The sequence below is a fragment of the Perna viridis genome, chromosome 7, assembly GCF_037379345.1.
Source record: "Perna viridis isolate PV_CMFRI_1.1 ecotype Kerala chromosome 7, ASM3737934v1, whole genome shotgun sequence".
Lineage (NCBI taxonomy): Eukaryota > Metazoa > Mollusca > Bivalvia > Mytilida > Mytilidae > Perna > Perna viridis.
The window spans coordinates 29,473,151-29,685,414 of NC_142451.1; the positions used below are offsets into that span (position 1 = coordinate 29,473,151).

The following is a 212,264-nucleotide window of genomic DNA, read 5'->3' on the forward strand; positions in this document are numbered from 1 at the left end:
GGGGTCTGACAGTAGTTTTTCGCATATATCTTCAAAACCGTTTGGTTTAGCCAAATTCTTACAGGGTTAAAGTGTTTAACATGGTAAGATCTATTTATGGTCAATTTTTCTTTTTAACCTGTTTAGCCATATTTGAGTTATTGCTCTTTTTTGACGTCTTTGCCCCATTTTTAATATTATTTCTTTCAAAAAATTTCTGCTCTGAAATTAATCGACCAATTAGAACCAAACTTAACATGAAATTCCTTAGAATGTTCCGCATAGATCTGATTTTTGATTAATTGCCAAAAAAACATGGCCCAGGTTATTAAATATGGAACAAAGGGGTCAGAAATGTTTCTCATACTTCTTTAAAACTGCCGGGTTTAGCCAAATTCTTTCGATTGTCGAAATAATACTTACTATAAAGCCTACAATAGTCTGCAAGGGATCAAAATTAAGGGATGACTCATTGTTAGAGTTATTGCCCTCGAAAGGCACAAAAATGTGTTTTTAGCTGTTACAAGCCAATATCTTGAAAAACTAAAATGGATAGACAGACACTTTCAGTTGATGAAATGATCTTTATGATAAGTCCTACCAAAGTCTTCATTGAGTCAAAATTGTCAGACAATTCCTTGTTAAGAGTTATTGCCTTTGAAAAGCCAAAATTAACCAGTTGAGCAATTCAGACTCCCATGAGCTGCGTGTTGTTATTTCTTTAAAAAATCTTCTCCACTGACACTACCAGACCAATTGGAACCAAATTTGGTATTAATGTTCCTTAGGGTGTTTTTCATAGAACTGATATAGGGATTTCTGATTCGTGGAAAAACATGGCCGCTCTTACTGAAATAGTAAGTGGTTAGAAGTTTAAACATCTCCAAAAAGGTAAGGTTTAGCCAAAGTCTTCCAATAGCTGAAATGATCCTTATTGTAAGGCCTACAAAAGTCTTCAAGGATCAAAGTTGTCGGACGACTCCTTGTAAGAGGTGATAAATGACGTTTTTTTTACAGTTTTCAGTCAATATCTTATAAACTATGATAGAAAGAAAGAAAGAAAATTTCAATTGATGAAATGGTCTTTATGATTGGTTCTACCAAAGTCTTCTTGAGTCAAATTGTTGGACAACTTGTTAAATTTATTGCCTTTGAAAGGCAAAAATTGAACAAGTTGAGCGGTTCAGGTTCTTGTTTTCTTATTTCGCATAGACAAAAGATGGAGCAATTAAGATCTAATTTTAATTAGATTGTAAAAAATATTAATGAAATATTATAAAATCTTCATGATTACCTACTTCAGTCCACTCACAGAGCTTGCTCCCAATATCAAATATGCAGCCGCAGTAGTATATACATGTAAGGTCGCATTAGTTTCACCTTCGGTCCAAGCGATTATAGAAACATGAAGCTTGAATGTTCAAATCATTGTGTTGATTTAATTAGAAGTATCTGATGTTGATACCTGTGTTTATTCATTAGATTTATCATTTGTTAAGTAATTGCCGAGCAGTAAATAGTGATATAAAATCGTTAAAAAATATTGAGTTGAAGCGAGGCACCCTCAAATCTGGGATTACCCTTTTCGTTGTTGTATACTAGTGGGGCTGCATATCTGATAGTGAGAGCGGGCATCTGTGGTCAACTATAAGAATAAGCAGTCATTTTCTGAGAGACAATATAAACAAAACTGGTACCCAAAAACTTTTTTTAGGATCAGGGCCTAATTTAGATCCTTGTTTGTGCCAGGGACTTTTTATTACACTCCCTGATTTTGCTCACTTCTCTCATTTGTCTTTGACAGTAAGAAATTTTTGTAAAAGATTACATGGACGAAAATGTGAATATTGCTATTTTTTAAACAGAATGCACTAAAACTTCTTGAGGCCTTGTTTGTAATAGGCCTTCTTTCAAATGAATCGATGATTACTGTTATGACAAAAATTAAATTAAAAATTAAATCGAGGCTATAAAATGACATCAGGGCCGTAGCCAGGTTTTCTGAATGGGGGTGCGAACTGATCACTGACAATCAATTTTATTTGGTTACCTGGTAATGATTTCTCTTTAATTATAGGCTAAGATGTAAATCAAAGTTTTTTTGTTTCAAAAAGGAGGGCGTGCGATCGCACCCGTCGCACTCCCTGGCTACGGCCTTGGACAAGGTGCATAAATAAATATTGTTTTTTTTACGGTTTCTATTATTTCAAAGGTGGCAAATATGTATAAATAAAAATATATATAATATATAATGGAAATACCTATCAATCTACTATAAACACTAAGAACCTTCACTTTTTACAAATATTGTATGTTGAATAATGATAAACTGTATACCTACTATAATGCACTGAAAACAAACAAGAGTAATCAGGATTCGGCTATAAACTGCGAACGTCTACAAAAGGAGGTTGCATGGTCAGAGGAAATTAGGACTAGCATCACATACTTAATTCGAGTACATCGATCAATAATGTGTACACAAAATATCGTATATATTTTATTAGTTTGGTAATCATATTTGTTATTACCCTTTATTAAGCTTTTCTTATCTGAAATGCATCAATGCCATCGGCTTTAACCTTTCCGAGTTCAATTTGTCTTTTTTTATTGTCCCGGCGCAATACGACGGAAGGACAAAAATATTGGTCTCTGTCCGTCCATCCATCACAATTATTTACAAAAACTCGTATCGAGTAAGACCTTTGGTCACCATATGTACTCGATCTCATCGCTCCAGCACAATAAATTTTACGGGACTTCCATGATATTTTTGCCTTTTTGTTACTATGTCTGAAATGTGAGTAAATTTACATCTTTCTGACAAAAGAAATGAAACACTTTGAAGAAATGGCGGCTGTTGAACCTGGCGTTTTTCAGCAAAATTTGGTCTGATGCGTTGTCCGCAACTCCTCCTTAACGATTTGCAGGGTTGTTATGAAGCTTAATGGGGAGTTAGATTACCATATTCGGATGTGCATTTCGACTGGAATTTGTTTGGGCAAAAATGTAGAAGTGACGGCTGTTTGAACTTAGGCATTTTTCAGCAAAATTTGGTTCGATGCGTTGTCTGCAACGCCTCCTTAACGATTTGCAGGATTGTAATAAAACTCAGTGGAGTGTTAGATTACCATACTGGGATGTGCACATTGTCAAGAATTTAAGTTGAATTTAAATTTACAGTCATGTTTTGTCGTTGTTGTGTCAACAACAACAAAAAAATAGTACTGATTGTGGTTTGGAGTTGGGTGCTTTGGAAATGGCAGCAAAATAGTGTACCAAAAGTGTTGTCTATCCACCATATAATTGTGTTCAATATGAATCGTATGTCCGCATAGGTCCCCAAATGTATATGGTTCAACAGGCTGCGGGGGTATTAGTCCTGTTAGGGGCAATGTCTAGTTAGTTTTGGTTAAAGCGACGATTGGAGGAGGGTGGCATGCCTTCCTTTCGACTAATTGTTGTTGAGCTAGCACATTCTGAAAAATAGGGTTCACGATATGAACTGAAAGCTATAATATCAATCTCCTGCCTTTTTTCTCCAATTCTTGCCAGCTATCGAACGTACTACTGATATTACATCCGCAAATCGCATGTAATATTACTCCTGATCGTTTAATTGTAAACCCGTTAGTGGTGTTATTTTCATAAGAAACCCCTTGGTAAACGTCCTGTAAAATGTTTTGTTGTCCTTGAAGATTGTGTACCATGGTCCAGATTAAACTGTCCATAGACACATGCAATCAATCCATAACACCTGCGCTGTATGAACATTGTGCATGGGAAAGTGGAGGTTTAGAAGGGGGGATTTGCATACATTTTATAAGACAACGAACTTTAATGTTTTAAATCGTAATAAAATTTCAGTCCGTACGCAAGTCAACAACATGCGATACTTAATAATAACGTGTGTGATGCAGCCATGATATATATCTCTGTGAAAATACAGTACTGTGAGTATTTGCGTTTCATATTATGACATATTTTAATTTGGAATAAAACGACTTGTCATAACAACACCATATGCTTGCTACCATTTAAGCATTTTATATTGATTCGTTCGGCTGTTGGTCAGACACAAACTTGATTCATCTGTTGTGTTTTATTGCTAACCGACTTGTTTTGAACAAGTTATCTCGTCATAAATCTGCTATAATGCTTTTCTAAATTCTCTAGGGGTGAATATTTAAGAATCGATGTGAAAACCAGCGGTTAAAACCTCGTGATTATAGGGATAGGGGTCAGAACCCCAAGTTGATATAAGGATGGATATACTTAACCACAAAATTTCCAACATTATACGACATTAATACTTCGATATCCCTCCTACTACGACACGCCTCCCTGTTTTCACTGTTGTTAAATTATGCAATATACAAACTTCCATGATATATATAAGTTAACTGTTTCACTCACGGCAGATTATTTGAGATTTACATAACATTTAATTCATGTGAAAAAGCCAAGTTTGTGGACTATATGTATACTTATATCTGTACACGTTTTTAATACGAAAAAAATATTCATGAGCTATTACTAACAATAGAGAACGACTTCTAACACATCAGTGGTAATTGTGAAATTTTTGTTGCTATGGTAACAGAATTGCACTATTATCATCAACGTTCTGTGTTATGGAGGATGTTGTAGTCACCATTTTGTGTTCAGAGGCGGATTACACACTTATTGGTTCTTCGATGGGTAAGTTACTGACCAAGAGTTGCTTTGATATATTTTTTGGTCATTATCTTGATTTTTATTGTGTTATTCTGGATGCAATAAAATTTGAGATTGACCTTGTTGTACAAAAAGGTAACACACGTTCACTGCATTCCTCTGGGATGAAATTTATTGATACAACACAGTGTGAACTATCCTGTTGCTAGTTTATGATACTAAGTTAATTATAAATCTTGTAAAGTTGTGCAAAAAATTGTTAATACAGAAGTAAGATATTTTTATGAAAGCATTTTAATTTTTGAGAATTTGTGATGTTGTGAGTTTCACAGTATATCTCTACTCGTAGACACAACCGACAGCCTTGACTCATGTTTTTTTTCTCTCAACCACCAGAAAAGGATTAATTTACGTTTGTTATAATCTGGGCTAACCGCCAGTTATCACTTTGTTAACCATTCTCATTTCGCCATAGGGTGTGGTTATGCATAGTCACGGTCCTTTACATCTGATCTAATTTTAAACAAACATTTAGAACATTTATAGTATGTCGATCCTAATCCACAATTACCGCGGCCTATCAGTACATGAATATGCCAAAGTAACCAGTCATTCAGATAAATGCAAAACAAGGAAATGTAGAAAAGTCAGGAGTCCTTAAATGGACATTTCTACATGTTTCTAAATGTACCACGAAATGCTTACTAATTGTCATATTAGGAAGTTCATTCCCTCTACCTAATCCCAAAACCGAGTTAAACGGACATGGGAGGGAAGGTTCCAGAAATATGTAAAAAGAGCTTCGGGTGATTCCGGTCCAGAAATTTGAAAGGGGGGCATTTTCGTATAAAGTTTGCACGAAAACGCTAATTTTCCAACTATAGTGTGAGGTCCAACCTCCCAAAAATACCACCTTCATCGGATCCATCACTGACCGAAATATCATAAGGTCAAAGAGAACCTTAATTTGGTCAAGGTATTTACCATGTATATTTAACATTGACTGTCCGATAGCCAAAAGTACACCTGCATAATTACTGAAAGTCTATCTTTATCTGTGTCAAGTTGATGTTTAAATTGAACGAAAAGGTTGTATCATTTTCTTTTAATTGTTTATAACACAGAGTGGACAGTCCAGCACTTGGGATATTTAAGATGACATCCATTTATCTGACAAAACCTAGGTTTTTTCATAGACCGTCTAAGTGCGGATCCAGACAAATTTGCTCGTTTTGTCAAAATTTTGCAATAGTATATTAAAATTTCCCGACAAAAAGGGAAAAGGGGTTCCGACTCCGGGTACCCCTCTTTTTAGGTATGCCACTTCGTCTATTCAAGCCGCTCAGTCAGTTTTTTTTTAGGTTTAACTGACCAAATTACCCGACAGACGATTGAAAATACGGGCTGCCAAAAACGCACGTCTTGCCACTTACGTGTTTAAGTGTTTTATTATATGTTGCTTCACGGTAATAAATATCTGATGGGGATGAGCCCATAACCGAAGACAAAATCAATGGTCTCACTGTCTGGCAATCTATGGCATAATAAAAGTAGCATGATGTGAATAGTTAATTATCATTACCATATGTTTGTCCTAACGGTCGATCTAACAGAACAGCTGATTTACAGCTGTGATATGCAAATCGACTGACCCAGTAATGTTGTCAGAATGTTTACACGTTAATTAATCAAGCAGGCATTGTTTACATTATGTATAGATTATGTAATCAATATAAACAAAGCGCTGATGGTTACAGCATTAAATAAAGTGAGTTATAATTGGTACGAAGAGCCCCATTCCATCATGTTTACAATAGCAACATTCCAGGATCGTGTACAGTATATTTTAATGTTGTTTTTGCATTTTGTAAGTTTGGAACAGTATTTTTTGGAAGAAAAAAATCGACCATTAGTTAATGCACAAGTTAACGGTTCCCCCGTTAATTAGGCAAAAATAAAATGCTTCGAGGGACGCAACTTACCAACTGCGTTGGGGCCGGATCCATTCCGAGGGTATCTGGGTTAAAAGTGTTGTTGATTTCTTGCAAAAATTTGGAATAAATGAGCAAATGATTTAAAATGTCCTAAAGAATCCAAAACGTGAAATGGGAATTTCACTAACATCGAACGGGAGTTAAAATTAATTCGGCGATATTTTTTTTCATGGAAATTGGTGAAAGTGTGAGTTATTGTGCGAATGGTAAACGCTCTACGATCGAACGGACGCCGATATGTATATACCATAATACGCCCCGTAAAAAAAAGGAAAAAATACTGAGCAAAGTTGTCATTTATCTTCATCAGCTCATTGGCGGATCCAAAGGGGTGCATAGAGGTGGCACCCCCCACTTTTATAAGAAAATTTGTCATTTTAATGTGTCAAATTGCGAATGTTGCAAATAATGTCCTAGCACATACACCATTTTTCTGAGAAGACTCGGCTGGCACCCCTCCTTTTCAAATTAATTTAAACATATTGTATTTGTCGAATAACGTACAAAAGGGATTAAACACAAGTACACCTTACTTATGAAGTCTGTTTCCGTTGAAGAAATATACAATAACCGTATGAGCATGAACATACAGAAATATATATTTTGTTGAAAATTAGTCCTATAAAAAGATGAAGAAAGTGGGAAAAAAGCTTAAAAAGGTTAATATGGAAGAGATAAGATAAACAAAATGAGACATCAGTGCTTTTGTGTCATGGTGTGCCTGTTCAACGGAAGTAATAGAAACTTAAGCAGCAAGGAATCTCTGAGTTTTATATATATATTCAAAAACAGACTTCAATAATAATACGTTTTGTTCGTTGGAAAGATCTTCACACGTGGATCTTCATGTCCACGTAAAAATAGTTCTAGATTAATTGGCAAATTTCCTGGTAACCACACAATATCATTCATTAATTTCTGACTTAAGAGACTGTATAAATGACATTAAAAAAAATAGTAGTATTGAGGTTTCTACTTTGAATCCACATCTGCGAGTTGGATTACCAACAATGTTTACTTTATGAAGGTCATAATTAAGAAATGATGCTCCGCCTCCCATTTGTGTTCTAGTCGTCTTGGTCCAAACGCATAGTGTTTGGGGATATTAGTTTTTAGTTTGCGTTTTAGTTGAATTTTGATAACCAATCCAAATCTCTTGTAGATTGATCTAGTTTATTTCATGTTCAAAGTGTCTGGATCCGGCCCTGAGCTGCATACTTATCTTTAATGTTTTGTGCATTGCGTGATTACAGTTAAGTCTCCTTTACATTATCTACCATTCTCAGTATTAAGACATCATGAGACATTTGGCTAGACATAATCAGAAGCTGCTTAGTACTAAATATACTTAAGACCGCAACTCAGTTAATACCGTTGTCAGAAAAATGTGGAAAATACTTCTTTCCCCTACAAAAACAATACCATTACATATACCTGTAGCTTAGAACTATAAGGAAGTATAAACGCTGATTTTTACACAGAAGTATTAAGGTAAAGCCACTGTATTAAGAGTTGCAGTAAAATGTAAGTGCAATTTTTTCGTGACATTTTGTGCCGTTACTATCCCCTGTAATTTTCGTTCCCTTTTATCATTTATCGCGGGTTAATACAACAAAGAAAAACAGTTTCACAATCACTCTTCACTATTTACTTAAGATATCTGTGTCAGACGGATAGTGTAATTCAATGACTTTATTGTCTAAAATGATTGTCTTTCGGAATTTCAGACTACGAAGATGTTTGAGGGTCAAGTATACATTATAGGAAAACAAAGTAAGTGCATTTTATCGCAACCATGTTGCTCTTTTCTGATAGTCACGTGTTTAACTTCACTTATGAAAAAAAAATACAATGAAACGTTAATGCTATTACGACAAACAAACAAAAAAAACACATTGGAATATATTTTCCCTGTTTCATATTTCATGTGATTTACATCTTAAACCTAACTTCACAACTTTCACTTTCAAGACTTTGTATTGAATCATTACTATTTCACACAGCTATCATCAGAACATTATGACCTATGTTTTGTGCAACTTAACACCTGGAAGCGAACTCGCGCTGGTTGAAGTCGAATCTTATAACATTAAAATAAAATGCTTTTAGGTGAAATCACTCATTTCGTTGCCTTTCATAAACACCCAGTGGCTACCAATCAAATTTTGGAATTATATTTATACATTCAACTTCACTATTGTTTTGAAATTAATAACATGACAGCCATACATCGCTGTAGTTATTTGTGATAGGGGTCTGATATAACCCAAGTTTATCTAAATCTTTTGGGTAGAGTGTGTTTCATATTTCTATTAATCTTATCCTTGAGTAAATACATTGTTTACAAATCATTTAACCGATGTTGATGTGAGCCCGTCTGTAAACAAAGATTATCAGGATTCACCCTGTAGTATCATTGTTCAGAAATTCCATTCTTGTTTGATCCAGGTACCATTTTCCTATTAAAGTAGAGTGCAACTACAACTTTAGATTTTTCTTCAAATTTTGGAATTAATGTTTTTTTTACTTGAACAGAAAATACCATATTACATAAATGCAAATATTTAAATTGTACTCTGGAAAAGATTTAAATAATTTATTATACACAAGAAACAAAAGCATAACACCTAGTGCATTTGCCTGTCTCCTCTATTTCCATGGCCCCGTACAGGTCCGGGTGTCAAAAGAATAGGCCTGCAGTAGCGCTAAGCTTGTCGTAAAAGGCGACTAAATAGTGCTCAGAAACCTAGCCGGGGGCTAGGCGCTCTGCCCACAGAGCAACTGGGATGTGTGCCCCAGGTGGTGGAATGGGGTACCCCTGGCATGTTACATGCTGGGGTTGTCAGGCTATAATACTGAAAACCTGACCGCAAACCATAGTGGTGCACCGTGTTGGGAAAGATGCCACTTTCCTCGCACGTTAAAGAACCCTGCTGTGGTATTCGATAGGAGTAGGAACCACTGCGCTCCGCCACAGGAGGCTAAATTTTCTAGTGGCAATCAAAATTTGTCCACCCTACTGTCTTTGTGTCCCATCCCATTTTTCATTTCATCATCATTTCATGTTCATTTTATCATCCATTTCATGTTCATCGTCTGAATATAGCTGAAGTATTGCTGCTCGGACGTTAAACCCCAACAATCAATCAATCAATCAATCAATCAATCAATCAATCTATTTCCATGCTTTGTGTGTAATACATTGTAAGATGTGTAGTGTTAGGAGAATTTAATTCACAAAGTCTCTTTTGATATGAACGTTAGCTGATTCTAATGATATTTTTTTAAATACATTATTGTTACAATGTATTTGGTAAAGTTCAATGTCCTGTGTTCTACAGAGAGAACAGTGTTTCCTAGCTGTACCTCAGAATATTCTTGTTTTTTTTATGTACATATATATATATAGTCATGACAGTGAAACCTAGCCAAACAGAATCTTTAAGGGACTTGCAACGACCAGTCCAGTTTTGAAGCCTATTCAAATCTCTCTCTCTCTATCTCTCTCTCTCTCTCTCTCTCTCTCTCTCTCTCTCTCTGACAGGTTTCTCTATACATGCATTTATCAAAATCTATACCACACATTAAAGGGCGTGGCTTTTATCTGTTTTGGCAAATTTGTTTGTTTACAAATCCGATTATCAATATTGACAAAAAAATATAAATATATACTGACGACATGATCAATCATTATATATACAGGTGTTGCATGCCTCTGATTCTCCTAGGTAAAATCGATTGCTTCTGTATCTATCATAACTATTTACCTTCACTTGTACGTATGAAATATAGATGTAGGCTTTTCGAAGTAGCGGATCCATATCACATGAAGACGGAAACCAAAACACCCTCGTAAAACAGTCAGCAGCTAGCTGTTAGTCCGACAGTTACGGTTTGCTAATTCTCGGCTTTTTTAAGAATGTTAGTCCGTCACCCGGCTTGATGGAGCTAGTGTTAAAGGGATATATTGAATTGTACAGTCTGTAAACGGATTCTGAGCTCGTCTTTATTAGAGTTAATTGAACTAAAAGTGGACTGGTCTAAAGCAAGGCGTGATGCGTCACAATAAATGTAGGAACGAACTCAAGACTTATCATCGAAAATAGGGATTACAAATCGCTGGGATTCAGTCAAATGTCACTGACTTGAAGGGGACATTATGCCGTAATAATCCAAGTGATCAAAATGACTATAAAGTATTCATGTGTCGAAATTACATTCATCAACAAAAGTATAATGTCTGCCTGGAAGAAAACGTGAATTGCTTCTTGCATTGTTATCAGTTTGTTCAAAAGAGGTGCTGACTGATGTATCTATTCGATATCAAATTATCTTGGTGAATACAGTGAAGATTTCTATAAATATCTAATAATAAAATACGATACATATGTGAATGAAATCGCAAGGGCGAATTTAAAAAAAAATTATAGTGTGAATAAAGATATACATTCACAGATGTAGCAGTATTAAGTATAAAAAGTTTAGGGAACCAAGACATTTGATTGGCTGACATGTGAACTTATCACTTAGTCCATGACATGCACGTGTGTTGGTGCATATTGATGTAACATCATTAAGAGCAAATGATATTAGTGTTAGTGACATTTCTATGGGCAATTATTTTTAGCTCAATTATCATGCCAAGATAGGATTGCATACAGTCTTCCTCCTTGTACACTAGCGCTCTTTTTTCGAAATATCTATTTGAATTTCGGTGATGTGTTTTTTTTTGTCGGATTTTCGCACAAATGGATAAAATAGAGGAATTACGAACCCTCCCCTTCTTATGAGAATTCGACAGATAAACGCTACCTTGTACGTGCGCCTATAATTATTATTGCCATAAATTTTCGGACGAAACCACATGTATGTTGTAAACTTGTACATTCAGGTAAACTACAGGTAGATACGGTTAATGTGATAATTACATATTACCTTAATGTAATTACATACAGACATAAAGGTTACAGTGAGCGACAATAAATTGTCTGTTGTATTTCAATTACCAGCTTTGTATTCTTAAGATCAACAACAAGAAACAGGTGCTAGTATCCCTATTATTGAGGGGATTTAAAAACCGAAATATTTGACATGTGACACGCCCAATGAACCGCGGTAAAGTTACACCACATGACTACGTTTCATTAATCCTATTGGTCATATTGATTAAGGAATTTCACCGTGAGCTAAATTTGTCTTTTTGATACCAGAGTTATGTGCGATTTACCTGGTTAGTGTGTGTTTTTGTTTACCTGTAAAAAGTAAAAATGGCGACACTTCACTTATAACCTTCAGATTTATGAATTATGCTCAAAATATGGATTATTTGTGAATGGATTTATTTTCGGTATGGATTTATGGGTGCTTGTTGGATAAGGTAACAAATTGGCCGTTCTAAATCTGTCATATCAGTGTGGAAAAATTGCCGGAGGGAATTTGATAACTTATGGAAGGTTCAGGTTCACTTCCCGACGGGGCATTTGAGCGATTTGTCACTTCAGCCTTAGCTGCTATCATAACTATCGTATTTTCTTGGCGACTATTAGCTGAAGGACAGGAACGATTAGAGGGGGAGGGTCGACCGAGAATTCCGATAAGAGCTATACGTGATAAAAGAGATGAAGATGATGATGAACAAAATTTAGCAGATATTCCCATTGATGACCATGCTATACCGTCAGTAAATTCTGTGTATCTGTCAACACCACCTAAATATGCTAAACTAGATAGGGATTTAGCAAGTAGTACGAAAACTGAAGATGGGGATGAACCGTCATGGGGCGAGTATAGTTGGGAAGAGGACATGTACGATACTGTGCATACCCGTCGGTCTCTGAAGGATTTTATAACAAAACCACGTAATTCTGAATCGACGTCGTCGGATGAAATGGACATGTCAGAATCAGACATTCAGTTAAGTCCTATACCAGCTTCACACGAAATGCTTGAAAAGTTATATATGAATCAGGAATATCGTAGTATTGTCGACGACGAACAAAATGATAGTACAGGGAGCAGTAGTTCCGACGATGAGGAGGAAGACATAATTGAAGGTGTTTACGACACACAGACGTTCGAGCCGGATATGTATTATGCTACTGGGCTAGAACCAATTATTGAAGAAGATTCCGACGACTTCAGTGAAAACGAAGAAGAGTACATAAGTGATAATAAAAATGATACGTTCGTAGTAAACAGTGACAATGAGCCTGAAGGAACAAGACAAGATCTTGTCAAACATCAAAGTTGTGAGAATTTGAAATTAATGTGTTCGGACAATGTGGTTTGTCAAGATAAAGTTGATGACAGTAATGAGATGACATTGGAGAATTACATAGATGAATGTTTTGATAAGTGCTTAGATGACAAAGACTCCTCTAGTGAATCGGATAAGTCAGACAGTTTACCGCCTTCTCCAATTATACGAACTCGTGCTATCGATGAAGAGTACGCAAATTTGTCGGACGAGTCTTGTAGCAGTGGGTCCGTCATTACTGTCGTCAGTGTTAAATCTGACTTCAGTGACACCCCGGAAATTCAAATTGTTGAAGAATCGAATAAGCCAGTGTCTTTCATTTTCCCTGACAACGAAACAAACATTTCAGACAATCTCAAAGCACAAGATATTATGTCATTTATACATGGTAGTAATGAACAGCTTGCAAATAATTTTGACTTAAATAAAACACCAGAAAATGAATTGTTAGAAAAAGAAATAGAAAGTGAACGTACACCAACTCTTGAATATGACGATTTTGTCAAAGACATTAAAGCAGTCAGTGAAACTCAAATTGAAGACGAAAGTAAAGAAACACCTGAACCCAAAGTAGAAATTACTGGCTTTCCCCCAGTTAGTGAAATCATATTAGAAAATAGCGCAACCCTATTAAACAAACAAAGGGAGCCTTCCGATGATAAATTTGATGACGATGTCGGCCCTAGAGAATATAATCCCTACGAGGATGATTTTGCTGAGTTCGAGTACTATGGTGACTCCGACGACGATTCGTTTTTCTTCGTTTGTGGCGAATCAAACAATTTCCATAACTTCAAAACATTCAATAAAAACGATTCAGGTTTACGCAATTTTGACACATTTGACAACCTTGATGCCATTGGTTTAGCTTCTCCTGGTTCCGAGGGGTCGTGTGAATCAGGTATTTTAGAAGATGGACGTTTTATTTTTTCACGAACGGAGGAAATTGGTACTGAATATAGAACACGTGTTTATGTGAAAGACCGAGAAGACACTCCAGCATCAGCTGAAATAGCCATTGATCAGAAAACTGTGTCGCCGTTAGATTCAGAAGTAGAAAATAAAAACTCCTACAATGAACGTTTACTATGCATTCCAGATAAAAGTGAATTTGCTCCCATAATAACTGAATTGGAAAATATAGAATTGTTTATTGACGAAAGTAAAATTGTAGCGAAAGAAAATAGCCCTGAAAGCACGAAACCGTCAGAACTAGTCAATAAGGATGATTGTGTAACAAAACATTCTGTTTCCGACATCAATAATTCACAAACTGGATCACCGAATGAAAAATTCGAAAACGATGAAGCAGGAAAATTCGATAAAACCAATTCAAGTCCATTAACGTATGAAAAGGCTGACATGAATGGTAACAGTCATTTAGGGGATGAACAAAGGTCAAATGAAATTAAGCTCGAGATAAGTGAAACTGTACTGAAACAACCCGCCCTTGAGAGCACGGTATCAATTCAAAATGTGAAAAATGAGACATTTGAGAACGACTTGACAAAGCAGGAAAGCAATGAATTAGAGGAATCATTAAAACCATGCATGGAATTGTTAACCCGAGCACACGATTCTGGCATCGATCTTGATTCTGAACATAGCAAATCTGACAGCACTGAAGAATGTAACTTAAGCCCACCTTCAAATAATCGAAGTAAGATTCTTGATCTGTTACACGACGTGAAAGGCCAAATAGACCGCAATTCATTGGTAAAACCGTCTAATTTCAAAGGTGGTAGCAAGACTAGAATTAAACAGCAACAAAAGCAGCGAAGCAAATCTTATGTTTCCGTTTTACAACAACCGTTAACTCCGGAAGAGACTCGAAGTGTTGCAGTTGTGCTTCCTGAGCAATCACACAAAATGCCTAAATCTAGACAACAAATTATTGCTTCACGCCAAAAATTTCTTAGCGAACAGAATTTGATATCTGATAAAATGCAAGAACAATTCAAACAACATAAAACTTCATTTGAAGAGACGGCCCAACGAAAACCACGTTATGTTCGCCGAGGAAATAGTTTACCAAGGTCAACACGAGCTCGAAATAAAGGCTACGATAAATTAGACTTTAACACTAGCTCACTGAATTCGTCACGAAGTTCCGTCGAAAAGCCAGAAATTTGCACCTTGCATGAAAATTGCATATTCTCCCCACATAAACATCAAGAAATTTTAAATAGAACTCTTTCTATTGACAATTTAGAGTCGAGTCTTCTAAGGTATGGATCTGTTACTTCATTAGTCGAAACTGATATAGATTCAGGGGAAACAACCGAGTATCAAATTTATACTGATTTTGATAATGACTTTGAATTTCAGTTGCCGTTAGAAAGAGCTGCAAGCATGAGTGACTTAGCAACACGAATAAAACACAGGAAAGAAGCAAAGGGACAATTAAACGAACGAAATGTACCTAAGTCGAAAAGTTTATGTACGTTAGAAACAAACATTGATGACGTGTTCGATGAAACGCCATCCCCAGGAACTCTGGGACGAGTACCGTCAGTCCATGAACTGCGTGTGTCGAAGTCGTTACAAAAGTTAAATGTACCGGATTGGTACAAGAAATCAAGTGTATCGAGAAGTGGAAGCACATGGAGCTTATATACCTCCTCGCGAAAAGACTCAATCTCTTCATCGTCATACAATTTTCCTCCAAGTATTACGTCATCGCCTTGCCCCTCTGTAAGTCTCGGTTCCAACTCTGTCGTAATTAGAACGCGCATCACGCCGACTAGCGCTAGATTGTTCAGATCACCGAAATTGCAACCAACTCCCGAAAAATCACCTACACCGATAACTGTTCAACTTCCAAGCGAAAAACTCCGTCAAAAAGAGAAACCCAAAGAACTGATGCCAATCCCTATAGTGCCTTTTTCAAAACTTCGACTTATGTTTGAAGAAACGTCTCGCAAGAAACAACCGACAACACAGTCTGCAAAGCCAACGCCTTCGCCTACATCGCCAACATCACCTTCCACTAAAAGTATCGAATCGCCCATTTCTCCGATAACCGATGTTACTGTCTCTGCAACGCCGACTCCTACCGAAACAAAAGAACCTTCAACAAGTACGGAAAGACCTACAACAAGCAGACCGGTCATACCAGCTAAACCTATTCTGAAAAAGCCTACTGGGGGATCCACCGAGAACAAAAATGTAGTTCGCGTCGAGCCACAACCTACAGCTTCTGTCAGCTTGCAGCCAATGCAAACTTCACCTCGAAGTGCACGACGCGTAGAAACTACGTTTAACGGAACCGTCGGTCAGTCGGAGGTACGTAAATCTAAGGAAACGAATATTGACGGAGATAAACCTGTACAAGTCGTCAGACCAAAGGTGCAAGAGCAAACAAAAAACCCTCAAACAAAAAAATCAAATTCTGCAGAAAATCAAAATGAGCATAGTTCAAAATCTGGCAGGTATAGTAGTCTTTCGAAGAGCCTGAAGTCCGCATTTCGACGTCCTCAGAAATCATCTACTGCCGAGTCAGGTGGAAGCAAGATTGGTAAGACCATTTTATTTTCCAAATACTAACCCTATCTATGCATGCAGGTGGTATAAATTTTGATAATACAAGTGTATCAGTACTAACTCCAACGAAAGTAAACAAAATGTCACTTGAATTATCAAATAATAACATGCTATCTTGTGATAATTGTCTTGAGTATGCCCATTTGTAACTAACTAACCTAATTTTACAGCCTTGCTTAGCTTAAATATAGCATTGTTGACTAATCGACCAGAATGCACTGCCGTGCTCACTTGGCAATCAAGCATGTACTAGTATGTAAATTTCTGTAATGTGACCTAGCGTTGGCTAAATATTATTATGGTAAACGTATTTTTTTGGCACAATAACTTCTAAGACCGGATAACTGTTGGGTCAATTTTGAGTAAGGCAACAAACAATCTTGATGAAAGTCTTCTTTCCTGTTACCAGCAAGACAAATAATAAGGTATACATGTATGTAGGTAGGGGGAGTAAATTTTATTTATCAAAAACATTTTATATTGAATCATTTGGGAAATAATCTAGACTTGAACGCTCCTTGGGCCAAAATGACCATAAAATGTTTAGTGTAGGCAGAAAAAAATGGTAGTACTAAGGAAAACAAGACATTTTTTGGCCTAAATTATTACTCAACTTTTCTGGAATGTGACATAGCGGTGACTGAATAATTTTGTGATAAACAAAATATTTGGCACAATAACCTTCAAACACCGGATAACTTGAAAATTCTATAAAAGTCAGTTTTATGTAATTGTTTATTACGAATTAAACAACTACCAAGGCAAGATCGATTGAGAACTGTGATGCAAACAAAATTCCTTATTTATAACATTTACCGGGGTTTGTAGGAAATGTCATTCTTAAAAAGGAAATGTTTGACATCAACCAAGCACAGACATCTAAATTAACTTGACTGTATACTAATTGAATTTCCATGTAGAATGCGAGAAGGAAACGCTACACTTGCCCCATGCTGGCATACCTGCTGTGAGCTTAAGACTTAAGTATATAAATATATCCTTACACCTGGGTCAAACCATAGGTCAAACTAAGGTTCAAGTAATATTTGAACGGCTAAACAAAGAACATGTCCGTAAGACAGTGGTATTTCTTTAGCCCGTGCAATATTTTAGAATGACACAATGAAAGTTGTGTGCTAATTATTTGCACAAACTATCATGTAGTTAGTCATGTAAAAAAATTACATTAAGCTGAGATTTGGCGCCCTAATATTTCTTTTTGACGCGATATTTCAGTCAGGATAGTAGAATCTTCCACTCCTATAATCTACGTTAATCTTTATGAAAAGGAATTAAATCGCCACTTCTTACAGCATTAAGTGTTCAAATCATATTAGAATAACTATTTTTGTTTTCTTTTTGGATTGTTCATATAATGCAAGAAGCTTATATTTGATAATACTCACAAGAGGTACTTGAAAACTTGGTTAGATGGTAAGGCCGGAGAATAAAAAAACTTGTCTGTTTAAGATTTACCTATCTACATGTATCATAGGCTAGCACATTTTTTTTTTATTTATTTATATTTTTGTTTATGAAATGCCACCATAAGCTATAATTTTTTAATTGAGTACTATTAATGTCAAGAAATCCTCCCATATATGTCTATATAAGACGATTAAAACCTTTAACAGACATATATTTTTTTGGCCTAATTGAGACATGACCTTGAGTATGATACTGATGGAGGCAGGACACTTGAATGTAGTTTGTGCATAATTTTACACGTATATTACCATAAATCTATACTAGTATATACTTTTCTGTTCACTTCAATGAATGGGCGCATTTAAGGAATAAAATGTAGCATTTGGTAATCTCATCCTTTAAATTGATATAAACGAGAAATAAAAGTAGTTATGTTATATGTATGTCATGCGATGTAGTGCGTTCCCAAACTTAAAGGCTTGAGTAAATAATAATTATGTTAAAAACTGCTGAGATGAATATATTCTGAATGTATTTAAATACATTTTACATACAGGTCTATATTCCAAAACTATGAAATACGAAATATACAATTTCACAAGCTTTAATTCTGTTTTATATGAAGTGGGAGTCGCATTATCATATTCATAACATCAAATTTAAAAATATATTAATACATGTATGTGAAACAACCCGTGATTTTCAAGTCTGCTCAAAAGATGATTCAGTTACCACAAGGCAATGAATATATAGAGGGTATAAATAATAACACATACATGTATAGCATAATGCATGTGTCTTGAATTTTCTGCACGTAGATTAACTGCTAGTTTTAATATACATTCGTACAAGCATGTTATATATCCGACGTATATTGCGCAGTGTAGTACCGCTATGTGCATTGATAATAATTGTACTAATATTGTAAACAGCTGGTGTAATGACATACGTGAGTCATTAAATAATGGCAAATATAACTTGTCTTTCCTTAATCGATGCTTAATTTGATCAAAAATCGTATTAAGTTTCATATCATTCCTACATAATTTGGTACATTGAGGAATGTTATTTTATTCTTATTGAAAAATTAAAAGCCAAATCCTAACTGAAGTCTTTCCAAAAATCAGACAGAAGGTGGTTTATGCAAAAAAACCCACCGAATTCAGTTTTATTCCTTGTTCATAAACATTTACTGATCGCATAACCAGTCTTAAATTGTTATCCGGTTGTTGCGTGTTTGAGATAAAAATTATATAGATTGTACATGAAATTGGTACTTTGCAAGAGTTGTCGTTCTTGATTTGGTTTCCTTTGGTTGATTTTGTTGTGGGAAAAAATGTATGATTTTCTAAAAAGTGCATATCTGAATGCAGAAATGATTATCGTTATGTGAAAGTATAGCCTATGTAGACTGAAAAAGCATCGTATGTTTGGTTGGTTTTCAACAACATGAATCACATTACCACCGGCACTGTCTGAATTTTATATGGACTGATACTTAAATATTCAAGGACGGAGGTCTCGAATAGTTTATTCGTTATAGTTCCCTACGTTCATGTCCTTATGCCAAATGTCTGTCTTTACAAAATATTACAAACTTGAACTTTGCTCAGTACATTTTATTTAACTTTTTTATTAAGTACATTACCATGTAAAAGTTGTTCTAACATGGAAAATTACATTTTAAGTAGTTAAATATTCCCATTTCCAGAGAGGACTTTTTAAAAGATATTGCAATCTTGAACATAATTCAACAAGATAATTACAAGCACTGCACTTATCCAATGATCGAGTACATAGATATCCTTGTATTTTCGAAATGTACGTGTACATGTATGATTGTTTTTGTAATTAAAGTTGATAACATCTATGTTAAGCATGTACGCAATAATTATTCTAATGGAAATATGCTTCCCACTTTTAGAAACTGTTGTCTAAGAAAATATACTACAATCGCAGAAAGTGTACAGATCAAAGAATGAAATATTTTCCTGTGTGTACCAATAATGCTCAACATTCCGATATGTGCTTGAAGCAGTTTAATGGTGAAGATGCACTTCAAAAAGGCGTAGTTCCCTTATCAAGGACAATAACGGAATCATTTAGCAAATGTAACTCTTTAGAAGATGTTATAGACGGACTCTTATCATTTGAGGCAACTCATTTGCGATCTAAGTCATCCAGTGACTTACTTGGACCTACAGCCAGAGCTAGTAGTGGCGGAAGTAAACGCTCTTGTTCCTCATGTGAGGACATTCTACTTATTAACTCAAAATCTAAACGGACCATGGACCATGCTCATTCATTTAATACTCAAGAATACACGAAGAGCTCAGCATCAAATGACAGTGTCCAATTCAATTGTTCAGAGGACGATTTCTCGGTGAGAATCAACTCATGCGTGTGTAACAAATATTTGAAAACTTGCAAAAATATCGTCAAAATGTGTAACAATAGTCACGAGTTACAATTTTACTTTTCTCAAATAGCAAGTAAAGGTGCTATGCAGAATGAAAGAGGCTGTATTAAGTTACATTTTAGTGACACATGGTGTGCCGAAAGTTTTTGCAACTTTGGACTTTCTTACCTGGAAGCTCAACCTACTTACGTGCCACTTGAAGACTTTGAATTCGATGAACATATCGCGAAGTTACTACCAGAAATTTATGCTGGCGCTCAAAAATATAACCCTAACTTTCATTTCATTTTACTTGTTTTGATTTCTTCTATAAAAAGTAACGCGTTTGGATATAGTGTGAAAATGGAAGACTGTTTCGTCTGCAGTTGCGCCAAATTAAAACTTTTTCCCGCCCGTGTACATTATGTGCCGGAAGTACCAATGATTTCTACCATGATTTTGTCTGCTGGACCAGGAAATGAAAGTGTTGTCGATCGAACGATTCGGGAGAAATATTTGATAAATATCCATCGTAAGCTTTTTGAGAAAGGAGTTGATTTACGTCGGCAGCATCTAAAGATATACAGAAAACTAATAGACTTCGTCGCGGAAGGATACAAATCGAACACGTTCTCTCCCCTTATATTTTACCCATACGACCCATTTTTAAAGAGTCAATTTATGTGTATCATTGTTCCTGAATGCGAGGGTGAAATAGAGTGGATACGAAGTGGTTGCTATTGTTTATTTAAAGAAGGAATTTTGCTAGAACGGTGTTAAATTTGAATGTGCTTAAAGTTGATGTTTTATATATATATTTTCATGTTTAAATATTTCATATCAGTTTTACATTTTAATGGCAAAAAAATTGACAGTCCGTTATTGTTGCATTGTAATTCGTGCCAAGTTTGTCAAGTAGTATGTTTTTTCATACAGTAACATTAATTCTTATTTTCCAAAGATATAATTTTATAAAGCTCTTTTGTTTATAGAAAATTTTGGTTTTGTATCAAGTCACACAAGTTTAAAGAAAAAATGCTTTTAAATAATTATATTTGATAATTATGGTGCAGATTTGGAATTTATTAGTCATGTGCCATTTTTATATGGGTTTGACTTGTTTTTTAAAAAATATGAAGCCCCCTTTAAGCTCAGAGGCCACCACAGCATATGCTCTCTCTATATATATATGAGTATGATGCATAAAATGCATATGCACCTTGAAATATTTTTTTCTTAAATTTTCTAAAATTTTCTCTTAGTTATGTGTTACAATTATTTTTTTTTTAATTTATTCGTCATTATTTTTAAGGATACTATGGAAACTTTCCTGTCCTAGGTTGTATATTTTACTTTAAACTGGAAACTAAAGTTACGGTTGTGTATTAACTATATGTATCTCTGTTATCCTACGATCTACTGAATTGTATACTTTTAATCAACACGACCCTTTATAAACATCTCAATATTTTACATTCAGTTTAGTAGTTAGATTTTCTGATAGAGTAACTTTGAAAAGGTGTGTACCCTTGAGTTAAATTTTGACAGCATGTAATTTTGTCACTGATATGTTTGGGAAATATTTTTAAACATGTGGTTTTCGGAGTTTTTACTTCTTTCTAATATTCTGGTATTTTCAGTTACAGTAGCAATGATGTTTTATTATTAAGTCTATTTCATGTTCAGATATGTATATTATGTTGCGATTTTTTAAGTTTTAAATATACCTCATTTTTAAAACACTTATTATGTTAATTTTATGCAGTTAACCATTTTTAGATTATTGTTTTATCAATGTAATTATCCAGTGCAATATTTGTGCCATCAGGAGGAACCCATGCCTTGTTGTGCTATTCCCCCAATCAGAACTTCTCAGACATTTCCGCTATGCATTTGTTCCCTACACAGAATTATTGGTCCTTTTTGCTCAAAGAACAATAGCTGTTGATAGGGAACGTCATTGCATAGCCGAAGTATGGCTAGCCTTGGGTTTCCAACCAGGATTTTTTTTTTTCAAGTTCAGAGTCAGTACTTAAAACACTTCATCATTATGGACTAGGACTGAGTAATATTTATGTATTTATTAAGCCTTATGTGCGGTGAACAATACTTCAATTTCAAGTGAGTAGGGGACTCCTTTATTTTGGCTTCAGTTACATAACAGACTGAGTCATCTAATGTTGAAAATTTCGTCTTTTGCCGTTTCATTAGTTTATTAGGTTTAGTTGTTTTTTAACACACCCGTAATGTTACAAAATAATCTCCAACATCTAAATGCAACTTTGTAACAATCAATTTGTAACATATCCTCTAGACTTGTCTTCAGTCAATGAGAAAAAAATCAGGGCTATTTTTTATTTCACACCTTTCATATCGTCCTTATGGCGCAATTTTAGAATGAGATAGTCAAGTACACCTTAAATATTCGAATGGTTTATAGGGTCTTTCACTTGTTAAGAGGTCAAAGTTCATTACTAGAAAGTTTGTTAGGGTTTGTAGTGTGTTAGTTGATTAGTATATTAAGTGTCAGTCCCTGTAAGAATTAGGTAGTAGGTGAAACACGGTATGAAAAAACCCATAATTTTGACATTTTGACAATTTCCATGATCAGAATAAAGGAAGACAAGATTTTCCGTATCATTTTGGTGCATTGAGTTATAATTTCATTGAAATGCACATTTCAAGGGCAGATAACTTTTTCAAAAACCTCATTTTTCTAAGATTCTATTGAAATTTTTCAATGATTCAGAGATCAAATAATGGTCCTTTCAAATAGAGAAAGCATCCTGAGTGATATATTATTGTTAGATTGTTGGGTTTTGACATGCATGTTTCTGATTTCTCCCATTTTGCCAGATTCTTACAGAAACTTACACCTAAGTGTTTATTTTCTCTAAATAAGAGATGTTTCAAGTATTATATAAATATAACTTACTACCATAATATGCAAGAGGTCAGCATTTGCTCAGTATCTGAGGAAAGTAGGTCAAAGGAATCATTTTAGATGTACTATGTAAATATCGCAAGAAAACAATATTTATTTTCTGTAACTCAGATATTTTGTATTGTTCCATTGTTAAAGAGAATGCATTTTATGGAATTTAAAAGAAGAACTGTATGATCTCTGTCAAATTTCTTTGCCTCCCCTTTAAGTAAAAGTGTCCATCTTAACATCAGAGAAAAATGTTTCATGACAACCTATTTAAATTCAGGACTTTTAATTGTTCCGTTCAGTCACAGCAACATTCTACTTTCTGTTCAGTTAACCTTTTCAGAATCCTCGGTTTTTTTTCTTGATCAAATACATCCATACTTATGTAAGCTGAAATCTGATAAGCTGAACAGTAAATAGCTTAGAATGTTGTCCAACATGGGACACTGCAACCAGAACAAAAAATGTGAACGACACACAATACATGTACTAATGTGACGGTGCTATTTCTGTCATTCCCATGCGACAGAAAGAAGCAACAAACACTCAAACCAAGAAATTATGTGCTAACTGTGGGGTAGTCGATAAGCAAGCACAGAGGATCCTCAATATTCATTTTCAGTACTTTTGTGCACCCTACGCTCTGACCCTAATTCTTGTGATGTTTGCATTATACTCATCATCATACTTGTGAGGGGAACTTATTACAAAACGAGTAACATAATTGATACTTAAAAAAACACTGGAATATCAAGGTCCCAAGATGGTACAATACACACACACACACACACACACACTCTGGAAATGATGCACTAAATATGGAAACCGTGACTGCAGTTAGTAACAATGGTTCCATCTAAGACAGATTCTGAGAGCATTTCAAGGTTTTCTTTGTATCTGTCGCGGGTGTGGGATGCCATTTGCATACGCCCGCAAGAAATTGCGGTCGTATATTTGTAGCGTGCTGTCTCCGTTCTAGTCCATGAGCACTTGATGTCCGACCAATAACCCAAGTATAAGTGTATAGATCTTTGACAATGTGCCATACCATAAATGACCTGGGATTGATTCGGCAACTGCGACTTGAACCCTTTAGGAAATAGGGACAAGAAGTAAGCATTTTTATGATGTCCAGACAATAACTCGTGTATCTGAAGGTGTCACACCACCGAAGAAAGAATGGGCTTGATTTTGGGGTTTGACTTGTATCATTTTTAGAAATTAGGGAAAAAACAAGCCTTTTCATGATGAACTTTTCTATAACGAGGCGCTAATTGCTTGGATTAATTTCAGGTGTTATAACTTGAGTGAAAGTAAATGAGTCTTTTTGAAATTGTTCCAAAGATGCCATACCCCAAGGAAGGCTGGGATTGATTTTGGGGTTGTGCTTATTGGTGAATAACGGGTCAAAAAGGGACCACTGCAATTCTGGTCAAATTCTTTTTTTGTACCAAATATCTAATCGAAATCAAAATCCAGAGCTATATTAAGCTTTAATGGTATGTTCATGCTTGCTCACTGTTCAGGGTTCGACCTCTTTGGTCGTGTTGAGCTGCACCCTACGAAGTTTTTGATTTTTTTTTCTGTTAAGTCTACAATTCAGGGCATCTGCAAAACTGCTACTTTAAATGATCTTCATACACAATAACACAATTTTGAAGCTTCTACCAGAATACAGGTTGATCTTCCCACTACAACTCTTGTGAACAGTACAGGGCAGTTTTCCGAAGCGCCATATGTTCGATTAGAAAATCAGTTTCTCGATTTGCATATGTCGTTCTGTGACTATTTAAACCAACATCTGAAGCGAGTAGGTGGAAAGTAAAATGTAAAATATTGAATCTTTCCACTGGGTATTAAATTATACAGGACCGTTTTCAATCGATAGTGTGGCTCGTATGAAGATAGAATAACTGTAATTTGTAATCTCATTATCTTGAACGTAGACTTTTTATAATAAAATAAATTTGAACTTGCAGTTTGTAGTTCAACAAACAAATTTAATACGAAGGTTCATTTTAAATTGTAATTTAGCCAATTACTCAAGCAGCTTAGAATTATGAGTGGTTTTGCAGCTATTAATATACGAAAGTCGTTAGTCTAAGATACTATCTTTTATGACATTTTTGTATAATTTAAAAAAAATTTTTCCGATGATTTATTATTGTGAAAAGTGCAACTGATTTATTTTAATAATAACTCACACCATTGACTTCTGATTTTTTATTAATGCAGGCTATATCGCATTTTCGACAAACCTAATTTTACAAAATAACGTGACTGGGGGCAAGTTACACTTTTTATAATTAGTTCAAAATAAAAACATTCCTTATGATTTAATATCTGATGGATTCCAGTCCATTTTTTGGGAGCAGACATAAAAAGATATCGTAGACTGCGGACTAATCGACGTTAAGGACATCGCGTGCACAGTACCAAACCATGTTACACAAAATAATCTGATAGGTTCAAATGGAGGCAGTCAATCAGAAAGCTTGTAACAAATCAAATTAAATAATTGTAGAGTCAGGCGAAGTCCCGCTGACCGTATATACAAGTGCTATGAACTTACCTTTATTTCAAAGTTCTACGGCGTCGCCACGAGCGTTTCTTCCGTTATGGTTTGAACGTTCTGAAATGTCCATACTCCAGAGTAATTCTGTCATTTTTAAAAGCCCTGACCGTTGTGGATTAGGGCTCAAAACAAATATTTTAATATAATTTAGCTATTAAGCTTACTAAACTTACAAATACATGTATGTGTGTGGATCTCTATGAAATAGTACCATAAGTTTCCATACCACAACGGTTAGGATATAATTTATCTTTGGGTTATGATCTTACTGTAGACGAAGTAGTAACGCCCTAAAAGACCAAATTAGATAAGAGGCAGACCCCCCCAAATAATTAAAAAAAAACAAACAAAAAAAAAAAACAAAACAAAACAAAACAAAACAAAAAAAAAAAAAAAAAAGACAAAACGACCTGTAACGCACATGAAAGACCAAAACAATCATTTTCCTGATGTCCGGACTATAATTTGAATAAAAGTTCACGGAACTCTGCACAATTGTACTACAAAGTTTCATGCCCCAATATAAGGAAGGTCTTGATTAGTCTTATGGTAATTGTTCTAATCATTTAGGAATTAGGGACCACAAAGTTGGGGTAAGCATTTTGTCTTAAACTTAGTACCAACTTGCTTATTTCTTATTTATTTGTATGCCTTAAAGTGCCAAATGACTCCCATCCTATTTAGGCACACGTGCTGTGTTAAACATTTGATTACAATCCAAATTCAGAGCTGCAGCGAACTTAATTGACTGTTGCATCGATACATATAATTAACACTTGGTAGAACTGTTCAGGATTCGACATCTGTGGTCATATCTAACAGCACCTTGCGAAGCATGATTTCGTTTCACCTGTGATATTTCATCAATGACGCGTTGATCAACTCGAAGTACGATGGTTAGGAGTTCGGATTTCCAGTACTTTTTTTACATTTTACATTTATACATTTGTCCTTTCTCTGTACACCTAGGGAATGAAACAAAATCTACGGAATGATTCTGTGTAATGTTTACTTTATATCTTTTAAAAGTCTATTATAAACCCCTTGAATAAAAACAAAGAGCTCTAGGAATAGAAATTTACTAACCTAATATTCTGTTTGTTTGAAAATTACCGAGGAAATTACACTGCCTGTATAACGCAATCAACGAGGTTTTATAGACTTGATATTCAGCACCCTGTATGCTATCTCATATCGATTGTATCTGGCTACTAACAGACGCATGCGCTACTCAATTGTTTTAATTCCAACTAGTATCATCAACAAGACTGTGGAAAACAATTAAGGTAATTATTTTAAAATTATATTTACGTCATGATCTTTAAAAATTGAGTCAAGTATACTTAGAGTTTGCTCTGAAACCTATTAACGTTTTGAGCTGGCACATGATATACATTTGTGATTTGTGAATATGTATACTTTTGCTTGCATGTATGAACACACGCCCAAGGAATTTATAAATGTAAACCATTGCACGTGTGTTAATGTTGTATTTGCGCATCACTGCTATCAAATTGTCTATGCATCCTAACGGTGAACTAACAGTATATCGTCTGCTCTGCTAAAGGTATGTAGCATTTGATTTCCCCAAAGTAGATCGTAACTACACGTATTATAGTTTATACTGAAATAATGATAATCTATGTATAAAGTACATGTATATACAGGGAATTGATTGAACTAAATGAGATCAATTACACTCTTTTTCATGGTATCACTGTCGTCATATATCACATGTATACTTCCCTTTTTCCAACTTCAGTCATAGAGATTTTTTTTTGCTAGAGATATGACTAAGACAAATACAAGACCGATTCACTGAGCTTTTCCAACCGTATGAGAAAAAAAATACTTGTTAGATTTTGTGTCACACATGCACTTTTACGAAAAATTCTACGAGTCCGAAACTTTTGTTGTTCGGAAAGTCTGTCCTCTTATTATTAACATCACCTTCACTTCTCCAGCAATGCTTGAGGTTGTCTGACAAGCGATTTGTTTACTTATGTTGGAGTAAAAAAGAACTGACTTCCGAACTCCTACGTTATAGGAGTACGTGCCTTTCCTGTTTTATCCGATAAACTCAGTTGCATATAACGATTGAACTTGCTTATAATTACGAGATATAGGCAAAGGTGACCGATGTTACTAAAAATCTGTATATCGTATATCAGTACATGTATAACCAATTATGATTTTAAAATTATCCTAAACCGAATAAAGCATAGTCCAGTTAAACAATGCATCGAACATTTGAAATTGAGCCTAGATACTTTGAAGTTAAAAATAAAATGAACCACATCAATTGATTCATAAGCCATAATAACAGTTTTTTTTTTTTCATATTCGGTAAGGTCCATGTTTGGTCAAAAAATTACCCACAGGCGACATTCCTAAAACATTATGTATAAACAGATAAAAAGTAAACACTCTTAAAAACTGTGACTAAGGCGATGATATATTTTTGCCTGGTTCAATGATTAGTGTACATGAATCTCCCACTTATATGTAAGTAAACAATTTTAATTTATTTAAATAACTGGTCTTAAATTTGTTATACATAATGCCTGTTTATTCCAATTATACCTTTGGGTGTATTCATTTTTAATTTAAAAAAAAAAGACTTTTTGCTTACATTGGAGGGGGGACTCTTTTAAGTAAAAATCTCCCAAGTTGTCATATCCATTTTGTTCAGTATATTTGTTCATTGCCGGATACCCAACCCTTCTTGCTTTTATTGGAAACCGCTCTAAGGGCATATCGGCGCCGGCTTTCGATAATTGATAGGCCACTGCAGATAATTTTATGTTAATTTGTGGAAATAAATCTATATTTAGGCACTCACGCAGGAAAATCCAAGATTTTTTTTCTACACAGAAAGTGTTATATCATAATTTTTCAAATGCTTTTATTATTTAGATCAATGAGAATAATTTATATTCTTTTATACTGTCTTTACCATAAACACTGTAGCTATGGTAACATAAGTGTACCTTTTTCTTCTCATTTGACATAATTTTAATTCTGAAAGTCCGTGCGAAATTAAGGTTTTTTAAACATCAGGCACTTAAAACAGACAAAAAGAGTATAACGAGAATAGGTATGGTGTATAAGTCAGAGACAACAACTACACCGGGATGAAAATGTCGGTGTACTTTTTTCTACTCATTCGTTCATGATTTTTATTCTTAATGTTCATGCGAAATTGTGCTTTTTTGAAAAAAAAACTGCTAGCTTGTACAGAGGAGAGAAGTTTATTCGGTGAGAACCTGGGTAATTTAACATTAAAACATGCAAATTATAACGAGAATATGTGTAGTGAATATATCAGAGACAACAGCACTGGGATGAAAATGTCAACCTAAGGCCCCCATTGTTCTTCATTGAACGACGGAGAAACCCTCATATCACAAGGCTGGCTGCAGCTGGCACCAAAACGTTATTATCCACAGGTTCAGCGAAAGAGTAGACCTATATACTCAATAGCGTAAAAATAAACTAAAGGTGGTAACGAAACCAAAGCATTGCATCAATCTATGTTCTAATGCTTTGTTACCTAGCTACAATCCATATTTTCACTACGATTTAAGTGTGTGTACGAAAGATTTTACCCAATGCAATCCTATCTGTGATCCACAACTGGTATCAAAACAACTGACCTCCCGGTAGGGATTTATTCAATTTTATTATTTTTTTCACTTTGAGCGTATAGTAGAAACAACAGAATTCTGACAGTGCTTATTGAGAAATGGCCAAAAATTAGGTGTATAGATTTAAAAAAAAATGACTTGGGTAGAGTAATAGGAAACACACATTTTTTTATTTGGCCTTACACAATCATCAAACGCAAATATACAACACAATTTTGACATGCTTTTACATAATGTTTAAAAAAAATCCGATTGTCACATTTAAAAAAAAATGTTTTACAAGAGTTTAAACCATTATTCAAGGAGTTTTATGCTCTGACAAGAAAACAATCTAATTTGGTCTTGCTTTACAACAAAAAATAATATGAAATTCAAGGATTTTAAAAGTTATTTGTTCATTTGTTGAAAATACTTAAACATACTTAGTCTAGCTCTTCAAAAAATGTAGCTTACATTATGGAGGATATCATTTGATTTAACCCAAATTATTATATAGAGAGCAGTGCTCTATCGAATGTTCCCAGTGTACTATTATACATTCCGATAATTCTCACTGTAAAATAAATTCGCTAATTTCACCCTCGGATTTTCTCCCGCCAAAATGTCACTACTTTTATATCATTCCGCCAATCACAAAATTTAAATTTCATGTTGAAAAAAAAATCGATAAATTATGAAGAAATATATATGCCGAGAACGCTTGAGGATTTAACTCGTGCGCTGATCAAGTTCTGCACGCTCGTTAAATCTAGGCGTCCTTCGATACTCGTGATAATAGTTTGGTTATTCACTCTTTCCAATTAATTATCCTATAAACATGCTCACTATAGCTCAATTTAAGTTCAAGTATGCATATAAAATAAAAATGAAAATTTCACCTTTTTGATGCACGTTTTCTTGCACAGGTCGAAATATTGTTGTGCTCCATTGACATGTTACTTCGAGCATACATGTACACTTAAATTCCAGTAGTAATGACAGTGACAAATTCAAAGTGTTACAAAAGGAAGCAAACCCGGGGTCTGAAATTTTGTTCACTAATGTTGATGATAGAGTGCTAACTTACGAATTTGTTTGATTTTTTTTATTGAACTATGTTGCTTTCTGGGTGTTTTTCGATTTTTTAACATCAAGTAATATATTATTGTATACAAACTTCAACTTGATAAGGTGTTGTCTGCCCATAGTCGCGGTCTTTAAGTATCAGTCTGTGTAGAAAGAAAATCAGATAGAAGGTGGGTTATGTATGCCAAAAACCAACTAAAATCACTTTTATCATAGATTCAGAAACAATAACTTAATTAGTCTTAGTTCGTCATTAGGTTGTTGCACATTTGAGAAAAAAGAAGGTTGTGTATGAAATGGGCACTTTCAGCACTTTGCAAGAGTAATCGTCCTTGATTTGGTTTGATCTGATTTTGTTGATTTTATTGGGAGACAAATGTATGGTTTTCAAAACAGTACAGATCTGAATGCAGAAATGATTATCGTTATGTGAAGGTACAGCGCATGTAGACTGAAAAAGCATTGTTTTCTACACCATGAATTTTATATGGACTAATACCTAAATATTAATTTTCTTTTCGATTCTATCATTGCAGGTTATAACCATGGAAGATAACTATACACATATTGACTATCACGACTTTGAACATGTCCACGAGGAGAGGAAGAGAGAAGATCTCTTGTTCTTTATGGATTGTCTGGTCAATGCTTTAGTGTTGGTCTTCAATATTTCTTTGATTCTTCTGATCCTGTGTAAACAAAAGTTACGAAAACAGCTGTTTTACATGAGAGTACTGAACTTGTGCTTCTCCGATCTTATAGTGGGTGTTATTGTACTGCCTTTTGGCACCAGCTACATGCATGATTACGCGTGGCTGCATGGACACCAAATGTGCCAGGCATATGTTGTTTTGGACATCACACATTTTGGCTTCTCTGCTTTAGTTATTACCACACTATGTCTGGACAGACTTTTAACGAAGGTTTTGGAACTCCATCCTGAAAGATTACAAGTCATAAAGTACACCCAGATTATTTTGTTCATACTACCATTTTTGTTTACACTGTGTGTTTTCTTGCCATTGTTATTGTTCAGCATTGCAATGATTGGTGTTGTGATGGATCATATTTGCGGCTTAGTCATTCACGATGATATGGTTGTTCCCACGGCCGTCGTTGCGTACCTTATCCCCAATTTAATAATGATTTTAACAACGGTCGGGATGTTGGTCCTTTACTATGCGAAAAGACCAGTGTGGTACCGATTACCCGAATCAGACGAGGCTGCAGAAACAAGTACAGCAACTTTAAGTAGCTCCCGGTCTAGCATGATTGCTACATTGATGGTTAGTTCCGTCACGGTTTTATTTTGGTTTCCATATTTGGTAAATATTTTCATAATGGCAACATGCCGATTGGGATCTTGCTTTCCCGGTTTGGAGGTTTTTAAGATAACCTTGCTTTTAAGTACACTTTCGTCGCTGTTCACCCCGTGTCTTTGGTTTGCTGATGAACAAATTAGGTCGTCCGTGAAAGAAGTTATCAGTCAGGTTCGCCTTTTTTGTCGTCCACAGATAGTGCGTGAACGGGAATACATGGAACAAAGGAACGAAGATGATTTATGATCAGCAATAATCTTTCTGATTTGAACATGGCCAATGCCAATGAAGTGTGTTGTGATATGAGCTAAACTACTGTTCAAATGATTCGTCTCTAGGAAAGTTTTGGAAGCTTTTTTTGAAACGAGTTAAAGGAATTTGAACATGCTGAATTGCCAGGAATTTCTCCTTCGTTATGTATAACTAATGGGATCACCTAATGTAAAAATTGATCGAGTGTTCAAGAATAAAATTATTCAGCAGAATTATACACTTTGATACTTACTTTTCAGTGTCGTTGAAGAGGAGGTTACTATAACCTATTTCTTTGTATTGTTGCTTTATTGACTTAAATATATTGATATGATACCCATGTAAATAAATCATTTGCTGGGAAAAGTTTTAGTTCTATTGAAAACTCATTTATGATGTGGCCATGCATGGTTGATAGGGACCACGAGAAGATAATTTGTGTTCTATGTATAACTTTACCCCCTTTTTGAGTGGGGGTATATAGTGATTGGGGTGTCCGTCCATCCGTCCTTCCTTACTTCAGTTACGAAGAGGGGTCCCCATCTCTTATCCATTACCCCCCTCCTACACAACTGAATGGAATTTAATGTAACGTTCACAGAATTTTTCTTACATATTCCCATTGTGCCCCTATATATCCAAATCAACTCGGAAGTCAAAAGGTGCATATTAGCAAAAGGGGCGGGGGTATCGGGTGTGTGAGCACTGCTCAGTTTTAATGATTAATCTTGCTGTCCGGGCCTTTCGGAGCTTTGAAAGGGTATTTACTGTTTTTATATAGACTATACGCTAGTGCATTTTTCCATTGATCATACCTATGCAGTTACAAGTTGGAGATAAAATATATAAAACAATTTCACAGAACTTCTAAAGAATGAAATGGCATTTTATAGTCGCATCATTCAGCCTTATTAACCTCGATTACACAAGAATGTCTTGGATTATTTGTCAGAAATAAAGTGTTCAGCGTTCCAAAGTAGTTTTCCCCCACTAATATAGTGAGATATCACTAGAACTCCTCAGAGCAAGGACGCTAAGAAAAAAAAAGAAATCATGGTAAGAATTCAACTATTTCCACAAGTATTTTAGAATCGAATCTTTAAAATATCCGCCGAGTCTTCAGCCTTACGCATGATTAATCGATCAACTTTATGATCGATGAACTTATCGGTCACATATTGGACGGTAATCGACTGGTTAGCTCTGTAAATCGATCACTTGTTGATCAAACTCCCAAATGAGTTTGATTGATAATTTTGATTAGAAATTCCTGTTTGATATTTTATCGTCAGTGGTTGGTTTGAAAAATCTTTGAAATAAATTGATTTCATTGATCAAATTTGCAATAAAATAGACATTAAGGACCACTTATCAATAAAAATAGATCACTATTTACTCACCAAAATCATCGATCAGTCTTTTTTGTTTGAGTGAACATGGTGCGCCTATCCTTTTTTTTTTTTTTTTGGGGGGGGGGGGTTGAACTAACTTACAGAAAAAGCGAGTGCTCTTTTAGAGGTTGGTACAGTTTGTTGTCTTTTGTCCTATTTGTTAAGACGTTTGTGTTATCTATCGATCTTAAGAGTTAAATCCAAATTCGACTTATTTTACCGACGCAGTTGGTATAGTTTCGCTTTTTACCCTTTGACCTTAAGTACTCTCATCTATGGAAACGCAAGTCACCTGATCGTAATTATGTTTTCCTATTGGCCAAAAACCGTATAGAAAATTTTAAATTAAGTGTCACGTCTTGTTTTCTTGAAAGAAATATTGGAACTTAGAAGTAAAAGGAACAAAATTTTACTGCGTCGGATATCTTTTTTTTTAAAGATAGTACTTCTTTAGAGTTCGTTGTATTGTTATATTTTCCAACCACTCTCCCAGGCTAGGATGTGAGCGCTCACAAACATGTTTAACCCCGCCACATACTTTATGCGTCAATCTCAAGCTAGGAATCTGTAGTCCAGTGATTGTAGTCGTTTTTTTTATGTTATTTGTTGTTCTATCTTTTTGTGTTTTCACTATATAGATTAGGTCGAGTCTCGTCTTTTATGAATAGTTTCACTTCATTTGTTTTGGGCTTTTTACAGCTTGCTTTATGGTATGGGGTTTGCCCATTATTGAAGACCGTAGGGTGATGTGTTTAATTGTTTTTCGCTCGGTATTTGGTGGATGACTATTTCATTCGCAATCATACATCTCCTATTTTTATATTTTATATCTCTTAGTGTTAGATTAGCAGCGAGCTTATCAATCGATTATCGTTTGATTTGTGACCGATAAGTGATCGATTAGTTATGTCGGTATACGAGGTGTGCAACGAAAAGCTGGTTAGATCTAGGCCTAGGGTGTGATATAGAGTATGCGATATAGGTCTAGAGGTATGATATAAGGTATGCGATATAGGATAGACGATATTGGGTTTAAACAAAGACTCAATTATAATGAATATACAAAAAAGTAATATTTTAATCTAAATATATGATATACAATTATTTCATAATACTCTTCTGTTGAGGTGAAAGTACATGCCGTGTTATTGACCTACGGAGTCGATGAATATCTGTTTTCCAATATAACACTTACATTTACAGAAACAGAATATTCTGTCACCCGATCAAAAGTAGAGGACATTTTTTTATGCATTACCCCATATCCATGAAATCCACTTTTTTCTAAGCATATGTAATATTAGTAAAGTATTAAGATATTTTTTTTTTAGAAATTTGCATTTTTAAGCATTAAAATAATATATTTTTAAATGTAAAAACTTACAAAAAAGTATCGAACTATAATTCTGTGCATCTGAATCATCAACATGACTGTCCTCAGACAAAATTAACACACACACCGTGTCTTACTACTCAGGACAGAACATCCTCACTTCATACAATTATTGATATCCTATAAGCAAACAGAATATATTCCATCTCATTCTCAATGACGCTTGAAAAAACGTCCTTTCTTCGGGGTGGTGATAACGTTCCTCTCGGTTTCGTTCATATTGCTGGTGCTTTAGTTTTTTGGGTGACGTATTGTTTTCCTTATCTTCAGTTTTTATTTGTAATCGATTTTAAAAACAAATCAGTTCTCGTTGTGCAGATGAATACGCCGTAACGACCCATGAGTTCATGATGACGTCCATAAATCTTCAACAGTGATGACTTGTAGCAACATAACCCTGTTTCGGAGACATACTTGTAAAAAGTCGAGTACGGTCCAAAAAGTCTGCGTAGTTACGGTAATTCTGGCATAACGTATGGGTTGTGATATGAACACTCCATACTCTTGTGCTGAAGGGATGTTGCCACAGATGAAAGAAGTGTTGACCATACGGAATGAGAATTCGTCGCGTTTGTCACATAGCTCTGTCGTGGTGTTTCCTTCACCATCTATTTCTAAGAGTAGGTCGAGAAATAAGGCTGACTTCATGGTGTATGTGGTATCATGTCCTTTATGTCAAGTTCTTAGGGGTGGATGCGATGTATAAAATCCCCAAAACTTTTTGATCTGTCGAAAAACATGGCCGCCGTTACTAAAAATATAACACATGGGTCATACAGTAGTTTTTTTCGCATATATCTCCAAAACCGTTAGGTTTATCCAAATTCTGACAGGGTAAAGTGATTAGCATGATGATCTATTTGTAGTCAAATTTTCGTTTTAATATGTTGGGCCATGTTGGAGTTATTGCCCCTATTCGCCGTTTTTTTGCTATTTTTAATGTTATTTCTTTCAAAAATCTTTTCCTCTGATACTACTTGATCAATTGGAACCAAACTTGGTATGAATGTTCCTTGTTGTATCATGCAAAAAACTGATGTGGGGATTTTTGCATATAACTCAAAAACCGTTAGGTCTAGTCAAATTCTTTCAACTGCTGAAATGATCCTTGTTGAAAGGCCTACTAAAGTCTCCAAGGGGTCAAAGTGGTTGAGTTATTGTCCTTGAAAGATGAAAAATGCCCCTTTTTTTTTACAGTTTTCAGTCAATATCTTAAACAATATGATAGATAGAATGAAATTTTCAATTAAAATAAACCTTATGATAGGGCCTACAAAAGTTTGTGGGGTTCAAAACTGTCAGACGGCTCCTTGTTGTTTTTAGCAGTTTTCAGTCAATATCCTAAAAACTATAATAGATAGAATGAAACTTTCAATTGATGAAATGATCTTATAATTAATTCTACCAAAGTCTTCTTGAGTGAAAATTGTCAGACAACTCTTAGTTCACGTTATTACCCTTGAAATGCAAAAAATTAAGCAGGTGAGCGATTCAGGCTCCTGGGAGCCTCTTGTTACATTTTACTATCCATGGCCATATACTAAAAAAACACAGTAAAAGGCCCAAAAATATTTGTGACACTATTCATAAAAGACGAAGATCGACATAATCTGTAGAAAAAAAAAACATAAAACAAATAACAATGAACTTAAAAAACAAGGACAACCACTGAAATACAGGTTCCTGCATAAAGTATAGGGCGGGATTAAGCATGTTTGTGAGCGCTCAACCCTCCCCTAACCTGGAACAGTGGTTAGAAAATACAACAATAAAACGAACTATGAACATCTATCGAATTCGGATTTTACTCTTGAGATCGATACAGGATACAAACACCGAAGTCAGTGTCCAGACCGCGATGTCAGCGACCAGAATCACACAGAAGATGCGGTTTGGTTCAGCAACATCTGATTTTTCTGTAAGTGTATATTAAAAACTATATGGCTTAATTCTTTGCCTCATGAAAAATAAAGCAAAACAAGACAAATCAATTACTTGAAAATTGACTTTTTTTTATAGCTTTTATATGCATATATTTAAAAAAAGAAATTTATCAATACTTCATAGAAATTTAAACCTTCAGCTTTACAGACATGAAAAGGCAAATAAATTTGAAAAATACTTAATTTTAGGAATGTAAAGGTATTTTTTTATAACATTTTCTCAAAATTCCACACATTCATTTTTATTTGACATTTTTGATATTGTATTGAACTATAACCCATTGTATGTAAAAAAAAAACACTTAACAAATGCATCTACACGACGGGTTCATTGTGCTTTGAATACTAATTTAAATACAATTTCATCCTCATTAAAATTATTTTAAATTTTCGTGAAAAAAAAAAGGTTACTTCTCTCGGCAAAGGCAAAGTATGTTCACGTACAAACGTCTTCGAGTTTCCTAAGGACTAGACTGGTTCCCCATCGCAATATTCGGTATGTTACACAATGTTTTCAATACAAAAGTAGCAACATTTCAGGTAGATTTTTATGTTACTAAAAAAAATGGTTCTTAAGGTAGACTTCAACATTACTTTTCCACTGTGCCAAATGAAAACCCGTCAATCGATTTGAAAATACTGTAGATTCAAATCAGCCACTATTTATTTCTCGTGAGAGAGTAATGCTAGTAGCTAATACCTGGAACGTAATCCCGGAACCAGGATACCTAAGGATACCTTAGCACAGGAGTTTGCTAAGGACCCTCACAGATCCGGAATTCGATCCCGTTAGCGACTTAAATTAGTTTTACTAACCGGAAGTTGTCAGTTGATTATGGCATCGACAAATAAAGGGTACGCTTTTTCATTATAGTCGCATATAACCAATTTCTGACTTTTGATGATAAATTACACACAATCGACAACTGGTCGGCCTATTTTTCCTTGTAACCTTTACTTAGACGGAGGTATTAGAACTCGAGTTTAGATCGGTTCTTTGTTTCTGCGTTATGTACTTGCCCATTTTAGAAAACGTGAATATAATTTATAAAAATAAATGATATGGGACTTGTGTAACTTGTAAAAGCACTAATTTAGAAAAGAAATTAAATTAATTAATTTTTTTTTTATTATTTTTTATTAATTTATTGTACTTTTGACGGGACAATCAACAAGCGTTGTTGTACATTTTTTTCTGTATTTTTCTGATAATTATTCTGTTTCTTCCAATTCCAAATGTTTTACAAAAATAGACAATGACTGACAGAGAAAATTATTTTATTTTTATAATGATACAAGCAAGCAAATTTGAATTAATATGCCCCCTTAAAATACAAAAGAAGTAGACCCTGAGGCTGAACAACAGCAAACAAGACTGCTAATGCTGACCAGCTGAATGTATTAGTCAGAAACAAGAAAAGCACATTTAGAGAAAATTAAGATAGAAAAGCCTTCATTAAATTTTGAATGTATGGATGAAAATTTGAAAAAAAAGCTATTTATTTTGACTTCATCAAATCTCTGACAAGTAGAAAACATACATGTGATAAAGTGGTTCCTTCAATACTGTAGATTAGTCATTTTTCAGCTGGAGATTCGGTTTGAAAACTGGAGGTTTTTATTCTCCTAGCATAATAAGTACAATATGTAAATTATGTGTGACGTTTATGGACAACCTCTTAATTGAAGTTTGTTTCCTTTAAAATCTAAGCTGAGTATTGTAATAAATGATTTCTTTTTGTTGATTCTAATGTCAAAAGTTGTTTTCAAATTTTAGTTCTGTCTTCTGTGACTATTTATTTTCATGTTCTAAAGATCACAGCAATGTTAATTGTAAATTGAAGTGCAAGCCTTTTTTTAATTAAATGCATACCATGAGGTTATATATTTTGGGAAATGTAGCAAATATTCAAAAATGCTGATACCAAATTTCCAAAATTATCACAATTCTAAAGGAGTATTATTTTCTTTACTTATTGCACATGAAACTTGGAAAATATACTGTACAGTTGAAATTACAGAAAATGTAATATAAGAATTATAAGGGAGTTAACTGACATTTTGAATCGATGGTAATTTTAAAATTTGTTAACACAGGTGGCTCTACAAAATTTTGACTGTTAAATTGACAGTAATTAACAAATTAAATTAATCTATAGACATTGATAATAAAATGGTGATGTTTCCAATCGGGATCCATTTTTCAAATTGTCAATCATCATTGATAACACTGATCAGCTGATTGCTCCACAGAGAATATTTACCTGTCATAAAACATTTCATTACCTGTTTAGACAGCAATTAACACCGTTTGTCAATTTTATGTTTCATTAAATAATCAAAGAAATGAGATTGAAACATGAATTGTACGGTTTGAATACTGGTGTTTCTAGATATTTTTTGACAGTTCAGAAAGTGGTAGATTTTCTGTTCCCACGGTAGAACTGTAGAATGTTCTCATTCCAGTAGAAATAACCTACCGGTGGTAGGTTCACATGTATGAGAAAACACAAGTTCCTTCTTACAACAGTCATTGACACTGAGGTCAGGGGACCTTTGAACAGATATAGCTGGGTTCTCGATAAGGCGTGTACACGCATCCTGGATGCAAGAAAATCTTGCTTGATGCCCCAAGTGAAAATATTGAGCGTCCATGGGACACGTCCTCACAATATCAGTTGCATCCTAACATCCGTAATTTATTTAAAAATCATTATAGCTATCCTAAAAATTGTGGAAAAACTCTGTGTGTTAGACATTTTTGGACAACCAGACAACTGGAAGTGTACAAAGTTATTTAAATATGGTGTTCATCATACAATTTTTTTACAAAAAAAAATTAAGTAATAAAGTATTTGATAAAAAATTGTAACATAATTTCAAAATGAGGAATACAAATTCTATTAAGAAGAACCAGATTTATTTCACTAAGAAATTTGTTCAGAACTGAATTTTTTTTGTTACTTGTACATTGTTGTACTTTTGTGAAAATACCTTAGATTACCCTGGTCATTCACTATTCTTTGAAAATCTCCTTGGAAACCACTCAGTAGAACAGTTATTTACTTGTATTTTAGCCCTAAAGCCAACAAGATAAGTTGTCCAGAGCATCCTTACGCTAATTTGGTGGAAGATTACCATGCTGGGGACATGATATGTCCAGAATGTGGATTGGTTGTAGGAGATAGGTAGGTACATGTATTAATGAATGATGAATACTCAGTATAAGATTCAGTATTCATTTGAAAGAAAGCCTGGAAATTCAATGAGAAACACATACCAGACATATCAATTTTGTTTGAACAGGTGATTTGTTAGCAAAATGAAAGGTGCATGTAGATGAAACACTTGTCATTATATATAAATTAAATTTGTTTTTAACAATTCCAGAGTTGTTGATGTGGGTACAGAATGGAGAACTTTCAGTAATGAAAAGAGTGTTGGTAACAAAGATCCCTCTCGTGTTGGTGCAGCTGAGGTATGGTTACTTAATTCTGGACGGTTTTAATGCTAATGGTCAAATCCAACAACATACTGCGTATTATGATTGCTTTCAGACTGGTTATTATGACATATTATTGCTATTTGGACCAGTCCATCATGCCTTCGATAAAAAGATAGGCCATTTAATACTGTTAGATAAACAAAAAGAGATGCAAGTGTAGGGATGTCAATTTCAGTTTATAAACATAATTTCCTGTTAATGTGATACAAAAATAAATAAGAAATACTTAGCCATTTTAATTTTGAACTGAGTATTTAGAAAATGTATTGTTACTAAAACTCCATGTACATGTTTACTTATAAGACACACAACAAATTTTAAAACATGTTTATAAATGTGTTTTTTTTTTCATAATAGACCCACTATACGTCTTTGATCTGTAATAATGACCCATGGAAGACTAGTAGTCCTCGGCTTTGCCTTAGACCATTACAGTCATCCCTTGGCCATTATTACAGGCCTAGCACATATAATATTAATTTATACTATAATACAGACTGTTGTGAAATTGAACACGAATTCTCTGACTTTATATTTTTTAGAATCCCTTGCTTGATGGTGGTGACTTGAGTACAATGATTGCTACAGATCCCAGTAGTATGTCATACGATGAACATGGAAAACCATTGTATAAAAACAGAAGAACTGTAAGTATATACACATGTATCCTGAATTATTCCATTGTATAAAAATAGGAGAACTGTAAGTATATACACATGTATCCTGAATTATTCCATTGTATAAAAACAGGAGAACTGTAAGTATATACATGTGTATCCTGAATTATTCCATTGTATAAAAATGGAAGAACTGTAAGTATGTACACATGTATCCTGAATTATTCCATTGTATAAAAACGGAAGAACTGTAAGTACACATGTATATACACATGTATCCTGAATTATTCCATTGTATAAAAACAGAAGAACTGTAAGTATATACACATGTATCTCGAATTATTTACACAGTAGAACCTGTTAAAACCAAATCTTTTGAAAACAGAACTTTTCTTAACCAGATACTTTAAAGTCTGAATGTATTTTCAGGGTTGAATTTTTAAGAAATTTTTCCATTTGATAAATTTATCAAGTACTGCAAATTTTCATTTGCTAAATCAAGTTTCATCGGTTATTTCTGGAATGAACCTATCATACATATATGTATTCTGATGTTTCTTTTCATGTTTTTGTGAAGATTGAGTAATTATTAAGCATTAAGTGCCAATAAATGGAGTCAACATTTAATTTTAGACCAAGGCATTAGAGAATTGATCTGTATAAAATTTATTTAAAAAGAAATATTTGAAATTGTTGCCTCATCTATTATATAGAAATAAGAGACAAGACGAAAAAATCAGGTGAACAAAACATACATTTATCATCTATCTAATGTAGTAATGTAGTGCAAAGGGGGGTAACTTTATTTCAACTTGGCATAATTTGTCTTGGCTTTCTATAAATTTTTTATTATAGACCTGGATTAAATGTAAACAATTATTAATCAATATCCTGTATTAATAAAGATTGAATGTGTTATCTAAGTAAGGAGCCCAAAAGGTCGAAGGTTTGGATATTTATGGTTCATTTGTGTATGTTCAGGACTACTTCTATGTGGTTGTAACAAATTGAATCTATGGAGCATTTTATTATTTGTCCCACAAACAAGTTTGGGGATATATAGGTTTCATCCTGTATGTGCATATCGTCAGGAATTTATGTATGGGGAAAAAATTGTAGATACGACACTTGTTGGACTTGAGTGCTTTTCAGTAAAACTTGGGCTGATGCGTTGTCTGCAACTCATCTACAATGACTAGTAGGATTGTAATATTTCTCAATGAAGTGTTTGATTGCCATAGAAATGTGTGCATATTGTGAGGAATTTATGTTTAAAGTAAATTTGCCGGCAAATTCTGCTACTGTGTTGTCAAAAAGCAATAGTATCAATTTTTTTTAGGAGTTTGGTGTTTTAGAATGGCATCAAAATTGTTTAGCAAAAGTGCTGAGTTTATCCCCACAAAAAATGTGTCAGATTCGAATTGTGTGTCCATATTAGTCCCTAAATGTACAGGGCTCAGTTGGCTGCAGGGGGTATTAGTCCCATTAGGGGCAGTGAATAGTTTTTATTTATTTTCGTTTAGATCAGCAGTGCAGATAGAGCATTAATCAATGCATTTAGAGAAATTGGTAACATGGGAGACAGACTCAATCTACCTAAAATGATAGCTGTAAGTTATGTAATCAGTATTTAAAAAGTTAAGGATTTAGATGTTATTTATACATGTATTAAAAACTTAGTTGACAGACTTATAAAAAACGTACTGGTATTTGTCATAGATAAAATTATGCAACTAACATATTACTCCTTAGTTCTGAAATGTCTGTCTTGAATTCATACTGTAATTTGCAAATTTTGTTTTTTCTATGTGTGTTGTTACCTTTGAAGAACAGTGTATGTATTGTACATGCTTTATTACTATGTATGAAATGACTATTGTAGGACAGAGCCAACACTCTGTTTAAACAAGTGAGCGATGGTAAAGCTTTAAAAGGAAGGAGTAACGATGCTATAGCTGCAGCCTGTATGTACATAGCTTGTCGACAAGAGGGAGTACCTAGAACATTCAAAGGTAAATCAACTGTAAAGTTACATTCGTTTTCACAGGGCCTAATCTACCGTAGATATCGATGACAAGGGAAAGTTTTAGTATATTCTGTTTGAAAATTAAAAATGCTGACATTTTTGTCTATGCAATCTATTGCAAAGACTTCTCTGTCAAAGACAGATGGGAGTAGCGAGCACAAACAAGGGGAAATTTTTGCTCATTTCTCCCTCTAGGTTAGGCTTTGCTTTCAAGCATGAAAGGTCCAAGACATTATGCACAGTTGCTCTCCAAAGATAAGCTTTGGTACTTGGAACCTCTCTTATTCAATCACTGACATTGTTGTTATATGAATTTTGTATACAAAGTTTGTGGACTACAGATTTTCAGTCAGTGACAATTTCTGGTCATCAGGTCCAAATGGTATGATAAAATGACTGAAATTGATTTTAATATGTGCTGAATTCAGTAGTGAAGACTGCTTCAAAATGAGTAATTTAAGGTCAGACTAAGGACATGAGAAAAAGATTTGGTGTAAATGTACTATATAATTTTTTTTGGTAAATGTTTAAAAGAGATAGTGTCCATGTTTTTCAGCCTGACAAAGCTTGTTGTAAATGCCTTGTCAGTTAAATTTGGCAGATCTGGAATATCCATGATGTAGAATTCCACTATTGTCTTTAGTACTTAAAATGTATAATTTTTTTTTTGCAGTAAATTATTTTTAAAACATCAAATTAACTTGTTTTTTTTTGTTTACTTCCTTCCTCTCTTAGTGTAGTTCATATCTTCAATCTTACTATTTTAGTGTAACTGAAAATGAACAAAATAAATTTAAGTTAGGTACAGTAGGTACTGCAAATCTTGTACATGTAAATGCTTTTGTTTTATATTGTAGAAATATGTGCAGTGTCTAAAATATCTAAGAAAGAGATTGGCAGAGTTTTTAAATTGATCTTGAAAAATCTGGAAACTAATGTAGAGTTGATTACAACAGGAGATTTTATGGTAGGTTGACAACACTTTGTGACTTTTTTTGGAAACAAAATTCCAGGATAATTTTTTTGTATTTTTTACTTGTGTCCAGTCACGTTATCTGCCTTGATTCTTGTTACTAGGTAATTGGAATTTGTTTTGTAAAATTATATTTTTGAAAGAGTTCATGCATCTGAATTTGAAAAACTGTAAACTTATTAATTTTTTGTGGTTTATAAAAATGATTAGTGTTACATAGTGTTAAAAAAACAATTTCTTGAGTATTATTTTTTCCCGCTTTTCAGTCCACCGCGAAAAATAGCAAAAGTAGCGTAAATTAGTACACTACGTAAATTAATATGTTTACAGTGCCTTTGTATATGAGTCCTGCTGACTTTCATATGTTTTTGTCTCCTGCCGTTACTCAGAAGGGTAAACAGGAATACTGGTTTCCATGCATGCATCTGTCTGTGCTTCAGTCCAGTCACACTTGTTGACACAACTCCTTGTAAACTGTTGGATGGATTTGTTCAAAGTTTGTAGGATTGTTGGTCACCATTTGTAGTCGATCATGTTGTGCAGCAATTTTACATACCGTAAATTTTAAGGCTACAAGTTGCTTGTAATTTTAGTTATCTTAATCTGTGGATTCCTTGAAATATTATAAAAAAATCAAAATGTCCTGACTATTGCTAAAGGATAAAAAAACTGCAATAAATGTTGAGAAATTCATGCCACTTATGACCTGGGAAGTAATTACATTTTGTAATAAATTATGTAATCTGCCCGAAAGAAAAATGTAAGGAAAGAAACTAATACCTGACTTGTCATGTTAGTATATGGCATAATTTAACATTTCAGTCTAGATTCTGTTCTAACCTTGGTTTACCAACGTCAGTACAGAAAGCCGCCACACACATAGCCAGAAAAGCAGTAGAACTCGACCTGGTGTCAGGGTAAGTGCAGAGATAGCATGGTTTTAACATATAACATACTGTGAAAATACTTTAATTCGTGGATACCAGATTTTGTGGATAAGGAAAGAAATACAAGTTTGTGGATTATTAAAATTGTGGTTTTGAGGTTTTCAGTGTAAACTTCAATGGAAATCTCCTTTTTGTTTGGAACCAAATTTCATGGTTTGGCCTACCCACGAAAACCACAAAAATTGGTACGCCACAAACAAAACTACTTTAACAGTATAATGTTACTAATTACAGCACTGAAAAAAAAACTAGTAGTAAAAGTTACGCATTTAAACTCTTGAATATTGTTTTTTTTTTTATCCTGAATTTTGTACCTAAATGAAACTTGTTTGAAACTATTCTGTTAACTTTTGGATTGAACTTAAGAGGAAAGTTATGGTATTTTTTATGTATTATCAAATAACTCGTGTCTCTACAGGAGAAGTCCCATATCAGTTGCTGCATCAGCTATTTATATGGCATCTCAAGCATCGGCAGACAAGAAAAGTCAAAAAGGTAAGTTGACATTCATTCTATACAAAAAAAAAAATGCTACATATTGATAACAAGGAATTTTCATAAGATGCTTATTTTAATAAATTTTAACGCCCTGTCTTAGAAGGCCAAAATTAATTTTGAAAAATATTTTTACTCTGGGCCTAAGTATTGGTTGAACTACTAAGTATCCACATCAATTAGAAAAGTCAAGATTTTTAGTACAAAATTTTGCACCCGACAAAATGATCTGCCATAAGGTATGGTTTTCATATATTTGGGCACAACAAGAAAAAAAAAAAACGTTAATAAATAGTACTTCGTAATATATTTTTCCTTAATGGTAGATGGAAGATATCTGTATTTCAAATGGTGAAGGGAAAAAATTATATTTGTGGTTTTATAAGCAAAAGTCATATATTTTAGTACTTGGCCTAGACACATATTTCAGTATGTTTTAAAGCACATGAATACATATATTGCAATTTTTCATGTGTTAAAAATGAACATGATTGGCCATAAGGGCTTGCAGTGCAAATTTTTCTCTTGAGTTCCCACCAATTTCCATTTAAATTGACCCTGTAAGTTCTTTGGTAGCCAAAATAATCAGTCTTGATAAATGAAGCTAATGAGTATATTTATCTTTAAATATAATATATTATACCAAACACAGACATTTAGCTGCTACAATCATATTTGATTAATCCAGATTAAGATTTGATTTCAAAGAGTGAATATTTGATTGATGAAACTATGTCAGTAGGATCATCTTAAATGCTGTCTGTATGCTGGCTTTAGTGGAGTCCGAGTTGCTCATTTGTTTTTGTTACTTTGTATGTATGATTTTAGTTACTTTATGTTCTTTGTTGTGTATGTCTGTTTTCCATGTCTGGTCTTTGTCCCTGGATTGCATTCTTTTGATTACCGCTATAACCTTGGTTCCCTTGATTACTCTTTCTAGGAACTGCACCTTGACTATACTCTGAGTTTCAAGTGCAGTCTGTGTTGCTTATTTTCTTTTGTTTCTCTGTATATGTTATTTTGGTTGTTTTATGTTTTGTTGTGTGTGTTTTCCTTTTATTCTTCATCCTTGGAATTAGTTCTTTGATTCTATTCTCATTATATCATTTGATTACTGCTCCAATCTTGATTTCCTTGATTACCAGTACTCTTAAAGAGAGTGATTTTCTTAATTTCTTTTGCATTCTATAAAATATTTCTTTTTGCAGAAATTGGTGATATAGCAGGTGTAGCTGAGGTAACCATCAGACAAGCCTACAAACAGATGTACCCCAGAGCCCATCAGCTTTTCCCTGCTGATTTTAAATTCTATACTCCCATAGAACAATTACCAACTCAATAGATGTGTTGTTATGGAGGATTTTTGATTAGTTGTGTTATCAATGGGCTATTCATTTGTGATATTTGTAAGAAACTCTTGGTGTATTTCATCAAGGATATCACTTACTTTGTTTATGGGCTATTTATGGGCAATATTTTTTTATCCATAATAGTATACCTATCAACTAGATGGTGTATGACTGATTATGGTTCTAGTGCTACACATATCATCAGTCTTGGGTGTTAAGATATTCCAAAGAAGACCTTTCTATTACATTTCTATAGAATGAACACTTAAAATATCTGATTCATATTATGTATCTTGTTTATGCCATATACAGATCATGCAGATATCAATGCTGCATTTCTTAAAGTTCATACCATGGTATGAAATAAGTATACATTTTATTTATGTAAAAAATGCTGCTGTGTGGACAGACTTATTGTTTTTAATCAAGATTCCTAAGGTAATTGATTGATAAAAAATATAGAATCAGTTTAACTGTAAGTACAAGATCAATGTGCAATCTAAATGAAATTGGAACTACTGATCATTCCATTCAGTCACTACCAACACTCGATTCTACTTCCTGTCCAGATGACCTTTCTGACCTGGCTTTCTGGTCAGCCAACCAAATTTCAGCTTTCATGATTTTGGAAGTATGAAATAAAGGGGAAAAAAATTGTAACTGATTAAAGTTTGATTAGATCGATATGATAAAATTCTGTGAAGTACCTGTATGTACCTACATTTTTACTGTAAAGTGCTATTAAACGTCTCTGAAGTTTTAGTTCTTTGATTCCAGAAGTGAAGCATGTGGTATACACACCATTACAAATAAATTAAATTATGCACTGGAAGCTTGGATTTGGAAATAGTAATTTATAACCTGGCATTTTATTGGTCAATTGCTGAATACCATTGTTGGAACAGGAACAATTTTAGGATTCTGATCCGATTCACAAAAATCAAATATGAAATGTGTATGTCAGTCCTTCCTGAAAAAGGATAGAATGTTTAGGTTTAATTCTCAAAAAGTCAAACTTCCCCTACTGTTACAAAAATGTCAAACTTGATAGATTTAGTATGCTTAAGCATCTATATAACGTTTATGTGGTAAAAGCGTAAAAGAAGGATTTCCTCAATGTTATCCGGTCACCAGGCTTGAATTTATTATGTGTGCACTATTGTCATGGAACTTGAATATATTTGAAGGTCAAAACTACATCAAAAATAGCACTATTCTAACACTTGGTCAGTTAATTTTAAATGTGTTATACAAGTCTGATACAAATACAATTTGTAGGTTGGATTGACAGACTGCCTGCCATATGGTGTTTGTATTTGACCTATTTTACAACTCTAATACCACTGCTAAGTTTCAATAAACACAAATTACTACCAACGGTTGAAGTACGCCATATGACACTTGGATTTAAAGTATATAGAAAGATGGAAATAAAGTAGTGGATCCAGAGGGGTTGTGGGGGTTGGCATCCCCTTTTAATTGTAAAATTTTTCATTTTCATGTGCAAAATTGACAAAAAATGACAAATAATATGCAAGCACCCCCTTTATATTGTAAAATTTGTCATTTTCATGTGTAAAATTGACAAAAAAAATGGCAAATTGAATGTCCGAGCATTCCCCTTTTTGTGAGGAACCCCTGGCTCGCACCCCTCCTTTTCAAAGTATCTGGATCCGCCCTTCAAACACTATCTTAAATCCCAGTTAAAAAATATAAACAAACAACATAAATGTAATACTTATATACAATACTTCCTGCACACAACTATTGTACTAACTAAATATATTACACAGCCAAGCATTCCATAGCTTTCAGAAAGCTGAAACTTATAAGTTACATTTGTTGTTATAAGTAATATATTTTTTAAGGTACACATTTAAAGCACAAAGATGATATTGGAACAAAATAAAAAATCCCTAAGTTCAGGCTAAATTTAAAATTACCCTGAAGCTTGTATAAATTTTGTGGTTTCCACTTTTCATGTAGTGGACAGATTCATAGAAAATAAACCTTTGTTTTTGGCAATAATGTTTATGTACAGTGTGTAGCCATTTGAAAACCCCAAAACCCTTGTTCCTTCTTTCATTGGAAGGCTAAATTAGATTCTCTGCCCTCAACTGTGGCGAGGAACCTTTAAGTTTTTGTCATGTCCATTCATCAACCCATTACACAGCTAGTCAGGAAACTAGTCCTTTGAAACTATTAAATAGAATTTCATAAAACATGGTAGGTATTAAAGCACTATATGTATTTTGTAACATTTTCAGGGATATTTCTAGGAGTTAATCATCCTTGAACTTAGAACTTAATAATGCAACTAATTTAAAACTACTGAAAAGAATTTAATGTAACTTGGTATATTGGTAGTCGTCCAGGAAAATGAAAATTCAAAAAGAATTTACAGAACAGTTTGTTTAAAAATTGAGATCTTACTGAAGTTCAAAGTGTTGCCTCCTTTAATATGAAACGTTTGATTGCAAGATTATTAATATCTTGGGATTGTTCAATATGTATCAAACCGTGTATTTTGGACCATAAAGGGTAAATGCTTCAAATATTATAGTATTATGACCATATAAAAGAAGGAGAATCGTTTGTTATCAAGGGGCATAATCTACACATTTTTTTGTTAGAAACATATGCAGTGTCAAACAATCACAATCCAATTCAAAGCTTTATCATGTCCAGGTTTCAACCTCTGTTGTTGTATCAAGCTCAGTCGTGTAAACCGCAAGATCATATACTTAAGTGTGTCAATGGTGTCCTCGCATGCACCAAGTGAACAGTATTTAACATGCTGTGCTCGGCGGGAGTTACAAATGATCTACTAGTTTTCCGCTTTATTAAGCGTCTGATTTGTAAATTTTCAAAGTTCGACTTCTTTGCATATAATGGAACATCGAAGGATGTTTTGAAACTACTTACAAATGTATATGGCCAAGAAATGTAGAATAGAAAAATTTAAGTTCTCCGTTATTCTTCAATCTATTGTCATAATGCACCTCTCTTTTTTTAAGATGCGTCTCGTACTAACCTATCAATGTGTTTTGCAAGAACAAACTTATTTGTCTACGAAAATGACCACACATTATAATACGTCTGACTTTTAGATCAAAAGGAAGTGTCGATTAAGATAATAAAATTGTAATAGCATGTAATTATAAAGTGATAAAATGTCATGACATCCTGACATGGAAATCTAATAAAATGGATCTATTGGCATTTATTGTCATACTCATGAACGTAGTTTCACAAAAATGAAGTTTCGCCGATTCAGCAAACCTTTTCAAAAAAATGGCGTGAATCGAATCACGACTTTGACTTGATCACTAGATATTTTACACCGACCATGACACATTTTTCGAAATTTAGTGAAAGATTTCGTTAGTTGTTACTCATTCCCTTTACGTTTTGAATTTTGGTCCATCTTTTATGTAATTGTCTGTCACTTACTTCTCAGTATTGTTGGTCCCTTCAGCTTCTTTGTTACCGGTATTCTGGGTTTGCATTTTATTGTCCTGAATAGATTTCAACTATAAGTTGTCTTTGTTTTTTTACTTTTTGCTTTCTTCGCTTTGTTTTGGTTTTTTATTTTTTGGCTATTCAATTTGTTGTATATACTTGCATGTCCTATGTCCTTCGGCTCGTCAGTTTTCGTAATTCCTGGCCTTATCTTCATTTTTCCCGTTTCCAGTTTTTCGTTAATATTCTCACTTTAATTGTCTTAGAATCGGCTTTTCAGTTTTAGTAATATCACTTTTATCTTGAATGAGAACTGATCCTAAAGGATATATCACATTTCTTATATCAAAAGTCTTGATAATGCCCAAACACTTTTCTTTAAGGAATCTATTCATGAATAATGCAAACTTTCTCAATTTCCCGACTTGTGCATAAGCAAACTTCTTCATTCCTAATGGGTATGACTACCTGTGGAACTGTTGCTTCTATGAGCTTCCACTTTAAAGACCTACCAATCAATCGTTAATATTCGACAAAAAAGTAGGTGAACGTGCTGTGTTTTGATATTTAATGTACTATCCTTCATTTTCAGAAAATCAAATTATTCCAACAATGTAAGAGGTTTGAATTCCGTTAGGATGGCACCAAGTCAGAAAATAGCTTACCAGAATACCTCTAGCACTGCTGGAGTAAAAATCAATCTAATTAATATTAAAGTTTTAAATCTTCGATTAAAAGTCAGTAAAAATTCTTAAAAAAAAATATTTTTTTTAATTTGTTTATGTTAAAAATGTCTATCGTGTATACGAGTAGAATAATGTGGAAAGCTCAATAATGTCAAGATCCAAGAATGATCTGATATTTTTATAGCCGTTTTATAATTTTCTTGCTTATTTAGGAAATCTCATTCATCTCCACATCTTGTCAACTTTTCTACAGTTTGACAGAAAATAATGATCATAGAAGACTTGACTGTGACTTTCTTACAAGTCAATTAAAACCGAAAATCAAAGACCGAACAACACACGTGCCACACAAAGGGCGAAATGTTATATCATCCCCTTTCCCTGGTCAGGCCAAGACCTGCAAAAACCAGCCTCTGACATGCATGCGGTAATGACACGTCATGAACAAGACAAAAAATGACCTTTTGGTCGCCTGACTTAACATTACTCCGTGTATTATAACCTATAATGTTATTTTTTATGGTCACTTGTCAGATTTTTTTTGGCTAGGTTAATAGATGTATGAACTGTGAAGAAATAAATCACACGTTCTACCATAGTACACAAGGAGGGGGAGAATAAAACATGGATATCTGTTTTCCGGTAAGCTTTTTTTGTTATGGCAACTTTGTAAATTGTAAAAAAAGAAAGAACAATACGTTTAATCTATAATAATTTGAAATTTACAAATTGATTTCATTACATTGAACGGGTACACACAAATCGTTTTTAAGATGCATCAAATTATCGTTGTTGTTGCTGTGTCTTGACCTCGCATGTACAACTGATTATGACAAAGGTTTGACGACATGTTCCGTTTAAATCTAGTTAAACATTGAATACAAAAAGTTCTGCAAAGTATTCGCAGGGGCGGGTCCAGGTAAGGGCGTAATGGGCGTACGCCCCCCCTTTAAAAAAAAAAAAAAAAAAAAAAAAAAACTATCGTTATAATCTGCTAGTATTGTATTGAATGATGGCAATTTATCATATTCATTAATTAAACACATACTCTGATTTCTTTTTATACTGATTCCCCAATTTGATGGGTCATCATCAACCGTAAAATTTCGTTTCTCGGAGTCCGGCGTGTTCGACTCTGCGATTAGTATCCATTGTTGTTGATGTGATAAAGAATTCGCAAAGATGTCGATGTCAAAAACAAAACGTCAAAAGACCTTAAAATCGTATCAAGGTGTCTTGGACACCTTTTTTAAACAACCAAAACGGTAAGTAAATCAGTATAATACATGAATTTTGGTTGTGAAATGTTAAGTTACTCCTTATACCCTTGAGTTTGGAATTTCTCGTTACTGGTCTACTGCTGTTAAGATCCATCCAATCATTTTAATATACCATAGACAATTAATGGAGAAAACTCGGCATAAAAAATGTCACACCCTGACACTTTAACTATAAAATATACATGCTCCAAGTCAGGAACCGTTACATTAGTGCAATTCTCTATTATTTTATGTTTTTAAGCCAAAAAAGGTCCAAAAATTTTTTCGCCGAGCGAAGCGAGGCGAAATATTTTATTCTACGCCCCCCTTTCAAATATCCTGGACACGCCCCTGATTCGGGCCAGCTGCAGCCTGCCCTCTGATGGAGGGTTTCCTCGTAATTCAATTAAGACTCATGTGTGGCCATGAACTGACATTTTTCATCCCGGTGTGGTTGTCTCTTTGACATATTCATCATATCCACTCTCGTTATTTGTATGTTAAATTGTCCCACGTTCTGCACATTTTACCATAAAATTAGAATAAATGTTAACCAATCACTTCTTGTACCCATGCATGACTTTACAGCTGCATTAAAATATACCATTAAAAGTCTAGTAAAACTAAAATAACATTGATCGGCAGTTTATATCATGATGGCAACGCGCTTACACAATTTTATCAGCGAACAGGACGTACAAATACAGTGAAACCTCTTTAAGGAGGTAGACCTAGGGTAAGGGACACAACTCTTACAAATAATTAGAACGTTTTTATTCATCATTGTACATCATTCTTACGTAAGTCTCAAAGTAGCTTGGACTGATTTCATTCTGTTTCAAATGAAAGCTTGATAGGCCTTGGTGAAATTAAATATGATACAAACATATCACTGATTTCAAGAGTTATGCCCCTTACCCTAGGTCTACCTCCTTAAAACGAGCCCCGAGTAAAACCTGTATAAACGTTTTGAGGTCCTTTTATATCATATTTATACCATTGTAAACCTAACACCTGCCTAAACTAAACCAATTTTAAAGCCTAAATGGGTTCAGTTGAAAACACGAAAAAGACATGAAAATTGTGAAAAAATTACAGACGTGTTTATATATATCAATTTCAATCTGAATCAAAATCCATTCTGTTGTTAAAAGTACACACACGGTCAACTCATAGCAAGAGTAGCTTCAATCATTTCAATCTCAGTGACCCAAGGGGAATCGGGGGGGGGGGGGTCTTGGGGCTGGAAACTCCTTAAGTTGGAATATTTTGTATTCCGTGCATTTCTTTGAGGAAAAATTTACCTAAAATAGCCTATTAATCCCGCGGTTTTTTTGGGGGGAGGGGGAGGGGGCGTACTCTCGAAATGCTAGAGGATGTTTAGCAAGCTATTTTCTTGCTTGGTGTCAAGAACAAAATTCCAACAATTTAGTAGCTTTGTTTAAGTCGATTCTTATACTTGAGTTCTATAGTTAAGTTTCATTTAATGCTTGTTTTGGTTCTATTAGGGTCCTTATTAAAAAAACGGCTTGGGTCATATCGATAACACCCTAAAATATCAACCTGCCTTTCTTCTCTACCTGGATTGTGATGAAATACTTGATAAGATTCTGACCAAAATGAAAGTAATAAAACTTTAAAACTTGTAGTTAGACTAAGAAAACAAGCTCGATGTAGATTGCTTATTTCTGACCCTTTTTGTCCTTCATTCCTATTGGTAATGACCTTTATATCCATCAAAACCATTTCATTGTGGCGTGTAACCTAGTAGTACAATTTCAGTTTTGGTCCCAAATTCACAAGCTCCACGCAGCCGCAGACGTTTGTTTCCTTTCTTACTTTCTTTCGAAATTCTCAAGTGTTATTCAAATCATACGTCGTTTGACAATCGGATAACGTCGCGTAAAATCATTCACTTTTCCAAGATTCTTTGCAATTTTCTGAAAGGACTGGTTGCAGCATTTAGAGTGAATTTTGAACATCAGACGCTGATTCGACAAAGCCTAACAGTGGTGTGTCATAAATTTCTTATAGGTTGTACTGCTAAGATTTATAAAATTCATGTAACTGGTCCCTTTTGATAGTAAGGGCTTTAACTCCTAAAATCAATGGTACAATTCCATAAAGGTCAATATGTTAATACTTGAGTTGTATATTTAAATTTCATTAAATTGTTGTATCTTACCCTTATTGGGCCCTAATTAAAAACAACGGTTTAGCTAACGCTTCACCCTCCAACAAAATCTACTAACCGTGTAGATAACAGTACACGGTCACCTGGGAGCTTATTATAATAACCTATCTTCATAATGTGATTTTCAAAAGCCACCAACTGAGTGCCTCCAAACAATGCCATACCTATACGACCGCATTTTTTGTGATAGTGGTTGTGGGAGGGGGAGTCGTATGAAAAGTCAACAAGATTACTATTTTGGTCATTGATATTTCTAAATGTTAAAACCACCGGCAACAAGCAAATCCAATAATTTTTATGAATAACAACAACAACAACAAAAAGATAACCCAAGGCAAACACAACAATTTGGTAATATTAATTTTTCGGTATTTCATTTCACCAGTACACATGGCATATATACATGTATGTGTGTCAGAACACTGGTAATACGGTTATTAATTCTAGTAACCAGGGAAATAAAAAATCACTTTTTATACAACGACCGACATATTAGGTATAAAAACAACATTGCACTCAATGTAATTACCACTTAAACTGTCAAATTAACATCAACTGCATCGATGGTATATTATAATGAAAGATCTATCTCTTGTCAAGCCTATGATACATTCATATGCATGTTATTAGCAATACAGGTAAAAAGTCTTCGCTCAGGAGCGGATCCAGAAACTTACAAAGGGGGAGGGGGGATTCCGATCCGAAAAATTATATAAAAAGAAGGTGGCGTTGAAAAAAATCGCACAAAACTGTCCGTAAAAGGGGTGGGGGTTACATACTATCATCAGCAATATTAAAAAAAGAATATCAACATATTTTTTCTCAAAAAGGAGGGTGCCAACCAACAGAATCCTCCATAGAAACGCCTTTCTATTGGTTCTTGAAGCTATGAAGTAATCAATGTAGAGCCGTGAAAACCCTTTCACTTAGGCTTGTCCTATTGTGGGAAGGAATATTATCAGAGAAAGGGATCGGTGCTTTTATTGTCATTTTTTCTACGACAGAAGAGGTAAAACCCTGAACAGTTGGAGCACGTAAAAACGCACCATATAAGATTGGTACAGTTCTGAATTTGGATTATTATTAAACGTTTCACGGAGGATAAGATTTTGACCAAAATGGAAGTGGTCCCATACATGGCCCCTATGGTATATTATCCGAGATACATACACCTTTACTTGAGGTTTTTTAGAGGACACCAGGAAAAATTCTTTTTTTTCTTGTCTTCTTGGCCCCCAATAGTCACAATAAAAAAAACTTTCCCTTTGCTGCATGGCATTTTGAATTTCAAAGAGATCAATTCACTTTTCTGGTCCCCTTTTTACCCCTTATTTCTAAACTGTTCTTGTAACAACTAAAAACAAAAAAAAAACCCAAACAAACAAACAAACAAACAAAACAAACAAACAAACAAACAAACAAATAAACAAAACATAGCAAATACAAAAAATTTTTCCAAAATTTCGAGCCTTTCTTTGGCGGAAAACACTTTGATGTGTAATTTCGAATATAATATGCACCTTGTGGTACCGTTTAGATATTTATCCTTATATTTTAGTTATTGTCCGGACATCAAATGTCGTATACAAAATCGCATAAACCTTATTTCTTCTTACAACAATTAATCATTCAAATCTGTATTAGCGAGCAGCTGAATTCAGCAATTACCTGTACTTGTCTTTAAAGACAATATGATATTAATATGAAATGTAGTGAATTATGTAATATAGACATGCATATAACGCATAGTAGATTTTGCTCTCCTTTGAATGGTCAGTTAAATCAGGATTCACCGCATTCAATTTCTCAGACACACGAGTTTTAGGTGATATCTTCGACTGGTGTCCTTAGAATTTTCTCTTATACTGCAGTATTATTCGTTTCTATTCAAACCATGCATGTTTGGTAAAACGAATATCTGAGAAAGCGAATAAAAGAGGATCACGCTGCTAAGAGAAGTCTAATCATCATTTATTAGTTACGCATTTCATCATCTTAAACACATGTATTTATTAGTTGCAGGTACTATCAATTGTTTTGTGCTGGCTTACCAATTATGTCGACTCGTATCACAAAACTAACCAGAATCGTCCCATGGGTGAGATGAAACCGTTACCAAGAGGTGTATTTCGTCTCGGACCACCACCAACACGTAGATCATCCTTCAACCACGGACGTGTAATGATCTTCACCAATCCACGTAAGTTTAAATTTATTTGTTGTATACAAGAACAAATGTACGGAAAATTTCACACCAGTAAGGAACCTCTTGATTTTTTTACAAACACTGGGCTTTTACGGTATAAGCTAATAATGCCCTTAAAGGCAGTATACGCACCTAATTTTTTTTGGTACAATAACAAGAAAGAGATTTGTAGAGGAGAAAAGATTTAATTATTTCTGAAGCAATCGCATTTCTAGTTTATTTCCGGAAGCAAATTAGCTTACATGGTTTAACACAAATTTTACATTTGTTTTCATACATATATACAATTACATTAAGCAGCATTTAGCTGATACAAAATTATGTTTATTACTTTTGCTGAGCCTTTTCTGTCATGTACAACAGTTTTGATGACGACCCCATTATATTTTATCGTCTTTCAAAGGAATCCTTTTCACTAAATACAACACATTTTTAATATCAAGCAAGCACGGCACAGTACAAAAAACATAGCATAAATGCTATGATTAACGCTGGTAAACGAAAGGAAATACTATGTACGTATAAATTATGTAGTTAATATGTATCATTTATGTAAGTCATGGAAAATGTTTCACTCTGCCTCTGGTATCAAAACAGCATCATTAATTATCATGCAAATAATGCATGTATTTTTTTACAACGAAGACCAGGCGTCCACTGTAAACAGCATTCATACTCTAAAGACTGCGGGGACAAGTCTTAGATTTGTTGTATATACATGATATATTGCTACTCGAATGAACGTTCAAAGGGCAGCAAATCATTACATGTCATTGTCCTACATTTTTGTAGGTTCATTTGTTATTTATACTCAGTACAGAATTTGTAGCAGTTACATTGTGTTCTAGTATTTTAATATATAACTAATCGGCATTTCATGATTACCGCACATGTAACACAATTTGGAAGTACGGCTTGAAAAGCCGATTTTGCAACACGTAGATGGTTAGTTTTCAAATCAACTGAACAACAATTTAAACAACAACAAAAAAAACTCGAAGCAATATGTCCTTCGCCGCCGAAAAGAGTCCTGTAACTCCTGTAAGATTGGTCAAATTAAAATAGCGGCGCAACATGGTCAACTAGATTTGGAGACTAACAATCCTACTAAATTTGAACAAAATCCGTCAAGCGGTTTCCGAGGAGTTGCGACCGGACGGGGTGACGCATGGACGTACGGACGGACAGGCACCGGTATTTGTATGTCCCCATCTGCGTCGCAGCGGGGACAATAAATATTTAATGCACGTAAATCGCAAACAACGCCATTCAACACAAAATAATATATATAGAGATAAACACACCATTCGACACTCACTTGTTTTAAGGGGTAAAATCCGAGCTTGAAATGTTCACAGTTATAGTTCTAAATATAAATGTTTAATAAAATGTTTATTTGTCATTTCTTCTGTTTTAGCCTTGTACATTATTATTCGATTTCTTTTTTGTTTTTTAAAGTCAACCTTGTCTTGTTTTCCAGCTGTACGAGTAACACCGCCAATGCGTCAAAGACCAGTGACTTCTCCTACTACAACACCCCGTCCGACGACCCAAATGCCTTCAACAACAAGGGCATTTGATTGGAATGCATACTTTGCAACTACCTACCCATCAACAAAGAAAGGAAAATGCCCTAGTTTTGACGCCGTGCACGCGGAGTGTTATGGGCGTTGTCACAAGGACGATGACTGTTTCTATGAGCGGAAGTGCTGTAGAGATGGATACGGTTTCGGATGTTGCGTTGACCCTGTACAACCAGGACCATTTGATGGTTTCTTTACAGAATTTTTTGGAGGACCAACTACAGCAGGGACTACTGGCGGATTTTTCGGCGGAGGGCCAACGACAAGTGCCTTTTATTGGAAGAAATGATTCAGAACAAGATATTTATTATTTAACATATCGCATTAACTGGATTTGCATGAAAATTGCGAGAAATGTGAAATTTCGATGATGGGATTATGCGAGAAGAACAATGAAAGTAGTTGTCTTGATTCTACAAAATATAACATTTGTTAACTACTGCCGAAAAGTTGAACCCTTTTGATCCCGATATAAATTGCATGTGACATGACGACTCATTTGCAAATTAGACTGACACCGAGGTTCTAGTGCCCGATTACATCAAACTCCAAGTATATTTTTAAACTGACTTTTCGTGAGCTGCACTACACATACTTTAAAAAAGACCTACGTTACGAATGATAACATTAGTGCTCGTTAAGGGTTTATTTTTAGACAGAGATAATTTCTCCTCGAAGGGGGTGGTTGGGGCTGGGATTTCGAGTTAGAAATTTTTTCGGATAAGCGCGAAAATCATTTCATTTTTTTTTTCAGCAGTAGCCGTAGTTACAAATCAACATGGTTAAGTAATAGGGAAAATATAGAATAATCTTTTTGTGTTTTTTTATTAACTATAGTTGCACGTATTTGCATTCATATACAGAAAAGCAGTTTTTTTACTTAGCAACCAATCATCAGAGTCATCTGTTAATTATTTTGTACTTCATTGGATGTTTTCTTTCGTGTTGTCTGTTATTTTATTTTTTTTGTATGAACAATAAATAATAGTAATAATGATAATAAAATTGAAGAAAAAAGAGCATTTTATTATTGAAAAAAACTGAATGCGGTGTGTTTATGTATTTGGAGTTTCTTATGCCATAACGACTTTTTTTATGGCAAACTTACCTCAAATTCTTTGATTTTTTTTAACATATTGTAGATATTTTTAAGAAGTCGGGCTGTAATTACATGTGTACCATAAATAGATAGAACAGTTTTGGAGTCGTCTTCCGGGCTAGTTTTTTTGTAACCAACCGAAAATGTATGTTAAAAATAAGCATCCAAACTCTAAACCTCAAATGACGGCAAATCAATTTGTTTTTAAAAGGAACTCCGAGCCAAACAGTCGTCAATCTATCCCTTTCAATACACGTGTACTGCGCGCTTATAGGAGAAGCGGTGACTACCAATTTTGAAGTTTTTGATGTAACTCGGTCGAGGATCGAACCCACTCGAGACAAGCACGCTACCCTGGGACAATCGAGGCGGTTAAACAGGAATGAAAAACACTTCACTGCTACTTAAAGAGCCCACTGCAATGCTCCTTAGAACTGAAATTTTATTGTATCAAAAAGGATGTCTGGTTTAAACACTCTTAAATTGAAAATGAAAATTCATTGCAGCACTATTGTTTAAGAAAGTTTTCTTTTTTTATGATTCCAGTGATAGAATAGAACAAAAAAGTCTTCAATTTGGTCTTAAATCCACAGGATTGTTACCAATTCAAACCAGAAAACTGGGAGCAAAATTCACAAAAGGACATCCCCGCTCCCAGCCCACGGAGTAAAAGGACCACCCCCGCTCCCAGCCCACGGAGTAAAAACAAACTTAAACTAAGTCGTCTAACAAAGTTATGAAAATAGTTGACATCCGAATAAATATTTTGAGAAACACTTCTCCTAATAAACTAAATCAAAACCGTATTTCCAGAATAAAACACAAACTGAAAGTACTCAGCAAGGAATGTTTTTGTTCCTGCTGATAAAGCTGTAAATAATGTTGTTATTTGTTGTCAATTTCATATTCAAATTCTACTAACAGAAATTACGCATGCAGCAACATTCCAACCGACCAAACTTTCAGAAAATGAAATTGTACACAAACACGAACTCGTCGCTACCTCTTTACACGCCGAGCCTAGTAGCATGGAAGTTCCTATTATGTACTGGCTCCCCAAACTTTACAGATCACCTTCTAAATATAGATTCATTTCAACTTCCGGTCAATGCTCTACAACTAGACTATCTATTTTACTTACTAGTACGCTCAATACCATAAAATCTTATAACAAATTTTTGTAACGAATCTTATGAAAATAGTGGAATTAGTGTTCAAAATTCGCTTGAAATGCTTGAAGAATTACATGCCCATAATGTGGGATAGCTCGAATCTTTTCAAAAATCTGACTATTCAACTTACTACATTGACGTTGCGTATGTTGTCGGTGTCACATTTGATTAAACCGGGGTTGGTTACGAAAATTGCTATTAGAATGTGGAGTTATCAAAGGCAATATAGATATCAAAATGATCGAAAATGCTTGTTGTTTTAGGATTACAATCATAAATCTTCGACAGATGCCGTTAATTGTGGAGGGAAAGCATTATTCGATCACAAGAACATCCATTTTCATATGTGGACGGGTAACATTAAGAAATGTGTGCTTCCCATTTCACCAATATATCTAAGTTGTTTCTTGGCGTATTTTGATAAAACTTTTTTGGAAGGAGTAGTTTGTGCTGCAGACGATGTCATATTTTTCATGACGAAATGATAAGATCAAAGCGTATTACAATATTACAAATGTCTCCCCTTTGATGTTGACATTGTCAAAATGGAAAGGAAGCGATTTGATGACAAAATGTTAGACATTTATTTTAAAGTTATGCGAGCAGCTTTTTTTAATCGGGACTTTTATTAACTATATTGACAATTTATTACATAAACCAGATGAAAATATATATGAAATGTTCAATGAGTCTTTTGTTAAAAGCCTTTTTGTCCGTATTTCAATTATGTCGCAAATCTTAATTTTTTCGACGTTGGCCATTGGCTACTTTCTTGCTTACCGTTGTAAAATATAACAACGAATACTATTTTTAGCAAAGTATATTCACGCTTAAAGGACTGTGTAAATATTCAGAATATTATGTTTATTCTAAAAAATAATGAGTTTTATTGTCTAATAGTAGATAAATACTCAAGTATGTTGTGATTACACGTTGTCTTTTTTCAGACGTTTTCTACACGTTGCGTGCTACCCCGTCTTTATCAAAAGCTTTTTCCGTTTGCTTTGAGTGAACTAATAACAATGAAATTTGAATTTTACATGTATATATGCGGCAGATAGTATATTCTAAAAATAATGGTACTTGGTTGAACATGTATCTAAGCGCAGCATTTTGTCTGTGTCTAACCAAAATGTCACAACATCTAAAATTTGTATATTTTATTTATTCACGCGTACACCATGCGAAATTTGAACGAATTGTTCAAAAAAGCAAATGGTATTGAGTCGATTTCTTCATATACTTAAAAATGTATTCATCCTCCTCTATGGTTTTATCATTTAATTTTTTTCTTTGGCTTAACATATATATATATATATATATATATATATATATATATATATATATATAACCGTGTAAAACCGTATCTAACAAAAATGTTCTGTTTTAACTCTTTTAACGTCAATTTTAAAAACAATAAAAAGTACAGAAAAGTGACGATACTAGATCAAATTATTACGAGTGTGGAAGTAATGAATAAAAAAAAAACACCATATTAGCGAATCTGATAAAATAATGAAAGAAATGTTGAAAAGAAAACAGGAAAAAAACTCCCCTCCCCTTTGCGCGCACTCCTGTCTGTTCATATGCAATGCTGTCCTGGTGAAATCGGGATCAGCGTGCCTGCATCAAAGTATTTTGAAATGTGTAGACATGCGCTTGCACATTCGCTAGTGAAATATTGTAAAATCAACATATTTCATGATCGTCTAATTACCTCTTGATAATTATTTTAGCTATAAGATATATTAAACTGTACAAATATTGTAAAAATTTTGTTTTGAATTATTGTTTTCAAATTGGACCAAAAAAAAAAGATTCATTCTGGTGTGGCCTTTTTGACCCCTTATAACTCGAAAACCGTATGAGATATCCGAAATCTGATTGAAAATTGCAGACAGGATTATTAATGAGGAATCCAATGGAGAATCCAATGAAATAAATAATTTCGAAATCGGACCAAAAAAAAAGAGAAGTTATGGAAATGTTTTTAGGCGTTGTCCAACTTTGACCCCCTATAACTGAAAACGGTCCAAAACACATAAAATCTGGTGTACATTTGTTAAGCCGAATTAAATAAAGAACACATTGAAATCGAAAAAGAAACAAAACTACATGGGTTTTAATAAAATACGTATTTTTACCCTTTTTGGCCCTTTTTTCTAAAGCGGCAGAGGCAACAAAGTCCAAATTAAATAGGAATCTCTTTAGTTGTTGGTAAAATCATATCAACATTTCACAACAATTCGGCAACCACAACTAAAGTTATCGCACGGAAACGAAGTGTCCCAAACCACGACGACGACGACGCGGACGACGACTGCGCCATAACATTATACGACCGCAAGATTTTTTCGTCGTATAATAAAAACGGGAGATTTCTCAAAGAGGGAGATTTGCCAAGGTTTGGTTTTCTCGAAATGTTTAGCTATGTATAATGGTTAGCAACATACCTTATAAAATTCCGAAACGAGTACATGTATCAACAGATACCAGAGATATAAAACCAAATAGGAAAGATTCACTTTAAACGCTTTCACAATATGATTTCCAAGGGGGTGGGGGTGCTACTGATTTTTTTGCTTGTAGGTTTATTGGCTCTCTGTTTTAGTGAGGGTGTTTTATTTTTTTTTTTTAGCGCATCAAGAAATTTGTTTTCATAATTCCTAACATTTTTCTCATAGGATAAAATTTCCTTCAAATCATCTTTAAATGGTTGATGCAAAACTATTTACCATATCAGAATGTAATCTGATAATTTCAATTGACCAAAACGTACGAAAAATCAATTTCGAATCGGATATGTAAATAATAAAACATGTCGTGTGTGTTTTTTTTATGTAAAAAAAAATAAATAAGCACACTTATTTTTACATGTAACAATTATAGAACGATGTACGTCGCAATACAAAAAAAAAAGACATCAAATTTTGCCGATTTCGACGTCACAAAAAATGACACCAACAACGTACACTACGTCAGTACACTTGCACGTAATCTCGTAAAACAAAAAATCACATATCTTATCAAATGGTCATTTAATAAAACGGGACGTGAATACATTTGTTCGAATAATTTTAGATCATTTTTAGTAACGAAAAACATAAAAACTACATTAATACATAAATTGGACTTCTTTTGATAACATTTTAGTAGGTTTTGGCGAAACCATTTATCTTGAAAGTTATTGGAATTCCATTGGGGTAAATTGTGCACCACTTATTGCGGACCTCTTTCCATACTGTTACAAATCAAAATTCATGGCTAAAATTAATAAAGACCCTTCCAAACAACATTTGGTAGAATAAATTAATAGCACTTTTAAATATTTGGACGATAGTTTGGCTCTAAACAACGATGACGTCAATATTTATACTTAAGATATATATTTTGTAAAACTGCCTCTGAATAAAGCAATATTCATAAGAAAGAATTTCCGTCTCTCGATCTTAGTATTCATATCGATAATGGTAAACTTAATACTAACATTACGATAAAAGGGACGATTTTTCATCCCCTATTGTCAACTATCCGTTTTTAGTGATGACGTTCCTTATCACCATTATAAGGTGTTTACATATCACAATTGGTTCGATTTGCTCGTATTTGTAACAATACTTACAATAAAAGAAATCTTTATATAACCGATAAATTATAACATTAAGGTTTTCGATATGGCAAACCCGTAAAAACATTCATAAAATTTTTCAACCGATGCAAGGATCTAACTCTCAAATACAGAAGTACTTGTAAAGAATTAATATGTGCGGGGTATATGTCAATCTTCGTTTTACGGTAATATTTTACACAAAGCACAAAAAGCTCGATACTCACCCAATAAGTTAAATAAACCATTGAATAGGCTCATTCTTATAAGGGATATAGTTGTTTTTGTTGTCAAATCGTTAAGGATAACCTTTTTTTTTGTACTGACATTGATTCACTCATAAGGACTTCGCATAAAAATTAAAAACTATATTTAAAAGCAGTTTTTGGCGTGACATGGGTTGTATCTTTATTGTATGACTTATGATGTACTGTGATTCTCAACCCCGCATGGGAAGAATTGGGATTAATTTTACATATAATGGAAACATAACTTTTTGTAGGTTTAAACTGGTCTGGAGCTGGCATATCGGTTTAACTGCTAGAAGTCCTTAGTTTGTACATTTGTGTAATTTACATTCAGTTTCTGACCTTTTTGAACTGATTTTTAGGTGTGTTTAATTGTGAAATATTTTTCCATAGTTGCCGTATTTCAAATGGGGAGGTTGTGATCATATAAAAGTATTTCTAACCTTGCCGCATTTTTGCGCCTGTCCCAAGTCAGAAATTTATGGCCTCTGTATGTCTTGTTTCGTTTTCAACTTTAGTTAACTTTTATGTTACTTGAGTATTTAAGAGCAACTCTTTCGCCACAACTGTGTATAATGATGTTTTGGGTCCAGCTGCAGCCTGCCCCGTGGTATGAGGATTCCCTCATCGTTCATTGAAGACCAATTGGTGGCCTTGGGCTGACATTTTCATCCCGGTGGCGTTCTTGTGTTTTTGACATCTACACCATATTTATTTTCATTACAAGAAGTTAATGTCACTTAAGACTGAAATCTCACGAAGTAAAAATATAAACATAACAAAGAATTAATAATAATAATAATAATAATAATAATAATAATGAACAATTCAACTAAGTTTCACGAATAAAGTCCTAAAACGCGAAAAACAGGAAATCAGGTATTCAAAACTATTGAAGAGGAAGCTTAAACTATTTTTTAAAGTTTCATAGAAATGAGTACAACCACTACTGAGTTATAGTCCGAAAACTGAAATACCCACATTATCATGAAGAAAGTCCCTTGACTCTAAATCGTACAATTGGAAATTTTTTCATCAACATAAATAAACAATTCAACAAAGTTTTATTGACATTACTGCAAGGGTTTTTGAATTGTAGTCTGAAAACATAAAATCACACCCATTTTTGTACGAATATAAAAATGTAGTCACAAAAGCCAAAAACGAAAAAAAAATTGAATTTTTTAAAAGTCGGAAGGGATCTCATGTCAATAGAGAGAAACAATTCACCAAAGTTTCAGAAAAAAAAAATGTGGCAGCATATTTGTTGTGCGAAGTGTGAACGACGAACTGACAGACACCAATATACCATGATGCCTCCAGTTTGGACAGACGGGCGTATAAAAAAAAGAAAATCATGGCCTGGAAACTTTCTTAATATAATTTTCAAGATCGGAACTCTCTTTTTTTTTATATCAATTTTCGCCTCCATGGTGCTTTAATCAATATACATGTAATTGCACTACACTCTCTTAAGCACACATATGTCTTTAATAACAAAGTTAAAAAAAGTTTTGCCTAAAAGAATACATCTCCTATTGTACATTTAATGCGCACCAATGACAACTTAAAAATTTCAATATTAAAATAGAAATTTGAAGAGGTACAATTTCACTATCAGAAAATAATTCAACTAGGATCTTATTTTTATACAATACAAATTATTTAATAAAATACTACGCATGGTGGAGCTTGATACGACCACAAAAGTCATACACTGAATAAGAATAATGAATCAGTGACCAATAGCCACGTTTAAAAGGTAAAAAGGGACCAAATACAAATAAGAGGTATATGAATAAAACGTAAAAAAATATCGAAAAATATGAGCCCAAATTTTTGGCCTTACGGCCTTCGTCACATTTTGCCCCCATAAACCAGTGAAATACTAATTAGCTTTTTTGTCCCTAATTCAAAAATGGTCTCAGTCACAACTTCAATAAAAGAACAGCGTTTCAACGTCCCCCGCGAAAAAAGTACAGAAAACTTGAAATTCACAGAAATGTACTAAGTCAAAGGGCCATAACTTCCGTAAAAAACATTCAACCATAACCAAAGTCGAACGTAATCCGTAACTTCTCATAGTAGGACTACATACAAAATGTAAAATCAATTGGTAAAAGCATTACAAAAAAGTTCGGAAAACTGTAATTTCACGGAAACTTTTAAGTCTAAGGGCCATTACTTCCGTAAAAATCTTTCAACCGTAACCACAGTCGAAATTAATCTGTAACTTCTCACAGTTAGACTACATACAAAATATAAAATCAATTAGTAAAAGCATTACCGACAAAAAGTGTGTAAAACTGAAAATTTACTGAAATTTTCTAAGTCCAAGGGCCATAACTTCCGTAAAAATTGTTCAACCGTAACCACAGTCGAACTTAATCTGTAACTCTTCATAATAAGGTCACATACCATAAAATAATCCGTATTCCTTTCAAAGTATAGCACTCTTTGAAGTGGTTTAATGTCAAAAAGATCCATACTCCAGTTATAAAAATGCTTGATTCTGGTCCATAATCCATATTAAATGTTTCGAGGCACAGCCCCATAACCAATCGAAGTGTAACAATTTCTAAGATATCTACATATTTTTACTGAAATTACAATAAAAGGCCGAGCAAAATAAAGATTTCATTCAAACAGAAACATTTTCCGAATTTAAGATACGCGCTTGGAATTGTCAGATATAAGTAGACAAGTTTGATTAATACACCAGTAAACGGGCAAAAATATGTATGTTACATTTTTCATGAAAATAGTTTCATTTTATTCCCTGACAACTGTACTTATGTAAGTGACACGTTGACTTATTCAGCTACAGCTACATGTTATTAAGTCGACCACAGGGGCTTACTCACATTATCAAATATGGAGCCCAACTAGTAGATAACACATGTTATACTAGTGGGGCTGCATATTAGAGAGTGGGAGCAAGTCCATGTGAGTAGACTTGACCAAGAGACAAGAAGTGTTCGCCACCATACATTGATTGCAGATAACTTCTTCAGATGTAAAGGATATAAACCAATATATGGCGCGGTATTAGCGTCAAAAATAAAAAGTTCTGTCTAGCCTAAAATATGTACGCCTAGCTTAAAGTTATGTCTAGCCAAAACTATTTATGCCTAGCCAAAGCTATTTATGCCTAGCTAAAGTAGTTAAGCCTAGCCTTAAGTAATTTTGCATATGCTAAATAAATTTCGCTGAGCCAATCATCTACCTTGTAACAAAGGGTTGCATAAAATTCCACGAAGCCTGGATGTTAATCACGTTCTGATTGGTCAATTAATACAATAGTGTGTAGGCATATGATAATTCTTTTAGGCTAGGCATAACCTTATTTTTGCCTAGGCATAAATACTTTAGGCTAGGCAGAACTTTTTATTTTTGACGCTAATACCGCGCCATAGCAATACACGTTGTTCAGTCTTTTTAATGACCAGACTGACAAAGGACAAACGAACTTTGATTGTATGCATCACGTTTGTGACGTGTAATCAATCACCTTTGGATGATTCCATTCATTGTGAGGTACGATGTCAGATGCCACGTCTGCGCAGCTCACTTCACGCAACAATGCAACGGTCACACTTAATCTGAACAGGTTTTACATGACATACAGAAAAGTAGGGCTCTCAAATCCGAACTCATACAAACTTTCCAAGGTGAGCAATAAAAAATACATTAATACTGACAATACGGATAGGGCTAAAATACTTTATTTTATGGCAGTTTAAGCGAAGATCAAAATGCTATAAGTTCGTTATAGGCGACTACAAATCTTCATAAAAAAAATCAACATGAGAGTGCATGAGAGGACCGATACTTCTGTGCACAGATGGACAATGATAAAACAGTATATCCCCTCTACGGAGCTTGGGTATGAAACCTTATTTAAGTTCATAGGCGAAATTATATTGAATATCATGTATTGTATTGTGATACGTACGTACATGTATGGAGGTGAATGGCAAGCCAAAGTGGACAAAAATCAATATTTTGTAATATTAGAAAATGATTTTTTAATATTACAAAATCATTTTTAATATTAGAAATTCATTTTTTATATTAAAAATTCATTTTTTATATTAAAAATTCATTTTCTAATATTACAAATTCCTGATTTAGTAATATTATAAAATATCACACATTTTGTAATATTACAAATTGAATTTGTAATATTAGAAAATGAATTTGTAATATTAGAAAATCAGTCACATAATAAAAAATATTTTTTTAATATTAGAAATTCAATTGAATTTTTAATATTAAGAAATAATTTTTTAATATTAAAAAAAAGTGTTTTGTGATACAAGAAATCTAATTTGTAATATTACAAAATGAATTTGTAATATTAAAAAATCATTTTTTAATATTAGAAAATGCTCATTTTTGTGCACTTTGGCTTGCCATTCCCTACTTGCGGAGCTCGGGATGCAGCCATATTTTATCCTGTTTTTGCAGAGTTACTTCCCGTACGAGCAGGTACGAGAACAAAATTAATTCCCCTTGGTTTTCGTTGAATATAGTTCCAACTTTGGTAGTAGGTACCTTCCACATTTTTTTCATATTTTTACTGGAAACTTATTTGCTGAAGTGTTGCCTCTAATTGGTAGAAAATAGGTGAAAATTACATGGGATTTTTGTCATTAATCAATTCTGACTAAAAGTTGTGATTTGGTTCAGTGGAAGAAGGTTAAAATTTTGGACTTTTAACTCAGTTCATTTGTCATTTTTACCCCATCTCCGAATTATATGTATTAATTTCAGAAAATGATAGTAAAATTTTCTACAATTTATATATAAAATCCTGTTTGTACATATCTTTAGACCAGAGAAGTTTTATTCAGTTTGCGCCGGTGGAATTTTTTTAATCTGCTCAAATGTTCATATTGTCATTGAAATGCACTTGAAAATTAATTGCGGTTTCGTGCCAGCAGGTTTAATTTCGAAGTCTGTCTAATCGATGTTCGGATTCGGGTGCAGAAAAAAGAGATAACGCGAATGAAAATGGAATCTCCAGCAGACAAACACAACGGCGTTTCTAAAATTTACAGGGTGTTTCATTTTGTTGGTAGGCTACATAAGGGTGATTTTCATTTGTATCCCGGGTAGAGAAAATTTATGGCAGGGTCAGTAGAACGAGAAATTCCCTTTTGACTTTCGAGATTTTCTAAAGTATCGTCGATATCGGATGGAAAACCTTACGTGTTCCGAATAGACACCTGCTCCAAAGGGAGATAAATGTTGGTCCGCAAGTCGGGAATAGGTACCAGTATCGTATTGCATATCCCTGAGCGGGTGTACGTCAAAACATGGATGCTATAAAAATATAGTGCATTTTCTTTTTGCCTCTCTACAAACTAATGTTTTGTCAAAAGATATGAACAATGACATATAAAATAGAGCAAACATCACACTTTAAGATGAAGAACTTTTTAAAAAGAAAATCTAACACAATATCATAAAAATGTTCCACTGAAAAGGTTGGTTTGGTGAGTGCATAACGAAAGTGAAAGTACGGAAAATGGCTGTTTATAGTTCCAGACTACTTTTCTGTCCGATCTTCGTGGACTCACCCTATTTTCTTTGCGGGAAATTATTTTTTCGCATGTCCTTAGAAATGCTACATAAGTGAAAGTTTTATTGAATCAATTTGCATATTTTTTTAAAAAATCCTAAAAATATGCACTTCACTATAGAAGTCTATGGGAAAAGTAATACGATACTGAGACCACGACTTGAATTTAACACTCAAATAAAAAATACATTCCTTGTTATTGTGCGTTTCCGGACTATTGATTTGATCACAAGAGAGAAGGCAAGAGAAAACCGGAGATTCAACTGTTTACAATAGTTATATGATTCGAGTAAATAATTGGTAAATGGACGTGGTTATGTTAATGTTATCACGATAAATACAACAGACGTTTGAACTAGTTAGGACACCTTAATGTGCTGATGGCATCTGAACTAACGGAATATTCAAGTGATTTTACTTTCCTTCAGGAACTAAAAGCATTTGCCAAAACCTACCTAGAAGGTGAATTGTCGAGCACAGAGAGCGGACAGCTGAAGAATGGAATTTATTCAAATCTTGAAGATGGACGTTGCATCAGAATTGTCATACCAGATATACCAAGGGCTAAAACAAGGGATCTTGACCATGCTTTCTTTGTGGGTTTCATCGGAAACGTAGATAAGTCGAGGGTGAAGTCCGAGTTAATAGACAGAACATGGAATATCGGTCAGAAACTGGTAGAGGAATTATCATTACATGATGACATCGTAGCGTATATTTCTGCGGAGAGATTCAAAGGCGGAGACTGGGGCAATCTTGTTCTAACTAATTCACTAAACGTCATAGAAGACTGGCGAAGAGGAAGTGCACACCAAACAGCTGTTCAGTATGTATTTTCTTTTTTCGGTATGTATAAAAAAAAAACGAAAACTCATACATATATTAAAAATTAATACAATTATGAGAGAAGTATAAATAGTACGTTAATTAACAATATAAAGACGCACTAGTGTAGTTTTTATTAGGAGAGTGACTCAGAGGAAATTACTTATATCGTATGGACATGTACATGTAATTATATAGGACTTAGTATTCCTCAGTACAGAAAGTTAATTGAGTAGTCACGTGGTAGGAATGAGAAAGACTGCACTCCGTCGATCATCGTATACAAATCCGTCTAATCCAATTCCTGAATATACAGGACACCTGTACTAACAAACCACGTTCTGTAGTCAGTATATGTCCATATGTACGTATTTGAAGAGGGTATTCAGGGAAAACGAGAAACCCGTCCGAAATACATAAATTATATACTTTAGTGCATCTGGAAGGACCACATGAGAATCTTCGTGGAGATATACCCGTCATTTTGTTTTAAGGGAATTCCCTTGAAAAATGAGATTTCATTGGCAAGTTATACAAAAAGAATATATCCAAAATACAAATGCCCTTATCTAAACATATGTCTTTCAGCTAAGTGTATTAAACTCTATCAAACATGTAAAAAATGTTGGTTATATTAATGACAAATAAATTTTAAAGACATTGCATTTAAAAAACATTGTTTAGTGAATGTCTCACAGCTAGATGGATCCAGATTTGAACGTCGGGCATATGAGAGATTCTTTTATACAAAATAAAAATATCACATGGTATGGACATTATTATAATGATGAAACGTCTTTCAACCTGACAAGGCTTCACCGGTAGGCATTTCCTGTTGTTGCAGCAACTCAAGGAGGAAAGTTTGAATATAAAGGGGAGGGATGTAGGAACCGTTATTCTTTGTCCAACCTCATTATAATAAGAGGAGAGGAAGTGACAGTGAAAGGCGGCTAAGAACAGCTATCCTGGACTGTCCGTCTCCGGTGTAAACCAGAATCCTTTACAGTAGGATTCGAGATCAAATATTTTTGTGAGCGCAGTTACGTTAGGAGGAGAATATATTATAATTGTATTTGGTGAAATATTGTATAGCTTAAGTTTTTTTTCAGAGAGATATCGCCACAGTACTATACTTTCGTCAGAATTCACAGAGGTCATTTTCAAAAAGGAAAAGAAGTAACACACCAGACGTTATTCCTGGATTATACTACCACACCCATAAAGCGGTGGGTGAAAAAATGGCAACAAAAGTTTTAATAAATTACGTTTGTTCCATTTCACATCGTCGAAGAATTGGCATAAAGAAACCCAAATAGTCGCCATAGGACATGACGGTAAATTTAACATCTAGAACGGCAAAAAAATTCTTGACAGGATCACCAGTGAAGATCACGAAGTGAGTGTTTTTCATGATTTAACACACAATTTTCAATATTTTTTTTTAGTGGGGGCAGGACCCCCTGAATTCGCCACTGATCAGGTATTAATAAGATAATGAATTGAAGAGAGTGAATAACAAAGATATGGTCACGAATGAAGGAGAACGCCTAGATTTAACGAGTGTACGGAACTTGGTGCGCGCAAGTTGAATATGCATTCTTGGCACGAGTTAGTTTTCTAAGGGCAGCGTGCTCGCCTCGAGTGCGGGAGGTCGTCACACGAAAGACCCTAAAATAAGTCCAAGCAGGGTTTGTTCGATTAGTCAATCGTTCTTGTCCCGAAATTCATGAAATGTCGGCCATTGGATGTTAAACCATCATCAATCAACCAACCAACCTAGCCCCTTTAGTGAACCAGTGTAAAATTACATTGTACATGTACCTTTTAAAAGTAAAACTTAGACCCCTTGTACCATACACAATTTGGAAGACCAGGTATATTTATAATGAATTCATGTATTTACATCTTTTTCCGGGTGTCACATTAATAATGCAATAAGTTGTGCAATTGCATGTCTTTTGAAATTAAAACGACTTCGTTAAAATCAATACCTTTGCCAAGTCGACCACAACAATAACAAAATATCAAGTATACTAGTAGGGCTCCATTTCTGACAGTGGGAACAAGCCGGTAATGTTTGTGCTAATACTTAATGGGTAACATATGGATATTTGAAGCACTAGCTGCAATTTTTGTGACTGAACATAATTAAAACCATTCTTGATTTATATCTGTTTTCAGTAGGATTAATGATAAGAATGGTGACATTCAAGGGAAATAACTAAGAACAGCAAAGGTTATATACCTGCTTAGGGATTTTTCACAAATCATTTATTGGATTATCTTTCCTTGCAAACATTTCTTTGACGCCATGTTATTATAAGTTTCATCAAAATCCACGGACTGTTTACAAGGAGTTACACTTGCAAGATCTAAACGTGCAAAATGTATCTAGCATTTAGCATCTTCCTTTAAGCAAAACTGCATATGTTGCCCAAAATATACGGCTTCATCATTATCTATACAATAGTTATATGGGACTGGTATATAACCTTTGGTATTTCTAGTTTTGTGTGAAAGAGTAATTAAGGGAATCAAAATTCTAGCGGAAATCAAAAGAATGTAATCCAGGGACAAAAGACCAGACAAAAACAACAAAGAACATAAATTAACTAAAAATAATACATACTTAGTAACAAGTGAAAGTAAAAGAGCAACTCGGACTCCACTAAAAACTCGGATCATGGATCAGCTGTACCCGTAGGGTAAAAAGTCAAGTTCGGGGTAGGCAAAGGAGGAAAGTGAGTTATTTAGTAATTATTTAAAACATTTAGTTTATCAACTTCCCTTTAAGTACATTAATTTTCCAGTATCATCTTGTTTCACAGAAATCCCATAACTTCTGGCAAAGTTTCATCAAAATCCATTGCATGGTTTTGGAGTAACTTACCGGTACAATGAATAAGAGTCATAATTAAAATTTTATATGTATTTTCTTGGGCATGCAGTAACTGCTTCTATAAGGTGATAGTATTAAATACATTAAAAACTGTGAAAAAGTGGTAAATCAGCTTTTTCAAATGAGATGAATGAATCTGACATTCAAATGTTACTCAATTCACTGTGTAAGCTATTTAATCGTGTATTTTATACTGGCACCTTCCCAATCCATTTTCCCGACGCAGTCGGTATAGTTTATAGTTTCGCTCTTTACCCTTTGACCTTAAAGACGCTCTTCCATGTAATTCCCGATTAGCCAAATACTGATAACTTACAAACGTTCGAAAAAAATCGTATCGAAAATTAAAATTGCGTGCCATGTGTTATTTTCTGAATGTAAATGTAGAAAATTATAAGTCAAAAGAACAAATTTTACTGGGTCGACTATCTTTATTTTTAAAGATAGTGCTTGTTTATAAATGTCAAAATCTGAAGAATTTAAAATCGGATTTTAACATTTAATGCATTTAGCTTGAGTTTAAGGTGCAAGGAAGTCCTATTCTATTTATGCTAAGCAGGCAGTATAAGGAGTTAAACATGTACACCCAAAATTTCTTTAACAAATTTAAGGGGTTATTTTTCATATGGTTCGGAGCCATATATAAAAGGTTTATTAAATATAATAGGATTCAGTCACTTGAACTTGAACCAAAATTTGAAATACTGCGAGGAAGCTCACAAAGAGAATACCCCCGCTTCAATTGGACTTAGGTCTCACTAACCACTTCTAACGTTTCCATTACTTTACATATTAAACAAGTAATTTTCAATGTTTCACTGTGAATTCCCAGGACAAATGACACCTTAAAGTTACATACCATTGCGAAGCTTGGAAAATAAGGCTTTCAAAATCATTATTCTAATGGTATGACGACTGTAGAAATTCTTCACAAAATTTGCTTGAATAAAAAATACTGAAAATCAACATTTTTACCTTTTCTGCTAACTGACAGCATGGAGGCAAATTACTCACACATGAAAACTATTCATACACTTTTGTAGTAAATTACAAATATTTTAAGTACACATTCTCAGCTTTATTTTGACTACTTTTGATCAAAATACACACAAATAATGCACTTACAATGCATATTTCTAGGTTCAGTGTCTTTTTGGTACTACATAGGTTGGTGGCCATTTGACCAGGTGTCATAAACTAAAATAGCATTGTAACGCCATGATTTACGACCAATTTCACTCTTACGACTTTTTGAAAAATCCTGGTTGGATTATCTCTCTACGTGGTCATTCAATAATAATAATATATTCCATCGTGCACATCTATATTTGATACCCAACCTTCCTATAAAATTTCATCAAAATTCCTTAAGTGGACAGACAGACAGATAGAGAGGGTGATTCCTATAAATCACCTAAACTTTGTTTTTGTCGGGTACAAGGAGTTAAATATACATTTATATATAAATCCTTGCCGGGTATAATCATTGAATTCTACTTCAGTAGAATTGAACTAAAATTGTATGATCAAAAGACACAAAACATAAACAGCTCTTTAGCAGCTATTCACACCCTTTCTAAAAGACCTGCTTACGTATCTTCGTATTTGTAAATATAAAACAAAGGGATCCATTCTGAGCAAACTCTGCACAAGTGCTCATATACTGTGAAAGTATTAATTTTCGCGGCGTACGAATTTTTGCTATTTTCATTGTGAACATAAAAACGTGAACAATTTACATTGGAATTTGAATTTTAACACTATATAATGCTAATCATGTTTAAAATTTGCGAAAAATTGATACCTGCGAATGCATTAACTTGACAGAACAAAAAATTAACTATAGAAAAAAGGGAGATATAATTGTTGATAAGAATGAACACCTTCCCAGGGCAACAGGAATCATCTGACAATTTTGATCAAAGAGACTTAAGTAGAACTTATCAAAAGGATCATGTTTTCTCCTTCAAAATATTGTATAAATTGAAATAAAACCTCATTTTTCATCTGTCAAGGCCACTGGCACTTTCAAAGAGTCGCCAAAAATAACTTTGACTCAACAGAAATTTTTGTAGAAGGAAAATCACGTTATTTCCCAATATTTCGTATAGTTTTTGAGATATACGAAGAATTGGTAACTGACCCATGTGGTCTAAAAATATAGCAATGGTGGCCATGTTTAAGGAGGTAGACCTAGGGTAAGGGACACAACCCTTACAAATCATTGGAACGTTTGTATTCACCATTTCACATCAATGTCATAAAAGCATCAAAGTAACTTTGACTGATTTCATTCTGTGTCAAATGAAAGTTTGATAGCCTTTGGTAAAATTGAATATGATACAAACATATCACTGACTTTATGAGTTATGTCCCTTACCCTAGGTCTACCTCCTTAAGCTTGATCTATAAAATTAATACAATTTTTAATGGAAATACATGTACCATAAGAGTTTGATAATAATCCATTCAGTGGTTTCAGAGGAGAAGATTTTTAAGGAAAAATTAAATACGGATGACAGACGATCACAGAGGATGCAAAGTGATGACAAAGCTTACATGGCCTTTTAGGCCAGATGAGCTGAAATGGTGCCAAAGATTTTTGCAGTTAGAAATAAGAAATGAAAAAGAATAACTAAGCATGCTCACATTTCTCATGCCCCAAAGAAGGTGCAGTTGAAACTTTGGAGATTGCTATATATTGATAAAGTTTACAAAAATACCATAAAGATCCATTAGCTATATTGCAGTTATGTGGTAATACTTCTATAAAATGCTTACTTTTTACCCCTTCTTGGTTGTGTATTCCAAACAGTAGGGACCATAACCCCAGCAATCAATACTGATCTTCCTTTCCTATTTCAGAACCTTGTAATAACAACTTTATTAAGATCCACCAACCAACTTTTAAGTTATTGCACAAAAATCTAGTGTCAACAGACTACAAGAAGGACAATGACAGTGCGATACCACCAGAATATGCCATATATGGCCACAAACTTTTAAAGTTGATATGAAAAACTAGAGGCTCCATAAGCCCGAATCTCTCACCTGGAGAATTTGATATCATGTCATATTGTTTGATAATTTTAAACGTTTAAAGAGTTCCCTATTCTTACAATATTCCTGCCATCCACTGAAATCACGTGGGGGCAGAGAAATAGGCCAAAATGTTTCCTCAGAGGATTTCAATGGAAAGTTTATAGTGGCCACAGCATTCCATTGAGTCACTAAGCCACCTGTGCCATATAAAAAGTGGATAGTTTGTAGAGGACATTGAGGTCATCAAACGGTCATGAATGGTATAATAATAAGCTACTAGTTTGGTAAAAATTTATTGAATGCAAATATTTGTATGAATCGGGCAAACTGGGAAAAATCAGAAACATGCATGTCAAAATCCCACCGATCTGACAACATAATTTCATTCAAAGATGCTTTCTCTAACTGAAAAGACCATTGTTTGATCTCTGCATCACTGGATTTGCTCAGAAATTTTTCAGTAGAATGTTAGAAAAAAAGGTATTAACAGAGCTATCTGCCCTCAAAATGTTCATTTTCAGTGCATTTTGATGAAATTAAAACACAATTTACCAACATGATATGGAAAATCATGTTTGTTTTTCTTGATTCTGATGGTGCAAATAGTCAAATCAAACTTTCAAAATGGAAGGTTTTGTCATACTATATTTCATCCCCTGCCTGATTCTTACAGAGACTGACACTTAATTACTATTGTTCACATGGAAGTCAAGGAACTTTGACTTGACAACTCAATAAGGTTTCAAAATGAAATTAAAAGATAATAGACAAATAGGGGCAACAAAATATTGTTTCCACAATGCCCTTCTGCTTCGGCAAGAAGATGGAAGTAGTTGCCCAAGTGGGCTTGTGGTCCTAGTTATCTTTAAAGGGGTACCTAACATACTTAAATACATGTACAACAAATTGAACACTACTGGCAAACCCAGCCCCAGTTGATTACTGTGAAAGTTCTTGAACTCGTGGATATCAATTTTTGGTGGATTATGAAAAAAACAAAGTTCGTGGATTTTTAATTCTGTTTTTTTGGTGTTTTCCATATGCACATAAATTGTAATCTCCTTTTCGTTGGAAACCAAATTTTGTGGTTGCGCCTACCCACGAAAACCACGAAAATTGATACCCCGTGAATAATAGTACTTTCACAGTATTCTCTTTGTCTACTTCAAAATATGTTGTTCTATCAATTAGATCAGATAAAAATGATTATTTAAACAATCGTCCTATCATTTTATAATATAGGCACTACTGAAGGAAAATTCTGTATAACATTTAAATTTTCCTAGTCACATTTCTGCAGTTCTCATTCTCAGAAAAATACAAATTCCATGGGTGCAAATCAGTACTGGTCCAGGACCTTCAACTATTGTAACTTTATTTACCTAGGCCCAGGACCTTAAACTGTATTCTTTAAACTTCATTGACTTTTTGTAGAAACTTCGAAAAGTCCAGGACTGTCACACTTAAAAGTAAATTTGGACCCATAAAAATCTTTAAACTCTTAACTTTTATCAGCTGTCCTTCTTCAATTTCAGTCTGTTATTATATTCAATAACATAATTGTTTAAGTCTATTTTTCTTTTCTGGAAGACTTGGTACCTTTCCTGCTTCTTCATATCTGTATCAACAGGGTCCTCTGGTTGGACCAGACCATTGGTTATCTTATAGTAGACTGTTGTTGTGTCAGGTTCACATATAGCTAATGTCAACCTGAAGGGATAACATTAATCATTTAAGTACCATTCTGTGTAAGAATCAGGCAATTGTGGCACATCATAATTCTCAACTTGGTCTCTTTTCCCTCAAATATATCCAATACATCTAGAAAACAACTGAAAAGCTGTTTAAATTTATCCTGAAGCATCTGTGGTGTAGATATTTTATGACTGGTTATATAAGGAAAAAATGTTGGAAAATTTTCCCGCCAATTTTCCATAGTGCATTTCAACTAAATTTGACCTATAAATATCTTAAAAAGGTTATCAGGTATAAATACTTGGTTAATGCAATAAAATCTCTGCATTTTTTCCCTTCATGTGCCACATCTTATACACATTTTGCCCGATTTTTAGACGAGGAAGTACTTAATATACCGCTTGCATATAACTATTGTCAACCTAAAGAAGTAGCAATATTCAAACAAGTGTTCTGAGAGTATTACTTGGCAAAACAAAGTTCTTTACAGTCAGAATAAAGAGCTTCAATGAGTGCAGCACGATACGACTGCAGCATGTTGAACTTAGTTCACTTTGCGTAAGTGTGGATACAATTTTAGTTTTTGACACACTTACTTTAAGCATTACATTTTGAACACAACAACTGGTATGGACACTATGCACTGCATATAATTTAAATTCAGTTAAAGGTGAAAGAAATTCTGCTTTAAGGGTGCTAAACAAAGACCTCTGCGTTGGATCCCAAATGTTACCTATAAATAAATTTTTTTGTGGAGCGCAATTAGATGCACCAGCAGAGGTTGAACCCTGAACAGATGGAGCAAATAAGGACAGAAAATAGCTCTCAATTTTGATTATAATTACATGTACAACACAAGATAATATTTTGACCAGAATGGAAGAGGTGAATGAACTTATACTTAAAATAAGACTTTTTAAAGAAATCATGTACAGACAGACAGACAAAATGCTTTATATAAATCCCAGAATTTTTTTCTGTAGAGTATAATAAATAAAAAAACAAAAAGTCTAGATCAAAAGGAATAAACAATTCACAATTTTATGAGTTAAAGTCCAAAAACAGGAAATTGCCCCATATTTGTATGAAATAATATATAAAAATTAAAACAAACTTACACTAAATATTCTATTCAACAAAGTTTTACTTGGAGCATTTTCAGGTTATTATTTGATTATAGGACCCCCCTTTTTTGTAACAAAGTCCCGCAACTCAAAAGAAAACTTAAATTAATAAAAAATCAAAAAGGAGCTCACATCAATCAAACACAACAAAGTTTCATGAATATAAGTGCAATCACTATTGAGTTATGGTTTGGAAACTGAAATTCCCCTTTTTATGAATAAAATTCCTTAACTCAATAATAAAATCACAATTTTTCAAAAAATTGAAAGGAAGCTTTTACTAGTATAAATATATAATTCATCCAAATTTCATTGGAATTGCTGCAGAGGTTTTTGATTAATACAAAACAGAAAATCCCATTTTTGAACAAAAAGAAAAAATTCTGAAATTAATAAAAACCGAAAGGGAGTTCACATCAACTGAAAAGAAAAAACATCCCCAAAGTTTCACAAAAATTGGCAGCAGCTTTTTTGAGTTATTGTGCGAAGTGTGAACAATAAATGGATACTGGTATACCATAAAATTAACAGATCCTTACAAAATTCAAATTTGATCTGTAACTTGTCATGGTAAAGCAATGTACCTAAATTCAAACACCAGTAGATATTTGCAAGCATGGCCAATAAACAGTGCAAACCTAAAGTCCCCTTTGGTGAAATTGGTGGTAGGTTACTATTGTGGAAGTATCATTGTTCATGGGGTACCAATATTAATGGTTTTCGTGGGTTGGGTAAACAATGAAATTTGGTTCCCAACGAAAATTTCCATAAGTTTATATGGTAGAGTTGTCAAATCCACAAATTCAAGAATCCACAAGCTGATCATTTTTCCCATAACAATGAAAATTGGTACCCAAAAATAAAAACTTTCACAGTCATAATTTTATGACAAAATCGCACATAAAGCTTTATCTCACCCATCAGTCTTCGAATCATCCAACTTTATCTCTTGTAAATATTCCTGCATCTGCATTGGTGACACCATTTCATGACTAGATAGGGGTAGTACTAGTTGTCTTGGTTCATGCCGTGTTGGGCGGCCTGATATGAAGGCATATTTCCCTTCTTTGTGGGTTTTCACATTCCACCATCCTCTCACTGAAACCAAAACACATTGAAATCTGTGTTAACAGTTTTATTCAAGAAGTGACAATTGATGTGCTATGTAGTTTCAAGCTATTTTTTTTTAAAATAATAATAAAATTTGAATGTTGAATGTTTATTTCTCATCTGGGCAAGATAGGTTATTTTCCATTAACTAACTTGGTACATTTTGTACTATGATGTCATTTATGTCGATTGATCTGCAGTCAGCTATTCAAATAGTTCCAAACTAAATACAGCTTTGGTGCAGGGACAAATCTAAATTTTGACTTTTATGGATTAGAAATTAAATAATAAGGATTGTTTTTAATTTTTGACTAAGTTTTGCTTGCATAACCAATTTTAGATTTGTTTGTAAAGTGACTCAATGTTAATTATTTTGCATAACCTGGTAAAAAATTTAAATAGCACAGAAATTAATATATGGAATTTCATAAAACCCTTGTTCTTTGGAGATAAAAATTATATTGAATGTACTGTAGAATTCAAAATTAAGGAAGATAACTCTGTAAATGACACTATTTAACTATGTGGATTATCTCCTAAGAGCAGACAGATTGACATTTACCATAATCACAAAATCTAAAAAGCAACTAAAAAAATAAAAATGTGTAACCTTTTTTTGGGGTGTATCACATTTTTTTTTACAGAATTTGAATGATTCTTAAACAGACTACTACTTAAAAGCAATCTTTAATTAGTTACATATTCTGATTTAAAAAATGCAGCACATGTAATACCACTGTTCATTTCTTAGATGCTAAGGCAAAGAAAAAAATATTTGTGTTTCTGCTACCAGTAACCTGGTAATTAAACCTAGGGTTGGCAGGTAGGCAACACTTTTTTTATTTTTTGCAATTTGTTTTGGAGACAGAGTCAGAAAATGGCAGAAAAAAAAATCTTACAGGTAAGCAACAAAAAGTATGGTTTGTAGGTTTAGCTGAATCACAGGTAATTTTTTTTAAGCCTAATCCTAACAAACATTTTCTCTGAAATGAGGGGTAAATGAGGGGTCTCTGTGCTAAGCCTGGACCTGTGCCCCGATACATGATAAAAAAATATTTTACAATAAATTTTCATATGCAAAGTAAAAGTACTTATACTAGTAGTATACCAGTGAATTCATGTATAAAGATTTCATTTGAAATCAATTGAAGGATAGCATTTTTTAAAATGTTCAACCAAAATTGCCTACAACATTATTTATTGTACCAAATTTGAAATAAATTCATCCAGTGTTGGTTGAGGCAATAACATCTAATTTAAATGAAGGGAATGATAGACAGAGTGATACAAATACATCATAGTAATATGATTTTGGGCTTGCCAATGAGGGACCAAGCTATTTGTATTAAGGAGGTAGTGTGTTTGTATCATGTTCAATTTCACAATGCCAATCAAGCTTTCATTTGAAAAAGAATGAAATTAATCCTGAATACAAATGTTCCAATGACCCTCACCCTAGGTCTACCTCCTTAAAATAACAACTGATTTTCTTGAAGTTTCTCTAATATTGTGGATGGCTCGACCTTTATAAAAATCAGGACTTCCTAAGACATGTGCAGTACATCTGCATGAAAAGTTAAAACAATCACTTCCTAACTGCATACATCATCTTGATACGTCACTTGAACAATAGAATCTATACAATTCATATAAGAAGTCCCTGACACTCTGTCTCTATAATATGGACTGTAATGTAATTGATAACTGTGATTACACAACCATACCTTCACAAAGTTCAAGATATACCCTGGATATCTGGTTTGATCTTAAATCTTCAACAGAACAATCACTAGACACTCGTGATCCAACTGTATTAACTTCTTGATCAGTCTTAAGTTCATTCTCCATCTGTTTAACAAATATATATCTTATCTAAGTATACCTTTCTTGCACTTTTAAACTTAAAATTGTTTCATCTGTATTTCCTGTAAGTTTAATACAATGAAACAATTGCAGACCATTGTTTACTTGTAGACAAAATAGCAAATGTCATTGTGTGTAGAATATAAGGCAAAAAATATATAATACTGGTTCGTTTAGTTTCCAGCAACTAGCAAATAAAAAAAAAGGGTAGGTAGAAGGTAGGGAAATCATTTCACTTTTCAAAAACATTTTTTCATTGTGTTGATTGGGAAACAATCTAGACTTTACCAATAATTGAGACAAAATGGCCAGAGAATGTTAAGGGTAGGCAAAAGAATAAGAAGAGGCTCCCCAAAGGCTGAATCCTTCACCTGGTTAAATGTTTGCCTTTCATGGGCAATAACTCTAATAAGATGTTGTCTGACAATTTTGACTCAAAGAAGACTTAGGTAAGACTTATCATAAGGACCATTTCATCAACTGAAAGTCTTTCTATTATAGTTTTTAAGATACTGGCTGAAAGCTGCTAAAAACATTGCTAAGGAGTTGTCCAAAAACTTTGATCCAATGCAGACTTTTGTAGGCCTTATAATAAGGATCATTTTGGGAATTCTGTCTGACCCTTATGTTCTAGTAACAGCGGCCATGTTTCTTTACGGATAAAAAATCCCAACATCAGTTGTATGCAGAATACCCTAAGGAACATTCATATTAAGTTTGGTTCAAATTGGTCAAGTAGTTTCAGAGGAAAAGAGTTTTGAAAAATTGTTAACGACAATGACAGACACCAAGTGATGGCAATAACTCAAATGGCCTTTCGGCCAGGTGAGCTAAAAAGGGGGGTAATAGGGTCAGTTTCATGTAGCTGGAAACAAACATTTTTTAGGCCGGACTGATTTTATGCAATATTTGGAGTATGGAGATTTTGAATTATCATTTGGGGTTGCAAGTTTCATACATGAAAGAATTTTCAAGGTTTCTCTTGGCTACACCTCTTAATGGGGTTTTTAAGTACCAGATAATAAGGTAAATTGGTAAATGCATATTTTTGACTTATATTAATGTGCTTAATAATACTATCATTTCTACTATGTATATGTAGGGATTGAAATTAGCAAGGCCCACTCGCCAATGGCCTTCAAAATTTGGTGTGGGCTACTATAATCTGAACTGTGACTGTAAAGAACTATGCATATTGGCTTCAAAAATTAAAGCTGTGGGCTACAAAACCACAACTTTAATTTAGAACCTTGTATATGCTCCCATTTAGCTTTAATTATAGCTGACATGTCCATATGACGTGTGTTTTATACCGAAGTAAGACAATTGACCAAGGGGGCAGTGAAAGAGGAGTGAGGTTTTTAGAAACAAGACCAAGGGGCAGGATTGGGGGTCTCTACTTATTTTATTTCTTACAATATTTACTTGCATTCATAAACTAGGGAAGCAAGTTTGAATAAAGTGGATAAAGTGAGTAAATCGTTAGGAGTCAAGTGTAAACCCCCTACCACCTTCCCATGTTAACTGTTGAGAATATTACAAACAAAATATTTAGTAAGCAGTTGAAATATGATTCTCGTGGTTAAATCATATTACTTTGACTTAGAACCTATGTATAACCTTCCAATATACATTATCAATGTACAATAGTACCTCACGGTCAGTGTCTCATGCCAGGATCTCTGATTTTTTTAAGTTCTTCAATAAAATCTCACTACGTGTGTTTTTTAAAGTGAAAGGGGTTTTCCAAAATGTTAAAATCTCGTAGATTCGCGTTCAGAATTCTAGCCAATCAAATGTAAAGAATGGAACGTCAACGCTATTTTAAGCATATCACATGTTAAAAATAGAATTTGTTTTAGTTTCACCAAGGTTGTGCAATCTTAGGAATATATAAGTAGGTATTATAAATTCATTGAATATATTTCGGCCATTTTGGCCTCCTGAGAGTCGATAAGTAAGTGCAAAGACAATTGCTGTGATGGAGATACTTACTTTACCGATTGGAAATCTCTCATTCAAAAAGTTTTCATTCAATAAGTCATTTCAAAGTGAAAGTAAACTGCAAAGTAAGCAGAAAGGCAATCTAGGAAAAGAAACAGATTCTGAGGATTATTTGACAATTAACAAAGATCAATATAAAGTTGAAAAAATTGAAAAAGAACCAGTGTCTATGGAAATAGAGTCAAAAGCCAAAGAGGCTTCTAGTATCAAGGAAAACTGTGATAATGAAAATGGGGACAAGAGTAAAGCGAAGAAGAAAAAGTGGAAGAAATTAGAATTATCAGAGCTTGGATTCCAAATTTCTCTCTTCCCAAGGCCAGTCAAAAATAATGCTGAAATTGATAGAGATTCTGCAAAACTTTGGGCTGAAATTGAAAATGAGTGTGAATACAATGAAAAAATTACTTTAGATTTTAGGAACATGGTTGAACTTGAAGGCAAAATACAAGGAAATGTAAAACAATTGCGTAGAGATAGAACTAAAAGAGTTCAGAAAGCTCACAAGCAAGTGAAAACGAAACATTGCAAAAGTGTATTGAACAATAAAGGACGCAAACCACTTTATGTTAAACATAGAGTATACAAAATGATGGAATTAGACATTCATCGACTTAGTTATATGCCAAGTCCAAAGAGAGAGAAGAATATTGTTAAAAGGGAAATTGCAAGAGGAAACACTGTGACCCCAATTTCAAATAGACCTGGAACTAATAGAACTAATAATAACTACCGACCTACACCTGTTCAATGTTTGGCACATACTATTCACAAAGACAATCTACCAAATGATTTAGATGCTGCTCTAGCTAATCTTTTGATGAACATGCAGCACAGAGACTTAACACCTGAAGACTATGACCTCCTATTGCAGCTAGACGAAGCTCGTGTCAAACCTAAAACTATGTCAGAAAACAAACTAAATACCTTCAAAACTGACATTGTTGATAGTAATGACAATTTAGAAGTGTGTCCTATTTGTATGGATCTATATGAGAAAGGACAAGAAAGAAAATATCTCCCGTGCAATCATGCCTTCCACAGCAAATGTATTGACTCATGGCTCAAAAACTCATCTATGAACTGTCCAATTGATAATCTACCAATTGACTCGTGACAAATGGTGCTCTAGGGGCATTATTGATGCATTAGCTTTCTTGATTTTTGAGGGAGCTAGCATTTATACATAGTTTTCTTGTTGCTGTTATTTCTGTTAGATATTGTGTTATTATCTGTTTTTCATTTGTTATCAGTGTAGAGGTTCGAAATTCATTTGATATTACCTGGCTTAACAGAGAATTGCTGTTAATTGAAAAATTTAAAACCTAAATGATTAATTTTTGTGGTTAAAGAAAGACAACACTGGTCGAAGAAATGTCAAAAGTGTTAGATATACAGGAATTATTCTATAAGAATTAAATTTCTGATGTAACATACTATCTGATTGGATGAAAAATTTCAGAGACCAAAGTTTGTGATGTGACAATGAGGTCATCAACTTTTTTATTGATTTACTTGTTAAATTTTCATACTGAAATTATATTATAAGCATTTTCAGTCAATATGAAATGACCTAAATGCCTAGGAGCATACTTGAAAATAACTTGTTATGCAAGTTATTTAGTGTGCACTACATGATTGAGGTTATTTATTCATAGACCAAAAAAATATAACATTCATTCCTTCAATAGAATACTCACGAATAGAATGTGGGTGCCTCTTATGCTGAAGAACAAATGAATGACATTCAAGGAATATGATATCTAATAAATGTTAGCATTTTGTTAACTTATTCTCATAAAAATTTGTCAAAGAAAGAAATTTGTTTTTTTTTTTTAGAAAATACAATCAATAATATTCATTTTGTACATGGTACAAGATTGGCATTTGTTCTTATTCTGAAAGTGTTTTACATGTATTTGCATAAGGGTCTGTGATGTTAGTAAAATTCATCAGAAGCATACACAATGCAAAAAATGCAGTATTCAACAATTCTTACAGCTTTTAATTCCATAACTATTGCTTCCAACAAGATCAAATACAAAATTGAAGAAAGGTTAATACCGGTACATGCATCCTAAAGAAAAAAATAAGTTCAGTGACATACATGTATGGAAGTAAAAGAATACCATGCCAATGAATAGTTAAAGAAAATCCAATCCTTGTACCATCAGTAAAAATCTTACTGGAAGAGTAATAAAGGGAACCATGATTTGGTAATCAAAAGAAAATATTCCAAGGATAAAGACTAGACAGGGAAAATAGATACACACAACAAAGAACATGAAATAACCAAAAACAGCACAAAGAAACAAAAGTAAATGAGTAGGGTAAGCATCCTCTGCCTATCTAGAAACACTTGCTGAGTTGCTACTAAAATGGAGAACATGCCTTCAAAAAGTCTTATCATAATATTTATATAAACTGCAACTTAAACACCTTAAAGGCAATCACATTCTGTGCCAAGCAAATGAATAAGACCACCAACAAAATCTGCAGTTTTTAAAGGTTAACTCTAAAATCTCAATTTAAAACTTGGGTCATGATAAATTGGCTTCTCTATAAAAATCCTTTGTTTTAAATGGTTCATTATATACTGGTTTTAGTGTAAAACACAAAATTTATCAACAAATATCAATATAATTCAATACACTCAAAACATAATTGAAATTGTTTAATTGCATGCATGTATAGGTATTTAATAGTTAAAACACCTGGTAATGCAGGTATATAAAAATATCAATGATAACATTGCAATGATCAGAATATACAAAAATGCATAAAAAAATTTCATGAGAAAATACTGTAGTTTTGTATCATAACAATTATTTGAGAACAAGAACTTTAAGCTGATTTAAGGACGTAGAACTACACTAAGGGACACAACTCTTACAAATCATTGGAACGTTTGTATTCAGCATTTACAACAGTCTCACTGAAGCATCAATGTAACCTGGATTGATTTCATTCCGTTTCAAAAGTAAGCTTGATAGCTTTAGTGAAATTGAATATGATACAACATATCACTGATTTCAAGAGTTATGCCTGTTACCCTAGGTCTACCTTCTTAACTTGAGACAGAGCAGCACAGAAAACATCACCATTCATTCACCTAATGGATTTGAACAAATTTTTCATATACATGTGCTGACCTGACATCTGTATCAAAGAAATCATGTAACTGTTCTGTCTAGGTGACTTCTAATGCTCGTTCTAATGCTGTTGATAAGAGGTAACTCATTGAAACATGTGCAAAGCATATCAGAATTTGCACTATCTATATAATTGTTTTTTTGTTTTGTTTTAGACCTTAAACTCACAATCATAATTTTTCTTATAAATTCTTAAAAAACATGACTAGTGTTATAATAAAACGAAGCTCAATGCAACAACAATAACATTGACTAGATCATATGAGATTAAAAGAATTCACCTGTTAACAGAGGCTATTCCAAGCATAACAGCAAAAATAAAACCTCAAAAATCATTCACCAAAAAGAGGATTAGAACAAATTTATCATAAAATCTTTACTGATCTGTATAGAAAGTAGCCCCATGTCAAAAGGATGATTCTGTACTATAAAAAACCCTTTCTAAGGTCACAGGCGAAATAGGTAGTTGCAATAATATAGTCAAATCTTTAATATTAAGACATGTTACAACTTAAGAGGAGGTCCATGTGAAACTCGGGCAAATACTATGATATGGGCGGCACAACTTAAATTTTTTCCATCTGAATTTTCTTCAAATAAAATGTTTATGTGATATGTTTGAACAAGGTATAATGATTTTTTAATCAATAATTGTTGGCTCAGAAAATGTTTAAAATTCCCTAACAAAGCAAACAAAAAATTTGCACAAAATAAAGAGTAATCCCCCCTTTTCAATGAATATGTAATTTATTTTTCTTTAATCAGTACAGTTGATCAATAAACGAAATTCAACTTTGAGAAAGGATGCATGTAAGAATCTTTTTAAAACAAACACTGTAATGTGCCACCCACATCCTGGTTTTTATATGGATACCTTCTTAATTTCTTGCGCGTGAAAGACAAAAAAAATCTTAGGATTGTACGATGCATAATAAATAAATAGAAAATGACAAGTTAAAGTAATCTTCTTTAAAAACCCTGGAATGTTTTACTGTACTTTGATTAATTTATTTGACAGGTCAAGGACATTGGCATATGTCAAGGTCTTCTTTTTCCATGACTCTGGAATACTGCCAACACCAAGCTGAAAATAAATGCACAAACATTTTTATTGAAGATCAACTAAAACTTTTTTTCCAAAAAAAAAATCTTCATCATTATATTTTCTGTAATGCACACATCCAAAAGTGCCATACATGAGAATCATATGGTTTGCAACATAGGATAAACATATGAAACAGAGGTGATATGATAATCATATGGAACAAGAGTGGTGTCATAATCATATGCTTCTAACCTACTGGTGCACTGGTCCATGCTCCCAGTTTTTAGTGGAGTCCGAGTTGCTCATTTGCTTTTGTTACTTTGTACATATAATTTTAGTTACTTTATGTTCTTTGTTGTGTAGGTCGGTTTTCCGTGCCTAGTCTTTGTCCCTGGATTACATTCTTTTGATTACTGCTATAACCTTTGTTCCCTTGATTACTCTTTCTAAGCCAAAATTAACATGTTTTTATTTCGTTTATTTTATGTTCTTTGTTGTGTTTGTCTGTTTTCCATGTGTGGTCTTTTTCCCTGGATTACTTTTTTTTTTTATTTCCGCTAGAATCTTGGTTCCCTTGATTACTCTTTATCTGATAACTTGAGCCCCATATGACTACTGGTATCATAAGAGGCACATTTGAATGTGTACCCTTACACTTATTCAGATACGGTAATAAAAAGGTAAAACAATATGCCTCCCTGCTTCAATGACTTCCTTGAAGAAATGGCATCTTACTAAATTTTGAATGGCCTAATGGTTATCAATCAACTGATGATGATATAATCAGTCCAAAAATGCCTAGGCACAAGGTAATAGAGACTGACTGTCAGTCATGTCCTACTTGTACGGAGTCTGAAATGTGAACGGCACAAAGTCATTCAGTCAGAAGTGATTGTTTACCTTTAAAGCAGGCCTAAAGCAGAGGTCTCGTATGCCAGTTGGTGTGAAAAAAAAAAACTGAACAAAAATCAACCAGAACCTTGTACTGCAACTGCCACTTACCCTTGCACCAAAACAAGCTCCTATGAAGCCTCCTCTAGAACAGGTGCATCCTCCAACCCTCATGGTCTCTTGTATGGAACCAGTATATGTGGAACCAGTCAGGACTTCATGAACAGTCAGCTGGAATGCACCTGGGATGCCTTCAATAAAAAGACAAAGTATGAACTACAAATGGTTGTTTTTAATTTGAAATGTTTTAAAGTGAAAAGTTCAACTAAAATATTCACCTTTACTTGATGATTGAGAATTAGTAAGATTACTGCACAGAGGCTTATTCCCAATATGAAATATGCAGCCCAACTTGTATAGAAACACAAAAAAGGGAGATCTTAGATTAGGGGATATCCCAATAAAATCAAGCATATTTAAAATGACTATCTCACTTTTCATTATCAGATCATTAATATATATTAAAGTTGAAAGAAGTTACTTGTTTTGAGCATGTGATCTGCCATTTTTGCAATATCCCACAAGTCATTTTCATCTAAGCATCTGTCTCCTACTTTTTTTGGATTATTAAAACAAAAAAAAAAATTCATCTTCAAATTTTTACCGAAATAATTTATTAAGTAATATATAACTACCGGTACTATACCTCAGTCTATTCTGAACTTTCCAGCAGCTTCACTATGATTCATATCTTTATAATTCAGCACATCCCTAAGTTTTCCTGCCATAGCTTTATCCAGATCTTGTGGGTTTGATCTGTTTGGGTTACTTAAATCTTCTATCACCGTCTCTATAGCATCAGCTTTATCACCATATAATATATACTGCTCTAGTATTCTGTAAAAGTAAGTTACACCACTGATAAATATAAGGTTGATACATCGTGACAGCTAAGATAGAAAAGTTGCAAAATAAAAATATTTTTTTAACAATAATTCAAAAGAGATGTAAGAATACATAACTAGACAACACAAGTTCGGCTAAAGTTCACTTGTCAACCTGGAGCAAAACTTGCATTGCATAGCATGCCCTTGACTTAATCATCCATGCCTACACCTGCTAATATTCTACTTACCTTGCTGCAGTAAGACCAACTGCTACTGAAGTGTCTGAATTCTGGGTCACTCTAATGACCTCTTCAACTTTGTCTAACATGTCAGGTTTACCAGCACACAAAGCTACAACAGGTACTATCCTCAATACTGCATCCATCTGTTCATCTTTATCACACCCTACAAATTAACATAAGTTAACTAAGTGCACATTAAGAATATTCCATGTCAGAAAGATGCTATCCCAATTCTATAATATTATTTTCAGGTCTGTTGACCCCCAAAAAGAACCAAAAAAGGAAGATTATTCCTGAATTTTTCATATTTGAAGGAGACATTTAAGAACTTTTAATACACATACTTTTAACTTAACCTCTTTTTGTTAAAAAAAAAAGACTTGTTTAAAATTGTGTGAGACTTATGCAAAAAAAATCAAAAATAAATTGTATTCCATTTCATGCAGGACTGCCATTTTTATGGTTTTGGTTATACTCAAACTGTGATCAAACTAAGAACCTCCTACCCTCAAGGTGAGCACAGGACAATAAGACCACTCAAGCGGTTCAATAGTTATGATGTATAACAAGGTAAAAGTTTGGATAAAAATCATGTAATATACCTGTATCTTCTAACCCCTCTTCAAACTTTTTGAGGAAAACTTTAACACTTGCATGTCTCCATCCTGCTTTTATGGGGAAAACTTTCTTAGCAGCATCTGAAAGACAAACATGAGAACACTAAGAATACAGAAAAAACTGGTTCAAATAAAAAGGGCATTAAAAAGATAAATACGATGGAAAGTTCTTTTTTCTTTTTTTTTAAAGCCTTCAGCATTCATTAAATAACAGGTTTTCCAGTACAATGGATCTTATATGAAACTACAAGAGATAGAAATACCCTATTACAATCATCAATGATACAAGCTCATGAATAGCTTCACTCAGCCAATGTTCCAACTAAGGAGGTAAGACTATATCACGGTTGTTCAGTTTTATAAAGCTACATGCGTGAGATACACAAAAAGGTTTGAAAGATAAAAGAGAAAAATCAATGTCAAAAGAAATAGCCTGAAATTTTGCTGCAATTTGTTTTTAAAACTTGCCAATTTTTGCCTGCTTTATTTACACATGTAAATATACATTCATACCTGGCTTATCTTTGTATTCCATGTTATCTTTATTTTCATATTCACTATCAGGACCAAAGTAGTCATATGTGGACTTTTGTAATCCTTTGATGTCTAACCCTGTAAAAAATAAAAACATAAACCTGCTTCAAGGATGTACGCTGCTCTGTTTAAGAATAACAAGGATTTCAAAAGGTGGTGAAATCTTTGATCTTTCTTACTAGAACAACATAAGAAGAAAAAAAAATGATGGGTCAGTGTGCTTGTTTTTGAAATGTAAACATTTGAAATTTTTCTTGATTTTTCATAGGTTTTGTGGAAGTAGGTTTATCTATTAAAAACCCCAAAGAAATAACTACTGTGGAATTTCATAAAAACTTCTCAGATAACATTTTAAGGTAAGTTAAATGAGGAGTCACTGGGCAAAAAATACTTATGCTAAGAAATGGATAAATCCAGAGGTGTCAGAAAATATGACAAAAATGGCTGAACATGAGCAGTGAACATCCTTAAATGATCTCTGGCACCTAACTGAACCAATCTTTAAGTAAAATTCATTTACCAACTCAAAACAAATCTTTTTTTTTATTTCAGGGATTCATTTAACTACTGGTAACAGTTAAAGAAATTTACAAATAAAATGAACTTCATAAATGAATCTTTCTTATTTACCTCCATTTTCAACAAGGGATTTCAGTATAACATATGATTGGTCACCATAGCAACTATGACTTCCAGTAGGACGAAGGTAGAAAGGATTGGCTGAAGGCTCCCAGAATGCTATCTCTTCAGTGTCTCCTATTATACTGTTTAGTTTCTCGATTTTATAGTTCCAGTGCAGAGGTTGAGCTAAAAATGAATAGACTTTAAGAAGTACTAGTACAGTACACACTAACTAAAGACTGGTATACCTAATTGGATAAAATACAAAAATATCTAATGGGGAACAACAAATGTTCCAAATATGTCAAACAGGAAATTAAATTGTCTTTCAGAATATAAAAATGGCTATTGACCAGGGTTTATGAATTTTTATAAATCTAAGATGAAAGACAAAATTTTGTTCACCTCTCGACTTGAGTGGATTTCAAACCCTTCTGATCATATTTTTTGTCACTTAATTTTTTCTCATAATTTTGACATGAGTAGATAGATATTATCAATACTTTCAAGGCTTTCAGAATCCATTTATATTTAGTTCAATTAAAAGTAGAGTACTATTAAAGATATAATCTTTGATAATCTCAACAATTCTTCTGTGATTTCAAACCGTCTGCATCTTAGACCCTTCCTTATGTATATATGATTATAATTGAAATGATTGATAATGTTTTAGAGCTGCTCTGCCTTAAAACTAGGCAAAAGCTAATGTATTTCTACATACCTCCAGTTTTTTTTAATGGAAATCCTTCACCAAGTTCAGTAGGCCTCATAAAAACTGTATTCAAAAATAAAAGTGCAAATGAAAATTGTCAACGAGATATCAACACTTTTGGTTAAGTTATACTACTGTATGAGCCCTCTGATTAGGTAATTATAAAATATGACATGAAACGGGAGAGCATAATACAATAAATTTCCCATGATTTGTATTGCATCGGAGTTTGAAATACAAACCAGCAGCATCAGCAACTAGTGCTCCTACAACTGCAGCTATCCTTCTTTCCTCACACGTCATTTTTATGAGAGATAGAGAAATAACATCTTTCTTTGGGAAAAAAATATACAACTTCCGGACTGAAATTCTAAATTATGACCCTCCTGAAGAAGATAAACCATAAGTAAAATCCGGAGTTGCAACAAAATCCGGATTAAAATGAGGGTCCAAATGATATCTTTAATTGAAAAATATTTGACTACTTAATAGATATTTGTGGTCACACTATCAAGTTGACCAGATAATTAAACTTAAAATCTTAAAATTTATGCAGTTATTCTAAAAAGCAAGAAAACAGTTATAATTATTTTGTGAGTCAGAGTATTACACAAGATTACATAAAGTAAACATGCTACAATAAAATGTAGTTGAAATATATCATTTCCTCATAATACACAGTGCACAATTTGAGTAATATTAAATAGTACAGGAACTTCATATTACTAACCTCTTTTACTATTTTTATAAAGATATAAGATCCCTTACTATTTTTGTGTCTGAATGGAGAATTTTCCTCTGAAAAAGTCAATTTATTTTGTTCATTTAAATTTTCCATTTTATTATTATGGTTCCATGTGTATAACAATATATCTACACATAATTGTACTATCTAATTTTAATGTAGCATGGCTGATATTATAAAAGTATAATGGATGCAATAACTTTTTAGGTTCAGGTAACTAATACCAAATACCAAATGTATGCAGTACCAACTCATTATGGGATTCCAATCAGTGTTTGTTCAAAACAAAGGTGAATAAAAAATACTAAAAGTCGTAGGGCACATCTGTTGATATTCAGGGTTTAACAAATCACAGGCATGTCTAGCATGAATATACTTTTCCCGTCCCTTTCTCTCTACACCCCCAAATCAAATCATTGATTCACACAAACCAATCACACATATCAGTGGAGAACATATTTGAAAGCTATGACTGTTAGTTGATATATCTTGCCTAGAAAACCCACATTGAAGTAGAAATTAGGTGTTAATCATTGATTTATTTTTAGGGTGTTTGTAGAAAAAAGGGAAAAGGGGGATATAGTATTCATTCTGCAGGTACTTGTGTTACAAATCTATGAGAGTGACATATGAACAGATAGACAAAAATAATGCTTTTACAAATTTGATCTATTTAGCTCAATGGAACCTTATGGTACAATATCATATAGAAACATACACTTTAACACAAGTTATTGTCCTGATATCAAGAAAATGATAGTTTCTTGCCCCAAATTCCCACAACAGCAACTTAATAGAACAAGGGTAAAGCAGGATTCAATAATTTACAAAAAAAATGAAAACAAAAAACTTCTTTTGTTTGAAAACAGATTTGAAAATTTTGTTTTGGATTGGAATAAAATAAAAACTGTTGAAATCATTGAAGATAAATTTTGCGTTTTTTACTATTTTTGCAAGTTTTGTATGTTCTTACAGACTGACAATGTTCTATCTCATAGCAGTTGAAGCATAGATGGATCCATGATTGATACATAGAAAATCACTGGTGAGCCCCCCCCGCCCACACACACACTTCCCCCAACTCTTGGCCTATTCAGCAGACCACCCTCTTTCAGAAATTCTGATTCCACAACTAGGAAGCATGAAAGATGCACATGATAAATACTAGACAAATAAATATTTAAATGGTTTATTATTAAAGTAACTGTAAAACAAAACCTTGTTACATATGAAACAAAAATGTATAAATTAACAAATTTATCACAGACAACAACTTCTTTAATATACATATCACAAACCCCCCCGCCCCCCAAAAAAACAAACAAACAAACAAACAAAACACATGACATTAAAAATAAAAGAAATTAGTGGAAAATATGCACCAAAAATATTCAACAAAACATTGAACAATTCCACAAAAATTGGCACTATAACATATTACTAACTAATATAACATAACTATTACAGCAAGTGAAAAACGTTTTAGAAATACTGACATTTGATTAAGTTTTCAACCTATAAATAACACATTTAATTGCAAAGTTCCATTTTTCGGCATACAATTTTAGTTCAGATTTGATAATTTGTTCAATAATCACTAAGAAATGTAGCAACCTGAAAAATAATCTTATATACAGTAGCATTTGTTTTTATGAAAGAAAAATACAATGAAACTTGTCTAAACCAAACTCATTTTGAAATTTGAAATATGTTTGGTAAATACAGATGTTTGGTATACCAAGGTTCAAAATACATTTAAATTGATGTACAGGAACTTTAAGACAGGTCATTGTTTGACATTTTAAGATGTCGTATGAGAATTTTCATTCAATTTCTTTCTATGAAAAGGTGCAGATTTGGTACAATATAACTAGACAATAAATTCATTATTATTGTAAAATAATGGTGTGAAAAGGTGTTGTATTTAGTATCAGTCCAAATAAAATTCAGAAACCACCTAAAGGTGATTTACACGTATTGTGTACAAAAATCCATCTAACAAATGATGCGTTTTAGTCTACATATGCTACATTTATAGGAAATTATTTTAATTCAGATATGTATTTTACAGAAAACCTATACATCTATATCCCACTAAAGCAACAAAATCCCCCCCAAAAAAATCCTGCAACGTGCCATTGGTACACGATCTATATAATTTGTATCTCAAAAAAGCAACAACTGAATGAAAAACTAAGACTAATTCTGTGGTCTGTAACTGTTTCTTAATGAGAAATAAAAGTTAATTTGGTGTTTTTTTCCGCATACATACATCACATCTTGTCTGATTTTTATAAAGACTGCTACTTAATATTTTCAGTGCTGTTTACTGTAAGGTACTATTGTTCGTGGAGTACCAATTTTCTTGGTTTTCGTGGGTTGACCAAGAGATTCCCATTGGTGCGTATACAGAAAAACTTCAGAACCACACATTCAAGAACTACAAACTTTTGTTACTTCCCTGATCCACGAAAATTGGTATCCACGAATTAAAGTACATTCACAGTATTAAATACATATCAATATCTAACATTTCGTCATGAATACATTTTAAATCATACCAACTACCAGGAGTGAACAATTTTTGAACTCTAACAAAACAAGTTGAAGAAGTTTGATCTGGTGATCCCACATACCTCTGCATTCCAATTTTTTTTTAACTTAAAAAAGGAATTAAGGTTCCTGGCTATTATTGGTAAATTCATATTCAAATAATGCATAAAATTAACAAAATTTTTAACGATAGGGAAGGTCAAAGACCTGAACCTTGTCTCTAGGTCTGCATATGTTGGAGCTAGTTTTGAGACGAAACTCTTATTTAATCATGATTGCCATTAATTTTTCCCATAAACCAAAAAAAAAATGCTCTCACATAATTTATAATTTCATTTAAAAAAAATAATGAAGTAATCAAGGGAACCAAGATTTGAGCAGTAATCAAAAGAATATACCAGTATTCCAAGGACTAAGACTAGATGGGGAAAATAGACACATAAAATAGTAACAGGTACAAAGAAACGGAAGAAAATGAGCAATCTGGACTCAACTAAAAACTGGGACCATAGACCAGGTGCATCAGAAAAGAAAATAATATGAAAAATTGTAATACTACAATGTACATATCCATTGTTCGGTACAAAATTCATTTTCTACTTTAGTTACTGGAAAGATATTTGATATCTATTATATAACAAGTCATCTTATTTTTCGTTAGTTTTAATTTTTGCAAATCTCTGTGCACCAAGACCAAATAGTCTTGAGGTTGAATTATTTTTCAGCTAAACTTAAGGAGGTAGACCTAGGGTAAGGGACATAACTCTTGAAATCAGTGATATATTTGTATCAAATTCAATTTCACAAAAGCCTTTCAAGCTTTCATTTGAAACAGAATGAAATCAATCCAAGTTACTTTGATGCTTACATGAGATTGATGTAAAATGCTGAATACAAACGTTCCAATTATTTGTAAGCCCCTTACCCCAGGTCTACCTCCTTAAGTTGTTTAACCTTAAAATAGCATATATTTAAGCTAACGGTATATGATTCCATTACTTTAAAGTTTGATGTTTGGGAAAATAATACAACAATGACTATTCTGGAGTGTGAAATGTAAATTGCAATACAGGAATTAATTGCACAACAAAATCTAATGGCTCTGGTAAATCTGCAAGAACAACATTCTGATGTTCAGCTTCTGTTTCATCTCTCAAAGTATCAACTGTGACTTGTTGTTCACCATTCTTAACAGTTAATATAGGACTGGCTACATCACCTGCAGATGTAGTCAAAATTCCATCTTTTTCAGCAGCCACAGTTGTTTGTCCATCTTCTTCCGAAACTACAGTAGATCCAGATGGATCCTGCTCCCTAGAAGATGCTTCTAGATTTAAAGTTGCCTGATTATCAGAGGTGTTTGCCGAAATCATATTTCCACCAGCAACTGGATTGGTTATGACTTTTTGATTTTTAACTTCATTTTCCTGTGAAACTTGTTCCTGTTGTGTTTTAGGTCTTTTTAAAGTCTTGTTTTGTCTTCTGTTTGGGTTTGATTGTGGGTACTTTTTTCTTGTGTCCAACCTCTCCTGTAACATAGAAGAATATTTCTTTTTAAACAAAGCTGAATTGATTCTTAGTTTAGTAAGACTAAATAAAATTTTGTATTTCAACTTACATCGACTAAGTATTATGAAAAACAACCAAATGACATAATTCAAAAATGAAAAAAAAGATGGGAGAGTGGTCTGGATTAGTTTTAGGTAAATTAAATGTTCATATTAAATAACAATTAAAATAAAGTAAGACATTTTATAGAAATATTTGTATGACAAAATAAGAATTTTGGATTACATCAAGCAATTGAATAGTTAGCCTTCCTTTTTTAAGTTGAAACATTAGGACATAATTCTTGTGAAATTTTACCCAAACAATTTAGTGCCATGCAAGATAAATACATTTTTTAATGCCATACTGATTACAATATAAAAAAAAATCTTTTTAAAGACAGGTTAAAAAGCAATTTATTGAGTACACAGAGGGGTAACTGAAAGCAGATGCACATTATGTGGCCTCAAGCACAGACAGAATTAAGAAGTCCAAAACCATTATATATACTTAAAAACGGACTGCTTCACAAAATAATTTCTGGTCTTGGCATATTGGCATAATTCATGTTTAAAAGTTTTATTAACAATGGGATATCACTAATGCTCTTTATTACAACAGGATAATTTTTTCTTTGTACAATCTTTTTTACATTCTCAGCATTTAGCTGATGAAGAGATTTACAAAAGATGACCAAATTTTATTTTAATAGTAATTTTAATGCAGTTATACCTATCAACCAAACACTGGACAAACTGGAAACCTGTATATACCAGCCATCTTCTAAAGCCTCAATACAGTTTGAACCTATGTGCAACAGACATCTTCAAAAAGCCTCAATACAATTTGAACCTGTGTACAAAAGACATCTTCTAAAGCCTCAATACAATTTGAACCTGTGTACAAAAGACATCTTCTAAAGCCTCAATACAATTTGAACCTGTGTACAACAGATATCTTCTAAAAGCCTCAATGCAATATGAACCTGTGTACAAAAGACATCTTCGTAAGCCTTAATACATTTTCAACCTGGGTAAACTGAACACCTGCCTAAACTGAATGAAAAGAGGCTTGGTTTAGACAGGTTTCACTGCACAGAACAAAACCCCCTGTCAAAAAGGGGTATGTTAAGGACATATTTCACTGTTATACAATAATATAAAATGCATTCACATACTTAGTTTTCCATGTTTCAAAATATAAATTTATAACAATTCAAAAGAATTGCTATTTTACAAAAGGGGTTATACAGTGGTCTGATGAGTTCTTGTATAATTTGTGCTGATAAAATTAATCGTCAATATTTTTTTTTTATTCAATAAACAGTAAAATGTTGGTTTTCGTACATAATACAAGATATTAAGCTAGATCATACAAGTCTCTGTTATCAACATGCATGTTCCCAACCAAAGCATTTTAAACAACCCCTTCAAAATAAACAAAATTTACATGTTATTACAGCCTTTTTCCAAGTTTATCCTGGTAAGAAAGAAATCAAGAACAGATTATAACAACAGACAAGAATGTTTCATACAGAATTAAATGCTTTGCATGGCACAGCTTGATACAACCACAGAGGCCCAACCCTCAACAGTTGAAGCATGTTTTAACCAGAATCAAAACAGTCCCCTCTTAGTCCCTAATTCCTAGATGGTTTCAAAATCAATCCAAACCATCCTTCTGGGGTATGGCACTTTGTGGTATAATTTCAAAGATATCTTTTCCTTTTTACTTAAGTTACCATTCAGAAATCAGAAAAAAATGCTTGTTTTTGTCCCCTTTAATGCCCATAGTTCTTAATTTGCTCAAGTAACAACGCCCAAATCAACCCCAGCCTTCCTTTTGTGGCATGGTACCTTGTAGTAAAATTAAAAAGAGATACATTTACTCATGGTTAAGTTATTGTCTGGACATCAGGGAAATGCTTGTTCCTTGCCTCTTAATTATTCCTTATTGGTGAAAGTCATAATTCCCTAAAATAATCCTAGCCTTACTTTGGTGGTATAGCACCTTGTGGTACAATTTCAAGTAGTTGCATTTGCTAATAGTCAATTTAGTGTGTGGACATAGGAAAATGTTTGTTATAAGCCCCTTTTCAGTCCCTCATTCTTAAATGATTCAAATCTTAACCAAAAAATTGATCAAAGTCTGTCCTTTTGTGGTATAGAATATTGTGAAACAATATCAGAGACATCCATTGACTTTTATTGGGGTTATATAGTAAAATTCTATGAAACACATTATTTTGCCCCTAATTCCAAAACAATGTTGGGACCATTACTGAATGACCCCAAATCAATACCAACAAAATGACCTAAGGCAGATTGATGCAAATGAACCCATCTTACTCAGAGTGTGACCTCATCTTCCATAAGTAAATGTATTTAAAAAACATCACAGTCTATATTATCCTGAGAATGATACAACAAAGGCATCATAATATTTTAATTTTGGCAACATAATACTTTCCTGCACAAAAAAGCTATAAGTAAATACATTTGTATTGATATGATTTAGAGATTTTAAAAATGGGGTTTCAGAGGTTTCCAGCTATTATATGCTCAGTTTCCCAAAGCATGAAATAAATAGAATTTTCTAAAGTAAGATGCTCTCAAGAACCTGAATCACTTACCTGGAGAGTTCACATGGTAATATCATTTAAACAAAAGTTTATCATTCAAAGATGTTCCCTTACTAACATCATTTTTGCCACCCACTGAGCCACCTGATCTACATAAAAAAGAATCATTTGTAGAGGACATTAAGTCATCAACCCTTTCAAGTTTCAAAACATTGACAACTATGGTTTCAGAAGCATAGATCTTTGGAAATTGGCCAATCAGGAGCTTAGATAGTCCCTGGTGGCTATCTCGTTTATTCAAGTGGCATCAAAGTTTCATAACATGTAAAAATTTATCCCTTTTATTATTTCTGCCAAGTTTGGTTACCATTGGCTTAATAAAAGCAGAAATATATGTTCCCCCTATGGGTTTCAATGATAACTTTGTGTAACCAGCCACCTGTTGATGATCACCACAAAAAGTGGGCATTAAGGTCATCAACAGTATCAAGTTTCAAAACATTAGCATCTACGGTTTTAGAGGAGTTGATATTTGAAAATGGAACAATCAGAAACTTATGGCTTCCAGTGGCCATCTTGTTCGATCAAATGGAACCAAAATTCCAAGTTTTTATAGAGGCTCTTCCATATATCATTCCTGCAAGGTTTATTTGAAATTAGTAAAGGGATTTTCATGTAGTAAAATGTGAAAAGTTAACAGACAGAGGATGCATAATCTCACTAGAACCTTTTGGTCCAGGTGAACTAAAAAAAGAGGGTTTCAACCCTTGGAACCTCCACTGAATCTGTCACGGAGTTTACTCTTGAAACAATAGTTATTTAGAATTTTAGAATATGCTTACCAGTACATGTATCTCACTTTACCTCAAAAGACAGAAATAATCAGATAAACAATTGATATGATATCATAGAAATGATTAGATAAATAGTTTCATATGATATCATATTGAGCAAAACCTATTCTAAAAAAAGAGCAACATGTGTGTTTAACTGCTGTGAAATAACATCTTTTATGATTAGCTTATCTGTAACATTATGTAATTTGATTCTAGTAAACAGATATGACCTCATTTGGCTCATACTGACAAACACAGATTAAATTAGTGTTTTTCCCTATGTCATTGACAAAGTAATAATACATGTCTTAATTACACACACTATTTATATAGATTATAACATGTGGTTCAAAATCCAACAAGTAAGGACACACCATTTAAGCTTTATTGATACAGCCTCTGAATTCATATTGAGATTAAATGTTTGACATAGAAAAAGGCTTCGACCAGAAATAATGTGCCCCTTTTTGGCCCCTTATTCCTAAACAGTACACATCAAATATTCCAAAAATCAATCCCAGTCTACTTTTTATTGTATGGCACTATGTGGAAAATTTTCTAAAAAATCGGCGAACTTTTACACAATTTATTGTTTAACATCAATAAAATGCCCCTTTTCGACCCCTGATTCTTAAATACTTCAAGTCACAACTCAAAAAAATTAATCTCAACCTTTCTTTGGTGGTGTGGTACAATTTGAAATAGACCCATTTAATCTTTCATAAGTCTAGACATCAAGAAAATGCTTGGTTTAGTGAGCCTTTTTGACCCCTCATTCCAAAAAGATCCAAGTAACAACCCAAAATATGAACCCCAGCCTTCCTTTCCATCTCAAGTTACTGTTAAGACATCAGTAAAGTTTTTGCTTCTAACCCCTTTTTTGGTACCTTGTGGTATAATTTCATAAATATAATACATTTATAATTATTAATAACTTATTGTCTGGAAAAAAAAATTGTCTACCGACAATTAAAATTGCAGCAGCAATATCACTGTGGCTAACAACAGCATTAATACCACTATAAGAAATGCACTTTCTTGTGATTGTATAAAAAAATTTCTTTAATGAAGTAAGTATGAGGAGGGGTCAGTAGAATTTTTCTAATGATGAAATGAAAAATATTCTATGCTCACTTTATGCAACAGAAAAAGCCCAAGAAGGTGAGTCTTAAAGTAGGTAAATGCTACCTCATATACTAATTTGTGTCAAAACATTCATTCCAAACCACCTATTTAAACAGAATTTTACAAGGCAAACAGTTACCAGTGAAATTTACAAGAACAGGTGTCCATACAGACCTAAAGATTTTTGACGTGTAGCCACATACTGAAATTATAAAATTAAACAAACTATCCAAGATTTATGAAATACCTGTAAAATTTACATCAAACAAAGCTTGTTACAAAAAAAAATGATGAAATGATGCCATAACTGACATTAAAATTCTGCAATTGTTTATTTTGTATTATTCAACATAAAATTGGTCAAAACCCAAAATGCCAACACATTCATACCTACAAATCTTTTTGAATATAAAAAGTAACAATGTTGAAACTGATGTAAGTAAAATAGTTGCAGAAATTGACAATTAACACACCCAGTAACTTTGTTAATGAGATGTATTTATAAACAAGAGGTTCCCAGGAGCCTGAATTACTCACCTGGTTAAAGTTTGTCTTTCAAGGGTAATAAATTTAACAAGGAGATGTCCAACAATTTTGACTCAAGAAGACTTTGGTAGGACTTATCATAAGGATCATTTCAGCAAATGAAAGTTTCTTTCTATCTATCATAAATTTCAAGATATTGGCCGAAAACTAAAAAAAAAAATTTCATCTTTCAAGGGCAATAACTCTCACAAGGAATCGCCTGACATCTTTGATCCCAGAAGACTTTTGAAGGCCTTATAATAAGGATCATTTCAGCAATTGAAAGAGTTTGGCTAAACCTATCGGTTTTGAGATATATGCGAAAAACTACTGTCTGACCCTTATGTTCTATTTTTAGTAATGGGGGCCATGTTTTTTGATGGATCAGAAATCTCCATATCAGTTCTATGCAGGATATCACAAGGAACATTCATACATTTCAATTGATCAAGTAGTGTCAGAGGAGAAGATTTTTTAAAGAAATAATAGCAAAAATCGTTTGAAAAGGGCAATAACTCCAACATAGCTTAACGGATTTGACCAGAGATAGCTCTCATCATGCTGAACACTTTTACCCCGTCAGAATTTAGCTAAACCTAATGGTTGTGGCGATATATTAAAAAATCTACTGTCTTACCCCTAAATTCTATTTATAGTAATGGCGGCCATGTTTTTCGAAGAATCAAAAATCCCCACATATGGTCTATGCAGGATACCCCAAGGAACATTTATACCAAGTTTGGTTATAATCAGTCAGGTAGTTTCAGAGAAGAAGATTTTTGTACAATTATTAATGACGACGATGACGGACACCAAGTGATGGCAATAGCTCACATGGCCTTTGGCCAGGTGAGCTAAAAAGTACCAAGATATATGTATACAGAGTCGGATCCAAAGCAAAAGAGTACTGGGGTCAGACTCCTCCACTATAAATCCTAAATTTTGTTAATTTTGTGCAAAATTAGGCAAAAATTAGAAAAAAATTGTCTGTTACTACCCCCTTTTTAATATCTCTAGATCTGCCACTGCGTACATATATATATGTGTTTATATTATTTTGTGGTGAAAACATGAAAACTGCATATAAAACATCTTCAGTGTGACTATCTTACCTTGGCTGTAGGTAGAGGCTTTGATCCCTTCTTAGATTCTGAAGGACCACTATTAAGTAAGACAAAACTACCACCTAAAAGATACATTTAAGTATAATTATGTAAAACTAGAGGCTCTAAAGAGCTTAAATTGCTCACCAGGCTTGATAAGATACATTTTATTTTTAGTAAAAGGAGTATATTTTTCATCGATAAAAAAATCCCAACAGCCATTTTGAGTAGGCAATCTTAAGGAGCAACAACATCAACTTTTGTTGAATTCAGTCCAGTTTTTAGAAACAATAGCCATGCTTGTCTACAGATCAAAATTTGAAGCATAAACTTTGTGCAAAATTAGCAAAAAAACATCAAAAAGGGTAATTTCTCTAATATCAGTTTACAGATTTCCACAAAAATTTGGCTGTGGAAAAATCTGATCATGCTGAACATTAATACTCAGTCAAAACATTTCTTTACAGTTTAGAATACATTTTTAAAAAAAAAACAAACTTATGTTTAATTTTAGTAATGGAGTAATGATTGCCAATTTTTTGATGGATCAAAAATCTAAGTAACAAATTTGTGCAGGATACCCTAATAAAAAAAAAAATCAAACAATGTTACACTGAATTCTATCAAGAAGTTATAAAGAAAAGATGTTTGAAAAAATATGAACATTTACAGCAATGTCAAGTGATGGCAATATCTCACATGGCCTATAGTCAGGTGTGCTTAAATGGGCAAACATAGATAGTGCATTTATTATATTATTATATATATATGTATTTATATTATATTATATTATTATTAATATATTATTTATATTATATTATATTATATACATATGTATTTATATTATATATGAATTAAATTTTTTTTTACCCCTTTTTGACCCTTAATTTCTAAAAGGAAAAGGTCATAACCATAAAAAAAGATAAATATTATCTATATCTACGAATAAAGAAATTAAAGACTTAAAAAGTATCAATCTTTATAATTATTAAATCTACATGAGTTCAATCAATATGCAATTTATTTTTTGTTACATGTATATACACAACTGTGAACAAATTGGCACTTTTTTGGCTGCAGAAAATACTCATAGCAAAGTCCAGTACTAAAAAAAGTTATAAAATTAGATTTCAGAAATATTTTTTTTAACTTTTGCTATCGCCCCACTTTTGTGTTTTATTTTTGATGTGCATATACATGTATTAACAATATTACTCCATATGAGCATTGTATATACATTATATTTATGGTATTACTCCATTATAAGTGTTGTACCTTCTAATAATCTAGACTGAGTATCTTTAGATAGGTTTGACCATCCCTCTGTTTTTATAACTTGATGAACATGTTTCTTCAAGAAACTTTCACATTTCTCCACCAGAAAATTAATAAAATTGACAAAATCCTACAAAAAAAAATCACAAACATCAAGTAAACAAAGTTAATAGTAAAGAATAAAATTTCAACCTTTAAACAATATGCAACAAAAATGAATAATAATAAATCATGATATTTCAATTTTTTGTGAAATTCTGAATAGTTCAGGGTTTTCGAGCAACATTGTCCATTCCGTATAACTTGGTACTTTAGCCATGCCCCCTAACTATGGAACTACTTCAATGGGGTATCCCAGTACACTTAAAGCTTGCAGGTAAATAACATATGGCATAATTGATTGACAGTTGGTCCACTTCAAAAAAATAAATAAATCTAAAAACAATACATTGCAATTTTATTTCTGAATTTAAATATAAGGATTGTTGTCAATTGTTGGTTAGATTATAGTACCAGTATATAAACCACTTCAGGTAGGTTAACGCTGCAACATAAACTGCTTTGCAGTAAGTATTGTTTATGTACATGAAGCATGTTAATAAACAACAAAGATATGGAAAACATATGCTTTTTCAATACTAGTTATCAGCATGGAGTACAACATACACCAAAAAGGAAAGTTCTTAACCGCCACTATGAAAAATTAACAATGTGATTAACCACAGTACATACCTCACTAGGTTGGTTGATTTCTAAGGCTGTAATTACACTTTGTTTTAGAGACAAACTACGGTAAACTTCACAAGCCTTATTTATGGGTAATGATTTGATAACCTGTTCGAATATCTCTTGAAGTAAACTGATCTTGTAACCTAGTCCCTACAAAAAAAATTTATCCCATAAATGGCTGTTCTCAATTGAAGACATGCCATGAATCAAAATGCTGCTAGCACTGGAAATTTTTAATTCTTGTGGACATTGTAGCATGAACAAAATTTCAAAGATTACATGATGTAAAATAAAACAATAATCATATATTTGCATTTCCCATATTATTTAGAAATGTTAATCCTAATATTATTATAAACTGAATGTCAATTAATACTGTTGAATTCTGAAGTACAAACTGTAATTGATAGTTGAACAGTTTACACATTTACAAATTTTGTTCCATTTCACCTTTTTCCCAATTTTTTAAAACTATCCAAAAGTTAATTTAAGAATTGGCGATGATTAAAATTTTGTCTCTTGAAAAATAACATAAATTTTCCATGTGCATATTGTTTATTGTGTGAAGTGCAATGAACAAAATATGCACATGGAAAATTTGTTATTTTTTAATAGACAAAATTTTTCTCATCGCCAATTCTTATTAATTAATTTTAAAACATATTTTTATCTTTAAACATGAGAAAAGTAGCTCTGAATTTAACTGAATAAGGGCATGTCAATATTTTTTTATCCATTGAGATATAACAAAATTATTTTAACCAATCAGATTACAGTATTTATCTCAAATTAATTTATTTTGCAATCACTTTCAAAACTATTACGACAAAGTATTATCCTACACTGTAAATATCTACTCAAATGGAAGCTATCTTAAGTTAAAAAATAATTTCCTTGATCAATATAAGATTTTCAAAGTAAGACACTATTTATCAATTTTAATTTTCCCGCCAATTTTACTTGGTTTAAATCACTGCTCTTCACTTCCTGTTAATTAATTACAAATATTAATGATAAGATGGAGATTTTGACTGATAATTGTGTTAAATGGAACATGCTTAGCACATTTAATGCTTTTTAACACCACATTACTGCCAGAGCTAAATTCCCTAAAAAAAAATTTATTACTAAACATACTTCAAGGCCAAAAAGGAGTCCATCAAATCTTAAGTTCTTTTGAAGAGTACATCTTAATTTATTTGCAGAAATAATAGAATATTATTAAGCTGAATAATTGCCAGAACATATTAACAGGTTATAGAAGATGTATTGAATGATATAATTACAGTTTGATGGTATCTTTTGCATTTGTAGTGACCCATGTTGTACAGAAAGAGGGACAAAAACAAAAAAATAAGTGAAAATTCTGTCAAATAGAAAAATGGGGGAGCACATCTAGAGGGTATATAGGGTCCTGTCTTCATGTACCTGTAATTTGGAATATATTTTCATGTAGTGTTCAGAAACAGCAGGGAAGTTCCAGGCATGAACCAGGGACATAAGGTATTGTGATCCTAAAGGATCAAAAGCCCAAAAAGGGGTCTGGTACAGCCATCTTACATCGGAGATTTCATAGAAGTTATAGCAATTTGAAATAGCGTGATACTGATTTCAATACAAATTTAGGTACATGTATGCTACTGAGTAATTTAAATAGCTCTCTAGGTAGAAATCTGCCTTACTTTATCACCACAGAACACCTGTGTGATCATTTGGATACTATCTTTACCAGGAATATTTTGAGTCAACTATGAGAAATCAACATCATCAAATTGCTATATACATCAGGTAATTGTCATTTAAGGAGGTAGACCTAGGGTAAGGGACATAACTCTTATAATCAGTGATATGTTTGTATCATATTCAATTTCACCAGAGTCTATCAAGCTTTTATTTGAAACAGAATGAAATCAATTTAAATTATTTTGATGCTTACATGAGATTGATGTAAAATGCTGAATACAAGCATTCCAATTATTTATAAGAGTTGTGTCCCTTATCCTAGGTCTACCTTCTTAATCAGGGATAGAGCAACTGTATCCCTTCAACATCATCACTGAATGCACTGTAATAGTTCTTATCAATCATCTATTTTTTGTCACAAAAAAAAAAAAAATAATAATAAAAATAAAAATAAAAATAAAAAAAATAAAAAAACAAAAAAACAAACAAAACAGCCACAAATAGAGCTTGTAAGTATTAATTTCATTGCATTTGTGCATAACATTTTGTTGTTCAATCTTTGAGCAACCAAATCCTATGCTTTTAAATGGTAGGTAGGGACCCATTCTTGTAAATTCACAAGGTCACGTGATGTGACAAATCTTATTTGGACTTAACCTATACAGGCAAATTTTGCATCTATGCATCCACAGAAACCAAGGGGTGTCTCCATAGTTTACTATTTCATCACGATGAAGTCCTAGGCAAGAGACATTCCTGGGTTTCTGAGGATGTTTTCATGAAAAAAGTTAAATACCAACAGGTAGCATTGTATGAGACGAAGTTCAACCAACCTTATCAAGACTATCAAATGAAGCACTATTGATGATACTAATGAAGTTACAGCTGATAAACTCTATAACAGCATCTTGTACTTTGGTAATATTACACAATAATGGTTCACTCCAGCTGATCCTTGGTATATTGCTGTTCAGGTTTTCACATTTCATCAACAAATCAATTGCTGTCTCTCTATTCTGTCAAACAATTCATATGCAAATGTGTATATTAATTATTTCTGCAATGGCTGGAGGTAGGGGAGGGTTCAAGCAGCCCCCCTTGCTGTAGACAGAATTTTGCACACAGAGACCTCAAACAAGGTTTTTCAGTTTAGTAAAATACCAGATTTCTCTCATATTGAAGTTTAATGACCAATACAATAACTACTAATTTTTACAAATCATTGACTAAAATTTAAGGTAAAACAAAACCTAATTTTTTTTTGCACATTAGGGACCTGCTCCTTTTCCCATAGTGACCATAGTTTCGGATCTAATACTGCTTGTTGCAAAACCTTGGCCCAATATTGACTTCAGCCAAGCTTGAACTTCAATGAACAGTTTTTTAAGGAATGATAGCCATTTTTATGTCTCATCTGGTGTGTGAAACAAGCCTATCTAATTAAAACAACACCCATCAATTGTTCCATTCTGTCACTGCATGTGGGATCTAACAAATCTCCATTCCATTTTCCATTCTGATGACCTTTCTGATCAGAAAATCAGATTTCATCTTTCATGATTTGGAAAGCATTACTTAAAGGGAAAACCAAGAGGATTCTGAAAAATCATCTACACAGGAAGTAGAATGGAGTGTTGTTAGATCCTGCAGTGACTGAATGGAACAACTGATAGGTCTATTTTTAATTGGATTGGAAAAAGGCCAGATTTTTACTAATTTCCAGGAAGGTTATGTATATTAGTCATATTTGACAGTTTCTCACCATATCTTCAACAGTTCTACGGTAGCAGTAATCCAGTACATCCTGAGGTTGTTTAGCCAGGTGTTTAGATCTCCACATCTTCAACATGTTCCTATTGACCCAGTCTACACATTTATCTCTAAGAGGGTCTATATGAAATGTTATAGCAATAGATAAGGCTTCTGGAAGACGTTCTTCACAACCTGAGCAAAGCTGAATAAAAAGTAAAAAATAACACATCACAAAAATTACATTCTTAGCTATAGACAAAACTAATCAAAACAACAAACTTTGGTTTAGGGTAAGGGACACAACTCTCAAAAATCATTGGAACGTTTGCACTGAGCATTTCACATCAATATTATGTAAGCATCTAATTAACTCAGATTGATTGTATTCTGCTTCAAACAAAAGCTTGAGAGGCTTTGGTGAAATTGAATATGATACAAACATATCACTGATTTCAAGAGTTATGTCCCTTACCTAGGTCTACCATATTTTGGTGTGTATAATGTGCACGTTTTTTACATAGAAATCATTTTCAGAGCAGGAGGATGTGTATTAAATTGTACACATCAATATATAAGAATTAGCCAAGAAATGACGTATTTCAGTATTTGTAGAAATGCCACATCAAGATAAATAAACAGACTGATCAAGTGCAAAATACCCACCTTTTGTTTTACAAAATTCTACTATAATTTATTTCCAGAAAAACTCTTTTCACACGTTTTGACCATAAAACACACACTGCATACAATAAATAAATGTGTATTATACACACCCAAACACAGTATGAATTATTTCTTGGTCATGATTTTTTTATTGTGGTTTAATCAAAACAAAAGTAAATATTGGTAGTAATTACAAAATAACATCATGAAATCCATGATTTTAAAGATCACCTAATAAATGTTTATACACAAAAAATGTAACTTCAAAGTACATCCTGACCAGCAAAAATGTGCATCATATGAAAATCATTGGAAGTACACAACATACATGTATGATTATCATAAAAATCAGGCATGATATGATTATCATATTTTTGAGTTAACATATGATTATTTCATGAGCACATATTTATTTTACAAACAAATGATGATCATATGTGAGCAGAGACAGGGTAATTGTAATCACCTGTTATCGATATAAATATAAGGAAGCCATTTTCTACATATGTTTGTTAAGTATCATGTGATATCCATATAATTACCATAAAATTGAGCAATATAACTATCATATATGACACTTTAGGCTATCTACAATGATGGTACCTTGTGGAACATGTGACAATATTCTCTCTTCAGGAAGCTTATGACAACTTCGTTGATCCCTTGAAGACCATACATATCTGCTGACATGATGAGTTCATCTACAGTACAGGATATTATATCTACCACTCCACCATATAGATATAGAAGCATCTGTTCTATTACATTTGGTGTCACCCTGAAATGTGCAGAAAATTATTCAATTATACATGATATACCTTTTTTTTTGTTTTTCCACTGGTCTTACTGCAAGATATTATGTATATCAGGATACTGAAATTTAACGGTACTTGCCAATGACAATTTTATATCAGATTGACTATAAAATTGCTGATAAACAGAATAATGTCAGTTTTGAACGTCTCGACATCTTGTCCTTATGAGCTAACTGTGATATTTCAAGTCTTGACTTAAAAAATGCCATTATTCTGTAAGTATAACAAAAACTTTTGTCTTTTTTCTTTTTTAGCTGTTTAGTGTTACTCAATTTTTGCAAAATTATATCTTCAGTATTGTTCTTCATTGGATGTCTGTCCCCAGATCAAATAACTTAACATTTGAGTAATGTCAGGGACTAACATGAATACATTTTGCATCCTCTCCAACTTATTCTGCAATCCAGGCCCAGTGTCACAAAATGATAAATATTTGAGTCTGAGAACATTCTTGACCTCTCATGGTAACCCCAATCAAAGTCTGGTGACATCACAAATAGTCAAGAATTTTCTCAAACTAAAATATTTTTTTAAGTTTTGTGGTGCTGGGACCCAATCAATAAATGATCTTCAGTGTTATAAGGAAAATAATATGATTTGTCAGTAAATATTGTATTTCACATACATGAAAGGTTAAGCTAAAAATCATGCAAATAAAGAGAAAAATGATAGGGTGAAAATTTTTGTCAACTTTCTATTATAACAATCTAAATATTCAAAACAGGCATATTATGAAAAAAACACCAGTAAGAGTGGCTGGGAAAGTAATGAAATTAGTCAATATAGTTGAATGGCATTAAAAAAATTTATACAGTCAAACTTCAGTCGCTCGCTTGAACTCGGATAACTCGAACATCTGGGATTTCTTGAACATAATTCAAAGTACCAAAATTTTCTCCTAAATAATCAATATAAATAACCTTGGATATCTCGAACTTCGATTTCTCGAACACTTCGGTCTGTTCAGTAATACATCTTAAGAGAATAACCCTCATTAACTTGAACTCCTCACCCATTTTATCAGCTTGGGAAAAAAAGGCATGAAAAACTGAAACCCTATCATTAATCAGTGTCATTTTAGTTAATTGCAGGTAATAGCAAGCACTGCAAAGTTCATGAAACATGTGGATGTACGTATGTCACTATGTGCATCTGTGCTGTTCCATTGTTGCTGTAGTCAAGAACCTAACCGGCCTTGGAAGAAAATATAACTCAGATTATATTATCCACATCAAGCATAGCTTTTCTAAGATAGGAGAGGCAATTATTTTCTTGTTTGGAATTTCAGCTGTCAGTTGCGTCTGAATTTTGTTAACGTCACATGATATGTGTAAAATATTCTCACCAGGCATCGACATTTCTGCTAGTCCGATCGCCTGAGGCAACTAAAACTGGCTGGGGACTACTGAAATTTTGGGTAGAAATAGTCCGCGGGACTAATAAATATTCAGTGTTGAGAATGACTTTTAATTGCGTCTCATTGTCATGTGAATCATATTATTGTAGCCGTCAGACAGAAATGAACTTCATGAACGTGTTTCTTTCACCTACGGTTAAAAAATAGAATGTTTACATTATTGATTTTTGTGTGACTGTTTTAGGAATCTAGATTGGTCGGTTTGGTTGTTAGTTATGATCAGTATGATGTTGACAGCAACGCGGTATAACATAACTTTTATGAAAAAATTTCGTGCTTTTAAGGGTTTAATGTTTTGGAAATTGAATAAATATTCTAGTCAACAAACATGTTTTGGAAATTGAATAATTATTCTAGTCAACAAACATGTATCTTTCTAGGTCCTTCACACTTGGAATAGCAAACACCAACAAAGAGTTGGTTTATATAGCAATTTTAATACAAAAATACTAGTACATACAATAACAAGACTATAACTAATTGACAGTATTCTCTGTTTGACACACACACAGTCTCACTCTGCCGTGTTGACTTATTTATGTCTTCTTGATTTTTATGGGACTACTAAATATGTTCAGGGACTACTAAAAATTGTGTATTTACTAGTCCTTGGACTACTGCAAAGAAAAAAAAACAGGTGTCAATCCCTGCCCACCATCTGTGGAGAACTGTAATACTTCCTGTATCTGTACAGATTGATCTGACCGGCCAAAACTGAAAAGGATGTTGCTAGAGATGCCCTTAAGTTTAAAAATGTAAAGTATTGTTAAGTGCTATAAAGTTATCGACCATTTTGAAAGCCAGGGGAAAAGGGGGTATGGGGTTGGGATTTTTGGAAAAACATTTTTTTTTCAAGTTACTCATTTATTGAAAAAAAAAACTCTCCCATTATATAACAAGGAAGATTTTCATTTTCACCCAGGTCGACCCCCCCTCTTTGTAATGTCCTATATAATTTTTACCAGTCTCACACAGATGGTACATACATGGTAAAGCTCACGGTACTCGCTAATTTAGTCAATGCCTATTCCATACACAGACAAAATTATTTCACATGATTTTCACACAAATTTCACATGGTTTTCATCTTAACTGAGCAAAAACTTTTGTGTCAGAGTTCACGTGAAATTCGTGTGAATTGAGCCTTCACATGAAATTCACGAGTTGTCCACAAACAAATTATTGACCAAGGAACTTGAACTCTGAACGTTTTTAAAGGCAAACACAGCATTTTAAATGCCCAAAAATCAACATAATCTTCCGAAAGATCATAAAAAAGATCCACGAACTAACAAAACTTCGTAGGAAGTAAGCAATTTCTAACAATAAAGTCGAACTTGGACTGGCAACGAAAAAATTCTGGAAATATACTAACTTCAATTTTTCGAACTCCTGATAACGTGAAAGCCAATAAAAAAGATCCACGAACTAACAAAACTTTGTAGGAAGTAAGCAATTTCTAACAATAAAGTCTAACTCGGACTGGCAACAAAAAAATTCTGGAAATATACTAACTTCAATTTCTCGAACTCCTGATAACTTGAACATATTTCAATGGTCCTTTGGAGTTTGAGCTAACATAATTTGACTGTATATATCACTACATAACCAGTCAAATTCTTCTTTACTTTACCAGTTTTCTTCATTACCTTTTAAGTTCACAATTCACTTCGGGGCATAATGGATGCATCAATCCTATTCAGGAACTTGAAGTCCATATTGTCCATCAAGTTTCTGAATAGGATTATTCAGGAACTTGATGGACAATATGGACTTTTATGCATTTATCCTCTTTAGGAACTTGACTCAAAAAATGGACATAATATTAATACCAATTGCATGTTTTTTAGGCCAATAAAACTACTAGGAATTCACATTCAAGGAGCGACATTACTTATTTGCAACTACGTAACTTGATCTGGCATATAAAACTTACCCTTCAAGGTTAACAATATCTGTTTCTCTCCAGGAACCTCCAAGCATTGCAGCAAAGTAACTTGATCTGGCACATAATATACACCTAAAAATCAAAGGTTATGATTTTAAACAGCTGTGATAAGACATGTTATTTACATTCACACCAATTTGGTGTGTTATATTCAATATCTATAAAACTTTTTAATACAAACATTTTATCAAATTGTTTTGAAGTTCTTAAAATCCATCTTTCAAGTGATTGTATGATGTGTGTGTGGATAGACAGATGAAAAAAGATTGGTATACTATGAATGGTCTGAAATTAAGATTGCCGCATAAAAAAATAGTTAATTGATTTTTACATCTTGTCAGTCTTCAGCAGTTAAATCATAATTTTATCACTTTCTGTATTATTTTCAGTACATGTATACCACATAATATAATATAATATCTACCGGTACTGGGTGCATTAATTACAAAAGTACTTTTCAAAAACTTAAATCAATATTAAAGATATCTCACTTGTGAGCTTTGAAATGAACATCTGATACTACAATTTCACAGTCTGTATCAATTTCCTGGAGATAACCTTTGAGTAAGTCCTCTCCAACCCTGTTGCATGCTTCATATGGAACAGAAAGTCCATATGATAGTTTAATCATGTCTGAAAATGAACATTGCACTTGGCTGAGATCTGTTTCCTTGCAGTCTACACCCTCACTCTCATTGATTTCATCAGAGTGTTCAATGCCATTTTGAGTCTCTATTGTGGTTAGAGGTTCATATTCTGTTCTATTTTGAGGTTTAGAATCTAAACTATTTTGAGGTTCGGAATCTGTTTTACCTTGAGGTTCTAAAACATTTTCCTCAATCCATACACCATAGTGTAGATCATTCTCTTTAGTTTGTGAGTCAACAGTATCATCATTCACAACCATAAACACTTCATTTCCATGAGTCTTTGATCCAGATGTGTCTTTATCATGACCTGACTTCCCATTAACACCCAATAGCGCCTCATCTTCTACTTGATGGCTCAATCCATTGTCATTAGAATTGTCCATACCTCCATCATGTTGTTTCAAGTTCTTTCCAATATAGTCTTTTATGGATATATTATGTTGCACCAGCAATGACTTCAGGTAGTCCATCAAAACTTCATCTTGCTGGTCCACAGCTTCATCCAACGGATCTGTCTCCACAAAATATAACTTCCTTTGTAATAAAAAAAATAAATATATTGAATGCTGATTTATTTGGGGGAACAGCCTTCATGGTGTGTCAAAATTTTGATTGTTGAGCAACACATTAGGTTTCAATGAAATAAATTGCCATTCCTTTGTTTCATGGACTAAACTGTACCATAAAAAATGAGGATCATCATATTCAACCCACTTGTATAGCAGGGTTACTCAATGCTTAGATAAATTGTAGTACTGATGATATTGTGAAAGTATTATTGTTCGTCGGATACCAATTTTCTTGGTTTTAGTGGGTAGGCCAAACCAAGAAATTTGGTTCCTAACGAAAAAGAAATTACCACTGAAGTATATACTGAAAACCTCAAAACCATTAATTCAAGAATCCATGAATTTGTGTTTCTTCCCTAATGCACGAAAATTTGTATCCACGAATTAAAGTACTTTCACACTAAGTCAGATAATGCATTTTTTAAAAATAAACCAGTATCCATTATACTTTACTGTAAACCAGGATATTTTCACTGCATCTTTTTTCACAGTTTCTGCTATAAATATGCTTTCGTGCAGTTTTAAATTCACAATATTTCATCATATTATAGTGTAATGTTCTTCGAAGAAAGTATTACGGATGCCGGCACGAAAAATAGCGAAAGTTAAACTGCCTCGAAAATTTCATGGTTTACATCAATAGGAAATTATTGCAATGTTATTGCAAAAAATGTGACTGACATTAAAATTGCAATATTTAAAACTTGTATTCAGGAAATTTTAACATAACTAATGCAGGATTTTTCCTCAAAATTATGAAAATAAAAAAAATGCAATTTTGACTCAAAATGAATAAATTGCTATAATTAATTCATGCACTAATTTCTGATTTTAAAATACCTGCATTTGAAAACATACCTGATAACAAACAAGACAGTATTTTGAGACAGCCACGAAGGCATAATTAATACACTGGGATCATTGCCAGTGGATAACTCTGTCAATCTTTCATAAATAGCTTGACTCCTGTATAACAAGAAAAATAAATATGTACTACAAGTCCCAAAAAGTCCAGCATCAGAAAGTTATGGCTGACATAAATGTGTACCTTACTCCATCACTGGAATCAGCCACAGGTTTCTGATGACAATAAAATGTGTACTAATGAAACATCTTAATAAGATACAAGGGAGGGCCTGAAAACCAAGTACCTGTAATAATTTTATTAGGCCAAAAAAAAAAAATTAAAAAAAATAATATGTCTGTTTCCTGCTACCCTACCTAACTTAGTTTTTTGTGCCTAGCATAAACATTTCATGGCAATTTTGGCTCATAGCATTAGAGTCTAGATTGTTTCTCCATTCAATCAATGTAAAATGTTTTTGAAAAATAAAATAATTTCCCTACCTACCCTATTTTTCCTACCAGTGGCTGAAAACAATAGTCTTTGTTTGCCTTAAGCCTATTCCACACTTCATTCTAACCAAAATTAGAAATATTTAGACATTCAAAGTTAAAAGCAGTTGAAGTTACTTACCTTGATCTTAATATAAACTTATGGATATTAATATCTCTACCCTCAGCTCTTATAGTCAAGTCGAAATGAATTTCACTGTCTAATAAGCTACAAAAAAAAAGAAAAGACATTGACACTGGTGAAATATTGAGTTTGTAGGCAATTTTATTGAGAAAGAGTAATCAAGGGAACCAAGATCAAAAGAATGAAATCCAGGGACAAAGACCAGACACGGAAAACAGATAAAGAACGTAAAATAACAAAAATGATAATAAAAAGTCGTCAAAAGTAGAAAAGAGAGGATAGGAAACCTATGACATGTTGAACAAATCAGTTTTCTTGGTGCAGATGGATACACCGTAAAAATCCATGAGTTTATTGATCGTTACAGAATTGGTTTCATACAATGTTTCACTTTGATCATGATACATAGTAGTAGAAGTACTAGAGAGCTCTGAATATAGGTGTCAGAGTGAGACTAATTGTACACGTATATCATATTACAGTGATAATAAGCACGCAAAGCTCAGTCTTGAATGTATAGTGATTTGTCTAAAAATTCATCATACTGACACTCGAAAAGCTTTTGTCCAAGCAAAACACTACATTCTGTTTCATTGAAGCTTCAAAAATATTTTACACGTATTAATATTCGCTTATTCTGTCAAGTGTGCATATCTGCAGGAATCAATTTTCGTGGCTTAAAAAAAAAATGATTGGTGAAATACAGTGTTAAAAATCAACTTCGCTGGTACTATTTTTTGCACTTTTCTATTCTCTGCAAAAGAAGTGAAAATCAGTATACCACAAAAATCAATAAATTTACAGCAGTAAAAATGCAGGCTAGACAAAATCTTTCAAAGATGTCTATGTTTTTTCTTCGGAATTACTCTGTAACATTTTTCAAAAAATCTTCTGATTGAAAGGATCTTCATAAAACCCTGCAATCCACATGGAACCTGAAACTGTTCTTACAATAATGTTACAAATACCAATGTTATAAATTTAAAAAATAAATATAAACAAACTTGGCAAGATTATAAATGGCATGAAGTTTAATTTGTTGAAAAGGGAACCTAATACTTCATGCTTCAGACTTTGGACCTTCTCGCACTTAAGGCCACTGCCTTACTCATATTAACTCCTAAAATTCCCTTTCTAACAACATACTGGTACCAGTTAAATATTAAATAGTTTACCCTTCTAAATCTTTCTGGAGCTGTTTAATGACACCTTGCTTTAGGTTCCCTTTCTCATGACTACAGCGGTCAATCAATGACTTTGTCTTTGCTGGTGCAAGTTTTTCTTTAGGACGAGCCATCTTCAGTTGACAGCTATTACCTGGCTAGATTATAAAATTGATTTTATTAAAGTAACCTTTTTCTTTCTTTTCAGTCCTGTGTTCATAAATACACAAGCTGCTTTCATGCTGGTGTGTACATTGTTTTATTGCGATTCCTGTTTCAAGCATGTCAGTTAGTGATAATTATCACCCTACAGGTTTATAAATAATTATCAACTGAATGGCAATTCTTAGTCAAGGTCATTTTCTGATTTCGCTTTATCTGCAATCAAAAAGTGACACTAAATCCCTGAAAGAACTACCAAATGTACATGTACAGATGTAATTAAGCACTATAAAAGACAGAATGTCCAAACAAACCAATGCAACTTGTTTAAATTGTCGCTGCCTTCTAGACTATTGCTCTTTGATTCTGAATGAAAGTAAATGTATACATTCACTTACAAATATATGTACCTCTGCAGTGTATGTAAATATGCTCCCAAAAGGAGCTAAATTGTATAGAAGTCCCAAAATGGTAAAATGTATATTAAGGATCTAATTAACTACCTGCCAACCCCACTAAAAAAAATGTATATATGTTGCAGTTACATGCTTAATTGGAGGGATAAGACAGATATTCATCTTATTAAACAAATGCAACTCATTTCCAAAGGCTTTAATGTATTGAGTTTTGCTGGGATAGGAATATTGACATGTTTATTCATACAATTTTTCTTCAAAGAGACAGGAAAGGACTTTTAAGCACATTCATTTTTTTAACTTCACTGAAGAGCATGCACCACAGGAGTAGAATACTACATAACAGTGCCTGGTATCAACAAACTCTTGTGTTTTTTTTGTGATCATTTTCATCATTTCTTTTCTCACATCCAATTTCTGCAGGACTAGTAGATTTTCTGTAGGATCAGTAGATATTTAAGTCTACTGGTCCTGCTGTCTTGTTGAAATTTTAGCTTAATTTCTACCCCTGTAATTAACCTTTTAATTTGGCACCACCAACAAAATACAAGTAAGAATTTACAAGACAATATAAAATACAACAGAGAGTTCAATGTACAAAAGAGTCACATGTATCATGTCAATAACAACACAGATTGAAGATCTAATTGTTATATTTTGTGTTGTTGTGTTTTTCAGGTCAGGGAAAACCACTAATTGACATATTATATCTCAATTGACATATAATCCACCAATTAGCATATACAAGGATAGACCAATTGACATACATGTACATGTATAATATACTGTTTTTTTTTCAAAATGAAATCTTTGTTTTAAAATGGTGCATCACTTTTCAAAACAAAACCCAATATATGACCCTTACTAAGCCCAAAATGTATTTTCTTTTTGTTGAAGCATGCTGCATTTCTTGAGCTTGCACTTTTACAATATTTCTTCTTTGTTTCAACTGTTCCATTGACCTTCAATAATGATGACCAAGTATTTAAATAGGGTCAGTATGTTCCTATCCAATTGAATGATACCTGGCTCTTACCTGTTGAGTGAAACTCGTGTTCAATGTAATGGATAAAATAACAATAGGTGAACATACAAATGCAATTTTCATTTAAATGTAGCATGATGTGTTAAAATCTAGAACCTGAAATGACAGGAATGTCATTACACTTCAGCATAGTTTCCTGAAAAGAATGCTCCTTTTTCAACTGAAGATGTTTTTTGAGAAAATAGTGCATTATATGTAAATTGGTGGATTATGTGTCAGCTGAGATATATCAATTATAGTGGTTCTCCTTGACCAGTTTTTATCAAGTATCTGTCGCTTTAAAGTTTAATAGCCCTATTGAGCTTGTTTTGTCTTGTTACTGTGAACATGCATTAATATGTGCCAACTAGAAACCAAATTTACCTAATCACTATCTCATCTTTTGATGACTACTCTGTTTTCAAGAATTGGTGAACTCTTGCAAAATTTTCAACAGTATACCTGCTACTTTTTTTATTCCCTGCAACTTAATCAAAATACTACTGACATCCCTGTCAGATTCTTTTAACAACCAAAAATGTCATAGATCTTGACTCTGTTTTGAAGAAATTGCGAGCTTTTCTCTGGTAATATCTTATTAAATCATGTTCCTAGCAAAATTCTTACATTCTCCTTTCTTATCTACCATGTATGTGACATCTTAATGCAAAAAAAGTGATGAAAAGTTTTGCTCAGCGACAAATTCTCAACCAGACAGCCATTTTGAAAATTTATTATTAAACAATTTCGGGTATGAACAGACTCAATTTCCGCAAAGACGAATTGAGGGATTTTTTTAAGTATATAAAAATTACAGGTCTATAATTGTATTAGAAACAAAAAAAACAAAAACAAAAAAAAACAAAAAAAAAACAACAAAAAAACAAAAAATGAAAATATGAATATAGCTGCTCCTCATATAAAGTGAGTCAAACACAATTATTGTAGTGTATAAATGTATGAAAATTTCAGAAAATTATTGCTACAAGGAATTTTATCTATAGTAGACTATCATTTATTTTGCCTTTAACAAGATTACCATAAAGGAACACTTTTCTAACCTATACAAAATGACTGGCTGATACAGAAATGATCTGTAGAATGGACCTATACGCAGATGGATACTAATGAACATCATCTCAAGAAAGGAGTTTATAGGTTACTGGTTATCATATTGTTGACAAAATGAAAATGTTTCCAATCTTCCACAGTATTATAGTAAATTCTTCATTCATTGAGTATTTTTTTCATGTTTAAGCATTTAAAATGAGATACCTCTCCAAAACCAGTTCATGAAATTACAATGTATTCTTGTTTGCATATAGATGTATGTGTACATATAAGGACAGAGATGTCAATAAAAGGCATCAATCGACAAAATTAGATGGCTACTGTTTTCAAGAATGGGTGAACTCTTGCAAAATTTTCATCAGTCTATCTGCTACTTTTTTTTTCATTCCCTGCTTCTTAATCAAAGTATTACTGACGTCCCTGTCATTATTTTTAATGCAAGCAACAGGTTTATTTTCTCTAGAACTGGGTTAAGCAAGGTAGTGCAATCTGATATTTTTCATCCTGGTGGGGTTTGTTGTCTCTTTGACATATTCACCATATCCATTTCATTACATGATTTAAATTGATCAGAAATTGGGGATGTTTTTTTTTGCTTTTATTCAGTATACAGTAGTCCCTCTCTTATATGGCCAACCCTACTGCAATCCAAATCTGGCCACACGAGTGAGGTTTGGCCAATGGAGGATTTTTTAAAAGTATTTTCAGAATTTCATTGTATGTTTGTTGCATCTATATTGCTATGTACTATTACACAAATTAGAGTTTTATTTCACATTTTGTATGTATATGTAATGTATTTGCTCAACTTGATCTCCATTGACACTTACTATATACCAATGATGAACATGCATGGCCCGATACAAGAGGCTAGATCTTTGTTCTTCATTCTAAGTCATGGCCACTGGTTGCTTTAGAGGGGTGGCCGTTTATAAGGGGTAAATTTTCACTAAAGGTCGTTGATGCAATTAAAATAAGCTTGCATGACAGGTGGCCGTTAGTTGAGGGGGCTGTATCAGAGACCCTGAGAGGGACAACTGTATTTGCAGTTTTATGCAAAGTCTTGTTGGAATTCTTTATTGGTAAACAATGCAATATACCTACGGATTGATATGAAGACATTAAGGTACTAAGAATAAAACAATGCATATATCATATTTATATATATAAATTGGTTTATTTATAGTTTTTGATAGTCTATTATGTATGTGATATTTGTAAAAACTTTTGAAGGGTGTCCATGGAAGATCCAGTCAGTAGATGGTACACGCCAAATTTTTGTTTCTAGAAAAAATTCTCTGAAGATTGAACAAAAAAATTGTGGGATTAAACTTGACCTCTGCCAACCACATCATATTATCTGCTCAGTTTTCACATGAACAGTCTCTTAATACATTTGTATTTATTTGGTGAGACAAAAATAAAATATTGAATTGAATTCAACAATAATTTCATCACTAATTTATTATTAATTCATTGATATATTTACAGCTTAGCTCATACATGATTTCATTAATCAAACAACAGAAGTCACACAATAAATAATAAATACGCAATGAATAACAAACTAACATACAGCTTAACAAAGTAAGGCTCTAAAATGGTGTAAACGTTTCACTAATTATCTGACCCAAAGAAAATACTAACAATAAAGCTATTTAGCATTAACAGTATGTAATTATAAGAGTTACATTGTAACATATTTCACTGTAAGTATTTAAAGCAAGTAAAACAGTTAACTTCAAGGAATAGAGATGGTCTTCTCTTGATCAAATAACACAACCTGATTAACTGCCTTAAATTGGAAGTTAATCGTCCAACCAACAATTTAACTTCCTATCAAACAAAGATTCAAATATGGTTCTTATTAAAAAATACACAAGTTTTAAGTCTTTCTTTTAGCTGTTCAGTTAACTATCTAGGAATAATGGTCATTCATTTAAACCAAGCCAAGACCAGTTTATTCCCGTGAAGTTAACTACTTCACTTGCCGTAACAGCTTCTTAAGGAGGCAGACTTAAGGTAAGGGACACAACTCATGAAATCAGTGATATGTATGTATTATATTCAATTTCACATTAGCCTCTCAAGCTTTCATTTGAAGCAGAATAAAATGAATCCAAGTTAATTAGATGCTTACACAAGATTGATATTAAATGCTGAATACGTTCCAATGATTTTTAAGAGTTGTGTCTCTAGGTCTTCCTCCTTAAGTTAAAATAAAGTTTACATCTATTTTGAATACATTACTTGATTTTTATAAAATTATTTGTCAAAAAATGTTTTATAAAAGTCAAGATTTTTTCTTTAAAAGATGAAGAATACTGATTTTATTATATGAAACCATGAACCATGTAGGGATGGAAGATTAATACTGTTAACTCCTGGCCATTCAAGACAAAAAATAATTGAAAAACAACACAAGATATGAACTCAAATTTAAAAACTCAATAAAACTGGTAAAACTTTTGTTAACAAAAACAGAATAACAAAATTCAAGTATTTCAATATTTTAAATGCATTACCAAGTAAGATAAAACCATGAACACATCTAGATAAATGTGCATTTATTTACATATGAGACAGGACAGATGGTTTTCTAATTTATTAACTAAAATTTTATAAATTCCCAATAAGACCAATAAGACTAGAAAAAAGACAAAAAAAAAAAAAATAATAACATGCACACCTACACTTTATATCACTCTTTGCCCTGCTTGGTATTTATGATTTTCAGAGAATAACTAGAATAACAATAAGGGTTATCTTAAGGAGGAATTCCTAGGGTAAGGGACACAACTTGTACAAATCATTGGAGCATTCGTCTTCAGCATTTGGCATCAATCTCATGTAAGCATTAAAGTAACTTGGACTGATTTCATTCTGTTTCATAGGAAAGCTTGAAAGTCTTTGGTGAAATTGAATATGATACAAACATATCATGCATTTCAAGAGTTATTTCCCTTACCCTAGAATAAGGTTGTCTTTGTTCCCAGTAATCAAATAGAATCCCTTTTTTCATGACTTCAAAAGATAAATAATAATAATAAGTACAAAATATAAATTTTGGCAATATAATTTGAAAAAAAAATTATTACCTAGAAAAGTAAAACCCCAAGATTGATATATATGAAAGAAAAAAAAACTTTGAAAAAGAGAACTCTACCTATCCATGGATGCTATAATTTAAACTTATAAGTTCATGTTTTTATCAAAATAATGTCTATCCTAGTTACGAAGACTATATCAAATTTCACAGTTATTTGACATCTGCATAAAATAAACAGAAAATGTGAGTCTTAACCCTAAAACAGGACAAATATTGGACACATAAACAGAAATCTCTTGAAGTTAGGTTGGACATAAATCATTGATCTAAAATATGCTGCCTATATACACATGCCCTGCATCCAAATATGTACTGACAAAAATATAGGATTTATCGATAGGGTAAATGAACTGGTAAACTAAAAATAACTAGAAAATACAATTGACAATAAATAAATGCAGCCCTTATTAAAATAACAGTTTAAAACTTTTACAACTGTAAGCCCCATGGTCTTTCAAAGATGCAAGATTTGGTATGCAACTACTAAAAAATTTATACATTTCATTATCATATTCATACCTGTTAAATCTCTGACATTTTGCAAAGAACGTGTTTCTTGTGCAGGAGACTAATGTAACTTTAATTTTAAAATGCAGATCTCACTTACAAGTATGATGAAAAGGCAATATTGAAAATTATCTTCATTGCAAATTTGTAGCCTTTATATACCAAATGAAACGGCTCACAAATATGACAACTCATATATTTTTTTGTACCATGACAATATACATATGTACTTCATTTTCTTTTGTACCATAAAGATTATTCAGCCAAAAATATATATATATATTACAATAGTTAATATCATATAATGATCAATAAACAGTTTCTGAAAAAATGGAAAACAAGCTGGTTTTTCAAAATATATTTTCATATAGGAAGTTGTGTTATAGATTACAAGAGCCTTTTAGCAATTTTGATAATTTACTCATACACAATGTTTCCTTTTATCTTTGTCTTGCAATATCTTTTTTCTGAATTACGAGACTTTTTTCACAAAAAAAGATGGATGAGCATTTCATGCACTTAAACATTAGCTGTTAATGGTTTTCTTTTGTGACTGTAGATATTAAATTTGTTTTGCTATCAAAAAATGAAAAAAGAAAGTCAAAACATAAGGTGAATAAACATGTAACTCAAATAAAAATATAAGCATATACAAACAAAACAACAGAGCAATTAAAAGCATAACTATAATTCAACATGATTTATCATAAATATGAACACATTACATGAGCTACTGGACCAAACTGGCACTTCACATACATATACTGTATATAAACACTCATTTGTCTTTTATAAGGATTACATTGTACCAGTAAATCAGTGAAATTAGGAATAATTTACAATCATAATTATTGACAGAGCTGTAAAATGTGAATCACAGGCAGAATATCCCATTGATACAAAAATATCAATCTATTCTTGTGTTACTGTACAGAATGCTTTTTAGTGCTTGCACCCTACTTTCCATTTTTTGAAGAAAAAAAATTTTGGCAATCAATTCACTAAGGTCCAACTTAAAAAAAGTTATCATTCGAGGATTCACATCTCTTTTTAAGAACTTCCTGGCAATGGCACTACAAAAGTTATTTATGGACACAAATCTGAGGAACTTGTTTACTATCAGTGATGTCATAAACCATGAAACTTGACAAGCTCCGAAACAGCATCTGATGTTCGAAATTCACTGAAGTCGCTGCAGCCAGCCCTCTCAGAAAATGCAAGAACCTTGTAAAGTCAGGAAAATGTGAATGATTTTATGCAATGTTAGACAATTGTCAAACAACATTTATTTTAAACAATGTCAGAGATCTTCGAAAGGCCTGTCTGCAGCAGTTAGCAAGAGAGGAAATGCTTTGAGGAGCTTCGGAACTTGAGAACATTATCAGATCTAGGTATAATTCAAGTTTTGTGGTGTCCAAGCCAGGACCCTACATAGTTGGTGACATATATTGCAATTTACAAGCCTGGTTGAAAGTACTGGCAATAGTAGTACTGCAATCAAAATTATTTCCGCTAATTTGTGAGCTAGAAATTATGGAGAAAAATAAATTGCCGCAAAAAAGTCCCTTCATCATGGATTACGTGTAAAACAGAGTTTTTGCAACAAACATAAATAGTAAAGAAATCTAATTGATCTCATGGAACATGGAACATGAAAATAAGTTGGCTCACAGTATGTCACATTAAGTTACTATACTTGCACCATACAGCAATAAATTTTTTGAAAATTTTTGAATTAGATAACTAGTCAGCACACATTGAAATTAAGCACTAGTGGAGATGGTCGAGTCAACTGGCATACACACAAAATACAACATTGACAGATATGTAGATATCAAGAATAGTCTTTATGAAATTGGTATATAAATGCATGAATTTAAATGGATTTCATGCAACACGAATAATCATTGATAAAGCATAACATACCAAAAACAAATAGATAAAAAAGCCCCAAAATATAAATATGACACAAAACAGAGTTTTTAACAGATCTTTATGTCTTTACATACGAAAAATGTCATAAAGGCTATGATACATGTAATATTCAAAAGACTAATCTTCAACATTAAAAAAAATAATAATAAATATAAAGAATTTTAATAATTTTAATAGAATGGAACAAATTCTTGACTGTCAATTTTAAAAAAAGATAACATAACATTTAATAAGTTTTAAATTAAAGCCATCATTAGATTTCTAAGATTGAAAAGAAAATCTAAGAACTTGTTTTGTAGGTTTAAATAAATATATTCATTGTGTCACTATTAACAAGATAGCAAATATTCAGAATAAAAAATGAAGTTCTTTCAGTAAGAATTCACATTACATTTGACTAAATATAGTTATTAACATTTTACAGAAACTATGTCAGCAAGCATTTCAACAAAATATCAAAAAATAAAAATATGTAGGCTTACCAACCATGTATCACATTTCACATGATTCTTAGCTGGAGTACTACTTAAATTAAAAAGTTGGTAAAAATGCAAATGTCATTTGGAAGGTTAGTCAATAATGCCTATATCATTAAAACTTAAAATGCTATTAAGGTATTATTGCCAATTTTCATGGTTTTTTCATGGCTTTGACAAACTATGAAAAATAAATTATTGATTCATTTGTATGATGGTTCAGTTGTCAAATCCACAAATTCAAGAATCTAAAAGCTGATGCTTCGTATCTATAACTATGAAAATACTTTAGTTTTTTGCAAAATAATGATTTACAGAGGTATAGTATACACATAGAGATTCGCCTCAAAGTTTGACTATGTTTGAGTGTTAAATTCACAGAAAAATGATCCCTATCAGAAATCAATGTGGAAACCTTTTGCATTACATAAAAGGGGGAGGGATTTATTTTAGTTGGCTTTTATTGCAAGCATGTTGAAGCCTTGGCTTCTTGAAATATATCGTGGCTACACCACTGCATATAAAGATAAACATATATTGAGGAATATAGAGTTGAAAGTTCAATTCCACATTAATATCAATATATAATCTGGCAGTACTAGATTTATAAACAACAATCAACAAAATATATACATGAACAGCAAAAAACAATATCAGAAAGACTTATCTTCGTGGGTGTGTAATTTTGAAGAGCACCTAAGTTTATATTAAAACATTATTCAATAAATAAATGACTTTTCAACATATAATGCTTCCAAAATTTCAACACCTAAGAAGATATCCCTCTGTAAATCAACAAATAAAAGTCAGAAATGTATTACATAATTAATTACACATAGGTTAACACTGTGTATAGGTACATGTATCTATTTGACCAGCAACAATTATCTCAATTCTTCATTACTCACTTGCTTAGTGAGATTCTAGTATTAATGCCACATGTAAAATAACAATTCTGAGGAGCAATAATGTATGAAAAATACAGAGAACAAATGAAGCTAAAAAAAAACCTGAAGTGAGAATGATAAACCAAACAATATAAATGGCCAAACCATGATAAAACAATGATTGGCCAAACCATGATAAAACAATGATTGGCCAAACCATGATACAACAATGATTGGCCAAACCATGGTAAAACAATGATTGGCCAAACCATGGTAAAACAATGATTGGCCAAACCATGATAAAACAATGATTGGCCAAACCATGGTAAAACAATGATTTGCCAAACCATGGTAAAACAATGATAAAATGGAGTTTCCATGACTCTAATACGATTAGTTTCCTCATATTTTTTAATACACATAGTCTATGTGTTGCATGAAATGTTGGTCATGTGTTTATCACATTTTTACCATGGCTATGGTCTAAAGAGCATTGAAGCACATCATATTAGAATAACAAATGATCTTTTTTCTAAGTTTGCATTATACCCTGACATCCACTAACTAATTTTTTTTCTATGCAATCACTTTTATGTATATAAGCTTACATGGCAAACCTTTGATGCCAAGTAAAAATCCAGATATACCAAAAAGTTAAAAAATGAGATCCATGAAACACCAGGAGCTGCAACGCTCATTTTATTTCTTGTTTAATTTCAATACAATTTGATCCTTCTAAATACATTTAAAGATAGAATTGATTCTTTTTCCAAAAACTAGATACAAAGCCATCATATGATTAAAGGAGAAGACCATGTTATTGTGCAAGTCATAAATATCAAAACTAGTCTTTTAAATGTTCATGAAAATTAAATTGAAACAAAATTATTTCCTTTTTTTAATAATTAACTACGATTTAAAATTAGGCAATTTGAATATCCCGCGTCTATGGGCGCCACCATGATTGGTTGAGTTGTGACGTCACGAAGTCGGTTTGTAAAGTGAAAGTAAATAGGTAATTAATTACGATGTCCAAAGAAATCTCAAATTTGGGACTTTCCCCCTATAATTTCAACACAAAATAAATAGAAGAGATTGATGCATAACATGTAAGTAAATGTCAGAGAACACTGACAAAAAACCGGGATTTGCTGCCAGAAGATTAGTATGTCACAGGACAATCTACTTCCTAAGAATGTTCGTGATGCCGATCAAAAACTTTTAGAACATTCTCTTTTATCATTCCTGCAATCGTAATGTTGACAAGACAACATGTTTTGGTGATTAGATAAACAGGATCATAGAAATATTTACAGAATATTCTTTGTTTACATATTATTTGCAGTACATGTATCAGTACCAAACCGACTTAGTGACGTCAAGAGCCAATCGGAAGCTTTTGGTTAAAATCAATAAAGTCTGCTTATGATCTTCCTTCAGAAAGGAGAGCTCTGCAAGATGGCTATCCACTTACATTTCAAAGATTTCAAACTTTGCATAGCCTTGATCATTTTATAAAAGCGTATTTTGCATTAAAGGTTATTTATTTTTGTTTACGTGGGTATGATTTATCATAAGAGCCGAACTTAATGCAAAGGGGGTCTTTCCCTTTAATGTAATAGGTGAAATCTACTTTTTCATAAAGATCTAGATCGAAAGATACTATGATCTCAGATTCTTAACACAAGAGATCTTTGATACATTAAAAGCTTGGATGATTCGAGATATTTTCAGTAAAGTCTTAACATGACTCAAAATATCACACATGATCTATGTTGCTATGGAAACTTAAGAGGCTTATGTTGCGTGTTCATGCTGAATTTCTTCTGTTATACTGATAACATTTTCTTCTGGCATTACAACTAACAGTTTCTGTAGAAATAAGGTGGCTCTTTCTGTAAAAAGAAAAAAAACCAATGAGTAAAACAGATTTGTACTAATATTAAACTGCAAATAGCCTGATACACCAACAACTCAAAGATTTGCAACTCATTTTTAGATGATATAATTTTAATCATAAATGTAAATTAAAGAAATGAAATACAGCTCCCGTTTTCTCATACCTGCAAAGTGTCACTAATTGTTGGATATTTCCCCACAAGAGCTCCAAAATTATCAATTTTCAAAGATTAATTTTGACTATAATTTTCAACCAAACATTTAAAAAAGTGGTGCATCATATTTGTGTTGTCATAAAAAAGCCAGAAAACATAATTTGATGAATTTGATCGATTGATTATTGGGGTTTAATTGGGGTATATTAAGGCAATGAACATGAAATGAGATAAAATGAACATGAAATGATGATGATGAAATGAATAAAGGGATGGGCCACAAGGATAATATGGTCGACAAATTTTGATTGCCACAAGGAAAAGGGAGGGATGGGTAGGGTCGGGTAATTCAGCATCCTGTGGCGGAGTGCAAAGGTTCCTACTCCTATTGAATACCACAGCAGGGTTCTTTAACGTGCGAGGAATGTGGCATCTTTCCCAACATGGTGCCCACTATGGTTTGCGGTCAGGTTTTCTGTATTATAGCCTGACAAACCCAGCATGTAACACACCAGGGGTACCCCTTTCCACCACCTGGGGCACACAACCCAGTTGCTCTGTGGGCAGAGTGCCTAGCCCCCAGCTAGGTTCCTGAGCAATATTTAGTTGGCTTTAACAACAAGCTTAGAGCTGCTGCAGGCCTATTCTTTTGACACCATGACCTGCACGGGGCTTAATGAATTTGAAGGGCCATGTAATGTTTTCTTTGATTCTAAGGACTATTTCATGCATAAAAACCACCATTGACATTATCAAATGTTGGCAGGTATGTTTTCTTCTGTATTTAAATAAATGGTTGATAGATGTAATTTTCAACATGGAAAATAAATTGTAGATCTAAGATACTCTGAACACCAATATTTCAAAGTAAAAAAAAAGGGCTTCAACACTCTTCATAATGAAAAAGGATCATAATGAAATTTGAATAACAAATTTGGCCAAGTCTTACTACAAATACCATCTGGAAAAAAAAAAGTGTAAAAGATGGATGAAAAGACATAGAGATCATTATACACTCCACATGTCAAGCAGGGGTATATAAATATTAGAAAAAAAGCCCTGAATCAACTTAATTTCCCTGCATAAATACTAATACATACCAGTAATTCTATTTATACTCTTAGGCTTGCTTTTCCATGCAATGAAGATAATATATACTGGTATACCCGTACATATCATAATGACACCATAAGCTGTAATAAGAAATATAAACATCAAAGTTAGGACCTGTTTGTTTATGAAAACAAACTCCTCTATATGCTTTATCTTTTTCATTCATATCAAACACATACAAGCAAGTCATAACCATATCTACCCCACCACTGCAGAAAAAGTAACAAGTGCAAAAGTCCCACTACTCCTGTAAAATTTGTCAAACAAAATGGTGGCACAATTGAATAAACTACAAACGGTCACTAACAATCTACAAAAATTGAACAAAATCTGTCAAACAATTTCCAAGGACTGCAACCACAAGTGTAAGCGAAGGATGCATAGACAGACACCAGTTTCTATGTCTCCTTCTGCATTGTGATAGGGGGAAAAAAATGTTTAACTTGCTCAGTTGACTATCATAGTCAGCACTGATCCACAGTTTTATGATTTTTTCTTTTCCCTTCCCTTCAATCTACATATATATCGCAAGATTTGGGATGGTCAAAAAAGATTCAAGTTATAGAAATTAACAATTTTCTAGCAGTTTTTATACCCCTCCACCAGAAGTGGTTAGGTATTATGTGATACCCTCTAAAAAGTTGCATGTCTGTCATTCCCCAAAGGGTTTCCAGATCATAACTTGAGAACAGATCAATGAAATTATTTTGAAAATGTGTACAGTGGAAACAGTTTTAGTTGAGCTTTCAGCAAAATCCAAAATGTAGTTTTCGAGTAACGCTATTTTGAACATTTTGCCATCACTTTTTTCACCATTACATGGTTGGTTTCACATAATGTTCTTTTAATGTGATCACTTAAGGAGGTAGACCTAAGGTAAGGGACACAACTCTTACAAATCATTGAAACATTTGTATTCAGCATTTTACATCAATTTCATGAAAGCATCAAAGTAACTTGGATTAAGTTCATTCTGTTTCAATTGGAAGCTTGATAAGCCTTGGTGAAATTGAATATGATACAAACATAGTACTGATTTCAAGAGTCCCTTACTCTCTTACTACCTCTTTAATGTGTTCTTTTCAAGTGTATCACAACCTGGCTGATTTGTATATGGACTTAACTCTGAAGCATACTTACTTGTTTCAGTGGGAGAAGCGTAAAATGGCAATACGACTAGAAATATTGTCATAAGACAATATAATATTGGCCAAAACAGGTTCACCTAAAAAGAAAAGAACATCATTTTCGTATGTGAAAGTCATAATATAGAGCTTTCTCAAAATGTAATTTGTAGACAATAATTCAACATAAAATCAATATTCTTAGTTAGAAATGTGCAACAAACATATCCTGTTTTGAACCAAAAAAAGTATTTGAAACATTCCAATTTAAGAACAGTATTACTCAATTTTTTATTCACATTTATAACATGGAGTTTTCTTTACATTCTTGTGTAAAAACTTAAGTGTTCACCTCATTACAGATACAGTAAAATTGTTTGAACGCAAACCCTGAACACTAGACTTCTGAAGTCCTTTGATATCAGTTTTATTGTATTTTGAACCTGGGTTTACCAAACACCTGTCTACCAAGAACCAATACTACTGTCCACAAGGGGTTTGATTTCAACAGATTTTACTGTAGTAGAAAAAATTGGGGTGCATTGCACAATAACATTCAAGGCAAAAGGTGCAATCAACCCTGAGACAAACATTTTATTGACAATGAAAATGAAATATACACTACTTCCTGTAAACTAACCTTAATAGGTCTGTTCATGTTAGGTCTGACTTTCCTGAAGTACAGCAGAACAACAATGGACATGCCTATTGCTAACCAGTTTACAAATCCAACGTAGTTAATCAGGGCATACATATCGGTGGACATGAGGTAGCATAATGATAACAGTCCCTGAAAAAAAAAGAATGTTTAGTTGTCCTGGTAACATATTTTATCAGGGCATACATGTTGATGGACATGAGGTAGCATAATGATAACACTCCCTGGAAAAAAAAGAACAATTTGTTTAGTTGTCATGGCAACATAGTTAATCAGGGGACATGAGGTACATGTAGCATAATGATAGCAGTCAATGAAAAAAAAAATCAACTAAGTGCCTGCTGATCTACTTTTAATTGCTCAAATTGGATTGTCTCCCTTTTGGCAGACTTCACCTCCTGCATGTTTACTTTCATTCAGTTCTTATAGTCCATTTAATTTCTATAAATCTTTTAAATAAATTCTTTAATACAGTCGAACTTCACTAGCTCGAACTTGGATGGCTCAAACACCTGGGATTTCTCGAACACAGCTCAAAATACCAAACTTCTCTCTTACATGAATATAATCAATAGAAATAACCTTGGATTTCTCGAACACATGAATCGACTTTTCTGTCCATTTGGTATTAACTCTTAGAGAATTACTTTAACTCCAACAAGTCAGCCATTTTGTTAGCTTGGGTAATATTAGATGTGAAAAAGTGAAAACTTATCATTCATCAAAGTGTCATTTTAGTTAATTACACCTCATATTTTAATTATCACTTAGCAGGTATTTTAATCTAACATATTACTGATCAAACTTTGAGAATGTTATGCAAGCATCAAAGAACTCAGAAACTTCTTGTTAAAAGCAAAGACAGCATTTTTAATGACCACAAATCAGCATAACCTTCCAATGCGAAAATAAAAATATCCAAGAATGAAGAAAAAAAAACTTTGTAGGAAGTAATTAACAATAGAGTTGAACTCGGATCTGGAAACAGAAAAAAAAAAAAAAAAAAAAAGTAATATACAAACTTCAATTTCTGGAGTTCCCTATAACTTGAAAAAAATTCAATTTGTAGTTCATTTTTCAAAATGACTTAACTTTAAAAAAACAAAATTTACTTTTAAAATCCTGAAGATTTACAAAACTCACAAAAGACTATAGGAATCTTTTGAAATATTTTATGGTGAGTTTTACAACAAATTAAAATAGTTAACTTCAGGAAATAGAGTTCAATTGTCTTCTTTTGATTGAATAACAAATATGTGTAAAATTGCCAAAAAAGTGAAATGGAAAATTGAGAAGATTTTAACTTCCCATAATTCCACAAGTATTTGAATGTACCCGGCTTGTCTAGCGGAAATCAAGTTAAATCACCAGCAGCCATTCAATCAAGCTCCGAAACAGCGACTGATGTTTGAAATTCACTCTAGACGCTACAGTCAGCCCTCTCGAAAAATGCAAAAATCTTGCAAAGTTGGGAAAGAGAGAATAATTTTAATGAAGTCATCTGATTTTCATACATTTTATTTGAAAAAGAGAATTCAAAAGGCAGCAGTTAGTAAGAGACAGGAAAACGTCTGCCACAGCATGGAGCTTGACATTCAATAAGGGGCCAACCAACTCTATCCCCTGTAGTTTACTAACAGGAATTTCTAGCTGTTTGCATCAACATATCAGAAGGCATAGAACTAGACTTACCATAAATATACAGGCTGGCATAGGAGTTAACCTCTGTATAGATACATAGCTTAGAACTATGGGCATGTGGCCCTCTCTTCCTCCTACATAAAACAACCTGAAAAACAATTGTACTACATGTAAAATTTCATAATTTTCTTTAGTCATTTGTGAACAGAAACTTTACTCATAATTCTTGTGGAAAAAGGCTACTTTATTCAGAACTGCTAGCGTAAATTGAAATTTTGTATTAATTTTGATTTTGTTTTCTCTTTTAAAAAACAGTCTGTAATATTCATTACAGTGCCCCCAAAAATGTCACCAAAAAATCATCGCATATTTTTGTGTGAAAAATGGGGATAAATAACTTTTTTTTTTAAACTTTTAAATAATTTTTTTCATATTTTGCATTAAATTCCACATTAAAGTGGATCATTTTTCCCATATCAAAGGTAAGAGTTTTACAATAATTAAGGGAGGGTGGAGAATTCTGCATCAATAATTCTGAACCCTAACAAATTCACTGCCTGAATTTACTGAATGTTATTAACCTACCTGGCAGTAGTAAACAGGATACCATTTACCCCCCCAAAGGTGGAGAGTGATACAAATACTGGCATAATCCACCACATGATTCCATACAATCTTTTAGAAAACATCTGCAATTAGAAAAAATATACACTGAATAAGAAATTTTTTTTGGTGAATTAATTTTTGTGTCATCTTCTGAGCCTTAGACATATTGACACAGAACCTAAAAATGGTGAAATCTGATAAATTTTACACCAGGGTACCCGAGATTTACTAGTTTTGCATTTCAAATTCTTTTTCTCACCCATATTATTAATTTTGTGATAAGTATGTTGACTAAAAATGGAAAAAATAAGACCTGCAAATATGGTCATTTTAAAAATCAATAAGCATCGATTGATTGATTTTTTGTTTTATAAATGTAGGACTGCAACAACTGTTTAACAGTGTAAATTGAATAATATAGCATACATGTAGTTATCAAATTTCATAATTATCAATATCTACAGAAAAAAATATGAACACATTTTTTAATTAGACCACCATACATGAATTAACAAACACAAACTATAAAAGAACTTGGGTACAAATGTAGATGTCCCTTGTTATTGACCATGGTTAAAAGTATGTGAAACACATGTAAAATGATTTTTTTTTCTAATTTCTAAAAAAGTTAGCAACCAAATTCAAACAACTTTTCCTGCCTTTCAATATAAACCATTTATCTAACTTAATTTCTAAAAAACTTAGCTACTATATTCAAACAACTTTTCTGGCCTTTCAATATGAACCATTTATCTAACTTAATAACAAAAGTGTTCATAACAGAAACAGAAAAATGAGGCATCTATTTGGGACATTAAATTATACTTCACCATGTTGCAAAAACATTTTTGGGGTAAAACAACTTAAAATGGCTACAGTTTTTTGTGTAAATAATCAAACCAAACTAAAAAGTGAACTTGATCTGTATTCTATGGTACAAAGTTTAAAAATATCCTTCAATATCTTCTAAAGTTATCATCAGGAAACTGTCAGGGGATGCACAGAAGGAAGAACATACAGACTGACAGACAACTTTTCTGAGGTATTGCATAATACCTAGCCGCTTAATGTGCCGCAGGGTATAACAAGGGGAGATAACCTTACCACAGCTACAGCACTGCCACTTAGGATTTCCACTCTGCTGACTGTAGTGAAGTAAGCAACATTAGCCAGTGTATATACTGTCATCACCATGATAATAGATATCCAAATGGCCTTTGGCAAGTTTCTGGAATTATATTAAACCTCAGTTTATATTTAATCTTTTCCAATGATTAAAAGTGATCGAAATACAATATAATCGACTTGTCATAAAAAGACATTGCAGTTCCTACAAAAGGCAAGCAGTATTTTGATACAGGACAAAACTGAATGTCTCACAAATCAATAAATCCATCACATCACATGTACCCAAATTTCAGATAATTTTCATGAACTCTTATCAAAGTTACCCAATGAGAGAAACTTTCAATTCTATGAATAGTTACATAACATAACTTCACAAAAACTATAGCAGTCTGTAAACAGGAAATGGATTAGCTAATCTACTTAAAGTTGCACACACACAATACTACTGATTGCATTAATGTTTCCAACCAAATGACAGGATCTTAAGTTTAATATGATGAAAATTTAAGAGACAATCATTTCCCATTCATTTGTTTGATAGAATTGTCAAATTCACAAATTCAAGAATCGTCAAACTGATATTGTTTTTCTAAACCAAGAAAATTCATTCCCTTGAATAAAAGTACCTTCACAGTAGTACATAGATAAGTACTCCTATACCAAAGAACAGTAGTAAAACCTAATGCCCCTAATTCCTAAAAGCAGAGGTTCACAGATTAAACCAATATTTCATTGACAAAAATAAGTCTAGCAGAACCTAATTCTTAGGACTTTTCTTCTTAGTTAACATGCTTTGTCCACTTTGTGGATTGCATTGAAGAGGAATCAATAAAGAAGTTTTAAGTTTATAAAGATTCAAACAAATAGGCTTCTGGAACAGGGTTATGTTGCTACAAGATTGAAGTCATCATTACAGAAGTTTTATGGTCATTATCATGAACTCGTGGATCGTTATGGTGTATCCATCAGTACCATGAAAATTGATTTATTCAACGGGTCATAGTTTTCCTTCCCTCGTTTGTCTACCCCGGACTTGACTTTTTATGAGCAACTCGGCGGGTGTTTCTAGAAAAGCAGAGGATGCTTACCCTACCGGTGCACTTGGTCCATGCTCCCAGTTTTTAGTGGAGTCCGAGTTGCTCATTTACTTTTGTTACTTTGTATGTACGATTTTAGTTACTTTATGTTCTTTGTTGTGTATGTCTGTTTTCCATGTCTGGTCTTTGTCCCTGGATTACATTCTTTTGATTACCGCTATAACCTTGGTTCCCTTGATTACTCTTTCATTCATATTCAAAGAAAACTGTGGGAAATGAAACATTTTATAATCTAACTACAGTCTACCGGGCCAAAATATTTCATTCAACCATTAACACCAGTCATTTAAATACAGTGAAATCTGTGAACACCTAAAACTGTTTGATATCCCTTTGTATCAATTTAAGTGAAAGTGTTCGCAAGAATCAGGCAAAATGGGAAAAATCTGAAAAATGCATGTCAAAACCCCACCAATCTGACAATGTAATATCACTCAAGGATACTTTCTGTATATGAAAAGACCATTATTAGATCTCTACATTACTGGCTTTGTGCAGAAATTTTTCAATAGAATCTTAGAAAAATGAAGGTTATCTGCCATTGTAATGTTCATTTTCAGTGCATTTCAATGAAATTATAACTCAATGGTACAGCATGATATGGAAAATCTTGTCTGTTTTCCTTGATTCTGATGGTGCAAATAGTCAAATTACACTATCAAAATGATGGTTTTTTTTCATACCATGTTTCACTGACTGCCTGATTCTTACAGAGATGGACACTTAAATGTACATTTGTATTTCATTGGTTCAGTTTAAAATACTAAGTGGAGTCCAATAGAATGTCAATTCTCTTAAGAAAACAAAATTTAAAATTTCATTGTATTAGAGGATCAATGACACAAAGCCACATTATCACATCCTGTAACTGATTCAAAGTTAGAAGGAAGTTTTCAAATAAAGCCATACATGTTTCACTTGTACATGTAGTAAATGTATGGTCTTTATAAGTAGGTCAGTTAAGGTGGTCACCGAACATTTTATCAAACACCTGATGGTTGGTCATATGAACATCTGTCCAGGTAAAACCAGGTAGCCTGATTATATAATATCTCTATCTCAAGATTTCCTCTAAGGACAAAGAAATTTAATCTACTGGCTAACAAATGTAAATACTCCTAAGAAACTGGGATAGTAAAATAGTTTGTACTTTAAATTTATCCGATCACCTTAATCTTTATCCAGGAGCCTGGGATTGACTTTAGTCAAATATCTAGTGTAAAATGCGAACTTTTGTCATCAAGAGTTATAAATTGAAAGAATAACCTATGTCAGAACTTTAACTACGAGTTCAAATCAAAAGGTTACCTTTGAATGTGGTCTAAAGTTTTGAAATACCGCAAACAGATGATCAAAATAACCTAACTTCAATGCTTTCCTTTTTAGAAAATTTATCCTGTGTTAGAAATTGAATTTTCTGTCAACATAGACCCATCATAATTTTACATTGACAGCACAGTACATTTCAAGGCAACTTGAGCCAATTTCATCATAGACCAGCTTGATTTTACATAGACTCGGTCCATAGGTCTACTGCTAATTTCTTTCACCGTTTATCTAATTGATTAATTGATTGATTAACTCTTATGGTTTAACCTCTAATTGTAGATACTTCATGCATTTCAGGATGAGAACAATTGACCAATTAAACAGACACTGCTTTGTCCTAGTCCATAAGTTGAGCTGGATCTTTATTGTGCTATCTCACAGAAGCAACAGCTTGCAGGTAGGCATGCCACCCAACATGGACATATTATTCTGACTCAAAGTCAACCAGTTGTTACTCTATCCCCTTTAATACCACATGTTGAATATTTATCTGACAGCAAAAACAAGATTCCACATGACGAATAATTGTTTTTTTTTTTTTTTTTAAATATTTTCAAAAGAAAGGACAGCAAAAGCAAAGTAATATTTCCTAGAATTTGAAAGGCAAAACTAAGCCACAAAAAAGTATAAGTTGACAAACTGTAATCTATTTTAGCTTAAGGTATACATGAGTGATGTATGTAAAACAATTAGCTCCACACCCTGTAGCATTTGTTTCTGAATCTCACAGCTTGTGAAAATTGGTTCTAGCAGGCCTACTTTGTAAGATTATACTCTTAAGTTCAAAAGTTAATTTTTTGATACAGTAAAGCCTTTAACAAAAACATGTCAAAATAATTCTCATTTTGAAATCTCTTTATATCAGTTTCAATGTATTTTGAATATGGAATAACTTAACACCTCCGTAATCATCCATTGTATTCTACCATTCGAAAGTGTTTGGTTTAGACATATTTCAATGTACCGGTAATATTTATAGAACCAGCCATTTATTCAAACAGTTGAGTGTGTATCATTCAGAACTGACTCTGCTTCAAATACAAAGTGATGCATGTCGATTCAGCAAAATCTGTTCAACTTCACATTAATGCTTGAACATGATTTGATATAAAAACAAAAGTAAAATTGATTTACATAAGCACTGAATACATTCACCTATAACATTTTGTACATGTACGTCAATGAGATCCATAATTGTACAGATGTCGCCATATATTACAATGAACAAGACAAAATTTGATCAAAGGATTTTTCATTGATTCAGTCACTCCTTCTTCAGTTAATCAATTTCTTCCAAAACAGATTAAGCTTTAAAGTTACCCAAGGATGAAAATCAAAATAAACCTTTGTTTACAATGGTTCGGCACGATTTGAACAAAGACTTCACATTATGAAATCTATCAATTTGTCCCACCTTACACAAGTTTATTGTAATACAAGTGACACCTCTGACAATTTTTAGTTATGACCATCAGATAGAAACAACTAGAAATGTGAGGATAGCATTTCAGTTTCAACTAAAGAACTATAGTTACTATTTAACCATTCATTTTTACTTTGACCTCGTAAGACCTTTTTCATGTAGGAAATTTTGTAACTTACTTGGCAGGTTCTTTAAACTCTTCAATGACATAGTTTAAGTAGTTCCTGAAAAATTATAAGAAAAAAAAAATTAGTCATAACCTCAATAGAAAATAAGTCATTCAATTTTTTCCTTGCAGTTTTTATTCAAGAATTAATTCAGTACATGTAAAACTAGAACATGTACTTGAACACAAAATCATATCAAGATAAGTTGATATAATTTTTTGTACTGATGTAGCATGAACAAAAAATCTATGAAAAACTTCCTTTGATCATATAAGTTAATACACATTTTTAAATGTGGAAATAGCAAACCTACAAATGTGAACAATAGACAGAATTAGTGTGAAAAAAAAACCAACATAACATTAATAAATTTATAGTATTTCAGTGTTTGAAGTCGGTTATGTACAACTCAGGCACTTGGGGGCACAAATTGTTTCAACCCCCCTTTTTGTCAATGAAGCCATGACAGTAGCTGAAATTGACCTTGGCATCACATGAAAATCTTGCTAAATATCATAATTTGCGGTAGCACTCACATGCATCCACGATCAATACCATCGTGAATGGAAAGAGTGAAATGTGAAATAGAAAAGAATAAGAATAACCATGAAACTGATAGTTAATCAAACAGTATGCAAGGGAAATTTCGCATCTTCCATTTTATTTAGAAATCTGTGTAATATTTATGCACTATTTAATGACTTGTTTCTTCGGACTGTTGAGCATGTGGTGATAATTTTTTACAGTCAGTGGCCATCTCATGCATCTGAATATCTCACGTGACCTTAGAAGAAAAGTTTCTGAAGCCGAAGGGGACGCCAAACGGGAAATAGTTTGATTAAATAAGGTGGGTTACTGCACAAAAGCACTCCCTTATGTAGACACAATTCTTTCATTATTTACTGATACTATTTGTGAACAAGTTTTGATTATCTTGAGGGAAAGAATGAATATTTCTTTCTGTATCTGTAGCCCCCACTAGTACCCTTGCGTCATCCCGCCATCTTTGATTTCTCCAGTTGAGCATCATGACAAACCTAAATATATTCTTTAATATGCCTGACAATTTTTAGATATAGACTTAAAATAGTTGAAAATAGTATTTGAGAGACAAGTTTTATATATTTTAATATTGAAGGGAAAATGAATTCTTTTTTTCTGCCAGTCAACCCATTAGTACAGTACTTTCGCGTCACCCTGCATGCATCTCAAATCTTCTGTATTAATCCTGTTTAATTTTTTTATATCATTGATGTACAATATTTGTAATATGTTCTTTATATTCTGTTAGTTTATGATAAATAGGTATGAATCTATCATGAGCTCATAGCCCTGATAATTTACCCTTTTTTTGCTGTGTATTGTACAATTATATTCATGTTACAAACTTAAGAAGGTTTGAACTTTTTGAATCAGTTTATAATTATGCAACAACAGCTAAAGTATAGGTATTGCATGCTATACATACATTGTATGTACATGTACGAACAAAGAATTCACATAATACCACTTTATAATAAAAAAAAATCAACTCAGGCAATAGAAGAGGGTGTATTTTTTAAAATTATTGTTAAATTTAAAAAAGATCAAACGGAAGAGGTAAAAACCATCTTGAACCCTATTTTTTATTTAGGTACTGTCAAATGTTACATACATGTACAAGGCATAGTATCAATATTAAGAAAAAAAAACACATGGATTTATTTTTTTCATACATGTGCTTCAAATTAACATACCAGTATTAAAAAGAAGGAAATCACTGTTTTGTGTATGAAACATAAATTTTATCGATTTAAATCTTCTTGATATTTTTCTTGTATATGAAATGTACATCGTAACTCTCTTTGTTAATGTGGTTGATGGTGTTACAGGACACAGATAATTTTTTGTTAAAGTCTTATTCACATATTGTAACCATCCAAAAGATATACATTTTTCCCCCTATCCTAACAGGAAAACTTAACAACTAAGGCACTTTGAAGCAACTCCTACACATGAACTTGTGGTGAAAATAGACATACATGTACATTTACATGTTTTATTGAGAATAAGCATGATAGACTAAATGTCTTTGTGAAAGTCTCACGATAATCAAAATATCACAGAGAAAAATACTTCCGACATGCAATGCTGAAAGACAATACTTAAAATGTTTTTGTATTTGTCAAAACAATTAAGTCTTTCCATCTAATAAAGATTTATTTCAGACTAAGTTCTCTCTTGAGATGTCCTTGTCTGGCTAATAACATTAACAAGTCTTCTCCGAGGTCAGCGGTATGACAGATAAAATAAATCCAGATTTATAGTATAGTCAGAAATCACTGAAGAGATCTCCCCATGGTCTAAGTAGAATGCAGCAATTTTGTTCATTTATTATTGTGAATTTATATTTTTTTGCATAAAAGGTGATTCTTCTTAGAGTAATATTTCCATATTGAAAAGATTTCTGCTTAGTATATAGTTTTGCATAAAGTTCAACTGGAAATACTGTGAATAAGCTCATAAAGCAGGATTTGACACTATAAACTACATTTGTTTGGTGTCAACAGGACTACTTCAGAGGTAAAACAGGTAGTCCCAGGTGGTAATGATGGTTCTCTTCTTAGATCTTACGAAAAAAAAAAAGGCAAAATTTAGATAGTCCATAGGACTACCATGAAAAATTAGTAAAAAAAGTAGTCCTCTCCAAAATTAGGGTGGCACAGGACTACTGGACTACTGTTAGTGTCGATCTCTGCAAAGGCTTCAAATAGACTTAAATTTTTGCAATGTACCTCTATTTGGAGTCCTCAAACAATAATAATTTTCCTTCATGCACATCTAGATACATGTAATGATGCCCTAACTACCTTTCTAACACATTTGATCAAAACCCTTCCAGCAATTAAGAAGGAGTTGAACTTACAAGAAATGTGGTCAGATAAACAAACAGATGGGGGTATATCAGAAAAGCCAGTTTAAACCATTCTGATTGCAACCCAGTCCCTATTCTAAAACAAATTAACACTATAAAAAGGCATATTTAAACATTAGTAATTTTATTCAAGTTCTTGATTAGTAAAAACTAATAAATGGTCTGATAATAAATTGATGTCTTAACATTAGAGGAGCATAAATCAATTCTTCAAATAATTTGATAAATTCTAAACAACTGAAAATCTTTGATAAATAGTATTAAATAGGCATTATTACTGAAAGTCTGTACTTGGTAAAACTCTTAAGCTCTTTAGCAAGAATATGAATGTACATGTCAGTGCTTGCTTCAGCCACTAGCCCAAAGCCTGGGGCTAGTGAAAATTGATTAGGGCTAGTGAAATGATGTGTACATTTCTTGTTTCAGGCTAGTTGAGTCCTATATAGTCCTCTATTATTCTGGCTAGTCATTGAGAATTTTGAAGGAAAGGACCGACATGTAAACTGTTCAAGTATGTAAAAATAAATCTGAACCTTTTCAATAACCATACAAATACTAGACTCTTAACTAAATCTACCATTTAAACAGGATTAAGCCAATAACAATGCAATTATAGCCACAAGAGTCTTTGAATACTAATACATGTATATGAAAATAATTATAACAAAAAATAAATAATAGCCATGTAATATTATGTACTACAAGAACATGATACATGAAAACAGGACTGAAATACAGACAGTACTGTAGTGATCAAGCATAATTACATGTAAATGTATTTAAATACCTTACAAAACATATCTAATTCTAATTAAATGACTGAATTTTTTTAACCTGAATTATTTACATGTACAATGCATTTAAACACTAAACACTGTCCTAATTTACATTTTGTATATACTCAAGATGTTTGACTTAACAGACTAAATCTTCTAAAATATTGGCTGCAGTGCAAATATCTGTCATGAACCACAAAGCAAAGTATAATAATTTTGGCAATAATATACAGAAGGCCCAATGTTTTGACCAAACTTTAAAGTCAGTTTGTTTTGACCAAAATTATACATGGTTTTAGCTGGTATATATATCATATGAATTATCTTGGATCTATAGGAGTTAATTGTCATCAAATACTTTAAATTTTTTGTTTTACATTAGATGAATGAATTACAGGTACATGGCATATGTACAATTCAAATTGAGACTAATTAAGTACATGTACATGTAGCCGCCTTGGTAAACCATGAAATTTGGTTGCCAACGAAAAGAAAATCCATTCATAGTATGACAGTGCAGTCAAACTCATGAATTTAAGAATCCATGAACTGATCATTTTCCCCTAAGTCACGAAAATTTGTACCCACGAACGAAAGTACTTTCACAGTACATAGTTTTGATCTCCTAAGAACACAGGTTATACGAAAAACCGAATGTTTATTTCTGTTAACTATAGCAATCTAAACAAAATATCAAAAATAAAAATATGTAGGCTTTTCACCCATGAATCACATTTTGCATAATTCTTAGCTGGAATGCTACTTAAACCCATTTGTTCATGTAAATATGTACTAGTATTGTACATGAATGACTCTCAACAGATAATTTGTAAAACACAATATTTTTGGTATTTTCTTAAGAAGAAAAACAAATCTTTAAAAAAATTATATGTATATTGATACTGAATATGTGCTGAAGTTAACACAAGTTTGTGTGAGCTGTATTTAATAAGAAGGGATTTGTAACAGCTTTTATACATGTATGTTTGAGAAAAAAAAGACGGAAAAAAATCACTTTTGATTTGATCTTTTTAAGGTATCATTAAATAAATAGCATTATGCTAATTCAAATTTCTTTGAAATATGATAAAAATGATTCATTATTTTCTCTACACCACTGCAAAATATTTGTTACACAAATTGTTGATTTTTATTGAAAATTTGAGTCAAGTAATGAACAACTTAAAGACGACCAAACCCAAATTTACTAATGGTTTGCCAACTGATGAAACAACAGACCTTAGGATTATAGTAATACCTGTCTAAAGTGACCTTCCAAGTGAGAGCAGAATCATGGTCACATAAGACAGGTGGTCTTTATATAAAGGTTCATTTTACACAGGTTGCACTTCAAAGAGATTGTTTAAGACTGGTTTTTGCTAAATACAGATGGTCCTTGATACAGGTTTAACTACCAATGGCAAAAGATAACAGACACTTAACATATAGACAGGGGTCCAAATTAACTTTTAAGAGTGGAAAGTCCTGGACTTTTTTTCAAGTTTCAAATCAATGGTCTGCTTTAGTAAACTCATAAGTCCTTAATAAAGTATCAATAAATATAGTTGAAGGTTTGCAACCTGGGAAAAAGAAATTTCTAAAGTCCTACACTGTAGGTCAGATATTTGGTGTCCCTGACCTTTGAACCCCTGCACAGATATTTAATATCAGGTCCTAATTACTAACCAGCCATTGTAAGCAAACAATCCTGAGTAAAATGCCATGGCCACTTTACCCACATCTGTCTCTGTGTGCTCAAATGGGTTCTTGAAGTGCTCATATTCACCTGAAAAAATCAGTTAAACATGTAAAATAACAGTCAAAGTGAATGTTGTTGAAAAAAGTTACACAATCTGTTTTTAACCCTTTTGGAATCTTGTCTAAAAACATTCTGAATGGCACATATTAGTGGCTGACATTTATGGACTAACAGGGGAAAACCTATACTCTATTATAGGGAAAGAGCCTTACAGAAGCCAAATAGCCAATAGTACTGCAAATTGGGCTGGGCCATTAACTTTTTATAGAAAGTTCCTAACTAATTCTAAACAAAAGACTACTTTAGCCAGTAGATGAAACTTAAAAATAAACTGGGTGTATGATTCTTAATGCACTTTCAACGATTTTTATCATTTTTTTACAGTCCGTTTTGGACACATTTAAATTCAGAAATAGAAGAAATAGTTTCAAACTAATGCTCTCATTTGATTGATGTTAATTCAAGTCGGCAAAACACCATGCAAAAGTTTTATACGTGAAAGGATGGGTCTTTTATTGCATAACAACTGTTCAGGTCCTGTTAAAGAAACATTTATGAAGAAATTTATCATTCACTGATTTACAATATGTAAAAAGGTCATAAAAAACCAGGCTTACTAGTATTCAGAGCTACACTTGATTTATATCCCTCACTGCCCAAGGGGAAGCAGAATCGTGGGAAATATCACATTGTTCATGTGCATGTACTGCAGAATTAGAGCTAACCTTGAATACAAGTAGATGTAAATTACAGTGCATGATCAAATAATAATGGGCAATTCTTCATTTCAACTTTTTAAAATAAAAGTTTACAACACAAGAACCAATATTTTGAAGGGACAGTTATTATTGACCTTGACATTTCTGTATTGTTCTAGTTTTAGCAAGTATTGTATACATGTACTATGTCTGAGAGAAGTTATCAGTAAGTCTTATAAGATAGAAATCACAATCATATTCCAGTTAGAACTGGTATTACATCAGAAAAAAAGCAAATCTACAGGTTTGTCAGAATACCAGTGAGAACTGCATGGTATTGCATCAGGAAATAATATTAATAATACTATAATAAAAAAACCAATTTGTCTACATATTTAACAAATATGACAGAAATAAAGTGAAATGCCCTTAATAGATAGCAAAATGGTACATGTTTTCTAAATATTACAACATTAATATGATAAACAAATTATGTAATCCAAGTATGTAAAACATGGTCCCTGGCCTCATTAAATGGACAAATAAAAAAAGATACTGTTGTATACATGCAGTGTCATGACATGCACTACACTTTCTTTGTAGTTAAAATATGTATAGGCATCTTGATGTCATGACAATACATCAAAAAGATGATCAATTTATGACCCTTAACCTTTCTGCCTTACATTCATGCATATCAAATGTGCAGTACATGATGATAAGCATGTGGAATATACTGCTGAACAAAAGCAAAATACGCCAGCCCCTCTATGGTCATTTTGTTAGTATTAAAAGTCCTAGTAGGCTTAATCAAAGACAGAACAAAGAGCTTCCTTCCTGTCAGCAGGGTCCAAATTTTCTTTCAAGGGTCCTGGACTTTTTCAAGATTCAAATTAATAGTGCACAGGGGTTCAAATTAGCACTGGTCCGTGATCTTGGACCCTAAAATTCTGATGCAGGACCAATGAAATGTTCATGTACCTTAGTCCTGGACCTGCCATACTCATACATTTACTCTTATTATGGACTTTTCATTAAGGAAGCAAAACGGTATAGGACCTTTCATCCTTAAAAGTATATTTGAACCCCTGCACTCCACAATAAAGGAACTTATCTGTTGGTTTAAATAAGTTTGGAATTCTAGAACAAAAAGTAAGATATATAAAAAGTATATCCGATATCTGTAACATGAAGTAAATATATTCAATTTTCTCATCTTATGCTATATGTTTTTGTTTACAAGCAGATGCACAGGTATTTTAAAATCTTCAAGATCAAATGAATGGCAAGCCAATGTCATACAAGTATTTTCAGATTTAGTTTGTGTGGATAATAACACGGGGAACTTATGCCCCAAAAATATTAACTTTTTTTTACCAAAAACATTCAATGGCCATTTTGGCTCAAGCACAAATAAAATATAGATTTTTTTTTAATCATTAACTCAAAGTAAAATGTTTTTAAAAAATAAAATAATTATTTTTATTTATTTTTTTCTTGCTGGTAGATGGAAACAAGACTATTTTTGTTTTTTTTTTTTTGGCCTTATGATACTGACTGTAAAGGCCAGTAGCGAAAAACATTTTTGAGGCACTAAATCTAATAAAAGGAGCCATGCATGTCCAAAATAGGCCAAACAAAATTGGACAAGTCAATAACCTACACTAATACATAAATACCAACTTTTATGAGTGGAAGGCTAGGTATGTAACAAATTACCTCTTGCTAGCTGTACAACCCCTGTGATGATAATCAGGACTAATGCACCAACTTTGGCATACGTAAATACATCCTGAACACGAGTTGACCACTTCACATCAGCACAGTTAATAAATGTCAGAATTACTGTAAAAAGAGAAAGGAAAACAACACATCATAGCAAGTTTTATTTAATTAGAATGATTATCATTCAAATACCTTTCCTAGATAAAAAAAAATCCAAAATGTTCCCGGATAGATGCCTCCAACATAATACTGCTGTAGTCAAAAGACATAATTAAAATAAATTCTAGTTTCATAAATATAACAAGTCTAAGATAAGTTGGGCCTATAAAATCCTGAGTTACATACAATTATTTCTAACATAATTAATATTCATTGAAAGTATTTTAAGGATGAAGACTAATTAGTGACGCAAAGATGCAATCTTACGTAACAATGAAAAGTGAACAAGTTTAATAACAAACATTTCATCATCTTTTGGTATTTAGAAAACTACGTCAGTTCTTGTTTGTTTACTATGCCTGTGATGATGAAATATTTTTTCTAAAAATAGCTATCAAATGACTATACACCATAACAATAATCAATAAAATAACCCAGATGTTTGATTAATGAACTGATTCATAAAACATAATTGATAATGTATTGTGTAGTCTAATGAGCTTTTCTAAGGTATCACCAAAAAAAATCATAAGAAATGTGTACACTTGTACAATCATGTATCTGTACAGTATATTGACTTGTAGTGGTACTGTATACAAATTGCACCTGCTCATATACATGTATGATATACCCACAGCTTTTAAGTATGAAACTTCATACAAAAAGTACATGTACATGTAGTTACATTAACTCTGAATATCAAATTTGCCACTTTCCATATTTTATATTCATGATACATGCACAAGTTTTATAAATTACAAGACTTTGTATCAAAAACTCCATCAACCTTGAATGATGCTTTCAAATCCCAAGCAATAATGATTTTGTCGATATTGATTTGATTAAGGTGTAGTTATTTTCTCAAAGTCACCTTCATCGTCCTTTCCAAGCTTACTGTTCAACATAACAAGGAAAATCAATTTCTATCTAAATATTCATCTGTCAGAAAAATTTAACAAATTATGGGAGAATTTACACACATTTTATTTTTGGAAAGGACAACAGATTTACACATAAAGCATCTAATGAAAATATCACATAAATGTACTGCCAATTAAGAACAGTTACTGTGGACCATATAGATTAATGTAGTATGGAAATTAGCCATCCTTAATTTGTCTCCAGGCTGTTTTGTACCTATTGTTGATACGTGTATTCTGTAATAGTCTATTTGATTCACAGGTCTAAAGAATATTTTGAGAACTTCTTATAAACACCGGTAGATAAATTGTACATTACTTGCATGTACATATGTAGGACCTGAAAGCATTTTTACCAGCTTAATTTCTGAGGTCTGGGTTATTGTGAAGAACTGAAAAGGTGTCAAATATGGATTTGTTCACTATGGTCAGCATGGTTAAAGTGTAATAAATTGGTGTCTACAATGTATGTTTGAAGTCCAAAGGCTTGAAGGTACAAAATGTATTTCATCAAATGTGTACTACATGTGTATGGGGGTTGGGGATGCGGGGGCTATTCCTGTTTGTTTTTTGGACATTTTTTCTAACATCTCTATTTTACTGTTACACAAATGTACATGTATGAACAATTTTCAGATATTTAAATCTCCAATATATTATTCACTGTCAAGCAAGTTGATGGCACTCTGCAAAACACACATAAACACAGATTGCATTTGGCGTACAGTGTTCTCCCCATGCCATTATAGCACTGCACTCTGCAGCACTATGATTTCTTAGCACTGTGCTATATCTGTGGAGCTGTGCTATTTAAAAATTATGGGGATAACCAGACAAACAACGACTATCTTATCTGAACTAGATCAAGGTTACAATTCGATTCCTATATAAAATTATCAATGAAAATGAAAAGTGAAAAGAAATAAAACTAATTAAAAAAAAACATTATCTAAAAACATATGAAAATTGAAGTAAAAAATATAATTGTCTTCTAAACATTCTCCCCTTCTTGATTGAGCATAGCCAATCAACAACAAAAAAATAAAAAATAAAACGAAATAAACGAAAATGTTTGATAGTCTATAATCCATAATTATTTATAGATATCGGACGTTAAATTCAAGTCAATTAACTTCCAACAGGCACAGTTTGGTAATTGGTCGCACTATAACTGTTTGTCCAAGTCTAATTTTGGCGACTTGAACATGATTGTCCTTTCCTGAGTACACCCTGATGATTCTGCCTAATGGCCAATGTCCTCGTGGAAGATTGGGATTCATTACAAGCACAATGTCATTGGGTTTCAAGTCCTTTTCAGTTTCAGTCCATGTATGTCTTCTATTTAGTCTTGGTAACCACTCTTTAATCCATCTTTGCCAGAAATGTCTAACTAATTCCTGGATTCGACGCCATCATTTACGTGGGTTAAAGTCAGTTGTACCAATGGTCTCTGATGCAAACACTCCTCCGATTTGTCCATGTAGGAAATGGTTAGGAGTTAATGGTAAGTCATCTGTGGAATCTGCCGACTTGTATGTAAGTGAACACGAATTAATGAGTGCTTCGGCACCAATAAATGCAGTTAACAACTCTTCGTCAGTAATGTCCGCATATCCAAATATGGAATAAATTGTTTTCTTTGCAGCTTTTATCATCGTTTCATGTACGCCCCAAAGTGAGGCGCGAGAGGAGGATTGAAATGCCACTTAACACATTTATTCGACGTATTGTCACATATTTTATCTTTATCTAATAGTGAAACTAGTCCCTGTAATTCCTTGTTTGCACCGATAAAGTTTGTTCCATTGTCCGAAACAACTTCTTTTGGCATTCCACGTCTACTGGCCATTCTATAAAACACATTTAGAAGAGTCAGTATCTAGTCCAAAAGCAACTTCTAAGTGCACGGCTCTCGATGCCAAGCACGTAAATAAACACAAATATCTCTTTTCATGTCTCTTTCCACAACCCTGCACTGCTATAAACAGACCACCATAGTCCACTACTATACGCGCAAATGCATGTAATAGCGTTCTGAAACGAATGTCCGGTAAAGGAGCCATTAATTGCCCTGCTGTTTTCGCCTTTCTCTTACAACATGTATAGCACTCATTTTCACACTCATGTATTTCCTCTCTGGCGGATATAATCCAATATTTAGCTGACATAATGGATAATGTTTGATTTGTCCCGCACACATGTCATCCGGTTCTTGATTTAATTCCATTGAGTGCCACAAAAACCTGTGAAATGACCTATCAACTGGAGCTATATTTCTCCACAGATACATTTCAGCGAAATCACAGACTAACGCAACTGGGTTCTTTCTAAAGCACAATAGAACATCAAATAAATCCCTCTGTAATTTTGAACCTTGATGAATGACAATATTTAACGATGCATTTTCACACTTTGCGGACGTGTCGAATAAGATCTTTGTCTTTGTAGTTTCCTTGTCTGGTCTTACAACTGTAAATTGCGGTAAATACCATTTTCCCGATTTCGGCACCTCTTCTTCGGCTGGCACTTTACAGATGTAACCTTTGTCAAGATACTTTTCAATAGTTTTAACGTAATCGTTCTTCACAGTCGTATCCTTAATTAACCTCTTCTCAGTATTCTCAATTCTGCGATAAGCCATATTATAATTGTCCGGCAAATTAGCAGGGTCACTCTTCCAAGGTAAGGCTACTTCATAGCGACCATCTTTGAAACACATTGATTGTTCAACGATTTTGACAGCTTGTTTATCTTCGGCACTTAACATCTTATTCTTATCGATAGGTTTGACGTGTTCAATGTCCCCGAATGTCTTTAACAATAAATCGTATTCATTTGATTCACTGATATTTCCAATGAAGTATGTGTAATTGTAATGTGTCAGATTATCATCAATGTCTGGATTCCCAATACATGTCCATCCAAGGGGAGTTAATCCTGCTATTGTCCGAGGTGATTATCTCCTAAACAACGATGGCAAAGTTTATGCTCCTTTGCAACATTCCATCTTTTTTGCAAATCCATTTTTTTTTAACATTTCACAGTTCCACACACCATGCGGCTCATTACATACTTTACATAGTCGTCTAAGAGCATTTCTGTCTGTGTTTTCAGTGTTACTGACAAAAGTGCTGTTTGTTCCCGGTCTCGGACGCCTGAAGTCATCGTTGTTCAAGTTGTCTAATCCTCAGACAGTTTCGCTTGCGATAATTTGGAATTCCGCTTCCTGAATTATCCACTCTCTTAACAATTCGACTTATTTCGGTCTCCGTTTCTCAAATAACCATCTATGGTACTGTGCAAGCATTGACTCAGGTAACTTTTGCTGTAATTTATTGTACAACGATCCATTACCAAGTTCTTCTCTACGACCTGCATCCCTTAGATTCACAACAGTTATGTCAATTAAATCTTCGAATTTGTCAATGTCTCTTGAATTTCCCACTCAAATTGGTTTGAAAATTTCTAACTCTTCTAGATAACGTGCGATCTGTCGTCATTTACCTCCATATTTACGCTCCAATCTATTTTTTGCAGCCACTTATGCGGATTCTGAATATCCAAGATTTTCAACCACTTTTAATGCTCCTGATAAGTATTGTCTTAACTGTAAAAGTTTATATTCAGGTGCAGCCAGCGCTTTGTCCACACACGACATGAAGGCGGCCCTCCATGCTTCATAACTTTGTTTGTCACCCGAAAATATTGGAATCGCAATTCATTTCAACTGCTTCCACATGTCATTTCCGATTTTGATACAATTGTCACTTTGGACTTCAACTGGTATGTCACAATTAATCCGATCTGCTAATTGTCCAATGTCATCTTTAATTTCACGTCTATTGCTACTATCGTCGGTAACTAGAACATCTTGTCTATCTATTTCTTTTCTATAGTTTGAGGCACGCGATGAAACACTAGAACCGTCTTTTGTACTTATCAAAAAGTTTTGACATTCATTTATCGCTTTAGAAAATTCTAATTCTATTTGTTCTAGTTCTTTAGCTGTTTTCTGTACATTTAATATTTCATTTCTCTTCTTATATTCGTCATATAATAATTCCATAATGTTCATAGCATTTTCTTCTGCATTTGTAAGTTTTTGTCTTATTTCTTTGATGATATTACGATCTGGAATTTAATCCGGTTCATTGATTAACTGAAGAAGTTTATGTCTCAATTTTGTGAAAGCTGATTTAGCTTTTGCCTTGTCCTTTTTAATATCCTCGATTTTTTTCATTTTGTCATTCGATGATTGTCTCTTCCATTTTTTCGTTTCTAATATCTAGCTCCCAATTGCTCATTTTTGATTAACGATCACTTAATGTCAATATTAATTCCAATTATGAATTATAATTTCGATACGATTTCGATAAGTCTGTTTTGTCCATATTAACCACACTCTGCTACCAGAAAATGGAGCAGAGTGGTTGCACAGTAGAAGCGATTTTACGATTGTTTGTTCAATTATGTAATTGGGAAGCTAGACGACAAGCACTATAACCTTTTTCTACGACCATGGTTTCGATTAAAAACGATTTTTCTAATCCTACGTTTATTTACACAATATGTACATTCACATATTTAAATACAATGTTTACCGATCGAACTCTGATTTCTAACTGTCCATAATTATGCCTGAATCTGAACTAATAAACCCAATTAACCTAAATGTAACAGAAAACTCCCCAAATTACCAATTTGATTTTTTACTTACTCCATGTCTGTCTGATACAGATCATTAAACATGTTGAGCAGCTGACCCTATCAAAATAATTAATTAGTTCCATGTACTGGATGACCAGACAAACAATGACTATCTTATCTGAACTAGATCAAGGTTACAATTCGATTCCTATATAAAATTATCAATGAAAATTAAAAGTGAAAAGAAATAAAACTAATTAAAAAAAGAACATTATCTAAAAACATACGAAAATTGAAGTCAAAAATATAATTGTCTTCTAAACAGTTTATACAAACCACATTGCAGACCTGCTTACATCAATGTATGCAAATTTAAATCTGACAGATCCACAATTTGTAAATTTTGAATTAGTGCTCACAGTCTTGCTATTGAAAGGGGACGTTACCAGAATATCCCCAAAAGTAACTGTATTTGCGCTTCATGCAATACATTGTACTTCACAAATTGAAGATGAAATGCATTTTTTCATGCACTGTCAAGCCTATAAAGTACCCAGAAAGTTCTCAACAACAAGATAAAAAACAAAGACAAAAGCTTTTTTTCAATAACAGAAAATAACATATCTTTAATATTAAACAGTAACTGTTTGATTATTCTAACAGCAATAATTGAATATATAAATAAATGTTTAGCCTTGTCAAATAAAGTATTAGTTTAAGGCACCTCCGCTCCAGATTTTCAATATGTATTAGAACTGTCATTTTTTGTATGTTATGTTTAGATTTGTGTATTGTGTCATAACCATTTATTGTACATTTTGTAAATGTGTTTGAACGAATATATATTTGTATTTGTAAAGCCTGTCAAGGAAAGTATTTGGTTTAACTTCATAGTTGTACGTGTACATATGTACATGTAAAATTATCATCACATTAAGTTATAATACTTACAAATACACAATGCAGCAAGTAGACGGATAGCATTATCAGGCTGCTCACAATCTGGAAACAATGGTTCAATGATATAGTAGGAAAAAGTCATGGCAACTATGGCTTGTGAACATGGTCTCACAATCATACATTCTACCCAGAGTCTCAAAAAAGCTAAAAATGGTCCAAATGCTTCAAATATATAGGCATAATCTGCCCCTGATCTGGTTATTGAAGTACCAAGTTCAGCATAACAATATGCTCCAACCATAGAAAACAGTCCACAGCCAATCCATACTATAATTGAGAGTCCAACACTACCAGCACCTTCTAATACTCCTTTAGGACTCACAAAAATTCCTGATCCTATAATACTACCAACGATTATAGTAACACCATTCAGTAAACTGACTTTTTGTTGTAGTTTTACCTCGTCCTCAGGAGAACTTGAACTATTATTACTGGATTCTGGTGTATCCTTAGGTAATTTCTCCTGCATGCCAATAACATCATATTTATCCTTTGATGGCATGTTTCTTGCTTAAGAGAATAAATTAATATTTTAGTCCAGAACTACGGTAACACGTGTGTTCACAGGTCTTCAGTAAATGACGCAATAATTGTTTCCTTTATATATATATGGAAACAGGGAAATTCAGTTAAAGCAGTTACCACTAGTTTACTAACTTGCACATGCGCAAAAGAGCAATTTTACTTTCATTTTTGTGAAAATAAGCACGTGTATCCAATCGGCAAACCTCGGGTGACTCCGCTACTTTACCTCAATGAGGATGGTACGGACTCGGCCGAAGTTGCGACGAGTGCACATGTATCATCAAACTTTCACATTGAATATGCATACTGATCAGTTTGGGAGGCTGATTTTTATTTTGCTTGGTCGCCTAGTGAGGTATAAAATCAGACTTTAAAATGTCCCAGTGAACGTCAGACTATCTGGACTATTTCCGCAGGTAGAGATAACATAACTATGGCAAGCCAAAGTGGACAAAAAGCCATAATTTTTAATATAAGAAATTCTTTTTTTAATATTAAAAAATCATTTTTTTTAATATTAATAAATATTTTTTTTAATATAAGAAATTAATTTTCTATTATTAACCAAAGTACTCAAGTACTGAATCAATTTATATCGATCGCTTGAATTTTTACGCCTCAAATAACGTCAAATTGCAAAAATATGGGATAAAAAGAAAATACAGAGGTCGAATTCAAACGTACCTAAACACAGGTTTTTGTTGTAAATGGTTAATATTGAACTCTGATTCTTTTTTTTTAAATTAACCATTCTGATTACGAAGGACATTTGATAAACGCAACAAAATTTGCGATACATCGATCGTAGCATGCAATGCATCAGCTAGCGAAATATTCAGGTTCGATGATGGTTTACATAGAACACCAAGATGATTCATACAAAACATCCAACATACTGCATGATTGAATTCCAAACTACTAGTTGGCCTTTCCCAATTCCTAAATTTTCAATTCGAAATTCGATTTAAAGATCTTCAGATCGAAACTGTCTGTAAAATCATTCAAACTTGTACCACAATCATTAAAATAAACCGTGCCCTTAGATACGCGTCCCTCTCAACTAGCTACATCTCTCAGTTGATAAGCTATATAGCTCAAGTCGTACAAGTTATCACATAGAGACCTGTGTGTCATGTAAAAGCGCTTATTTTCTTGGCACCTAGTTCTAGAGATATGCACGTACATTAACATAAACATCAAAGCCTTAGAATAAAATTTCAACAATTATTTCTGGTGCAGGAAACATTCGCCATGCACTTCTAAGACCCTGAAGCACTTACAGCTCTATCATTATAACACATGGCCAAATAGCCAAATAGAATTATTATTACAAAAAGCAATATCACCAGATCACAGACTAATACCATTCCTGAGAAATGTACTATCGGAATTCCTATGACATCGTCTATAAGCAAAGTTTCATTTCTTTTGTCATCTCCGGGCTTCCGATGTCACGAGGCGGTAACCGTAATAAAAATACACGATACAGTGGTTAATAGATCAGGGTGGTTTCGGGGATTATGCTACCTTTTTGTTTAAAGCAGGCGCGTAGCTGAGGCCAAATTGAAGTGTAGGCAAAATTACGGCAAAGCTCCGCGGAGATAGCGTTTTAGAGCATCATTTATGCCTCTCCTGGATGTATTTTATCTCAAAAAAAAAAAAAAAAAAAAAAAAAAAAAATTGGCAAAATTAAGTGCAGGCAAAAGCTTTTTTGCCTAACGGCAGCTACGCGCCAGAAAAGTTAAGCATAAAATGATCGAAAAATATTAGCCTGGAACAGGGATTGTAGTCCTTGCCTACCGCGCCTGGAACCTCTTTCTTTATATAAGTTTCTGATAGGAACCACTGCCCCCTTATTTTAAATACTAGTATGTGGATCCGCCAGGCCCTGCGTTGGAATTTCTGAAGACAACCTTCCAATTGGCACTCAGCATTGCTCTTTTTCATTTCTATGAGCGATGACTATTTATAATCTCGCAAGGTTTTTATTTCTAGCTAAACATCAAATGGTTTATGCGTCTAAGAATATTTTATTTGTAGGAGATATATTGAATATAATATTGGTTTATTCCGTTAAATGCATAGAAACAGGCATTGGTGAAGTTAAAGGTAAACTTTTTTTTAATTGGATCGTTGTTAGTACAAACCAAATTAATCATCATATTTAGTTCACAGTAAAAGTTGTTTATTGTGTTTATTTATTTGCCTTAATAGCATAGAAATAAATACGACAAATTAGAAATACCTATAAAGTGCACCTAACTGTCTGCATTTGAACCTCAATGCGGTATGCCAGTGGGATTATTTTCCTGCGGTAGTGTCACATAATTTCAGATGCTAACAGGCTTTACAAATCTAAAGGCTCTGGCGACTGCTATATCAATTCTGATCTTCGATCGAAATTGATAAAAAATCATTTTTTAATATTAAAAAATCAATTTCTAATATTAAAAACACATTTAATTTTTTATATAAGAAATTTAATTTCTTATACTGAAAATTCAATTTTTAATATAAGAAATACATTTTTTAATATAAGAAATTCATTTAATATTGAAAATGATGTTAGATTTTTTAATATTTAAAATTGTATTTTTAATATTAAAAATGATGTTAGATTTTTAATATTTAAAATTGTATTTTTAATATTAGAAATTGTATTTCTAATATTAAAAATTCATTACTTAATATAGGAAATTCATTTTTTATCTCGCCTGGCCAAAGGCTATGTGAGCTATTGCCGTCACTTGGCGTCCGTCGTCATCGTCGTTAACAATTTTTCAAACTCTTCTCCTCTGAAACTACATGACCAATTGGAACCAAACATAGTATGAATTTTCCTTAAGGTATCCTGCATAGAACTAATGTGGGATTTTTGATCCGTCGAAAAACATGGCCGCCGTTACTAAAAATAGAATATAAGGGTCCGACAGTAGTTTTTCGCATATATCTCCTAAATGGTTAGGTGTAGCTAAATATTGACAAGGTAAAAGTATTTAGCATAGCATGATGAGATCTATCTGCGGTCAAATTTTCATTTTAATCTATTAAGCCATGTTGGAGTTATTGCCCTTTTTCGAGGTTTTTTTTTGCTATTTTTAATGTTAATTCTTTCAAAAATCTTCTACTCTGACACTACTTGACCAATTGGAACCAAACTTGGTATGAATATTCCTTGAGGTATCATGCATAGAAATAATTTGGGAATTTTTGATCCGTGGAAAGACATAGCCGCCGTTACTAAAAATAGGACATAGGGGTCAGACAATAGTTTTTCGCATATATCTCCAAAACTTATAGGTTTAGCCCATTCTGAAGGATTTAAAGTGTACAGCATGATGAGATCTATCTGCGGTCAAATTTTCATTTTAATCTATTAAGCCATGTTGGAGTTATTGCCCTTTTTCGACGTTTTTTTTGCTATTTTTAATGTTATTTCTCTCAAAAATCTTCCCCTCTGACACTATTTTTACCAATTGAAACAAAACTCAGTATCAGTGTTCTTTTGGGGTATCCTGCATAGAATTGAAGTGGGGTTGTTTGATCCATCGAAAAACATGGCCACTGTTACTAAAATAGAACATAGGGGTCAGACAGTATTTTTTCGCATCTATCTCCAAAACCGTTAGGTTTAGCCAAATTCTTTCTATAGATGAAATGATCCTTATTTTTAGGACTACAAAAGACTTCAGGCATAAAATTTGTCAGACGCTTTCTTATAAGAGTTATTGCCCTTGACAGGAGAAAATGACAGGTTTTTTTACAGTTTTCAGCCAATGTCTTGAAAACTATGTTAGATTTAGACCTTCATTTACTGAAATGATCCTTATGATAAGTCCTATCAAAGTTTTCTTGAGTCAAAATTGTTGGACAACTTCTTGTTTAATTTATTGCCCTTGAAAGGCAAAATTCAACCAGGTGAGCGATTCAGGCGCCTGGGAGACTCTTGTTAATATTAGAAATTCATATTCTGATATTAAAAAATAATTCTTTGATTTTTTATATAAAAAACTGAACTTCTAATATTAGATTAACAGTTTTTAATATTAAAAATTATTTTTTAATATTAAAAAATTAATTTCTTATATTAAAAAAATATGGCTTTTTCCACTTTGGCTTGCCATAGATAACTACTTTTTTAACTGTATATTTTTGATAATTTACATAACTTTGCTATTGGAGACTTATATCACTGATGACAAACGGAGTGTGGTAACGGCAACAACCATGCACACTCCTAATTTGAAGGAGGGAATTATATCACTGAGGGAAATCCCAGTAGGCATCTCAAGTTAAAAAAAAACATTAAAAAAATGTGGAAGACATTCTGGAAGACTTTTCTAATTTTCTATTTAAAAGGGCATTAATTTTAGATAAAGGACATGATCTCATAAAGCCAAGGATAAGTTTATTTATTGTATTCACTAGATTTTGTCTTTCTTGTTCATAATGAGTACAATGAAGCAAGAAATGTTCTTAACTTTCAATTAAATGTTCTTAATTTTCAGTTTGCCCAGAGTTGCACCTCTGCGCTTTAATTTTCCGTCTGGTGTTAAGAAAAGTGATGTTTTAGTGAGGTCTTGTTGATCTTTTCTCAAGACGTGTTCAATCCATCTCTACCTTCTCCTGGTGGTGATGTTGCTCGATCATGTCTCCTTGATTGTATCTGTAGATGGAGGAGGTTTTTATTATAATATATATTATTTGGTATACATATATGAAGGATCCTTCTAAGGCACATAATAGCTATGAAAGATGAAGACTTTTTGTTGGTCAGCCCCAGTCATTCTCCAGCAACTGCTATATTAGGTATAACACAACTGTTGTATACATCAATTTGATGTGTGTGGTGTACTTTCCAGCTTTACGTACATTCTGCAAGTTATTGAATGCAGATCTTGCTTTTGACAAACGTTTTTATGTATCAGTATAGTAGCATCACCGTCTACTCCAACTGAACTGCCAAGATGAGTAAATGTATATGCTTTAGCAGTGGTTGGCATCCCCATTTCATTTTCATGTGTAAAATTGAAAAAAAAAACGGCAAATAATGTCTGACTTCTTTTTCTTAGGACCCTCGGCTGGCACCTACACTTTCAAAGTGTCTGGATCTGGCCCTGATCTTCACGACTAGAATAGAGAAGTGCTCATGAGGTCGTCACTACTCTTTAAGATCCAATCCACCTGTTTTCACTGCTGTTAGTAGGTTTAAAATGACCAGTCTGGTCAAGAGCTGGTATGCCAGTTAACTACTAGTAGACCTTTGTTTGTTCATTTGTGTACGGTATATGCAGTTTCTTTATTCTGTTTTAACAATTTGAACTGATTTTTAGGTACATTAAATTGTGTAATATTTTTTCCACAGCAGCCAGATTTAAAAGGGGAAGGGTTGTGATCACACCAAAGTACTTGAACCCCGTCGTCAGTAATTACTGGCCTCTGTAAGTATTGTTTCGTTTTCACTTTCAGTTTTTACTTTTATGTTGCTGGAGTGTATAGGAGCAACTATTTCGCTGTACCTTGTATAATGTTGTTTTGGCCGCAGCTGTTGCCTGCCTTGTGGTGTGAGGGTTTCCTTGTCAGTTATTGAAGACCCACGGGTGGCCTTGAGCTGACATTTTTCATCCTGGTGGGGATGTCATCACTTGTACATATTCACCATTTCCATTCTTGTTATATTTTCCTAACGTCCTATTGAATCCCCGTTTTTGTGCTGTTAAGCGTCTCCTTCATCGCGTAAGTAGTTTTCTTCCGGCGTTGACTGCCATCATTCATATATGGTGGATTACCAGCGCTTTAGATACGTTCATTCACTGTAGTTATAGTTAAGTTCCTTTCTGCTGTTTCTGTAACACATGTTCGGATTATTAGCCTTAAGAAAAGCCGCCTACATGGAGGGACGGGTTTTTATGTAGAGGTTTTCCTGTAGAGTGAATCGTGACTGTCCGATATTTTGCATAACGTATTTGGCTATTTCATGAATTTTCGAAATCTCAGTAGCACTGTGTATCATTTGTGTCTAAAAGGTTGAGTTTAGTACATGCAATTCACAACTTGGTTGCTATGTTTGATCTTGTTGCCTATGCTCTCAACACGCTCATTTATTTGAACTTTTTATTGGACACTACTAATTCAGGAATTGAGAATTTCAGGCTAAGAGTTAGGAAGTCTGTGGCGTTCTTAATTTCTGAGGGTTTAAGGGGGTAGACTTAGGGTAAAAGACACAACTCTTACTAATCATTGGAACGTTTGTATTCAGCATTTTACATCAATCTCATGTGTATGCATCAAAGTAATTTGGACAGATTTCATTCTGATTCAAATGAAAGCTTGATATGCTTTAATGAAATTGAATATGATACAAACACATCACTGATTTCAAGAGTTATGTCCCTTACCCTAGGTCTACTTCTCTAAACAGGAAAGGTGTTTTTTTAAATGTGAATCAATGAAAGAGAGTTATCCAAAGAATCTTTTTTGTAGTCTGTGCTTTACTTCGTTGGTTTATTCATTCTTTAGGGGTCATTATCGTGCTCTATGAGCTTTTGCTAGAATGACGTTAAATAAATCAGTATTAGCAAGCCTTTTGCAAATGTCAGTGATGAATCGAATGGTGTTTTACCCATAGGCTATCGTGACTCTGCCGAGCTTCTTGATTTTAAACTAATTTTTCATTTTTTTCATGGAGACTTTTTGTAGAAATTCGTGCTGTTCACGAACAATCAAAATATCGATTATTCTAAATCCAGACTGTTGTTGTCAACTTTGTTATTGAGTTGATGAAAATAGGTGTTGAACTGGAAACAGCTTATGAGATTTTAAATCGTGACAGCACATGTTCTTTAGAAATTTATTTTTATGGATTTCTAGTGTATTCAAAATCACAAATTATTTTAACCAGTGTTCCACCCTTTAATAGTGTACACTATTTTCTTTGCCAAAGAAGGAAATGACAGCTTTTATCCATTGGTCCATTCGGTGCCTCGGACATATAGAAGCTAGTTGACACTCAGAATATTAAGAGCAGTTTAATATTTGACAAACACGTCCAAACAAATCTGAAAATCAAATTGTTGGCCCCATTCAAACTTAAAAAAAAATCATCTTTTAATTTTCCACGTTTCGTTTTGAAATGCCTGTACCAAGTCAGGACCATTGCGGGGATTTTCCAAATTCTGGTTTTGACTATTGCTTAGATTTTATCAGTTCGGTAATTTTGTTTTACCTTTCATCATACCTAGTCATATATTACCAATATATATATTCATATCCATTCATGGGATACAGAGAACCATTTAAAGCGAATAAAGATAATTACTACACCTCTGCATGTTTCCTGCGGAGCGTTGTTTTTTGTCATGACTTTTAAAACATTATATCGCCCCTTTGCCATCCCTACCTATAATCACAAACGAACTTTTATGGGCGTCTTCAAATTTGATGAACCGTAGCAGTTTCTATCTCAAATATTGCCAACCCATGTCCCCCTTGCTGTTTGACGGGTGCCGCTTGCAAACCCTTCTAGATTTTGGAGGAAGTTCATATTGCATGTCTTTCAGATTTTTGTATGTTGTCTTATTTTCCTTGTTCTATAAATGTGATTGTATTTTATTTCGTTGCCTACAGTGTGTATGTAGATTGTTTTCGTGTAATAGCCATGTACTTCAATTAATTGGCTTTCTATCCTTTGCCAATTTTGCAGTTATTCGCGAAGATCATTTGAGTTATCCCTCTTCGTATTAAATAGAAGATGGTATTTTTCATGGCAAACTGTTGAAATATAAAATAATGTTAACTATTGAGAATAGAATAGAAATCACAACGCAAAACTGTCAAGGCGGTTTCCATAAAGCTAAATGTATTATTAGTTAATTCTTACGTGCGCGAAATAAATGATTTTCAATTGCCTTACATACTTTACAGTGAGGCTTTCTGAGTGTTAGAAATATTTCTGTTTGACTTATTAATGTATAGGCATGTTCTAATTTGGTCCCATTGTCTGCAAGATTAAACATTTATTGTTTTTTTTACGTTTATTTTTGTCATTTTGTCTCATTCTCTTTTGCATCTCTTATAAAGCAGAACTAGTGTAATTTTTGTATGCTGCTTTTATGTTTTACCAACCAGTGGAGAAACAGAAATGCATACGTTCACATAGTGTATCTGTTTTCTTACAAAATGGCAAAATATTAGTATCTTAAATTCTTTATTATGTGTAGTCATTTTTGTTAAACTCATTCGATGCAAAAGCTCTCACATAAGGTGATGTATATCAGAAAACTAACTGGTATAGTGTTTACAATAAACAAAACCCGATAAGAAACAAACAAAAAGAAAAAAGCACGCACATTCATTAAAAAATATTAATATAAATAAGAATGCAACACAAATGCTTGAATGTTTATCAGGGTAGCATTTATTACGAATGATCTTAAAAATAGGGAAATTTATCAGTTAAGTCAAATTGGTTCATTTAAGACCATAGCAGAGGTGGACTTGTCTACAACAACTATAGTTTCTGGATATATGAATATGAATAAATAAAAGTTTTATACCTTTACTTACTTTATTTTGTATACGTTTGTTGAAAGAGTAATCAAGGGAACCAACGTTATAGCGGTGATCAAAAGAATCTAATTCAGTGACAATGATCAGACATGGAAAACGGATATACACAACAATGAACATAAAGTAACTAAAATCATACATTCAAAGTAACAAAGCAAATGAGCAACTCGGACTGCACTAAAAACTGGGAGCATAGACCAGGTACATCGGTAGGGTAAGCGTCCTCTACTTTTCCAGAAACACCGCCGAGTTGCTCATAAAAAGTCAAGTCCGGGGTAGCCGAAAGAGGAAAGGAAAACTATGACGCGTTGATCAAGTCAGTTTTCATGGCGCAGATGGTTACACCGTAACGATCCACGAATTCATGATGACGACCATAAAACTTTTGAAGTGATGACTTCAATATTGTAGCAACATAACCCTGCTCCAGAAGCCTATTTGTTAGAATTCTAGCGCGATACAAAAAGTCTGCGTAGTCTCGGTAAGCTCTGCCATAACATATAAGTTGTGATATGAACACTCCATGCGCAGGTGCTGAAGGGATGTTGCCACAGATGAAAGGAAAGTTCACAATTTTTGAATGAAAAGTCATCACGTTTGTCGTAAAGTTTGGTCAGTAGTTTTCCTTTACCATCGCTTTCTAAGTGTAGATCAAGATAGGAGGCTGACTTTACAGTGTCTGTAGTATCCTTTATCTCAAGTTCTTTGGGGTAGATGTGATGCATCAAATCCCCAAAATTAGGATTGTTTAAAGATAATACGTCATCTATAGAGCGGAAACTGAGATTAAAGGAGCTAGCTAAACGATATTCTTTCTTTCGGATCAGATCAGCTATAAAATCAGCCTCATAAGAGTGTAGGAATAGGTTAGCAAGTAGAGGAGCACAATTTGTTCCCATTGGAATGCCGACCGTTTGTTGACAAACCGCGTTCACCACACTGGACAAATATGTTCTTGATTAAAAATTCCAGCATTTTGTAAACATCTTCTGTATATTTGGAAGATGATTTGGAATTATTTCTTACAAAGTATGAGGAATCTCTACCAAGAACTATATATTTGTATCTAGGTGTAATATCTTTTTTTTTTTGGAAAAACAACAATGTATAATGTTTTTAAGTCGGGATTTTAACTGAGTAACGTGGAATAGAAGTATTACAGTGTTGAAAATCATAGGTTTTAATGCAATTATATTCTGATAATAGTCTTGGACTGATTGTGAAACTGTGACTGGGAAATTCATGTTTACCAACTATTGCTTACACAATGAAATTTTCTTCCTTGTGTCAGGGATGGTAAAAAGACTTTTACCACTGAACGTGAAACAACTATCTGCCTGGCACCGCATATTGTAATTGACGTAATCGGTATATATTGGGTCACTTCGATTTTTGGCCATGCGGGTATTAGACATCTCATATCTATAACGCCCACAATCGAATACAACGCCATCTGTGACCAATTACGTGACATCCGTAGTCAAAGATCATGATATTTCGATGCCGATTTTATACTTATTATAAATATTTGAAATGTTAGAGTTGGTTTTTATTGGTCAATATAGTGTTCCAAATGCATATGCAAAAAGTGAAAAAAAAAAAAAAAAAAAAAAAAAAAAAAAAAACTTGAACCTTTTCAGTGTGGCGACCTAAAATTAAATAACAGACTATTTAAGATAGCATATGGAGAAATTACGACATGGAGCTAATTTGCATATTTCCACATACTCATCTGTATGCAATTCGCACTATTTTATTTTATAACGACTGTATAAATGTTCGTGCATGCTACTTGAATTTAGACTGATTGGTGAAATTTGAAGTGAAAAATGCTGTTTCGTAACGTTTGTGAATAATGTTTGATCTCATAGTTTCCCAAGTTTACAGTGTAGATTATGAACAAACACCCTTTTGTGGGGAGGGTTTCATTATATAGTCTTCCTATTTTTATTGAATTGAATATTTTTAAACAAATAAAAATCCATTATTAGAAAGGCAAACGAAGAAAATCTATATCTCGAAAACAAATGGAATTTGTGAGGACTATACTAAAACAAATAATTTAATCCATTAAAACAATACTAGCATAAACAAGAACTTCAAAATGGCTTTTGTACAGTTCAAATTCAAATTTAAATTGACAATAAGATAGGGTTAATTCAATATGGATTATGGAAACAGTTACTTTCAATTTTATTATGTTTTTTGTGATCACAAATTGGCGTTCAAATTAGGATAAGCGTTGAGAAGTTACATTCATGAAGTACATCACTAAAATGGACCTCCTCTTGGCTTATCTCATTTTTTTAAAAATTACCCCCCTTTCCACCTTTTGAAAATATTATTAATTTATGCATGCATGAGTGAGGGAAGTGAAAACGGGGAATTTGAGCTGTGTTTCTTGTCGAGTGAAATGTTCAAGCTCCGAACAGCGTCTGACATTCGAAATTTACTCTAGGCGCTGAAGCCAGTCCTCCAAAAAATGCAACAATCTTGTGAAGTCGGAAAAAGGTGAGTGATTTTACGACGTTATCCGATTGTCAAACGACGCTTGATTTGAATAACGTCCGAGAATTTAGAAAGGCCTGTCTGCAGCGGTTAGTAAGAGAGGAAACGAACGTTTGCCGCTGCTTAGAGCTTGTGAAATGTTATGTAATAAAAAATATGAAAGAGCTTCGCGGATTTTACTCATGATAGAAGAGCCTATAAGACTATTAAACAGAAAGCGTTTAGGTCTGCAGTGGACTGCTGAAAATGACTTGCTAGCGATTCCTTTTAGAACAAGACGATGTTCTATTCGCATTATGCAATTTACATGTAATTTTGAATAAGCTCTCGTAAAGTCACTTATAATACGTTACAGTGTATAATAACGTGTGTTGATAACGATACTCTTTACTCAGAGTAAATAACACATTTGTTACATCAATTTTCAATTAAACTGTCTATTTCTATAAAATATTTTTAAAACAACACACGTATATAAAGTAAAAATGTACATCAGTGTGTACAGTATAATAAAATATAATTAAATAAAAATGTACATCAGTGTATACAGTATAATAAAATATAATTAGATAAAAAGGAAAAGAAACAACAAAACACAACAGTATATTTTCTTAACTTAATGAAATATTCATGTATTAGAAGTATCTGAATTTATAAGGCACAGATTTACAATAGGCCTATACATCGAAGGCTCTGGGATGAATTTATATGGCTATTCAAAACAAACTATAGATCCTTAATCTTTTAGAAGAATTCCAAACATTTGATTCACTGAACAAATATCTTGACTATATAACACAATTTTAAAAGTTTGGTAATAACACACTTTTTCAAATAAAGTTCTTGTATTGTGGAATTGATTTGTAGCTAGAACAATTTGATCAGATATTTAGTGTGGAGGTAAACCAATATAATATTAATAGTAGTGGTTTATTTAAGATTTGTTCCTAGATTGGAATGATGTTTGATATGGGAAACGATCCATTTGAAATTTTGTTGAAAACTGTTTTGTTAATCTCCTCTGTATCGTAACCCTCTTGCCACCAAGTGGACATATATGGTCGCATATATGTGATGATCTGTCCCGTACTGCCATGCATCGAAAACTACATTACAACCCCGATTAAATCTTCGAGGAGGAATAATCCGGTCAGCGAAATTTAAATTTTTATATAGCCTAACTGGCTGAGTGGTCTAGGGCGCTGAAATGAGTGGATGAGGTGTTGCCATAGCTGGCAAACAACATTTGCTTTGCAATTTTGACAGTTCTGATATCGTTTAGAAGTTTCTAAATCATAATATACACGATCTGATGAAGCAGGATAGTGAATAGAGTCGTAACATTCTGAGACGTATATATATTGTCATTAGAGTCTGAAAAGTTCCCAACTGTCAAATTTGCAAAGCAAAGTTTTGGCTGTTACTTCAACGAGATATAGCCTGATTGGCCGAGTGGTCTTGAGTGATGTACTCGGTGTTGCTATAGATGTCACAGCGGAAGGAACAACCAAACATTTTGCAAATTTGACTGTTCTTAAATCGTTGGGAATTTTACAAACTCTTGTATGAAGCATGTACAGAAATTCAGCATTCTATAATTTTACCTATGCATATGCCTCAGGACTTTCTAACCATCATAAAAGTTGTCTTTAGCGATTCTCTGCTGTTAATTGCTCCATACCAATGACATGAATTTGGTATATTGGTTGCCGAATTGTAGTACAGCCCGTTCAAATCTGACAGGGCACATCCATTAAACCACCATCCTCCTGTGTGAAATGTAGGGTTACATGCTAAAGGCCAACCATCATTATCTTGGTCTTTGGTACTGAATTGTTGCCCGTTATGAAGCCATAAACTATTACCTGAATTAAAATTGTAAGGCACTAAGTTTAATATATTGCACCGAGGTTACTATCATGTAATAATAACATAACAGGTCTAATTCTGCTTTGATGAACACCTTTTCTGTCACATGTACAATTCGACATGGTGGTAAATAGCAATATTTCATTAAGTAACACTCTTTCTAAAAATCAAACAGAAGGTGATTCATGCATGTCAAAAACCCACCAAATTCACTTTATTCCTTGTTTAGAAAGAGTTACTCATGTCTGATCATATAAGCACTCTTAGTTTTTCATTAGGTTGTTGCGCTTCTGAGATACAAATTATGTAGATAGTTTATGAAATTGGTACTGTGCAAGAGTTATCGTTCTTGATTTTGTTTGATTTGGTTGATTTTAGTGGGAAATGAATGTATGATTTTCTAAAAAGTACAGATCTGAATGGAGAAATGATTATCGTTTTGTGAAAGTATGGTTTGTTTGTAGGTTTTTCTACACCATGGATCACTTTACCATTGGAAGTGTCTGAGTTTTATATGGACTGGTACTCGAACCTTCAGAATTTTGGGCAATGCGATACCTGTCTAATCAAATGTTTCGATATTGCTGTTTCTGAATATATTCTAACGAATTCTAGAATACCCGAATAACAGCACCATTTGACAATCAAATGTGAAAGAATCACTAATTTACCTGCCGTTCCACTGTATCCGGAACACGTTAAACGGTATTTGTCACTCTCACCGTTAACCCCAAAGTTAGCATACCTAGCATGTTTCCAGACACCACTCCATGTCTCCAACAAAATTAAAACTTCGTTTGTACCTGACATGGTCAATGCATATAATGCGTCGTTCCCTAAAATTAAAAAGAAAGATGAAAAACAAAGTACACATAAGTAGTCTTTAATTATCAAATCAATAGTTTTTGTTTTAAGACTATACCTAAATGACATTGATCTAAGAAGGTAGATCATATTTGGTATTCTCACACCAGGAAAAAACAAAATTGGCATACATAACGGTAAAGGCAGTTTAATGTACTTTAACGTGGAAAGGATATGCCTTCTTACCAGAGTTTCAAAACAAAACTAAATTTTGCAAAATGAAGAAACCCAGTCAGGGATTTTTAGAGAGCAAAATCTACCATAACATGACCATTTTCTCGTACATGAACAATACTACTAGTATTAATGTAACACGCGTAAATGAAGCTTCACAACACTCATTTTGAAAACTGTAAACCGTGAAATTTTCGCGACAGTTTTATTTCACTATTTTCGCGCCAGGATTCGTAACGCGAAAATTTTACTGTCGAGAAAATTTTGTTCGAAGAACATTACAGTACAATTTCATGAACGATCGCGAATTTAAAACTGCACGACAGAAGATTTATAACAGAAAATGCGAAAAAAAACGTTGCGAAATTTCCCGGTTTACAGTAATTTATTAGTTTTTAACTCTAAAATGTAGACTCGAAACAGTCACATTTCAAGTATCTGAAACTAATCATAAAATTATATTAATAAATATTAATAATTAACGTTATTATTGGATTTAAACGTTTGAATGTATTCTTAATGTAGAAAATATTATATGTTTGAAGAATTATTTTATTAAACAATATGTTAATATTAATTACAGTACTTCGATGTCATTATTTAAAGCATTAAAAAGGGTTGTCACAATGACCAACTGTTTATGAAGCGTTTGTTAGAAGCTATGACGTCAAGGCGTCTGAAAGATCAATGCAACTTTATGTTTTGTAAAAACCGGTTTGAATCGTTCATAACAAGAATTTCCTCTGTATACATCCATTTATTGCAGCCCAATACGTTAACACATACCGATCCAGTATTCCGTAGAAGGATCGCCAAATCCAACTTTATATTTATCCCAGCCAACATTAAAGTCAATTGACCCATCGGTTCTACGTTGGAAAACCTAAGAATAGATGAAAATTATTGCAGGTGTACTCGAACTCTTTATTTATTTGTATGCTTAACCTGAGGGAAAATACCACAAAACAAAGATAATTATACTTTTAACATGTACACAGAAAACAATACCTTATTAATCAACAACTCCTCAAAAATGGCTGGTTAAAAATATAGTAAATGTAGCAATTTATATTTTACCTTTGGAAATGCACGGAAAATTATACTTATACAAAATGTTACACCATAATAATAAAAATGAACTCACGTAATGTATCATTTTCAGAGCATCACACGACAATTTACAACAAAGGGAAAAAAATTCCAGATTTTTATTTTACATATGCGTCCACCGTCCGAATAAATTTCATAGCACCAACACGTAATTTACAATTAACAGTAGAAAGTAGTTCTAAATTTCCTAAACAAGATCAGGTCTATATAAGATTCCACATGGCAGACGTAGTTGTTAACGATTAGATTTAAAAAAAAATGGAAAGGCTTACCGTCCACCTACCACCGTCCGTTTGGAGGTCACACCAGACTAGAACTGTATTTCTTGTAGTGGTTATAGTATACACGCCACTACAGCTGTAGCCTTGAGCTTGGATTTCAGAACAGTCAGCAGCCGGAGCATTGATAAAGGGTCCAGACGAACCACAATCAACTGAAAAAACCCTTTCAATTCATCCTATGTACAAGACAATCACCCAAAGATTTAGAAAGTGGGATGAAGAAAGAGCATTCTCGAAATTATTTGTTCATTTTTTTTGGTCAAAATTTTACATTATTAACACAAGTTTTAAAAAAAGTGTCTTGAAATTGTAAGCATTATAAAACATATCTATTAACTATAATTATAATCCAACTAATTCAAGTTTACCTTATATTGTGTATAAAGTTGTGAAATTTTGAAAAAAATTACATACCAGAATCCAAATCATAGTGTAAAGTCCCTGCAGCCATGTTTCCCGCAAACATGATTTGATTCCTGTAATCTCGATTGAAAACTTGGCATCGGCCATTTTCCGCGTTAAATTCGAATGATCTACAATCTATATGTCTGAAACAAGAGGTGAAACAACAAGATCTACTGCATTGCTGTATGTTCCATAGTAGATTTTCAGTCTTGTAGATATTGTCCAGAAATGCATTTCTCAAGGCTTTTCTATAGGCATTAGGATTTGCCAACTCCACATGATGAACTATCAACAATATCAAGGCACTGCTAAAGCTGTTGCATACCATAATGAAAATGTTTTATGCTGTTATAGCATTTGATAGCTTCATATGTTGATAGTTCAAGAAATGCCGCTTTTTAATATAACATTCATAAGTCTGTTTTCAAGTAATAATTTTCTCAGTACCTAAACAACCAAAAAGAGCAGGAAGTTTGTTTCTATAGTTATTGTTAAGTTCCCATTGTAATTTCAATTTCTGGTCTGAACATGAAGTTTAAATTGTATTATAAGTGTCTAAACATTCAAGGGCAATTTTTTATGCTTTTTTTTCTGCCAAAGAATAACACAGGGAACTTAAAACAATAGATACGATTTAGTGTTACAACCATAAAATCACATTTAAAAAAGCGCCTGAGTGCTCAGCAAATTAGATCGATTCGTTCAAAGACTACCTTATCAATTTAAAATGCACTGAATCAATTGAAATTCAATTAAACATTTAGTGCTTCAGATTTGAAATCATATCAAGAGATAATCCATTGACCTAATGTATTTTTTTCAAACGAATTTGCAAGCCCTGTCAAACAAATTTAAAAGCAGTAATGTCAATGATGTACATTTATGACTTTCGAAAGTTTCAACTTTACTAAACAACAGTTGAACAATACCCTCCAAGTGAAAAAAGGCAAAAACAATAATGAACAACTTGTTCGGTAGACAACTCGTCATAAGTGTACTATGATCTATATATCATAAAAACGCAGAAGTATCTTGAAACAAAGCATAAAAGAGAACTCACTCGCATACTAAACCATCAAAATTAATGGGAAATTAACATGAAAAACATATCGCGTACTTAAAGCATGTTGTTTCAATTTTGTCAGAAGAAATTCTGGAATGTAAGACCATGACAAGTTTTCCTCTGTCTTTTACTCCCATGTTGTGCTCGTTTCAAAGTATATTTCCTCACCTGTAGGTCAGACAAGATCGTTATCCCCCAGAAGAAAAGATATACACTATTCCCAGGTGGTGTTCAACGTATATTTAAAGCGGCCTTTGACAGTCCGCGACATTTGCCTTTTTTTCACACACTGCCTAACCATCAGTAGCGTATCTAATTTAATTGTCATTTGTTTACACCAGAAGTTCTTTGTTTCTGATCTACTGATAAAATGATCCTTAGATATGGGGCAAAGACAGCTATTTTTGAATACTTCCAATTCCAGTGAATCAATGGTAACTAGCATTTTAACCATAACAACGCTTGTTGTAAATGCGTAAGTTGGTTCTTTGCTGTAGATTTGTTGCTTCCAGTTGCATGGGCAACGTCTTTTGAAAGATTATCGTTCTTTTGATAACCTTGCTTTGAAATCTTTCTTGGTGCCACATTATTATAGCTTATTGTACTTCACAGGTTTGTAAAGTCATCGACTTTCTGTATCAGGTTGTTGTTTATTGTGCTGGCACTTTTTGTGTACCTTTTTTTATCGAAAGTTGTTCTTTTAGCGCTCATTAGGTGGCTTTTTCTCCTAGTGAACCTTTTATTTGAGTTGTATTTAAAATGAAGTAATTAAAATAATGGCTAAAAATTATCACCCAAAAGGTATAGAAAGAATCGCCGCAATAACGTCGAATGTACAGTGTACACATAGTGAAATAACACCATCAGACGATGGAATTGCATTGTCAGAATTAAGATACGCCAATCCTAGATTAAATAATGCATTTTTTGTAATTTTGTAACCACAAGTCAATTTTATTGAAGATCAAAGATATCGAAAGGACAAATTCCCTATTTATTAATGTCTTTTAATGCATATCAACCCTCTCTAAGTACAGGCAATACGTTAAAGTATTCAGGACGAAAGTGTAATAAAAAGCTTTTAATGATTGCCCTGTTTCATACCCGATTTCAAACTATATAACTATCAATCTATTTTTTTACACAGGCTATTTAGTTTAGTAGAGTAATTTATTTACAAATTCAAATAAAAATGATAATATACATAACCTATACTAGGGTTAATGTAAGGTTAGTGTAATTGACTGAATGTCAAAAACAAAACAAAACAAAGCAAAACAAAACAAAACAAAACAAAAACAAAAACAAAAACAAAACAAAACAAAACAAAAACGTGTTAATATATTTCTAGCGGTATTGAACGGCAATGAGTTTATTTCAGTTCAAATTAATCCATTATTTATCCTCATATTAAATAGGTTGTTGCCCATGGACCGTATATTGAATTAAACTTTAGTTAACTAAGAACTGTTGTTCAGGTTTTACGTGCACATTTTTGTTCATCCCGTTTTTTTGTCATTAATAATAAGGGTTTTACCATCACCGTAGTTACTCAGGATGATAATGGTACAAAGTTGTCGCTTTTCATGAACTTTAATCTAGACTATTTGTTCATTACGAAATTGTTTTTTGAAGATCACATTTACTTATTTCGTTTGTACGAAGACTACTTAAAATTAAAACAATGATTTTCCTCGCGCGCAAAATTGTCAGACTTCTTACGGTCAATATTAATCAAGTATGAATTACGATATTTTCCTCACTTAGTTTGCAACTACACACAGGTGCTTACTAAAGTAGGAAACTTTTGTCTTTATATTTGAAAAAAAATTGTTTGCTGTAAGAATAAGACATATTTCTACTTGCAGACCGCCGTAACAACCAGGCGTGATAGCAAACATATACTGTAGCCAGACAATGCATCGCTGAAATGCAATCTTTACATTTCTATAAAAAATCTTAAGCAGTCCATTTAAGGTTTACAACAACTTATAACTTTAAGATTGTCAGCATTTCTCCTCCATTTTTTACTTCTTACAATAGTAGTAAAAATAGAATTCACTTTGCAGCGCTATTTAAGTACATATATTTGTACATTAATTACTTTAATATTTGACATGCATAATAAATTTACTATAAAAATGTGTGGAAGTCAATAAACGTATCACATTAAACGTTATTTAATATAAATTTAACACTATAAATATCTTCTTAGCATTAAGCTTTTCTAATCATTCGGCGTATCGCATTAAACATTTTGTATCGCGCTAGAACTCTAACAAATAGGCTTCTGGAACAGGGTTATGTTGCTACAAGATTGAAGTCATCACTACAGAAGTTTTATGGTCGTCATCATGAACTCGTGGATCGTTATGGTGTATCAATCAGCACCATGAAAACTGATTTATTCAACGAGTCATAGTTTTCCTTTCCTCGTTTGTCTACCCCGGACTTGACTTTTTATGAGCAACTCGGCGGGTGTTTCTAGAAAAGCAAAGGACGCTTACCCTACCGGTGCACCTGGTCCATGCTCCCAGTTTTTAGTGGAGTCCGAGTTGCTCATTTACTTTTGTTACTTTGTATGTATGACTTTAGTTACTTTATGTTCTTTGTTGTGTATGTCTGTTTTCCATGTCTGGTCCTTGTCTCTGGATTACATTCTTTTGATTACCGCTATAACCTTGGTTCCCTTGATAACTCTTTCAATATAAATTTGACACTATTAGATTATTTAATTTTTTTTTCATGCTTCGCCGCGAGACAAGATGTGCACGAGAAACTACCCCGTGTTGAAAAAAAAATGAAATAATCTGTTTATCGCTGTTTTGCTGAAGTGTAAGGTATTAGTTTTCTTTTATTTCCAGTTTTCGTAACCTATATATGTAAGTTTTATAAGCGCTGCAAAGTTTCCTTTACAGACTATTTTTCGGCGGTGTGCTATGTGACGTCACAACGTATGTTGTACAGTTATAAAATAATTTTGATTCTCACTCGAAAAGCGTGAGATATAATATAAATATCGTCTTAGCGTTAAGCTTTTCTAACCATCATAAAAACAGTTTTTAAAGCTTTTCTTTTCATGGATGTTGCAAAGATCCAATGACAAGATAACGGAGTTTCCATTTGTGAATCGTAGTAAATTCCATTCAAGTCAGCTTTGGCACAGTCTTTATACCACCAACCTCCTTTGTGATGCTGTGGGTTACAGGCATATAGATAGGGATCATTATCTTGATCTTTAGTACTGAACTGTTGACCGTTATGGTATCTTAAACCGTCACCTAGAATAAACAGTAGCTTGAACCAATTACAACATGTTTTTTTGTCTCTGGATTACATTCTTTTGATTTCCGCTAGAATCTTGATTCCCTTGATTACTCTTTAACTACAAAATAAGAATTCATACTTTATAAAAGGGTCACCTACAACAATTTGAAAGATGCTATACTCAAACACAAAGGAAAAGATGCATATGAAAAAAAATTATCATATTGATGAATTTCAAATACCTCATCAGACTGTCCTAAAATTGTCAAAAACAACGAGGCGATGTTACAATGTAGTGATAAATCACTATGTATGAAAAAGCAGCATCAAGACAAAACGGCTGATTGAAAACCGTTCCATTTGAAAAAAGATTTCGAAACATTTTATTCGTTTGTAAAAATTTTGGATATAATTCTTTAATAGATCTTAATTTAATTATTCATCATAAACTGAAGCACTATATTGTTTCTTTTGTCCACAATTAATGGTATAAAATATTTCCTAAAGTCATAGAATGACAAAACTTTTTTCTTGTTAATTGGTAAAGAAATTATACGCTATATTAATAATATTTAAAGCATAGGAAATATACCAGTCCAGAGCGACTGATATTATTATTGGAACGAGTACAAAATCAAATTCGGAATCCTACCGCAGAGTACTAGATAGGTATGTGGTACACTTATTTTGTGGTTATGAAATTGTAAACCTATTTAAACGTTAAAATAATTGAACCTGAACCTGCCGTTCCGCTGTATCCAGAGACTGTTATACGGTATTTGTCACTCTCATCATTTACTCTAAAGTTAGCATATCTAGCGTACTTCCAGACACCACTCCATGTCTCAAGTTGTACTAATAGCTCATTTGGCCCAGACAACGTTAAGGAATGTAATGCATCATTCCCTGAAACAAATAACTGAAACATGTACAAAATGTGAAAGAATATCAAATCAACTGGAATAATAATTTCCAAGCTCCATTCAACGACAGTCGTTCGTTTACTCTCCTATCAACAGCTGCAGACAGTAAGTTGTTGATGGTGGTCCTTATCTTAGTTAACAGGTGTTATCACTGCATATGAAAAACATATGTTACACTCTTTTATGAATATAGAAATGAGGAGAACAAAGCTCAACCAATCCATTATGTTGCTTCTCATAAAACGTGCGATAGTTTACAATCCATCACTTAAGAAATATATGTTTTAAAGGGTATCACATACCTATCCAATACTCTGTGGCAGGATTACCGAATCCGCTTTTATACTGGTTCCAATCAGCATTAAAGTTAATGGACCCATCTTGTCTACGTTGAAATACCTTGAAAATGCATTACAACTGTTCTTAAATACATTATGTACCTCTTTATCAAAAGAACACAATGCATTAAAACTAATGTTTATAAATACGTTATGAAAAGCACCTGTATGTCAAAAGAACATTTTTTTCTCCAATGTTTGTTTTATCCTGAAACCCTAGCGACGTTATGAAGGTAGACTTAAGGTAAGGGACACAACTGTTACAAACCATTGGAACATTTGCATTCAACATTTTACATCAATCTAATGTAAGCATCAAAGTAACTTGGACTGATTTTAGTCTATTTCAAAGGAAAGTTTGAAAGGCTTTGGTAAAATTGAATATGATACAAACATATAACTCATTTCAAGAGTTATATCCCTTACTCTATGCAAACCTCCTTAAATGAAGGAATTAATTTAACACAAGTGTAAATTAAATATTGACATGATAAAATCTTTTAAAGTCAAAATAGTCTATAATCTATGTAATTTTACCGTCCACCGTCCGTCGTCTGTTTGAAGGTCACACCACGCCAGTACTGTTACATTTGAAACTTGAATGTTATACATTCCATTACATCTGTAACCTTTGGCCTGAACCTCAGAACAATCTACAGCGGGTGTATTGTTGAAGGGACCAAAGGAACCACACTCAGCTGTAATACAAATTAAATGGAATTCTTTGACTGTACGTCACATTATCAAGCAAGAGGCGAGAGAAATGATCGTGAACAGATCGACAATATATTGAAATATTGCAGCTTGATCGTGAAGTTTTTTTTTTTTTACTTTTTCGACGATTACAGCAAAACTGCAATTTTAACAAACAAATCAGATATACCATTTTCAAAGGATATGTAGTAATGCGTCTTTTGTTTTGATAATCACATTTTTCAATAATTGAAAAATAAACATTTTGCTTTATATATATATATATATTATTAATCAGTTCAAGACAATTTCTTAAGCCTCATAGTGTACGTTGGCTCGTTCGGATGTAACATGAAATATGTTAGTTGTTCAATAATCGGATGAATGGTGTGGATGCCACTGAAAAGTTTAAAGACAGTTCAACACGCATATATAGATAGTTATTGAACCGTATTCAATTATTTATCAAACTTATGTTTTTTTACTTTTGTCAAGTACATCTGTTGTTTCATCTAGCAAAGCATGCAATTTATTGGTAGTTAATAATAATAATAATAAACATGTACGATCTCTTCTCAGTTTCGCATATTTAAGCAGTCGGAGTTGCAGCGAGAAAGAGGTTGAAACATATTAGTTAGAAAGATCTTGTTTACATTTTACATAGAAACGCCATCTGGAGAGTAGGTTTGAATGATACAAAAAAAAACAAAAAAAAACAGAAGTACAGAAAATCTTACCGTTCATCAAATCATAGTGCACTATGCCGGCTAGAGCTGTGCCAGAAATAGGCTCATTTCTGAAATCTTTGCTGAAAATTTGACACCATTCACTGTCAGAATTGAAAGCAAAAGATTTACAATATTGATAACTAATACATGTAACGTAACAGCACATCTTACTGCATTGCTTACCATCCCAAAGTTTATATGTTATTTTGTTGATATTTTCTAGTAATGGATTTTTTAAAGCATTCCTAAATGTATATATGTAATCTGACAATACAAAACGAAATGTCAATAAAATAAAAACGTTTGTTAAATCATGACGTTTCATTTCGATGAGGTTGTTGTGTTTGGAGTGTTATATATATATATATAGAAGGACTATCTAAATGACATCGTTTTCAAATTACATGATAAGTTTAGGAAACTTTTTTTTAGCAAAACTTACTGGATGTTTTGTTTTTTTCTTATTTCTACACTCTAAAAGTATTTTCTATCATTGAACTATTGAACTGAATCATGTTAGCCGCGACAGTAAAAACAATGCACTACAGTCTGTTATTGTAAATATTTAATACCAGCAGGTTGTGATAATGGGAAAGAAAAGAAAATCTTCAAAATTGTAATGAATAATTCAAGAATTAGTCTGAAACTTTTTTTCTATGAATTTCAAAAATGCAGGAAAGAATTCTAGAGTAATCCTTTTTTTAAAAGTATTTTTGGACATATGGAATAAATCAAATTGTTGAGCAAATAAATTCTATGTATTTATTTGGTTTGCAGTGTTTAGTTGAAATTAAAATCCGTTTTAACCTTTAGTTTGATTCATGTGTAACCGGAAATCAGTTTTATATATAAAGATCGATATTTGATTGTTTAATCAAAGCTGCATTGAAATATTTCCCTGCATGAAATAAGTGTATCCCAAAGGTTCATTAAAGAGAGTTTTGTAGAACATTAAAAGAAATAAACGGTAGTCCGTAGAGAAGTTGCAGACGAAAACCTCATCAAGAAAACAAAAGAAGATAATGTCTAGGCGATAGAAAAGAACTAGATAGTGCATAAAGATCTAAGGGGTGAACCACAGAAATTAGTTTGAAACAGGTTTTAGCAGGAACATGCTCTTGTAACCTAAAACATTGTATTAATCATTTATTATAATTTTAAAATATGATTTGCAAAAAGTTTTTTATTTTTTTTAGAAGAAAGATATTTTTGAAATGAGAAATGACATTTTAACTTGTTAGAAATCGAGCTAAGGAGTTTTAAGTATGTACCTTGTATGCGTTAAATGTAGGAAGTATTCATTAAAGAACATTTTTCTTATTTTACATAAACAATACTTTTAACATAATGCAATTATAATGAATGGCAATGAATACTCATTTTCCTGGCACGATAAACATACATCTTGACAAACAAAAATGCACATATAACTGTATTTCATACAGAGCACATATTTTGCGTGCATTTCCTCTTTAGTGCATCGGATATTGAATTAACAACATGACGAAGTCACGTAAAGCTTTGAACAAGATATTTTACATACAGGATATCCGAATAGCATGCTGATTTAATAAAATTAAGTTAGTTTTTTTTATACGAAATTATATCAGTGTGAAGCTTCATAAAAATCAATATAATATTTTCCTCAAATCCTTCCCCAAGATTTTTGTTTAAACTCAGCCAAAAGGAAAGCGAAAAGTATATGTTTTCAAAATGAACGAAAACTGTTTTCTAATTACTAATAAGCACCAGTCATTGAGAAATTAACACATACCACCTTATCTAATTTGTCCGATTTCATATCACTATCCCTTACATCTCTTACATTATGTAGATGGCTTTGCGATACGGGGAATGAGACATAAAGATAATGTTTGAAGTGGAAGGATGACAATGGTGATATTCTTTGTTTTGAGTGCACGTGTACCCAACCTCTGAATCCAATGAATCACAATTCGGTTGCATTATCATTATACACGTGCTATTAATATATATACTCAATAGCATCAATATAGAAAGGCATCTCAACTTGTCCGCAAAGCGATATCCTGAGAAAAAACAATGTATTTCTTCTGGTTAAAGAGGCTTACACTAAAGTATTAAACATAAAACACTCAGTAAGACGTTAGCAATTTACATAAACGATGCCGTTTTATGCATAATTGAGAACTACTAGAAGGAAAAGTAGCAAGAAACAGATTGTTGTTACACCTAGAAAGGTAGAAAGAAGCCATGAAAGAAAATAGAAGACATGATATTGTCAACTAATCTCTTAGATTTTTCTTTGTTTTTGAAAGAGATATTTTTTATTACATAAACTGTGGCAATGTAGTGTCACGTACTCGCATATCTCTGCAGAAATATATCCTCAGAAACGAGACATAAATACATAAATATGCAGGTCTGTTTTGAAATAATACTATTTACCAAGGAAACCCTAGGGATAAAAGACAATATCTTGTAATTTCAAATTCAATTTTACAAGATTCTACAGAAATTCATTGTGTGAAACTTTCTTTGTAAAATTAATTAACTTTACAAGTACAATACACTTGATTAAACAAACGAGACTTAACGTTAGGTTTATATGTATATCAGCATTAAGTGTATCATGTATTAACTGAAGTTTATTTATCCCTTCAAAACATTTATCCATGTAAAGCAATGCTCCTAATGGCGAAGAACAATCACTTACCATACTATGGATAATATTTCCGGGTAAACTTACAGAAAATTCATGCAAATCTAATCTAGTTTTCTTAACCTTGGTTCCCTTGATTACTCTTTCAGACAGTGTTCGAAGCAGAAACTTCGACTTTGAATAGATTTCAGACCTGTAAAAAAAAATTGCTTTTCTGCAGCATAAAAATATTATGTGATGTAAATGTGTATTTGTTAAGATCTAAGCGCGAAAAAACTGTTCTTTCAAAGATAAAAATAAAACTTATGAACTTTTTTTAAAATCCTTTTATAATATATAATTAATGCACGTAGAAAAATATTATAGATTTTCTTTCCAAGATAAACTAAGATTGTGATCTACCTTCTTTGTACTAAATACTTAAACTATAAGAGAGTGTCCATGAAAGTTCTAGGTAGTGGGTAGCATATGCTACTTTTTGTTTCCAAAAGATCAAACTAGAGAAAAACACTTTTTTTATAAGAACGAATGGTCCTTCCTAATTTACTGAAATAGTAAGAATGAAAATAAGAAAAAAAAACAAAATTTTGAAACATTAGAAATTTGACATTAAGGGGAAACAACGATTTTATCTGTTTATGATAAAGTTGATTTGTTAAGGAACTTTGAGTATCTGTGTCATCAATATCATATAATTTGTCTCGGTACTACACGGACAGTCTCTTGAAACTATCAGTACAAAGTGCTTTTCATTGATTTGTCGGCCAAGTTCACTACCATCCATGTTTTAAATCTACTTTTTCGCATCCTAACAACTGTAAAATTGCCTGAAATATCGTAATTCGTGCTGCACAGGAATGGTATTACTTATAGTTTGTGGGTTGGGAGGGTCCACCGTGCACCCGCACTCATCAATTTCCTGATGATTTTCAGGTACCTTTATACCTCCCATTACCTATTGTCGCCGAAAATATTCTCGGATTCTTTTTGTAGTACAAGCTTATATTTGTACCCCACTGGGTCAAAAAGTCAAGATTATTGTGAATAAGTTGTTCGAACGTCTAAGTCTTGTCCTACCGGTGCACCTGGTCCATGTCCAGTTTTTAGTGAAGTGCGAGTTGCTCATTTACTTTTGTTATTTTGTATGTCTTATTTTGGTTATTTTATGTTCTTTGTTGTGTTTGTCTAGTCATTGTCCCTGGATTACATTCTTTTGATTTCTGCTAGAATTTTGGTTCCCTTGATTACTCTTCCTGGGACAGCATGTAAATAAACTAAATAGAAATAGGTATCATCATGTAACCCAATTTGACATATTTGTCAACGTCAAAGCCCCTAGATTATTCATGCTTCAATAAAAATGGCTTATTTGGTATTTTCTGTTTAGTAATATTACAATTAATACTTTTGGGGTTCTTTTGATGGTCTGTGGCGATTTTATCTTAGAAAAAAAATGAAAATTCCGTAAAAGGTCGCATAAATTCAACTCTACAAGTTACTGCTCGACTAAAAGTTCTCAAATTTGTATCATTCGATAAATAATTTAATTTTCTACGTCAACCACGAAAACCAATTTTCAAGAAAGAATTTTCATTAAATGTTTAAATTTTACCCCTACCTCTATAACACTGGTCTCCGTATCGAACATAGTTCTCATTTTACAGCATATCGACACTGGAAAAAAATTGCAGTTTAAGCATTCGTAATAAAGATAAAGATTTACTACACATATCTGACAAATTCGGGCGCTTAGATTTTCCAGGCCATTTAGGCGAAAGAACGGTACTCTCCACCCACTGAAATTTCAACTGAAAACCCACAATTGGTATCTGGTAGATTAGCGTTTTTAAATGGTGTGGTGTGTATGTATGATAATCATTCATCGTAAACACCAGTAAGACATTGTGTACAGTTTATGTATGCTACAAACGATTATTTTCTTTCACATTTAGTGGAAAGGGGGTACCATTCTTTCGCCTAAATAGCCTGGAATAGTTTAATTATGCATTGCCTTGGCTCATCAGAAAGCAAAGATACTACATAAATGTGCTTGATTATATAAAAATTTGTTTCAAGTTTGGTTCTTGAAAAAACAAGTGCACATTACAGGTAAAATAGAAGAGCATATAACTGTATATTTAGAAAGTTGATGATTACAGTGTATTCTTTAGAAAGAAATTCACAATAAGTGAGAAATTGAAATAGATATCCGACAAATCATTGTAAGCTTCTTATCACAAGGATAGACCTCCTTAAACTTATTCTACATCCGGTTCGGCTAATGCAACATTCGAAGCAAACCACAATGCTGAGGATCAGTAATGGACCACGAATCTGTAGCTCAATTGAATGGAACCACATAATGGGAAAGTCTGTTTTCGCTGGGACTTTTAGAAAGACAGGTCAAACAACCATAGTAACAAGTATGTTAAGATATTGTCATGCGTACAGAATGTTTCCGAGAATTTGATTTTATCTTATAACGCTTCATTGTTCTTAAATGTCAATAATTCTATGCATGTTTGCTTCTTTTTCATATGCAGTTCTAGTCTGCTTGCATAAGAAACAGACACATAAAAAGATAAGTTTCACGAAATCGAAGATGTTTATATATACTTTCTGTTACTAACCACAGCAGACAACTATTCGTGTTTTTCCGTAATGTTTCAAATCAAACGTCGTCAGACAATCGGAAAACGTCGCGTAAAATTATTCATTTTCTCGACATTGCAAGATAATTACATTTTCTAAGAGGGTTTTCACTATCGTTTAGAGAGGTATTCTATTAATAACGTCCGGCAATGTTACATTCAACACATAAGTATTTGATCTGCGAAATAACGCTACACAATTGACAAAATTAAGTCCTGTCCTAGGAGGGGATTTCTTTAAAACGTTTAAAATCATTGCAATTTGATTTTACGCCCTACACTGCATAGATAGTTAAGTATTAGGTATGTTTAAAATCTTATCGGTATTTATCATTGGAAAGTGATATTCCTGTTTGAGCCATGTGAAATTTTCTGATCCCGTCCACTAGTAAGAAAAACATCTGACGTTTATAACGTAACCATAACTTTTTATGACGTCTTTTTATACACAGGAATTTCGGCAAGCAGGGCACTCTTTATAGGTATTCTTATCAAACTCCGCTGGAAATTGCAAGACTAGAAAATCATAGACACTCTCGGGGAAGATTTTAATGTTCTTGAACTCGACAGAGGCTCTTTTGAGAACTTGAAAAAAAAATCTTATCCTTGGGTGACTGAAATGTTTCTGTCTTGCACCCTGAGAAGCAAGAAGCAGGAACTGGTCATCTTACAGAGCATCTGTCAATTTAAATAATTTTATGATGTTCTTTGTTTTTTGTGCATTGTTTTGTGTTAATTTGTGCAATTTCTCTACTGCCCTTAAAGTGTTTTCTTCACTGTTTTATTATATATTCCTCTTCCTTCGAAGCTTATGTACTACAGACAATAACCATCGATAAACAAATGCAGTTAGAACAAAATGCGATGTCAATTGAAGAGATCCATAAGTTTTATAAATTCATTTCCATAATCCCGAAATAATTGAAAAGTGATAACTCCTTGAAAGAAAGAGGAACAAAGTAAAAACAAACTTTACAGTTAAGTTTTTTTCAGGAAGGAAATTGTCTATTAAATATTAGAAAACGTTTTATTTAAAACTTATATTTCTATTATTTGAGATAAGCCTTTATTATAATATAGAAACTGCCAATCTGATAAAACTATCATGAATGTTGTTTTGTTGTACACGTCTTTCAATGAGCGTTAAATGCCATCGGAATATAGGGATATCGAGATACAAAAATTAATTGTCTTAATAAATCATATTCTTTTTTTAAATAATCTACAAAATATATTCCTTGAGTTCTTTAAACAAACAACCCCTCATTTGACAATTCATCTAAAAAATCGATCCACTGTTAATATTTAAGCTTCATCCCTAAAATTCATATCCAAGGACTTATCCAGGACACACTTCATGCATTTAGAGTATATGAATCCATTGAAATATATCATTTGACTTCCACAAATGTAAATGTATATTTTAAATATGACTCAAAGTTTGAACTGAATATTTACTAATTTATTAATTTTAAAAAAAAATAATTGTGTGCCGTCTATAAAATGTTTAAGATTTTTACAAAAACACTGACTTTTTTGTTAGCAAGTTGTGTTATATCACAGTATCTTAAAGCACACATGAATTCATTGAGAAACCCCCAGCTAGACAATATCTACAAGACTGAGGGCCAACTCTCAGACTCCGTCGAATGCAGTAGATCGTGTTGTTTCATTTCATGTAAAAAACGAAAGGATTGTAGCTCTTTTGCATTCAACTCGAATAACAAACAGTGTCAAGTTAACAATCGAAACTTTAGGAGGCAGCTTTCTGCGGATCAACCTTGTCTGTGTCTGGAATTTTGCACTACGATTTGGTCAATGGTAAGTGTTTTGAGTTTTTAACGACTCAAATAATGTTGACAATTTTTCTAACCAGACGTTGTCAGTATAAGACTTGTTTTAAAAAATGTAGTGATAATGAAAAATTTGAACACGACAAATGCTATTTTGTCAATTTTTATTAAAGGAAAAGCGTTTACAGTTTCTTTCGTTTGAAGTAAAATAATAAATGCATGCCCGGTGCGGGTCCGGATGTCAAAAGAATAGACCCGTAGCTGCACTAAGCTTGCCGTAAAAGACGACTAAATAGTGCTCAGTTCACAGGGCAACAGGGTTGTGTGCCCCAGATGGTGGAATGGGGTACTCCTGGCATGTTACATGCTGGGGTCGTTAGGCCATAATACGGAAAACCTGACCGCAAACCATAGTGGTGCGACGTGTTGGGGAAAATGCCACGTTCCTCGCACGTTAAAGAACCCTTCTGTGGTATTCTATCGGAGTAGGAACCAATTGACTCCGCCACAAGAGGCTAAAATGCCCGACCCCACCCACCTCTCCCTATTTCCAGTGGCAATCAAAATTTGTCGACCCTGTTATCCTTGTGTCCCATCCCATTTTTCATTTCATCATCATTCCATGTTCATTTTTATTACCCAATTCATGTTTGCCTGAATAAAGCTGCAATATTGCTGCTCGGGCGTTAGTCTCCAACAATTAATCAACCAATTAATCAATAAATGCATTGTCATGGCATATTTTGTTGCAAAATGTAAACAAGACGTAAAATGATCTTTTATTTAAAATCAGAATTTCAACCGATGAATTATTCTTAAATAACCCTCTATCAGTATGTAAATACAGAGAAACTTGTCTAGAATTATCCTTTTTTGGACTAAATGCTTCGTTCATATAGCTGATCTGATCAGAAAGAAAGAACATCGTTTAGCTAGATCTCAATTTCCGCTATTTAGATGATGTATTATCGTTAAACAATCCTAGTTTTGGGGATTTGTATACATCGCAACTACCCCCCCCCCCCGCCAAACAACTTGAGATGGAAGATACTACAAAAACTGTGAAGTCAGCCTCATATCTTGATCTACACTTAGAGATCAATGGCAACGGAAAACTTTTGACCGAATTATACAACAAACATGATAACTTTTCATTCAGTAATGTAAATTTCCTTTCATCAGTAGCAACATCCCTTCAGTACCTGTGTATGTAGTTTTCATATCACAACTGATACGTTATGCCAGAGCTTGTCGTAACTACGCAGACTTTTTGTTCCGCTCTAGACTTCTTACAGTTAGAATTTTGGAACAGGGATATGTTGCTACAAAATTTGAAGTCATCACTATAGAAGTTTTATGGTCGTCATCATGAACTTGTAAATCATTACGGTATATCAATGCGGGCGGGACATATCGCTCATATCATCATGATGAAAATATAACAATTGATTTTCTGAGTAGATAGGACTCCAGTATTACAAAATACTACTGAGAATCTTTAAATTATTAACACCAATTCTGTTTTTCTGTCATCCATTAATTAAAACATGAATATAAAGGGTAAAGATAAAAGTTAATATGTTGCCATCTACAGGAATTCAGCATTCAACCCTAACAAAAAATTCGTCAATATAATCAGTAATGACTAAAACAAAACTGAAATTTGAAGTCATCACTACAGAAGTTTTATGGCCGTCATCACGAACTCGTGGATTGTTACGGTGTATCCATCTGCACCATGAAAACTGATTTGTTCAACGTGTCATTGTTTTCCTTTCCTCTTTCGTCTGCCCTGGACTTGAATTTTTATGAGCAACTCGGCGGGTGTTTTTTTTTAGAAAAGCAGAGGATGCTTACCCTACCGATGCACTTGGTCCATGCCTCTTGTTTTTAGTGGAGTCCGAGTTGCTCCTTTACTTTTATTACTTTGTATATACTATTTTAGTAATTTTATGTTCTTTGTTGTGTTTGTCAGTTTTGCATATCTGATCTTTGTCGCTGGATTACATTTTTATATTTTCGCTAGAATATTGGTTTCATTGATTAATCTTTGAGGCAAGTGCTCGTTTTACTCATTTTCAAAACTGTTCATAAGATGCCTGGTTTAAACAGGTTTTCGGTTAATCCAGGATTTAGTTTTTACTGCTTTCACTGATTTGATCTTTTAACTAAAACTGATCTTTTTCGAAAAAAAATAATAATGAATTTTCTGAGTATATAGGACTCCAGTATTACAAAATATTGCGGGAATCTTTAAATTATTAACACCAATTCTGTTCTTCTTTCATCCATTAATTAAAACTATTAATATAAAAGGTAAAGATAAAAGTTAATATGTTGCCATCTAAAGGAATTATATTATAATATACAATATAATCAGTAATGACTAAAACAAAACTAAAATGAAAACATGTTTTATTCAATTCAATTTTGAATGGGATATTTAATTCACAATATTCAAAAATGGTTACAAATATACCTGCCAAATAATTTAATTAAGGAAGACTTTTAATTCAGGGAAATGAGTAAAGTTGAAGATTAACGAACATTTCGTAAATATTAACTTGTTCATATGAAAAGGACCACTGGATTTCAACTTAATTAAATGCATGTTTCACTATTTTACCAATCATTCGTCACATCAAAGCATTATGTTTTATTTTTTTTTCAAAATATCATTGCATTCAATCTTTTCTACAACCACACTTCCGGTACTTACAGATATCTCCATGACACAAGTCATGGAATATTGCCTCCAATTAATATAATCAACGCGTGACCCTAGTTGTAAACGGAACAAAAAAAAAAAAAAAATAAAAAATAAAATAAAATAAAATAAAAAACACAAACAAAACTTGACACTGGAAGTAAAACTCTGAAATGTTCCCATTGTAAGGTTGTCAGACTGTGCGTAATGGAAAGTAACTGCTCGAAATAAAATGAAGCAATACTAATGGAGTAAATAAAAACAATAAAAGTCCTTTTCACACTGGTCAATTATTACTTATCACACGAAATAGCGGATGTGCCTGTATCAGCATATATAAATTAAGGTTAGGTATGTATTTGACTTCAATAGCATGGAATACCTTACTTTGAACTACATTTGTGTGTCCTAATTAACGTGATGCGCAAATATTATACTTGTGAATATCCAATTTGAAATCATGAAGTTTTGTACACCAGGTATTAAAAAAGTGTCGTGTGGTAATTGTTCTAAGTGATGATCAGTAATTGTACACCTTCCTGTCCTCAAATTTGATTAGTTTAACTATTACAATTTATTACAGACCTTTATGTAATTGCAGTTCATTCCCCTTTAAACTATGCCACGTCACCGGATTGCTCCGAGATTCAAACGAAGGGTTATACACTAAGTGGTGTGTACAACATAACGACTTCAGGAATAACAGTGCTAGTCTGGTGTGATCTCCAAACAGATGGAGGACGTTGGACGGTAATATCTGTGCTGTCAGTGCATAAAATAGTACTTTATTTTTTTTTGGAAACGTACTACTGTGAACGTATCATTGTTCATGGGGTTCCAATTTTCGTAGTTTGACAAACCTCGAAATTTGATACCCAACGGAAATGAAATGTTACATTCATTTGTATAATAGAGGAATCAAGAATCACTGAACTGACGTTTCTTCCCTAAACCACGAAAATTGGTACCCACGAATAATACTACTATAATGTTAGACTATAAAGAAAAATAAAAAAAAAATATCAATTTGATACATATAGTGTTTTTCAAGTTATCAAGTTATGCTTAAAAATTTAAACAAGTTATGGGACATACTCGCGCGTTGTTTGCATTTCTCTACAATAACCCCGACAAGTGACAAACTTACTCGAATAAGAAATGTATTTTAAAAACAAAAGTTACTACATTCATTAATCAATTTAATTTATGCCTTGTTAAGAAACAACGTGACTATTGATCTATTGCAATAGAACGTGCATACATTTCAAAATATGCTCTAGTAGATTTACTGTATGTATTAATCGCCTCCACTACTGTTGAGGTAACTGATGAAATTTATTTCTCCGACTCACATGATTTTGTTAAATGACACGTGATACTTTTTTGATATTTAATTATGTACAAATATTAAATACGTAGTGAATACTATAGTTTTGTTTGGAATAACAGTAATATAACTTCAAAAAGACGGGTAAAAAACTGTAAATCATTTTATAGCTTTGATTTTTATATAACACCGAGGCGTTAAATTGTGATAGTAACAAAGTAACAGGCAGGATGAATAACAAAAAAAGAAAAAAAAACACCACTAAAAATCAAGCAATAATATAGCTATGTTGTCATTACATAGTTGTCATTAAATATACACATATTGGCCCCTTTTAATTTTTCATTGGAACGTTGGTATTCAGCATTTTACTTCAATATCATGTAAGCATCAAAGTAAACTGGACTGATTTCATTCGGTTTCTTATGAAAACTTGACAGGCTATGATGAAATTGAATATAATACAAACATATCACTGACTTCATAAATTATTGTCCCTTAGTTTAGGTCTACCTCATTAATATATCCATACATTTTAGAATTTAAAAAAAATATTCCAATGCATCGTTCTCATTACTCCAAATTGATAAATAATTAAATGAAAATCAATGAAAATAAAATTGAAAAAATGCCGCTTCGTGAAATTGAAAAATGTGGTCGAACATGTATTGACGATTACGATATTAAATGTAAAAAAATAAATTAAACAATAAAGCAATATTCGAATAAAGTTTTTAGAATAAATCGTGAATAGAATATATTACATTACTTGAAGGTGAAATGAAACATCTGCTAAAAATTAATTTCATTTCAAGTTTATTCTACTTATATAAGTAAAAGCAGACATCTTTACCTGTTAGGTATTTCAGCGTAGACAAGATGGAACCATTACTTTTAATATTGGCTGGGAACAGTATGAATATGAGTTCGGGAATCCTTCAACGGAGTACTGGATTGGTACGTTGTATTGACAACAGTATAATATTGTGAATTTTTGTTCTCAGCGAATTACGTCTCCTTTATCAGTAGAGAAATTAAAGTTACTACTCCTTAACATTACAATGAACCCATTCAATTGACAATCTTACGTTATCCAAATCTGATATTGTTAAAGTGTCGGAATTTCTAGACGAAAATAATTTTTGAGGACTTATGTTCCAACAGACCATTGGGATATTGTTGGGATCAAACCACCATGTGTCACCCTCAGTTTTCGTTACACAGATGATGTGTAATATCTGAATAATAAAAAATAGTGGCAATTTCAGTGGTAATAAACATTTACCAACATCAACACACTAAGGAGAATATATTTCTAAATTGATTAGTTACGACAGAGCATTATATTTGTATTTTGAAATCAGTAATAGAACGAGGATCATGTTACATTAGCTGCTCTAAAACAAGGTATATTCAGCACGTATTGCTATCATCACTGTGTAGTCATCACTTCCGTTTTATTTTATATTTCTTTCTTACAGATTAGACGATATAATTTAACGGATTTCAAAAACCCCGACTTGACGCGACCTGACTTTACCCTATTGCAATGAGACGGGTGAAGATTCAGGAGCAAGTCATACTTATGTCACTCTCGACTTTTTTATGGACTTGCAAGTGCTAGGTTGTTTTTCTTATCTTCAGATTTTGTATGTTAATGTACTGCCCCGTGTATGTGGATTGTTTCTGACTCCAGTTTTCATATTCTGACCAAGTCATATGCCTTGAACATAATTTTTTCCGATTTCTAACAAACGTTCCTACTTCATATAAAAAGTATATGTCCAGACACGAGTTATCAAAAGTTGAAAAACCTACTTGAAACCCAATTAGATTTCTTACTATTTCAATTTGAAATGAAAGCATACATCAAAGAGTAATCAAGGGAACCAAGATTCTAGCAGAAATAAAAAGAATGCAATCCAGGGATAAAAACCAGATAGGGAAAACAGCCAATCACAACAAAAAAATAATGTAACTAAAATAATACAAACAAAGTAGCAAAAGTAAATAAGCAAGCAACTCAGACTCCACTAAACACTGAAGTGCTCATTCTCATGTCAGGACCCGCTGTCAGTTGTAATATATTTAGAGGTAACGTTGGCCACGCTATTACAACTTGAATGACTGTGTCCAAAAGATCATCCAGGTGATAATAGGGCACGTTGGAATTATGTAGGATTGATATCTACCCAGTGAGCTACTGCTTCTCTATATTAGCATAATCCTTTTTCAAATTGCTATCAACTTGCAGAGGACGGTAACCCAACCATTGCACACGATGCTCTCGGGATTTGAGTTTTATGTCATGTTTTTTTTTTTTTAAATTTCAATTAATTGTGTGTTGGTTGCTGCTGTGTTTTCTTGCTCCGATTTTGTGTCAACAATTTTAGATTCTTGTCACGATATCAATTATCATTATGTTACTCTAAAATCTGAAGAACGCATATAACAATTTAAAAACAAATGGTTAATCAATTTTATTATTCGAGACACCAAACAAAAGCCGTAAATAATATTCAATTACTCACACAATCTTTTTCAAAAACATTCTGCATGCTACAAGGATGTTTAGTTCCCACCGTAGTTAGAACTCAAAACTCTTATGCAGTGGTAGGTACTAATAAATTTGTTTATCATAATACTAGTATTTGGTAAACTGCGTTTGATTTGTCTACGGAGAGTTCTTACTCTGACAAAATAAATTCCTGGAAAGCGTTGTTCCTTATTTTTTGTCTAACATCAGATAACAGCGTTTCTCTTTTGTTAGATGTCCTGATTTCTCTGAATTCCTTGCACGCTATAAATATCTGCGTAACTGAATCCGGGATAGGAGGAAATGCGTCTCAAAAGGTCTCTTACCATATTCCTCTTCAGACATCAGTCCTTTGTTGAAAAATGTTCTAAAACAATGAGTACTGATTGCTTTTTTTGTAAATTTTTCTTTGAACTGATATGACCACAGATTTACCGATTATGACATTATAGCATGTAAATGCTATTAAACCACCACCAGTATATTCACGCCGCCATGAAGGAGGGAATTTTTGCGCGCTGAAAAACTTAGATTTAAAGATTTAAAACACCATTTCATTTAAAATGCCTGTACCAAGTCGGGACTGTTGGGTACCAGCTACTCAGATGGTGTAATATCTATTTTGTCAGATTTATATTGGCCTTGACTTGATTACGTATCGGATTAGTGTTTGGTTATTTTGTTGTTACGCTTATTTATTAGATATGAGTATTGCCCAGATTCCACGATGTCATAAAATGTTATTATTTTGTTAAATGTGTCATTTTTTCAGGGAACGATGCATTGCATGCCCTTAACACGAATGGCACTAACGAACTTTATATCTTGTTGGAGACATGGAGTGGTATCTGGAAACATGCTAAATACGCTTTTTTCGAAGTAAACGATGAGAGTGACAAGTACCGCTTAAACATTTCCGGATATAGTGGAACAGCAGGTTTGTGTTATGGAATATGTTTTTTTTTTATTATATACCAGAAGGCCTTGTTTCTCTCATCATGTGACTCCAAGAATTGACGAGAAGGGGACAAGCTACTACTCAAAACGATAGACCGAAGAGGTTTATAGTGTGTAGAACGTAATTTAATCAACGAAAATAAAATCATATCATTAGCATATGATGCTCGGATCACATGGTTCGCAGGAATTTCCAAAATGAAAGATGGGTTAACACAAAGATAAAAATTAAGACATTAAAATATGAGCGGTTTGGTAATTATACAAAATTGAAAATTCTGAGAACTATATATATGCGTCATAGTTATGTACCCGGAAGTTGTAAACTTCATACAAATCGATTACCGTTTTAAATGCTTTCAACAGTAGATATTTTGGACCAAAAGAAATCGAAAACATGACTTACAAGCCCTGTTTGACGGGTTCCTACGGGGTATTAATTCATTTTATTGATACATATCAATAACCCTTTGATATCTACACATAAAATATCATTCATGTAAAGCTCGGGTCCTAATAATTTTTAAACCATTACCATTGGTTGTAACTGAAATCTGTTTATAGGATAGATTCGTGCATACAAAGGAAAGCTAAAATATGTATGATGAATAAAAGAATTCCTACAATTTACAGACAGTTATCCGAAGTATCATTGGAATATTCTACATATGCCTTTGTTTTGCTTACTTGTACGACATAGGACCTAAATTCCCTGCGTATGCGAATTAAATTAATTCCACGCTTAAATGAAACAATATCAATGTCTTTTGTAATTATAATATGAAATTGAATTATTAGGGACGGAGGTATTTGTACTCAAATAACATTTGACTTTTTTGATAATTTACCGCTATTTCTAAAAACGCTGATGTCTAGACCAACGGGACTCTGCGAGACCTCATATAACACACACTGTGCGTCGTCTGCGTTAAAAGTTCAATTAATTAAATTCTGACTACTGACGTCACTTCATAGAAACGTCACTACGAACAGAATGATGTCTATAAGTATTCATGTTTTGACAGAGGTTCTTAATACGTAGGACATAGATGACGCTCAATTCCATTTAATTTAAATAATCTTTGTTATCAATCCTTTTGTTTCAGGTAACAGTTTGGCGTGTGGAAACGGTCAGCAGTTCAGTACTAAGGACCAAGATAATGATGCCTGGCCTAATGCATGTAACCCAGTTTATCATTCTGGAGGATGGTGGTTTAATAGATGCTGCGATTCTGATTTAAACGGAATTTTCTACTTGTATAGATGTAACTCGACTTTAATCAAAACTAATTTCTGTCATTGGTTTCATGTGACCTATGCTAAAGAATCGTTAAAGACAGTTTTCGTGATGGTTCGAAGGGCTGTTGTTGATTAAACAATTTATACAAGAATGTTAATGTGATGTAAATTAGAATTCTATCATTACGTTTAAAAACAATGTTAACTTTCAAAGAGTTTATATTCAGCTGCAGTTTACATTACCTGCTGTTCGTATTAGTGGTATATGTTCAATTTCTCACTGGTTGCTGGTGACGAATGTCCTGATGTGTCTTTTAATACCATCGGTGGAAAGTCCTTGAAATTTTGATATATGCCCGGCTAAAAGTTGTCGGACTTTCGAATTAGGATTGTTTGAGTTAACTAGTACATTTTTATAAAGTACTTTCTACTAACAGCTTGCTGTCCCCTGTATAACTGCTTAGTTTATACATTAATTTGTCACTGTCATTTTTTTCATTCCTCATATTTTGTAAGAAATAATTCCAAATCATCTCCCAAATATACAGAAGATGGAATTTTTAGTCAACAACATATTTGTCCAGTGTGGTGGACGCGTTTTTTACGAAACGGTCGGCATTCTAATGGGAACGAATTGTGCTCCCCTACTTGCTGACCTATTCCTTCACTCTTACTAGGCCGATTTTATAGCTGATCTGATCGGAAAGAAAGAATATTGTTTAGCTAGATCCTTTAATCTCATTTTCCGCTATACAGATGACGTATTATCTTTAAACAATCCTAATTTTGGGGATTTGAGACATGGCATCTACCCCAAAGAACTTGAGATAAAAGGATACTACAGACACTGTGAAGTCAGCTCATATCTTGAGCTACACTAAGAAGTTGATGGTAAAGGAAAACTTTTGACCAAACTTTACGACAAACGTCATGACTTTCCGTTCAGAATTAACAACTTTCCTTTCATCTGTGGCAACATCCCTTCAGCACCTGTGTATGGAGTGTTCATATCACAACTGATACGTTATGCCAGAGCATGCCGAAACTACGCATACTTTTTGTATCGTGCTAGAATTTTAACAAATAGGCTTCTGGAACAGGGTTATGATGCTACAAGATTGAAGTCATCACTACAGAAGTTTTATGGTCGTCATCATGAACTCGTGGATCGTTACGGTGTATCCATCTGGAACATTCTTTTCCTTTTTCGTCTACCCCGGACTTTTTATGAGCAACTCGGCGGGTGTTCCTAGAAAAGCAGAGGACGCTTACCCTACCGGTACACCTGGCCCATGCTCCCAGTTTTTAGTGCAGTCCGAGTTGCTCATTTGCTGTTGTCCCTTTGTGTGTATGATTTTAGTTACTTTGTGTTCTTTGTTGTGTATGTCTGTTGTCCATGTCTGGTCTTTGTCCCTGGATTACATTTTTTTAATTACCGTTATAACCTTGGTTCCCTTGATTACTCTTTCAGCCACTGAATATTATACAAGTAAATTATTTCCAACAATTTTTACACTAATTTTACGTGATTTTCTTTTTAATTGGAAAGGAAACAAAAAATGTCGAACGGATGTCACGTAAATCGAGTTTTCACATGTAATCCATGTGAACTTTTAACAGGAAGTTCATGTCAAGTGAAGTTCACGTTATCATCATATTAATGCAAGGAGAATGGAGATGGTGAATATGTCAAGGAGACTACAACAACACTGGGTTGAAAAATGTCAGCTCAAGGCCAACCATGGTTTAAGTGAATTTTATATGATGCTCGGTTCATATAGTTCACATGCATTTCTAAAATGGAAGATGGGTTAAACCAGGTTTTATAAAGTGCTTAACCCCCAGCTGCACAAATGGGCACTTTAAAAATTGTCTCCAGTCAAAATCGGTAATATATGTAGAAGATTGGAACAATGAATAAGGAAAAATACTAAATACAATAAAACATTAGTAAATCAAAGACGCGAGCTGCAAAATAAGTCTTGAACTATCTGGGGAATGTGCGTCAAGATGAAATAATAATATGCAACTAAAAACTACAGAAAAAAAAATTGGAGACATAATAAAAATTTCTCATTTATCATTTGTTTGTCAGAAACAAAATACTTTTCAATCGACTATGGATATCGGGACGTAACTTTCTATACTGTTTGGTCCATAAGCCTGTCTCTAAGGGAACGGCGGTGTCAGATGTCAGAATAGTTGCTGCTAGCTCTGACGACTTAGACACATTACCTGCGTAGTAATAAACTTTTTCAAAAAACATTTACAAAAGAAATCACAAGCTCAACCGGTCGCAATATAAAATGACATATAATTACAAGTTTACATAATGCATTGATACCAAAGACTTTTTAACATTTTTATTAGTTTGTTCATCTGTTTGATATTAAATAACACGACTGAAAGGGAAACGTTAATCCTCGCGCCAACCATTATCCATTGCAAAACTGTCAATATATTTCTAATTTCTCATTGTCATTCATATTTATTTCGCCAAATACCTAAGAAGCAAATTTTTTTATATGTAACGAAATCAATTAATTATTTTTTTATTTATGGAGTACAATATTTTAGACAATAAATGTAAAAATGTGTTAAATCATTACTATGTATCCAAACAAAAATCAATTTCACATCTCAACTGTCCCATGCCCCATTGCCCAATGCCGCATATCCCCAAATCCCATTTAGTGGGAGGTTTATCCCCTGAAAAGTTAACGTTAGAGAATTCAGGAAGGTATAAGGGTACTTGAAAATAATATTTTGGTTGATGAGTGGGGGGGGGGGTTATCTCAGCCCACGTACTAAATACCTTTCATGTAAAAACTCTAACTGTAAAGTCTTATATTATAGCTTTGTATTTAAAAGTCTTTTAAAGAAAAAAAAAGATTTTCTATAGTTGGAAAATACATTGTCATAAATATATAATCTATAACTACACGACTTCTCGTTCCGTATCTTTCCTCTCATCTGTTACAGCATCCATTTAGCGCCTGCGCGTGGAATCATCATAAGTTGTGCCAGAGCTTGCCGAAAATACGTGTATTTTTAAAACAATTAGTCATCTGGAACGAAGTTTTATTGCTACAAGAATAAAGGGTATCCATACAAACAATTTATGGCCACCAGCTTGATATCGTGCATCGTTATGGTGTATCCATCTGAACCTTGAGAACCGAAATGTCCACCGTATCATTGTTTTCCTATCCGTTTTCGTCTATCCCGAAGGAGACATTTTATGAGTAACTTTGATAAGTCATAGCTTTCAATCTTAAGGTGTATGCAGAACGACGTCTATGTACTCTGTGTTACAACAAGCCACAAATCAAAGACAACAATGCTTATATAATATGAAGGATGGCATGTTGTGTTATATGTAATTACACGTATTAATAATTAATCTTTGGACTCTCTCGATTTTTCGAAAATGATGATGGTCATATTACGCTGTTTCATTTTCGGAAGGAAAAGAGAAAAGTATAGAGTTGCCTAGAAAATTAGGCATTCAAAAGTAATTGAAAAGTTAAATAATTTTAACCTATTGTGGACAGACTGTTGTTCAAAATCAAATATCAAATTGTATAAACGTTTGCAATAGAGTACTCAACCCTTGAATCTATGCAGAATATCCGTCTGAAGTAAGAGCTGAACTGAACGAGGAAAATACTTAGATATGCAAACTAAATAAACTCATTTAAAAAAATATACAATGAAACTTGTCTTAACCTACACCCTTTGTGACTTAAAGATAGGTTCGAGTTTTGACAGGTGGTCGGTTTAAAAAGGTTAAAATGAATATATCAGAACGGTTTGGTCAGAATGGGTTTTCGTATTGTTCAATGCTACAAGGTTTCATTATTTAATGCAAAGTGCTTTCAAGCTAATGAGTGTTTTTGTTAAGAAATTTTCTTTTAAAAACTTAGCACGGGCATTGTGTTTACGGTTGTTGAACCTATATTGAATTTTAACATGTTGACGTTAAGTGTCGTATATGTTAACTGCAGAATAATCATTACTTTATGAAATATATTCCTGCTTCAATGCTTCTAATGGCGAGGAACAATCATTTACTAGTATATGTTTAATATGTCCGGTTAAATTCACGGAAATACCATATAAAAACTATTTTTCATACCTAGCGCAGATTTTCTGACATTTTAAGTATTTGAACGTTGATCAGATGTACAATACTTGTGTTACAAAAGTTTTTTTATAGATTGGAATCATAATTTTCTTTCATCACGTATATGATGAATGTGACTTCATTTAAAAATCAAGTGGATTTATTTCTGAAATGATTACCGATTAAAACTTTCAGTTCTTAGTATATAAAGGCTTTTTATATCATGATAGATTTATGAAGTGTCATGAAAAATTACTAATAATTCATCTCCATCTGTTTACAAGAATAAAGGTCGATATATCAATCTATACCATTAAAGGGTAATTAATTTACTTTTAGGCCAAAACTCCAGGTAACATTAAAAGAAAAGAATTATCAAAAAGGAGAAGTTCAAATGCCAGTTTCAAAGCAGTTTAATTAAGGTTACAAGATTTTGTGTTTGTTTTTTGTTTGTTGGAGTTTAACGTCCGAGCAGCAATAATTCAGCTATATTCAGACGATGAACATAAAATTGATGATAAATGAACATGAAATGATGATGAGATGAAAAAGGGATGGAGGACAAAGACAATTGGGTCGACAAATTTTGATTGCCACTGGAAATAGGGAGAGGTGGGTAGGGTCGGGCAATATAGCCTCCTGTGGCGGAGTCCTATGGTTTCTACTCCGGGAGAATACCACAGTAGGGTTCTTTAACGTGCGAGGAACGTGGCATCTTTCCCAACACGGTGCACCACTATGGTTTGCGGTAAGGTTTTCCGTATTATAGCCTGACAACAGCATGTAACACGCCAGGGGTACCCCATTCCACCACCTGGGGCACACATCCCAGTTGTTCTGTGGGCAGAGCGCCCTAGCCCCCGGCTAGGGTTCTGAGCACTATTTAGTCGCCTTTTACGACACCTTAGCGCTGCTGCAGGTTACAAGAACATATATTAATAATACCCTTACTTACTTTACTTTTTCGACTGTACATTACAAGTATAAATTAAAATAATAATAATAATGATAATAATAATAATAATAATAATAAAAACAAAAACAAAAAAACGAAACAAAGACAGAAAAAAAAAGGAAATATATATATATATATACAGGTTGAGTGTTCGACACACAATTCCGAATATTCACTCATTATTCCGTAACAACGTAACAATCGTAAAAGATTGAGACTGAGAATCGTCTCTTAGATATACAGAATCAATCATTTCACAATGTCAATCAAATGTTTTACAACATACATCTGAAGCTAAGATCAGTAGAAGAGATAAAAAGCTAATCATAATTTAAACCCGTCAATATCCAGATTTAGACTTCTAAATTTTATGAAAAGTAATTGTTGATATTCTGTATAAGTGTATTATCAATTGACAGACCACTTGCGATCATTTGTCGGTATTTTAATAAAAGCTAATGATATATTCATGTTCTATTAATTGTTGTCAGATGTTTTCATTTTGATACTAAAACTCCTAGAAATAATGTTTTCTTTCAAATAAGACGTTTCGCAAGAAAGATTTTAATCCCGCCCATTTTCTAGAAAGTCAATTATATGTTCGTGAGGATCTTACAGTTTCCTTATGTGTTACAAATATATAAATGTGTTTAAAAGATAGTGTATGTATGTAACAGGTGCAAAAAGCACAAGAAATCAGTGCAGCTGATTTATATAAAAGAAAATCTCATTTTTTTTTTTTTGCATTGTATAATACGTGCCATTTCACTGAACGGATGTATTACATATTCAGCCATTCTTTGATTTTATTATTATTAGAGTTCATTGAGACAAAGAACCTGAAGACATATCAGTATGCATATAGAAACTCTGGGCTAGACAATATCTACAAAACGATATACCAACTATGGGATGTTTGGCAATGCAGCAGATCATGTTGTTTAAAATCTTGTATCGAGCATATAGACTGTAGATCATTTGCATTCAATTCGAATAGTGGTCTTTGTCAAATTTTCAACCGTGATTTTAGAGGTCAGCCCCTGACTGGAACAGTTTTACATGGAATTCTACACTATGACACAACCAGTGGTAGGTATAAATTATAATGATATCTCATTATAATATCATATTCTATATTTTCAAGCTGCACTACCTTCAACAGGCTTTCAGTAGCAAGTCATAGTTATATACTGTATATTTTGTTTCGAAATGTCAGCTTTAATGTTGCAATTATCGACTATAAAATTGAAATCAATTTTCATAATCTTTGGAATCGACTTTAGGTTAAACTTTCGATAAAAGTTGATAGGAAACGACCTTCCACCAAATGTTCAGCGGACCAATAGCGTTGGAAAACAACGTAATCATGATGTTGAGTATTGTTAAGTAAAGAAAGCAACTATCTTTAGAAGTTGTTTCAGACATCTATTCAATACCTTGTAATTAAAACGTAGAAATATCAGTCAATTTCTTTCTTTTATTCATATTTATTTCAACAGCATGTGAAAATCAGTACAAAGAGTTCATTAGCTCGTTAAAGATTTCCAAATACGTTTAATTTGATAAAGAGTAGATAAGAAAATGCGTACAATTTTGTGAAAGAGTAATCAAGTGAACCAAGGTTCTAGCGGTAATCAAAAGAATGTAATCCAGGGGCAAAGACCAGACATGGAAAACAGACATACGCAACAATGAATATAAAGTAACTAAGATAATACATACAAAGTAACAAAAGCAAATGAGCAACCCGGACTCCACTAAATTGACATCAACATTTAACCTTTAATTCGTTTAATTGAAATATTTCAATGTTTGTGTTCATTTTAATTTCACATTTCTGCTTTCTGCAAGTCAAATGGTGAAGTCTTGGACAATAGTTTAGTCAGCCCACTTGTTTATTTTGCATTTAAACCTACAACGTTTTATAAAAATGCTTTTTATCATTTTAAGTTGGTTGTAGCTCTGGTGGACCTCTTAACAATTCCCCAGCCTCGGATTGCTCTGACATTCAAGCCATGGGTTATTTATGTAGTGGCCTATACTCAATAACAACTTCAGGAATTACAGTTCAAATCTGGTGTGATCTCCAAACAGATGGCGGGCGTTGGACAGTAATACGTTTGATTCGTTATAATATTCAATTGCTGTTGTTCTTTACTGTACGCAAATTGATTGTTGTTGATCTCTATCTCTATATATCAATTTGTTGTTGTTGGTCGTTACTTTCTGTTAATTGATTTCCTGGATTGAGTTAATTTCTGGTGGTATATTGATAGCTTTTGTTCTCTACTGATATTCAACTGATTGTTATTGTTCTTTGTCTTATGTTCATTGAATTAGTTGTTTTTTACCTAATGTTAACTGATTGCTGTTGTTCTCAACCTAATGTTAATTAATAGTTGTTGTTCTCGACCTAATGCTGGTCGATTGCTGTTGTTTTCGGCCTTATAGTAATTGATAGTTGTTGTTCCCTATCTAATGGTAATTGCTTTTCCTGCTTGAGTTAATTTCTGATGGTACATAGGAAACTGATTGTTGGTGTTCTCTTCCTATACTCGGCGTCACTTAAATAAGATACTGTTAAAATTTGAATAACAATATTTTCTACGACTTTATTGACACCTACCGTCGTTTAAATTGTCTTAAATGACTTGCTCATTCGTTTAGCCAAACGGCTTCTCCCTAAACATTGAATCGTTAAATTCCGTGGAGATTTTAATTCTCGGTCCCAATATTTACATTGTCAAAAGTCGGCCATCTTTACAGTGATCGGGTTGCTAGGAGATGTTGTTTACGTTTAAATGGTTTGTCCAAAAACCGAAGAACCCAGAATGCATTTCGGCGTAAGTTCGGATATCTCGGATTTATTTTACGCGAACAACGTACAATACCCAGAAGTTGATCAAGCAGACGATTGCCACCGGAGTTTGACGGGAACTTACGAACTTCGTTTGTAAACAAATCGTCCCGTAGAAATCAACATGGCGGATATTATTATGAGATTTTCCCGTTGTTACGCACGATTTAAGCCAATAAGCGACTCGTTGGTACTAACACGTCATGCATATACGCGAACTATCTTCAGATTAAATAAAAGAGTGACAACTCTAGCGGTAAGTCCCGACGGTTTAAAAAGTAGAGCTTCAATTCGAAAATGTGCTGTATGTGACGTCGAATATAATGTGTTTATTGTTAGTTGTTGTTCTCCACCGAACATTAATTGATTGCTGTTATTCTCGACCTTATGTTAATTGATTGCTGTTGTTCATAACCTTATTTTAATTAATTGCTATTGTTCTCGATCTAATGTTAATCGTTTGCTGTTGTTCATAACCTTATTTTAATTGATTGCTGTTGTTCTCGACCTAATGTTAATTAATTGCTGTTGTTCATAACCTTATTTTAATTAATTGCTATCGTTCTCGACCTCATGTTAATTGATTGCTGTTGTTCATAACCTTATTTTAATTAACTGCTATCGTTCTCGACCTTATGTTAATTGATTGCTGTTGTTCATAACTTTATTTAAATTAATTGCTATCGTTCTCGACCTAATGTTAATCAATTGCTATTGTTCATAACCTTATTTTAATTCATTGCTGTCGTTCTCGACCTAATGTTAATTGATTGTTTTTTTCTACCGTATGTTAATTGATCAATGTTGTTATTTACCTTACGTAAATTGATCTCCCTGCTTGAGGTATTTCTGTTAATAAATAAGGTACGAAATAACACTATGATAACCCCGACATGTACATTTTAGATCAGTAGGTAGAATTAACCCAATCTCATTTGCTGATTTATCATCCCTTCCCGGTTAGCTACGTATTAACTTACTAGCTTGTTATGTCTTTGAAATACCGAACATACCCCCGAAGATTGGAATGAATATCGAAGAGTGTAAATTATTCAAGGATAGTGTTTCACAGGAGTTTTATTCTGATTCAATTGATTGTGAACGTTTGACAAAATATAATTAAAAATAATAATTTAAAACGCATCAAGTGGAGTCGGATCTATATTTCATTTATAAGTATTCATACTTCCTCTGACTTATAATGATCAATATTTTTATTACCAAAAAAAAAAAAAAAAAAAAAAAAAAAAAAAAAAAAACAAAACAAAAACGAAAAATTAAATTTATGTTGAAAAAATTTCCCAAAGGCACACTTCTGAAAGTGATAGAAAGAAACCATATATACAACTGACGATATTCTCAATGCTATACTAGGTTTTTCAACGACGAAAAGATGGTACTGTCAATTTCAATGTTGATTGGAACCAGTATAAATATGGATTCGGTAATCCTTCAACAAATTATTGGATAGGTGTGTATGCATTTTGTTCCTGTATAATTTCAACGAAACGGTAATATGTTGTTGATCAGCTTGAAAAAGCTATTCCTCCAGACGCACTATTGAGTGATCAAATCGAAGAGTAAATGATAACTGAAATGAATTTCTGAGTAGAATGTAAGACCTCACATCATCTAATTTATGCTCATTTTTCACACTTACTGACCGGTGTCAGAAAGAGTGTCTTGGTCTATTACAGGTTAATATTTCATTTTAACGTCATCAAAACAAGTTGATGAACTGAAATATGACAACGTTTTTAAAGGTTACCAAAATAAGGTACACATGATCGAACCCTTGTTTAAAGCGTGGTCAAGGGAAACAAGATTCGAGCGAAAATCAAAAGAATATATTCCGAAGATAAAGACTGGACCGGCACAACAGACACACACAACAAAGAACATAAAATAACCAATAAAAGAAACAACATAAAAATGAGCAACTCGGACTCCATTAAATATAGGAGCATGGACCAGGTGCACCGGTGGGGTAAGCGTCCTCTGCTGTTCTGGAAACAGAAAACATCTCAGTCTCTAATAGGGTAAAACGTCGTTTTATTGTCGTCAAAGTAAGTTGTGGTACTACAAAAGGACAAAGTTTTTTATTAATATTACCAAGATAAGGTACACATGGTCGAACACTTGGATAAAGAATAATCAAGGAAACAAAGATTCGAGCGGAAATCAAATGAATATATTCCAAGGATAAAGACTAGACAAGGACAACAGATACATACAATGAGTAACATGAAGTAACCAAAATAGCATGTACAAGGACACAAAAGTAATTGAGCAAGCAAGACTCCCCGAAAAATTTGGAGCATGGATCAGGTGCACTGGCAGGGCAAGCGTCCTCTGTTTTTCTAGAAACATCCACCGAGTTGCTCATAACCTATCATGATAGGGTAGATGAAATAGGAAAGGAAAACTATGACACAGTGGACAAATCGGTTGTAATTGTGCAGATGTTTACACCATAACGACCCATGAATCATAAGAACGACAATAACACTTCTGTAGCTAATTGCAATACGTCTAGCACGAACCTAGATTTGTATGGTTTGTATGGAAGTACACCTAAAATTCTGTAAAATATACTCAAATTTAATCAACCCAACACTATATCATATTATTTATGATGAACTAGGAAGATGTTCATTAGATTTTGATATATAATTCTTGTTCAAGACAAAGTTTTCCTACTTATTTTATACTTCAGCTAGGATTTCAGACAAAAGTAATGTAGCCCAATTCAGCTTAATTGTGTACTATTATAAGAAATCAAATATTTGAGGACTATTGTTTTTATATGCGTGGTATTGAGACAGTACTCCAAATAATGATTGGCTTATAATATCTATAAAACAATAAGTAGACCAATTTGTTCAAAACTGCTACTTTTCGTAATTTAGTCACTCAAACGCCTTTAATTATAGAATTTTGCAAAACAAAGTTCAAGTATGCGGACTTTTTGAACATTTTAGATATTGCATACAACCAAAAAAAATGTAGAAATTAAGAGTTAGAAAGTGTATATTTATGAAACCACAATAAAATGGATAATAGATATCCTTACACTTCTGAATGTAACGTTCTGAAAAACAACACAATTCCTATAAGTGTCATCAGCTTATCCTAAAGGATAACAAATCTGCTCTGAAAAAGTTGTAAATTGTCATTAAAGAGTCAAAAATATTGTTTCCTGTCCTGTTGAAATTGTAACTCTAATATGCAAATTACTATGTATTATTTTCACGTATTTTTATTTATGCATTTCTCTGTAACAATGCCAAATTAGATATTAGCGAATGAAAATTCTAGTAATTGAGATAAAGAGTCATTAAAGAATGAGTATCTTACCACGCATTTCTCGTAAAACTGCAATACTACTGAGCACTCTCGATGGTTAAATATTTAATATTTAAAAGATCCGTAAGCCTCGAGCCTGATATCTGAAAATTAAACTTCCACGAATGAAGGAATGCAGTTTAGCAATTGATTAATTATAATATTCATAAGTTACCTTTTTACAAGTGTAATCGAGAGACTGTAAGGGAAATAATTGATAAACCTTTAATGAAAGCATATATTTACTAATCATATGCTTCTTGTTCATTAAGTATAAGTGTTCGTAAGAATCAGGCAAAATGGGAAAATCAGGAACATGCATGTCAAAACCCCACCGATCTGACAATGTGATATCACTCAAGAATACTTTCTCTATTTGAAAAGACCATTATTTGATCTCTGCATCACGGCTTTGCTCAGAAATTTTTCAACAAAATGTTAGAAAAATGAGGTTTTTGACAGAGTTGTCTGCCCTTGTTTATTTTCAGTGCATTTCAATGAAACTGTTACTCAATTTACCAAAATGATATGGAAAATATTGTCTTTTTCCTTGATTCTGATGGTGCATTTAGTCAAATTATACTATCAAAATTGTGGTTTGTATACCATGTTGTTTCACCCACTGCCTGATTCTTACAGACTGACACTAAACACTTCACACATAATTCCTGTACTAGATTGCATTACACCAGAATACAACATGGGATGCAGTCAATGCTGATATATATTTTTTAAATATGGTATTGTGGTGTAACATCCTCTAATATTGGGACAATGTATTAGGTATTACCGAAGTAATTTGCGCATGAGAATGGGAAAGCAATATTACCCTTAAGAGCAAGATATATCGGGTAATTCAGTATTGATGTTATATAATTCACCAAATAAATGCCTATGTAAGCTCGGAGCAAGTAAGAAACATACCAAAGTAAGTATTGTTGGTTCTCCAACAGAAATTCTAGATTTGTGTAATATGTGTGTAATGCATATAATTAGAGAATCTATTACACATTTCATTGGTTTAAGTCCCGAAAAACAAATATGAGAATTGCGATGACATTTTATGAAAAGTTATTTTCGTCAATTTTCCTTTTGTCTGAGGCATAATTCCTTCAGCCCTAGTGATTTAAGTTCGTATGTCTTTTTATATGATAATTTATGAAAAAGCAATACGTATTTTTTCACCTTGCATTTTTTCTTACAATATGACCTATCCAAACCAGGTTATGGTGCCAAACAAAAGTTCGGTTGACATTCAGCAAAATAGTCGGTGTTTGAGAACGACAGAGAATGAACACATAACGATGCACCAGGTCAATAATTCCACTTGTCTGGTTTTTCAGGAAACGATATATTGCATTCCTTAACAATGTCCGGGACAAATGAGCTTTTGGTCCTGTTGGAGACATGGAGTGGTGTTTGGAAGCATGCTAGATATGCTAACTTCAGGGTTAACGGTGAGAGTGACAAGTACCGTTTAACGATCTCTGGATACAATGGAACGGCAGGTTAAGTGTTTGAAAGTTATTTTCTTTTATAAAATGACGTACTTTTATTAGATTAACTAAAGAAACCATTAATCAAATTTTGAAATTGCAACTTAAAATGCTTACTTAGAAAAGTCTTAAGTTCAAACAACCTAAAAATACTAATTATCAAGCCAATAGGCGATCAAATGTGTAATACATTCAAGGACGTTAGAATAAGAATTTTAAATTGTTAGCAATATACCGGATTGATTATCTTATTATTTAGACAAAGTAAAGTGACCATTTATTTGCCCGTGTGTCTGAAATAATCATGGCAGCACGTGTGCATATTATACACATACAGCAAACAATGATATTTAAATAATTGTTATCTGATTGAAATGCTCACAGTTGTACTTGCTCATGTGTGTTATTTCAAAAATGTAGAAAAAAGCACACTTATGAAATAACAAAACAAGAATAATATTTTGTCGAGATATTTTAGTAGAACGTACTTTTTAGTAGGCATGACATTGTGAGCATTACTCTTTGTCCATACTACGTTTATATAGATGATTATATAAGGGTTATTCCTTCATACTCATAATTCTGATATAAAGCTTCTGTTATTTTGAAAAAAAGTTAATCGTACTTTCTTATCTTTGTTGTTAAAGGGAAACATGACTTGCGCTCCATTGAAGATCGTGGGGTGACCTGTAGAAGTTTAATTGTTTGTTGCTTGGTATTCGGTGTCTCATTGGCAATCATACCATTTCTCCTATTTTCATATTTATAGACATATCTTTTTACTGTAAATTTCAGGTGATAGTTTAGCGTACTCGAACGGTATGCAGTTCAGTACCAAGGATCAAGACAATGATGCTTGGCCAATGGGGTGTAATCCAATCTACCACACGGGTGGCTGGTGGTTTAACGGATGCACCGACTCCGACTTAAATGGTCTGTACTATGATTTGCCAATACAAAATGCGACAAATTCATGTCATTGGAACCTTGCGACTAACAACACCAGGGAATCGTTAAGAACCGTCTTTATGATGGTAAGGAAGCCCTGATACTTAACCTGAAGAATGACTGGTATAACTGTCAAATTGATCAGAGAATTTATCATAAAAAGAGTTATTTTATTTGAAATAAAGTATAAGGTTTTTCTTCTATCATTCTAGTTTTGTTTTTCTTTACATTTTGAAAAGATACTATTGAGATATTACGTAGTAGTCTTTGTAAGAATCACGCAAATTCTGTAATATGTGATACACCATAAAATAGGCTACACATTGTTATTTTTGTTATTAAAGAATAATCAAGGGAACCAAGGTTGTAGCGGTAATCAAAAGAATGTAATCCAGGGACAAAGACCAGACATGGAAAACAAACATACACAACAAACAACATAACGTAATTAAAATAATACATACAAAGTAACAGAAGCAAATGAGCAACTCGGACTTATTAAGTTGTCTTATAGGTCTATATGATGGTATTATAATTATTCATTCAAATCTGTCTGCTCTTAGAAGATACTCCACATTGAAAATCCAACAGTTTCTATTGTATTTTAGTGTCGTTCACATAGTTATCTCCCTGATCTCGCCGTGTTATATTCAAAGTTATTTAATATTATTCAGGATATGTATAAGTGCTCTGAAAATCGACAAAAAGTACTCAAACTATTTCAAGGTTAAAAGGGGTGTTAAATAAGAGAATAGTTCAAGCCCTACCCTGTTTACATTCAATATTTGATGTATCTTATGATTCAGTATGGCTGGACAAATATAAAGTTGATCTTGTGATTTTATCGATCAAATGATAGTTGTTATTGAAAGCAACTCAAGTAAAGGAATTCAATTTATGAGAAATAGTATTGTCCATCAAGGAAATTTTAAAGGTTATTACAAGAACTGTTTAAAAAAAGACATAAAAGCTTTATTTTCCTGTTAAAAATATATATCAAACATATTCCTGTTAATTTCATCTTGTAAATTATTTGAAAGTTATGGTTCGACCTGTAATTGTATATAATGAAGTTTGGTTAATAGTTGTATTTCACAGTCTGTAAAAGTGTACAGAGATCCCTATTTTAAGTAGAAGATCTGCCGATGAGTTGTCTTTAGCTGACAGATTCACCTTCCAAGAATTGCACAACAAATGTTATAAACGTGTTATAGGTGTAAAAAAACTACAAGCAATTTGCTTAAAAATCTGAAGTAGGTAGATTGCCCATGGGACCATTTATAAAAACACTTTAATAATTATCATACTAGAATTAACTCTCATAACATCAGTCCTCTAGTCAAGGAGGCATTAATTCTTCAAACAAAACTCAATAAGAACGGAATATATCACTTGGTATACTTTTGCCAGCTGTATTAAAACGAATGTCAATTTGACAAAACTGATTTTCAGTACTCCGAAAAGTCTTATAATGATGTAAAGATGTAAGTCAAAAATAAAAGTAAAAGGGTTATTAAAGACATATATGAAGTGCTCTTGATAGATAAAATTTCCAAAATTCGATAACATCACTTAATTATATTTTATAGCAAACTAAAAACCGATGTTAAACCATCAGAATACTAAAAACTTCCGAATTTTTAATCGCTTATAAAGGGTGATATCAAAATAACCTAACTGATCTCAGCAGTATTTGACAGGAATAGTCTAACAGGAAAGTCTGTATAATAAATGGCAATATCAGGGCAAAAAACTGGAAAGTTGGAAAAGTACCGCAATTGCCTTGTTACAGGCAATTAAAAAAAGATGGGTTAAATCAGATTTAAAACGCGCTAAGCCTCTCACTTCCATTACGGTTCATTATTTTCGGTATTGCAACACAAACGGACGTTCTCAAATCGCCACCAGTAGTCAAAACAGTACAGAACAATTAATAAATGTAAAATGAAAAGATCTAAATACAATAAACATGATGTAAATCCTATGTATTATAATAATGTACAAGTAAAACGTCAGAGAATTAATTTGTAGACATAATGAAAATCCATTATCTGTTATCTGTTTGTCAGAGACCGATTATTGTTTCAATTAGAAAGGGATATAGAATATTAAAACAAAAGCTGTTTTATGCTTCGTATGAGACGTATTTTCGTATAACCCTGGTCCAAAAGCATGTTTTTAGGCAAATATGGCGTCTTAAGAAGTCAGAACAAGGTATTTACCAACTAAAAATATGAACACCTTATGCAGTGCTAGCTGGTATATTACTGCACAAGAAAGGGAAAGTTATAATTTTACAACAAAAATCCTATCGTTTGTTATAATGTTTTGTTCTGACATGGCTACTGTCGTCAAATTTGAGATGAAGGTCTAAAACCGACGCTGAAGAAGCTGTGTCAGTAATCCCTTTGATTTCTAGTTCTAGTGGATGAATAAAGGGAATCAAATAGGATAGTTCATGGAGAGAGCATCGTCAATATATCGGTATGTTAAATTGAAGGATCTAGCCTCTTTAACCTTTCTGTCTTTCACGACATTTGGAAAGAACTAGAAGAGGGCACAATAAACGTCAATTGGAATGCAGATACCTTGTTGGAAAGAGAGAAAGTAACAAAGTTTCGTATTAGCGATCATAATTTAGAAGTGGAACTTAGTAGATTAGACGACGAGAAAAATGCTTTAACAATTACAGAACTAATGATAGTGTAAGAACTACCTTTTTAAATCTTACCTGATAGATGATCAGATTTTAAGTAGCATTCCAGCTAAGAATCATGCAAAATGTGATACATGGTTGGAAAGCCTACATATTTTCATTTTTGATATTTTGTTTAAAATGCTTCAGTAAACAGAAATTAACATTTGGTTTTTCGTATAACCGGTGCTCATAGGAGATAAAAATTGTAAAGAATGCACTGTAGAATTCAAAATTAAGGGAGATAACTCTGTAAATGACACTCAAATACAATAGAATCTATTAAAATTTCAATGTTGATTATCTCCTAAGAGCAGGCAGATTTGAATGAATTATTACACATTTCATAGTATAGATACATAAAACAACTTAATTACAGAAATAAAAATATAGCCTTTTTTAGGGTGTATCACATTTTCAGATTATGATTCTTACAAAGACATTTACTTAACCAGCCTGATTCAATTGTTCAAAGGCATATAGGTTTGTAATCTCTTTTATATGCCATGATTGCTTAAGATTCGTTGCAATTTGTTTTAATTATACTGTATGTTCTGTTTAATTGCCTAACTTGTAAAGGGTTTATTTTGGAAATAAATATGTATTTTCTAAAATCTGTTGCCTTAATTAATGTGTGTTTCCTATTTCACCCTATGTAGGGTATGTTAAACATTTGTTTTAAAATGTTTTAAGAAACACTTTATTTTTTTAATTAGCTTCTACAAAGGGTCGCGCATCAATAAAAAAAAAGTTTTTTTTCCGATCGGCGATAAAATCTTTCGGATAGACATATCGAAAACTAAGGAAGAGTAGGGAAACCGGAAACACACAATTAAGTAATATTGATCATAGTCCTTAGGTATTGCTACTTCTGTTCATTATTTTTTATCTTCCCACTTACTGAATACATTGAGTACATAGTACATATATCTTAAATGAAATTCCTCATCTCACTGATAAAACTTTCTTCGTTTGTAAGCTTTATTGATAATGCTCCGAAATAATATGTGTAACATAAGGACAAACGTATTCATACATGGCAGAAACAAACTGACGAACAATGCGTATACTAAAACAATTGACTGTTTTTTCTTATATAAAGAAATCATCAATATGGTGATATACCTAATTTTGTAAATTTAAACATCTTGGATACTGAATGTAAAAATTGGTTATAAATATAAAGAATTCTGTTTCTACACTATTATTGCATATTACTAAAATATGATATTCACCTCTTGTTACATTCTTAGACAAAGAACACAATCTTTATTGACTTGGCAAATTAAATATCTTCCAGTTTGTATAGGGAGATGTAGTTTTGATATACACAATTTAGTTATCCAAATATTACTAGTTTCTGGGGGGGTGGGGGGGGGGGTTTAGAAGATATTTGTCAAGTGAAATTATAGTTTAAATGAACCATAAAGTTGCCCTCTTGAAGAATAATTTATGCCACTAAACCATTTTGTATAAATTGATGATCTTGCAAAATTTTAGTTACATGATTCAAGTCAAAAAGTCATGCACCAAATGCGACAGATAGCATCCACGATTTTCGAGAAATTCATCAAGATTGTTAAGAAAAATAGAGAAAATGAAGAGAGAAAAGATTTAACCCTGTCTGACACCTATCAAACAAGGGAAAATGATTCTTCACCATTATATTGAACATAGGAGTCGATATTATCATACAGGTTGTATATACCAGTGAAAATCTTTATTTCCATTCTCCTGAAACTTCTTCCACAAAACTGTTCTCCGCACAGTGTCGAAAGCCTTGCTGAAGTCAATGAAGGCGCATATACTTTCTTTCACTTAGATAGGTATATCGATACGAGGGATTCAAAATAAACTGGTTGTCTATTGTTGAATGTCCTTTTCAACCTCTCTACCAAGGACGATAGTCCAGTGTTTAGTATCGAATTGTTTTCTCGTTTTTCTACCCCGGACTTGACTTTTT

The 212,264-nt window shown here is 33.0% G+C and overlaps 15 protein-coding genes across 30 annotated transcripts; 9 read left to right on the plus strand and 6 right to left on the minus strand.

Moving 5' to 3' along the window:
• The first annotated feature begins 10,436 nt into the window (after positions 1-10,436).
• On the plus strand, positions 10,437-23,393 carry LOC148612189 (uncharacterized). Its single transcript, XM_088593413.1, has 2 exons — positions 10,437-16,423; positions 19,802-23,393. The coding sequence occupies exons 1-2, from the start codon at positions 12,097-12,099 to the stop codon at positions 19,813-19,815; spliced, it is 4,341 nt and encodes a 1,446-aa protein (XP_088449539.1). The 5' UTR covers positions 10,437-12,096; the 3' UTR covers positions 19,816-23,393.
• Positions 19,811-23,393, plus strand: LOC148612190 (apical junction component 1 homolog). The gene has a single exon (XM_088593420.1). The coding sequence runs from the start codon at positions 19,856-19,858 to the stop codon at positions 21,053-21,055; it is 1,200 nt and encodes a 399-aa protein (XP_088449546.1). The 5' UTR covers positions 19,811-19,855; the 3' UTR covers positions 21,056-23,393.
• Positions 23,394-26,947: 3,554 nt separating this feature from the next.
• LOC148612191 (uncharacterized) lies at positions 26,948-32,431 on the plus strand. Of its 2 annotated transcripts, none has more exons than XM_088593423.1 (2): positions 26,948-27,068; positions 31,031-32,431. In XM_088593423.1, the coding sequence occupies exon 2, from the start codon at positions 31,040-31,042 to the stop codon at positions 32,057-32,059; it is 1,020 nt and encodes a 339-aa protein (XP_088449549.1). In that variant the 5' UTR covers positions 26,948-27,068; positions 31,031-31,039; the 3' UTR covers positions 32,060-32,431. The 2 variants fall into 2 exon arrangements, with proteins under 2 accessions (XP_088449549.1, XP_088449550.1); XM_088593424.1 differs by lacking the exon at positions 26,948-27,068 and adding an exon at positions 27,181-27,349.
• A 5,159-nt stretch (positions 32,432-37,590) lies between these two features.
• Positions 37,591-47,466, plus strand: LOC148612192 (transcription initiation factor IIB-like). 2 transcript variants are annotated; one of them, XM_088593425.1, is made up of 10 exons: positions 37,591-37,647; positions 39,870-39,980; positions 40,183-40,270; positions 40,840-40,944; positions 42,438-42,524; positions 42,797-42,926; positions 43,798-43,907; positions 44,736-44,830; positions 45,279-45,355; positions 46,564-47,466. In XM_088593425.1, the coding sequence occupies exons 1-10, from the start codon at positions 37,628-37,630 to the stop codon at positions 46,695-46,697; spliced, it is 957 nt and encodes a 318-aa protein (XP_088449551.1). In that variant the 5' UTR covers positions 37,591-37,627; the 3' UTR covers positions 46,698-47,466. The 2 variants fall into 2 exon arrangements, with proteins under 2 accessions (XP_088449551.1, XP_088449552.1); XM_088593426.1 differs by lacking the exon at positions 37,591-37,647 and adding an exon at positions 37,740-37,760.
• Positions 47,467-51,421: 3,955 nt separating this feature from the next.
• LOC148612193 (uncharacterized) lies at positions 51,422-59,110 on the plus strand. Its single transcript, XM_088593427.1, has 3 exons — positions 51,422-51,494; positions 56,322-56,505; positions 57,992-59,110. Exons 1-3 carry the CDS (start codon positions 51,477-51,479, stop codon positions 58,381-58,383), a joined length of 594 nt encoding a protein of 197 aa, XP_088449553.1. The 5' UTR covers positions 51,422-51,476; the 3' UTR covers positions 58,384-59,110.
• Positions 59,111-69,807: 10,697 nt separating this feature from the next.
• LOC148612194 (uncharacterized) lies at positions 69,808-72,520 on the plus strand. Of its 2 annotated transcripts, none has more exons than XM_088593455.1 (2): positions 69,808-70,653; positions 71,742-72,520. In XM_088593455.1, the coding sequence occupies exons 1-2, from the start codon at positions 70,188-70,190 to the stop codon at positions 71,810-71,812; spliced, it is 537 nt and encodes a 178-aa protein (XP_088449581.1). In that variant the 5' UTR covers positions 69,808-70,187; the 3' UTR covers positions 71,813-72,520. The 2 variants fall into 2 exon arrangements, with proteins under 2 accessions (XP_088449581.1, XP_088449580.1); XM_088593454.1 differs by having other exon boundaries at positions 69,817-70,633.
• A 4,333-nt stretch (positions 72,521-76,853) lies between these two features.
• Positions 76,854-84,118, minus strand: LOC148612195 (uncharacterized). Its single transcript, XM_088593456.1, has 4 exons — positions 84,019-84,118; positions 82,227-82,350; positions 80,310-80,490; positions 76,854-78,283 (listed from the first exon to the last, which is right to left on the minus strand). The coding sequence occupies exons 2-4, from the start codon at positions 82,348-82,350 to the stop codon at positions 78,085-78,087; spliced, it is 504 nt and encodes a 167-aa protein (XP_088449582.1). The 5' UTR covers positions 84,019-84,118; the 3' UTR covers positions 76,854-78,084.
• Positions 84,119-84,346: 228 nt separating this feature from the next.
• Positions 84,347-86,187, plus strand: LOC148612196 (uncharacterized). Its single transcript, XM_088593452.1, has one exon. The coding sequence runs from the start codon at positions 84,347-84,349 to the stop codon at positions 85,481-85,483; it is 1,137 nt and encodes a 378-aa protein (XP_088449578.1). The 3' UTR covers positions 85,484-86,187.
• Positions 86,188-87,025: 838 nt separating this feature from the next.
• On the minus strand, positions 87,026-93,466 carry LOC148612197 (crystallin J1A-like). The gene is made up of 8 exons (XM_088593453.1): positions 93,310-93,466; positions 92,365-92,541; positions 91,714-91,812; positions 91,186-91,281; positions 90,590-90,746; positions 90,161-90,351; positions 89,566-89,705; positions 87,026-88,602 (listed from the first exon to the last, which is right to left on the minus strand). The coding sequence occupies exons 1-6, from the start codon at positions 93,368-93,370 to the stop codon at positions 90,162-90,164; spliced, it is 780 nt and encodes a 259-aa protein (XP_088449579.1). The 5' UTR covers positions 93,371-93,466; the 3' UTR covers positions 87,026-88,602; positions 89,566-89,705; position 90,161.
• Positions 93,467-94,985: 1,519 nt separating this feature from the next.
• Positions 94,986-120,577, minus strand: LOC148612198 (BTB/POZ domain-containing protein 8-like). Of its 11 annotated transcripts, none has more exons than XR_015924347.1 (15): positions 120,457-120,577; positions 118,240-118,385; positions 117,062-117,148; positions 116,443-116,550; positions 114,857-115,549; positions 114,354-114,437; positions 110,789-110,963; positions 109,533-109,724; positions 108,604-108,786; positions 106,091-106,237; positions 105,359-105,488; positions 104,093-104,166; positions 102,630-102,657; positions 98,646-99,392; positions 97,836-97,894 (listed from the first exon to the last, which is right to left on the minus strand). XR_015924347.1 is itself a non-coding variant. In XM_088593434.1 (15 exons), exons 2-14 carry the CDS (start codon positions 118,359-118,361, stop codon positions 99,388-99,390), a joined length of 2,028 nt encoding a protein of 675 aa, XP_088449560.1. In that variant the 5' UTR covers positions 118,362-118,385; positions 120,457-120,577; the 3' UTR covers positions 97,845-97,894; positions 99,363-99,387. The 11 variants fall into 11 exon arrangements, 9 of the variants coding, with proteins under 9 accessions (XP_088449554.1, XP_088449556.1, XP_088449555.1 ...); XM_088593434.1 differs by having other exon boundaries at positions 97,845-97,894; positions 99,363-99,392; XM_088593431.1 differs by lacking the exon at positions 98,646-99,392 and having other exon boundaries at positions 97,691-97,894.
• Positions 120,578-128,092: 7,515 nt separating this feature from the next.
• LOC148612199 (Y+L amino acid transporter 2-like) lies at positions 128,093-155,288 on the minus strand. The gene is made up of 11 exons (XM_088593438.1): positions 154,704-155,288; positions 148,021-148,146; positions 145,531-145,630; positions 140,167-140,211; positions 136,115-136,238; positions 134,990-135,093; positions 134,456-134,552; positions 132,746-132,895; positions 132,122-132,206; positions 130,969-131,061; positions 128,093-129,709 (listed from the first exon to the last, which is right to left on the minus strand). The coding sequence occupies exons 1-11, from the start codon at positions 155,212-155,214 to the stop codon at positions 129,612-129,614; spliced, it is 1,533 nt and encodes a 510-aa protein (XP_088449564.1). The 5' UTR covers positions 155,215-155,288; the 3' UTR covers positions 128,093-129,611.
• Positions 155,289-167,930: 12,642 nt separating this feature from the next.
• LOC148612200 (angiopoietin-related protein 6-like) lies at positions 167,931-171,062 on the minus strand. The gene is made up of 5 exons (XM_088595363.1): positions 171,026-171,062; positions 170,603-170,763; positions 170,007-170,103; positions 168,854-169,018; positions 167,931-168,178 (listed from the first exon to the last, which is right to left on the minus strand). Exons 1-5 carry the CDS (start codon positions 171,060-171,062, stop codon positions 167,931-167,933), a joined length of 708 nt encoding a protein of 235 aa, XP_088451489.1.
• A 4,047-nt stretch (positions 171,063-175,109) lies between these two features.
• On the minus strand, positions 175,110-177,973 carry LOC148612201 (angiopoietin-related protein 6-like). The gene is made up of 5 exons (XM_088595364.1): positions 177,961-177,973; positions 177,145-177,305; positions 176,572-176,668; positions 176,088-176,252; positions 175,110-175,360 (listed from the first exon to the last, which is right to left on the minus strand). Exons 1-5 carry the CDS (start codon positions 177,971-177,973, stop codon positions 175,110-175,112), a joined length of 687 nt encoding a protein of 228 aa, XP_088451490.1.
• Positions 177,974-188,027: 10,054 nt separating this feature from the next.
• On the plus strand, positions 188,028-194,015 carry LOC148612202 (angiopoietin-related protein 6-like). Its single transcript, XM_088595365.1, has 5 exons — positions 188,028-188,034; positions 188,422-188,570; positions 190,008-190,104; positions 192,456-192,620; positions 193,747-194,015. The coding sequence occupies exons 1-5, from the start codon at positions 188,028-188,030 to the stop codon at positions 194,013-194,015; spliced, it is 687 nt and encodes a 228-aa protein (XP_088451491.1).
• A 5,640-nt stretch (positions 194,016-199,655) lies between these two features.
• LOC148612203 (angiopoietin-related protein 6-like) lies at positions 199,656-207,743 on the plus strand. Of its 3 annotated transcripts, none has more exons than XM_088595457.1 (3): positions 199,688-200,049; positions 206,506-206,670; positions 207,454-207,743. In XM_088595457.1, exons 1-3 carry the CDS (start codon positions 199,737-199,739, stop codon positions 207,705-207,707), a joined length of 732 nt encoding a protein of 243 aa, XP_088451583.1. In that variant the 5' UTR covers positions 199,688-199,736; the 3' UTR covers positions 207,708-207,743. The 3 variants fall into 3 exon arrangements, 2 of the variants coding, with proteins under 2 accessions (XP_088451583.1, XP_088451584.1); XM_088595458.1 differs by lacking the exon at positions 199,688-200,049 and adding an exon at positions 203,095-203,288; XR_015924619.1 differs by lacking the exons at positions 206,506-206,670; positions 207,454-207,743 and adding an exon at positions 200,911-200,975 and having other exon boundaries at positions 199,656-200,049.
• Positions 207,744-212,264: the final 4,521 nt, after the last annotated feature.

What these genes read in the sequence shown, in the direction of transcription:
- LOC148612202 (XM_088595365.1), top strand. An exon ending in CAGATGGAGGACGTTGGACG is followed by an intron (nt 188,571 to 190,007) that starts GTAATATCTGTG and finishes TTTACCTGTTAG; the next exon opens with GTATTTCAGCGTAGACAAGA. An exon ending in CGGATATAGTGGAACAGCAG is followed by an intron (nt 192,621 to 193,746) that starts GTTTGTGTTATG and finishes CTTTTGTTTCAG; the next exon opens with GTAACAGTTTGGCGTGTGGA.
- LOC148612193 (XM_088593427.1), top strand. An exon ending in AATGATCTTCACCAATCCAC is followed by an intron (nt 56,506 to 57,991) that starts GTAAGTTTAAAT and finishes CTTGTTTTCCAG; the next exon opens with CTGTACGAGTAACACCGCCA.
- LOC148612200 (XM_088595363.1), bottom strand. Translation starts at nt 171,062, where the DNA reads ATGGCTGCAGGGACTTTACACTATGATTTGGATTCTG. An exon ending in CGGACGGTGGTAGGTGGACG is followed by an intron (nt 170,104 to 170,602) that starts GTAAGCCTTTCC and finishes ATCTATTCTTAG; the next exon opens with GTTTTCCAACGTAGAACCGA. An exon ending in CGGATACAGTGGAACGGCAG is followed by an intron (nt 168,179 to 168,853) that starts GTAAATTAGTGA and finishes ATTTTAATTCAG; the next exon opens with GTAATAGTTTATGGCTTCAT.
- LOC148612190 (XM_088593420.1), top strand. Translation starts at nt 19,856, where the DNA reads ATGAAATATTTTCCTGTGTGTACCAATAATGCTCAACATTCCGATATG.
- LOC148612198 (XM_088593428.1), bottom strand. Translation starts at nt 118,361, where the DNA reads ATGGCTCGTCCTAAAGAAAAACTTGCACCAGCAAAGACAAAGTCATTG. An exon ending in TCAGTCTAGATTATTAGAAG is followed by an intron (nt 104,167 to 105,358) that starts GTACAACACTTA and finishes TGTATCTTTTAG; the next exon opens with GTGGTAGTTTTGTCTTACTT. An exon ending in AGCCTCTACCTACAGCCAAG is followed by an intron (nt 97,895 to 104,092) that starts GTAAGATAGTCA and finishes TCTATGTTACAG; the next exon opens with GAGAGGTTGGACACAAGAAA.
- LOC148612189 (XM_088593413.1), top strand. Translation starts at nt 12,097, where the DNA reads ATGGAAGGTTCAGGTTCACTTCCCGACGGGGCATTTGAGCGATTTGTC.
- LOC148612192 (XM_088593425.1), top strand. Translation starts at nt 37,628, where the DNA reads ATGGCATCGACAAATAAAGG. An exon ending in TGTATAAAAACAGAAGAACT is followed by an intron (nt 40,945 to 42,437) that starts GTAAGTATATAC and finishes ATTTTCGTTTAG; the next exon opens with ATCAGCAGTGCAGATAGAGC. An exon ending in TTACAACAGGAGATTTTATG is followed by an intron (nt 43,908 to 44,735) that starts GTAGGTTGACAA and finishes TTAACATTTCAG; the next exon opens with TCTAGATTCTGTTCTAACCT.
- LOC148612201 (XM_088595364.1), bottom strand. An exon ending in CAGACGACGGACGGTGGACG is followed by an intron (nt 176,669 to 177,144) that starts GTAAAATTACAT and finishes TGCATTTTCAAG; the next exon opens with GTATTTCAACGTAGACAAGA. An exon ending in TGCCACAGAGTATTGGATAG is followed by an intron (nt 176,253 to 176,571) that starts GTATGTGATACC and finishes TATTTGTTTCAG; the next exon opens with GGAATGATGCATTACATTCC.
- LOC148612196 (XM_088593452.1), top strand. Translation starts at nt 84,347, where the DNA reads ATGGAGATACTTACTTTACCGATTGGAAATCTCTCATTCAAAAAGTTT.
- LOC148612203 (XM_088595457.1), top strand. Translation starts at nt 199,737, where the DNA reads ATGTATTACATATTCAGCCATTCTTTGATTTTATTATTATTAGAGTTC. An exon ending in ACACTATGACACAACCAGTG is followed by an intron (nt 200,050 to 206,505) that starts GTAGGTATAAAT and finishes CTGGTTTTTCAG; the next exon opens with GAAACGATATATTGCATTCC. An exon ending in TGGATACAATGGAACGGCAG is followed by an intron (nt 206,671 to 207,453) that starts GTTAAGTGTTTG and finishes TGTAAATTTCAG; the next exon opens with GTGATAGTTTAGCGTACTCG.
- LOC148612191 (XM_088593423.1), top strand. Translation starts at nt 31,040, where the DNA reads ATGGAAGATAACTATACACATATTGACTATCACGACTTTGAACATGTC.
- LOC148612194 (XM_088593454.1), top strand. Translation starts at nt 70,188, where the DNA reads ATGGCATCTGAACTAACGGAATATTCAAGTGATTTTACTTTCCTTCAG. An exon ending in GCACACCAAACAGCTGTTCA is followed by an intron (nt 70,634 to 71,741) that starts GTATGTATTTTC and finishes GTTTTTTTTCAG; the next exon opens with AGAGATATCGCCACAGTACT.
- LOC148612197 (XM_088593453.1), bottom strand. Translation starts at nt 93,370, where the DNA reads ATGACGTGTGAGGAAAGAAGGATAGCTGCAGTTGTAGGAGCACTAGTT. An exon ending in AGAGGGGTTAGAAGATACAG is followed by an intron (nt 90,747 to 91,185) that starts GTATATTACATG and finishes GTTAATTTGTAG; the next exon opens with GGTGTGATAAAGATGAACAG. An exon ending in GTTGGTCTTACTGCAGCAAG is followed by an intron (nt 90,352 to 90,589) that starts GTAAGTAGAATA and finishes TTACTTTTACAG; the next exon opens with AATACTAGAGCAGTATATAT.
- LOC148612195 (XM_088593456.1), bottom strand. Translation starts at nt 82,350, where the DNA reads ATGGAGAATGAACTTAAGACTGATCAAGAAGTTAATACAGTTGGATCA. An exon ending in ATATCTTGAACTTTGTGAAG is followed by an intron (nt 80,491 to 82,226) that starts GTATGGTTGTGT and finishes TTTTGGTTTCAG; the next exon opens with TGAGAGGATGGTGGAATGTG. An exon ending in GATGATTCGAAGACTGATGG is followed by an intron (nt 78,284 to 80,309) that starts GTGAGATAAAGC and finishes TTATCCCTTCAG; the next exon opens with GTTGACATTAGCTATATGTG.
- LOC148612199 (XM_088593438.1), bottom strand. Translation starts at nt 155,214, where the DNA reads ATGCCATCAAAGGATAAATATGATGTTATTGGCATGCAGGAGAAATTA. An exon ending in TTGTTTGCTTACAATGGCTG is followed by an intron (nt 140,212 to 145,530) that starts GTTAGTAATTAG and finishes ATAATTTTTCAG; the next exon opens with GAACTACTTAAACTATGTCA. An exon ending in TGCCAGCCTGTATATTTATG is followed by an intron (nt 132,896 to 134,455) that starts GTAAGTCTAGTT and finishes TTTTTTTTTCAG; the next exon opens with GGACTGTTATCATTATGCTA.